The 288,358-nt window shown below is 47.8% G+C and overlaps 1 protein-coding gene across 4 annotated transcripts; it reads right to left on the bottom strand.

The window, feature by feature from the left end:
* Positions 1-90,753: 90,753 nt before the first annotated feature.
* CDK5RAP2 (CDK5 regulatory subunit associated protein 2) lies at positions 90,754-277,141 on the bottom strand. 4 transcript variants are annotated; one of them, XM_067040869.1, is made up of 37 exons: positions 276,887-277,139; positions 267,387-267,454; positions 264,483-264,550; positions 244,139-244,249; positions 240,342-240,418; positions 233,907-234,030; positions 231,084-231,238; positions 226,551-226,713; positions 224,979-225,032; positions 224,018-224,137; positions 221,457-221,549; positions 214,012-214,230; positions 193,500-193,670; positions 189,743-189,883; positions 180,435-180,532; positions 175,491-175,621; positions 173,859-173,968; positions 171,607-171,735; positions 164,842-164,937; positions 162,822-163,009; positions 153,756-154,188; positions 143,108-143,318; positions 134,450-135,023; positions 131,865-132,097; positions 124,454-124,502; positions 121,614-121,804; positions 116,903-117,022; positions 112,480-112,596; positions 110,216-110,405; positions 109,142-109,263; positions 107,821-108,069; positions 105,019-105,096; positions 103,710-103,975; positions 102,457-102,600; positions 95,214-95,340; positions 91,276-91,322; positions 90,754-90,850 (listed from the first exon to the last, which is right to left on the bottom strand). In XM_067040869.1, exons 1-37 carry the CDS (start codon positions 276,943-276,945, stop codon positions 90,794-90,796), a joined length of 5,583 nt encoding a protein of 1,860 aa, XP_066896970.1. In that variant the 5' UTR covers positions 276,946-277,139; the 3' UTR covers positions 90,754-90,793. The 4 variants fall into 4 exon arrangements, with proteins under 4 accessions (XP_066896970.1, XP_066896973.1, XP_066896972.1 ...); XM_067040872.1 differs by lacking the exon at positions 102,457-102,600 and having other exon boundaries at positions 276,887-277,141; XM_067040871.1 differs by lacking the exon at positions 116,903-117,022.
* Positions 277,142-288,358: the final 11,217 nt, after the last annotated feature.

Raw genomic sequence — 288,358 nt, 5'->3', positions numbered from 1 at the left:
AGAGCACGTTCGAATCCTCTGGCAGGCGCACTGCCACGAGCAGGATTCACCTCAGAGGTATTCATCCAGCCCAGCACGAGAGGAGATTATTCTAAATAACATACAGTCTGACGTGACATTATTATTCTTAGACTATAAATCAATAACCAAAATAAAGTAAATTGTTAGGTCTGGGTGGCATAAAATACGGGCACAGACAAAAGAGACTTAGGGGTACAATTTGCTCTAAATCAGTTTAACCACCTTGTAGCTTCTGGCATGACCGTCTTAATCTAGCACATTAGCGAGATTAGTACGTGGTTTTTGCAATTACATTGCATATTTTATCACTTCTCCTTCTTTCATGCTATATAAACTTCCAGGAAATTACAGACTCATAAACTTTGGCATAAAGCATGAGGCGGTAGGAAGTGGATAAACCAGCAAGGCATTTGGAGGCAGCTGGTGCCACGTTCCTTATTTTTATTTGATTTTAGAAAGTCCCCCATTCAGGTAAAGACATTTCAATGGACAGATTTAGAGATGAGTCTTGATGCACCTAACGGGGCCGCTGGGGATTGCAGTGTGGTTTTTACTGCTAAGAGGAAATGTTTGAGATTTTAATAGAGATGGGTGGAGGGGGTGGGTTATTCTCCTCTAAGAGCAAGAAAAATACATTTTCTTCTGAGTTTTGATTACTGACTTCACCATGGGCCTAACACACATGATCAGGAATCAGAATCTATTACTTAGTAAATCAGAGAGTGAAGTCCATTTCATAGGGGCCTATCTGGTGAGCTATTTCCGGTGACTTTGTCCTTGTGATGTTTGAGGGACTAATGCATGATGCACGCGCGCGCGCACACACACACACACACACACACACACACACATGCACAGTCTTTCATGCACAGATCAAATCCCCTTCCTGGAAATAACTGTTCTCCAGCAGGTCAGAAGCCCCGAGTCCATAGCTTCAATTAGCACATATTTCAAGGGCTGGACGCGGAAGGATCTTCCAGCTCATCTTCTAGAACCCTGTCCTGTGAAGCCTGAAACACAGAAAGTCTGGGAACTTACCAGGTCTCGAAGCAAGGTGCTGACAGAGATGAGACCGGAAGTTACAGAGCGGTACAAACTCAGTCCCCTGCCCTACGCCTGCTACGGTTTGGCGATCTTAACTCCCATCGCTGCCTGTGACATCATCCATGTTGGCAAATGGCAGTCACCAATCTCAGACTGGATCTACAGCCTGGGGTCCAGCCATCTTGACCATCAAGCCTTAGACTGACCACTGCCCAAGTGGTCAGAGGCCATGTTGAGTTAAAGTCTCAGTCCTGCAGGAAACCGTAAACAAGATCCAAAGAAGTGGGTAGAAGTACCAGGACCTGCAGCTATCCTAATGAAAGCAGAGTTCACCTGTGCCCGCCATTATTCTAAGCATTTTTCTTATGTCATTTTTTTCCTCATGACAGTCCCTACTGGAGGGTAGTTGCTATTATCTTCCCTAACTTATTGGTAAGGAAACTAAGGCACAAAGAGGTTAAATAGTTGCGCCAAACCACATAGCTACTGAGTGGCAGGAACGAGATGGTACCCAGGCAGTTTGGCTCCACCCCTGGGCTGAGCTGCTTCTCAGAACCTATGTGTGTACGTAGGCTCTTGGCTCCAACTGGGCACCAGCCCCAGGGACCCCTTCCGGCTGTGCAAAGTGAGACGCAGACAGCCTACAAAAGCCCATCATCCTGGACCCCGTCTCTGCTGGCCACTTACTACTCCTGCCACAACAGCCATCCTTTTGACTAAGAGCAATAAGCCACCTTTTATTTAAGCAATAATTGGGTGGAATTGTCGCTTTTGCCTCCTGAAAAGGTGTTAGACAAAAGCACATGCACGTGTCTGGGTGGGAGGGAATTATCAACTATCAAGTTACCTGGTGATTGCAACATGCAGCCAAGTTTGAGAACCACTACTCCAGACTAATTTCTTGGTGGGCAGACCACGAATGGAGAGACCCAGGAAAAGTTAGATCACGACTTGACGAGTTCTGCTCAGTGCCTGGGGTATAGGAGAGAGCCATGAAGGCTTCCTGGAAGAAGCAGCACTTGATCTGGGCTGTGAAGACAAACTAAGTCTGGAGAGGTGGCCATGAAGGTCTTTCCTTAGCCCTGAACTCAGCCCCGTCTTCAGAAGCCGCAGCTGCCCCCCAACAATGTTTCCTCCTTCTCTCCCCCTCCGGCCACATCCCCACACAGTTCCTCATGTCCCCCAGGAGTGAGCCAGGCACTCCAGACAAACGTGATGGTGGATGAAGAACATATGTCCTGCCTGCGTTCAGAGAGCACTTCTCTTCCTCTTCACCAGTCTCATCGGGAAATAAGCTCTCTCGGCTTTCACATTTTAGGGTTGAGCAGATGGTAAAAGTTTTGATTCAGGAATAATGTCCGTCTGAAAGGCCCACGCTCAAGGGCCCCTGACTGTCATCAAAGGACCGTCATGGACACACAATCTGGACTCTTAAAAGCTCCTGTTTCATCCAAAATGGAAATCTTCACCCACCCACCCCCGGCCCAGCTTCTCCTCCTGTGTCCCTGTCTCGGTAAGTGGACCCCCCATCACCCCAGCCCTGACTCCTCTGACTAGCCCTATCAGTTTCACCTCCTGAGTGCGTCTTGACTCCGCCCCCTCCTGTCTGCCCCCGCCCTTCCCAGCCTGGGCTCAGGGCTCCCCACATGTCCCACGGGCTGTGCCCCAGCCTCCCCACTGCGCTCCTTCCCTCCAGCTCCCTCTCTTCCATCAGCACTTGTTCTTCATGGTGGCCTCAGAACTTTCTAGAACACATCCCTGTTTGACAACCTCCGATGACTTCACCCTGCCTGCAGCATGTTTCCCGCCTTTGTCATTCCATGGCTTACATTGAAAATGGAAATATTTATCCAGCGTGTTGGAGAAAACAGATGAGCTGCTTGTTGCTGGGAGCAACCAGCCCTGGAGCCCTGGCTAAGGGCTGAGGGGCTTTGGAGCTCAGGACTGTTATAAACCACTTGCATCTGACTGACTGGGAAGCTCAGGCCTACAGCGATGGATCCCAAACATGAGTGACCATCAGAATTGTCTGGGACCTTTTTGAAAATGCAGATCCCCAGGCCTCCTGACCAATACTTCTCCCCTACCTCCCATCTATTTCAGGGTCTCACAGAGCTGGGCTTTTTTCCTTAAGAGCACTTATCTCATTGGTAATTATACAATCAGATGTATCAGGATCTGATTATAGGTTACGTCACTTACCATACACCGTAAACTCCACTAGCCCTACTGTACACCCAGTCTTCCTAGCTCAGATCAAGTGCTGCTCCTTCCACGAAGCTTTCAAGGACCTTTTATTCTCGGTACCCCAGACTGACCACCTTCATCAGGCATATGTGATGAGCGTTGATCATATGAGATGATGCCTGGCACATAGTAGATGCTCCAAAAACATCTGTTCATGATGGATGGATGGATGAATAGATAGATTAGAAGGAGGATAAATGATGGATGGAGCTTGGATCTGCTGAGCTCTCCAGCCTTCTTTCACCGTATCGCCATAGACCTGCCAAAAGCTCACAAAACTGAAAGCTGTCATGATTGTGTTTTTACATGGTTTTGTCCTTTTAAAAGAGGAGTCAGTTTGCTATTTGAAGAGACTTTTCTGCTCCCAGGAAACACTTCTGGGAAGAACAGGAAGAGGTGTTTCCAAAAGAGTCATTTCCAAGATGCAGCTTTGACGCCAAAATAAAAACGTCATAGCCTTGTACACTCTCCCTCGGCTGCGGGGCAAGTGGCATCAACACCCAGGGGGAAGATCAAGAACAGCTCTATTATGAAGCATGTTTCATCATCCAGCATGGGACACCAAGCAGAGAGAGGTTGTGAGTCCAGTCCAATAACTCTGCAGCTGGATCCAGCTGAGGGTTCAAGGTGAGCTATTAGCCACGGTAACAGCAGCAGTAATATTAGCTACCGTTCCGGTTGAGCACATCCCACGTGCCAGGTACTCTGCTGAGAACCTTATGCACAGTATCTCCTTTAATCCCACCAAATCTACACTGTAGGAGGCAGCACCCGAAGTGGACTCTGGATCCCTTCCGCCTGGGTCCAAATCCTACCTGCCCCTCCTAGCGGCTACATGGTGTTGGGCAAGATAGGTCATCTCTCCCTTTCTCTGTTTCTCATCCGTGAAATGGGCATGATTCTATTGGCTACTTTGTGGAGTCGTGAGAATGAAATGAATTGATATATACACGTGAAGCGCTTTAAATACAGTCCAGGCACATAGTAAGCATTCATTAGTTGTTAGCTATTATTATTACTAACTCTATTTAACAAATGAGGAAACTGAGGCTCAGAGAGTTTACGTAGTAACCAAGTAGCCGAGTTGGGATCCGAATCCACCTCTGTCTAGTCAAAGCCCATATTGCTAACCACCAGGAAGTGCTGCTTCAGTACCCTGGATGTGTGGTCTCCACCTCAGGTGCCTTCCACCTCTGCTCCACCGTATCTGGCAATTTCACCCGTCTAGATGCCATCTGCCAGTCCTAAGTAATTCCTGCTTGATTGCGGCATGCTGGCACCAGGTGGATACATAAAAGGATCAGACACAATCCCTACCTCCAGATGGTTTCTGCCTAGTAGTTAAAGACCTGGCTAGGAGTACTGAGGTACAAAGTAGAAAGGGAGTTGTGTGTATTGCACACCTACTGTGTGCTGCGCCAGGATCCTCCTCATTTCCACCTCGCTCTATGAGGTAGTGTTAGTATTCCCGTTTTATAGATGTGGGAACCAAGGCCCAGAGAGGTTCGATCACCTGCCCAGGGTTGCACAGCTAGGAAGGAATTTGAAGTAAGGTCTGATTCTGATCCACTCAGAGCACTCCGAGCTAAAGGATGACTCACTCTGGCATGGGTGATGGACACCGTACTGGGATACGTGGGTCCTGGGGACACTGCCATCTGAGGGTCACAGAGCCTCAGGTTGAGAGGAACTCCGTGGGAAGGGCTCAGATGGTGATGACAATAAATTAGCCAAAATTGTCAATTTTCTAAAAGCGGACAACTTACTGAAATGGACTTGAAAGGAAATGTAAACCTTAAGAGGTCTCTAATCATTACAGAAATGTAATCAGTAATTTAATATCTACATACACACAGGAGTACAAAAGGCACATACACACAGGAGTACAAGTAAAACTGGGGAAATCTAAATAAGATCAATGGATTGTATTAAGCTATCTCTTCCCTGTGATCTTACATTGCTGTTTTGCAAAATGTTTCTATTGGGGGAAACTGGACAAAGTGTTCTGTGGATCTTTCTGTATTGTTTCTTATGACTGTATGTGAGTCAGTAATTATGCCAAAAAATTTTTCAACTAAAAAATCAATGATAAAATAAAATCCCAACAGGAAAGTGAGCAAAGTATATGAACAGGCAATTCATGGAAGAGAAAGCAGAAATGGCCAATAAACATATGTAGAGACAATCAAATTAAAACAATGAAGTAACATTTCACACCAAGTTAATTGCCAATTTTTTTAAAAAATAATTTGATAACACCAAGAATTGGCAAGGATAGAAGAAAAAAGGTATTCACTCACTGCTGTTCGGAATACAATTTGGTACAAACACTTGGGAAAGCAATTTGTCAGTGTGTAGTGAGCTACTGATGCACACATTCTCAGCAACTCGGCTTTAGGTCCCTACCCTAGAAACACTCTCATATATACACACAGGGAGACATTCACAAAGACGTTTGCTATAGCACTGTTTATATAACAAAATAACCCCACTGTCCTTCGACAGCAGACTACAGAAATAGCGATTTGTTAATACAGTGGAATATAAGGTAGAAGTTAAAACAGCTAAAACTGATCAACATGGAATAAACTTAACAACAAACTGTTAAGTGGGGGGGAAAGCAAGTTGCGAAATAATGGGAGAGCATTTACTTTAAAAAATTAGACCTGTAATACTCTGCTGTATATTGCTGATGGAAACCTACATATATAATGGAAGGTCAGATATACATGTGAAAATTGTGTGGAAATGATGCACACAGGAGAGTGGGTACCTCTGCCGGGAAAGTAAGGGAAAGGACCAAGGTGAGTTCTCCATGCAGCTATGATATTTTTTGTCTTTAAAAGAGAGAGAGAGGGGGCTTCCCTGGTGGCACAGTGGTTGAGAGTCCGCCTGCCGATGCAGGGGACACGGGTTCGTGCCCCGGTCCGGGAAGATCCCACATGCCGTGGAGCGGCTGGGCCCGTGAGCCATGGCCGCTGAGCCTGCGCGTCCGGAGCCTGTGCTCCGCAACAGGCCACAGCAGTGAGAGGCCCGCGTACCGCAAAAAAAAAAAAAAAAAGAACTGTTCTAAAAAATAAAATCAAGTCAAAGATTTTTTTTTTAAGTGATTGAAAGTCTGTGGGATCTGCCTGAGACGTCTTGAAGGGGTGGGGAAGTGAGAACCGGGAGAACATGTCTGAAGGCAGTGGAGGGAGAAAAGTAAAGCTGTTTCTTGTTTGTACCTTACAAGGCCAGTACCATCAGTAACAGGTGATATTAGTGACTCTTACAGATGGGATCATTTTGAAAGTATGACAAAACCAAATTCTCTGCTTGTTTTTCTAAGCCAAATGTAGTAAAACTTACCAGTCTTTCTTCTGTTTCAGGTACAATGCTACAGAGATGACTGGAGGCCCTGAATGTGATTATCTGTGGGCATGTTTTGTTGCCTCTGCATCCATTTCCCCTGTTTCTGGTATCAGCTCTTTAGGAAAATATGCCAGCTACCCCTACTCAAAGCCCAGGTGACCCAGGTAGGACTGGTTCCAACCTCCACTCCCACCCTAAACCAAAGATGGGACATGACCCAGGTCTAACCAATCCTTCAGGTCAGTGATTCATTCTGGAGTGAGCACCAGATCCAAATTACTCCAATGAGTTCAGCCCCTAAAACATGAGAAGCTCTCTTCCCGCTACATGGCTATGAGGGAGTTGTAGTGCTGCTAGGTCCACCTGATAGAGAGAACTCCCTGGGAACAAAGCAAACATGGAGGAAAATAGAAAATGAAGTACTAAATTCTAATGACATCATTTGAGCACCTAGATCCAGCCTTACCTGATCCAGCCTCCCTGGAACCTTTCAGTTTTGTGATTCAATAGTTCTGTTGTTTGCTTAAGCTAATTTTCAGATGGGTCTCTTCCTTTCCAGGAAAAGAATCCTGACAAATGTTACATGACTTCCACCTTAGAACTAATCTGATAGGAGAGACAAGCATAAAAAGGAATATAGCCAAGATGCCAACTGGACTCTTCTGGCCCTCAAGAGATGCAGGTGCCTGCCTCAGACATCCTCATTCCAAGAGTACAAAGCACTTCTCATGACTTCTTCTCATTCCCAGAGACGTGTGTCTTCCTGGACCCTCCTGCCTACACCTTGGTCTGAGGCTGCTCTCTCTGCGTCTACTCTAAATCCTCTCCAAAGCAGAACCTGAACTTTGCCAATTTCCCAACATGAGCAAAAGCATTTGTGAGTGATATAGACTTACCTAAAGGTCTTGAAGGGAAGGTGGTGGAGGCACGGTGTACATCCTACAGAGATCAACTTAAAACTCTCATCTCACACACTCTCCGTCCTCCCTAAATGCCTTCTCAGCTGCCCCGCCGGTGGAGGGGAGCTTTCCATGTCTGGCTCTGCCCCCATACAATGTCCAATCTCAGGGACTCCTCTCTCCCTGGCCCCCACCCCAAATTATTTTCCCATTCCCCAACCCCATTCCTGGATCTTCAAGCTTCTCTCCCTCCGTCATAAAAAGTGATTCAGCTTTGCTGCCTAGAAGTTGTTTATACACAAATACACCAAGGTGCTTGGCTGAACACAAGTTGCCTTATTAACTTAATCCACTCTCTTTAAAAGCAATTTGGCTTATAAACAAGAAAAGAAAAATTTATTACGCACACAAAAAAATTACAACACAGTGTGATAAATACTGCACCAGAGAAAGCTGGGCAAGGTGTACGGGAGCGGCGGGGATGTGAATTCTGCCCGAGGGAGCAGGGAGGCCTCCCCAAGGTGACGTTGGCAGTTTTTGACGGGCAGGGCATAGAGGAAGCACACGACGGACAGAAAGAAGAGCATGTACTAAAGTGCAGAGGCGGGACATTTCATGGTCAGTGTGGGGGCAGCTCATGGGGGTCCCAGGACGAATAGTGAGCGGGGAGGGGCTGAGGAAGTGAGTCAGGTGAGGTTGCCAGGATCCCAATCACGAACGGTCTTAGAAGCCAGTGAGCAGATAGATTCGTCCAGGCGGTGAGGGGAAGCCATTAGCAGATTTTTTTTTTTTTTTTTTTTTTGCTGTACGCGGGCCTCTCACTGCCGTGGCCTCTCCCGTTGCGGAGCACAGGCTCCAGACGAGCAGGCTCAGCGGCCATGGCTCACGGGCCCAGCCGCTCCGCGGCACGTGGGATCCTCCCGGATCGGGGCACGAACCCGCGTCCCCCGAATCGGCAGGCGGACTCCCACCCACTGCGCCACCAGGGAAGCCCCATTAGCAGATTTTTAAGCAGAACGGTGACATAGTCAGATTTTGTTTAGAAAGATTAGGTTGGTCGCTAGTTTGGAAGAGAATTTGGAAGGCTGATAGGAACGGGTAGAATTGGTGAGAGCAGGAGGTGATTAGGAGGCTGTTGCAAGGATTGGGGCTGGAAATGATGGTGACCTGATGGGAATGAGGGGAAAGGAGTGAGACACACTGCAGAACTTGGTGGCCCCTTGAAGGAGGGATAATTATTTGTCTTCCCCCTAAAATGCAAGCCCCTCGACAGTGGGTCCAGACTTTTCTCTGTCTGTATTCCCAGCAGAGGATCCTGCACAGGGCAGCCTCTCACAGCTTCATGCCTGCCTGAATGAAGGAATGAGCTCCAAGCGTTCTGCCTCGGGCACTGAGTGAGAGGCTGCCCCCACTGAGACGGGACCCCAAGACAAGGCACCAGTTTCAGAACCCAGGACAATGTTCAAATTCTGCTCGTGGAGAAAGCTACACTAGACCCAGACAAGATGTGAGGAAGGGACCCCTGAAGAGGTAAGGTCACCTGGAGTCCCTACCTCAGTTGGGAAATAGGTCACAAGGTGAGCAGCCCTGCAGGACGGAAGTACTCAGGATGCTGAGCACAGATCAGGGCAGGTAGGCAGTTCATGGCTAGGCTGGTGAAGGAGTCTCCAAGATCTACCTTTCTGTGGCACTGAGTCAGACAGACATGCTAAAAGGAGCCTCAAAGAACCAACCAAGGGAAGAATTTCAAGCAATAGTCCATTTCTGCCCTGTATCAGGAAGCTGATGCTGCCTAACAAACCACCCCAGAACTCAGTGGCTTGAAATACGAGGCATTTCTTCTTGTGCTCAAGTCATGCAGAGATGCAGGTCACTGTAGGTTGGCTGATCAAGGCTGGACTGGCTGGGCAGCTCCACTTCAGCCTGCACTTCAGCTGGGCCGCCTTGGGCTTGGCTTCAGGCTGCAGGTTTGCCTCAAGGCCACTTCAATGTCTCTCAAGTTCCTTGCACCGATGGCGCGTTCTTCTCATGGCAAATGGTAGAAGCACGAGAGCCCAAACCAAACTGCAGGAACACATGTAAGGTCTCTGAACAAATCTCATCCACTATCAAGCCATTGGCTAAAGCAACTCAGGCAGACAAGCCCAATATACACTCCACAGTGTGCAAGGCATGGCAAAAGGTGCAAATGTGTTATCCTATTACAGTGGAGTGAAGAATTGGAACCAATAACCCAGTCTATCACACACCATCTTACTTATCCAGAATCTCCAGTCTCCCTCAAACCCTGCCGATACAGCACAATCATCATGCAAAATGCTCCCACCTAGAGGGACGTGCAAAATTCCTGGGACAGCACAGCTAATAAAGCTCTAGTTAACCATATCATCTGGACCTCATCTACTTATTCCTACAAGCCACACATCTAAAGTAATTAGAAGTCTTTTAAGGAAGGTTAAGTTGGAGGGCCTAAGAAATTGACAATGTCCTCATGAAAAAATCTTCCATTTCCTTGGGAAGACCAGAGTGGAGGCTTCCTTAGCAAATTCCACCCACGTAAGTCATAGCCACCAAGGTTAGCTCTAATGTCACCCACTCCTTTGTCAGCAAGCTCCTCCCTGCATCCACTTCATGCATCTTTTATTACCGCCTAACGCCTTTATAAAATATTGATTGCTCGTTCCAGTGGCCCAGCCAAGGGCCCCCAAATGAGCTTGTATGCTGATGTCTGGAGTTTGGGACACGCCACAGATGACAGAACCCCCCCTGGGGGACTGGGAAGACCCTCTGGCCCCAGGCTGGAAAGGATCCTGGGGAGTTATATGAACATTGTGTTTACTAATGAGAAAGTGAGGATCGGGGCGGGGGGGTGGGGTGGTTCATGAGAAGGGAAATGAAAGGAAATAAAAAAGGTCAGGAGGAAGGAAAAGGAAGCTCCTGAGTGGATGGTGGGACCAGGCTGAAAGCCTGATCATCAGCTGCATTTGTTGTTAAATTTAATGGGCTGTAAGTGTTGATTGCTCAATCCATAAAATGAGCTATTAATTTGCTGTTCTAACAGGATAGAACCTATCTTATGCAAATTGATTTGAAAGCCAGCACCAGCTCTGAAAAATGGTTCAGACCTCTCTAAGCCAAAAGTTTGCAGGCTTTCCTTTGGAGGGCGTTCAGCCTGCCTGTTGCTGTGCAGAGGGAGGGTCGGCCTGGTGGAGGGTCCCTGCAGTCAGAAGACCTAGGTCCCCTGTTCATCCCCTACTAGACATGAGCTCCTTGAGGCAGGGCTATGCCTGCCCTGTTCACCTCTGTACCCCAGCACCTAGCATGGTACCTGGAACCTAGAAGTATTTGTTGGAAGAATAAATGTGTGAAGGCCAATGGTAGATCCCCGTGTGTGACTTAGGGCAAGTTACTGCCCTTCTCTCAGCCTCTGGTTCCACCATATATAAAGGGGAGGGTTTGGACCCAGTGCTGTCATGGAACTTCCATTGCCTGGGTCATCCATCATCTCTGGGCATGGCCTAGAGAAGCCATGAGTCACTGAGAGATGAGAAGGTAGGTGGAGAGGCTGGGAGGCTTCTGACAGCCCTGGATCTCACATGTTTCCATGGAGTTATTCTTCTGGACACAGGGTCTGTTGACCCAGGTTTCAGGGAGCCCTGGCCTGAAAGACCTCACCTCCAGTCCAGCTCTAGTGCTGACTTGCTGGGAGACAGTCACTTTTCTTCTATGGGAATAATGACTTTGACCTCACAAGGCTGTGGGATGCTCAAGCTGAAACAATGGGGGGAAACCGTGCCTTAAGACCAAAATGTTCTGTGAACATGTCAGGTGAAAGAGGGTGGGCTTTGGGGACAACGTGGTAAGGGTTCAAATCCCAGATGCGTAACTTTGGGCAAATAACTTAACTTGAACTCTCTGAGCTTCAGTTTCCACAACAGTAAGGCTAGAATGATCATTCCTACCGCACAGGATGTGTCAGGAGAATTAAATGAAAGAAGGTATGAATAGTGCGTAGTATCACAACATCTAAGTACTACAGGACTGGCTACACAATTGGCAGGACCCAGTGTGAAATAAAAATGCAGGGACCCTTGTTCCAAATCGTGAAGAATTTTCAGGTGTGATCTCGGAGCATTAGAGCAAGTGCGGGACCCCTCTGGGTGCAGGGTCCTGTGCCATCCACAGGTCACACACAGGAGCCCAACATTGCTGACACACAATAGCTGCCTAAGATTCGTGGCACCTTTTTCTTTCCTCTACCTTGGACCTTGCCCTCCTCAACACATATAAATAGGATTTGGAAACTTTTTTTAGAAGAAAATCACTATTATTATTCTTGGGGCAGCTTCATTTTTTCCTCCCCTGAGCGGAACAGAGTCACCCATCCTGATAAACATCCGATAAAGGTGGAAAGCAATCAAATTCCTGGCTGCTGGCAAATGCTGTCGCTGGAGGAACAGGTTTACAAAATAAGCCAGGAATTAGCAACAGGGAAGATGCGACCAGAAATGATTTCCCACCCACGGCAGGAAACCATGAGCAAGTTCCTAAACACACCATGGCCCTTGTTTGTGAACCTTCAGTGGCTCCCCCTCCGGCACCTTCACAGTAAAGTTCATTATCCCTAGCAGGGTGTTCACTGCTCTCCATGGTCTAATTTTGCAACCGTTGTCCCTTGTTCCCTGTCATGGTGCTTCCGCAAAGCTGATGTCTCATTGGCCTCGTATATTCCAATGCATGGTCCCACCTCCATGCCTTCATTCACTCATTTTCTGCCTCCTGAAATGAACTTTCCCCATTTCTCAGCCGAATAAAAAACTTCTCCAGTCTGAGTTTACATTCCACCTCTTCCAGGAGGCAATGTAGAATAGTCTCCCTGATTTGGAGACTGTATTAGTCAGCTGTACAGTAACAAGCAATCCCCAAGTCTCAGTACCTTAGAGTACAAACATTTGTTTCTTGTTCACATTACCAGAGGGCTGCTTGGAGATTGTGGGTCCATTCAATGTGTCAGTTTTGCTCCATGTATTTTCTTATTTGGGGACCCAGGGTGAAGAAGCAGCATCTGTTGGACACAGGCCACATGGCATGTCTCATGTTTTCTCGTGGCAGAGAAAAGAAGCACATGAGAGGCAGAGTGTCTTTAAAGCTGCTGCACAGACACGGCGCCCCTCACATTCCACTGGCCAAAGAAAGGCACATGGCCAAGCCCGAAGTGAATGGGGTGGAAAGGACACTCCACGCACAGGGAAGCATGGCAAAGAAAGGCGTGAGTAACTGAACAGATCACACAGTGTATTCAGCAATCAGATAGCACACGCTTCAAGATCAAATACTTCTCTTTTGAATCCCTGTTCTTCCAATTATTTGTTGAGTGTGCTCAGGATATCTCTTAAAGCTGTGCCTCAGTCTCATTATCTGTAGAAACAGTATAATAATACCTATTTTAAAGGCACCCATGAAAGATTAAGTGACATAATGGCTGTAAAATGTTTTGCACAGCCCCTGGCACATGGTAAGCACTCAGAAATGATTATTTTTATCCATAGCATTTTGAAAATTCTTTTTTTCCCCAGAATAATGCATTTTTATTGAAGTATAGTTAATTTACGATGTATTCGTTTCAGGGGTACAGCAAAGTGATTCAGTTATACATACATACACATGTATACATATATATAGTCTTCAGGTTCTTTTCCATTATAGATTATTATAAGATATTGAATATAATTCCCTGTGCTATACAGTAGGTCCTTGTTGTTTATCTATTTTATATATAGTAGTGTGTATCTGTTAATCCTAAACTTCTAATTTATGAAAATTCATTTTTATTCATCATAATTTTCTTTTCTAATCATTATTTTCTATTTACTCATTTGCCCATTTTTCATTCGTCTATTCAACAAACATGTCCCGTGTACCCACTGGCATCTGCCTGACCCCGATCACATTATCTTAGCCCTAAGGAACTTGGATTCCATCAAGTAGTCCTATGGTCCCCAAACCAAGGCTTGGCTGACATTTTGAGTCACCCCCCCAACGCCACACTTGTAGGAGAGTCCAGAAGACTTTTCCCTCTTGGCTTGGTTCCATTTCAATCTAAGAAATCTATGATCAGTCCAGTAAAGGAATGTAAGCACATAAAACTTTAATTAGTTTCATGAAGTTAAAATTGCTTTCATGGGTAGAAGGAATAAGATAGGGGATGTTGAGACTAAAACCAAAAAAAAAAAAGAAAGGAAAGAAAAGGAGAGGGGAAAAAATGTTGTAGGGAGCAGGAGGAGCTTCTCACAGGGGCCTAAAAATGAACTGTCTACGTTTTGCTAGAAACGCTGCGAACGTCATCTGATTCTGCAAGGAATTGTCTTTGTAAATCACTCTGCTTTTCAAGTGAATGAGAAGAACAAGGAGGAAACCCTGAGCTGGATGGTGGTTTGGGTCCCAGCCTCAAACAAGGGAGCAGACAGTTCCCTTAAGAATGAAGGACAAAACAAGCAAAGAAACTCACTCTCCCACAAATTCCTCCAGCATCTCCCAGATAGTTATTTCTATAGAAAATTCACAAATCTCAACTATGTCTTTACCATCTCTGTAGCCTTGGGCAAGTGGAGCCTCGGCTCCACTGCTGTGAGTCTCCATTCCTTCCAGTCATGAGAGGCACCAGGAAGACCCCCTCTCTGGGCTGTTAAAAGAGTAAATGAGATACTGGGTGAAAAGCACCTTGTCAGTGCCTGGCACGGAGTGGCCACACAGAAGGTATTAGTTCCTTTTCCCCTCACTGTGTTGGGAAGGAAATCCTACTTGCTTCACACTCAGATGATTAGAAAGGGTTCTCCAGAGAAACAGAACCTGTAGGATGTACATAGAGAGAGAGAAATAATTCATTGGCTCACATGATTATAGAGGCTGACAAGTCCCAAGATCTGCCCTCTGCAAGTTCGAGACCCAAGGGAGCTCTTGGAGTAGTTCCAGTCAGAAGACAAGCAGACTCAAGACCCAGGAAGAGGGACTTCCCTGGTGGTCCAGTGGCTAAGACTCCACGCTCCCAATGCAGGGGACCCAGGTTCTATCCCTGGTCAGGGAACTAGATCCTGCGTGCCACAACTAAAGATGCTTCATGTCGCAACTAAAAATCCCACATGCTGCAACTAAAGATCCCGCACGCTGCAACAAAGATCCTGCACGCGGCAACATAGGTCCCACGTTCTGCAACTAAGACCTGGTGCAGCCAAATAAATAAATAAATATTTTTTTTAAAAAAGACCCAGAAAGAGCTGACATTTCAATTTGAGTCCCAAGGCAGGAAAAAAACACCAATGTCTGAGCTTAAAGCCAGTCAGGCAGGAAGAGTTCCCCCTCATTCATGAGAGGATTAATCCTTTGTTCTAGTCAAACCTTCAACTGATAAAACGAGGCCCACCCACATTAGAGAAAGCATTCTGCTTTCTTCAGTCTATCAATCTAAATGTTAAACTCATCCCAAAACACCCTAACAGAAACACCCAGAATAATGTTTGGTCAGATATCTGGGCACTCCGTGGCCCAGTGAAGATGACACACAAAATTAACCATCACAATTCCTAAATCGGATGCCAAGATACTCTAAGGGGACAGTGCTATTCACATCTCGAGTGGAAGCGTGTCTGATTACTTTCTATCTGCCACGTTACTGGGAGAATCTCAGCAACTAAAGCACAGGGGGCTTGGCACCATCATCATTTATCATAAAAGAAGTCACCCTCTCAGCCTATTTCCCACTCTGTTAAAAGGATACAAAAAAAAAAAAAGTCATGAAGAACCTAGGGGTAAGACGGGAATAAAGACACAGACCTACTAGAGAATGGACTTGAGGATATGGGGAGGGGGAAGGGTAAGCTGGGACAAAGTGAGAGAGTGGCATGGACATATATACACTACCAAACGTAGGGTGGATAGCTAGTGGGAAGCAGCCTCATGGAACAGGGAGATCAGCTAGGTGGTTTGTGACCACCTAGAGGGGTGTGATAGGGAGGGTGGGAGGGAGGAAGACGCAAGAGGGAAGAGATATGGGAACATATGTATATGTATAACTGATTCACTTTGTTGTAAAGCAGAAACTAACACACCATTGTAAAGCAACTATACTCCAATAAAGATGTTTTAAAAAAAAAGGCTTCCCTGGTGGCGCACTGGTTGGGAGTCTGCCTGCCGATGCAGGGGACATGGATTCGCGCCCCGGTCCGGAAAGATCCCACATGCCGCGCAGCGGCTGGGCCCGTGAGCCATGGCCGCTGAGCCTGCGCATCCGGAGCCTGTGCTCCGCAACGGGAGAGGCCACAACAGTGAGAGGCCCGCGTACCGCAAAAAAAAAAAAAAAAAAAAAAAAAAAGGAGACAACAATGTCTTTGGTACTAACGAGACACTGTCAACGGTTAAAAGGAAGAATTTTATATGCATATGTGTGAGGCTATGAGTAATAAATATACTCTGGGGTACCGTATATGCAGGAGAAATCAGGGCAGCCTCCTGGACCTGTTGCACAAGTGGGCTGCAAGTAACAGAATCAGCCAATAAGTAATTCCTTGAGTAATAAAGATACACAATCATCTCGCGTACAAGAAGCCCTGATTTCTGTCCAGGATCGGCTTCTTCAGCAGCTCCTTAGCATCAGAGCACTGGGTCAGCCCCTCGGAGGGCCTTCTGGCTTTCCCGTTAGGGTCTCAAGAGGACTGAAGTAGCTCACATTCCTCACTGGACAGTGGCCAACACTGGAAAGGAGGGAAGGAGTGGGGAAAGGGCTTTCTCCTCCTTTGTATCCTCCTTTTAAGACAGGAAAATCTTTCTCGAACTCTCCCCACAGACTTCCCCTCACATCTCATCCACATGACGTCTGCCAAGAAGAACGGTATCTCAATGACTGTCTTGGACCAATCCTGATTATCCCCTGATGTTGGGCACATTTCTCCCAACCAAAATCAAGATTCAATCAGCATGAAAGAAAAGAGAGTAATTGGATAGGCAACCAGCAGTGTCCACCATTGCTTTCTTATAAGCAGTATGTCAGTGTAAGGCAGTGTTAAGTGGCTATGAAAATATACAGGATTAGGTGTGAAAAAAGTATATCCCAGATAAAATGGGCCAATTTTAATCTAAAGATTATGCTTCCATCTTGAGCAGAAAGGGCCCCCCAAAAGTCAGTAGAAATGCAAGGAGCATGAACTAAAGAAAACCTGGTTTTAGAGACCACAGCCAACTCTATAGCAATATCAAACTGACATCATATGATCATCAAATAGGTTTTTCTTTCCCCAGGGGGGAGTTGAATTCTCAGTAGTAAATAGTAGTTTATTATTAATTCCTTTACTTTGCTCTAAAAGTTATGTCTTATTAATTTTGTATTATGCTTACTTAGTTTTGCTATTTGCTCATGAATAGTTTATCTTTTGTTCATAAACTTGGAGAATCCAGAGTTCTTATTTCTCTGATTTCTAAATCAAAGATTTATGTTCTTAGAGATACTCTGCCAGACTCTTAGATCATCAGCTGTCAAGTACCTGATACCAGTTTGCCCAAGGGCAGTAGTATCAGAGCACAGAGGTAAAACTCCCTGGTGGAATATGTAAGATCAAGTCAAAAAGATATTGATCATAGTAGGTGCTCAATAAATGTTTGTTTAATTAACTAATTCTCCAGCACAACGAATCAACTATAGCAAGGATATGACATCCTCCTCAGTTCCCTCCTAGGGAAGGCTATGTAGCTTGTTGGTTAGCTGGTTGGTTGGTTAACTGGTCGGTTGGTCGATTGGTTGGTTGGTTGGTTGGTTGGTTGGTTTGTTGGTTGGTTGGTTAGTGGGTTGGTTGGTTGGTTCGTTGGTTCCTACTATATGTAGAGCAGTCTGCTCAGTTCTGCTCCTCAAAAAGCATCTGGCAGGAATGGGACATGAAGACTAATCCATCTATTCCTTCACCTCGTCTGAACCAGGACCTATGCTGGGTAACTATTAGGATGGAGAAATGGAAAAGTCCTATAAAAACCAGGAGACAGCAGATCCAGTGCTTAGATATACAGGCGTTAGCATTTGACACCCGTATGAAGTCTGCACCACCACTAACTTGCTGGGTGACCTTGTACAAGTCTCTGAACCTCTCTGTGCCAGGATTGTGGTAGGAATTAAATGGAAAATTCATGAAAAGAGTTTAATACAGGGCTTATCCTAGACTAAGAGCTCAAGACATTTATTACAATCATTATCAGGAAGGTCAGAGGAACTTTGACAGGGAAGAGGGTACTTGAACTGAGCTGCAAAGTGTGAGTAGATGTTCACCAGGATGGTTATTCAGGGTGGTAGAAAGTGTGAGCAGGGGCAGAAAACTGGGAAAGGGCTGGTGTGTTCAGGAAATTGCTGGAAGTTTGGGGTGAACTGGGCAGGATGGCAAGCTAAAAAGCCCAGCTAACACGACACTGGTTCCCTCCCCCAAGGCAAGCCCCAAAGGACCTGGAGAGAGGATACCAAGAAGCAAGTCAACAGTGATGAACCCCTTGGGGGAGGATCCTTTTTCAATGGGTGGAGGAGTGATTTTGACCCAAGCAAGGAACCAGCCCAGCTGGATAGGTGGATAAAAGAGGAAAGGAACTGACTGTTTATTCTTCCTTCTCTGCCACCGTTGTCCTGGGACAAACAGTGTCTCTCCTACACCTGCAGGGACTCACACCAGTGGCCCAGGTATCCTTGGGAGTGACATCAGGGAAGTACAGGAGCCCTGTGCTTGGGAAGGGCTGAGAAAAACAGATGCGGGTTAGTTAACTTCAGGAATGCTTTCCCCACCTTCTCCCCTCCACACCCAAAGCTGGGGGACTGCAATCCAAGGAGGATTTCCTCCAAATTCTGCTTTGCTCTGGGGCAAAGGGTGAGGCCTCAAGCTAGAAAGCTGTCAGGTGGGGCAAAGGTAACTGGCTGTGGTTTTGTGATGCTATGGCCTGTCCACTTCCCCGGCCTGCCGCCTAAATCCACTGAGCCTGAAACTGGCTGCCGTTCCCATGTATGTTCCCTGGGGAAAAAATAGTTCACAGGGAAACACAACTATTTGAGAAGCAAACCTATACGAAAAGAAAGAAAAAAAAAACTAGAGTTCTGGAATACAAATTCCATCGAGAAGCAAAGCTATTATTAGATCAGAAGGAATAAGAATTTAAAATTGGCCTAATCAACCCATAAAAGAAGGTAAGGGAAGACATTTGCCATATGAAACAAGAAGAACAGAACAAAAAGAAAAAGATCGAACAGAATACTGCATAGAGAAAATAGAATTGTTTCTATAATGAACAAAGCAGTTGGGATAAATAGCTAAAGAATGAATTAGTCGATGGGAAAAGAGACTGAGAAAAACTCTCTGAAGGAAAAAGAATGAACTAGTTAATTAATTGAAAGAACAGCTAGTCCAGGGAGCAGGAGTTGAAGTGCTGACATCGAGATAGGGGATCCCGAAAGAGAGAAATGCAAACGGAGATGAAAAAATATTTCAGAGAGTAATGAAAATAAATGTCCTGCAGTTTCTCTTTAAAAAGGTAACAAAATTCAAGCTGAAAGGTCTGACAGGAGCAAAGAGAAGAGGCAAGGACCCCACACACCTCATGAGATGCATTCAAGACGAAGAACAGGATGGAGCCAAGAAGGCTTGGAGCAAGAGGAAGGGGAGACTCTGGGTCCAAACCTACCTCTGACTCGAGCCCTGCCAGTCCGCAGACTAGAGAGGCCCAGCCTCTGCTTTATGGCCTCATGGAGCCCTGGGGTTTTCCTTCATGTCCAAGTTTGTCAGCTGGTTTCTCTGTGTGATTATTCATTTCAGGTCTTCTCCACTGAGCATCATAACGACAAAACTCCAGCTCTTTGTCCCCCGGGGGTATACTGAACACATGTAGTTGCCATTGCGTTGCTGCTTGTTGAATGGACTAATCCACGTTCCAATCTGAGTGTCTCAAGGCCCAGGGACCATTCCTTGTGCCCAATCTCCCTCCACGGGGGTCTGGCCTGCTGGGCTGGGACCCTGACATCCCACCTAACTGTGGCCAACCCCTTCCCCCTCAGGGGACGAGATCCAGCCTCCTCCATCCCCTATGCCATTCACAGAAGGTGTTCATGCCAACCCCTTACCCACAGCCTGGACACTCACTCTGAATGCCCAGTCCCTAAATCAGAGAAGGGAATGGACTTGCCATGGTCACATGGTACAGGGTGAGGACCTCTGATCGCCTGATTCCCAAACCATGATGTTCTGTCCTGCTCCACATTGCATGCAGGGGACACCCATAAACGCAAGTTTTCTAAAGTAGGTCACTTTATAGCTTTGGGTTTGAGGCAGTGATGGAGCACAAGGCCTATGAAGTCAGACAAGCATGGCTGTTCTCCTTTCATTCATGTGGCACTGGCTCTGGAGTCAGACAGACCAAGGTTTCCATCCCAGCTCTGCCACGGACCAGCTGCACGACCTTCAGCAATTACTTCTCTCGCTGAGCCTCTGTCTCCTCCCCCTCTATAGGGCAGGTATTAATCCCCAAGTCCCAGGGATGAGGACAAAAGCAAATCATGTGTGTAAAGTACTTAGCACCATCCATGGCACACGGTAGGCACTTGATAAATCCTCTTTCCTACCAGCTTTCTTCAGTGTTGCAAGGAATTCTGTGATCACTGAGATCACAGTACTCTAGCTCACCTTTCCATCTCCACACACTGATGGAGGTGCTTATGGGAGGTGCTTAATAGATATTTGTTGACTGAGTGGATGGATGGTTGGATGGATGGACAGATGATGGATGGATGGATGGACAGATGATGGATGGATGGATGGATGGATGGATGGATGGACAGATGATGGATGGATGGACAGATGATGGATGGATGGATGGATGGATGGATGGACAGATGATGGATGGATGGATGGATGGATGGATGGGTAGATGAATGAGTGGGTAGGAGGATGGATGGATGAATGAAGGAATGAATGAGTCAATGAATGAAAAGTTTTCCATTCTGATTATGCTGGGGAATTGATGGGAGATGTTAGCTTGTATGATGGCCTTTGTTGGTATAGAATAAGTCACTGAAATGAGGCAAAGGAATCCTTTCTGTCGTATTACTAAATCCAAGGCAATCCTCACCCAGGAATTTATTGGGCCAAGCTCTCTGTGTCAGGAAAATGGCTAAATTCTCAGGAGAAGAGTAGTCAGTTATGCCACGTAATCTCAGCCTATAATACTTAACATTATAAGCTCTACTAATAACTCCAGGTCACTTGTCTGGGGAAGAAAGATAAGGATTTGAAAATTATGCATATTAGCATGTGTAATCTACCACGCAATGTCGTTGACTCTGAGACTGAGATATTTTAATTCACTCCCCCTCACCACCACCCCACTTGCCCTCTGACAACACCGTTACTTAAGGAGAAGTAAATGGAAAGAGACGATCGCTATATGGTTCCATTCTGGAAATTTTATTCCATGTAAAGCTCGTTTCCACCCATATTGCTAAGATAAGTCCTTTCCCTGGAGGGAAGGAAATGTTTCTGGAGCTAAATAGGAGCAATGATACCCTAAAGTTTAAGTCTGGGCTCTCCTAGTGGTCTGCTGTGTGGCTTTCTACAAATTGTGTAACTTCTCAATGCCTGTTCATTCATTTATTTATTCCCTGCCTTCCTCCACCCCCTGAATCCACACTAACTTAAAACCGGAATATAGAGGTACTCTTTCCTAGCAGATTAAAGATGGCTGCAAATTCTTTGACCCTCCTCCAATCAAGAGGTGAGCTGCATATGCCTGCTCCTCGAATCTGGGCACGTGCTGTGGCTGATTTGAGCAACAGAATACAGCAGAAGTGATGCTGTGCCAGTTTTCAGGGGGGCCAGTTTTCAGGCCCCACGTTGAGAAACCAGCAGCTTCTACTTCTTGTATCTGGGACCACTCTCTCTGGGAGCTCCGAACGTTCTTGAAAGGAGCTCAGCTTCCCTGAAGCAGCCTCACTGGAGGTGACCCAGGTAGGTACTGTCCACTGGAGGTGACCCAGGTAGGTACTGTCGTTGGCAGTCCGGCAAGCCCAGCCTCCAGGCCATCCCCACCAGGGCGCCAGACGTGTGAGTGAAGGAGCATCTTGGGAGTGGAGGATATTCCAGCCCCAGCTGCCCCAGGAGATGCCACGTTGTTCAGTGACTAACTGCCCGGCTGAGGCTTCCCCAAATTCCTGGCCCTCAAATTGTGAGCAAAATGAAATGGTTGCTTTAAGCCACTAAGTTTTGGAGTAGTCTGTTACACAGTAATAGATTACAAAACATCTTTTCTACAGGGAACAACGGAGCCCATTGAGAGTCAATCTAAAGCTCGTTTGCTCTTGAGTTCTTGCTTTTGTTGTTCATTTGGGAAACTCATGTCTGTAGACAAAAAGCCAGAGAGAAAAGAGCACCTAGAAAAAGGGGGATGATCGAACAGAAGCAGACAATTCAAAAAAGAAGAAATGCGAGTAGCCACTAAACATTACAATATTTCTTTGACCATGAAAGACATGCAATCTAAAATAAGAATGAGTACTCTTTTCGCCCATCGAATTAGCAAAGTTTCTTTTTCCTCATAATAGTTTATGCTGGTGAAGGGAGCAGGGGGGCATTGGACATCTTCACAGACCGCTGAAAAGAGTAACACTTGGGTATGATATTTCTGGAAAGCAAATTGACTAGTAAGTTTTAGATCTGAGTATTTCTCTGAGGAAAATTATCTGATATGTGGACAAAGACTGATGCACAACATATGCTCATCACGGTATCATTCGTAACAGGAAAATATTGCGGGTAGAAAAGCTTAAATGTTGGATCTGGGGCAGTGGCTAAGTAAATGGAACTGTCTGTACAAGATAGAATATTGTGCCACCACTACAAATGACGCTTGTGAAGTGTTCTTAATGACATGGAAAAATGCTTAATGATATAACATTAAGTAAAAGAGCAAGATAGAAAAAGCTTATAAAGTATGATTCCAACTACTTTGAAAAGTATAAAAAGACTGGAAAGGGGCTTCCCTGGTGGCGCAGTGGTTGAGAGTCCGCCTGCCGATGCAGAGGACGCGGGTTCGTGCCCCGGTCCGGGGGGATCCCGCATGTCGCGGAGCGGCTGGGCCCGTGAGCCATGGCCGTTGGGCCTGCGCGTCCGGAGCCTGTGCTCCGCTACGGGAGGGGCCGCGGCGGTGAGAGGCCCACGTAACGCAAAAAAAAAAAAAAAAAAAAAAAGACTGGAAGGAAATAGGGTAAAACGTTAATAGTGTTTATCTCTGGGTGGTGGCATTATGGGTGGTTGTTTTTCTAATTTATTCTTTGCTGTATTTTCAACAACATTGGGAATGCATTACTTTTGCAATTTAATTTTTTTTCTTTTAATAAGAAAAGAAATGGTTAACAATGGTCAATCTTAGGTCCAAATGGAGACGAATGAAAATGGAAAAAAGGGTATTGGGAGATTTTTAAGAGTCCCTGGAATTGAAAACCCGTGGTAATGCAGACCTTTCAGGGTGAAGTTTACTTTCGTCCTTGTCTTTAAAAGGAACAATATTTGCTGAATGCACGAACGGTGTAAACAGTCTGCTTCCACAGCGGGGCTTAATTTGATAAATAAACCCCACCTCCTTCCCAAGAAATAGCTCTGGGTTTACCACATGAAAACTGCTTGGGACTGAGAAACTTATATTCACCAAAGCAAATGGGAATAGGTCAGAATCCAGGTAAATTGTCCTCAGACTCAAAGTGACAAAGTCCTTGAATTTCAGACACCAGGAATCTGCCTCTGTGGTTCCTTGGGCACCTGTTTGGGGCTTTGCCTGGCAATTTCATAGGGTGTTATTTATGGAAAAAGGAATGAGAGTACTGAATTCCTTAAGAACTTAGAATTCTAGAATCTCGGGGTCTGTGTAAGTGGCCATCGGTGCCTCCACTCCCCACTTACAATCCCCACCTCATCCAATCAATTGGGGGACACAATATTAACAAGCAATTATTAACAGCAATATATTTACTACAGTGAACTGATTCCTTTCCCTTATTGGAGGCAACTTTGGATAGTAAAGTTGCCCATGGAAATCCTAAACTTAGTGATAAACTGAGGTCCTTTTTTCCTACTAGGAAGGAGGGAGGCCTAGAATTTCAGAGATGCCATCATCACTTTTGAAGGAAGGAAAGGAGGGAAGGAAGGAGGGAGGGAGGGAGGAAAAGACACATTGTGATTTTTATGGGGAGGAGGAATTGGAAGGCTGTGCTTCCAAATGTCATCTGCTTTTGGTCTAATTCAGCCTGAGCGAGGACACCAGACTGAGAAGGACAGAGAATAACTCATCCACCAAGGTTTCCAGGAGCCTTGACATCTTGTGGGTTAAAAGTGTGGGAAGTCAGCGGGAAGGGAGTCTGAACAGAGACATCAGGCAGGATTCAGCATTTCCATACCTGCTGATGGACTCTAAGAGCCTTGGTTTATAATTGACTCTAACACCCTGTGCCCCCTCCCGCCTTTGTTCTCTCCACTGAACAAGGAAAAATCCTTTTAACCCAGCAGACTGAAGAGCAGAGCTTCATTTGAACTGACTGCACCTGAAGAGTGTACCACCCCCGATTAGAATGAAATGGTCTTGTCCCCTCTGAGTTGAGTCAACTGCTGAGCCAATCAGGGCCCTGCAGGCAAGAAGTGAGGCTCCCAGGCAGTTCTGCTCGCCACCCTCTGCCCCGAGCTCTCAGGAAGACCAGCACGTGGTCAGTCACCACGGGGGTTCATGGGGCTTGAAACCGAGACAAGGTCAGTGGATGGGGGAGCTTCTAAGACAGAGTGTCCAGCCTTCTTTTTTCCCATGGGAGTGATTTGCCCAAGTTCACCCGAAGATGAAGGGCTCTTTCTCCTCCAGCCACCTCCAAGGGGCTGTGCGGTATAGTATACAGGCAGAACTTCACATTCAGTCCCCGTCAACTTTATTTATTGGACAGATTGTCTACCTTCATTCCTTACCTCCTTTCTGATCCTGAAATGAGAGAGGCCATAAGTGCCTTTCTGCACCTCTTCCATCCCTCTAACCTTCCATCTACCCATTCACACTTGAGCAAGTCTCTTCCGTCTCTGAGCCTGTGCTCTCACCTGTGATTGGGGCTGACCTGAAAGACCAGACCTGATGGGTCGTAAGGATTAACTTGAATGTGTTCATAAAACCGATGACGTAGCGACTGGCATTTAACTGGTGTTCAAGAAAAGTTCATTTATTTCCTTCCTTATGTACAGGTGATTACAAAGGTGAATCTGAGGTTTTCTCCTGACATCAAGAAGCTCATAGGGCTTCCCTGGTGGCGCAGTGGTTGAGAATCCGCCTGCCGATGCAGGAGACACGGGTTCGTGCCCCTGTCCGGGAAGATCCCACGTGCCGCGGAGCAACTAAGCCCGTGAGCCATGGCCGCTAGGCCTGCGCGTCCGGAGCCTGTGCTCCGCAACGGGAGAGGCCACAACAGTGAGAAGCCCGCGAACCGCAAAAAAAAAAAAAAAAAAAAAAAAAAAAAAGCTCATAATGCAATAAGGGAGATAAGGAATACATGAGAGGGGCTGGTGGAAGAGGGTGCAGGGTCATACGATGTGGAGAAGGTGGGGAAGAGAGAGAGGGAAAAGCTGAGCTACCAGAACGGTGGTGGGACAGTGGTTGCTCTGTTCTTCAGAGGGTCCCACTGACGAGGTGTCACAGAGCATGAAGCTGGGAGTCTTCAGACCAGACCCTGGAGGGTCCTGAGTGCCAGGCTTCAAGTCTGGGCTACATTCTGGGTAAAGCATGACATAAAAGACAGGCAATGAGAGCCACTTAGGATCTGCCTCCAAGCGAGCCTTTCGGGCCACACCTTCCCTGATGATACAAAGGCCAGGATGCAGGAGGCTCTCTCCATCTGCCCTCTGCGACTTCACAGCATCAACCACCATCCTTGCCAGCTGTCACAGCGTTTTGACTCCTCTGTGTCCCAGGCAGCAACCGACTCTCGGCTCGATGTCACCACCAAAAGGGTGCAAATCTGGGGAGGTGCGTGAGGCCAAGAACATTCTCATCCATAAGTGTCAGACTCTTCCTGGGGCTCCAGACACTGATGTCCCCCGAACCCCAGTACCCAGATGAAACAGAAGCCAGGACATCATCCCAGAGCCTCCCTTTCCTCATCCCTCCCCAGCCAGTCCATCAGGAAGCCCTGCTGAAACTCCCTCCCAAATATCTCTGAAATCCGGAGATATTTGTGCTTTTCTCCCCAGCCACTGCCTCCCTGCTGGCCCAGACCCCATCCTCCCAGCCAGAGCCTCTGTCCTTGTCATGCCCTCGTGTAAAATTCTTCAGTGGCCCCCACTGTCCTAGGACAAGTGGCAACTCCTCTCCAGGGCCTTCAAGACTCTCCAATCTGGCCCCCAGCTGCTTCTGCAACTTTACCTGTGCCACTCCATGTCTCACCCCCCAGCCCCACCCAGCCAGACTGGACAACTTTTAAGTCCCTAAAATCACTGCATCCTCTCTCACTTCCAGACTTTGTACACGCTGCCCCTCCAGCGCAGAATCCTTTTCCCTCCCTCCTAACTTTCACCCAAGCATTTGCCTTCAGACCCAATATTATGAATTGACTTGTGTCCTGCCCAAAATTCATATGATGAAGTCTTAGGCCTCAGCACCTGTGAATGTGATCCTTTTTGGACATAGGCTCTTTAAAGAGGTGATCAAGTTTAAATGAGGTCAGGAGAGTATGCGCTATTCCAAAATGACTGGTGTCCTTACAAAAGGAGAAATTTGGAGACAGACATGAAAACAGGAGAGCGCCCCATGAAGATGAGGATAGAGATCTGGGTGACGAATTTACAAGCCAAAGAACTCCAAAGACGGCTGGCAAACCCCAGAAGGGGAGAGGGGCTGGAACAGATCCTCCCTCACAGCCCTCAGAAAGAACCAACCCTGCTGACACCTTGATTTTGCGCTTCTGGCCTCCAGAACTGCAGACAATAAATTTCTGTGGATAAGCCACCCAGCTGGTGGTTCTTTGTTAAGGCAGCCCTAGCAAACTGACACACCCAATCAAATCCTGATCACCCATCAGAGGGCGTCTTAGATGTCCTCCCTCCAGGGAGTCTTCCCTGACCCCCCTCCCAGCCCATTGTGGGTTAAAAGCCTAAACTCTGTGCTCCCAAAGCGTCCTGCTCTTCGTCTATTGCAGCCCCATCACCTTGCATAGTCTCCATGTGGGCGCCTATCTCTGTCCCCTCATGGTCACCTCGAGGGCAGGCCACCATCATTCTGGTTCGCTGCTGTGTTCCAGAGCCCAGGGCAGAGAAGGCCCCAATATGTGTTTCTCGGACGAATGAGTGAATGAATGAATGGGCAGAGGCTAGTAACAGCCAGGACTAATGACCGGAAACTCAAAAATTCAGTGTCCACAAAGGTGTGGGCGACTCAGGCTGCACTGAGCCGCTGTGAAAGCTCAGGGCAGGTTGGGTATAGGAGCCACGTTCAACCAGACAGACCCCGGCCCGACTCAGGCTGTGCTTTGGAGGAGTACCAAGTAGTTTCCAGGGAGGGGTGGGGGAGGTCCAGCCAGGAACCCACTCATGAAGGGTGGGACTTCTAAGAACTGGATTTCCCCCAAGCGAGCAAGGCGCCATTTGAGTTTACATTTTAGCCTCAGATCAGCAAAATCCAGACTGGGGGAAATTTGACGGGACTAATTACCTGGTTTCATCAACCAAATATTGCAATGAAAGAAAAGAGAGATGGAAAGGGAACCTACAGATTGATATAAAGGCAAACGGCGGGGAGGGGGAGGATGTCCTTTCATGCCCAGCACAGGAAGCAAGGCCAAACCCCACGGACTGAGCTGAGTGAGTGAGTTTCAGGGCACCCAGAAAGCAGACTCCCTGGAGAGTGAGCTCAAAGCAAAGACCCACCTAGAGTCCGCCCACTGGAGTGCTGACATGAGCTGCCCACCGTCTGGACTGGCGGGGAGGGCAGGTGTGTACCCACTGATGAAGGAAGGAGGGGCCCTCAGGGTGGGAAAGTTTCCTGCATTTGCTCTAGGGTCCCTGAGGTTGACGCAGTTCACACGTGCAAGCACCTGGTGCTGCAGAGGTGGGAGAGGAGCCCGGCCAGTCAGGGAGACTGGGCAGTAAACAGGCAGCAGCAGCAGCAGGTGATGCGTGAGTGCAGACACACGTGGGAACCGCAGACTGGGAGACAGGGCCACCTCGCTCTGCCGTGACGAGGCGGGGGGAGGGAGGCAGGATGAGCTTGAGTGCCCTGAGCACAGGGGTGAGGCCAGTGTGGCCAGACCAAAGACAGGAGGGATTTTCAAGATCAGAGAAGCAGCCAGGGGCCAGGTACCCTGTCATTCTCGGCTTCAACTCTGTAAGGACTTTTGGATTTTTCACTGACGCGGAGGACTTCGACCAGATGGACGTTATGATCTTATTCTGTTTTGAGAACAACTGGCTGTTACAGAGAAAAGGCCTGAAAAGGATAAAGCTAGTGGCCTAAAAAGCACCTAGGCTCTGGAAACACATCTGGGTTCAAATGTCTGCTTCAGGTCAGCAAAATCCTGACTGTGGGCCATTTGACAGAACTAATTACCTGGTTTCAGCAACAAAATATTGCAAAGAGGGAAAACAGAAATGGAGAGGGGAGCTACAGATTAAAATAAAGTTAAGCCGTGAATCAGCCTATCATGATCCAACTCAAAGCCCGAACTAGAGATGGCCGGGGAGATACAGACACAGCGGATATTTGATCTCATAAGGAACTGCTGTTAATTTCACTTACGTGGGAAATGGTGTGTATTTCTTAAGTCCTTATCTTTTCGAAATAGGATCTGAAATACTTAGAGATTAAATTATTTTTTTAACATACAGCTTCACTGTTTGTGTGCTATGGGACGTCTGGCAAGCCGCTTCAATCCTCTGAACCTCAGTGTCCTCACCTTTAAAATGGGTATGTTGCTATTCAGTGGGAAAGTCCCTGGCACGCGGTAGACTCTTGGTACCTGGCAGGGGTTATTGCCACCAGTACCTGCACTGGACACAGGATTTGCTCATTGACCTGGCAGCCCCTAGGATAACGCCCCCTCTGATGGGGTCTCAGAAGATGAAGGGAACTACATTTCCAAGGCAAGCCCCCTGAGAGCCCCCTGAGAGCTGGAAAGACTGGGAGTCTCTCCAGATCAGAGTTCCAGCCCCAGGGTAGCCCCCAAGCCAAGACCAGGTCTGCCCCCTAAACCTCTCCCAGCTCAACCTCACTCTCAGAAGGTCCAGGCAGGAGGTGGGGTCAGCAGAAGAAATCCTCCAGGTGACAGCCCCTCCAACTCCCGGGTCCCCCGGGTCCCCAGGCAGCGGGGCATGGGCATTTCTGAGCAGCAGCCAGCCGGCCAGTGTGGTTATAAGGAGACTGGTTCCTGTGTCCTCCCGGGGCTGCTCTGCCCTCTCTCTTTGGTCATTTTGCTTGTCAGATGGTCCCCCCCTCCCCGGGTCACAATCACTTCTTGGGATGGACTTTGACTAAAATCCAGTGAAGCCGAACAACAAGCCAGATTCACAGGAGACGGAAATCTTAGCCACTACCTCAGGGAACTCAGCTTAATTCACTCTTCACCCCGGGGAAAGGTTGGCCCCAGAAGTGGACCTTTGACCACGGGGAATGGAGGCTTTGAGCCCCTTCCCTGCACCAGGCCTACGAATGACGTTCTCTCACTTGCTCTAGCAGGGTGGGTGGTCTTTCTATGTGCGCCCCTCCTAGGACCCCCTAAAGTCAGAACAGAAACTGCAGGCTTCTGCTGTCACTGCCCCCTGTAACTGGGTGTCATTTCACTGCTTCTCTGCCCTGGATGCCATCTTTCCATGACAGTCAGATGTGACCACCCCCAAAGCCAGCGGAGTTAACTCCTTGCTTCTCTTCTCCCCCCACCCAATTTCCTTACAGTACGTAACACACAGCATGGTGGTAAGTCAAGTACATCCCCACTGCCCCCCAGACTACAAAATTCCTTGAAGGTTTTTTCCAAACTGTAGAATGTTGAAAGGAGCACGGGAATAGTGGCCCTTGAGGAACAGTGGGGGAGCTGGGACGGAGAAAGCGAATAATAAGAATAATATTTGTTGTGTCTCCTACCTCCTGGGCACCGAGCCAAGACCTTGACCTTTGGAAGTACACCGAAAAGTTGGGGACGCTGAGGCTTCGCGTTGAAGACATTTCTCTCCTGCACAAAAGCTCCCTAACACAGGTGGGCTAGAAAGCCAGAGCTAGTCAGGGCACACAACTGACGATGCTGTAACCCTTCCCCGATTCCATCCCAGGACAAACTAACAAGTTGGAAGGAAACCAGCTTAGAGCAGGGGGCCCACACTTATAGTTTCACCTGTTCTTTCGCCTAAGTGAGTAGCTGTCATTTAACTTGATTGTTAGAAACGCATTGGTTTTGATCTGATACAATATGTCGTTTCAGTTTTGTCTGATTGGGGTTAATGAATCAAATTGCTATTTTGAGGTGCCATGACAAAATAATCTCAAAATCTATCGGGAAAAACTCTCTCATTATTCAAACTCCTACGAGAAGATAACTAATCGTGACTTTGAAACGGGTTACTCACTTTTCTTCCCCCCTCATCGAAAAAAAAAAAATTGTTCCTAAAATACAAGTTTTGAGAATGTGAGGTTTTCATAGGAATGCAGCTGTCACGTTATCGCCAATCAGGCTGTATCGTTCCCATTTTACAGGCGGAGAAATCGTGCCACAGGCTAAGTGACTGCATCACAGTCACCATCGAGTTACATGCAGAAGTAAGATCATCTCTAGAATATACCTAGAAATAGAACTGCTGGGTGTATTAGAGAGGGCCAAATTTTGCAGCTAAATCAAGTACCATTATATGAGTAAAACATTTAAGCTTTCCAGTTTCCTTTTTAAAAATATACCAATCTGTTATAAAAAGCAAGTTTATTTTTATTTTAGAATTTATCGCTTCAGTTATAAGTGAGGTTGAGCATCTTTCAGACATTTGTTCCTTTTTTCCTCTGGAAAGGTTCTGATTATACCCTTTGCCCATTTTTCTCTTTTGCTCTTCCACTGGAATTTCTAAGAACTTTCATTAATAAGAAAATGTTCTCTCTGTCATTTGTTGCAAATATGTTTACCACTTCAGTGTTTGCCTTTTAGCAAACACTTGCCTTTTATGTCATTCTCACCAGACAGAAATATTTTAAATTATATGTAATGCATTTATCTATCTCTTTTGGTTTTATGTGATGTTTAGAAGAACGTTTGCCACTCCAATATTCCTCTTTTTTGTTTTAACATTTTTATTGGAGTATAATTGCTTTACAATGGTGTGTTAGTTCCTGCTGTATAACAAAGTGAATCAACTATACATATACATATATCCCCATATCTCCTCCCTCTTGCATCTCCCTCTCACCCTCCCGAGCCCACCCCTCTAGGTGGTCACAAAGCACCGAGCTGATCTCCCTGTGCTATGCGGCTGTTTCCCACTAGCTATCTAATTTACATTTGGTAGTGAATATATGTCCATGCCACTCTCTCACTTCATCCCAGCCTACCCTTCCCCCTCCCCGTGTCCTCAAGTCCATTCTCTACGTCTGCATCTTTATTCCTGTCCTGCCCCAGGTTATTCAGAACCTTTCTTTTTTTTTTTAGATTCTCTATATTTGTGTTAACATATGGTATTTGTTTTTCTCTTTCTGACACTTCACTCTGCATGACATTCTCTAGGCCATCCACCTCACTACAAATAACTCAATTTTGTTTCTTTTTATGGCTGAGTATTATTCTATTGTATATATGTGCCACATCTTTTTTATCCATTCATCTGTCAATGGACACTTAGGTTGCTTCCATGTCCTGGCTATTGTAAATAGAGTTGCAATGAATATTGTGGTACATGACTCTTTTTGAAATATGGTTTTCTCAGGGTATATGCCCAGTAGTGGCATTGCTGCGTCGTATGGTAGTTCTAATTGTAGTTTTTTAAGGAACCTCCATACTGTTCTCCATAGTGGATCTATCAATTTACATTCCCATCAACAGTGCAAGAGGGTTCCCTTTTCTCCACACCCTCTCCAGCATTGATTGTAGATTTTTTGATGATGGCCATTCTGACTGGTGTGAGGTGATACCTCATTGTAGTTTTGATTTGCATTTCTCTAATGATTAGTGATGTTGAGCATCCTTTCGTGTGTTTGTTGGCAGTCTATATATCTTCTTTGGAGAAATGTCTATTTAGGTCTGCCCATTTTGGGATTGGGTTGTTTGTTTTTTTGATGTTGAGCTGCATGAGCTGTTTGTAAATTTTGGAGATTAATCCTTTGTCAGTTGCTTCATCAGCAAATACTTTCTCCCATTCTGAGGGTTGTCTTTTCGTCTTGTTTATGATTTCCTTTTCTGTGTAAAAGCTTTTAAGTTCATTAGGTCCATCTGTTTATTTTTGTTTTTATTTCCGTTTCTCTAGGAGGTGGGTCAAAAAGGACCTTGCTGTGATTTATGTCACAGTGTTCTGCTTATGTTTTCCTCTAAGAGTTTGATAGTGTCTGGCCTTACATTTAGGTCTTTAATCCATTTTGAGTTTTTTTCTGTGTATGGTGTTGGGGGGTGTTCTAATTTCATTCTTTTACATGTAGCTGTCCAGTTTTCCCAGCACCACTTATTGAAGAGGCTGCCTTTTCTGAAGAATTGTATATTCTTTATCAAAAATAAGGTGACCATATGTGCATGGGTTTATCTCTGGGTTTTCTTCCTGTTCCATTCATCCATATTTCTGGTTTTGTGCCAGTAGCATACTGTCTTGATTAATGTAGTTTTGTAGTATGGTCTGAAGTCTGGGAGCCTGATTCCTCCAGCTCTGTTTTTCTTTCTCAAGATTGCTTTGGCCATTCGGGGTCTTTTGTGTTTCCATACAAATTGTGAAATTTTTTGTTCTAGTTCTGTGAAAAATGCCAGTGGTAGTTTGATAGGGATTGCATTGAATCTGTAGATTGCTTTGGGTAGTAGAGTCATTTTCACAATGTTGATTCTTCCAATCCAAGAACATGGTATATCTCTCCATCTGTTGGTATCATCTTTAATTTCTTTCATCAGTGTCTTATAGTTTTCTGCATACAAGTCTTTTGTCTCCTTAAGTAGGTTTATTCCTAGCTATTTTATTCTTTTTGTTTCAATGGTAAATGGGAGTGTTTCCTTAATTTCTCCTTCAGATTTTTCATCATTAGTGTGTAGGAATGCAAGACATTTCTGTGCATTAATTTTTTATCCTGCTACTTTACCAAATTCATTGATTAGCTGTAGTAGTTTTCTGGTAGCATCTTTAGGATTCTCTATGTATAGTATCATGTCATCTGCAAACAATGACAGCTTTACTTCCTCTTTCCAATTTGGATTCCTTTTATTTCTTTTTCTTCTCTGATTGCTGTGGCTAAAACTTCCAAAACTATGTTGAATAATAGTGGTGAGAGTGGACAACCTTGTCTTGTTCCTGATCTTAGAGGAAATGCTTTCAGTTTTTCACCGTTGAGAACGATGTTGGCTGTGGGTTTGTCACATATGACCTTTATTATGTTGAGGTAAGTTCCCTCTATGCCTACTTTCTGGAGGGTTTTTATCATAAATGGGTGTTGAATTTTGTCAAAAGCTTTTTCTGCATCTATTGACATGATCATATGGTTTTTCTCCTTCAATTTGTTGATATGGTGTATCATGTTGATTGATTTACGTATATTGAAGAATCCTTGCATTCCTGGAATAAACCCCACTTGATCATGGTTTATGATCCTTTTAATGTGCTGTTGGATTCTGTTTGCTAGTATTTTGTTGAGGATTTATGCATCTATGTTCATCAGTGATATTGGCCTATAGTTTTCTTTCTTTGTGACGTCTTTGTCTGATTTTGGTATCAAGGTGACGGTGGCCTCATAGAATGAGTTTGAGAGTGTTCCTCCCTCTGCTATATTTTGGAAGAGTTTGAGGATAGGTGTTAGCTCTTCTCTAAATGTTTGATAGAATTCGCCTGTGAAGCCATGTGGTCGTGGGCTTTTGTTTATTAGAAGATTTTAAATCACAGTCTCAATTTCAGTGCTTGTGATTGGTCTGTTTATATTTTCTATTTCTTCCTGGTTCAGTCTCAGAAGGTTGTGCTTTTCTAAGAATTTGTCCATTTCTTCATGGTTGTCCATTTTATTGGCATATAGTTGCTTGTAGTAATCTCTCATGATCCTTTGTATTTCTGCAGTGTCAGTTGTTACTTCTCTTTTCTCATTTCTAATTCTATTGATTTGAGTCTTCTCCGTTTTTTTCTTGAGTCTGGCTAATGTTTTATCAATTTTGTTCATCTTCTCAAAGAACCAGCTTTTAGTTTTATTGATCTTTGCTATTGTTTCCTTCCATTATTTTTCATTTATTTCTGATCTGATCTTTATGATTTCTTTCCTTCTGCTAACTTTGGGGGTTTTTTGTTCTTCTTTCTCTAATTGCTTTAGGTGTAAGGTTAGGGTGCTTATTTGAGATGTTTCTTGTTTCTTCAGGTAGGACTGTATTACTATAAACTTGCCTCTTAGAACTGCTTTTGCTGCATTCCATAAGTTTTGGGTTGTCATGTTTTCATTGTCATTTGTTCTAGGTATTTTTTGATTTCCTCTTTGATTTCTTCAGTGATCTCTTGGTTATTAAGTAGTGTATTCTTTAGTCTCCGTGTGTTTGTATTTTTACAGATTTGTCTTTTCCACACTGATCGAAATGCCATCTTATTAAACATTAAATCCTCTCACATGCTCGAATCTTTTTCTGGACCCTCTGTCTATATTCAGTGTCATATTATTTTCATCATTACCATTTTACAATGTGTTCTAATATCTCATAGGGTCAGTCCCCACTCCCCTTTTACAGATTTTTCCTGTCTTTTCTCATAGGTTTGTATTTTTATATGAACCCTAGACTAATGTTGTCCTTATCTGCTATTATTTTTATTGGTATCATATTGAATTTATAAATAAATTTAAAGAGACCTACCAACTTTATTTGGAACAAATAAAGCTTCTACCTTTCCATTTAAAGCTTTCTTTTTGTTGATTGTTGTAATGGTCTGAACTGTGTCCTCCCAAATATTCATGTGTCAAAAGTCCTAACCCACCCCCAGTACCTCAGAATGTGACTGTACTTGGAGATAGGCCTGAGGTAGCAGCAGTAGAATTTAAACCCAAGGGGCTGAGAGAGAGGCAGCCCAGAAGTTGAACATTCCACTTAGGACAGGTGTTAGGATGAAATGAAGTAACCAAAGTACTCGACATGCCATAAACCCCAATAAACTTAAGTTATCTCTTACATCCCTAAAGGCTTAGGGTAGAGGCCACAGCACATCCCTCCACCCTACACAGACAATTTAAAGGCTTCCTTGATCTTTGGGAAATCTAGAACTTAATCTGGAAGGTATAAGGAATGCTCATGGACTTGGCATCAGAGAGATCCAAGGGAGTTCAATCCATCTGGCAAGTTCTGACACCATTGAACTTCGATGGGGACAATGATGCTTGCCTCCCCTGGTTAAAGTAGCTAATGCATGAAAAGCCCCTATGTCAACATCCGGCACAGCATAGGTGCTTAAACTGAGCTTGGAGTCAGTTTGAGAAGAGAGTAGAAAGAACTTTCAAAGCTCTGCAGGAGAAACTGTGAAGAGAGGACACATGGTCCCCAGAGAGAATATAAAGTATGAAACCAGGTAGTTGTTTTTTGTTTTTCAATATAGCCAAACTTTCCAAGCCACATATCCTAAAAGAAATTAGCCCAGTTCATTAAATCTGCCCAATTCCGTGTGGACCAAGGACAGTTTACATGAGTTTTGTTTGGCCTCAGATGTTGACTTCCCATCTATAGAGTTATAGATAGTTTTGACATTTACTCCTTCCATTAAATAAGAAGATGGAGAGAACACAAGAGTGAGTGGGGACGGGGGCAGAACTATGGAGCAGGATCTGTCATCAGCGTTGCAGGGAACAATTCGGATGGGGCAAATTAAGCAAACGTTCCTATGATGAACTGTCTCTGCACCATCAGTCATGGTAAATCTGGCTTGAGTGGCAGCCGTGTTAACAAGCTGGAGAGATTGATGCCCGTCCACGGCCAGAAAACGCACAAAGAGCTGTTTCAGGCCTGCACCAGTCAGGGTATAAATATGTACCACTGGCTTCTAAAGTGAGTTATGATTTCATTCTCCTACTGGTACCTGAAATCTAGAGAGGGCATTTGTCTAGTCTTTGTATTGGGGGTGACGGCTATAGAAACATGGTGGCACAGGGGAATTATCCACTTGGCAGATAAATCAGGTGCCATAAAAGAACCAGGTGTTATCAATCTGATCTTGCGGCAAGAGGGGGACCTCCCTGTCCACAGGCAGTATTGTTAGTATGCTTCGCAAGTCTTCCCTTTCCCGAAGCATTTGCAGGTGCTGTTTTCTCCAGCCTGTGATGCCTTTGGATGGGCTGGCGTGAAGCTGTCTGTCCGCACCCTTCACACAAGGTACCATCTGGCTTGCCCACTAGAGCGTGAGCTCTTTGAGGGCAGGACCGTGTTCAATGCCTCTGTGTGCCTATCTTGAGCTCAGGGGCTACCACTGTCTGTTCATCAAAGTGAATAAAAAGGCCAAATCTGAAATCTAACCTGCACCAGCGGTGGTGGAGACACTGGCATGAAAGCTCCAAGCTCACAGGATTTCCCTATCTTGGTTTGTTTCATGAGGTCCATGACCCCCAAGTACATCTTCAATGCCCAGGGCTCATTTCTCCTCATTATAGTCGCGGTAATCAGGCAAGTTCACCCCCTTCTGGGCACCCCATCTAACCACTGGAGTCACAGATGCCAAGTCTCTGCCTGCAGCCCAGACCATTCTCCTGGGCTCCAGACCTGTATAGCCAGCCTTCCTGAGGACGTCTCCGTCTGTGTGTCAAACTCATCTCCATCTGTCCAGAATGGAGCTCAGCAGGCTCCCCACTTCTTCCCATGACCCTGGCCTTGGCCATGACATCATCACTACCTCAGATGCTCAAGCCAGCCACCCAGAGGGCATCCCTGACTTCCCCACACCATAGCCTGACATCCCAGGGGCAAGGACACTAGCAAGATGTTAGATTTGTGGGGGGGAGAGGGTAGAGTGAGTCCTGACTGGACATTCTTCAGAGTTCACATCCATGACAGAGTGAATTTCCCCCCTTAGGTTGACAGAGGGCCTTGGCAAGGATGAACAAGTACATCAGTCTCCACCTGTCTCCATAAAAGTAGAGGGTTGAACCAGCTCCGTGTTTTTAAGCTAGCTCCATAAATCTCTTGACCTGCAGACAGAGAACCCTGTACTAGATGTCCTTTGACTTCGAGAAGGGCTGTGCAGTTTCCCCTCGTTCCAAGGCAGACTCCCCAGAGGGGATTCCATGGAGCATTACGTGGTCCCTATCTCCTGTAAAGCATCAAGAGAGAGAAGCTGAGGTTTTGCTCCCTTTCCTCAAGAGTGGAAACTCAAAAGGTAACCTGAGAAGGAACCAAATGGTTGGAGGGAAGGAGGGAGTCATGGAGCTAGGGATGTCCCCTATGACAGGGTGTGGATAATTTCAGCAGCAGCACACATGGTCTGGTCAGTGGCAAAGGGGCACCCAGAGAGATCATCACCTTCTCAACCACTTCCTTTTCTGGTAAGAAAGGCTTGTAGCTAGATGCTCAAGTGGTCAATGTTAAGAGCAGTTTAGCACAGAGGTTAAGAGCACACACAGGCTTTGGAGTCAGACAGACTTGGGTCAAACCCCATTCCCATTGCTGACTCCCTGTGTGATCTTGGGCAAGTCATTTCACCTCTCTGAGCCCCAGTTTCCTCATCAGCAAAACGGGTAAATGCCTCCTAGGGCTGTTGTGAGAATTCTTACGATTGTATATGTACTAGTATTAGTACACGTAGTAGATATTTGGTAAGTGGTAACCATGATTTGTACTGATGATCAAGACCATTCTTTCTGCTTTGAATTCTAAATCCTTCCAGTCCTTGAAGGAAAGTCTCAAGTCCCCCTCTTCCGTGAAGCCTTCCTGGATCATCTGACAAGGAACCAGCACCCTCGCAGAACCATACGTCCAGCCAGGAGGTGGAAAGACAAAGATGACCCAGACACAACTCCCGCCTTCAAGTGGGTTACAATCTTCAGCAGAGTCCAAACTCCCTTTCCACCACTTCCCCACTGTGTGAAGTTAGCAAGCAATTTCACTTTTCCAAGGTGCAGTTTTCTCATCTCTATGGTGGGGATAATGTTGTATTTTCCACTTCCATCGGTGGTATAGAGCATGGAAAAAGGCAAGGAGGAAGGAAGGAAGAGAGGAAGGGGGGAGGAAAAGGAGGGAGGGAGGAGAGAAGGGGAGGGAGGAGAGAAGGGGAGGAGGGAGGGAGAGACTACAGAGGGAGAAAGGGGAGGACATGTAATGACCAAACCACCCTGAGACATGGACGGTGAATGCCTGAGTGAATGAATGAAGCCACACTATTTCTCCTGCTGTCTCTGGGTCCTACAAGCTGTCCTCCTTCTGGCCCCTGTGGCAGGATAACTGTGCCAGGTCTTCATCATTCTACCTGGAAAGAGATTTCATTTCCCGCCTTTTACAGCCCTATTTTCAAGAATTGAAACCTGTTTAAATGTTCCTCCCCAAAACGGCACATCGGACAGAGAGCCCACACATTCAGCTGTTTATGGGCATTAATAATACATGGCAAAAAAGCCACTGCTTTATTTTGTCCTCCAAGTCAAGCTCTTTATTTTTTTAAATTTTTTTAACATCTTTATTGGAGTATAACTGTTTTACAATGGTGTGTTAGTTGCTGCTGTATAACAAAGTGAATCAGCTATACATATACATATGTCCCCATATCCCTGCCCTCTTGTGTCTCCCTCCCACCCTCCCTATCCCACCCCTCTAGGTGGTCACAAAGCACTGAGCTGATCTCCCTGTGCTATGTGGCTGCTTCCCACTAGCTATCTATTTTACATTTGGTAGTGAATATATGTCCATGCCACTCTCTCACTTCGTCCCAGCTAACCCTTCCCCCTCCCTGTGTCCTCAAGTCCATTCTCTACGTCTGCGTCTTTATTCCTGTCCTGCCCCTAGGTTATTCAGAACCTTTTTTTTTTTTAAGATTCCATATATATGTGTTAGCATACGGTATTTGTTTTTCTCTTTCTGACTTACTTCACTCTGTATGACACTCTCTAGGCCATCCACCTCACTACAAATAACTCAGTTTCATTTCTTTTTATGGCTGAGTAATATTCCATTGTATATATGTGCCACATCTTCTTTATCCATTCATCTGTCGATGGACACTTAGGTTGCTTCCATGTCCTGGCTATTGTAAATAGAGCTGCAATAAACATTGTGGTACATGACTCTTTGGGAATTCTGGTTTTCTCACGGTATATGCCCAGTAGTGGCATTGCTGGGTCGTATGGTAGTTCTATTTTTCGTTTTTTGAGGAACCTCCATACTGTTCTCCACAGTGGCGGTATCAATTTACATTCCCACCAACAGTGCAAGAGGGTTCCCTTTTCTCCACACCCTCTCCAGCATTGATTGTTTGTAGATTTTTTGATGATGGCCATTCTGACTGGTGTGAGGTGATACCTCACTGGAGTTTTGATTTGCATTTCTCTAATGATTAGTGATGTTGAATCTCTTTAAATCAAATATTTAGGGAGGGAATATTTACCTGCTCATCCTCAAGGAAGCATTTCTGGTCTTAAAGGCAAACGTACGCTGCAGCAACCATGAGGTGATATAGGCACGGGGAGTATCATTTCTTTAATTCTCACAGCAACCCATGAGGCGTGCTCTTAGCATCAGTGTTTTATAGATAAGGATACTGAGGCTCAGAGAGATTATGTGAACTTTCTCAAGGTTAGTCAGCTGGTACGCAGAAGAGCAGGGTTTCAAATCTCAGCCGCCTGACTCGGGGCTCACGTGCTGCCTGGTACCCAGGCTTGGTGTGGGTGGGAGGCTGGGAGCCAGGGTGATACACAGGCATGAGCCAGCCGACACAGGGGTGCCCACCCTCGCTGAAGGCAGAGCAGGGGCATGGAGGGGGTTACAGAAGAAGCAAAATAAACCAAACTCCGAGCTACAGTGCATGCAACCCATTTGTAGAATTGAATGGAGCTGTGACCAGAACCTGGAAAGCCAGAGGCAGGCGGGAGAGCTGAAAAGAGGCCTCGTGGGGCCAGTTAGGGAGCTTGGAGTTTACCTGAGGGTCCTGGGGAGCTGTAGGTGGCACTGGGGAGCCGGGGAGCACTGGAGTGACCAGCGTTGCATTTCAGGACACATCCTGGGTGGGTCCTTGATGCCCGATGCCCAGCACTGAGCCGGGAGCAAAGGACTCAGAGAAGAAGATGCCACAAGCTCCTCTCTTGAGAAAGAGGAGCAAACCAACATTTACTCTCTTTCGGGCACTGGGCCGGGCTCTACACGATTATATCCTTAAAGGATGGCTCCTAAATTCCCATTGTATACAGGAGTGAACTGAGGCCTAAGGAGGTCAAAGGAGGCACGGCCTAACAGTAAAGACAAATAAAACATGGCCAACCACACTGCACTGTAGCAATAATTACAGCAACCAGCTTTGATTAGGCCCTTTATTAAGTCAAGGCCACTAGGCCATGCACTTTCCCAGGGCATACACTTCCCCAATTTTCTAGCTATTAAGAGCTAACTATCCTCAATCTACAGGCATGAAGAAACTGAGGCTCAGAGAGGTGAAGTAACTTGCCCAAAGTCACACAGCTAGCAAGGGCCAGAGCACACTCATTCTTAGCCATCATGTCTCCCTGCCACGCTGCAACCCCATGTGTCCACGGAGCAGGGTAAGCACGAGAGAAGGGCCTTAACCAAGTTGATGAGGTTCGAGCTGGCCCTCGACGAGGAGGAGGAGGAGGAGGAGGAGGTGTTCCCCAGGCAGAGGAGGGAAAGGGCATTCCATGCACTTGACAGCATCCACGGACAGTTAAGTGCATAGTGGGTTCAGGATGTCTGCGGTGTGGGGAACGTGGTAGGAAATTCAGTCAGAGGGAAGTTGGGTTAGAACCTGGAAGGCATTGAATGCCAAGCTAAGGAGTTGTGACTTTATCCTGCAGGCAAAGGGAGGCTCTCAAAGGGGCTGATGGGCTCCTGTGGGGTTGAAGGACGCATTGTGGAGGCTTTGAGACTGGAATAGAGGAATGGCAGCCAGGATGTTGGCTGTTATGATCATGATTTTGAGGAACCCCCAAATATTGAGCATCTACGGTGCCAGGCACTGTACAAACTTCCTCTCTAGTCTTTTTTTTTTTTAACTTCTTATTTTATATTGGAGTCAAGCCGATTAACAATGTTATGATAGTTTCAGGTGCACAGCAAAGTGGCTCAGTCATACATATACACGTATCCTTTCTCCCCCAAAGTCCCGTCCCATCCAGACTGCCACATAACATTGAGCAGAGTTCCCTGTGCTGTACAGAAGGTCCTTGCTGGTTACCTATTTTAAACATAGCACGGTGTACATGTCAATCCCAAACTCCCCAACTATCCCTCCCCACCTCCCTTCCTCCTGGTAACCATAAGTTTGTTCTCTAAGTCTGTGAGTCTGTTTCTAGTCTTTATTAGACTGGGACAGGCAGGCGTCATTGTCTCCTTTGTACAGATGGGGAAGTAGGCTGCAGGAGGGCGTGCCCGGGAGACGGCTCCTTCCAGGAGAGCAAACGAAAGCTTCTTCCCTCTCGCCTCCCAGGTCATTCTCCTCAATGACCCATGACCGCCCCTGCTGCCCTCCTGAAAGACCAGGAACTGATGGGAACTTTGTCCCTTCACCCTGTCCTCCAGGGTCCTTCCAGTGCTCACTGGGCTCAGGGAAAGACTCCCGGACAAGACACATCGCGCTTTCACTGCTGAGGTCCTCAAAACAAACAAATCAGTCTGAATCCTAGGCTGGCAAGCTCAGTGCCATCCCCACCCCCAGCTCCAGTCCTGGACTCTCTAAACAGTTCCGTCCAGGCACATTAGCAGCCTCGAGCTAAATGCTGAACTGCGTGTTTCCTGCTCAGAGGGACCAGTTATCGCTGACTCTGCAAGGGTTGCTCTAAGTGCTTGAGAGCTGGGGAAAGGGTCTGCCTTAGAGAAGGCTGGACCCAGAGTGCAGTGCAGCTCTCTCCCCACACAGCTCAGGGCCCCCATGTTTAAGGAGCAGGAGCTACTGGGGAGAGAGGGTCACAGTTAAATGCATTTTTTAAAGACAAAACACCAGACAATTTTTGCAAGCCACAAATGGAGAGAGGGGTGGCCAGAAAAAAGAGAAGGGGGTCTGGTTAATGGGAGGAGTAGAAATTGGAGCAGCAAATAGGATGGAGATGGTGGAAGAATGCCAAAGCCCTTTTTGGCCTGGGATGAAGGCATTTCTGAGAGTTCCCAGGTCTAAGGAGCCGCTCAAGTTCCATTCATGTCCACATACATTTACTGAGGATTTGCCTTGATGTCAATGTCACACAGGTGGCTGCCAGGATCACCTTGCAGCTTTGAGAGTCAAATGACACTAAGTCTGAACCCCCATCTCACCTTGCAGGTCAAAAACCCAATGTCACTTCCAGCCTCCCTTCGAGCTTCCTGAATGTGGAATTTAAATTTCTCCCACTTAGGCTCTGGCTCCCAGCATGTGTTTCTGCTGCAGTGATTCTGCTTACACCCTGTAAGCACTGTCCCTTTTCCACCTCACCTGCAGGGACACATCCTGACTTCCTCTCCCTACCCACTTACCAGCGTCCCTGCCCCACAATTGTGTGAGAGGCAGGCTTTGCTGAAGGTATCTGGGCAAATGGCAGAGTTCCCACAGCGCTCCTGCACCCACATGTCCATCCAAGGCACCATCCTGGTCCCAGACACCCTCCTGTCTCCCTGCGTGGTCTGACCCTGCCTTTCTTTCCAGGCTGGTCTCAGCCTACCTACCCTCTTGCACCCTGAGATCTAACCACTCTCACATTCCTCACTCTATTGAACACACCACACTCCTTCCTGCCTCAGGGCCTTTGCACAAGCTGTTTGCTTTGTCTGCAATGCTCTTTCTCTGTTTTTTCCCTAGGGAAGTAGGAGAGGACGCCTACTCAGTTCTCAGCACAAACATCACTTACTCTGTGAGGGTTCCCATGACTCCCTAAGCTAACCATTTACCAGTATGTTCTAGTCTTCGTTATTCTTTCCCTTTGTTGCACACATCACAATTTATAAGAGTGTGTGTGTGTGTGTGTGTGTGTGTGTGTGTGTGGTGTTAAATGTCAAACTCTCCCACAAGATCACAAGCTGTATAAAGGTAAAGATCAAATGTCTAGCAGATGGTCAACAAATGTTTGTTGAAAAACTCAAATGTCAGTTGAATTACTGAATGAATGGTGTGTATAGGATACGGAAGTAGGCTAAGAGGTATGGTAAATATCTGTCATGTTGAGGGAGGTTTCAGAGGGTTAGCAACCCCTAAGAAGAGTGCTCAGATCAGAGAGCAGGGGCCGACATTCTTTGGAGAGAACAGCCAGAGGGTACGGGAGAGAACGGGTATTTGGGGGAATTACATATGGTTTCATCCGACTGGGGAGTTAAATGCAAGAGAGAAGGAGGTTTGGGATGAGGCTGAAAAGACGGGCAGGAGAGCTTAATGACAAGGCAGTGGGGAGCCAGTGAAGGGTTGTGAGCAGCGGTGATGTGGGCAGGGCTGATTTCAGAATCAGGAAGCTGGTGCCCGTGAGGAGGGAAGAGACCAGGGAGGGTTGGGGAGGGAAGAGCCATCAGAGGGCTGTTGTGGTGACCGGGGCTGCGGGGGGTTCGGTGACTCAGGTGTGTGCACTGAAGTGAGGGTTCACGCAGGGGGATGGGCTTGTGGGTGGAGATAGTTGATCGGGTTGGGGACATATTGAGTGGGAGAGCCTACGGTCACCCCAATGGGGGTGTCCATGATCTGTGATCAGGAGCACCTAAGGAGGTGCCTAGGCCGGAGGTGACAGTCTGGGAGGCCAGCTTGGAGGTGGCGCCTGAAAGCCGAGGGCACAGGAAGAATGCTGGAGGCATACGAGCTCCCGAGCACCTTCCAGTCCTGACGGCGGTGATTTCACAAGAGCTGGAAACTCTGTCTGCGAGGGGAAGGGGAAGAGTGAGGTTCCTGCTCTCGGGTCCAGGCGTGAGAGGCCAGAGGGAGAGGGAGTGGGGGAGATAGAAAGGGCTTATTATCCTCCATCTCCTGGCATCAGGCCACACTCAGGCTGGCATCTGATTGCTGGCGCTAAGGAAGTGGCACGCCTGCAGCCCAGCAGCCTGTAGTCGGGGGCTCGCGAGGCTGGGCCGGGCTGCCAGAGCCACTGGTTCCATGCCCCTGCAACCTGGCGGGTGGGAACCCCATGTGCCTTCAGGGCCACGTGGCTGCTCTTCTGCAGGGTGGATTTTCACCCCAGATGTTGGCCTTTCAGAGGGACAGGGACCCGTGGAATATTCACTAGCAAATGTCAGAATCTATGTTTCTTGAGGGACAAGAACTGGAGGCCTCAACCTAGAGAAGAGAGAAAGTACAAATCCCGGGACGCCGCACTGGGCCAGGCAGCAGATATGACCTGGGGGTGACGGTGGTAAGCTCCCTGTCACTGGGAGTGAAGTCTGAACATCCCTGCAGAGCTGGTGCTATGGAGAAGAGTCAAATCTTGAAGAAAGGGCTCGAACAAGGTAACTCTTAAGGCCCCTGCTGACCCTTAGAATCTAATGCTTAACCATCCACGTGCCAAGTCTTCTCTGGGTGTCCATTCTCACATAGCACGTCCCCCCATCCAGAAAGTTCTATCCAGCATCCCACCTCAAACCCTATGGCCACAGTCTCAGGTCCATGTGCCCATGTGAAGTGGCCAAAAGCATTCAGGAGCCACACATGACGTTTAACCGGATGCTGCCAGCCCCTCCCCGCCTGCCCACCCCATCCCTGCCAGCCTGCGTAAGTGCTGGACACCAGGAAGAGGGAAGCTGAGAGCCCAGGTGTCAACACTGTACAAACGGAAATCGGTCGCCACCTCAGGGAACTTGGCTCAGTCCCTGGCCTTCTCTGGGTCTCAGTTTACCATGTTGGAATACGGGAATTGGGGAGATGTTTGTATTGGCTGGGGTTCAGCTGCAAAATCACGAAGGGTCTTACTGTAAAGTATTATATGTGTCTCAGGCCTTCTTACTGAAACCCTGTGCTCTTTCCACCTGACTCCAGTGACAGAGAGACGGTAGACACTCGGGATGTTGCAGCCAGGACCAGGGCTTACTTCAGACAAAAACTCTGTTGGTCTGGAGGTATCTGTTCTTAATTTAGAAGAAGTTATGTACAGTGGCATTTTGTGCTACAAGGAAGATGTTAGGCCTGATACCGTTTCCTCCTCCTAGAAATCCCCTGCCAGCCTCCACATCACTTGCCTGGGAAGCGCTGGCTGGACCTAAAACAGGGCATTGGTAGAAAAAAACAGTAAAAGTTTGACATACCGTTTAAATACAATAAATACAAATTCCAGGAGACACTTGCCCCAAACATGAACCAGATTTGTCAATATTAAAAACCATCTCAGTGGGCTCCTCTGGCGGCGCAGTGGTTGGGAGTCCGCCTGCCAAAGCAGGGGACGCGGGTTCGTGCCCCGGTCCGGGAGGATCCCACGTGCCGCGGAGTGCCTGGGCCCGTGAGCCATGGCCGCTGGGCCTGCGCGTCCGGAGCCTGTGCTCCGCAACGGGAGAGGCCACAACAGTGAGAGGCCCGCGTACCACAAAAAAAAAAAAAAAAAAAAAAAAAAAAACCATCTCAGTGAGGATGAAAAGTGATTGCCTCTGGTGAATGTAATTCTGGGAGCCCTATTGCTTTTCTTTTTCAATTATTTTCTTTTTCAATCAGATCGTTTCATTTTTAAAGCACATGCATGTATTATTTTTATTCAACAACATTTAATTATTAGAATAGTAAATAATATATATGCCAATGATTTTATATTTCTAATACATTAAATATATATTTTGATGTATAATATATATTATATATTGTTAAATATATATATTGTGTACACTTGGAGAGTCTTAATTTCATGACAAAGGGTAATCATGTAAGTTGAATAAATTTAGCTTTATGAAAAACTGACTTTTTAAAAATATCTGCCATGGCAAGTAACTTGATTCCTGAATTATCTTCTTTAGGATTCAGAAAAACATTTTCTCTTATGCCAACTATATCCCTTTTTTTCATGCCAGCCCTGGTTTACAACATGATGTCTTTTTTTTTGTCTTTTTTTTTTTTTTTTTTTGCTTGCATTCTCCCATTTTATTATTTTTGCAAGACTTGGCAAAGGGCTTGTGTAGTGGCCTTTCCATAGATTATCATGATGTTAAAGGCACATTTTTCTGCATCGGTTTTTAAGGAACTCTACATTAAACAGATCTCTTCTGTCCCACAAATTTTAAAATTTGGAGTATAACTGTCAAGCTCCCATCCCACGAAATACCACGAGCAAAGCTGCAGTCGCTAATGGCTTCCTGTGCGATCAGGCAGGAGCGTGCACACTTACCTACTCTCGTTCCAGTCTCAATAACCTCTGCCCCTGTGCTCTGGAACTTCAAGATTGAGACTGGGGTTGGCATTCAAGGCCCTGCTGAGAGTAGGGTGTCCTCAAGACCTATGAAGTCTGGCCCCACCTACTTTTGAAAATTAACTCTTGCTATGTTCCATCACACACCTCACTCCAGCCAAGTACCCCTTCCCTATGCGTTCCTACACTATACCTATCACTATACCTATACACTATACCTATACCTATACACTATACCTATACCTATACACTATACCTATACCTATACACTATACCTATACCTATACACTATTCACTATACCTATACACTATACCTAAAATGCTATCTCACATGTCCAACTCCTCAAAGTGAACTACAAGAATAAAGAATAGCCAATAAGGTGAGCCATTACTACATGCATGAGGATTCCTGCAGGGATTTTGTTTTTGTTTGTTTTTTGTTTGTTTTTTTTTTGCGGTACACGGGCCTCACACTGTTTGCGGCCTCTCCCGTTGCGGAGCACAGGCTCCGGACGCGCAGGCTCAGCGGCCACGGCTCACGGGCCCAGACGCTCCGCGGCATGTGGGATCCTCCCGGACCGGGGCACGAACCCGCGTCCCCTGCATCGGCAGGCGGGCTCTCAACCACTGCGCCACCAGGGAAGCCCCCTGCAGGGCTTTTGAAGTAGTGAGCATAATGACTCGTATAAAGTTCTTTGCACCCATTTTCATTTAATCTGCACAACATCTTACAAGACCCACCTCAGGAAAATGAGCAACAGAGTTAAATAAATCGCCCAAGGTCTCCCAACTGGTAAAGCATGAGGGCAGGATATGAAGCCGGCAGCTCATTACCAGAGTCATACTCTTCACTACGACACTATACCAGGTCTGGGGAGGCAATAGGTACACCACAAATAATTGTCATCACAGAAAAAGGCTATAAACACCTCAAAAAGTTAAGCATAGAGTTACCATATGACCTAGCAATTCCACTCATAGATATATATCCAAGAGAAATGGAAACATATGGGCATACAGAAACATGTGTGAATGCTCACAGCAGCATCATTCACAATAGCCAAAAGAAGGAAATAACACAAATGTCCATTAACAGATGAATGGATAAATATGTTGTGGTACATCCATACAATGGAATAGGATGCAGTCATAAAGAGGAATGAAGTAATGATACCTGCTACAACGTGGATGAATCTTGAAAACATTGTGCTAAGTGGAAGAAGCCAGCCATAAAAGCCCACTGCAAGATGGTGATAGCAAGGGAAGCTCTGCATATGTACATATGGAGGATCAGGGATACATGGAACTCTCTGGACCTTCTGCTTAATTTTGCTGTGATCCTAAAACTGCACTAAAAAATAAAGTTTTTTTTTTAAAAAAGGTCACTGTATTAGTTCACTGTAACAAAATAGCACAACTGGGTGGCTTAAACAACAGAAATTTATTTTCTCCCGGTTCTGGAGGTTAGAAGTTTGGGGTCAAGGTGTGACAGGGTTTGTTCCTTCCAAGGCCTCTCTCCTTGGCCTGTAGATGGTCATGCTCTCCTGTGTCTTCACATAGTCTTCTATCTGTATGTGCCTGTGTCCTAGTCTCCTCTTCTTATAAGGGCACCGATCATATTGGAGTAGGGCCCACCCTAATAACCTCAATTTAATTTAGTTTCCTCTTTAAAAACCCGATCTCCAAATGCAGTCACATTCTAACGTACTGGGTGTTAGGACTTCAACATACAAATTTTGAGGGACACAATTTAGCTGTAAGCCATACATTATATGATTCCTTTTATATGGCCTATCTAGAATAGACAAATGCATGGAGACAGAAAGCAGGTTAGTGGTTGCCAGGGGCCAAAGGGGGAAATGGGGAGTGAATATTTAATGGGTACAGGGTTTTCTTTTGAAATGTTTTGAAACTAGAGGGAGCTGGTGGCTGCACAGAATTGTGACTGCACTAAATGCCACTGACTCATACAGTTCAAATGGTTAATTATATGTTATGTGAATTTCACCTAAATTATTATTTTAAAGCTAAAAAAAAGACTATAAACATAGGCACCTCATAAGATTGCCATTTCCCCCCCTCTCCCTCCCAGCCAAGCTTTGAGGTCTCTGCATCTCTTTACCCAGAAGAAGATGGGACTCTGGGGGCTGATGGGACCCTGAGTCTTCCTAAGTATGACATAAGATTAAGTCAAGTTTGCCAAGGAGAGAAAGATGAAAATGGTCCCCACTTCAGGAGAATGTAAATGAAACCAGTGCCCCAAGCAGAGTGTCAGTCCAAAAAACCAACTGCCGAACGTCTGAGACAGGCCAGGTGTGAAGTTTATTCCTTTGTTCCCCTCCCAGTGCTTGCTGCGGGGGGGTCTGTAAAGACCGCTGGCTGAGAGCTACTTCCCAGACTTGGCCTGAGAATGGGGAAGTCAGAAAAACGGGGCAGCTAAACTGAGGAACACTGAGAGGTTGTATTACGCCTCCTGGCGGCTGCAGCCTGGACCCCACCTCTTCTCAGGAGCCTCTGTGACACCTCCCTCAAGCCTCAACCGTCTCCATAGACTTGTGGATTTCCTCGACCCCAGGGTGCGTCGTAAGTGTCTGCCTCTTTAGCTGTGTCCCACTCAGGACTGGGAGAGCAAGGGCAAGGTCTCATTCTATCATGGAACCCCATTAACCAGCCTAGGATCTGAAACAAAAGAGATGCTCAACTAAAGTCAGTGAAAGGAAGAGACGGAGGAATGAAGAAAAGAAAGAAGGCATTTAATAGGAAGGTGATGGCATGGTTAGAAACAATTCATTTGACCCTGAGATCCAATTATCTCAGGTCTCTGTCTCTAGAAGACCAAAGAACAGATGTTCTGGAAATGACTCAGACAAGCACAGGTTTTGAAGACTATGCATCATACTTACTCCCTGTCAAGACCGTACCAGAGGCATTCACAGCACAAACAGCATCGCCCGCCATCTTGGAAACGTAAACACCATCCCTTGAGCCATAGGCATGACTATGGTGTTACTTCACCCTGGGCTCCTGGACAACATCCATCACTTGGGGTAGAAGGAGAACCGACAGTCACAAAATACCTGCTCCTGACAGACGACACCTCAACCATCTTGTGAGGAAATTGAGAATCAGGGAAGCTAAATAGCTAGAATCATACAGCCAGGGTGAAAGAGCCAGAATTAGAACCTAGTTCTAGCTGACAAGTTCCACTTATCACCCCCACCATGACCTCCCCAGATTTAACTCTCTGACACTAAGTCCTGTGTTTCTAACTCAGCACATGGTCAATCCTTGCTTGACTACATGATCTGTATCCCTGGCGGGTCTGGGATTACATCTAGACATCCGTACTCACTGCAGTGTCTTGCATACGGCAAGTGCTGAATAAGCGCTTGATGGTGGAGGTAGGGGACCGGTAAAATAGAGAGAGCTCAGGACTGAAGGCTGGGGGACCTAAGTCACATCCAGTCCCAGCCACTTACCAGCTTTGAGTTTTAGCTAAACACATCCTTTCTGCTCCAGTTTCCCCATCTGTGTTTGGGCTCAGTCTTAAATGACACATGCAGATATTCTTTATGAACTAACATATATTGTGTGTCTGCCTGTACCATGTGCTTTCCACACATCAATGCACTGAATCTCACACAAGATTGAAGGAATCCTTCTAAGTGGAAGGAAGAGAAATCTCTTTGAGGTCGGTTGTTTTTTTGTTTGTTTGTTTCGTGTGAGTCTGAATTCTTTTCAAAGGTGACTCTGTGTTTTATCTCTGTGGTGGTTTTGCAGGTACCTTAGAATATAAAATCGTGGGGATAGACCTGCCAGGTGTTAACTCATGCTAAAGTTTGGAGCATTTGTACTAAAACTGTCTATAACTATTACTTGTTGAACCTTTGTGCTTTTATGTTGGAATTTTAAAAACCTGGGAATAGGCCAAAAATATCTAGGAATTATTTGGTCTTTGGGGATATCTAAAATGAAAATGGAATTGGACGGAAATGTGCCGTAATCCAGTTGTTTCTGGATATTTTATGGCTGGTTCGTGGGGAGCCCAGCTCAGTCAATAGTGTGGGAGCTTCATGACATCAGGGATGTTGCTCTTTTCAGGTGAGAGTTCGTATGTTTTCATGATTTGGGCCAATCTTGATGAATAATTTGGGTAAAAATGAGAACATAGAACCCTGATTTTTAAAGTGCATAGCTGAGGGCCTCTAAGAAATGGGAAGGTGAGGGTGAATAGAGTTTAACAATGGCTCTAGTAAAAGAAAAGATAGTGGGGAAAGAAATAGATGGACAGCTGTGGCTTCTTCCACCTCGTACATGGCCGGTAGGAATGTAAATGATGCGGCCGCTGTGGAAAACAGTTTGGTGGTTCCTCAAAAAGTTAATCGTAGAATTACCATGTCACCCAATAGTTCCACTCTTAGGTATGCAGCCAGAAGAATTGCAAATAGAGACCCAGGCACTTATACACAAAGTTGATTGCGGCATTATCATAATAACCAAAAGGTGGAAACAACACCAGCGTCCATCAACAGATGAATGGATAAGCAAAACGTGGTATACACATAAGGGAATATTATTCACCCATGAAAAGTACACATATTGTATAATTCGACTTATGTGAAATCTCTAGAATAGGCAACTTCATAGAGACAGAAAGTAAATTAGAGGTAGGCAGGAGGAGGGGGAATGGGGAGTTATTGCTTCATGTTACAGTGTTTTTGTTCAGGGTGTTGTCAGCATAACACTGTGAATGTTAATTAATGCCATTGAATTGTACACTAAAAAAGGATTTAAAGGGCAACTTTTATTGTTGTACATATCTTACCACAGTTTTTTTTAAGTTGGAAATAGAGAGGAAGAAAACCAAAGAAACCCTTATAGATATCTGTGGAGCTGAAGTGACTGGAAAATGTTTGGGGGTTCTTGATTGATTTCATTGTTCAACTGCCCATACATTTGCAATACGTTCATGATACACAAATAACATTAGTTATTAGAGAGTGTCAATTTCTGCCTCGTTAAAGCATTAAAGACTTTCTTTTCCAACTCTCCAAAAAAATAATTAAGGTTTGGAGTTCCAGTAGAGAAAACTAGGAGAGGATTTTCAACAAAACCCTCAACATCTGTGTTTGTCTATCTTCAGCCTTTGATTTTCATCGTTATTATGTATTCAGAGAGTCTATCTGTGATACTGAAAGCATGTGTCCACATCTGAACTTCAACCTGGGGGCAAATTGCCCCCATCCTCTGCTCCCCACCACTGGAATGTAATATTTGTGTAACTATGCAGTATAGGGGGTGTTTAGTACAAGACGAGTTGAAATTAAAATTAAAGGAGCCAGTGCAGGTGGTCTCTCCTCCCCGCCAGAATACAGACTTTTTTGGATTGTTTCCGTCAGAATTTTACTCTGGGTCCTCCAGAGTGCAATGAAATGAAACAGAAACAAAAAAAGTTTGTCAGACTTTGGGTAACAGAGTGGTGAGAAAGTTTAAATTTAGAGGACATGACACAATGATTTAAAATACACTGAAGGATCGCAACGCCTGGAACAGTGAGATAAAGTAGGTCAGGGCTGTTCACAGTGACCAGAGAATGCTGCTCTTGGGCCTGGCAAAGAGCGCGCCGGTGTTGGGTATTGGGGTAGTTGGTATTTTCTGTTGCTTAAAACACAGAATGATAATATTTCAGAGTATTGTTACTCATCCATAAGAGTAGCAAAGTAATAAGAAGGGAGTGAGGGAGGGAGGAAGGAGAGAAGGAAGGAAGGAAGGAAGGAAGGAAGGAAGGAAGGAAGGAAGGAAGGAAGGAAGGGAGGGAGGGAGGGAGGGAGGGAGGGAGGGAGGGAGGGAGGGAGGGAAAAAAGGAGGGAAGAAGGAAGGAAATGAGGAAAATCACAAAGGTTCCTTTCAACAGGGAGATAAAAAATGTAAAAGTCACCTGGGGAAAGCGGGATAATATTAAATGTAAATTATTGATCAGAGGGAATCTATGGTCTAGGAGGATGGGAAAGTATCAGGGTAGCTAGAAAAACACCAAAACAGTAGTTGGTAAATTCAGGAGAAACTGCAAACCACTCAGATCTTGTTGAGGTAAAGAGATGAAACCAGGAGAAAAAACAGGCAGAACTGCAGAATGGTTACTTTTTTTTTTTTTTTTTTTTTAAATCTCAAGAGGGAAGCCCACTTGGGAAAGACAAAAATCTCCATCAAAGCCATCCGCTACTATTTCACTTCCTGGTGCCCTGGAAATAGAAAACCACTTTATACTAATGATATTACAATAAGGAGAGAGACATTTAGAAATGAAGAAACAGTAAATGTGGCGGCGGGGGGGGGGGGGTGGTATTTGTTTCCTCTCACCTCTTTAACAAATTACCATGAATTTAGTGGCTTAAAACCACACAAATGTATTTATTATCTCGCAGTTCTGGATGTCAGCTGTCTGAAATGGGTTTCACTAGGCTAAAACCAACGTGTTTGCTGGGAAGCGTTCCTTCTAGAGGCTGTAGGAGAGAATCTGTTTTGTTTCCTTGCCTTTTCCAGCTCCCAGAGGCCAACCCGCATCCTTGGCTCATGGCGCCTCCCTCCATCATCAAAGCCAATAGAACAGCATCTTTACATCTCTCTCTCTTTCTAACTCTGACTTCTCTCGTGCCTCTCCCTCTTCCACTTTTTAGGACCCTGTGATTCTGTTTGGGCCATCTGGATAATCTTCCTCTTTTAAGGTCACGTGAGTAATGATGTTCATTCCATCTGTGATCTTAATTCCTCTGTGCCATGTAACGCAACATATTCAGGCTCTGGGATTAAGACGGGTACCTTTGGGGGAAGCCCTTATTCTGCTTCCCACAGGGGGAACCACACATGTTATAATAAGCACAACCCTAAGGAAAGATCCAAAGAGAAGTCTGGAAGAGGCTGTGCCCCAGACCATAAAAGATACATAAGGAAAGACTCTTGACGTATGGCCAGTGTGAGCCTCCAGCCTAAGGAGAGTTTTACCGTCCAAGTCTTGTCGACCTGCTGTTTCTCCTCCTCGATCTAGCCAGATTCTGCGTTGAGTAGTAAATCACGTAGCTGTATATCCAAGCTGCGTAACCAGGTTGACTCATCTGCATCGCTGCCCAGAGCAAAGCGCAGATTTCCTCAGTCAAGTATGGAGAAAAGCAGGTGTTTATCACTGGGGCTCCACGTAAGGAGGAAGTGGGGAAGCCCACAGCTTACGTTATGTCCTTGTCCTTACCATCTTCCTGGAAGGTGGGGCCCATCCAGAGGTGGGGCGTGGACCAAGGGTCAACAGTAGGCTTTATTACCAGACTCATCCTAAAGATGGGAAAACTAAAGCCTAAAGGTTAAATGAGCTGTCCATCATCCCTTGAAGAGTAAGCAGTGGAACTGGGATGTGGATCCAGATCTGTCTGACCCCCCCAAAGCTTAGCTGTTCACTCAATAAGTATGGGTGTGCCGTTATATTGGGTTACAGGTACACAGATATGAGACCCAGTGTCTACTTTCAACGGATTCAGTTTTAAGGGGACCCTGGCATTTACTCAGTTAGACACGGCTGCATAGTTGCCTGTAGATCAGAAAGCCCAGGCAGCTGTGGGAGTTCATAGGAAGGGCAGCTAATCCTGCCTTGTTAGTTTTAAGTTTATAAGAAGGGACAGCTGAGCAGAGCCATCCGAAGGAGACAGGCGTTGCCCTGGCGAAGGGGTCAGTAACAGACAAAACTTGGGAGGCGCCACAGTCAGCTGCGCCCCTGCTCACTGTTGGTTTCCTCCAGAGGCTGGCAGGGCAGCCTCTGTCTGTCTGGGACATTGTCCGTCATAACGGCAGAGACACGGGAGATGATCACGGCAAACCACGTGCGGCTCCTGAAGCTTCTTCCTTGAAGTCACACACATCACTTCTCCTCCACTTATTGGACAGAGAAAGTCACATGGCCAATCCTGACGCAAATGAAGGACCAACAGGGAGGAGCCACTCATATAAGCGATTCAGGATGTGACCTGTCTTGCGAAGTGTGCCAGGATCGGGGGACCAGCTCAATCCTGCGTTTATCGCAACAACCTAACTCACACAGGATTTGATCTTTCTTTCCCAGAGGCACGAAATCATCACAGGGGGCAAAAACTTGCGTCCATGACACAGTGTCAGATGGACCAATGCCTGGCTGTGGGAGCAGCGTCCCTCCCAAGATTTCTTCATAAGAAATGAACAAAAACATTCCACTGAACTCTTTAAACAGATAGAGGAGCTTAATTATAAGAATTTAATTTTCAGAAGCAAAAGCTGCTTTCATACAATTACAGCGAGGCAACTTTTAATTAACTTTGGAAACTTTCTTTTGCTTGGAAAATCCAATTTAAAATACTTAGGGAACTATTAACATAACAAGATTCAGGAAGGGAGGTCGAAATAACATTGGGAAGGTGTGGAAAAGAGACAGAGGAAAGGTGCCCTTGGGAACTTAGGTCCACCTAAGTTTCCCCAAGCATTCAGAGGTTCCCATGCCTCTCAAGCTCTCGGGACATCAAGGGGAGATTTTGCCAACACCAGTAGCTCTGTGGATTCCTCTAAACCGTGGAGTCTGGTGAGAGTTCTGCCTTTTCTTTCTTCTACTTTTGGGACTCCCTCATCCCTGATGTAGGGAATAGAGAGGAGGGGGTGAGTGATTAGATTTGAGAGTCAGAAGACATTCAAAAAGCGATGTGACACCACGAAACATCAGGGGACAGCAGAGTGGATGCTTATTAGCTTTGCAACTTATCTGCCCTAGCATGTGCCCAGGGGATGAGAGAGAGTGTGGTCTCCACCACCTTGGTTCTCAGAGCGTGGCCGGCATCACCAGGGAGCTTGTTAGACATAATACAGATTCTTGGGCCACCGCCTCGGATCTACTGAATCTGAACAGGTATTGAGCACAGCGCCTGGTTGATCTGGGTACACATTAAAGTCTGAGAGGCACTAGAACTCGTCTGGGTGAACCCCAGGTATGATCTGCCAATGACCTGCTTCATAATTCTTTGAGGAGTCTGTCTAGAGGATGGATCCCCAGGCCCTACCCCAAACCTAGTGAATCAGAATCCTTGGAGGTGGGGCTTAGGGACTGATATTTCCAAGAAGTTCCCCAAGAGTTTGTGGAGCACTGGCACACAGAAGAATCAAGGTCGAGATCGGGGAAACTGACCTCCACCTACGGGTTGAGGGAGCCTCTCAACCTTTCTTTCTTCCTCAGACTCCTCATCTGTGAGATGGAGGGGGCAGTGCCCCCCCCACTTGCAAGTTCACCGAGCACCAGCTGAGAGAATGACCGAGAAGCTCTACGTAACTGACAGCTGGTGACCTAAACACGAGCCTTCTTTGCTGGTGACATCACATGCCGGCTGGTTCCACGGAAATCGGAGCCAGGTGGAGGTTAGGAGACCGAGATTCTACCCTGGCCCTGCCACTAACTCCCTGCAAGACTTTGGGCAAGTCTGGCCACCTCTCTGGTCTCAGTTTCTCAATTTGCTGAACAACCAAGCAGAAAGTTGTCAAATGTGCAAGATCGTGGGAGATGTAGGTCATCTCTGAGATTCCCTAGGGCTCTGGAGGCTGTCATTTGCCTAGAACTGCCCTTTAGGTGGACCCCACCTTAGCAGGTGAAAGCAGAGACAGAAGGGGTCCCCACCAACCCACCAGGGACGTCGGGTAGGGAAGGGCGTGGTCCTCTCCATGTCACAGAAATGCGGCTCTCTCAGGAAGTTCCTTCTGAAACTCTTCAGAGCAACACAAAACAGAAAACAAGCAAACAAAACTGATTCTCAAGTGGCTCTGCATCCCCCAAGCCCACCTTGCCTTGTGCCTGCCCACCGGGGGTTCCAAATATAACTAGCTGACCCAGATTCCTGAACCCAAAGGCCTCCATCAGGGTATGTGTGCCGAGCAGAGCTGCCCGGAGGAACTTTAATGCTACACTGACCCCCTGTGGAAGTCAGAGGCGGCAGCGACTCCTCCCACCTCGAGAATCCCCTCTCCCCCCGCCCTCCCACCCCTCCCCCCACCGTCGCAACCAGGGCCTCCGGCGGCAGCCCAGAATGTTCTCAAGGAGGGCCATTCACCAGCTGCCACCTCTGAGGCAGAGACGACAGGGCAAACGGGGAACCCCCCCGCCAAGGTCGGACAAAAGACAAAGGGAGGGGGCGTGCCCTCCGCTCCAGCTGTTGTCACCCACCGGCCTAGCTGGGGTGCTGGCTACAGACTTCTCAGTAGCCTCCCAAACCCTGGATTCATCCCGCTCTGGAGTGAAGTCTCTTTCCTGCTCAAAAGTCTTCACCAGCTCCTTGTAGCCCACGGGGTGAAGTTCAGTCCTCGGTCAGGCTGGCAAGGCTTCCCAGGATCTAGCCCTGACCTACCTCTCCAGCTTCCTCACCCAGGCTCAGCGAGGCCAGGAGTGTAGGCATATCCCCGCATCCGGCAGTTTCCCACACCATGCCTCTGCCCGGGCTGTCCCTCCTCCCAGAGGCCTCCCCCTAGCCTCCCTGTGTCCAGCCTCACCCAGACTTGGGAGGCCAGGGGAAGTGCTTCCTCTTCGCCAAGCCTTCCCTGATCAAGCCAGCTCCTACAGCAGAAGGTGGCCAGAGACCTGGGTCTGCACGCATGGAAGCCACTTCCCCTCTCTGAGCCTCAGTTTTCTCAGGTGTAAAGTGGAGGTAATGACTCCAGTCTCGTGTAGCTCCTAGGATAGGCACTAAGATGTAATGTGGTAACGGAAGAGCTTTGGAAAGTGTTAAGCAAGTACCAGGCTTACTTTACGTTATGGAGGTTTGTGCCATGCTTTGTCCTGCGTCACACAGAGGTTTTGTCTCACATGCTAGTTCCGAATGATGGAAAGCGACCATAGGAGCCAGTGAGTGGCAGGGTCGAGCCTGGAACCCTGAGGCCTAACTCTGTGTCAGATGCCAGAGATGCCCAGATGCCCTCAAAGAGCCTTTGGCTAGTGAAGGAGACAGAGCCATGAGGATGACAGTTCTGCTTGATGAGGACTAGGATAGAGGTAAGTACAGAGTAGGGTCCTTGACCCAGGCTTGGAAGTCAAGGAAGGCTTCCTGGAAGAGGCGGCATCTGAATTGAGAACTGGAAGACCAGTGTGAACTGGCCAGAAGAATCGTGAGTGTGGGCAGGGAAGTGCTACCAGAGGAATCTTAAGAGTTCAGTGTGGCCGGGCCGAGACTTGGGGGGAAAGAAACGACGGCGGGAGGGCCCAAATCATACAAAGACTCCAAGTGTGAGCACAGTAGGAGCCTCTGCCAAGTTCCAAACAGGAAGTCAAGTGGTCAGATTATCATCTGAGAAACAGTGCTCTGACTCAGGGTCAGTGGCCATGCCACCAGGGAGCAACCGCTGATTTGACAGGCGACTTGGGGGACAGTAACGGGACATCCCAGACACAGCTTCCCTGTTTCATCCACCTCCTAGACCCTTTAGACTTCAGTCCTGAGGGTTTTCCTTCCATTTGCAAATTTCTGGGAAGTGTGTGTGTGTGTGTGTGTGTGTGTGTGTGTGTGTGTGTGTACAGGTTTTTCTGCCCGTGTTCATGACTCTGTGCATGTCTGTGTTGGGGCATACTGTGTGTTTGCCTTTCAATGTTTTGGGGTGATTTTGTACATCTCTTTATGGTACATTCTGCTTGACATTAAAATGTGTGGGTTACATTTGCCCACCTGAGGGAGTCCGTGTTGGAATCCATGCATGCAGCAGGAGGTGTACAGTTGGGAGTTCAGTTGTGGGTCCTTTATCTATACCACAGGCACCCAAGTAAACTTACTAAAATGCTAATCTGACCCCAGTGTCCTCCTCTCATCTTGATTTCTAGGACAGCCCATCCGTCTCTCCACTAGAAGCCTGGGAGCAGATAGCACACAGTGGTTGGTGTCCATGATCTGGAGTCAGACACCAGGGGTGTGAGTCCCAGCTCACCTCTCACTAGCTGGTGACCTTGGGGAGATGAGGTAACTGCTCTGTACCTCAGTTTACTCAACCGTCAAATGGGGTTGATGGTCACGCCCATGACACAGATTCGTCAGCACAGGTGCACAGCAGTCAGCTCTTATTCTGAGCCCGAACATGCCAGGCCTTTGTTCATTCATGTGAGTCCATCAACCTGGCTTGGCCTCCTCCTGCCAAGTCCTACTTTTTCTCCAGCCATTCATCAAATATTCAACTGGCCCGTAAGACAAACACTCTGTGAGTCATGAACAAGCTGAGGGTAACTGCCCTCCAAACTCCAGGTGAAGGGAGATGCTGAAGGAAGCAGACGATGCCCATGCCAGGAAGGGGGAGGGGGGGGGGGGAAGGCAGTGGAGGGCCGGAGGATCAAGGAGGCCTTCCTGGAGGAGGAGGTATCTAAGCCATAACCCAACACGTAGGGAGGCATTGTCTGAGTGAAGGGAGGAAGGAGAGAGAGCCAAGCAGAGGGCACAGGTGAGAAAGGGAGGAGCTTAGTTGTGGAAACTGATGGAGGATGGAGCAGAGAAGGGGAGGGGAGGACTGGGGAGAGAGGACATCGGGAATGCCAGCTGGACCCCGGGACACAGACATCCTGCTGATGAGAGTGGACTTCCGTGAAGGAAAAGGGAAATGGCGCCCTCAGAGGTGCATTTTAGAAAAATCCAATCAATGCAAAGAAGAGGATTAGTGGGAGAGGACTAAACCAGACTCAGGAAGACAGGGAGTGTTTCCTGTGGACCAGGCATGGCCCTCAGCACCTTACCTGTTTACTAACTCATTTCCTTCTCACCAGAAGCAATGGTGGAGGAACTACTGTTATCCCCACTTTCCAGATGAGAAAGCTGAGGCCCAGAGAGTTTAAGTAACTTGTCCAAGGTCACACAGCAGTAAGGATGCAGTGAGTGGAGAAGACTGTCTGGCCTCAAAGAACAGAGAGCACGCCAGGGCCTCAGGGACAGGGCTGCTTGGGACCAGGGCTCCACCTTGTGAGGCTGGGTGTAGGGTCCCAAGAGCCCTGGCTCTGGGACAGCAAGCCCTAGGAAGGCTTTCCTGCTCTGCTTATTCAGCTCCACAAGCTCAGACAACTGATGTCTCCTCTCGTCCTCCTCGGCTGCAGAGTGGACATGATGAGACCCATGAGGATAAGCAGAAATTCTACCCTTCAGAGATGATGTTCATGTGAACATTTCGGTGAACATTCTTCCAGATGGTCAAGAAATGAAAGTATAAGAAGGGGTAGGCACCCATGAGGGGCCCCCCGTCGCCTCCCCTGCAGGGCAGCCTGCAGGGCAGCCTGCCGAGCCCCCACAGGCACACACCCAAACACCAGGCGCTGACAGTGGAGAGCAACTCCCCTGCCCTGCCTTGTTTCTCCCCTCATAAGCTCACATCACTGCCCTCATGGCTCACGTTTAGGAGTCTCACTCTCGTGTGTACCGAGAAGATGCATGGAGGATGCTGTTCATCACAGCAGGAAGGAGCCTCTCCCTAAGACCCAGGAGGAACAGCTCTCTCAGCCTCTCTCAGGAATAGGATCCTCCTCTATAAATAAGTTGTAGGTGCTCCTTGCCCTCTTTGCTTTGGCTGCCGGGGAGCTCAGAGCCATGTATAAATTTGATCATCCAGCCCTATCAGTTTTCTAGGGCTCACTGAGAGGGGACAATGTAGAGGGCCTTTCCACAAATGCAGAGGACTCCCCAGTATACATTTGGGGGAACAAACATTCCCTTGGGTATATCTTATGTCATTACATTTATTTACTCCTAGTTCCAATTTCCTTACTCTTCTTCCCCCCAAACAAAAATACATACATACCACTTGAAATTCTACCCTTCAGAGATGATGTTCATGTGAACATTTCGGTGAACATTCTTCCAGATGGTCATGAAATGAAAATATAATTTTATAAAAATGGGATTGTATAATCGACTCAACTACATGTCATGGATAGCTTTTCATGTCAAAGACTATAAATCCACATGACATATGGATTATCATAATTTATTTAGCCAGATCCCTATTTCTGTGCATTTAGGTTATTTCTCATTTTGACAATTACAAAGCAAGCTGCCATGGAATTCCTGGTGCAATTATTTTTCCCATTTCTGCAATATTCTTCTGATGAAAAATTCTCAGATATCCTCTCTTACTTTTGTTTTTAATCTGACAGTATTCTTTGCATTTTGTGATTGGTAAATCTTTGGAGGAACAAGAAGAAAAAAATGCTTATAAGATAAAATAAATGATGGCGTATTTAACCATTTATCAAACCATGGAATATTATTTAGCCATAGAAAGGAAGGAAGTACTGACACAGGCCACAACTTGCAAACATTATGCTGAGTAACAAAGCCTGTCACCAAAGACCATGTATTGTATGATTCCATTTATATGAAATGCCCACAGCAGGAAAATCTATAAAGACAGAACGTAGGTTAGTGGTTACCTAGGGCTGGGAGGGATGGTGGGTTGGCGGGTGACAGCTAAAGGATAATGGGCTTTCTTTAAAGAAGATGAAAATATTTGAAAATTGACAAGGTGATGTTTGCACAACTTGGTGAATACCATTCAGTTGTACCATTGAATTATACCCTTTAAATGGGTAAATGGTATGGTATATATCTCCAAAAAGCTGTTACAAAAACTAAACTATACTAAAATAAAATAAAATAAAATAAAACAACATAACTGTGAACAGATCCTTAGGAGCCTGAGGGGAGACAAGAGCTCTGTTGGAAGACAGGGGACAAAGGAGCTGCCATCATGGGGCCCCTCATCCTGGGGAAGAAACCAGGAGGCATCTCTTGGCCCCCAGACCTGAGACCGAGGAAGTGGTGGTGGATGACTCCCTCTGAGGTTTGGGGGGACACAGGAGACATTCCAAGGCCTGCAGGGTCTCCTGCCAGTCCAGCCTGTGTCCCCAACCCCACGTCCCCAAGCTTCTGTCTCCTTCCAGCTATGAAGGCCAGGAAGGCAGGTGGAGACTCCCCAGGCACCCATATCTTCAATGATAGATGGCTGGAAGTTCTCTGATTCCAATCACTTTTATCATTTCCCCAGCAAACCTATTCCCCTGAAATTTGCTAATAAAAGCCAAGAAGCAAGAAACTGAAAAGAGGAAGAGAGAAAACGCCGTCAGAGTTCCAGTAGCCCGTAAGGGAGAGAGGAAGAAGTGGCCCAGTTAGGGCCCATTTCTCACCCCCATTTCATTGAGCCGGATCTTTGGGATCAACTGAGGGGGGGTCCTCCCAGTGGACTGAAGGTGAAGCCAATAATCCCACCGCAGCTCCACACCAGCTTCAGCCTCCAAATGCCTGGCAGAGAAATGAGCCACAGAGATTCTGCCGTCTGTACTCCAACAGCCAGGGCCCAGGGAGGAGGGCAGCTGGCCACCACAGGCTACCAGGTGGCCCCCAATATCCAGAAATGTCCCTCCTTCCCTGTCACCCTCAGAAAGGCCTTCCCCACACACCAGCCCATCCATTGTGTGGAACATATACTTAGAGTCAGGCCGGGGCTTACATCCCATTTCCCAGCTCCAGGACTCTGAGCTAGTGACTTCCTCTCTCTGAGCCTCAGTTTCCTCATCTGTAAAATGGACAGTGATGGCCAATCTACCTTTTGCTCATTTCCTTGGGTGTTGGGTTGTGAAGATCAACTGAGCCACCAGACAAGATAAAGGGAATTAGGGCAGCAGTTCCTTAATGCCAGAATGACTGCCCCAAAATCCCTGTGGGCACATGTTAAAATACAGATTCCTGAGTCCCCTTTCGAAAGAGGAACGGCTCATTGAATATAGGGTGGGGCCCAGGAATCTGTATCTGGAAAAGCCACTCAGCACTTCTGATGGGTGGCCAGGCACGGAGAACCTCTGCTTTACAAACCAATGTGGCGTGACCTCTCCATGAGGGTCAGGGGTCCGACAGTCAGCCCTGGGGAAGCGGCTCTCACCTGGGCCAGTTACTTTTCTGCTCTGAGACTCAGTTTCCTCAGCTGGAAAATGGGGAGCCACCTACCTTTCAGGATGTGAAGTACTCAGCATGTAATGAGTCCTCGATAAATGGTAGCTGTTATCATTTTTATATTAGTTTATCATTTTTATTATTACTAGATACTATTATCAATCATTCAGATAACTTAGAACCTAAAAGCCAGCATCTTTTAATGTTCTTTACCTACAATTTTTCTCTAATTTTTTTCTTTTTCCATTCAAAAAGTGCAGGCATTGTCAGTAATGCACATTCGTTATGAAAATTCAAGACATCTAGAAGTATTAAATCCCACTATTTATAGTTTAGAGCATAGTTTTCCAGACATTTCTCTATAAACCAGGATAAACATATGGCTGACATTTCACACACAGACAGAAATGGCATCATACATTGCAAGTTGTCCTGAAACTTGCTTTCTTCTCCACTCAACCATCTATCGTGGACAGCCTTCCACACTGGTATATTGATCTATTGAATTAAGGGACAAAAACGGTTCCATCACATGGGCGCACGCTATTTATTTTACTAGGCCCCCTCTGATGGGCATTTAGGTAGTTTCTGATTTCCAACACTTATAAACAAACTTGCAGTGCCCATCTTTGGACAGTTATCTGTCAGGTAAGCTATCCTGGACAGCCACCATGTACCTGGTGCCAAAGACTTAAATTACATTTGTTTCACTTAAACCTCATCACATCTCTGCCAGATTGGAGAGGTGAAGAGATTGGGACAGAGTTTCAAGGCCCATGCCTCTGCTCACGTAACTAGCAGTGTCAGGGTGAAGATGGAGGAAGATGGAGCCTGTGGTAGGTTGACTGCTTTGCTGGCCCCAAGTTTTGCTGCCTCCCTGGATCCCTCCCCTTTTGTGAGTCCCTCCCACGCTGACTCTGGGCGCAGCCATATCACTTACTTTAGCCAATGAGACAGTAGCAAACCAGATGCAAGCTGAAGCCTGAATGCTTCTGCTTCCTCCCTCAAACCCCTGTTCTGCCATGAGAACAAGCCCAGACTAGCTGGTCAGAGAATGAGCAAATATTGGGCTGGCCAAAAAGTTCATTCAGGTTTTTCCGGAATGTTTTCCACATTACAGAATACATGAAGCATCACATCCAAAGTCATCCTAGACCAGCCAGACCCCAGCGCACCTGCCAGATGACCCAAGATATGTGAACAAGCCCAGCCAAGATTAGCCGATCCAGCCCAGATCAGCAGAATAGCATAAGTGACCTGCAGGGTCTTGAAAAATAATAAATAGTTCTTATTTTAAGCCACTACGTTTTGGTATGATTTGTTATGCAGCAATAGCTAACTGATACAGAGCCAAACTCTAGTTCACAATCGCTACTATCTCCAACTCCACTGCCTTCATTCAGGGTCAAAGCCCTACACATCTCCCACATGCAACAGACACTGTGCTGACAGATCTGGAGGTTCAAGACTAAATGAGATATTGCCCTGCCACCGAGGAACTGACGGTCCAGTGAGCAAGAACAACTGAGCAAATGATTACCATTCACAGATAGGAACCTGGGGCTCAGAAGGGGCTTTTGATTTGATCGTTGTCACACAGTGCTTTAGTGACAAAGAGAAACCCCAGGCCTCCTGACCCTAAAGCCAGAGTTCCTGTGGCCCCTCAAACCTTTGAACATCCTTGAATGCCAGTACAAACTATGTGCCTAGATCCCAGCAACCCCAGAGAGAGCCTGTTTCCAATTTAGTGAGTCAAGTCAAAGCGCTCCAGTTTCCTTCTGAGGGTATTAACTGCAAATTTATATTTGAGGCTCTGTGTGCAGTTTTTTATGCATCCTTAAATACCAAAACATAATTACCAATGTCAATACATAATGTTTATTTCTTTCAGAACTGACATTTTAATTTTCCTGAACAGGTGGGAAAAATGATATGCATAAAAATAATGACAAATATTAAAAGTCTCCCAAATAAGGGACCGGATCACCCGCGTAATCCTAAATTTAAATGCATTCACGATTACAGCCATATTAAAGGTCTGATAAGCCAAATTAAGTTCCATGTAAGCATAATTAATCTTCTTTTTCAATGAAGATATTACAAGGGCGTTAATTTGAATCCCAAAGGCCTTTGAGAAATTGGATTATATAGATAAATCAAATATTTGACCTTTTGCAGATAATTACTATTTTTTAAAAAATTCACAATGCAAATGAACGGCAAGTAAACCTTGGGTGTCACCAAGCCTGCCGAAATGAAGTTCGTTATAAATATTCAGGTATTGCATTCTATTCAGCCCCTCAGCTTTTTATTTCAAATTTGGAAGCGTAAAACTCCAGCTGGGGGTCTTGGTGTTTATTAACAAATAATTGAATGGAGTTGGCCAGCGCTGATTATGTCAAATTTGCAAATTATCTGGTATCATTCATAGGTCATTAAATTTCAAAAGACATAAAGCAATGGTGCCACGGTGATGAGCCCGGGGCCGGCATGAAATGAGGCTAATGCTCAGCCGGGTACATGACTCGCCATAGGAAAGGTGCTCCTGTCACCCACGAGTCAAGTTCCTGGGTCCCCAAGCAAGATGGGAGGAGGGGATCCCCATCAGCACCACGGCCCTTCCCCTTAAGCTGCCTGGTGGCCTCAAAGATTAAGATCGGGGGCCTAGGACCAAATCCTGGTCCTGCAGCTCGTGGACTGAATGGCACTGGATCATCTCTAGCCTCAGTCTTCTCAACAGTAAATGAGCAGAATTGCTCCAATGGTCAGGACCCCTGGGAGTATGAAATGCGATCAAAGACTTGGAGTGTTAACACCTGAGACACTAGGAGTTGGTCAGACCTGCACTGGCATCCTGGTGTCAACCCCCATCCCCACTGGTGATCAGATCTCCTGAGTTTCCCAATCTGCAAAATGGGTCTCCAGCACTACTGAGATATCCTGAGGTTCTTGTGAAGATTGTTACAAACGGGCTTAACAAGGCGTTATTCAGAGAGTAAGCGCTCCTTGAGGGTTGACCCTGTGTCAGAATGCTAAGTCACTTCCCACGCTCCCAGAAAGTAGCCATGTGCCTCGGCCCCTTCCCCAATTCCAGGACACACTGCATCTCTGGGCCCAAAGTGACATTGCTGGAACCCACCTTGAGAAAAGCAGATGTGTGACAAGAGATACTGATGTTGAGCTATGATGGGACAGAGCAGAGTGACCTGATTTGCCTGGGGGAATTGATGACTTGGCCTTCAGAGGGGACAATTTGAGTGGGCTTTGAAGGATGCATAAGAGGTCACCAGGTGGAGCAGGGGAGAAAGGGCATTACTAATGGGGAAAACAGCAAGACAAAGAGAGGGAGGCACATGGAGCACAGGCTGGGGGGGTCAAGGCACTCTCTGCCAGCCTTGGTCATCACTCCTTGTGCACTGTTTCCAGCTCCAGACTCCCCTCAGCCCAGAGGGTTGCCACCAGGTGCTCGGACTCATCCTTGGACCCAGAGGGGCTGGCAGGATGCAAAGCTGGGCCAGCTCAGAGCCAAGCAGAGGGATGAGTTCTTCCTATGACACTATTCGCCATCATGTTCCAAGCCCTGCCAGAGGCATCTTTCAAAGGCTGTCCAGGAAAAGAGGATATTGATCGGGTAAGGAAGCGCCACCAAACCCCTGCCCTTCCCACGGCCCCAGCAAGGCCAGTCCAGAGGCCTCAGCTCCCAAGAAGTGTTAAACAAACACAATTTCCCTGTCATTGTCACACTGGAGTTTTCTAACTCTCTGATTAGAGCAGAATTGAATCTGGCCGGGCAAAATTGAATTTGTACATTTCCCTAATCATACAATCTTCAAACACTGAACGTTCTAGTCCCAATTAGTCTGCCCTAATCTGGAAGGAGCAGGGAGACATCCTTATTGACAAAAGGAGAGTTACTGGTGATTGATCCCAAATAAAAGTCAGGGCCTTCCCCGGATACCAGGAGGTTACCTCCCCTCCGGGTAGGGGATGGGCCTTGGTGAGGTCCACCTGCAGTGGGCAAGGATTTAGGGCATTTCCTGGGCCTTTCCATATGACAGAGGTACTTCCACAGGAGATACTTGTTGTGGGTCAAGTAACTTCTTGACCTCGGTTGCCTGGCGGGCTCCGCAGCCAAGAACAGAACCCGCGTTAAACCGAAGGCTGGGCTCAGACCTTCTCCAGGTCCCCCTTTGCTCATCACAATGGTGGACCTCCTGCAACCTCTTCTCGCACCAGACACACTTTCTTGGTAATTTAATCTGCCCCTCCAGCTTTAGTTACCATCTCCACCCCAGACCTCTCTCTTGAGCTCCAAACCCAGGGATCCAGGAACGCTCTGGACAGCTGGGGATGTGTCCAAGATGCCTCCATCTCCACGTGGCCCCAGCGAAGTCAGCACCTTCATTTACTGAGAGCACCAGGCCAATCAGAATGAATGAAGCCCCAGGCTGGGCACCGTTCTAAGTGTCTAGATCCATGCATATTTCACTAAGCGCTCCAACAGTCCTATAGGGAAGAAGTGTTACTAGCCCTATCTGACAGTTGCAGAAACAGTTGGCCTTTCTATATGTAAGATTCTTTGGCAGAACAGAAAATCACTGGGCCATGACTCTGTAGATGCTAGTTTGTTTTCTCAGAGGAAGTCTGAAGCCAGCCTGACTTGTTCATTGCTGGGTCACCTCTTAGAGGTGTGTCACTTTCTCCTGCCAGGATCCTTGCATGTTAGTGGCTTTGATCTTTTTCCTTGTCTTTCAACACATTATCCAGGGTCTGCCCACTGGCTTGGTCAGGAAGGAGGGGACTTTTTTGACCTGCACAGTCTGTCTTTAAATTCTGCCTTGATGCCAACTCTCTTGCTCTTTCCTCAAGAAGTGCCCCATCTTTTCTGTTTTTATCCTTTTCTTCTGACTTCTAAGGGAGACTTTTAGGATTCTCCTCCACATCCCTGACTTGATTTTCCATCCAGTCGATTCGGCTGTTGTGATGCTTCCCAGGACATTGTAACGATTCTATCGCCTTTTGGGTCCCTTGTTAATCTTCCTTATCTCATCCATCTCTCTTTATATTTTATCGAGGTATCTGTTCATCTCAGCTTCCTCTCCCTATGACTTTCTGCTCTAATTTCATAAAAACCACCCACTCCTTGCATTTACATGAGGTTCCTCACAAGATTCTAAAAGTTTCTTCTGGATCAAGAGAAAACACTTTTCAGAGATCTCTTCATCGGCGTCCTCTGAATTTTGAACAATATTCTTCTTCAATTATTCAGCAAGTGTTTTCCAGAGGTCCAAAACCATTTCTCGAAGAATATAAAAGCACACTCATTTATTCATCAAATATTTCCTAAGTGTCTTTATGTCCCAAACACTGCAAAGAATGCTGGAGAGCTCGCTGCTACCCAGCGCTCCAGAGAAACGTGAAATGTGTTTCTCCTTAGCCCAGGGGGAAACTCAACAAGGGCAGGGGACAGGGCTGTCTTCTGCTGCTGCCACAAGCCTGGCAGAGCGCCCGCGGATGGGTCACTGGATCTGAAAGTACTAATCATTCAGGAGAGGGAAAGGGTGACCCTTGATGTCCTTTCTGAAGTCTGGATTTAGACAAGAAGTTCCCAAGAGATTTATTTCATCTCTTTTGTGATGGAGCCAACTTTCTTTCTGAGCCCTTCCTTTGCCTGTTGAAACAAAGACCAACCACGGAGTGGGGAGCCCGGATCCTGCAGTGCGGAAGGGAAACTGAGAGCAGCCAGTTCCGAGCACAGGACTGACCAAAGCAATAATGGCTAAAAGGCTGACTCCTAACAGACCTGCTGAGATCCTCACCGCCCAAACCACGCCCCCTCCACCACACATTCTAAGCCACGCCCCCTCCACCGCTCTGGGACTTGGTGCTTGCCGTTTCAGAACAGAACAGCAGTGGCTTGGGCAAGGCAATCATGAGGAAAGAGAAAGGTTTTGTTGTCCACAAGAGAAGTGTGGTTTTTTTTAACAGCTGAACTGAGGTTAAAAAAACCGCATATATTTGATGTATACAATTTGATGAGTTTGGCAGTATGCATGCACCTGTGATACATCTCCACAAGGAAGATAATAAAGAGATCCATCACCTCCAAAAGGCTCCTTGTGTCCCTTTCTTTCTTTGCCTGTTTTTGGTTTTTTGTGGTAAGAACACTTAACATGATATCTAACCTCTTAAATGTTGAAGTGCACGATTCGGTATTGTTAAGTACAGGCACTGTTATTGGTTATTGATCACAGGTATTGTTAACTTCTGTCCTACAGGAGATTTCTAGAATTTATTCATCTTGCGTGACTGGAACTGTGTATCAATGGAATAACAGATTCCCCATTTCGCCTTCCCCCAACCCTTGGTAACCGCCACTCTATAGCTTGACTATTTTAAATACCTCTTAGAAGTGGAATCATGCAATATTTGTTCCTCTGTGACCAGCTTATTTCACTTAGCATAATGTCCTCGAGCTTCATCCATGTCGCAAGTGGCAGGATTTCCTTCTCTTTTTTAAGGCTGGAAAATATTCCACTTTATGTATACGCCACATTTTCTTTTTCCATTCATCTGTCGGTGGACGTTTGGGTTATTTTCACATGTTGGCTATTGTGAGTAATGCTGCAATGTACATGGGAGTGCAGATAAAGAGAGAAAGTATTTCTTTAATCTTCCCAGGTCAAAGGGAAGGTCCTGTGGGAGAAATGACAGGGGAAGAAACTCCTTACAAGATTCACAGGAAAAAGAGCGGGTGCTATATCTCCTATCTGCTCCTTTAAGGAGCAGATATAATTTGCTCCTTTAAGGAGCAAATACACGTGTGCATGTTTGATTATTTCAGAGGTGCACCAATTCTGTGCATCTTAGCGGCATCTACTAAGTAAGGTATATAGGGCTGAAATTCATGATGTCTGAGACTTGCCACACAAGTGCAACCCTGGAGGACCAGCCGCTTTACCTGGGAACTTGTTAGAAATGCAAATTCTCAGGCCCCATCACAGACCTACTAAATCAGAATCTGGAATTTAACAAGATCCCCAGGTGATTTCTTAGCACATTAAATATTGAAAAGCACCGATTTAAAAGGAAAATAGCACTGATTTAACAAAGAGAGAGAAAAGAGAGCAAAGGGCGAGTGAAGCAAATAGAGACAAATATTGCTAACTGTTGAATCCAGATATGGATCTACGAGAGCTCATTGTACTATTCACGGCTTTTGCATTTATCTGAAAATGTCTGAAGTAAAAAAGCAATGCCCTGACGGATTGATAGAGGAAACCACGGTCAGACACAGCAGCGATTGCCTCAGCAGAGACGCTCCTGGGGTCATGTCACAAATGCAAATAGCCATGCCAGCCCTGCGCACAAGAACACCATCAGATGATATGTCAAAGGGCTGCATTTGGATGCCGGGGGCAGCTGTGGCCTCAAAGAACAGAGGGCACCAAGGCCACGCAGCATAAATGAAAACGACAGACACAGGACGCCTCCTGGTGAGGTTGCAGCTCTCCTCAGATACAGAGAACATTTCAAAAGCTTCAGAGAGCAAACACACAGAACCTAGTGATGCTAGCTGCCCACTGGATACTGCAGGCCTGGATGCTGTAGAGCTGTGCCTCTGTGTGAGCCTCCTATGGCCGCAGTGACAAACCAACCCAAACTCGGAGGCTTAAAACTACACAAGTGTGCTCTCTTACAGCCCGGAGGCCAGCAGTCTGAAATCAGTCTCACGGGGTGGAAAGCAAGGTGTCCGACTGTGCTCCCTCCAGAGACCCTAGGGAAGAACATATTTCCTTGCCTTGCCTTTTCCAGCTTCTGGAGCTTCTCTCCTCACATTCCCTGGCTCAGGGCCCCTTCCTTCATCTTCAAAGCCAGCAAGTAGCATCTTGCTTCGGTGGCCACGTTGCCTTCTTCCTCTGTAAACAGATCTCCCACCGCCTCCCTCTTTTAAGGACACTTGTGGTTACATTTAGGGCCCCCCTGTATAATCCAGGGCCATCTCCCCATCTCAATACCCTTGATCACATCTGAAAAGTCCCATTTGTCATAAAAGGTAATATTCATGGGTTCTGGGATATTCTGGATATTGGGGGGGGGGGCAGTATTCAGCCTGTCACAGCTTTCAGGTTCCAAGGAAAAGTGTTTTTATCCAAGGATTCTATACAAACTATTAAATAGGGGGAGGGGGCTTCCCTGGTGGCGCAGTGTTTGGGAGTCCGCCTGCCGATGCAGGAGACACGGGTTCGTGCCCTGGTCCGGGAGGATCCCACATGCCGCGGAGCGGCTAGGCCCGTGAGCCATGGCCGCTGGGCCTGCGCGTCCGGAGCCTGTGCTCCGCAACGGGAGAGGCCACAATGGTGAGAGGCCCGCATACCGCAAAAAAATAAAAAATAAAATAAATAAATAAATAAATAGGGGGAGGGCAAAAGAAAGATATTTTATGATTCCCAGGAACTCAGGATTTTACCACTCTGCCCCTAAATTAAAAACATGTATATTAAGATGCTTCTACAACCAAATAACAATATTTTTTAAAATATTTCAACAACAGAGAGACAAACAACCCAATCTAAAAATGCACAAAGGACTTGATACTACCGCAAAGAAGATACACAATGACCAATAAGCACATGGGAAGATGCTCAGCGTCACTAGTGGTTAGGGAGGTGCAAATCAAAACCAGAGCTGCGGCTTACTCCAAGAAGGACAGCTAGCCTCAAAAACCGGAAAATAACAAGTGGTGGCAAGAGGACGGATAGAGGATGTGGAGAAATTAGAACCTTCGTGCATTGCTGGTGGGAATGTAAACTGGTGCAGCCACTGTGGAAAACAGTTTGGCAGTTCATCAATAAGTTAAACATAGAATTATCATGTGACCCAGTAATTCCACTCCTAGGTATATACCCCAAAGAACTAAAAGCAGGAACTCGAACAGATACTGTCCACAAATGGTCACAGCAGCACTATTCACAATAGCCAAAAGGTGGAAACAACCAAGACGTCCATCAGTTTCTGAGTAAATAAACAAAATGTGGTCTATCCAGACTCTGGAATATCATTCAGTCACAAACAAAGAAGGAAGTAGTGTTACACACTACAACATAGATGATCCTTAAAAACATTATGTCACGTGAAAGAAGCCAGATGCAAAGAGCCACATATCACACGAGTCCAGTTACATTACAGACACGCAATAGACAAATCCACAGACAGAGAAAGAATATTAGTGGTTGCCAGGGGCTGGCGGGAGAGAGGCATGAGGGATAATTGTTTAATGGGTACAGGGTTTCCTTTTGAAGCAATGAAAGAGTTCTTCTGGAGCTAGATAGTGGTGATGGATGCATAACATGGTGAATGTACTTAGTTGCACACTTTAAAATAATTAAAATAGTAAATTTTATGTTAAACAAACTCAGGAACGAGAAAAAGAGTAAACATGGGAAACAGTGGCAGTTAAAGATAAGTTAGGATCAAGGAAAGTGCAAACAAAATTACAGGAGAATCCACTGGCCCTGGTGTTTAGAATATTCCTAACAAAGTAGCAAAGCTTTCAAGACATAGGATTTCATTCTCTTACCTATAGATCTGATCACATCACTTAGTTCTGCAGTGAATATTTCCACAGCCTAAAGTGTATAAATGGCATTTTATTGGGTTTAAAATTTTAGAACCAACCTATAGAGAAATCATGAACGACCATTATGGTAACAGAGAGAATGGAAATGTTATGAAGTTTGACCAGGTAAGAATAACTATTTAACAAGAATTGGGGGGTGTGCAGGAGAAGAAGAAAGTGTAAGGCCACCGACAAAACAAATGAAAGATTTCTTTATTTTTCATAGTAGAGATCAGTACTTATAGTTCAACATGAATAAATCAATAAATAGAGACTTAGTGTGGTATTAAAAGTTACAGAGGCAATCTGTAGAAGAATTCAGAATAATACCATAACTACAAAATTCAGTAAAGGAAAGAAGAGGTGAAAGATAGTAAACTGTGCTCAATTTCTCATTTTTCTTAGCAGAGAGGAAATAGATACTGACTAAAGGACATAAGTCAAGAAATAGAATTATAATACTTAAAGACTTCAGTTGCTGGTACTTATCTGTTTTTGACTGGCTTCAGATACCTCCTTTCTTTGGCGATTATCCACTTGTGTGGTTAAGGTGGGGCTGACCTATCCTTTTGGCCATGGGGGTGGTCACATGACTCAGCCTGGCCAATCAGAACCTCCCCTGGGACTTTTTGGTCAGCACTCTTGGGGAAGATACCAACTCTTAGGCAGGTTTGTCAGGTTTGGGGAATGTGAACCTGGGCTTGTCTGTGTCCATCTTCTTACTACTGAGTCCGAGTACAGGCTGAAGCAAATCAGGGCAAATGACATTAGTGAGTCCCTAGATGTGCTGAAGTTTATATCATGTTCCGGTTTCTGTTATCCTACTCAGTGAATTCCCCTTTTGCTTAAAATAAATAAATAAAATGCCCTGAGCAGCCATCTGGCTCACGTGCTGTGCTGATGGGTGGTACTGATCCAAGGAATCTTCTAGGAGGAAGTGAGGTTCACTGGCATTGAAAAAGAGGTAGAACAACAACCCATGTGATGACCCTAAGGTGTTACCCATCTGTGCTCCATTCTGCATTCCAGGAGCTGCGCAACTTAGATGCTGTTCTTAACCACACTGACCTCAGCTTCCCTGGTACCCAGAGAGAGTGAGGACTATCCCATGGCGTTGTGAAGATGGTTGAAATAACAGATGAATATATACTTTATAAACCACACCGAGTTTTCTTTTTTATGATGATTGGTTTGGTCTCTGGGTTGGTCACTTAAACTGGTTCTGTTCTCTGACCACAGACTGTACCCCTAATTCTACCCCAACCACCCCACAAATGTAAGCTATAGTCCCAAGTGGTGAGGGTGAGAGAGCCTGAAGGACTCAATGGAGCCCCTTCTAACTACTGGGGAGAAAAACCTGTCACAGCAATCATCGTCACTCAACTGAAATTGCCATCATTTTCTCCTCCTGCCTCTCTTTCCTCTTTCTAGAAGGTATGGCACCCTTCTAGCTAGTTCTTCTTTTAGCTCTACTGTCTTATAAAAAACACTTTGTTGTTGTTGTTGCTTTATAAATGCCATCCTCGGACTTCCCCGGTGGCACAGTGCTTAAGAATCTGCCTGCCAATGCAGGGGACACGGGTTCGAGCCCTGATCCGGGAAGATCCCACATGCCGCAGAGCAACTAAACCCACGCTCCACAACTACTGAACCTGCGCTCTAGAGCCCGCGAGCCACAGCTACTCAGCCCACATGCCGCAACTACTGAAGCCCGTGTGCCTACAGCCCGTGCTCCGCAACAAGAGAAGCCACCACAATAAGTCTGTGCACCAGAACAAAGAGCAGCCCCGGCTCACCGCAACTAGAGAAAGCCCGTGCGCATCAACGAAGACCCAACGCAGCCAAAAATAAATAAATTAAACAAATAAATTTTTTTAAAAGAAGAAAATAAAAATAAATGCCATCCTCATGAAGTGGCAAAGGGAACTTTTTAAGGTAGCAGGATATAAACTCAGGTGACGTGTGCCTCTGGAGAGACAGTAAGAAAATCCACTGTAATGGCTTTATACTGAGATAGTATCATTTACAAATCATGTAGGGGTTAGATTCCTTGTGTAAACTTTTACGCTTGTTTTTTTTTCTTATTCTAAAAATAATATTGTTTACTGTAATTTTTTATTGTAAGTAATAGAAGTAATATTGCTTATTGCAGAAAACATTGAAAGATAAAGAAGGAAATAAAAGTCACCCACAATCCCACAATCCAGATACAAACCTTGTTAACATTTTGGTGGCTTTTCTTCCATGCTGTTTTACTAACACCTCTGAAATCATGTCATATATTGTACCCTGCTTTTTCCATTCAACACTATATTGTGAGTGTATCCTCACTTCATTAAAAGTTCTTTAAAAAATTTTTTTTTACCAGCGTAATACTCCAGGGTACCAAAATCTGTTTAATCAAGCTCCTAATATTGAATATTTTAGATCTTTTAGTTGTTCACTACTGATCTCTCAGCCTAACATTTTTTTAATCTGTTCATTTGTATGTGTTGTCATAACTGATGGGTTTAGCTTTGCAGCTCCCTTGGTCTCCGGTACCACATCCGTGATGCGAGGCAGCGGGTCCTGAGGGATGCCACCACCACCTACACACAGGGACGGTCTCCATTCCCCAAAGGGGAGCGTTACTTCCCAGGCCCTCCCTTGCTCTGACCCTCACCCAGGGCCATGCCGGAGCTCCCTGACCAAGCTCCCATGTTTGTATCTCTGGAAACAGAAGTTCTCAGCCACGTCCTTCTAGAAGGCTCTGCGCTCCTTATGTGAATAAGCCCCTCCCTCTCAGCCCCCCAGCCCCAGAAGGTGAATGCGCAGTTTTCTAAACCCCAAAATAAACGGCTGCCTTCCACCCTAACCCCCGAGAATCAGGTGCCTACTGACCTTGCATCTGCATAATTAAGGTCCCCCATCTGTCCCATCTGCAAGGGGAGGGGGCACGAGAGGAGATTAGAGGCCTGAGAGGACCCACCAGAAAGATCCTAGAGCCAGGGCCCATCCTCCAAGCCAGGAAGTGGAGCTCATGTCGGAGAAGGGATGGCATCGCTCCACATTCACGACTTCTCATCGGGTGCCCCGTCCAGCTGCACTTATTCGCTACCTCTCATTATGCCAGGGTCTGGGCTGGGGAAGGGGAGGCCCGGGGTCTCGCTGCAGCTCCACCACGAACATCCTGTGTTAGTGGCATGACCTCCAGAAGGTCACTTTCTAGCAGCTCCCAGAGGCCATGCAGTTTCTCCTCCTAATCATCGAGGACTCTTTCAGAAGGCGCCCCCTCCCTCCTCCGTGTCCTCCCAGCCCCCCCTCCCTCCCCAATCCTAGCCCCCATGTAGCCCGTGTTATAAGGGGGGGGTACCATCCGACTGTGAGTTCAGCGAGGGCAAAGGCTCTGTCCAATTCCAAGTGGGCACTCAGCACTCGACCCCAGGCCCGGCCCCAGCACAACAGAGGGTACTCAGTGCCAAGGGCCCACGTGCCTGCCCGAGGCATGATGGGGGAGGAGGCCCCCCCGTCACTCGCCCCGGGGCCAACCCTCCAATGGTCGGAGCAGTTACATTCAGGAGTCAGTCTTGGGGTCCCAGACACTGGTCCCTAGAGGCGGCCTCCCTGTGATGGGCCCTCAGCCCCCAGCGTTGCCTTGAGACGGCCCCCGGGGAGTTTCAGGTCCTGTGAAGGAGCAATTTGTCCTTCAGGCTGTTAAACCCTGAACAGAGGAATTAATTACTGTCTGTCAAAATGAGACTTCTCCCTTCCTTCGAGATGCATCTTCTTTTTATTCTGAATTAATTTTTAAAATTACGAAGTCAGTGTGGTCTAATTTATTTTACTTTTAGCATTATTTCTCTGATAAGCAATTTCGTTTTATGCCAGGCACTCGCCTCAGCACCAGTCTGTCACATCGGCTCTCCCTTCCTGGGGCCGTGTCAGACCCGGAAGCCCAAGAACCAGGGGCCTCAGATGGGCCGCTCCCTTCCTGGGCCTCAGCTTCCCTGCTGAGAGATGAACACATTCCGCTAATCCACTCCTGAGGGCCCTCACCTGCCCCGCTGTCTGTGGTTCCGTGAGCTCATCCCTCCCTCGTCCCAGGATCTGTGGAAGGGGTGACACTGAGACGCTGGCCTTGTAAACGCACAGCCCTCAAGAGTTTATGATGTGCTTCCCCATGCGTGTCTCACTGACCCTACAGAAACCCTCTGAAGCAGGGCCCGTCATCCCATTTTACAGGTGAGGAAACTGAGGCCCAAAGAGGAGGCATTACTCGGACATGCTGGAAAAAAGGATTTCAATCCAGGCTCCGACTCCAAACCTGACAACTCTTCTGCTTCATCCTAAAACTGAAATGGTGATAAATTTCCACTTGAAGACCTGTGACTGAGACCCAGATGCTGACAGGACAGGTCCTGCAGGATTCCAGTTTTAGTCTGCCCCTTACCCCTTCTCCCTTCTCCTGGTGAACTCATCCTCCTGTTTGGGGGTCTGCTCCCCCATCCGACCTCCCCACCCCACATGCTAGCCAGGAACCCAAATGAGAGGAGCTCGCTTCATCTGGAACCCTCCTCTCAGCCACAGGGACTGCTCACAGGGTGACCCCATGACTCAATTCAAGCCAATCAGGGGCTTCCCTGGGATTTTTCCCACCACAGCTGCAGGGAGAGAGCGTTTTCCTCTCTGGTTGTGAAGCTGAGAAGGCGTGAGCCAGAAAGCGGCTGCGGCCATGTCCCCCACCTCCAGCCCACCCAGGAGGGAGGGGGTCAGCCGCAGAGATAAGGTGTAGCTAAGTTGTGTGAGTCCCTGGTTCCGGCTCCACCCGTGGCCTCCCAGCTGGGCACACAGACAATAAACCTCCTTTGTGGTCCAAACTGGTCTGAATGGGGTTTCTGTCACTTGCCGCCCTAGGGGGTCTGACGGGCATAGATTGGCTTGCAGAGCTGGAAGAAAATAGGAGCCCAGCCTGATGTGCCCAGGAACTGCCTCTAGTCGGTGATGCCAAACACCGCGGGCTAAGGGGCTACAAGCGGATGTTCTGAAACCCAGGGACGGCCCTGCCTGCTTGTTCCTTCCCCCTTCCGGAGGAGGAAGGCACGAGTAGGAGGCTGGTATACCAGGCCCTCCAGGCTCCAGCCCACACCTCCTCCGCAACAGTGTCTGTCGCACACAGCCTCACCTCGCCACGTAGCCACTGCAGCGTGGGGCCCAGACCCGGCCACACTTCTGCACGCTGGTTCCCTCAGTCAGGCCCTCCTACCGCCACCCACCTACTCATCTCAGACCACACCTCCACCGAAGGCCTTCTGGCCACCCCAGAAAGAGGGACCCACCACCCCCTCGGTCATGCCCTTCTGTCTATTGGTGCACATGGCACCTGAGTTGGAATTGTCAGCTCACGTTGTCCCCTGTGATACTGTGAGCCCTTTAAGTTCCATGTATCGGTCTCCCCAGTGGAGCATCATTCAACCAGCAAGTGTTTTCTGAGTACGTACTAGGTGCCGTTCAAATGAGCAAAACAGACAAGGTCCCTCTGCTCTCACGGAGTTTACAGGCCACGAAGGGGATACAGACAACAAACAATAAGTACAACACACATGCCATGGACAGCTTTTCACGTCAATGACTGTAAATCCACTTGACACATGGATTCTCATAGTTGATTGAGCCAGATCCCTACTTCTGTGCATTCAGGTTATTTCCTCAGGCCGGCTAAGTGGGAGCTGGAGCGCAGGGGGCAGGTTGTGACCGGACAGGGGTCCGCGTAGGCCCCGCTGATAGGGGCCGTCTGAGCAAAGCCTCTAAGGAGGTGAGGGAATAACCCACACAGAGGCTGGGGAAGGGCATTCCAGGCAGACGGCGCGCCCAAACTTTGAGGCAGGAGCACGCCAGGCATGTCTGGGGAGAAAGCAAAGGAGCAGGGTGGCTGGGCTGGAAGAAGTGATAGGAAAGGCCACAGAGGTGAGGGCAGAGGGTGACCACCCGGGAGGCTGGAAGATTCAGGCCTATCTTGTTAAAAAGCTCAGGATGTGCTCGAACAAACTGAATTGTGATTTCAGAAGGTTCTTATAGTCTAGGTAGCAAGAACTATATAAATAATTCCAATTGGGGAAACGCAGGTGACCTGACATGGCTATATGGTGATCATGGGGGGGAATCGCAGAGGCTGTGACTGAGCCGGGACTGGGGACACGTGTCTACACGTGCCACTCTGGCCGGGTGCGGAGCGCGACCACAGGCCCCCGGGCGCCACTGTAACAAGATACCACCCACTGGGTGGCTTAAAACAGCAGAAATTTCTCCTCTCACAATGCTGGAGGTTAGATGTCCAAAATCAAGGCATCATCCGGGCCAGGCGCCCTACGAGACTCTGGGTAGAATCCTGCCCGGCCGTCCGCTCCCGGTTTCTGGTGTGGCCGACGATCCCCGGCCTTCCTTACTCGCAGCTGCCTCGCTCCCTCTGTTGTCACATGGCTTTCTCTGTGTGCCACTGTGTCTTCACTTGGTGTTTCCCCCCCATGCCTCTCTCCCCTCTGCTTATAAGGACACCAGTTTCCTTGAGTTAAGGGCCTACCCCCCTCCAGTATGACCTCTTCTTAGTTGCATAAGATGCAACGGCTCTGTTTCCACTAAGGTCACATTCTGAGATACTGGGGGTTAGGACATCAAGGTATCTTTCTGGGGGGACACAGCTCCACCCATACCAGAGGCCACACCCCCCCAGGGACGTGCTGTGTGACCTCGGTTGTGCCCATTCCCTCTCTGGGCCTCAGCCTGTCCTCCTGTAAGACAGGGGCTGGCACATCACCCCGCTGGTGCTGCCTGTGTTTCTCCAAGTCCTTCTGAAGAATCTGTTCCCCTCCCCTCACTGCACCGCCTCTCATCTCCGGCAAGGCGGCATTGGGAAAAGAGCTCAGATGACCCCAAACTGGATCTTCACCATAAAACAAATAGCATGAAAGCCTTTTGATGTCACCCTGATGGAGTGCAGAAAACCCCCTTCAACCCCCCCCCACCCCACCTTTGCGCTTTTAATTGCATCCTTTTTGCTATTTTTTTCCTCTCCTTTACAACTTGTGTTTGCTTTCATGTTCCGCATTATTTATTTAGTTGCTTGTCAATTAGTGTCTATTCTCCGAGTGACAAGCACATTAGCAGCTGCAGAGATTAGAATTAAAATTTGCAGCCCAGTTGGTGCTACCAAAGCCACGCCTACCCAACTGAGAGAACAGCACCTCTTTGTCATTTCAAAAGATGACCTTCTCCTTCTCCCCGTTCCCGGCTCCTGATTTAATTCCAACTGACCGTTCCATGATCACTGCACGGTGATGGCTTTGAGATGGAACTTTTTCAGATGCACAAAGGAAGATGCAGGCTCCTGTTAACAGCGGCCTTTGATGACGGTTAGTGTAAAGAAGGAGACGCTGGATTCGAATAACGGGCTCCGATGGCCTGTTAAGGGCTCTAAATCAGCCAGCCCAACGTGCCACACCTCTGGTCCACAGTTCAGCCGACATTCCTGACATGGCAGCATGACCAGCTCCTTGATTCACTGGGGATGTGACCCTGGGCAAGTGAATTAACCTCATAGGTGTATTTCCTCCTCTGCAAAATGGGGGGATTAAAAGCAGCTGCACATAGATGTTGTAAGAACTGAGATTACGCGTGTAGAGCTTTGCAAAGAAAGCTTCAGCATCTGTTTCTTCCAATGAATCTGAGGAGTTTACTGGCACGAGTTCATCCCATGGCCAGGAGGGCTGTTGTGAAGGGAGCCTCCCTGGGCAGAGACAGGCTGGGACCCGACCACTGTGCACCTCGATGCTGCAAGCAGAGGTGGAGAGACCACAAGCCTAACTCAGGTGGCTTCAGAGCCCAGTGACAAGGCACATAACCCGGGAACTGGGAGGCAGCATTTTCCCTTTCTCTGTTCCCAACATGCTACTGCACAGGTCCAGGAGATGCAGGAATTGGGACAACATTTGCACCTTCACTGTGACCTCAGCAAATACCTGCTACCACCCCCTTGCCCCTTTGAAAGGCACATTTCCACGCCCTCGAACTCCTGGGAGTGGGAGAGATCCCTTGGCAGCTCCAATGGGAAGACAGGCGTCCCCAGGGGACAAAGGTGACTGTGTGTGACTCTCCCCGGATCGCACTATAACATGTACCTGCCTGGGATGGATGTCCTCTCACTGCTAGAATCCAAGTGGCCTGAGGGTGACCCTCCCAGGGATCCCCCTTTAGTGAGAAGCAAGGGCAAGAAGTAAGCTTGCCTCTGGGCTGTCCTGGTCACACTGACCTGCTCTGTGACCTCGGGCTGTTCTCCTCTCCTCTCCTCCCTGAACAGTTTCTTCGAGTACAAAATAAAAGGAGACGAAGCTTAATTCACAGGACTGTTGCTGGGAGATTTAATGGGGAGAGAATATACTTAAAATATCTCAAAAACGGAGGCTCAGGCAACAAGGATGATGACGATGACGGGAATGACTGTGACCATGAGGGCAACACCCCGAAGGACAAAGGGCACATTTTGTTATCCAACGCGCAGCAGGCAGGACACCAAGGGGTCTCCTCCTTTTCTCCGATATTCTCCCTGGGTGGCCACACCCTGGCTGTGTGGGAAACCAGAGGGTTGGACCAGAGGCGGGTCAAGCCTCCAGGCCCAGTGGCCAGAGAGATGCTGTAAAAACCTAAGTCAGAGCACGCCCTCCTCCGCCCCCAGACCCTGCACCGTGCGCCCACCTCACAGAGTCACGGCCAACCCCTCCCGGGCCCTGCTGCCCTCTGAGCTCATCTCATGCCATTCGCCACCCCCCATCCAAGTGCCCCCTCACTGCTCCTCGGGCACCTCCAGGCATTGCTCCAGCAGCTGTCACCTCGGCCTGGGACAGCCTTACCCCAACAACCGCCCCCTCCCTCCCTCATCTGCCTCCAGCCCTACTCACAGGGCCTCTCCCTGCGTCTGCGTCTGCGGGTGAAATGCGGCCGCCTGCGCCCCTCCCTCTGGGATGTAGCATGTTCACCCTGGGACAAACAGGGTGCTTTGCTCATCTGTCCGCTCTCTCACAGCTGGAATCTAAGCAGAGGTCTTTGTTTTGTCCACTGTGTGTCCCAAGGGCCCAGAAGAGTGGCTACTGACTAGAAGGAGGTCTAAGCATCTATGGAAGGGTGACAAGCGCGCAGAGAAGAGGCCTCCGTCGGGGCAGCCTGCACAGGGCAGGGAGGGGCATGACGGGAGGAAGCCGTCTTAACTCGTGCCCTTTAGGGGCTCCTGCATCTCCCCACAGACCCACCGCAGCTCAGCCCCTAGGCCTGGGCCCCCCGCCTGGATAATTCGCAAGTGCCCGCGCCTGAGTGCCGAGAAGGGGTCTGAGTACCAGTGAGAGGACGTGAGTGCTGGCGACCCCAGCTTTGCCCAGTTTGGGATACGATTGACCTCTGGCAAGCACTTCCCCATCTGGACAAAGAAGGCGCGGGGCCGCTCGCTTGCAAAAGGGGGTCCCCTGGAGCCCCAGTATTTTGTGGAGAGGCCTCAGAGAGGGGCGTGGAGGGGGAGGTGTAGCAGACTTCCGAAGTGGTCAGGACCCAGGGTAGCCCGTCCCGGCTTCCCGCAGAGCTGACCCCTCGGTCTGCTTGTATATGAGAGTCTTTCAGAAGAAGGGGTTCCAGTTGCCCCAGAAGGTATTTGGGGACCACGGGCAGGACGATGGCTGGGACGGGCGACGCTGGCGTCGCCAGGTCTGGACCTTGAGTGGATCGCCTCATCCATCAAGGATCCACCCTCCCCATCCGTCTAAAGGAGGGTTGGACCTAAGGACCCCAAAGTGTCCTCCCAACTCTGAAGCTCGGGTATCCTGATTTCACGCCGGCAGAACCATCGCGAAGGAAGCGTGGGAACCGGGTGACGACGGACAATTATCACCACCCAATAGAACACTCTAATGGCAGAGTCTTTTGTATTAGAATAGATATTATGGAGCACAGTTCCATCGAATGAATATAATAGACTTGTTTTATATTACAATGCACACTGTAATTACACATTTCAATAACTCCTTCAATGCATTACACAGAAGCGTTCTGAAGTAATGGAGTCCTGAAACCATATATAATAAAGCACCTAAGGGGAGGACGCCGTGGGTGGTAGCAGGGTGACAAAGAGGCCTCCTAGTTGGCCGGGAGAGCCATCATCTTCTCTGCCCAGGGCCGCTTGCCTGTGACTCTGCTCTCCAGAGGCTCTTCAGAGGAGGCCCTTTGTCCAAGCACCTGCCCATGTAGGCAGGAGTCCCCTCTCTGACACCCCCAATGGCACTTCTGCAACCACACCTCTAGGGACCACGGGGAGCCCACCCCCCAGGCTACCTATTTGAAGGGGCCTGTCATTTAGAAATTACACTACTGCATGCATACGGCACACGATCGCTAAATTCATATGATCATATCTATTCCGACTATTTAAAGCATTAGAGTAGATTCCTGTTGCTGCTATAACAAAGCACAACAAACTTAGTGGCTTAAGACAAATGTATTCTCCTATGGTTCTACAGATCAGGAGTCTGACATGGGTCCAACCGGGCTCAAATCAAGGAGTTGGCAGGACTGTGCCCCTTTCTGGAGTTTCTAGGAGCGCATCTGCTTCCTGGCCTTTTCCAGCTCCTCCATGTCGCCTGCACTCCCTGACTCGTGGCCGCTTCCCTCCACCTTCAAAGCCAGCCACTCTCTGACCCCTTTTCTGTCGTCACGGCTCTCTGACTGCGGCTGAGAACGGTTCTCCTCTTTTAAGGACGCGTGTAATTAGCGGGTCCCACCTGAATAATCCAGGATAACCTCCCCAGCTCAAGGTTTTTAACATTAAGCATATCTGTAAATTCCCTTTTGCCATGTAATGTAAATATTCACAAGTTCTGGGGATTAGAGATTGGACATCTCCGGGGGACACTGCTCTGCCTACCATGGGCGTTATTTTATTATTACGATACCAAACAGACTGTGAGTTCCTCCTCACCTGTAAAAGGACATGACAGTTTGTAGGATTAAGGGTGACAATATATGTGTAGAGCGTGGCATATACATGCTTGATGAATGGAGAACAAATTCAATGAACCAGGGTGAAAGTATCAATGAGATCATCTACTTTGTCAATATCCCTCCAAAAGCAAGTCATGGGAAATGATCTCAAGGCTCTCGGTGCAGTATGGCAACCACGGACAGAGCAAGACTACTCAGCTCCCTTGCTTGGACTCTATACCTCTAGTAATGCAGCCAAGGTACCATTAGCATTTGAGGTCCCTTCTTCTTCGGTCTCAGTTAACTTAGCTGATCGTAGTCAATTAAAACCCTAAATCTGGGGCTTCCCTGGTGGCGCAGTGGTTGAGAGTCCGCCTGCCGATGCAGGGGACACGGGTTCGTGCCCCGGTCCGGGAAGATCCCACATGCCACGGAGCGAGCGGCTGGGCCCGTGAGCCGTGGCCACTGGGCCTGCGCGTCTGGAGCCTGTGCTCCGCAACGGGAGAGACCACAACAGTGAGAGGCCCATGTACCGCAAAAAAAAAAAAAAAAAACAAAACAAAACTAAACAAAAAACCTAAATCTGTCTCCGGTTCCAAGGGGCAAATAAGATCACGCCCATTTTATAGGGGGATAAACTGAGGCTGAAAGATGGAGACCCAGAGGTGACGGCTGAGATGAGTCTTTAAGGATGAGTGGAGTGAGTCAGGCTGAGGATGTGAGAGACACATGTGCGAGGTCCAGAGCCGCAGAGGACAGGAGGTGCCTTCAGGGCCTATGAGGAGTGTGGCAAGTCTGGCCGTCATGGGTGGGAGTGGGGTTAACATCCAAAGATACTGGAGATGAAGGCCAGGGTCCGACTGGGGAGAGCTTGCGTGCCGAGGAGGAAGGGGCACTCGATCTTGGGAGGGTGTGTGCGAGCAGGGAGTGAAACGATAGGGCTTGTGATTGACAAGCTCACCTGGGCTGTGCACAGAGACCGGACCGGACAGGCAGGGGCAGCAGACAGGGAGACCCGTGAGGACCCAGGCCAGTAAGGAGGAGGCGGATGGAGAGGAAAGGATGGAGGTTGGGTGGGCTGGTAAGAGGACATCCTTCTGGGGAGACTGAAGTATCTAGGGGGTCAAGGGAGCTGATCTCAAAGACAGGGAGCCCCCAAAGGGGGAAGCGATTTGGGGGAAAAGGGATGCATATTACCCCGACCTTAAAGATGAGAAACTGAGGCCCGGAGCATTCAGACCCCTCTCCGAGGTCAGCTGGTAGTCGTGGGGCTGAATCCCGGGTCCTTCCTACACAACTGCGTGGTCCTGCCGCCCTCGGGTCACCGGGTCACTCTAGGGCGAGATGCAGAGTCGGCATATGAAACAAGAGTCCCAGCTGGTCCCCGGGAGGCCACCTCCAGGGAGGTCTCCTCCCCACTGCCCCTGAACCAGGCTTCCTGCAGCAGCAACGAGAAGAGAGCGGGATCCCGTGTCCCCAGAGCCGTGGCTCCCTCGCCTGGAGGTGATCTGAGTGCCCCACCAGCCTTACTTCCAGCTTTTCTCTTCCTGCCTGTTCCCCTTTCCCTGGGCTGTCTCCCTCCTCTCACTGCAACAATCACCACTGGTTCCCCAAGGCCACAAAATAAAAGGCCCCAACTCTGGGCATCCTGTGTACAACTTCACGCTTGACACCCTGGCCTCGAGTCACCGCCACAGGTCTCCTGGTGGCCGCAGTGCCTTTGCACAGGCTGTTCCCTCTGCCTGGAGCGCCCCTTCCCTACACCTCGCCCCCATAGCACTTTGCCTACTTTGAAGGACACAGGCAGCGTGAACAACCCCCACTGCGGAGCCAGACTCAGACTTCTCTCCCTCACCCTCACCGACTTGCACGCACACATGCGCGCACACAGCTCCCCAGGTCCTCCTAAGAGTCTCGAATCCACCTCGCCGCCCTGTGCCTGGCCCTGGCCTGGATCCTCCCAGCAGCTTCACCTCGTCCCCTGACTGCCCCCCTGCGCTGTCCCTTCCCTGCCAGCTTGGCCTTTGCCCTGACACCCTCCCGGGAGCCCTGCTGCCCCCAGGATGCCCGCCTGCCTGGGGCTGCTGGCACCTGAGGCCTCGTCAACCTCTCCAAGCCGTCTGTCCCCACAAGTTCCCAGCCGGCCTTTGCCACTCGCCCACAGCATGCAGGGCATCTTCCCTGCCCACCTGCAAGGCCTTTTTCCAGGTGCCCCTGCTGTTATCATTTACATGACATAACATAATGGGGTGCTGGCGTCTCTCCCACCAGCTCTGGGCGAAGGTGAGTGATGGAAGATGGTGAATTTGATTAAAAACAAATGTCTCTGAAACCCTTCCTATGCTGAGAGTCCAGCCCTGACCCCCGGAGAAATGGTCTTGCCTGCAGGCAGAGGCCACAACATGAGCTAGGTTCTCTGAATACTCTAGGGGGAGAATATGAGGGGACCCTGAATTACCAGAAACACCAGTGTCATCAAAATAAAGTGACCCTTGCCAAGAGAACCGTGGTGAAATGGAAGCCAAAATCATGGTTTGCCCATTTTGCAGAGAAGAAAACAGGCATCAAGAGGGGAAGAGAAGGAGAAGAAAACACACACTCAGGCTTCCAACCACCAGCTTCTGCAGCCAAAGAGCCTCAGAATCTGGTTCCCCATGTCTGTGACCCCTGACCCCGCCGTCACTTTGGAGCCAGAACGGCCATTTGTCTTTCTTCCCTGCCATCTGCTGTCACCAGCATCCAGCACCACAAATGAGCTGGGGCCACACGTTGTTCTGTTTGCAAGAAGAAAATAGCATTAATACAAACAGAGGATCTTTTAAAAGCTGAAAACCTGTAATTATGCTCTCATGTGAATGTCTGTTAAAAAACGACGCGATTCCGGCATTTGAGAGAGGAACCTGTGGGAAGGTGGCCGGCGAAAACACTGTGTGGTTTTGTTAACATCGTGATCCAGTAGGAGAGGGGCTCACCAGGCCCGGTGCTGCCCTCTGGGGTCAGGTGGGGATAACCGCTTCTCCAAGGATGGGGTCCACATGAACGAGCTGAAAGGGCCCTGGGAAACCTGGACGGAGGCTAGAGGGGTGAGCTAGCTAGAGGTGGTTCCAGCTCCCTGTCTCCTGTTCAGGATGGAGAGGCTGGCGCCAAGCCTGGGACAGGGCAGGCTTTGGAACTGGAGGCAGGAAACTTCTGGACACCTTGCCAGTGAGGATCACACCCCAGCCCGCCTGAGGCACCTTGCACTTACTGAACTGTGCTTGCACGTAGCACAGTGGTGGGGACCTGGGCTCTGCAGCCTGCTGGCCTCTGTCTGAATCCAGCTCCACGGCCGACTGGCCGTGTGATCTTGGGCAGGTCACTCTGTGTCCCAGTCAGTCCTTTATCTGAGAAAAGCAGCATCTCCCCCGTAGGGTTTCACATGATGACCTGTGATAACGTTGCAATGCCTGCCCAGCTCACAGGAGCCCCTGAACAAGCCTTCTCTATTGGCCTCATTACTTGTCTGTTCTCCCCATCAATCTGAGTCCTTCCAGAAGGCAGTGGGAAAAGTCTTGGGAATGTCTGGTGAGTGAATATATTTGCTGGCCTGTGGCTGGCACTGGAGCCAGAGTGGTGAGCAAATCACACGGGGTCTGTGCCTTCATGCCCTCCCAGTTTGTGATGGAGGGGAGGGGAGCATAAGACCCCCAAAATCACACTCACTCACACAATCCAAAGCCACAACTGTGGCCAAGTGCCAGTGAAGGGGGAATCATCATATGTGAGAGTGAATGATAGGGGCTCCTGATCGGAAAAAATCCTCTGACTAGGCTCTGAGGCAACTAGCAAGAGAAACAACAGAAGCCAGGGAAGTGGATGGGAGCGTGCTAGGCAGGGGGCAGCATGTGCAAAGGCCCTGTGGCTGGAGAGAGGAATGCCCTATGAAACTGGAGCATGGGGAGCTGAGAGGGCAGGGGGGCGGCTGATGGGGAAGGAGGAATGGGCAGGGCTCAGCACACCCAGTGCCTGCAGGCGATGCGAAGCGCAACGGGAAGCACTCAACATTTTAAACCAAGAAGATAATAGGATCAGCTTTACATTTTGAGCTCTAGCTATGGGTGGGGACATTTGCAGAGGGTAGGGGTGGATGTGGGGAGGCCAGCTGGGAAGCCATTGCAGCAAGTGGTCCAGGTGAGAGACGATGGTCCAAGGCGGACCATCTGGAGATGAGTGAGGAGTGGCCTCGAGAGGTAGAGTGGATAGTGAGGCCATGGTCGTGGACGAGACACAGCGGGTGAGGGAGAAGGAGGTGTCGAGGATGCCTCCAGCACATGCCGCTGGCCAGAGGCAGGACCTTCACGGAGATGAACGAACAAGCAAACCCCAGTGATTTGGCCAATGTCCGGGCCTCCCAGCCGTTATAAATCTTTATCCTTCCCCATCATCACCTTGCAGATGATGAGGGAATGGAAGCAGGTTCTATTAGGAGTCCCAAGGGCCACAGCAAGACCCTGGGCCTCTGGACCCGCCCACGCCCACCCCACCTGGCGCCCAGCAGGGTGAGCTGGGAAGGCCCCATCTGCGGCAAGAGGTAAACACGACTGGCCCCGAAGGCAGCGTCCTGGGCTTCTCTGGAGATGGGATGAGTAATTTTGATAATTGAATTTTTGAGTTAGACTTAAAATATGGCCAGGAGTGAAGAGGCAATTCGGCAGGGTCGGGAGCCCCCAGGCAGGTTTCTCCGCTCCACGCTGCAGAGAGCTTATTAACAAGATCACTCTTCCTCCCGTCCACAGCCCCATTTACAAGCGGTTCTCAGGGCTGCCGTGGCGAAGAATTCAATTGTGTGTCTCTGGGCTCCAGCTCTGGTCACCCAGACGTCATGGTGGAAAGAGCAGAGGGTGAATACCTGGGTTGTAACGCAGGGAAGGGCTGCAGGTTTTGGAAGAGACAGCATTTCAGGGAGACCCTGTGTAATTCAGAGGACAGGATCATTTCAAGAACAGGTTCCAACAGACTCGGGTTCAAATTCTGGCTCCAGCACGTGCTCAGGTGACGCTCCACCCCTCAGTTTTCTCACTTGTAAAATGGGCAGGTGGTACGGATACACCAGACGATGCCCAGTGTGGCTACCGCTAATCAGGTGGGCGCCAGCCAGTGGGGGGCGAGCGCGCCCACGGGCAGAGGGCTGGTGCCTCTCTCCCCCCCTCCTTCTCGCTGGGTATTTAGCCCCAGCAGCTGCTTCTCTCAGGTGGCTCCTCAGGCACACGTGGTGGTTAATTTCACCAAGGGGGAAATTTGGAAATTGACACCGGTTCTGATTAGGGCTTCAGAGCCCCCAGAATTCAGCTGCTGGTAAAATTAACTCACCAGGGACAATGGAACTTTTCCGGAGGGTCCAAATTGTCTTTATTTGTGGAGTTTGTTCCTGGCCCGAATCCAGCCCAGACGAGTCCTGCTGCTAGCTCCTCCACCTCCCAGAGGAGGGCGGGCCTTCACTAGCCCAAGGCTGGGAATATTTTACACGATTCCAAACTGGGGGATAAAAATACACTTTGCTTTGGATTACTGTGTTCCTGAAAAGCCGAAAAGCTGTGGGTGACTAAAGCAAATGGCCAGCTGGACTCCCAGAAGCCCCTGCTCTCAGGCATCCTGGGTTTACCACCCAATGGGCCGGGATGAACCATGGTCCCCCCTCACAGCCTTTCCAGCTCCCACAGGCCAACCACGTGCCAGGCAATACACTCAGAACAAGCAATGAAGCAGGCACTAACTGTGGGTGCATCTGAATCCGGGTCTGGCTTCCAAGGCCAGACTGAGCTCTAACCACTGCACCACACCACCTAACCCCCAACTCCACCCCTACCCCCGACTTAACACTGCTGCGTTTGTGCACAGCAACCATGGGAACTGCAAACAGTGCTTCCAAAACTCGCTTGAGACTAGCCACTGAAGAAGAGTCACTGATTTTTGGAAAGGCTCTTATTGTTCAGCTATTTCCAAATTACACAGGTTCACCCCGTGTGAGCAGGTCTGGGCTGAAAGGCACTCCCCAGCTCACAGGTGTGGAGACCTGTAACAGAAGCGTCCCACTCGGGTCTAGATCCCGGCCTCCCGCTCCGTCTGCAGCGCCATGACAGGAACCCAAGCGGAGAAGGTCCTCACTGACCACGTGCCCGCCCACCACTTGATGGGCAGGAGAAGAGGTGCGGCCCTGGGATGAGAGGCCCAGGCCGACTCCCAGCCCGGGCTTCTGCTCCCCTACTCCCACTGCCTCCAGCTGATGCGATCACATCACGTCAGGTCACCGTCGTGTCTCGGGAGCTGCTGGGGCAGCAGCGCGAGCGGGTCGGGGTTTGGAAGGACACGAGGGATCAAGGCCCGGCCCTACCAACCACTCATAAGGGCCTTGGACCGTCACTCCGCTGTCCTGTGAACACGGGAGTGGTCCTGACCTCCCCAGAGTCCCCACCTCCAGGGAGGTCACGGGCGGGGGAGCCCACAGACCGTGCCGGACTGAGCGACGGAGCCACGTCACTCCGCAACCCCACGGTGGGGGGCGGATTCCTGAAGGACCACTCGAAGCTGCCTCGGCAAGGAAATGGTGGGAGAGCATTCCAGAGAGGGAGCATCCCGGGCCGAGGCTGGGAAGCTCCCAGGAGCTGAAGTCAGCGCCGTCGGCCTGGAGCGCGGAGGCAAGGGGGCGAGGCGAGGAGCCGCAGGAGCAGACCGGGGCTCCGGAGACTTGTTAGGGGTGAGGGCGGGGTGGCACGGTGGTCAGACCGGGCTTTCTCTCTACACCGGGTCTGCTGCAGGGCCAAGGAGGGACCAGCTGGAAAAGGAAAAGGAACCACAGAAAGGAGCCTGTGGACGGGGACAGAGGAAAAGGGAGCAGAGACGAGGATCTCCAAGCGGTCCAGGCAGAGCAGGGGACAAGGGAGTGAGCAGGCTGGCGGACAGGAGGCAGTGGACAGAGCGCAGAATGTCAGCACGAGCGACGCACAGGGAGGGCAGACCAGGGTGGATGCAGAAAGGCCCAGGATGAGGGCAGGAAGAGGGACAGAGAGCAGACCCAGTCAGGGTTCAAAATGCTCCCAGTTGCGGGCTGACAAACGAGGCCCAGCTGCCCGGCTGCTCAGTGGCTCCGAGGTGGTGGGCACGGGGCTGGGGCCGGGAGGCAGAGAGAGCAGAGCTGGGCGCGCAGCGTCGCGTCAGGGCATGGCCGGGGGGCCCCCCTCGGTGAGTGCCTCTTGGGGTGCCCTGGGCCAGTCTGCAGGCTCATCTGAACCCGGGGCCAAGCCCTACCCTGTTTACTTCTCGGGGACACTGTGAAGCTGGGGCAGGACAAATGCAGCTCAGGTGTGGCAAACGCACCAGGCAGGAGGGACAGTGGGGAGGAGAGACCACCACCATCGCCAGGACACTGCAATGCCAAGTCCCCGCCCCAGGCCTCGCGGGGTCTCACCCCCGCAGGGTGCTGCTCCGACGCCACCGAGCTGTCACTGTGCAGTGCCGAGGGCGCGCCAGGTAGCCTGGCCACAGCACGTGGCATCGTCCCTCTCTGGACGCTGAGTGGCTCAGCACAAAGCCCAGGCGACCTCTGAGGGCCGCGCCAGTCCCAAGCCCCCCAGGCTGTCCTGGGCTTTAGGCTCTGCACAAAATAACTGCATCACCAGGTTGAAATGAGTCGTTTGATGACCATCTTCCAACCGCGGGGCTGGCTGAGCACCAAGCGCATCCGGGGGGGGGGGGTCGGGGGGGTGGGGGGGTTGCGGGGGGGGGGACGCGAGCCCACCCCCGTGCCTGAGCGTAATGCCTCAGCTCCGCGCCGGCCCGGTGGTGAGAGGCCTGGCGCCTGGAAGCTCCCACCCTATCTGACAACAACTCCACGCCAATCTTAAGGTGAAAGACAGGTCTCCTTTGGCCAGACAGCCCTTCTCCCCTCAATAAGCGGGAACCACTCTTGTAACAAAGAGACAGGACGAGCTAAGCGGGGAACCACAAGCTTTATTGGCTGCAAGTTCTCCTCAGGAGCCTGGCCTGCTGGGACTGGACGTTTCAGGACGGGCGCTCCCGGGCCTAAGCTAGGAGGAGGGAGGGAGACAATGAGAATCTGAGGTCCCACGGAGGGTTTCTGGAGTAAGATGACACTGACAGAATCAATGGTGAGAACGCTATTCTGAAACTACTTTGAAAGACATACTGTTTGATCAGTAAATATTCATAGAACCAGATGATAATGAAATATTTATCAAACGCCTACTATGTGCCAGGCATCATTTGCTGTATTTCTCACTGGTAAAAAAAAAACCCAGCATACCAATAATTAGAACAACCATCAAAAACACGGCATGATGAAATGAAACTTTTCACGCGCTGCTGGCAGAAAAATACAACTGACAGAGAACACGTGGCCGGGTTTCACCTTCAACTTCGTTTTTCAAAAGAAGTCATTGCCAGCCCCACACCCATTCCCATCCCCCAAATGGCTTTCTCAAAGGGGCATCACCTCCAGGTTTCCTCTGGCCTTCCGAAGGATTTTGTGCGTAACAACCACTAAGGAAAGAGCAAAGAACAGGATGATTAGACACAGATGCCCAGGAAGACAGTGTAAAAGCCAAACGCAGGGAGGAGCCCCCAAGCCCCACACGGTTCAGGCGTGTGGTCAGCCCTGTAGCATCCAGACCCGGACGTGTAAGGCCCCGCCTGCCCCATCACACACCCCAGGATCAAATAACCCATCAGAGAGGGTGGGCCAGAGACCCCTCCTCAAGTCCAGGCTAAGCCACAACCTCAGCGATACCCGAAGGCAGAGCGGGCGACGCGACGTTACAGACGGAAAGTGAGGCTCTGCAGGGCCCGCAGGACCCCCGGGGCCCGCCTCCGCGGGCTGGGCTCGCGGTGCCGGGCAGGGGAGAGGCCAGCACCCGACTAGGGCCCCTCAGCACCCCCGGAGAAGCAGCGCTGGGAAAGGGGTGCACCCGCTCCAAGCAAACCCACACAGAAAGGCCAAGTCGAGGGTCGAGGGCACAGCAGTCCCCGGCGCGGGGGCCTGATGACGGGGAGGAGGACCAGACCGTGGGCGTCTCTCTCCTGAGCTGCCCTCCGGTGGCCCCCCGGGCCAGGCACACTCTACCTGGACAGCAGCGGGCGGGGCGGGAGGACCTCACAGGTCCCTGTGATCTGACTGATGCCCTCCGAGCTGTGTGAGGCAGATCCCCGGCGCATCAGAACCCACGGCGGCGGCGGGGTGTGTGTGTGTGTGTGGGTGGTGTGTGTGTGGGTGGGTGTGTGTGTGTGTGTGTGTGTGTGTGTGTGTGTGTGTGTGTGTGTGTGTGTGTGTGTGTGTGCGCGCGCGCGCGCGCGCCCGTTTTCAGGGCAGCAACTGTAAAGTAAGGTGGCTTCTTCCCTCAGTCCTCGTCTTGTCCAACAAACGCCAGCAGCAGCAGGAATGCCTCCACCGAGGCAGCGAGGGGAGATCGGCCCGATAAGGGATCCACCTTAAACAGGCTTTGGTGATGGCCAGGGACTCCGGCTACCCCCAGGGAGGACACACAGGCTTCTGGAACTGGGTCTTTGGCCAGTGGGGCCCAAGGCTGAGACAGTCTCCCTGTCGGTACACATGGCCCAGCTGCTTATTCGGAATAGGTGCCATGTGGTGGCCTTGAGAAAATATTTCTTGGCTCACGAAAATTTCCATCTGGAGGTAACGAAGTCTGTTTGCAATCTGTGACACCGCGGGAGGGGACAGATGGTGTGGGCTTTGTTTTTAACTGGGCAAAGTGCATTTCAGAGGTGCCCAGTGCCTCTCTGTGCCCTGCCCCAGCCCCACACCGCAGGGCACACATTCTTAAGCTGGGCCCAAGGCTATGCACTGGAGCGCCCTAAATCCTCAGAAACCACGCGCAAATCTTTGTGTGTACAAGGATGCGCGCATCCTTCTGGGGAGAGAGACCCCCTCTCCTGAGGTTCGCCAAGGACAAGATTCGGTACCACGGCTGTGGAGGTTAAAAATAACGTCAAAACGGTACTAAAAGTACGGAACGAGCTAAGTCTCACCTGGCGCAAGTGTGAAGGGGCCCCACGTCTGAACAGCACTGCCCACGTTCAGAGCAAGAAACTCCCGCTGCGATGAGAAGCCCCAGGGACGCAGCGGGGAAGAGCCTGTCCCAAATCAAGGCTGGCCCCAGGCAGAGGCGCGACTAGAAGCCAGGTCTGCCTGACTCCGCACCTGCTCTTTCCACCTCAGCAGGGCACTGGCAAGGAGGGCACCGGCCTCAGTGGCATCCAGCGTGACAGGTGGTTTGCAGCTGTGACCTCAGAGCACACCCCCCAGGGATTCCTGTCTATAGGCGGGGAAGTGAAGTGGGCGGCTCCAGGTCACGTGGGGAGGGTCTCACAGTCACCCTTTCCCTCCTCTCCCTGCAGACGCTGGCAGGAGCTGGAGTGTCCGCCTTGGCCCAGGCAGGGAGCAGCCCCAGGCTGCTGGCTCTTCCTCGTCACCAGGCGGGGAAGGGAGAGGAGGGGACACTACCCCAATTTCCACTCAGTCCCTCAGAGCCAGAGCAGACCCTGGGAGGCTGGCGGGGTTTGGGGTCTTTGGGGCAAGTCACAGGCCCGGCTCAGTCACCAGCTGTGCAAGCTTGGGCAAGCCCTCCCCTCGGCCGACGCCGACTCTGTGCCGGGCCTCGGAGGGAGATGCGGAGAGGGGGTACCGTCCTGAGCACGGGAGACGCTACGACCCGTTTGAGGTCTTTCTGACTATTAAGGGTTTGCCACCACCTGCATGCACAGAATTCAGTCTGAGCTCGTGGAATAAAGGAGTCAGAGAACTATCACTTATCGAGCACCCCTCTGTCCCAGGAAGAGTACCAGAAAGTTGAGGTACCACTACCATCCCTCTTTTACGGAGGAGAAAACAGGGGCACTTCTTTATAAAGCTGTGATGAGAAATCCAGGCCCATCCGGCCAGTCCGAATCCTCTGGAATTACCGTCTCCGATTAGAGATAAGGAATCTAAAGCTCAGAGAGTTCAAGTCATTTACTCCAGGTCACGCAGGAGAGTGGAGATCTGAGCCGCGCTCACTGACGATGGCAGGCTCAGCGACCCGGGACTCGGGGCTGCGTTCTGTCCTCTGGACCTGCCGTGGTAACTCACCCATCTGAACCTACTTCCGAAATACGCTCACCTGCAAACGGGGGTAACCTCATGTTCCCTGTGACTGTCTGGGACAACGGCTACAGGGCAACGCCAATGCTGAGAGCGCCAGTGTTCCCTGGACCTGGGGGCTGTACAAAAGCACGCTTCCCACCTCCTCAAAAGCTGCTCCAGGGGCCTGACCCACCTGGCCCACAGCTACCTCAGGCACGGCCTCGATGGCTCTACCCCCACCCCGCCGCCTCCAGCGCTTCTCTTCTCTGCCAGTGACTTGAACCCCCAAGCGGGAACCTCACAGACACCCACCGGTTTGCCAGGGCCGCCTCCTCAGCATCTTTCAGCCCCTCCCCGCCTCCCGGCCCCTCCGCGCTCAGCCAAGGGGACCTAACACACGATGGACGCCGCTGAGCCCCGCGGCTCCTTCTCGGGTCTGGTCCACAAGGCCCCTCGTGACTCAGGGATGTCAAGGGGCTGGCCACCCAAGGCCTGGCGGGGCCTGGGCTGCTAGGAGGCTCCGCCGCGTGCACGAGGGCACGGGTGCCGGGGGCTGACAGCGGGCAGGTGGTTTGCGCCTCTGAAGCGCCCGGGCCAGGGCTGGGGCCACCTTACAAGCGCTATTGGATGTCTCCGGCCTTGCGATCCGTGTCTGTCTAGGGGTGTCTTTCTCAAATCGGTGCCCTCCTCTGGATCCTACTGCCTGGCCGCAGGCCCTCCTCACCTGCCCGGACCGGCCGCCAGCAGGCCCTTCTCGACGCAGATGGACAGTCCGCACGGAGCGGGAGCCCCCGCGGCTGCCACCCGAGGCCCCTGGCACCTCCACGTGCCACGGGCAGCCCCAACTCCAGCGACACGAGCCGCCGTCGGCTTTCCTCACGGGCAGTCTCACCCCTTGTCCCTCTGGCCTTGCCTACACTGTCCAGTGTCCGCCTGACCAACACCGACTCCCCCTTTAAGACGCAGGTCAGGCGTCTCTTCGTCCAAGAAGGCACCTCCCAGGACAGAGTGACTCCCCCCCCCCCCAATCCAGCCTCAGGGCTCCCTGAGCCCCTACACAGGGTCCCGTCACTGCACGCCACACTCCTGTCTCCCCAGGGAGGTGACGGTTCCTGGCACCGAGCGGCCCCTCCACGGAGGTCTGTTAAGTGAATTCATCCGTCTGGGGGGGTCAGGAAGGGTGAGGTATGAAAGGAAACCCATACACAGGAGGCGCGAGGACAGCCCAGGGCTGGGTTTTCAGTCCTCAGAGGCAGGCAGTGGTCAGACGCGGAGGCCACCCCGCAACTACTCACACTGATCAAAGATGACTTTCTCCTGGCTCTTGCTCAGCTGCAACAGCTTCATGGTGTTTTGCAACTTCTTTTCTTGTTCAAACAATTTTTTGTGTAGTTTGCTGATCTCTGCCTTCAACTCTCCAGTCTAAAGAGAAAGGGAATTAGAAAAATGAACAGAGAATAGAAACGTCAGATCACATAGAAAGAATTACAAAACCACATAAAAAGTGCTCAACCTTACAAACAAAGGTATTTGAATAAAAACTAGAAGCCACGTTCTGCTGGCCAGATGGCGGCGAAGGCGCGGGCCAAGCCCTCTCACGGCTGCCGGTGGAGCTGAGAACGGGCCCGGCCCAGGTGGAACCACGCCCGGCCAGATGCAGAAGAATGTAAAACGTGCCCAACCCTCTGACCCAGCAATTCTACACTTGGGCATTTACCCCAAGGAACGTAACGCAGGCGAGAAGATGCCTGCGCTGCAGGCTGTCCACCTCAGCACTGTTCACAGCGGGACAAAAAGAAACCCTGATTTGTTTCAATGGGGATTTAGATAACTCAACTACGGTCCTGACGTACAATGGAATGATTTTGCAGCTGTTAAAAATGATGTTGTAGAACTTCTCATTTATTGACTTTGAAAGATGATCATAATTAGCGACAAAAGAGCCCAGAACAGCTATTGTGCACCACGCACTCCTGTTTCGTAAAACTGAACACATGTATTTCTATCCATAGGTGTGTATATCAAGATGTCTAAACTATCTGATGAGAGAGACATCACGAAAATGTTTATAGTGTTTTATTTCTGAGAGATGGCATCTGGAATAATCATTTTCTTAATTTATCAGCACTGAGGGTTTTTTTTCCAAAAACCATAATGCTTTTTTTGTTTTGTTTTGTTTTTTGTTTTAGGCGGGCCTCTCACTGTTGTGGCCTCTCCCGCCGCGGAGCACAGGCTCCGGACGCGCAGGCTCAGCGGCCATGGCTCACGGGCCCAGCCGCTCCGCGGCATGCGGGATCCCCCCGGACCGGGGCACGAACCCGTATCCCCTGCATCGGCAGGCAGACTCCCAACCACTGCGCCACCAGGGAAGCCCCCTAATGCTATTTTTTTAATGCTTAAATCTTTTTTTTTAAATTGGAGTATAATTGCTTTACAATGCTGTGTTAGTGTCTGCTGTACAGTGAAGTGAATCAGCTGTATGTACGCCTCTATCCCCTCCCTCTTGGGCCTCTCTCCCTCCCCCCACCTACGTCATCACAGAGCACCGAGCTGAGCTTGTTGTGCTTTACAGCAGGTTCCCACTAGCTATCTACCTTACACAAAGAGAATATAAAGGTATTATTAGGCGAGCATGATCTATTAGGAGAACCTGCTTTGATTTTCCAGAGGTGAGGAGAGTGGATGGGTGGCAAAACCAGAGTCCCCAGAGCCCTGAAGTGAAAACGGGAACACCATCGCGGCTGTCTTAACCAAATCGCCACTGGACTAGTTCACGGGGTTAAGGACACTCCCTTTCGCATAAAACACCTGGACTGTAAGATACCCCGGCACAGGCCACCCTGTGCTACACTGAACTACCTCTGCTCCGATGCTGGGCTGTCAGCTTACGAAGAGCCACTTTAGTTTGTCCCCAAACTTGTTTATGGCTGTTGTACTTGTAATCAGTTATATGATTTAATTAAGTATCAAGTAAACCTATGAAATATGTGTATGAAAAGAGAGAACCGGTTGAATGAAAACTAACATGTTTCAGGAAAGACTTGATAAAGACGAGTCACTAAAAAAGCCACATTTCTGGCAAATTAGGTGTGGGTGAATAAAAGATGTGGGAGGAACACAGTCTAGAAGGATTCTATATTCAAATTGCTTTGCAAGCGCCTAAGTTTTTTCTTCATCTTAAAGAAACGGAAATTGGAAGTGACAGACATACATTATGGATGTAGTTTATGAAAGAGAGAAGATGTGGAACTTCAATCAGCAGACCCATGTTCAAAGAAAAGGCCCTGGCCCCACATCAAAAGAGTGGCAAATGAATGTACACTTAACTGTTTTAAGTTAAACTGAAATGTTTAAGGTATGTATCACTTTTTGATTCCCTCCTTTCACCTACTTTTAAGATTAACCAATTGTGTCGGCTACAAGGACTTCAACTGTGCTTGCAAAACAGATCCTAATTTAAACGTAAGGTTTTCTTTGATTCTTCCTCAGGCTGAGAGAGCCCAGAGATTTGTGTTCTGGTGGTGGCTCTGTAGGTCACACATTCTGGGACAAAGTCACTCTACCTTCAGAGCCTTAGGTCCACATCTGTAGAACAGGGATGATGCCTGACCCTCTCGCCACACTGCGGGTACGGTGAGGCGCAGACGAGAGGATGCCTGAAAACAGGGAGAATGATGATGGCTCACCTTGCCTGGCTACCCTCTACTGCTCCTTCTGAAGTCAGCTCAGGCATGACCCCCTCCAGGTCTCCTTCAGACCCTTCTCTACCAGGAGTCTAGGTTGGCTACTGCTCCTTTGGGCGCCCATCGTGCCCAGTGCTTCCTCTAACACTGCCCATTTCGTGGTGGACTGTAACTGGTCATTTACTTGTTTGCTTCCCCTCCTAGACTACAAGCTCCCTGAGGGCAGAACTCAATTCTTCCCTCTGAACCCCAGCGTCTGCCATGGCGTAGGGGCTGTGAGACCATCTGTCAAGTGGTGGGTTCACCTGTGCCTTCAAAACACCCTGAATGCCCTGAATTCTATCTGGCACTGAGGACGACGAATTTTAATTAGTTATGTGTCTGCTGTTCCTCTGAACTATAAAATCTTCATTGTTACAGGGTGAAGACACCATGGTAAAAACAGCAGGGCTCCAGAGCCCAGTTCCGATGCTTCTAGCTGCTAAGATGATGGAGCAAGGGAGTTTCAGTTCTAACTTCCAGAAAATGGGAATAACACTACTTAACCCTCTGAAGGCTCCCGTAAGGGATAAAAGGAGTTGCTGAGTGTATAGCAGAGCACCTGACACCCAGCAGGAGCTCAGCAACTCTTCCTCAGGCCCACAGAGCTGAGCTCAGAGCTGGGACTTACTCATGAGTGTGCTGCCCCACTTCTGGAACTGGTTTTTTTTTGTTTTTTTTTTTTGGTTGGTTGTTTTGTTTTTTAAAATGAAAAATCTCAAACATTTACAAAAGTAGAAAGAATAAGATAATGAACCACCAGTTTCAGCAGCTATCAAATCATGGCCAAACTTGTTTCATCTATATCCCTGCCCATCCTCACCCTAAAATTATTTTTAAAATCAATCCTAGAAGCCAATCATATTTCATCCATAAAATATTTTAGTACACAGCTCTAGAAGAAAAAGATTCTTAAAAAAAAAAAAAACCACAATGTCATTATCACATCTAAAATAATGAGAATGACTGCTTAGTATCACCGACTAGATGTCAATAGATACACTGCCCGGATTGCATCATAATTTTATAATTTTTTTTTTAAACAACTGGTTTGATTCAGCATCCAGATAAACGCCACGTTTTGCATTTGACTGTTATGCCTCCAGTTCCTTCTAATCCAGTGGGTCTCAGAGCTACCAAGAAGACTTGTAAAAAACAGACCACTGGGGCCACTCTCGGACTTTCTGATTCAGTAGGTCTGGGGTGAGGCCTGAAAATTTGCCTTTCCAAACGTCCAGATGATGCTGGTGCTGACAGTCCAGGGACCATAATCTGAGAACCACTGTAAATCTGCAAGTTTCATTCTCTCTTTTCTCTCTTTTTTCCTTAGGATGAAAAGATGTTCTAAGCTCATACTGTACATTTCCTGCCCCAGACCTAGAATCAAGCCATTTCTCCAAGGAGTCCTAGTTCTTTTTAGTAAGAAAAGGTATTTAGAAACCATAATTTGGTACCAGAGGTGCTCACTGGCACTGGACTGGACATTTTTAGAGTCTTTTAAGTAAAAAGAACTAGTAAATTTTTAAAATAGAAAATGCAACATGAGTTCATACTGGTATTTCCAATTAAAATTAGGGATTACAGGATTTTTACTTCTTTGATTTTTTTATTTGTATCTCTTCCCTGACAGTAAAAATTTCAACATAGTAAGTTATTTGTTTTATCCTATGATAAAATTTAATAATCCCAAAACATACATACAAATATCATTACTAACAATATAATCACTGAAAACAGTTTAAAAAATGTTGGCAGTTCTTTTTGCCCATTAGGAATACATAGTCATTAAAATGTTTCCTCTTTTTTTTTTTTTTTTTTTTCTTTTTTTTGGCCATGCCTTGCGGCTTGCAGTATCTTAGTTCCCTGACCAGGGATCGAACCTGTGCCACCTGCAGCGGAAGTACGGAGTCCTAACCACTGGACTGCCAGCGAATTCCTGAAATGTTCCCTCTTTGTGCGGTTATGCCTCCAATACTATACACAGGAAAGTTGGTTTGTTTCATCCTGTGATTAATTTTTAAAAATTGCTTTTTTGGATTTATTTTTATTTATAATTATGTAAAGCATTCATACACTTTCAAAGTCAAATTTATGAAACAAGGTCAATTCAGAGAAGTCTACCCTCTATCCCTGTCCTTCCATCCTCTTCCTTCCCACCCCTACATGTAGACTGTTCTGTCACTGTTTATCCTTCCACTTAAAAACATTTTTATAAATGAATATGTGTACATATTTGTACGTCTCCCCACAACTTTCTTAGATAAACTGATATATATGATATACACTTTCCAGAGTAGTCCCAGGGACTGACTGTAGGAGATGCAAAAGGCAATTTAACGACACTCAGAGAAAACACCGGGTAGTAAAAAAACCACTGGAGCTGCTGGTGGAAACTTGGAAATCTGCTTTGCACAGATTTCACACCAAGAAAAAGGCACTGTATGAAACATAGACAGGGACAGAAAAGTGGCTAGAGGCAATTTAACACCACACAGGGGTTTGTGTACACCAGCAGCCATAACAGAGCATCTCCAAGGTCCTTTTTCTGGCTCTAAAATTCTGTGATGCTAAAGTGAGCATAATCAATTAACCGAGAAACCCTCGGAAATAAGGGACAAATCATCACAAGCACTGACGGGTCCCTAGCCTAATTTGCTAGCAGAGCAGATCAATGTGACTCTAATTTGTATTTATACACACTCACATAGTAGAAATAAGAACTGCATTCCATCTATTTAACAGACATTACTATGTACTGAGGTCAAAAACACTGCATCAAGGGTGAAATGTTTAGTTCAGACACAAGCTTTAAAAATCATATGGGGGCTTCCCTGGTGGCTCAGTGGTTGAGAGTCCGCCTGCCAATGCAGGGGACACGGGTTCGTACCCTGGTCCAGGAAGATCCCACATGCCGCGGAGCGGCTGGCCCCGTGAGCCATGGCCGCTGAGCCTGCGCATCCAGAGCCTGAGCTCCGCAGCGGGAGAGGCCACAACAGTGAGAGGTCCGCGTACTGCAAAAAAAAAAAACAAACAAAAAAAACCACACATATGGGCGGGGCTTCCCTGGTGGCGCAGTGGTTGAGAGTCCGCCTGCCGATGCAGGGGACACGGGTTTGTGCCCCGGTCCGGGAAGATCCCACGTGCCGCGGAGCGGCTGGGCCCGTGAGCCATGGCCGCTGAGCCTGCGCGTCCGGAGCCTGTGCTCCGCAACGGGAGAGGCCACGGCAGTGAGAGGCCCGCGTACCACAAAAAAAAAAAAAAAAAAAAAAATCATATGGGCAAGTACCAGTTTGGGAGGATGAGAGGAAATTACTCATTCATTCATTCAAAAATATGAACAAAACAGACATGGCCCCTCATGGAAAACAGAGGGGCACAGACATGAAACAGACAAGTATGTAATTATAACTTGTGATAAGGGCTAGGATGAAGCAGAAGAGGATGCTATGATAAAGTGACCGGGAACCCTCTCTGACCTTGAAGTAACATTTAAGCTGAGACCTGAGAGGTGAGAAGGAGCCAGCAGGCCGGGAGGGAGCACCTGTGTCTTCTGGGCCCAAGATGGAAGAGAGCTCGGTGGGTTAGGAGGAAAGGCTAGGCCAGTGTGGGGCTGGAACCCAGTGGGCCGCCCTTCCTCTCCAACACGCCGTCTCCCACTCCGCGCACAGATTTCCCTGCACAATGACTGCTCGTGTACTTCCGCGAGCTTACGGCGCCAAACTTCCTCCCCAGGATCCCAAGACAGAAACCTAAGCACAGGCTCAGCAGAACCTCCCGTGCTGAGAGAGCTGCTTCACTGCTACTTCTTTGCCACGGTTGGGAGATCTGAGAGCTTTCAGAGGGGGGAACTAGACGAGTGATGACGTGGAATGCACATTTCCCTCCTGCCTTCCTGCTGGCCTTTGGCAAAAATTTATAGGTTAGATAAAGGGGGAAATATCTATCAGGCCACCAAGCAAAGAGCTCTAACTCTTCCTTAACAAGCAGGCTCCTTCTTCCAGGGAGGCTTCCCTGATTATCAGAGCAGGTGCTCACCTCGTCATAATACGACATGTTTCCCACACACAGACCTGGGGGACAGGCTCTGCTCTGCCTGACGCCTGAGCTGTGCCATGACAGATGGGGGTGCAGATGGAGATGGGAGCGACTGTTCTTAATTCAGTCATGTTCAGGTTACTGCAACGTCTAGCTTTTAAGGGAAACTTCAATGGTTTTGTAATAAATGATTTTGTTTGGTTAAAAAAAAAAAAAGTAGTTTCTAAGTAGTTAAAACAGATTTACAAACCCCACTAAAATAGGATGCTGAAAGCTATCAAAAGGGATCAGAGAGTCCAGAGAAAGGCATCAGAAATGAAAGACATTCTGAGCAGAATGGAATGACCTAGTCCATGAGGAAAACCTGGGACTTAAAGCCTATAAATCAAAGTCTGTCCTTGGGATTCAACACTTGTGCCGTCAAAATCAGCTCTGTAACCTTGAGTATGTGCCTCACTCCCCGAACCTCAGTTTCCTCACGTGTAGAACATGGACAGGGTTTCCCTCAACAAAGAGGGGCTGGCAGTGGGGACACGGTCGGGTCCAGGCGGCAGGCCAAGCTCGCAGGGCCCCAGGGGATCGGGTCAGAACCGGCCTGGAGCAGCCAGCGCGGTGTCGGACATGTCACTCGACCACCATGGCGCCCTCCCCGGCCCCCGCCACATTCCCCAAGCTGAGGGCACACCTGCTGGAGGCCAGGTCCTGGGCTGGACGTGGAGGAGCCTGAGACACAGGCCCCAGCGGCAACCTTGAGCCTCTGCACCCACGTGCCGCCACCCACCTGTTCACAGTGGAGCGCGCACTGGCCACTGGTGGGCAGCGAGACCCTCCAGAGGAGCGTCAGTAACCTCGAGGCCTCGTCCAGGGTCAGCCTGGCTGCGCCGACGGCGGCGACGAAGCTGCTCGGGGGCGCCGAGTGTGGACGCTGCGCGGGGGGATGAGAAGGCTGTTACGTGCAGTCTTGAAAAAAGATCACGGACAAGCCGGCTTTAAACGGGCAGCATAAACCCCCAGACCGCCGGGCCTGTGCTCCACACGCCGAGCAAGAGCCTGCTGCCGGACGACACCAATTCATTGTTCTTAAAGACGGTGACTTACAGATTGGGAGAGAACTTCGGTGGTGATTTCAGCCCGGTCAGTGAGCATGATTAATGGCCACCTGAGTTCACTCTATTTGCTCTGCCAGGAAGAGGGTCCCCGCAGCCACGGAGCCTCTCCGGAAGGTGAACGACACCAACGGCAAGCGACGCCACACGCATGTTTCCCCTGGGGTCTGCACGGCACCGGCGGGAGGCGGAGGTGGCCGCACAGGCGAGGGGGGTGGCCAGCACCGCTCTCCCGGGAGCAGCGTGACGGCGAAAGAGAGCGCCGTGGAGGACAGAGGCCTGGGTCCAAATCCGACCGCGCCGAGAGCTACCTGACCTCGGCGCCTGCACAGCAGGAGTGACATCACCCACCGTAAAGGCTGCTCTGGGATGAAAGAAAACCGGATACTAAAAGGTCCTGTGCGAGAAGAAACGGCGGCCGCCAGCCCTCTTGCGGCGGGTGCAGGACAGCCGGCGTCGGCAGGCGCGCCACAGACGGCAGCGTGGTGGACCAGACCACACGGCGCGCGAGGATCAGGACCTCGGGCGTCCTGTTCACCACAGCAGCCCCGGAGCCTGAGCACGGAGGCCGGGAGGGTGGCGGACGGGTGACTGGGTGGGAGAAGGGGTGGACACACCGCAGGACTGCAGGACAGACGGATGGACGGGAGGCCGGACAGGCCGCGGAGGGGCAGTGCAGCGGAGCCCAGCGAAGCGACCGCCGTAACACAGGCACGAGCCTCAGCAGGTGTCCCTCCCACGGAACAACAAACAGCCTCCCAGCCCGGACCTGACCTCACGAGTCTCATGCGCCATGCTCCCTGGCCCTTCTTCCCAGGGCCTGACTGAGGACTCGTGAGCCCCTCGCCCCCCAGTGCCCTCGGCCAACACCTTCCACCTCCTGCTCCCCCGTGCGTCCCTCTCCCTCCAGCTCCGTCGCTCAGGTTACCTTCGTTGCCAGCTCTTGACTCGTGGGGCCGGGAGCCTCCTGGATCTGAATGTCCATCTCGGCGAGGAGCTTCTGGCCCCGGCCAATCTGCTCGCACAAGGCATCGTAGTCCTCAGTCAGGCCCAGGACGTGGCAGCCACTCTTGCTGGCCCACAGACGGTGGCCAGGGACCAGGCGGGACACGTTTGAGGCACTGGTGATCGAGCTGCCACTGTCGCAGGAGAGGGTGTCCATGTCATTTCCAGGGAGTGGAGGAGTCTCTGAAGCTACAGAACGAGGAGGAAGGTGTCAGACCCATCTGGGGCGGCACCCTGCCTTCGATGAGCTGCGTTCAACGACGTCTAGCCGGCCAGGAGGGCTAAGAGCCCTCGGGCCCAAATGCCACCTGACACAGTTCCGAGGGGAAAGAGGCCTGGAGCCAGGACCTCAGTCTGTGTACTACCCGCCGTAGGCTTCTTCGTCCTGTGGGAGGAGCCCATTTCAATCCAACCAGCACTCGTCAGGCACCGGCTCGGCAGAAGAGCCGTGATTCACACAGATGAATCAAGCCTGGGCCTGCGCTTCAGGGGCCCGTGGTCTAATGGGAACACAGATGCCACGTGGGAGGTGTCACAGCATGACGACAAAGAGCCGGAGCTCAGCGGACAGAACAGTCAGGCCTCTGTGAGGGAAGGGAGATCGGGGACGGCTTCCTAGAAGAAGCAACAATTGCGCTGGGCTGAATGGGCAGCAAGAATTATGCTCCACAGAGGTAAAAGCCTGCCACTTTCTGCCTTTGGATCAACAGAAGCACGGATGGTACTTCTGACCGGGGCCATCAGGAGAGGCGTTTCCCTGGGCAGTTTGCACTCAGGATGAGTCTTCGGGAAGCAGCAGGATTTTCGCTGGCACAGCAGCGGGCAAGGTCGGTCTGGCCAAGGCGGGAGCCACACTGCACGGCCCCAGTGAGAGGGAAGTGCAGGCCCAACGGCAGGATGGTGTGACCCACCCGCGTGGCACCAGGAGGGCAGAGGGGTGTGGCCGGATGGGCCCGCCCGGGCTGGATGCTGCAGGGCCTTGAAAGCCACGACAGGGCGGTCACACTTCAATCCAGGGCAACAGGGAGCGAGACCAATGATGTGGCTAAGGTTGGTAACACCTGGCCCTGGAGAACGAGACTGCCAGCCAGAAATGCTGAGAACGCAAACCCCCCCAAATCCTGCCACATACCCTGCTGAGTTGGGACCAGGGACCCCCCCTTTCCTCCAATTTAAAAAGTCCCACTGCCAAACCCACGTGTGCCATAGTTACCCAGACTTTGGCTTTGTACCTGATCTTGGTGGCACTGCTGGGGTGGAGTCAAACAGATCATATGAATTGTCAGCTGCCACGGGACACCTGTCACCATCTACAAGATGCAAAATAAGGGAGGTAAACCATCAGACGTTTTAGTTTCACTCTCATCAGCATTTGAGAGAGAACTGAATGGAAACAACACTGAAGCGCCAGACACGCACAAGCGTCCATTCAGATCCGCACTGGGCGTCTCCCCCGCCAGGCCCTGCGCGGGACACGGGCAACACAGAGCGAGCGGGCCCGGCTGCCTCCCCGGAAGGACCCTCTCGTCCAGACAAGTAACCAAGCCGTCTCCCCTCAGGGGTCAGGGCTAAGGGAGGGAGGCACGGGGGCTGCGGGAGCTCAAGTGAGCGGTAATCCGAGGACGGACGGAAATGCAGGCCGAGGAAGGAGCAGACGCCAAGGCACAGAGGAGGGAGCCCTCGTGACACATTCGGGGAGCAGGAAGTGGGGGACGTCACGCGGGACAATGTCAGACTGAGGCCCGTTCTGGGCTGGAGGCGGCTGCAGTAACCCTCATAGGACAGAAGAGTGACCCGAAGTAGGAACTGGGAGGTGATGCATTCGAGAGAAACAGTGTAAACAGTGTAAACTGTGTAAACTGTGTAAACAGCGTAAACTGTAAACTGTAAACCAAGCACATGCGGGACGAGGTGATGGGCCAAACTCTGTAAATTCAGGAAAGCACCGTCGCATCTGAACTCTCAGGAGCTCAGGGGCAGGATGGCGCTGCAATTCAGGTTTCCTGCAAAAGGAGACCAATGGGCAGAGACGGGAAGTGATCTGCCTAGCATCACCCAGAGTGTCCGTGGCAGAGAGAGGACTGTGTCCAGACCTCAAGGTGTCCTGCCCAGCTTGTTCCCCACCCGGGCCCCTCCAAAGAGTGCACTTCAATGTGGGGGCCAAAGGAGCCCGGGGTCAGCTCTGTGGAGCTGGCCCGAGAGCGATCACTTCCTGCAAAAACAGCAGCCTTTAGGCCAGAACTTTCAGACAGCTGCATTTAAATATCGTCCTGAAGAGTCCTTTGCAAGGGAAGAAATGCTGCTGCCTACTGTATAATTCTAATCTTCACTTGAGGAAACTGGAAAACTTCTCCACGGAGACGGCGCTGTGAATTTTGAGCACATCCTCCTAGATGCCTCTTTGGAGAACCCCTGCCCCAGGGCTGACCCTGGACAAATTTCAAAAACAGGCAGAGGCTGTTCAACGGCCTCACTTCAACTGCCCCAAAGCTCCTTCCTGGGCACCCCAATCACTGAACTGTCCTCCCTGCTTCAATTTCCCTAGCTCACAATGACATCCTCCTTGGTCCCATCTCCTCAAAGCCCTAAGAAGGGCCAGGAGCAGAGCAGACCTCCACTTAAATACGGCAAGGCCCACTGCTGAGGTATCTCCTGTGCAGAAAGAAGGCAGCAGTAGGGCCCCTTCCCAACCCTGTGAGGCTCCCCTTGCAGGATTTTATCCTAAGAATACTGTTTAACAGAAAAAGAGTGTTAACGCTGATGTTTATTAAAGCTCCAAATCAGAGACCACTTTAATAATCATCAGGGTAACGGTGTGGTGAATGACAATCATCTGAAAACAATAATTAGGAAGAGCCCGTGTGAAACAGGGGGAAACATTTATGATGCAATATTGGGCAAAAACAAAGAAAGGACACAGAATGGCACAAAAACCAATTTGAACATTATAAAATTCACGCCTACATTTGATTACCAAATGAAGAGACGTGTACAAAGCAAAAAATTATTATTTTGTAACCATGAAGGATTTTTTTTTGTTCATATCGTCACATCATCGTTTTGGTTCAAATGTTAAAATCCTTACCAAGGAGAAACCCATGAGCCAGTCACTGTAAGTTCCAAAGCTGGGTGACCAGGCGCCCTTTGAGAGGTTTTAATTTTTTAAATTAAAGGCGACAGATGTAATTCCCAATCTAAGCCAAGGTAAGTCCAAACTCTTCTACACTACTTGTTTATAAAGTCCGTTGGCGTTCTTTGTCCCCTGGACGCGTACACCCATCCACCCAGGCTTTAGGATGGTGAGCCCCAGACACCGGGGCTCCTGAAGGCCAGCTGGCACTTCAGACACAGCACTGGACTGGGAGCTGGAAGTGACTTCTAGCTCCAGCTCTGCCACCTACTTGCTGTGTCACTGTGGGCAAGTCCCGTACCCTCTCTGGGTTTTGGTTCCTTCATCCAAAGAGCAAAGAGGGTGGCCTGGCTGACTGACTGGAGCCTGACCACTTGCGGGTTTATGCCCAGCCCCACGCAGGAGTGGGGCAGAGGAGGCCCAGTTTGTCCTCTTCCTGCTCCCTACACAGCCTCTGCAGGGCTAGACGATCAACCCAGAAGTAAACGCCAAACTGAACCAGTTTTCAAACCTGCCGGGAAGCTTTTGAGATCCTGAGACGCTAACAGCCGAACGAAGAGGTGAAGACTCTCTTTTAAAGGCAGTAAGAGGGACTAGAAAGGATTTTCAGCAGCAGGCGATGTGGACAGGGCTAAGGGGGTGGGAGGGAGCTGGGCTGGAGGCAATAGGGCGGCTGGAAGCCCAAACTCCACTGCCCTGAGAGTCAGCAGGCCCCAGAGATGACACCCTTTTGCCAAAGGTGACAGCTAATGAGCGGTCAGGTCCCAAGCTCCCAGGGTACACGGCGTGTCTACTGTCAGTGAGAAGACACCTCCACGGGGCAAGGGCAGGATTCAGAAGCTCACACGTGCCGCACAGACGCGCAGGGCTGCATTTCAAACAGTGAGGCGAGGCAGGGCAGTACCGGGCTTGTCCAGCTGCTGGGGCCGCTCGGGGACAGACAGGGTCTGGAGAGCCAACGTGAGATCTGCCTCCCGGGCCTTCTCCCCGCCCTGTGCCAGCTGCTCCTCCAGCCTGCTCTGCAGAGTGCTGTTGGTTTCGATGCTCCTTTCCAGCTGCGCCCGCAGAGCCTGGATCTCTGTCAGGAGGCCATGCAGGTGGCCGAGAGGGTCCTTCCCCCTCCAGCCTTCTCCCGACGCCTCTGCCCCGGTCTCTGCAAACACAAGCAAAGGGAAGCCTCGACACTGTCAACTGCCGGACGGTCAGCCATCGAAGACAAGTGACGGCTCTTTCCACCCGCTGCCATCCCCACCCTCCCCTGCGTGAGACCTGGGTACCATGGAACATAACAACTCGACCTGAAAAACAACAATACTGGCAGACTTAATTGCTGCTATTCCACGGGCTAAATAAGAGCTGGAAATTAATTGTCGCTTCTGGCCATAAAGGCCTAACAAATTGCACACCAAACCCTGAACTTATGTCTAGAAGTAATAAAATCTATTTGGGCTGGAATTATATAATGAAAGGGCTGATTTTAAGTGCCACGGTATATTTAAAAGACACAACAGCAAGAATAAGAAAAGCAACTTGAGGAGAAAATGAGAGCTGAGAGGTGAATCTTTTCTAGATAAACTTTCAATAGGGAGAAACCATCTGGAAAATTAGTTGCGAAAAAAAAAAAAAAAACACCCCACCACACCTCAAAACTGATTCTAAAACATTAGTTTACAGTCAAGTCGCTCTGATCTGGTATCTCTCTAGGATATAGCAAGGCCCAGGGCCAGCAACCATCTCTAGAGCAACGTTCAGCACGTAGTAGGTGCTCCATAATTATCTGCTGAATGAATGGGCAGAAACAAAAACAAACGTACACTAGCAGGAAAATTATCATAAAAGTGATTTCTTGAGCGTCTACTACGTGCCAGGTACTGTGCTAGGACGCTCTTAATAAACGATTTCATTTAATTTTCACAACTGTACACAACAGAGATTCGTAGACATGTTTTACAGAGGAAGGAGCAGGCCCAAAGGGATGAGGTGACCTGCGGAAGGCACGCACTGGGACGCGAGGCCGTGAGAACCCAGACCGCCGCTCGCCGGACCCCTGAGCCTAAGTCCTTCCATGTTTCCCGCTGCCACTTGAGAAGAAGGGTGGCCCAGGGAGCCTGCCTCAGCATCGACCGACTCCACCCTGGAGGCAAGCCTGGGGCTTCAGGACAGCGTTTCAGGAAAGAGGGCCAGCCCGCCGTCCGGGGGAGCTCACAGCCCAGAGCGCCCAGTACCTCGCGGCCTCCTGTGCTCCTCATCCAGCTTCTCGTACACCTTCAGCTCCACCCGGAGGGACTGCAGTAGCTTGTCGTTCTGCGCGAGCAGCTGCTGCCTCACCTTCACCTCCTCCTGCACCCTGAAAAGGCCCCGGCGCCACGGGAGGGGAGGTTATTCTCAGACGCAGCGGCTTACTTGACCCACAGGGCAGGCAATTCCACCGTCAGCCAGAGAGTGTGGACAAGAGTGACAGCGTGGGGAGGAGTACCCCTCGCAGCACCGCTTCCCGAGGGCTCCCCCAGGCCCGGCCCTTTGCAGACGTGATCTCACGTCATCTTCACAGACACCCTAAAAGGTATGTGCTCTCTAATCCCCAATTCACAGATATGAGGAAGTGCGGCTCAAAAAGGTTACGTCTCACCCAGGGGTGCACAGCCCAGGAGACAAGCCAGCACTGTGTGACAGCAAAGACAGTGGCCCTGCAAATCACCGCACCACCCTGGGGAAGCGAGGGCGAGGTCAGGAACTAAAGGTGTGGGGCGTCCGGAGTGCTGACGGAAGCACCGAAACACGGGGGACGAGACGGGAGTCTCCCGGGGACTGCAGAGGGCAGTCAGCGTGAGGTGCTCAACCCCCGCACTCCTCTGTGCAGAAACTCCCGTGGCTTCCTGAGTCACTCGGCGTGAAAACCGAGGTCCTCACCAGGCCTCGGGGTCCAGTCACCTCCGTGCCCTCCTCTACCTCGGCCTCTCCTCCAGCTGCACTGGGCCCCGGCCCTACCCTGCACAGGCCAAGGACACCCCGCCTCGGGGCCCTGACCCCTTCCAAGGAAAAGGATCTCCCCCCAGGATCTGCAGAGCTCACGCCCTCACGGCCTCCAGGTGGCCGCTCAGATGGCATCCTTTCAGAGAGGCCGGCCCTGAACCACCCTGGATAAAATAAGCAATCCGCCCCCAGGATTGCTTCCCCCTTCCTTAGATGACTTCGCTCCTCGTATTTAATTCCCACCTGAGGCGGCACGTGCTGTGTGCTTAGCGCCCGTCCCCGGGCGCCGGGCAGGGCCGGCAGGACTGGGGGACCGCCACCCCTACCTGCTCAGCTCGCTGCGGCCGTGGCAGGCCTCCCGGAGCAGCCGCTGGTTCTGACTCTCCTTCTCGCCCACCTCCCTCTGCAGCCTGTCGTTCTCCGCCCTCACGCAGGCTAACTCCCGCTGAAGGCGCTCCAGGCCGGCGGTCTTCCTGGAGAGGGACTCGCGCAATTTCTCATTCTCCTTCTGTTTATCTGCGTGCACGACAAAGCACCGATGGGAGGAGACACCATTTGTTTTTTCCAACCTTATTATCCAAATACGGCGCTTCGGCTGGAGTGCTCAGAGAATACAAAAGGGAACGAGATTTCATCTGGCATTTATGATGGTGACTTTCCAATTATCTCCTGCATTTTGGGCAGATAAATCTGTCAACATCTAGGGCCCACATTAAACGTCACTGGGATGAAATGGGTCCGTTTAGTCTTCTATTAAATAATGGGCCATGCAAACGTAGTTACTCTGCCTTCACAGAGCAAACAGTGGGTAGAAATTAAAGACAGAGGCCAGAAACAGGGCCCCGAACTCTGGCGACGGGTGTTGGGAAAGTCCGAAAGCCTCCCAAGGAGGCCAGCAGGGCTGTGCGGACAGCAACCCAGCCGTCACTCTCAGGCCATGAGGCCAGCACGCCTGCTGAGGGATGAGGAACACGGGGACACGGGGACCAACGGTCAAGGGCACAGCCTGGAGGCAGAGGGGCACGTTGGAGTGAGGGTCTTCCATCTACTCAAGAGCACCCCATACTCTTGTGGGGTTGTGAGCCAGGCTCTTGAGCCAGGCTCTTCACTCCCCTGTGGCTTAGTTTCCTCATACGTGTGGCCGGGAGTAGTAACTGAGTCACTACACGTAAGGGCTTCGCGCAGGGCCTCACAGCACGCTGGAGGCTGCCAGCGCTCCGGCAGCCGTCAGCCGTGCTGGTGGTGCTAACAGCTGACGTCGCCGCCGTGCTCACTGCAGGCATTACCTTAGCACCTCGCCGTGTGTCATCCTACTTGCTCTTCAGAGCACACCTCCATGTAGGTACGTTTTTACTCCCCATTTTCCACATAGGAAACTAAGGATCAAAGAGCCTAAGACTTCACCAAAGTCACATAGCCAGTAAGTGGCAGGACCAGGATTCAGACCCAGGTTTTCTGATTCTACTCTTAACCACGGCATGATCATCTCTGAGCAAGCTTTCTCCTCCTCCCTCAGACTGCAGCCCCGCTAACCTTCCTATAACTCCTGACTGGTCCAGACTCCACACACACCCACCCCACCGGCCTCTAACCCTCAGGCCTCTGTCCACTCTCTTCTATTTAAAATAAAATGCCCTGGCTCTTCTAAACCTTAGGTCCCTCAGCTAACCCCTACTAATGTTCCAGACTCAGCTCTTAAAGACCAGCCTCCCCTGGGTCAGGATGCTTTCTCTGGGGTCTTGCGCTCCCTGAGCCTTTATCACTGCTAATCCTCACCCTGGTCTGCCATGGGTTGCCTGGCTCTCTCTCCCATCAGACCATGAACCCCTGAGGGAAGGAACCGGGCCTCGCTCAACTCTGTATCAGAATCTACACAGCCTATGATACAGAAGAGGAACCAGGAAGTGTTTGCTGAATGAATGAATGAAGGAATGAATGATCCGCAGAAGCCCCAGTTTCATCTCTTAAGCCAGAATCAGCATCAGTATCCTCTAGTGAAAGTGGGATAAACAGGCCCAAGCTCCAGCTCCACCACCTTCTAGCTCTGTGACCGCAGGCCAGTCAATTCCCCAGGCCTCAGTTTCTTACCTGTAAAATAGGATTGACAATAACGTTGTTCCAGAAACATTTTAAGTGTTGAGAGAAAATATAAGTGAAAGCTCTTTGCGGGTTAAGCTCCAAACAGAAGGAATTAAAAGAAGCGATCTTTAAAATACTGGAAAAACCTTCCTGATAGTAGGAAATCTCTGAAATTTGGGGAGCAGTATATTTCCAGCCCTTCTCCCCCATTGTGAACTAAGCCAAGCTGAGAGGTGGCTGCACAGAGGGGAGGGTGACAAGTAAAGAAAGTAACATTTGCTAAGCCCCTGTCAGAGGCACCACGCTGCAGGCTTTACAGTGCTCAGTGGTCACAACAGCCCTCTGAGGCATTCCTATTTTACAGCTGAAACATACTGAGGTTCAGGGAGGTTAAGGGACCTGCCCAAAGTCACAGAGCCACAGGATTTGGTCTCACTCCAGCGCCTGCATTCTTTCCACGCCACAGAGGGCTGTGGAGCTCCAGGCTGCAGGCGGCTCCTCTAGTTTTTACCTCTGGATCCTTTAGTGAGCATTGCATTGAGGGCCTCGTTCTGCTTCCTCAGGAAACATATTTCTGATGTCAGAGAATTATGCAGCTCTGAACCATAAGCAAAAATGTTTGAAGAACCTATAAAAACACACATAAATAGTAATTTATAGATAGTCTCCAGGCCCATATGGATGGAACTTTTTGGAAAACAGTTTTAAATAATGAGAAAACACAACACACAATGAAAATTACTCCTGTGAACTATCTAAGGTACTACCAGAGCCCAAAGGGAGAGGAGAGCGAGCCCGAAAGAGGAGACGGAGGGGACTCCCCACATCCTACCCGTCCTCGGGGTGAACAAAGGAGGAAGCAGGCTGGCGGGGAGGGTGACAGTCTTAACCTCCACGATTTCTCTCCTGAGGTGCAAACCCTCAGGGGACCTCTCCACTGAGGCTCCGGTCCACTCTTCACCTTTCCCCCCAACCCTTCCAAACCCGCCCTCCCTCCTGTTTCCTACCGGTGTAGACGGTCTCGCCTCTATCCCTAACCGGAGCCGGAAACCTGGGAGCCAGACTAAAGGCCTCTCTCTTCCACCGCCCAGCCAGGCACAATCGTGACTGCTGACTCTTCCTCCAAAACGCCTCAGACGCTGGCCCCCTCTTTTCTGCCCCTGTAGTCCAGCCTTATACCTTGCCCCGTTGCCTCTGCCAATGAGCTTATCATCCTAAACACGGTCCATTCAGGTTTTTTTCTGCTCAAAAATACGTGATGGCCCCACCATCACGCATCTGTGTTTGGTTGTGTGATTGGCAAAAGACAATCACACAACCAAACACAAGGTCCAAACTTCAGATCTCTATTATTTAGCTCGAATCTCAAGGCCTACACCCCACTCCCTCTCACACTAGGCCGTGGTGCCCTCAAACGCAGCCAAACTGAGCCATGCGTGCTCCAAACACACACGACACACGTGGTCACACGCCTCGCTGGCTTTACAGGATGAGGTATTCCCTTTGCCTAGAATGCCTACGACCTTCTTCACCTGTCAAAATCACACTCACCTTTCAACTCTTAGCTCATACTCACTGCCCCAAAGTGTAGACTAAAAAGACCAGGCTCTAAAGCTAGACAGACTGGGCCTGAGGAAACTTACAAAAACTCTGATCGGTCTCCTCATCTGTAAATACCTGCCCGGGTACTGTCTATCTCCTGAAATCCTAGCCCTTCCTCCGGCCGGGCAGCTCCCTTGACACGCCACCTCAGCACTGCCCATGCTCTGAACTGGCTACAGCTGCACCATATATGATGTTCATGTTCACGGCGACCCCTGGAGAGCACTTGCTGTGTGCAAGGCACTTTCTACACTTGGCAGGCAGATGCTTCCCGGCCTTCCTCACCGATGGAGTCTACCACACTGCAGAGCCCAAATGCCAGACACCTGCTCTTCCAGTACGGCTAGAACACGGTCATGTGCCACTTCTGGTCGATGAAACTTGACAGGAAGCCCGCTGGGAGCTTCTGGGAAAGATTTTTCCACCCGGATGAAAAAAGAAGGATGGGGAGGAGCAAGTCCCACCCTCTTCTTTCCCTGCTCTGGACTCTGTCCTGAGAGGAAGGGACGCTGCAGTCATCACAGGTACTAACCCCATGCCCGGCTACCAATCCATCAGACTTGAGCCCTGCCTTAGAAATGGCCGCCTCTGGGTTTCTTGTTATGTACGAAGACATAAATCCCCATTGTTTACACCAGTTTTTACTCATATTCTGTTATCTGCAGCTGAATGACCTGTAATATTCAAACTCCCTCTAAGGAAGGTATGGTATCGTGTCTCCCGGAAGCCAGAGTGCATTCTCTTTCCACTCTACAAGCACTACCTTTTTTCTCATGCTAATGATTCACTGATTCCAATGTCATATTGTTGGGTTTTTTTAATTCACGTATATCTCTCCCCACTATCCTCCTCCACTCTCCCCTATGAACTCTGGTGTCTTTCCAGAGACACCTGGGTTTGAACCACGGCTCCGGCTTCTTAGTAGCTGCATGATCTCAGGCAAGTCACATAACTTCCCTAAGCCTCTATTAACTCAACAAAAAGGATGGATGGATGTTATTGTTACTGCTGTTACCATATTTGTTAATACACTACTGATGACAGGCTGGAGCCAAAGGAAGACCAAAGAGCAATCTGGGTGAAGAGGAAAAATTCTACAGAAGAAGAGTCTCCGACAACCACAGCTAAGGTGGTCACTTTTCAAAGGAATAATCGGGCCGAGGCACGGTTCCTGACGCAGCCTGAGCCAGCGGGATCCACTTCGGATGCTGAGGTCCATCTTTCCTCTGAACACCATCACTGTAAAAGCTTGTGTAACGGGCGACGAGCCAGAAGATGTAACACGTAAGATGACAGTTTTTAACAATGTTCCACCTCAACATTACAAGGAGCCATGCCTTTCTCAAACCTGCTCCCAAGATGAACATTTCACAGCAGGAGGGAGGCAGAACCACTATTATTTCTTTGTCTTTTCAGGGACTGTGACAACACGGTGAGAACAGCACGTCTTCCCACCAGCATAAATACTTTATGAATGCCTTTTTGTAAACATTCCCACCAGAGTGAATTGCTCTCCAGAGCAATTGCCTGCTCCACTGTAGCTGGTGGCCATTTGAGCCCCCAAATAATTCTATAATTGGATTTGTCAGGGAAAATGTAAAACAGAATGAATCTAATTCAGGCATTACCAAGAGTGACTGTGATGGGCTCAGGCGTGTATTTCTTTCCTGTGTTTGATGTGACTAATAACTCAGATTAATCAATTTCCCTGGGAGTGTGAGGGGGAGGAGGGGGAGGATGCCGCTTGCGGGGGGAGGGGAGGGGAGGGGGAGGGAGGGAGGGAGGGAGGGAGGGAGAGATGGAACCTTTCTGTTTACCTTGCAAGCTACAGCATATATGGTACTTTGAAAAGATGTCCTTCTAAGCTGATGGCTATGATGGGCTAGAAAGCAGTGACTAGGGGTCCAAAGAAGCAAGTGCTGCCACTGATGACATCTTTCTAGAACTCAGTTATCTCATCCCTAGAAACGGCAATGACATTAGTGTCCCCACCCGCTGCAGAGCTTAGAGCTTTGCAATGTTAAACTAATAATGTTATATAAAATAAAACAGTAAAATGAAACTGATGGTGATGAAGAAAACCCCCATCTCTTGAGTGAGGCACTGAGCAAGGCCCTATTTATAACACTGTCTCATTTAATCTCACAATGACCCCGTTTTATAAGATAATGAAGACTGGAAGGGAGAGGTGACTTGAAGCTCATCAACAGAAGAGCTGGGTCCCTACCCAGGCCAGTCCAGCTCCCAGACAAACTCGGGCTTTTCCTGGTGCCCGAAGCTGCTCTCAAGATGTATTCTGACCAGAGTGAGGACACTCTCTTTGGAGCAACAAGGAAAGATGACCAAAACAGATTATTCAGTGAAAAAAGGAACAGAGCAGTGATCTAAAGCATTCTACCTTTGGGGCAGGTGAAGGAGAGAATAAGAATATACATCTGTATCTGCATTCAGACTGTAAGGATAGAGAAGAAAACGAACAAAAGTGGGAGGAGAGAAGGGAGAACAGGACTAATGGGTATAGAATGGCGATATGAATTTTTGAACCACATGAATGTCTTGCCTATGGGGAAAAAATATGTATTTTTAAGCTTCTCATGGAAGAAGAGTCCATTCTGAGCTAACTGTGGTTACGTAAGAACACTGGTGACCTCGTGATAGGCACTTGGGAGTTACCAGATTGCCAAAATGCATTGTTAACAAAAAGACAAAATACTGCTTTGTTTTTTTTTTTTTTGCGGTATGCGGGCCTCTCACTGTTGTGGCCTCTCCCGTTGCGGAGCACAGGCTCCGGACGCGCAGGCCTAGCGGCCATGGCTCACGGGCCCAGCCGCTCCGCGGCATGTGGGATCTTCCCGGACCGGGGCACGAACCCGTGTCTCCTGCATCGGCAGGCAGACTCTCAACCACTGTGCCACCAGGGAAGCCCTGCTTTGTTTTATTTTAACATACCTATCTATTTTGCTTCAGCTTCTAGAGTCAAATGAGGAGGCAACCACAATTCACGATGCCAGAGGCTGGCAGACTCCTCCAATGACCGGGAAACGAACATTTATCAAGTACCTGTTCTGCGTCGGGGGCTATGGGAGGACACTCCGCTTAAGTTAGCGCACTTAATTCTCATCGCCACCAGAATAAAGTGGGAATGATTATCCTCATCTAACAGATAAATTACTGTAACTGAGAGTCAGCAAGGTGAAGTAAACAGCAAAGTCAGGATTTGAACCGAAATCTCTCTGGCCACAAGTCCAAAGCTCTTCCCAATACACAGCGCGATTATCCAGGCAAACGCGCCGCAGAGGAAGCCCTCACCGCCCTTTGGAAGGTCCACTTACCCTGGTCAATTTCAGAGCCTTGCCGCTCCAGCTGTCTCCGTAGCTTCTCATTTGTTTTAATAGATTCTTCTAAACGTTTTCTCAAACTTCGAATTTCTTGTATATGTTCCATTAGTAAGTCTACAGGAAGGAGGACATTTTTAATTTAAAGTCTGAAGCCCCCAACAAACTGAGTAATTTATAGATTACGCAGTGATCCTGAAATTCTAAATAGTACTGGATATGTTAAGAGTCTTCCTTAGGCCTGGGGAGGCTGAGCTACTCTGCCCTCTGCCCACAGCCCTCAGCCAGTCTGTGATGATCCTCTGCAGCCCTCTACAAAGAAGATACTTTACATCACATGGAAAAATTACACACCATACAATTTTAATGCTAACTCTAATACAGCCTTTTATTTTTCTAAATATCAAATATTAATTTAAAATCTTCCTTTCGGTGAAACTAAAAGATCACTTTCAAGTTCACCTGAATTGCCTGAGAGGTGATTGAGCCACCTAACGAACTCAGATATTTTTGAGACTAATCCTTTGAGAGGAATATGTTAACCATTTATCACTTACTAATTCAAGACTTAAAAACAAAGCAAAACAATAATCCCAACACTAGTGAGAACGGTAAGAAGGGTGCTCTGCAGGAGTACATCCTGTTAGCACGAGTATAAACGTGTATGACTCTGGGGACTATGTTTTTCCTCTTTGTTTGTTTTTGTTTTTTTGTGGTACGCGGGCCTCTCACTGCTGCGGCCTCTCCCGTTGCGGAGCACAGGCTCCGGACGCGCAGGCTCAGCGGCCATGGCTCACGGGCCCAGCTGCTCCGCGGCACGTGGGATCTTCCCGGACCGGGGCACGAACCCGCGTCCCCTGCATCGGCAGGCGGACTCTCAACCACTGCGCCACCAGGGAAGCCCTTTAAAGGATCCATCATTTGGCCACTGATGAGTAGTAGGATCTTATATTAATCTCAATAGCAACTCAAACCTATAAGCCTTTTTTTTTGCGGTACGCGGGCCTCTCACTGCTGTGGCCTCTCCCGTTGCGGAGCACAGGCTCCGGACGCGCAGGCTCAGCGGCCATGGCTCACAGGCCCAGCCGCTCCATGGCATGTGGGATCTTCCCGGACCCGGGCACGAACCCGCGCCCCCTGCATCGGCAGGCGGACTCTCAACCACTGCGCCACCAGGGAAGCCCTCTGGGGACTATTTTTATCATTAGCCTTAGAAAAGTTCTTTCCAGTGTTTTTTTACCAAATAATTCTCCTTCCAGGAATCTATTTAAAGAGATCACCAGAGATGCTGACAATCATTTGTCAGAATGTTTGAAAATGTTCATCTTAGCACTATTTATAACAGTCAGAACTGAAAATAACGCAAATGATTAAATTAACTGCATTACATCCCTTATGATGCAGTGTTACACAGCTACTAAAATTATATTATGAAGACCATATAATATCATGAAAAAACACAGATACAAAATGGGTTATTCCGCATAATCACAACTCTGTTTAAAAATCTGCAGACAGGAAAGACACATATATGCAAAAGAAGGAAATGCACCTAAATATTAACAGAGATTGCCTTTAGGTGGTAGATCTTAGGCTTCTCAAAACTTTACTACTATATCTTAACATAATATTTAACAATATACAGAAATTTAAATTTTCTGAATTTTCTAAAATGAGCATGCTTTTATTTTCTCAGCCTCTGCCACATCTCACTTTAACAAAGAAAGAAGGAAGTGCAGTTCCAGTCCAGAGGTAGGTTTCTAGTACCAGTGTTTATAGCATCATCACATTAAGTATCCAAAGGCGAAACTAATGTCCTTAATTCATCAACTAGGGTATACTCAGTTTTGTCTTGGTGATGTTTGTTTTAAAACATTATACTAATGTTATGACCCAGTTTTAATTCTTCCAAAATGACTTTCATTTAAAAGTATCACAATGTTACAGATCTTTTCCTAATTAGATAGTAATTCTGCCATGAATTTGAATGTTTATGAGACGACTTAATTCCCAGATCTTCAGCTATCTCCTATTAATGCCAGGAGTGCAGCAAGTCATTTGGCGGACTGTCTGTGGACCCCGCCTGCAATAAACTGAAGCAGCACGGCAACGCACCTCCCGTTCCTGCCTTGCTGCCCTGCAAATCTTCCAGAGGCCAGTCGGGTCTCAGTGAGTCAGGAACTTATCTGTTCTGACTGCAGCCTTCCTTCCTGGTTTATCCACGTCACATACTGCCGGCTTCTGGGGCAAAAACACTCGGCAGCGATCAGTACAACACATCTTCTACTGAGCCCGATTGGAAGCTGGAATCATCCCTTGGCCTTAAGGAAACACTCCCGGTCGAATTGGACACCGCTTGTTAATTATGCAGCCCTAACTGGGCAGAAAGAAATACTATACTCATCTTAACACAGGAGAAAAATATCTGTCCCTCTTACAATAATACCCTTCTGACAAACGCCGACTCTTTAAACCCATAAATCCTGCAAGAAGCAGCCACCAAAAACGACAGTATAAATATCTTTTGCCTAGTAGTTCCAATTTATAGAATCTAGGTTAAGAAAATGCCCCAGAATAAGGGGAAAGCTTTATGTTCAAAGATACTCCCTGCAGCACTGTTCACAATTGTGAAATTTTAGAAAATGACTTAAATGTTCAGCAACAGGGGAACATAAGGAAAACTGCAGTTCAGCCATTCAACGAACTATTCCAAAGCCACTGAAAATGATGTTATGTAACACGTTGGAAAACTTATGATATAATGCTAAGTAAAAAAAGGACAAGTACTAAATTATCTTTCTGCTCAGATTATAAGCGTGACAAAAGGAAAAACAGATGCAGAGACCAAAAGTCTGAAGAGAAACAAACCCAAAAAAGCTAACAGTGGGTTAATTAGGACAGCTCCAGAGAGCACTGTCCCCATTCAGGGAAGTGCCTGATAATCCACTTGAGAAGCCCAAGGTCATAGGTCCTCAGAGGAATAAGAAGTAAAAGATGGTTCTACACTGGAAATAAACCAAGGCTGGGGTGGCGGACAGGGTCTAGAGTGAAAAAAAGGAGGGCAGGCTGGGGGAGAAAGAGGAAGTGCCTGGTACCACCGTAGCAGGAGGGTCTTAAAGAACAGGGATCACAAATATCCCATCAATGATCAGGCTTGCGGCATTGTAAGCCCCGCCCCTCTAGTCCCGGACACCTCAGTATGCTCCTCCCACAAAGGCCCTGTGGGAGTGGTCTCGGGCAGCAAGAGGCAGCACAAGGGACAGGGAAACAATTCATGGTCTAACCCAAAGCAGGAGAAGGCAGAGAGCAGAGCCAGAAATAACCGAGAGAAACCAAGTACACAGAAACTCACAGAAACTGCAGAGGGATACGGCCAGAAATCCACAGAAAGCACATCTAGGTAACTGGTTATTGGAGGACCCCAGCTGATACCTGAGTTACATCAAACGTGTACACTTCATGCTCTAGGTATGATTTCAAACTGTGCTCCTCTGGCCCCTGCGTATCCTAAAGGAGCCTCGGAGGCGCCACTACTGGGGATAAAGGCTCCACTCCTTTGGAAAAAATGTGTATCTTTTATATATTTTATACATCTTCTATATACATTCAGTTTCATCTGAAAAAAAAAGGGACGGGGGATTTCTGCTGCTAAAAAAAGGATTTAAAAATTTTGAAACACTGGTTCTAATGTGACCCAGTGTCAACAAAGAGTTTTTAGCAGGGAGGTGTCTGATTTGTTCCCTGGGTCCATTCTGGGCACCCTGCAAACAACCCACTGGAAAAAGGAGAGACCAGAGGATGTCAGCTGAGGTCCAGAGTCTATACCAGGGCTCAGAAAACTAAGGCCCCTGTGTCAAATCCACCCACCACCTGTTTTGGTAAATAAAGCTTTATTGGAACATACCCACGCTCATGCATTTACGTGTTTTCTACAGCTGCATTATGCTGCGACAGCAGGACTGAGTAACTGCAACGGAGACCATATGCTCTGCAAAGCCGAAGGTACATAGTATCCAGCCTTTTACTGGAAAAGGTCTGTCTGTTCTGGTCTATACTAGTCCTTGAACTTATGAACAGTAAGCCCTACCTAATGCCCAACAGGAGGCAATCAAGACTGCAAACACAGAAGGGGTAAAGGGGAGCTCAGAGGCAGGTGGGGTCACGGGAGGCTGGTTCTGCCAACGGAGCCCACAGCTCCGTGCCCAGAGGCAGGACAAGGGCCTGACGGAAAGGGCCGAGGGTTACACTAAGGAGAAACACAGCAGATTCACTGAATTCAAAATCTCCAAACGGGGGGTTAGGTACTCTCGGGCCCCCGTACAGTTCAAAGCAACGGTCCTCAAAGTGACACCACCTTAGGAAGAGCTCGAAAGAGACAGCAAGAAATGGACCAGACCTAGCTAGACCTGATCCATCACCCCAGTGCTTTCCAGCCTGCCAGATAAGGAACGGCAAGTCATAGAACACGTCATCATTAAAAAATAAAAATGACTTTTTCCCAATCTCCAACACTTGCAACAACCGTAGCTTTCCCCGGCGATAAATGATGCTCTGAACAACTGGCCTGGGCCCTCGCAGGATCTCCTCTCACCTGGTAACTATTCAAATGTCACTAAACTCTGCTTTAGTACGAAGGCAAGATGGCAAATTATTGTTCAAAGCAGGAAACCGTGGCTAGGTTTACGACGCTCAGTGAAGCCTGGCTTACCTTGAGAAACGCTGTTTGCCAGGACCGAAGTCTTCTCGGTCTCGCTGTCTTGCTTCTGGTCTCGTGAGAAGGAGGACTTCTCGGACATTTCACAGTCGGACAGCATGTGACAGTCGGACAGCGCGTGGGAGGCTGAGGGTGCAGGAGACTCAGGGAGAGTGTGTTGGTAACTTAAGTTGTCTTCCTCAATCCTTGACCATTGGGATTGAAAGAGAAATCGTTTTCCACACTAAGATCCCAAACCAGGACCACGGCTTAAAGAACACTTAAGATGACTGGCTCTTTGTAATTTACCCATATTTGCAATGGTGTTCTGGAGGCTTATTGTTTCCCTAGAGCGTTTTTTAGCAAGGATATTCTAAAAACAAACAAAAAAAGGGCTCAGCGGGCTTGATTTGGAGCCAGTGAAGGAGGGGGAGCCACCGTCTGGCTGGTAGTGGAGGGACCCCGAGAGGGGCATGAGTCAGTGGCAGCTCCTTATCAACTGGCTGCTCTGTGCCAGGCGATTGAGACAGACTGTCCTCCTTGGCCCTCACAGAATCCCTCTGAGGTAGGGAGGACCATCCTCATTTAGAGCTGCGGGCACGGAGGCGCCTCAGAGCCTTGCCCGCAGTCTCACAGCTTGTACGTGGCAGAGCACACATCTGAATCCACGTCTGTCTGGCTCCAAGGCCCCAGGAGAATGTGGGGGGCCAACCCAAACCCACGAGGTGGACTTACGGGTTTAAAAGCCCCAAAACCCTCACAGTCCGCAAGCAGATTCCGGTATCACCATTGAGGCAATCCTCTGGTTATTGACCTGTATTTCCCAAGGGCCACCTAAGCCGGGAGGAAAACCGCCCTGAACTCCGTGAAGAGCCCACGTGAATCCCCATTACAGAGAAGCTCCACAATTTAAGCTCTTTTTTCTCCCACTTTTTCCTATTACTTCTCGTCTCATTATTCATGAGCTCAGACAAGAGCAAAGGACTCCAAAGCTGCAACGCATTCATTAACAGGTAAACAGCAGATGCAACCGTGCTCAGACAGCGTGATGGATGCGATGGCTTGCTGCTGCCTTGCAAAGCGCAGAAGGGGCCGAGGGCACCCATTTAATTAGCGTGAGCACTAAGCCTACAGCTGAAAACAGCAGAACAGAAACAAACCTGCCAGAAAGGGAAGGGTGACACGTGGCTGAGGAAGGCCAGAAGAGGCTCCCTGCCATTCTCCAAGCAACCACGTTCGGCTTTCAAAATGGCCAATCTGATCACGTCTAGTCCCAGCTTACTCTCCTTCAAAGACTCCCCTCTTCCTGTAGAACTGGATTTGGGCTCTTAATGCAGTATCTGAGGACCAGCCCAAGGCAGCCCCGCCTGCCTCTCTAGCCTCACGTTCCACGCACCAGCCACGCAGCTCAAAGGGGTCGTGTCTCCGTCACCTCGAGGGGGGGACACTCTTCCCACAAGCCACGCCCCGGAGCCTCATGCTTCAGATCTCAGCGAAGACTATCTCCACTCGGGGAGGCCCTTACTGCCCTCTCCGCAGCCTGCCAGTGGGACATGACCCACCGTTATTATCGGGACGGAAGTGGAGGGTTGAACTGGGAGGGGTCTTGAGAATACTGCAGTGAGAAAGGGAAGTTTCTTCTAAACTTCCAGAAGCCCTGATTAAAATGTCGTCCAGTGAGCTGTGATACCTCCCTGCCTGCTCACTCTAATGATGCTGTGGCCTTCATGATGCCAGTAAAATCTAAAACCCTGCACCCCAGACCGGTCGTTATTTATTTCTTTATTTTGCCCCCAGGAGCCCAAAGGGTCACAGCTCCAAAGACGAGGGAAACATCAATAGCACTGACGACAGTCAGAACCTTGAACAAGTCAACAAAGGAGGGTGAGACCTTGACGTTTCCAGTTGGCCACAGAGGCAAGCTAAGAGTGTTTGCAATCCATTTATTCCATGAACATATTTTAAAAATTCCAACCACATGCCAGATAGCTGGGGCTAGAGCAGGTGTGCAGATATTAGAGAAGTCTTTGCCCTCAAAAGGCAATGTGGAATAAACAGGAAGAGCCCAGGTGCTGGAGTATAACAGATTCAAGTTCAAATCTCAGTCCTGCCTCTTAATGGCAAGTATGCAACTCTGACCCTCAGGGTCCTCTCATCCTAAACTGGGAACAATAATGCTCACCTTGTAGGGTCAGAAATAACGGGTGTGAATGCCTAGGGCAGCAGCTGGCACATACCATACCTAGTTAAGGCTGTCTCCTTACCTCTTTCAAGGAATCCTGGGCACGGAAAGATAAATGCAGAAAATAGTGTAATACCGTGTGGTAAGTGCCATAGTGTAATTATGTGCCAACCGCTATAGGAAGGGTCACTGATGCTGGGCTGCAGTGGAGAGATGGGGGTGTCGGGGAGACCAAGGTCCATTTCCATGTGAACTGACTCTGAAGAGGATGTTTTAATTATAAGAGGAAGAAGGCAGAGTGTACCGCTTGTGTACGGGTGCGGTCTGGAGAACAATCAACAGAAAGATTAAGACTGAAGCATGGGGCACATGATGAAAAGGAAAGATGGGTCAGGCTCAGGAGCCTGGAATTCATCCTGCAAGTATCCAGGAGCCAACAGAAGGAGTGTGTCATCTGGGTCAAGTCACCCGACAGAAGCGCCAAGAGCAACCTAACGCCAGTGAATGAAGGCTGCAGGACATACGGCATGAACTTCTGGTTTTGTATGACCATCGTCAGTTGCAAAGGTGTTTTTGCTTTATTTACAAGAAGACTAACAGGAAACTAATACTCAAAACGCTGGCGGACAAACCTAACCCATGACGCTCTCTTACCAAAATGCCACACACTCACCTCTCTCTCAGTTCTTTCTGGGTGTTCATTTCCACTTCAACTGAATTTCCTGGAAGCAGAGATAACATCAAGAAGGAAAACATTAAAAAAAAAAGGAAAGTGCTCCCTAATAACTTCTTCTTCATCCATTTGTTTATACACACTCTTCATAACAGGCCCGGATATTTAAAGTAGGATTTTACCAAGACTGCCACTCAGACTCTAGGCTCCTCCTGCATCACTGCTCTGGCGCTAGTTCCAGGAGGAAGGTGACAGCACTGACTCTAAAAAGTGATCACAAAGGCGCTGCTGGGCGCCGGCTCTTCTGCCTTCTCTACAACTCTGTGACTAACAGAATACAGGCTTGTTATAGGAAACGGGTAACAGAATCAAGAGAAAGAAGATCGCTACCCTCCGGGTACCCACCACAGACGTATTACTGGCTTTCCTTCCATTCTTTCTTCCACGCATTTTGACATGGGTGATACTGTATTACGACTTAGTGTTTCACTTTGGCCTTTATTGTGAGCATTTCAGTTATCAGACTTGCCTTAGTAAGGGCGCGTTTAATGAGTACATGAATATTCCCTTGGAGGTGGACATGGACCGGTTTCTGCCAGTTCCCTAGCTGATGTCTAGGCCCTCTCCAATTTTTCACTTTTAAAAAATAAATAAAATAAACACCTTTGTGCATCCAGCTCTATCTACACTGAAACTGCCTCCTCGGGAAAGGCTCTCAGAAGTGGGATTCCTAGGACAAGGAGGCCGTGAGTGCAGCTAAAAAAGCTGGTGCCTGCCGCAGGGGGAATGACTAGAAGAAATGACAAAAGAAAACAAAATAAGTGGCTCAGAACGCAGTCGGGGACAATGCTCTGCGCCCCCTGCGTGTCATCATGCGCTGTTTGAAAAGAACACGTGAGCCCAGATTTCAGAGATGAACAACTTTCGTTTAAAGATACTTCAGAACGCTGGAAACTGCACACTGGGAGGAGCTCTTTGAAGAAGCGAACGCGTGGCTAAAGAAAAGAACAGGCCTTCTACAGCAGCACTGGAAAAATGAGACTATAATTAAACTGCACCCACACGTACCATTTTCAAAACTACTCATAAAAGGAAAAGTTCTCAAACACCACAGTGCGGAGGAAAAGATCACGGGAGACACGCACATCTGCTCTGTATCTGGTGGTTCCCACCCACAAGCTCCCCAGGCTGGCTGGGTGGCTGCCAGGGCTCCCTCTCCACCCACCGGGCCGGGCCCCAGGCACCAGCACCACGCAGGGCACCCGGGCTCCGGGAATGGGCGCTGAGGGCGGATCCCCGGTAGCCACTGTCTCCTTCAGGCCTCGCAACAACCCTACGGGCACAGTGTCCGGATCTCCGCTTGAAGGTAAAGACGTGAAATCCAGGAGGTTGAATGTTCCCACTCTCCCACTCTCCCCACTTCCCACTCTTACCTACTTTACTGCTTCGGTGAAGCAAGGGCAATGGAGACATGCTCACAGCTGCCCCACCACAAATCTACATCTCCATCCTCTGGTTCCATCGCGACCGAAACTGGTGTGATATCTGGACTCCCCAAGAGGTAGGGAGAGGTTGACAGGCCTCCACCCCAGGGGATGCTCTCAAGGGCTCCCCCTCTCTGTCCTCTGCATCCCACCTCAAGGGGGGAATCTGCATCTGATACCCCTGACTGGTCAGATTCCAAGACCCTGACATTCCAAGTTCCACATGAACGGGCATGGATGAGTGTACCTTAGAAGAAGAACTCACTTGGCGTTTTCCTCTCACACCTGCACAGGGCTGCTTACTAATGTTCAGTTAATGATACGATTTTGGCCCTTAGACCCTAAGGATGGGCCGTCTGCCCCAGCCTAGCCTTCCAAAGAGCTCAGGGCTCTACATGTACTAGCCAGGCAAGCAATAATGCGACATCTGCTTCACATTTACCGTTGTTCTTTAGAGGCACGTGCCTCAGGGACCACAACTGGCCCGGCACAGGTTTCAAGCGTTCTGGCTCACCTAACTGTAAACTCATCTTAAAACCAGCAAAAGGGGCTTCCCTGGTGGCGCAGTGGCTGACAGTCCGCCTGCCGATGCAGGGGACGCGGGTTCATGCCCCGGTCCGGGAAGATCCCACGTGCCGCGGAGCGGCTGGGCCCGTGAGCCGTGGCCGCTGAGCCTGCGCGTCCGGAGACTGTGCTCCGCAACGGGAGAGGCTGCAACGGGAGAGGCTGCAGCGGTGAGAGGCCCGCGTGCCGCTTTAAAAAAAAAAAAAAAAAAAAAAAACCAGCAAAAAAACTCTCCTCGATTCCTAACAAAGTCCACAATCACAGAAGGAGTCCATGACCCGGATGCCACCTGCGACCCTGGGCTCCCCTTCTTCAAACCAGAGATGCTTTGGGGAGCCTGTAATGACTCAACCATTGTACTCCACTCGTTTTGCTTCCACCACAGAGTTCTTTAAAACCAAGTGACAAACTGTTGTTGGCGGACTTACAGGGAGATCGTCGGTACAATTGATGCATTGAATTTCTTGGTGGAATCTGCCTTTACACAGGTGACAGGGTACCATCTGTCAGGCTATTCCAGAAGCTGAGGAAGCACGTCATGGAAACTCTCTCCCATCTCTCAGACGAATCTTATTGCTACACCTAAAAAGCTGTGGAGTATGTGGCAGTGGGGGGGTTTCATCTTTCCAAATAAAGAGACATCTAGTTATCCGATACAAAGCTGAACAAGCACGAGAATCACGAGGCAGGACAGGCTTGTAACTGATGGACCCGCCTTCAGTCCCCTCCCCTCACTGACCCCTCTGTACTCGGCCGCCACGCAAGAAGCCTCTTCTGAAATGGCACTCCCTAGGTCAACACCCATCAATTGCACAAAATTAAGTTCAAATATCAGAGCCTGGCATCTCCTACATGACTTAAATGTTTCTTCCTTTCCATCTCACTGGTAATTCATATTAAATACTTACAGTCCTCCTCCCGGGTGCCTGTGCCCGACACTGAGGATACAGAGATGAATGAGGGGCCTGACCCAGGGAACTCACAGCTGAGTGGGGACGGTGGACCCAAAAGACAACTACACGACCGTGCTGTGACAGAGGCAGCATCGGATGCTGGGGGAGGACCCACAGAGGAGACAAGCACGGTCCAGCCTGGACCATCAGAGAACTTACAGGAGGTGACAACTGATCTAGATCTTTCAGGCAGGAAAGAACTGCTTTATAAAGGTAAGAAGCAGCTCAGGTGCTGTGTGGAGGGCAGACTCCACAGATACTCAGGAGAGTATACTCAGTATAGTATGTCCATTCTATCGGACAGCCTGGCTCACAGAGCTAACCAGAGCTTGCACGCCCCATCGCCACTCCTAAGATACCCTTTCCCACCAGCTGTGAATCCTCCCAGTGTGCAAGACAGAGCTCCAACATCCTTTCCTCCTGGAAGCCTCCCTTCAGAGTCCACAGTGCCCCGCCCTCCAAGCTCAACTCTGTGGGCCAGACAGGCAGAGCACATTTCATCCAAGGGCACCCCAGAGCCAGGTCCATACCACACAAAACTCCCAGCAGCAGCATCAAATCCTGACCGGGCACTACTCGTCTGGTCCCTTCCCGGGCTGGGAGGCCAGGACAAGACCAGGCCCCCACCTTCCAGGAGCTTACGCTCTGAAGAAATAAAATATGCCCACAAGAAATCATTGCTGTCACCTCCTGAGCTCCCAGTACTGGCCAGGAGGACACCAGATGCTTTAATAATCTCATTTAATCCTCACCAATAACTCTGCCAGACAGGTGCTATTACCTCACAGAGGAAATCCGACCCGTAACCACAAAGCTGGGATTTGAACTCAGGCCTGTCTGGTTCCAAAGATTCTGTTCTCTCCACCCTATCACACGGCCCCCACCCCCCATCACAAGGCCAGACGTGATGCCACATGCAAGCTACAACCAACCCGGCAACAAAGAAAATGAACAGGTTTGCTTTCACTTGAAGTGAACAAAGGAAGCTTCCTGGAGGACGGGCAGAATTTCTAGAAGTGGAGAGGGAGTAAAAGCCTTTTAGAAAAGGACTGATTTGAACAAAGTCCCAGAAGTGGCGAAATGCAAAGCCAGGCCCACGGAAATTGTTGACAAGGACACCCAATTTGACAGGAGTGTGAGGGGCATGACCTCATGGGGGTCAGGTTAGGCTGTGAAAACAAGCTGCCTGGGCTCAAATCCAGACTCGGCCACTTCCTGTGTGACCTTGAGCAAGTACATTAACCTCTCTGTTCCTCATTACTAAATGAGGATATTAAACAGTAGGCTGAGAACAATGCCTGGCGTACAGTAAGACCAGCCCTCCTCATTTGTTCTCCTTCACAATCATCATTATCATCCCGAGCTTAGAGGGCTGGAAAAGGCAGACCGTGGAAGCCCCTGAAAGAAATGGATGCTTCGCGCCAGAGGAGAGTGGCTATATGTATGTGTATAACTGATTCACTTTGCTGTACGCCTGAAACTAACACGGCACTGTAAAGCAACTCTACTCCAATAAAAATTAATTAAAAAAAAAAAGAAATGGATGTTTCGGGTTCATCCCTGTGGCAAAGGAACACCAAGGGAAGGGATCCCGGCACTGTCTTCTACTCATGCGGCTAAACCCTGACACACACCGTGAGCTCGCTGAGGACAGGGACTATCTCACCATCTTCCTCCTCGGCACTCACTCAAAACTACCTGAGGACAAAAACACGGCCTCCCTGATTGATGCTGCTGCTCTCAGGAGGTACCACGGACAAGGATATGGTGGAAAATCTGGGACTGCAACACCAGTCCTTGATCTCTTTGGGGTCTCAACCCGCTTTGAGAATCTAAAATTTATAGACCATCACCCCAGAAAAACACCCACACTCACAAAATCTTGCAGGGCTCCAGACCCCCAGTGAACTCCCTAGCCTGTGGAGTGAGGCAAGAATCCCAGCTCTAATCCTTACCAGCACTAAGAAAGCACACTACCATCCTACTTCTTGGGTTCTACCAATTAAATATCATTAAAGAAATCGCAAGGATATGCACAAAGATTCCAATCCACTGTCCTTTATCATAGCCCCAAACTGGAAACGACCTAAATATCCATCTAATGGGGAATGATTACTTATGATACATTCATACAAAAGAATGCTCTGCAGCCACTAAAACCTACAACGTAGATTAACATTTATTATCTATAATTGAACAAAGGGAGAGGTTGCAAATCGTCCTACTTCCGCCAAAAATACACACACGTATAAAAAAGGTCTGGAAAGTATACACTCCAGAGTGTTCATGTTTTGCTGTATAAATGATAAAATTACGGGAGTATTAGCTCATCTGCTATCCCACAATAAACATGTACCGCTTTGTATTAATAATTTTTTAAAAAGGGTTACATTAAAATTTTTTAAGGACTCATGCTACGCAACTACCTCAATTATAAAATTACTTCATGGTAAGCTCATTTCATAATTCAGGAGCCAGACTCTTCAGATGGCATCCCAGAAAGACCCACCTCTGTTACATTTTATTCTCTAAGAAAAAGAGCTGCCGTAGTGAGGTTGCTGAGACTTTTATGCCTTTTGTAGAACAGAATTAAGTTCTGTGTTTGTGGTGTCTTCTAAGCCCGAAATGCTTCTGCTTCCAGACCCATAGGAAACAAGAAGTGAGATCTCCTTGGGCTTGTCAAGGTAAATAACTAAAAAATAAATCAAGGGGAGGCGGATGGATGAGGGAGGGAGGGCGGGCATCTGGTGCCAGAGGCAGTCTCTCTCAGCCTCCCACTCTCAGGTTGAGGGCCTGTAGGAAGAAAAGAGACAGATGGAAAATGCCTCGGGCCAGGAAGACACAGCTCTCTCTTGAGGACCCACTTATCCCTCCAATAGTAAAATGGAAACTCGCTTATTTGGAAAACCTTAGCCAGAAAAAAAGTGGATTTTGTAAAGCTGGAAAAAGTGCTCCGGTGTCAGAGGTCCCGGGAGCTGGTACTAGAAAATCAGCCTGCGACACGCCTAAGCGGTTGGGCCCTTTTTAAAAATGGAGGAAAAACACTCCCTGGGCCCAGAAGGCCAAACTACCCCCACGTTCTATCTTGGCATCACACTGAACACACGTGGACCCTCGTGACCCATCTGTGTGGAGGTATGAAGCCACGAAGACTGAGGTCAAATCCAGGTTCTGCCATGTCAGTTGTGACTTTGCGCAACTGACCTCCCTCTGCTAAGGCCAAGTTCCTCACATGATTTCAAGTTGTTCTGAGGATGAAGCCCCCGGGCTCACAAGTGCAGATGCGAGTTAAGCACTCAGGACTCCAGGGCCAGGCACCGAGCCACGCACTCTGCCAAGGCCTCACGTCCATGATTTAACTCGACCCTCATGACTCACAAAGGAAAAAGCCTTTGATGCTGAGCAGAGAGCGGTCATGACCTGACTGACACTCTGTAAAGGCCACTCTGGCTACAGTGAAAACGGACCGCGGTGAGACAAGGGTGGAAGCACAGAGGCCAGAGGAGAGGACCGCAACCACCCAGGCGAGGTGACGGCAGCCAGCTGGAGCCGGGGCGGCAGGGAGGGGGCAAGCCGCTCAGATCTGGAACCGGCGCTGAAGGCAGGGCTTCAAAGGGGCAGCCAGTGGGGTGCGCAGGAGTACTGACTCTGAATGGTGTCCTCTTAGGAGCCAAGGGAGGACGAGATTCCCCAGGCCGCATCCACTCTCGGAGGGTTAGGAAAGATTATCAGTAGAGAGAGAGAGAGAGAGAGAGAGAGAGAGGGAGAGAGAGAGAGGGAGAGAGAGTGTGTGTGTGTGTCTATCTAGAGAGAAAAAGAGAATGAGAGAGCAAACACAGCAAAACGGTTGAAGCTGGATGAAGGTATAAGGGAGATCTTTGTTGAGATCTCAAAAAAAAAAGCAAATTATTATCTTTTCATTGTAATGCGATAACATCTATTCAAGTACCTAGTACGTAGCAAAGGTTTTCTTTCATCCTTTCTCTGACCATCTCTGACCCTTGAATATGTTGTTAACCAATGAAAGTTTGGGTTTTCTTGTTTGTTTGTTTTGTCGCTGCCAACATTTAAAATCCACAAGTCTTTACCTGCCCAACCCCGGTTTCCATCTTCTCTTGAAAATTTGGATGAACTGGCAACCACGTGGCCACGCCTCACCAGCCTGGCCCCTGAGGCCCCTCCACTGGAGCCCAGGTTTGGAACACTGCAGACTGCCAACCACGCAGAGGTGGCCACCACGAGGAAGCAGCCACCAGAAGGAGGCAGCGGCCAGTGGGGCTCTGCCATAATCTCATCAGGGCAGAGGGGCGGAAGGTGAGGCCAAGGAGTCCGTTCCTCCTGGGCCCCTCCAAGAAGTCCTGGACCAACTCCTGATGGGTCTTAAGATCCGCAGTCCCTCGCCCCACTTACCCTTGAGAAACAGATTTTCCAACTGCTTCAGCAGCTCCGCACACTGACTCAGCTGCTCCTGGAAACCCTCGGCCACACGGCAATCCACGTCGCTGGCCTGCAGCAGCTCCTCGAAGGCCTTGATCATGGCGTTCATGTGCCGATGATAAACGACACAGATGCCGTGGCTGTCCTTAATCTGCTGTCGTTGAAGGGAGAGCTCCCTGGCTTGGGCCTGAACTAACGAATCATATCTGATAAAAGGAGGGAAAAGAAAATGCTTGGACTGTTTTAGAATTGAATTTCCATGACTTTAACACTAATTGAAGAAATGACAGAGCACAATTTTGAAAAGCCTGCAGCTATGCAAATATCTATACTTTTAGAAAAATTGCAACTGTACAAGGTCACTCCTCCTTCAATTTCAAAACAGCCAACAAATGCTGGAACAAAGGTTGTTCTGCAATATTTTTAACCTTACGAAGCCCCCAATTAAAGTACAGATTGGCAAGGACTCAGGAGAACAATTAGTTTCCACTCACTCTTCAAAAATACTACTCCGAGTTGTAGAAACGAGTGCTCCAAGGGTCAGGGGACCCAACACAAATTCTCAAGAAGGACAGAAAAGAAACTGTAAGGCAGGAAAACAAAAACAGGACTCTCTCCTCTCACGTGAAAGGTCAGAGGATAATCGTAATCCTAACTACCATGTATGGAGGGTCTGTGACCTGTCAGCCACTGAATTAAGTGTTTTTTTTTATAAGTTATCTGTTCCTCTCAATCTCGCAACAACTGTATGAACACCCCGTTTACAGGAGAGGAAACTGACTCTTGGAGATGGCAGGCTGGTTAAACAGTAGAGACTTCTCACTCAACACAGATCTGCCTTCAAAGCCCAACTTTGTTATTTGCCGTGAGGGGGATGGACCTAGAGTCTGTCACACAGAGTGAAGTAAGTCAGAAAGAGAAAATCAAATACCGTATGCTGACACATATATATGGAATCTAAAGAAAAAAAAAAAAAAATGGTTCTGACGAACCTAGGGGCAGGACGGGAATAAAGACGCAGACGCAGAGAATGGACCTGAGGACACGGGGAGGGGGAAGGGTAAGCTGGGACGAAGTGAGAGAGTGGCATGGACATATATATTCACTACCAAATGTAAACTAGATAGCTAGTGGGAAGCAGCCACATAGCACAGGGAGATCAGCTCGGTGCTTTGTGACCACCTAGAGGGGTGGGATAGGGAGGGTGGGAAGGAGACACAGGAGGGCAGGGATATGGGGATGTATGTATACGTAGAGCTGATTCACTTTGTTATACAGCAGCAACTAACACAACACTGTAAAGCAATTATACTCCAATAAAGATGTCAAAAAAAGAAAAAGCCCAACTCTGTCCGTACAACACCGCCTCCTGATGCCACATCCGTCTTTCCCTATGTGAGCCCACAAGTATTGGTCGGCACTGAGAAAAACGCAAGTTCGGGAAGGCGTGGCTCTGTCTTCCTTACCAACTGTGGGCGCAGGAAGCTGGCCGCAGAGTGGCTTGCCAGAGACCCTGACCCTCCCGTTCGCCGTGTCCCCCACCCCCTGAAACGATGACTGGCGACCACCTTCAACCCCACGTAAGCACAGAGAGGTCACGTGACAGCGGCACTGCAGGGGGGGGCCGGTTTAATGGACGAGAAAGAGCCCGAGCATCAGCACAGGGCACCGTGGGCCGGACCAGCTGGCTCTGCGAACCCTCCCAGGCCACCCTCTCAGTCACAGCAGCCTCTCTGGGGCCCCATTTCCTCACCTACAAACACACGGTTTAAGAACACCTCGTTGTCAGGCGACTGTGAGGGTTAAGCAAGAGAAGCGCCTACGCAGGGGTCTGACCCGGCCGCCTTCAACCGCACTGTCTGGGAAGTCTTGAAACGTGCCCTCTGGCCCCTGACCATTCAGAACAATGTGTTTTGTCTCAAATTAGTGACAAATGAAGGTCAGCTTTACAAATGACCCCATGTTTGTCGAATCTCGTGAAGCAAAACTGTATATACCGATGCCCGTAAAACGTATCTTCGTGACCTGAGAATTCTTCTCTTTCAACACAGGCTTACTTCTCTAAGATGACCTTGAAGGGTAAAGATGTGGCCAGTATTGACTTTCCTCCCACCTTGACTAGGACATCCGTTTCAGCACCGCCCTCTCCCCGCCGAACCCCTCCACCTCACCACCACCACCACCACCGCCCCCGCCAGCACAGTAAGAGCCATTAACAGTGTCAGGGGTAAACACTGCCATTCGGCAAACTTACCATAACTCACCAAGTGACTGGTATAAAACCTTTAACCCCGAGTCCCCAGCCTGAGGAGGGCAAAACCTGCTTGGCCAATTTCAGAAGACACAGACTAGTATGTGCACAGCCACTGTTCCTTGTGGCCTCACGTGTCACTTCACCGCAGGCGTAGCTGCCTTAATGGTGCCTTCAAGCCTTCCCCAGCACACACCGGACCCCCATCACAGGGCAGCGTTCATTCCCTTTTAGCTCAGGGGCGCCGACCTAGTGGCAAGTTGGGGAACTGCAGGCTTAAACGTGGGAGAAGACAGGTGGGACATACCTTGAGGGTGAGAGATCTCTGAACTTATTCTGCAGGTTGTGGATTTCACCGAAAAGTTCCACGTTCAGGTTCTTCTTCTGCAGCTCAGATTCCTGGTCTACCAGCTGCAGTCTGAGGCTCTCCAGCGCCCTGCCGTCAGTCATCTCTGGGGCCAGCGGGTGGAGGATTTTCATGTGTTTCACATAATGTACCTGGTGCAAACTTGAAAAGGTCATTTCTTCTTCATCGGTACCGCCCTTGGACTTGTTCAAGCCGTCCTGGGCCCCTTCTCTCTCACACAAAACCGTGATGATGGCCTCACTGAACTGGGAGTGCTTTTGAAGCTGCAATATGAAGTTGCGGTAGACCTCGAGCTCGGTTTCCAAGTCACAGATTTTCCGTTTTAAGGTTTCTTTATCATTTGAGGTATTGCCGTTCTCCAGCTGATCGGTCTCAACCACACTGACTTTAGTGGAAAACTGACTCTCAGGACTCAAGTAACTAGCTACGGAAGTGCGGCCTGGAAAATCTTCAGAAGGATTCTCTTCGCATGGTGGAAAGATGGCAAGGTCATCAGGCTGGTAAATTTCGGAGTCTGAAAATCAAAACACATTTATGTCGGTGTCTCCATCTCCACTGCTGAAATCCGTCCCCTCGGTCCTTCCTCACAGCCACCGCCAAGCAGAAACCACCGCGGGAACCTCCCACCAAGCCCCTCTGGCTCTTGGCCTTCCCTCCTCACCTCCATCCATCCTCTTCCTCAGAGCGACTGTTCTAAAAAGTGAATTCAACCACGATAACCACCAATTCCCACCTAAATCGAAACTTCTTCTCACAGCATCTGAGACCCTGCTTGATCTACTTGCCGGCAACCTTTTCAGGAACATCCCCTGGCACCACCTATGGAGAGTCCCTACTAAATTCACCACAATTCCCTGCACACACCAGGCCGCTCACGCCTCCATGCTTTTGCATGTGCTGTTTCCCCCTGCCTGGAATACGCCTGGCTCCCTACTTAACTCCTCCTCAGTGAACTCTTCCTCATCCTTCAACACCTAGATCTGATTTTCTCTCCTCCGCAAGCCCATCTTCAAGCTGTACAAAACAGTCAGTCCCCTCTGTGCTTGCACAGCACCTTGTACATAACACCCGAGACAGACGTACCACGTGCTCGGTGCTAGCATATGATTGACAACAGGCTTATTCGTTTATTTACACAGCACTTAGTTACTTGGGTTCCTCTCTCCCTCACTGGACTGCAAGTGTCTTCCCAGCAGGGACTGGCCTTTCATCTTCACATTCTCAGTGCCTTGCTCAGTACCCAGCCCAGACCTGCTGTAAATGAAGGGCTCAGAAAATACTGGGGAATGAGTGAAGGAACATCAAAACACAGGAATTCTAACATCCACAGCAGACGAGAGTCGTCCTCTCATTTCCACATCGACAAGTTTCTGGAGATGCCACGATGTCCCCTGTAGCAGGCTGTTTCACTGACTCACAATCCTACCAGGAAACATCTCCTTACAGCTAGTTTAAATCCCCAGGTATGTGGCCAAACTCCTGTGGGAGGCGGAATGGTACTGCAGAAAGAATACGCAGCTTTGAAGCCACAGAGAAGAGGGCGCACACCCAGCTTTGCTACTTGCTGGCTGCACAACTCACTGCCCAGAGCCTCAGTTTCCCCAAAGACATGTCTTATGTGCCTGTTGTGAGGTTTCAAGGTCGGGCCTGAGTCTAGAGCTTCTGTCCTTAACCACACACCACAATGCCTGCTGTCCAGGGAAAGCTCAGCTCAATACAAGGAGTGGTCTGAATACTTAAGAAGCAGCAGAATATAGTAGAAAAACCCATCTCTGAAATCCAACGGATCTGGTTTCACACGCTGGCTCTGCCACTTACTAGCTGCGTGACCTTAGGCAAGTGACTTAGCCTCTCTGAGCCTCAGCAGCTTCATTTGCAAAATGGAGAGAACATCAATTGCTGCGAAGGTTAAGGCTTCTGTTTTGTTTTCAGGATCAGATAGGACGATACCTGCAAAAAGGCTAACAGCGTCTGGCACACAGCAGCGAAGGAGACCAACGAATACGAATATCCTTTGCTTCCCTGAAAGTGTTCAAAGATTGAAGAGGACGCCTATCACAGGAGGCTCGCGAACAAAGACTTGTGGACGTGGGGAAACACTGCCGGGGCAGCAGTGCGGGTTGGATGAGATGACCTAGGAGGCCTCTCAGAAGGAGAGGCACACACAAAGCCTCGTCAGACTGTATATTCCAATTTCTGGGTTCTGCGGCTGCTCCTCATGGCTTTAAGCCCGTTCTTGCCTCTCTGCTCGTGATGCAAATACCATAAGATAAACTTTTTTATTTTAGAAAGCTGCTGCTACGTGACCTCAAGGAAGCACTCCTGATAGAGCATTTTTAGTGCACAAAACCTGTTAGAAAAACTCATCTCTTGAGGTCCTTTACGGTGGAGACCATGTCATTCACCTGTTTCTCCGGTGTCTGGCATGGGGCCTAGAGCAGAGAAGGTACTCAGTAAGTCCTGCTGGCTGAACGAGTGTAAGAGACACAGAGGGAGAAATCTCAACAAGGCTTTTTTCCAGTGAACCACACTCCAAGATAAGGAAACATCTTTGCTATAACAACCTCACGATAATGGAATTTCAAGGCAAGAAGTGATGTTCACTCATGGGAATAAACATCAGTTTTGATGACTTTCGTTAAGTAATCATGAGGCAAAGACAAATGTAAGCCCTGTACACATGTCCTTTTGTGACACAGACTGTTTAGATATGCACGCATGCGCGCACACACACACACACACACACACACACTCATCATGACTGGGAGGTGTCATCCTCACATCCACACTTAGACCTCCACTTTAAACTCTGCTCCTTACAACACACTCAGACGATTGACACTCACAATTTTGACTTGAGAAGTGTCCCTAACCTACAGCAATCTGTGACTCCGCAGAGGCAAGGATCTGACTTCTAGGCCCCCAGGCCAGTATATGGCAAGTCTCACAGCTCAGCATCAGCATGGCGATGCGGCTTTGCATTCTCTGCTCCGTAGCCCTCAATAAAGGTCCAAAGGAGGATTTTTTCATTTAAAAAAAATCACTGCATAGAGGGTGCGAGAGATGGAGGGTTATAAGCCGTGGTGTACAGTGTGAACCTGCAGGTGTATCGAGGCGTCAGGACACGTAACCATGTGCTGGGACCTGGCCCAGGCACCCAGCTCCTCACCTATGCTGTCCACTTAATCGTCACAACAACGCTGTGAGGCGTCACCCATAAAACCCCATCTTACAAAAGAGGAAACTGAGGCTTAGAGATTACGAACTTGCCCAAAGTTCAAGGCAAGTAAGCAGCAGAGCCCCCTGTCCAAGCCTGGTGGTCCAACCGTGTGAATGCTGCCTCCTGATACAGCCCTCCTGCAACTGGGGTCCCCATCTCAGGGGGGCGTAACAAGGAAAGACAGTCCTCAGTCCTCGATGTGAAGGCCAGTAATGGCTGTGGCACCCCCTTCATCCATCTCTCACGTTTCTGTCCAGGAGCGACTGAGGAAGAGCCAGCAGTGAAGGCCCATCACAGGCAGTACCAGCCTCGCGGAGCGCAGCCACTGAGCAAAGCTGCTACGAGACCAAAACGTGGTGGGCTGATGGGGATGTTCAGGAAGGCCCGCCCTGGAAAGTGACGTTTAAGCAGAGACCAGAAGGGTGAGGTATCAGCTGGGCAACACTTAAAGGGAGGAAATTCAGGGGAGGCAAGCACAATAAGAAAAAGGAAAAGAGGTCACTCATGATGGGGACTGGAGAGGAAAGGGGAAACTGCCCATCAGTCAAGAAGCCTTTAGTAACCAACCAACCAGGAACGAGAAATCAAAAGATGTCCCCAGGACCATTTATGTACATTATAGGAAACAGTGCAGTTCTGGACCTTCCTACAGTTCAGCTAAAGGGCGCTTGATTATCTGGGAGAGTGGCTTTCTCCTCAAAGCCCAGAACACGCGGGAGCCTGTGACCACGCATTCAGTGTACTGCCTGGAGGCCTTGGGAAGCGTACGCCTTTGGGAACAGGGCCCACAGCTCAGTATTTCCCCATGGCCACCCCATGACAAATTTAGGATCCTGAAGACAATGATTTCTTTTTTTTTTTTTTTTTTTTTTTTTTAATTTTTATTTATTTATTTATTGCGGTACGCGGGCCTCTCACTGTTGTGGCCTCTCCCGCTGCAGAGCACAGGCTCCGGACGCGCAGGCTCAGCAGCCATGGCTCACGGGCCCAGCCGCTCCGCGGCATGTGGGATCTTCCCAGCCTGGGGCACGAACCCGTGTCCCCTGCATCGGCAGACGGACTCGCAACCACTGTGCCACCAGGGAAGCCCAAGACAATGATTTCTTAGAGAGTGAATCAGGGTCACCTTAATGGTGATTTTTTTTTTTTTAATTAAGGGGGGAAAAAAGAATCTAAGGTAAAAGAAAAAATGTAAGTATCTATTCGTGGTTGAATGGGATCATGAATATTGTTGTTGTTCTTTGTGCTTATCTGTATGCCTGCCATACTTCGTAATTCTAAGGATACAGCTTGCCTGGGGCCTCGCTCACGTCTCTGTACCTTTCGCACTGACCCACCTGACAAAGCCCCAAACCAGGTGTCAGCTCAGGCTTGCCCCTCGTCCACCCCACCCCCGGGCAGCGGGAGGCCAACCGGGCACGCCTAACTACAGCAGCACTGCAGGCTGAGGACGGCTGGCTGGGGGCGAGGCCCCCGAGGGCAGGCACCGAGTCCTCCGAGGCTGAACCACCGGAGCCCGGCCCGCTGCCTGGTAGGAAAGTGTCAGACAAATGGACCATAAGCTCCGACACTCTACTATACCTTGACTCTCAAAACCCTCAGCCTCCTCAAGTGTTACATGGGAACAGTGACAACGCCCTAGGATGGCTGCTGCAGGGCTCAGTAATAATTTTTGTATAAAACACCCCCCAAATGGTGCCCGGCACAAAGTAGCTGTGCAATAGGCAGAGGGGGTGAATTCTGACCGGCCTCGCAGCTTGGCCTGTTGATCCTCGTCCCTTTGCTTGTCTCTCCAGACACAGGGCGTGGCTTTGAGTCCTTCTGGCTCTCCCGGGCTGTCCTGGGAGGCTGCTCCCACGAGGGGCTGGGCTACAGGCATCCACAAAGAGAAGGGAAACCAGATACGACCACAGGCTTGAAACTTAGCCAAGCAACTAAGAAGAACACAAAGATACAACAGGGAAAATAAAAGCACTGGGGAGGCAAAATGCAATTCATAAGATAAAATTAATCTATCGAGCTGCCATAACAGGACATAAAAAGCATGAATATACTGCAGCTTGTCTGAAACGGTTTAAGTCCAGGCTCTTCTAAAACCATGAGTGAGAATATGAATTCTATAGACTCACGCCCGCTCTTCCCAAGAAGAGGGGCCTCAGGGGCCTTCCAGGCAGCTGCAGAAGTAGCCCCTGGCTGAGGCACCCCAGGGTCTCAGCAAGAAATCAAAACACTGTTAAGCACAAATGACAAGCCCTGGGCAAGGTGCCAGGGCCTCCGTGCGGCTCAGCCACCTTTGCCGCGGTCCCTTTCCTGCTCACAGTGCACGGGCCCCGCCCCAGGAGGCAGGGAGCCCTCAGGAGGCAGAGACTGCGTCTTCTTCCTCTCTCTCCCCTACACCCTGTGCGTGAGGCCAGGAACACAGCAGGCGCTCGGGGAATATTCACTGTGTGAGTGAACAGGTGCCTGGATGGGTAGATGGGTGGATGAAGGGCTCTGGGAAAGGAAGGAGGGAGGGAGGAGCGATCCTACCAAAGCCCAACTTATCTTCAAACCTCAACTGTGGCCGACCCAAAAGAGAACCTAAGATTAAACAGAAAATACCTCTGGCTACGTGGCTCATCGTAAAATCCGTAGGCACGGTATCATATACTAGGCTCCCAGAAACAGCAGGGGAAAAGTAAAGGCTCTGACATCAGGCAGGCTGGTTCCGATCCGCGTTGGGATGTCGGCAACCGTGTGACCGTAGCCAAGTCCCTTTATCTCTGAAACTGCTGCCTCAACGAGCAAATGGGAATAATTAGCGTCCCTGCCTCAGAGGACCGTTAGGAGGATTCAACAAGATCATGTATGTAAAGTGGCCAGTGGGGTTCAGTAAGTAACGGGCACTCATTTTATTTTACCACCACGGGCAGGCAGGGGCCCCCAGTCACCTCCCAGGCCTGAACAGCTCTGAAAACCCCCCGCTTGGAAGCAATCGTCCACCTCGGTCTCCAGCCCTTCCTCAGCAAACAATGCTTCTCCTGCAACCTCCCCAGGAGTGGATGCTTCTTTCCCTTGTGCTATGGGCCTGGAAATGTGTGAGCACCTCTGCTCTTCACTGACACTTCCGGACCATTCTCTCTCTTCCCTAAGAACTCCGGCTTCACAGCTCATGCTGTGAGACTACACCACTGACAACACCCGCCTGCCTGCAGACACCCACCGTCCCGATGCATGGACTCCCTCGAGATTCAAGGCCACTGTGGGCGCAGACTGCCCTGCTCCTCTCCACCCTCTACGGCAAGACTCCGCCAACCTGCCTACTCTTGTTGTATCCAATTTCTCTCCTCCGTTCTCTCTGGAACCCACGCCAGTAGCCCTGCCCGCTCCACGGAAACAGCGCCCTTCAAGGTCCCCAAAGGACTCCCCCAGCGCTAAATCCCAAGGCCAAGCCCCAGTCCTTGACTTACCTGTCTCACTAGCACATCCGACACAGCTAATGTGCTCTCCACTCGGCCGCGGGAGGCCGTGCTCCCTGGGCCGCCCACCCCACTGGCTGCTCCTTCTCAGGCCCAGGCCCGAACCCCACACCTACCTCCTTGTCTCCAAGCCTCAGAGCTTCAAATACCAGCAACACGCTGACCTGGCCCAGACCTCACCGCCATCAGGCATCGCACGAGCTCCAAACCAGACCCCTGAGGCCCCCCAGCCTGGCTCTCCTCAATCCTTCCATCGCAGGGTATGACATCTCCATCCTTCCCCTGGCTCACATTAAAAGTGATCCTTTAGGGCTTCCCTGGTGGCGCAGTGGTTGAGAGTCCAGCTGCCGATGCAGGGGACGCGGGTTCGTGCCCCGGTCCGGGAAGATCCCACGTGCCGTGGAGCGGCTGGGCCCGTGAGCCATGGCCGCTGAGCCTGCGCGTCCGGAGCCTGTGCTCCGCAACGGGAGAGGCCACGGCGGTGAGAGGCCCACGTACCACAAAACAAAAACAACAACAACAAAAAAAAAAAAAAAACAAAAAAAAAGTGATCCTTTAAAGCAGAGGCCAGCGTACTTTTCTTCAAAAGCCAAATAACGAATATTTGAGACTGCAAGCCCCAGGGTCTCCATCACAACTACTCAACCCTGCATCACAGCGCAAAGGCCATCACAGACGACGCGCAAATGAACGCCGGGGGCCGTGCTCCCATAAAACTTTACAAAAACCCACAGCGAGCCTGGTCCACAGGACCCAGTTTGCCAATCCCTGCTTTAAAGCATAAGTCAGATCACATGACTCCATTGCTCAAAACCCTCTGGCCATTTCCAACCTTACCCGGAGTAAAAGACAAAGCCCTAGACTGGCCTGTGAGGGCCTAACGGGTCTACCACCACCCTGAGCCCTTCTCCTCCTGGTTCCGCCCGAATATCGCCTCATCGGGGAGGCGCTCTCTACGACTCCACGTACCTTAGCAAACCCGAGCCCCGCTCCACATTACCCGTGTCCTTCACCGGCTTTATCTCCCTCCACAGCACCGATCATTTCACACACGATACATCTGCTCACGGCTTACTCTCTTCCTCCCCCTGTGATATACAAGCTTGACACAGACTCGGTCTCTTGTTCACTATCTCCCCAGTGCTTGGTACACAGGAGGACCTGATAACATCCTTTCCGAATAAACACATAAAAGATCACGGTTGCCGTTCTTGTTATTGTATGCTGCTGTCATTCGCTTAAAGCAGAAGTTCAAAATCAGGAGTCAACAGAAGTGCTCTTGTGGATTCACGAGCGCCCTAAAGACGAGGGACGGTGCTACACGCATGAGAAGGCCCTCAGCTTTCCCCAGACTCTCAAAGGGGCAACACCTCTAAGCACCACCGTCTCGGGCTAGAGGATCCCACTGACGTGCTCCCTCCAAGTCTAGGAGTCTCACCCTGATACTCTAACCCCAAGGCTCTCTACTTGCGGAGCTCCCAGGAGAGCAAAGACAGCAGATTCCAAGTGAGTAGGGAGGCAGGTCACTTCTAGAAGCCATAAGGGCAGTAGGGTTTGGAATGAGCCCCGGAGAACCCGAACAACCGCGGCCTGGCCATCCAGAGAACCCTGCAAAGAGGACTGAGGCCTCCACAGGTGGAGCCCCCAGACAACTGCAAGTGAAGGGGGCAGTGACCTCACAAGGCCTGGGAGCACGACCAGTCCCCCTCTGCCCCCTCTGGAACAAAATGAAAGCATCAAACGAGCTTTCCTTATCGTGTTCCCTCGATTGTACATTTGTCAAGAGTCAAGATTAGTCACTGCAATTCATGAAATTTATACTCAAACGTATTGCAATTCCAAACAAGGCGGCTGACATTTCTGGCCGTCCTGTCATGCCGTTCATCTTCTCGCAGAGGATACGGTTTCCTTGGTGCTTACCTTTCAGGAGCGCTTTGTCTGGCGCTGGCCTCCCCTCCATCACTGCTTCAGCCAGAATTAACTTCTGGTGACGCTGCTTGCTGTGAAGTTTAAACTCCTTCAGCTCCCCCTGCTGCTGGACCTCCTCCTCCTGGGGGCCAGGGAGCCGGCACACACTCCCTAGTGACCGCGATGCTTTTGTCAGGATGGGCAAGCGGGACTTCTTCACATCCTGAAAGTACACCCCGGGAGACAATGAATACACTTCCTCTGCTCTCACAGTCAACAGGCTCATGCCAGCCTTATAAAACAGGACTCCAAGTGCCTGTCCAGATAATGGCACCTCCATTTATCCCCCAGCCTGCAGATCTGTGTCTTGGCAGGTCCCTCCGCTGCCTGACAAGTGCCAAGCTGTTCCTCCTCGACACCCTCTTAAGTCCAGCCGTGTCTCTCTGAACATTCCAGATGCTCCCTACACTATGGCAGTCCTTTTCCCCACACAACCTTCTGGGAAACGTTTTCTAGCTCCTTATCTATTTCCTCACTTCCCACCCTTTCCTAAGCCTAAGTCAATCTGCCTCTCACCCCGCCAGGCCACCAGAACCAACCCTCACTAAGGTTTTCAGGGGCCACTAGATGCCTAGTCCCCATGGCTATTTCTCAGGCCCGGAGCTCCGAACCTGCCCAACCTACACATTTCTGACGGCCCACCAGCCCTCCCAAGTCAACTGAAAGCTGGGCTCTTTCATTTTATCACCCCAGGCCCGCATCCCACAGCTCCAGCACTCCGACGACCTCTGTCTCAGTGAATCAGACCACCCTCCACTTGCTGGACAGACCAAAACTGGGGGCCATTTCTAAAATTCCCTGAGGGCACTTGCACACGCCTCTGAGATAGCCTCATCCCCCAGAAGGCAGACGGCAGAAGCAAGAAGAACTACAATCCTGCAGCCTGGGGAGCAAAAACCACGTTCACAGAAAGACAGACAAGATGAAAAGGCAGAGGGTTATGTACCAGATGAAGGAACAAGAGAAAACCCCAGAAAAACCACTAAATGAAGTGGAGATAGGCAGCCTTCCAGAAAAAGAATGCAGCAGAGTGATAGTGAAGATGATCCAGGACCTCGGAAAAAGAATGGAGGCAAAGATCGAGAAGATGCAAGAAATGTTTAACAAAGACCTAGAAGAATTAAAGAACAAACACACACAGATGAACAATACAATAACTGAAAGGAAAACTACACTAGAAGGAATCAATAGCAGAATAACTGAGGCAGAAGAACGGATAAGTGACCTGAAAGACAGAATGGTGGAATTCACTGCTGTGGAACAGAGTAAAGAAAAAAGAATGAAAAGAAATGAAGACAGCTTAAGAGACCTCTGGGACAACATTAAACACAACAACATTCGCATTATAGAGGTCCCAGGAGGAGAAGAGAGAGAGAAAGGATCCAAGAAAATACTTGAATAGATTATAGTCGAAAACTTCCCTAACATGGGAAAGGAAATAGCCACCCAAGTCCAGGAAGCGCAGCAAGTCTCATACAGGATAAACCCAAGGAGAAACACGCCGAGACAAATAGTAATGAAATTGGCAAAAATTAAAGACAAAGAAAAATTACTGAAAGCAGCAAGGGAAAAACGACAAATAACATACAAGGGAACTCCCATAATGTTAACAGCTGATTTCTCAGCAGAAACTCTACAAGCCAGAAGGGAGTGGCATGATATACATAAAGTGGTGAAAGGGAAGAACCTACAACCAAGATTACTCTACCCGGCACGGATCTCATTCAGATTCGATGGAGAAATCAAAAGCTTTACAGACAAGCAAAAGCTAAGAGAATTCAGCACCACCAAACCAGCTCTACAACAAATGCTAAAGGAACTTCTCTAAGTGGGAAACAGAGGAGAAGAAAAGGACCTACAAAAACAAACCCAAAACAATTAAGAAAATGGTCACAGGAACATACATATCAATAATTACCTTAAACGTGAATGGATTAAATGCTCCAACCAAAACACACGGGCTTGCTGAATGGATACAAAAACAAGACCCATCTATATGCTGTCTACAAGAGACCCACTTCAGACTTAGGGACATATACAGACTGAAAGTGAAGGGATGGAAAAAGATATCCCATGCCAATGGAAATCAAAAGAAAGCTGGAGTAGCAATATTCATATCAGATAAAATAGACTTTAAAATAAAGAATGTTACAAGAGACAAGGAAGGACACTACATAACGATCAAAGGATCAATCCAAGAAGAAGATATAACGATTATAAATATATATGCAACCAACATAGGAGCACCTCAATACGTAAGGCAACTGCTAACAGCTATAAAAGAGGAAATCGACAGTAACACAGTAATAGTTGGGGACTTTAACACCTCACTTACACCAATGGACAGATCATCCAAACAGAAAATTAAAAAGGAAACACAAGCTTTAAATGACACAATAGACCAGATGGATTTAATTGATATTTATAGGACATTCCATCCAGAAACAGCAGATTACACTTTCTTCTCAAGTGCGCATGGAGCATTCTCCAGGATAGATCACATCTTGGGTCACAAATCAAGCCACAGTAAATTTAAGAAAATTGAAATCATATTGAGCATCTTTTCTGACCACAACGCTATGAGATTATAAATGAATTACAGGGAAAAAAATGTAAAAAACACAAACACATGGAGGCTAAACAATACGTTACTAAATAACCAAGAGATCACTGAAGAAATCAAAGAGGAAATTAAAAAATACCTAGAGACAAATGACAATGAAAACACGACAATCCAAAATCTATGGGATGCAGCAAAAGCAGTTCTAAGAAGGAAGTTTATAGCTATACAAGCCTACCTCAAGAAACAAGAAAAATCTCAAATAAACAATCTAACCTTACACCTAAAGGAACTAGAGAAAGAAGAACAAACAAAACCCAAAGTTAGCAGAAGGAAAGAAATCATAAAGATCAAAGAAATAAATGAAATAGAAACAAAGAAAACAATAGCAAGGATCAAGAAAACTAAAAGCTGGTTCTTTGAGAAGATAAACAAAATTGATAAACCATTAGCCAGACTCATCAATAAAAAGAGGGAGAGGACTCAAATCAATAAAATTAGAAATGAAAAAGGAGAAGTTACAACAGACACTGCAGAAATACAAAGCGTCCTAAGAGACTACTACAAACAACTCTATGCCAGTAAAATGGACAACCTTGAAGAAATGGACAAATTCTTAGAGAGGTATAACCTTCCAAGACTGAACCAGGAAGAAATAGAAAATATGAACAGACCAATCGCAAGTAATGAAATTGAAACTGTGATTTTAAATCTTCCAACAAAGAAAAGTCCAGGACCCGATGGCTTCACAGGTGAATTCTGTCAAAAATTTAGAGAAGAGCTAACATCCATCCTTCTCAAACTCTTCCAAAAAATTGCAGATGGAGGAACACTCCCAAACTCATTCTATGAGGCCACCATCACCCTGATACCAAAACCAGACAAAGACACTACAAAAAAAGAAAATTACAGACCAATATCACTGATGAATATAGATGCAAAAATCCTCAACAAAATACTAGCAAACAGAATCCAACAACATATTGAAAGGATCATATACCATGATCAAGTGGGATTTATCCCAAGGATGCAAGGATTCTTCAATGTATGTAAATCAATCAATGTGATAAACCATATTAACAAATTGAAGGAGAAAAAACATATGATCATCTCAATAGATGCAGAAAAAGCTTTTAACAAAATTCAACACCCATTTACGATAAAAACTCTCCAGAAAGTGGGCATAGAGGGAACCTACCTCAACATAATAAAGGCCATATATGAAAACCCACGGCAAACATCATTCTCAATGGTGAAAAACTGAAAGCATTTCCTCTAAGATCAGGAACAAGACAAGGATGTCCACTCTCACCACTATTATTCCACATAGTTTTGGAAGTCCTAGCCATGGCAATCAGAGAAGAAAAAGAAATAAAAGGAATACAAGTTGGAAAAGAAGAAGTAAAACTGTCACTGTTTGCAGATGACACGATACTATACACAGAGAATCCTAAAGATGCCACCAGAAAACTACTAGAGCTCATCAATGAATTTGGTAAAGTTGCAGGATACAAAATTAATGCACAGAAATCTCTTGCATTCCTATACACTAATGATGAAAAATCTGAAAGAGAAATTAAGGAAACACTCCCATTTACCACTGCAACAAAAAGAATAAAATACCTAGGAATAAACCTACCTAGGGAGACAAAAGACCCGTATGCAGAAAACTATAAAACACTGATGAAAGAAATTAAAGATGATACCAACTGATGGAGAGATATACCATGTTCTTGGATTGGAAGAATCAATATTGTGAAAATGACTATACACCCAAAGCAATCTACAGATTCAATGCAATCCCTATCAAATTACCAATGGCATTTTTTACAGAACTAGAAAAAAATAAATCTTAAAATTTGTTTGGAGACACAAGACCCTGAACAGCCAAAGCAGTTGTGAGGGAAAAAAACAGAGCTGGAGGAATCAGACTCCCTGAGTTCAGACTATACTACAAAGCTACAGTAAGCAAGACAATATGGTACTGGCATAAAAACAGAAACATAGATCAACGGAACAAGATAGAAAGCCCAGAGATAAACCCACGCACCTATGGTCAACTAATCTATGACAAAGGAGGCAAGGATATGCAATGGAGAAAAGACAGCCTCTTCAATAAGTGGGTGCTGGGAAAACTGGACAGCTACATGTAAAAGAATGAAATTAGAACACTCCCTAACACCATGCACAAAAATAAACTCAAAATGGATTAGAGACCTAAATGTAAGACTGGATACTATAAAACTCTCAGAGGAAAACATAGGAAGAACACTCTCTGACATAAATCACAGCAAGATCTTTTTTGATCCACCTCCTAGAGTAATGGAAATAAAAACAAAAATAAACAAATGGACCCAATGAAACTTAAAAGCTTTTGCACAGCAAAGGAAAACATAAAGAAGACGAAAAGACAGCCCTCAGAATGGGAGAAAATATTTGCAAACGAAATCAACGGACAAAGGATTAATCTCCAAAATATATAAACAGCTCATGCAGCTCAATATAAAAGAAACAAACAACCAAATCCAAAAATGGGCAAGATCTAAATAGACATTTCTCCAAAGAAGACATACAGATGGCCAAGAAGCACATGAAAAGCTGCTCAACATCACTAATTATTAGAGAAATGAAAATCAAAACTACAATGAGGTTATCACCTCACACCAGTTAGAATGGGCATCATCAGAAAATCTACAAACAACAAATGCTGGAGAGGGTATGGAGAGAAGGGAACCCTCTTGCAATGTTGGTAGGAATGTAAATTGATACAGCCACTATGGAGAACAGTATGGAGGTTCCTTAAAAAACTAAAAATAGAATTACCATATGACCCACCAATCCCACTACTGGGCATATACCCACAGAAACCCATAATTCAAAAAGACACATGCACCCCAATATTCATTGCAGCGCTATTTACAATGGCCAGGTCGTGGAAGCAACCTAAATACCCAACAACAGACAAATGGATAATGAAGATGTGGTACATATATACAATGGAGTATTACTCAGCCATAAAAAAGAACGAAATTGGGTCATTTGTAGAGACATGGATGGATCTAGAGACTGTCATACAGAGTGAAATAAGTCAGCAAGAGAAAACAAGTATCGTATGTTAGCGCATATATGTGGAACCTAGAAACATGGTACAGATGAACCGGTTTGCAGGGCAGAAATTGAGACACAGATGTAGAGAACAAACGTGTGGACACCAAGGGGGGAAAGCAGTGAGGGGTGGGTGTGGGCAGATGATAAAAAATAAAATAAAATAAAATAAAATAAAATAAAATTCCCTTTATGCACCTCACCCACTTGCATCACTCACCAGGTTCCACTAACTCTAACTCCCAAGGTGTCTATGAATTCTTCTGTCGCTTCTCATCCTCCGCGGCCACCCCACAACTCCAAGATGCTGTGAGCTCTCATCCAGGCCACAGAAACAGCCTCCTGAGGTGTCTCCCCACACTCATTCTTGCCCTTTCTAACCCACTTGCCATACTGCACCAAAACAGGCAACACACCCCCGCTCCTGCGTAAAACTATTTTAATTGTTCCCCAGTTCTCGTATGGCAAAGGTCACAGTCTTTACCACAGCCCACATGTTGTGCACTACTGCAGCCTGAGTTACTGCCCCTCCCCACCCCCCCATCCTCCAGCCACAGAGACCTCCTATCAGTTCCTCAAAATGCTTTGTTCCTTCCACCTCAGGACCTTAGCATATGCTACCTCCTCTGCCTAGAATACTTCTTCTTGCCCACCCCCACCTCTCCCACTTATCCCAACACATTCATTAGGACTCAGAGCAAATGTGCCTTCCTCAGGAGAAGGGCCTTGATTTCCCTGTTATATACTCACTGCCCCCTCGGAATTCTCCTCGGAAAAACATTAGGACCATAATAATTAAATGCCTTTGCAATTACTTGTTCTTTGTCTATCTTCTGCACCAGCCTATAAGCTTTAGGATTCATGGATTCTGCATTTCTTATTCATACTCTATCCACAGCTTTGAGCACAAGAACTAGTAATATTGTAGGTGCTCAACAACTATTTGTGGAATGAACATACAAATAATAACTTAAGAGGCCTAGGACTTCCCTGGTGGCGCAGTGGTTAAGAATCCGCCTGCCAGTGCAGGGGACACGGGTTCGATCCCTGGTCCGGGAAGATCTCACATGACGTGGAGCAACTAAGCCCGTGCGCCACAACTACTGAGCCTGAGCTCTAGAGCCTGTGAGCCACAACTACTGAGCCCGCGTGCCACAACTACTGAAGTCCGTGTGCCTAGAGCCTGTGCTCCACAACAAGAGAAGCCACCGCAATGAGAAGCCCACACACTGCAAGGAAGAGTAACCCCCCGCTCGCCGCAACTAGAGAAAGCTCGCCTGCGGCAACGAAGACCCAACACAGCCATAAATAAATAAATAAATAAACAAACACAAATAACTCAGCTAAAAGATGGGCAAAGGATCTGAAAGACATTTCTCAAAAGGAGATATACATATGGTCAATAAGCACATGAAAAGATGTTCAAATCATTCATCATCAGGGAAATGCAAATCAAATCATAATGAAATACCACCACTCCCTACCCATTAGGATGGCTATAATCGAAAAGATAATAACAATTGCTGGTGAGGATGTGGAGGAATTGGAGCCCTCACGTGCTGGTGAAAACTTTTATAAACTAGCTGCAGCCACTTTAGAAAAGAGTCTGGCAGTTCCTCAAACCGTTAAACAGAGTTACTACACGACCTAGCAATTCCACTCCTAGATCTATACCCCGGAGAAATACAAATGCACGTACACACAAAAACTTGTACGTGAATGTTCACAGCAAGATTATTCATAATATCCGAAAGGTAGCAACTGCCCAAATGTCCATCAACTAATGAATGGATAAATAAAATGTGGTATATCCATACAATGGACTATCACTGGGTCATAAAAAGAAATGAACTACGGATACCTGCTACAGCATAAACGAACCTTGAAAACGTTATGCTAAGTGGAAGAAGCTAGTCACCAAAGATCACAGACTACGTGATTCCATTTATATGAAATATCCAGAACGGGCAAATCTATAAAGACAGAAAAAAGCTCAGTGGCTGCCTTCAGCTAGGGGTGCGCAGGTGGGGGAAACAGTAAGTGACTGCTAATGGGTTCGGGGCTTCTGCCTGGGATAAGGTTATGTTCTAAAATTGATTGTAGTCGATAATGGTTGGGACCCTGGAAGGGAGGAAATCAGCAAAGCCTCTCAAGAAAGAAAGAAGAAGAAGGAGCCCTTCTTGCATGTTCTAGGATGTCAGATGCTTTCAAGCATGTACTCCCGTAATCCTCGGGTGAACTCTGCATTCCCAGAGCTCACAGGATTACCGAAGTTATCATACCGATTTTCCAGATGAAGAACTGAGACGTCAAACAACCAGCCCAGTATCATACAATAAGAAGGCTGGAGAGCTGAGCCTCAGACTAGCTCGTCAACCTCTACTGCCCAGTTAAGAAAAGTGAGAGCCTTTCTGCCCTGAAATTCCACGCAAGAGGAGAGAACAGGTTCAAGGACAAGAACAGTCTGCAGTGGTGTCAGGGACCACTCGGGAGGAAGTGGACGCCTCATCAAAAAGGGCTGGAAAATAAGTCACTTGTTTGGTCCTCAGTCTCCACCAATCTCTATTCTTGGATCCAAATCTGTGTGTCATATGGCAGCAGAGAAGATAGCTGCAAGTGCACAAATGCCAAAGCCAATTTCAGGCTGGAAGGCTGCCGTCAGTCACCCTAACGCCGCTTCCAAAATAACACCACACAAAATGCTACCTTATGGATGCCGAACAGAACCCCACCTACCACCTTATTAAGGATGGCGTCCTGGAACGTCTCACTTGGGGAGGGAAGGGGGACAGGAATGCACATACCCTGAGCTCCTACCACGGACACGGCCCGAGGCACTCGCCACACACCGCCTCACCGAGCCAGCACGCCAGCCCCGGGTGCCAGGTCACAATGATCCCCCTGGAGCCACTGGAAAGTCAGGTGACTGACCCAAGGACTCAGAGCAGGTGAGCGGCGAGGCCCAATGCAATCACGGGTGTATCTGTGCAACCCGGCATCTCGCCTCTGTAACTAAACCAGAAGTATGTCCCGTCTCCCTGTTTCGCCCCTGGGCTGCAAAGATATTCTTTTTAACAGGATGCTACAGTTCCAGCCTAAGCTCAAGGATTACTGATTCCTTGACTCACCAAAGACCACAGAGAAGACCATTAAATTTTCTTCTACGTTGCATAGACCGGAGGCCAAGCTGGTGGTAAGAGAGCTCCTCCCTTCCTGAGAAAGGTGGGGTTACAATATCCCTGTCTGCCTCTAAAACCAGACTCCACTTTACACCCCTGCTACTCCTCTCAACAGCTGAGTCACTCTGGACAATTTTCTGAGCCTTTCAGAGCTGATATTTCTTCACATGCAAAATGTAGGTAATACCTACCTAACTCATATGCTTGGTGAGAAGATGAACTGTGATGATACACGAACAGAGTATCTAGCACAATCCTCGCATACATAGCAGATGCTAAAAAGATAAACACAGCAGCCTTCCTTTCGAAGATACCAGCAGGAAGATAATTCCAAATGGAAAATTTTTTTCAATATATTTGGGGAAATTAGGTTCATTTGATTACCCAATTTTCCTGAATATAGGATGCTATCTTCCTCACAGATAGCAGGGGGAAAAAAACACATGCACACATACAACATCTAGTTTTCCTAATACACAGGTACAAACTAAACTAGCTGGGGCAGATGAGAGCATCTCTATTCTAGTCAAATTGCACAAATCTGCATGTCGAGTACTGTTAATATAATGGCAGTGTCTTTTTTTTTTTTTTTTTTTGGTCTCTACTGATATCTTTAGAAAACGCTTTTCTAGAAATTACAGTTTTGGTGCATAATTTAAAACAATCAAAAGCAATTTTGCTAATGATATATCTAACTCTCTTTGGTATGCACAAAAGCAGTAATTTACTGGTCAGAAAATAAACTTAATTCTCCATTCTGATGCTATGAAGCAGTGTGCACAGCTGATTTCTCAGAGACAAAACACCCATCAGAAACGAGGAGACCAGTCGCTGGAGCCCTACCACAAACACGACCTCTCTCCTTCTCTCCCGGGTCACTCCCATCTCCCTGCTACGGGGCTCTCCTCAATCCCAACCTCTCCTCCCCAGGAGGATTTCAGTAAAAGGTCCGATCAAACATTGCCAGGAGAGTCTGGTTCTTCATAATCTGGCATATTTGATGGTATCTGAGGAGAAGCGTCTAGAGAAAGCATCTTGACTGAAGCAAAATGCAGGCATTCACCCACCAAAAGCAGACCCTACCACTCGGGCCAGCACAGGCTAGACAGGAGCCTGACCCAGGGAAAGGGCGCGGCTGTGCAGTCTGGCCCCTCACAGCTGGCCGGCCATGGGCACTCGGGACCTGGACTCCTCACCTCTGACGGGTGTTGTAAGGATAAGAGAATGGAGACAAAGCCCACAGAACGGTACCTCTAAGACACAAAGTCCGCACAAAATAAAGTCTAGGTTCCCGTCCCTACCCCTAAAGTGAGGTCATTCCAGTTTTACTGCAACCGGAGAAAGTAAAGGTCCATCAACAGGGGAAAATTATGTCAACTTTGGTACATTCCCCACAGTGGAATCTTAGCAGCCATTACAAGGGAAGATGTTCCTCATACATAACATGGAACGGTAAGCTACAGACAGATGTACACACGTGACTCTACTTTTATAATGAAAACACACAGATATCATGAGTTATAGATACATAAGAGAGGGCTGGGATGGGGGAGGAGAGGGGGCGGGAGGAAATGTTGCTAACACTTTGGGGAAGATCAGGATGGACCCATACCTCTAGGCCAAGATAAGAACAGGCAGCGAGAGAGACACCAGACTTTATACAAATTTTTTAAACGTAGTGGGACCGGAGGTGACTTTTAAGTTTTTTGTCTATATTTAGTAAGTAACTAAGTAAGTAATATGTGGGAAAACTTACTTTCTCGGTCCCCCTGGGGAAGGAGAGGGCAGCGGCCTGCCGCCCCGGCAGCCGGCACAAGTTCTCCGGCTGACGCTCGGCGCTGAACACGGCGTCTGTCGGCTTCTCTTCCCGAGGCTCTCTCGTGCCCTCGTGTCCGAATCCGACCGTGTCGCCCTCCGCAGCCATGGTCTGCACAGAGGCATCTTTCTGGTCCACCTTGGACGCCTCCGCCGCCTTTGCTAGCTGGGCTCCCGGAGGCCACTTGCGTTCATCCCGTGGCTTGGAAGACAAGTTGGCCTGGATGAAATGTCCGAGCTCGCCTCTTAGCTGAACGGCCATCTGCCTAAGTGTCTTCTCCGTTTTACCATCAAGGTGTTCTCCCGGAGCTTCCTGCTCTCTCAAGCACATCTGTTCCAGAAGCAGTTCTCGGAGCGCTTTCAGGAGGTCCGGCCTGTTTTAACAAAAGGGAAGGAAGTGGGAGGGCTCAGCTTTCTGCTATGGCCTTGTCACCGACCCACCTTCCTAGGTTTTCCCCATCGATTCTGGCCCAGATTCTGTTGAATTTAAACACAGTGAGCACCTGCCACGTGCCAGGACCCACGCCAACTATGTTATCCAGGTCACCTCAGAACAACCACACCGGGTAGGTACCACAGGTCTCCTTCATGGAGGAGGAGGAGAGAACTGATTTGACGCAGGTGCACAGCAAGTGAGGGGGGCACACAGCTACCTGGACGCAGGCTGGGCTTAGGAAGAGCAAACAGAGTCATAAGGTATGCATGACGATCGCAAGGTCCGCCCATCCCCCTGAACCCACCCCTACATCCAGGGGCAAGTACGGCTTTGGATGAATCTAGCCAACCTGGCAGATCCACGAGCGCCTGGTCCATCAGGGTGCACAGTCGGTGCTCAGCAAAGGTATATCGAACGAAGGGATGCTGGGAACTGCTCTGGATAAAAAGAGCAGTGGCTTTGAAATCAGACAAAATGGCTTCAGATTCTAACTCTGTGATTCTTGGAAAGCAAGGTGAGTCTTCCTCCACAGGACGCTGTGAGGATTAAACGAGAGCGTGCATGGGTAGCAGATGCTTCTCTCGCCCCTTGCCACACGGCCTGGGCCTCCCTGGGATTTCAGCTGCAGCCGCGTTGACAGCTCTTATAGACAGAGAGTCCCTCCGCCAGCGCCCAGGGCATCTCTCTGCTGCCTTGGGCCCTTTCCCAGAGGTCTCTGAGCCGGCCAGCAGGGCAGCGGGCAAGTGCAGACCCATTTATAGCTCCAGGGGAAACCCTAACCAGTGGAGGAAGAGAGCTGTTGGGTGAAGGTCCCAGTCTCCCGTCCTTCAGAGGGCCAGCACTGACGCAGGGTCTACACCATCCCTCAGAGGGTGGCTGGCGGGGCGGAGGCCCAGCTGCCCACAGCAGTAACCAGATCATAACACAGCCTTCCGGGCTTCGCCTCCAAACCTACCTTAGTCTCCCTCATCCCTCCTTCCTTCCGCCTGGAGTCACATCCCAAATAAACCACTCGTACCCAAGTGGTTGCCTCTGGCTCTGCTTTCCCAGGAACTCAAACTAAGCCAACACATAGAAGACTCTGGAGCAGTTCCAGAAGAATCCCTTGTGAGTGTGTTTCTTGGGCCAGACACTCTAATGGGCGCTGGGGCTGCAGAAGTGCCTGCAGGGCCTGGTGTTAGAGGCAGATGTGTAAACAAATCACTACTCCACAGGCTAAAAAGAGAAGCACAGGCACTGTGGAAGTCTGGGAAGCTTACGGGCAAGCATCCCGGGGTGTCCGGACTGGGGGTGGCAGGAAGAACGCCAAAAGAGGGCCTCTAGAGTTGATGAGAGGTTAGCTGGGGGAAGGGAAATGGAACCTTCTAAGCATGGAAAACAATATGAACGGAGTCAAGACACACTGTGGAGAGCAGGGAGGTGAGGCTGGAAGGTGAGGCGGGGAGACCTCAGCCATGTTAAGGAAAGGAGAGCCACTGGGAGGCTCTGTGTGACGGAGTGCATGGCCACACACGTGCCATGTGTAGAAAATGAATGGAGAGATTTCCCATCAGGACGGTGGTGAGAGTACACTCGAGAGCCCATACCACCTGCTCTAAACATATGTAAATGGCAGCAAAACAGACAAGACCAAAAAATGGTCAAGGTGCACTACAGGACTCAGAATCAAATAAGATGTATCCGAAGGTCAGAAACAGAGAAGGAGACCCATTGCCATGATAAAGAGGGCAACCGCAGAAAGCAGAAATTTAACTCCCATGGTTGGAAGAAGACCCACGCAAATTTCATGCCCTTAATGTAAGACCTAGAGAGACAAGTCAAGGCAACTTCAAAACCACCGCACAGGGAGGAGCAAGGGTGGCGGGCGGAGCAGGGCTGCTGACACAAACCACTGTTGCAAACAAAATCCACTGTTATGAAAGACAGCAATCTGACAGATGAGAGAGTTCACACTCACGGAAATAAAAATAATAAAGCAATCCGAAGAAGACTTAAAATAAGTATGTGTCCATCATCTAAAAAATAAAGGAGAAAAAGAGATTCATAAAAATGAGAGGAAGTTATAAAACTGAGACAGAAAATTATAAAAAAGAAGACTGGAGGGGGGCAAGCACTGAGGGAGGGCCAACTGGAAAGTTGTTGCTATCTTCCAGGAAAAAGAAGATGCGTTCAGGATGAGGGGGTGGAGTCAGGAGAGAGAGGGGCGAGAGAAGAGGCCCTCATCAGTGCTAGATCCTTCTCCTCTCTGTAGTTTCTCTTGCCTGCATTATTTCAAAAAACCTTGTCAGAGACCGGAACGATTGACTGCCTTAACATACCTTGGCCTCCCCTTCCTCTGTATCTTTGTTACCACTGGAAGTGACAGATGCCCTCATGTTGTCTCCCCACTGAGCCCTCTAAGGGCAGGGATGAAGCCTTAACTCTTATCTGGATTCCCATCACCCAGCTCTGGGGCAGAATCAATGTAATTCAACTTAAACAGCTACAGCACACTGAAATAGGATAAAAACTAAAAGTTTTTAAATTAAAAATTAAAACGTGTGGTACATTTTTCACTTCTAATATGGAATCATCTAGATTACACAAACCATCTTAAAATTTAGTAAACCCAGACTTCAAAAAATATTTCTGGTATTTCAAGCACGTTAAACTAAATTTTCCTTTCCTCTCCTTCCCTTAATATAGATTGAAAATAATAACAGTTGCTATTGAGCTAGCCAAAGGAGGACCATTACTCACTACCAAACAACACACAATAAAATCCAGGAAAAAAGACTTACAAATGGGTAGTAAAAGGTGGTGAAAGAGGCCATTATAATATACTAAAGTGGTAGAGCTGCTAACATTTCAAGTGTTACTCTGCTAGAAATCTGAACAGCAGATTCATTAAGCTATCGCCATAATCAGGACCTTTTTAATGGTTCAGTCCGAGGGTCCTGTCAGAGGCCCAGACGTTGTTTATATACCCTGAGCATCTTTGCCACATAGAAGGAATAAGGGGAAAGGCACTGACATTTACTAAGCACTTAACCGTGTGCCAGATCCCTTAAATACACTAATAGCTTTAGTCCTCGCCGTAAGACTGAGATGGGGGCTGTAACTAACCCCATTTCACAGATGAAGAAAACAGGCTCGTGAAGCTTCAAGATCTCCCAGCAGAGTGGCACAGCAAAGACTGCAGACGCAGAGCTTTCTGACTCCAAAGAAGCACTGCATTCTTTCTAGTTTTCTAAACATAAACCTTCCGCTACGATGCTGAGCTTCTAATTGTCTGCACACTCATTCAAATATTCATTGAGCCTCTCCCATTTGTCACGTAAGGCGGTGGAAATGCACGGCGAAAAAGAATCATGGCGCTGACGTTTCGTTGAGGAGACAGACATCCATACAGACACGGGTAACTAAATAAGAGAGTGCAAGGCAAGGAGAAGTACCAGGAAGGAGGGACGAGAAGGAGGGGAGGAGGGCGGCAGTCCTGAGACAAAGTGTAGAAGCAGGGATTCTTGTTAGACAAAGTGGTCAGGAAAGGCCTCTCTACAGAGCTGAGACACCACCACATCCCGGGAAAAGAGCATGCCAGGTAGCGGGAACTGCTGCTGCAAAGGCCCCGAGGTGACAGCAAGCTTGGATGACTGAGGAGCAGAAAGGTGAGTGTGAACAAGAGAGGCAGCTGATAAAGACACAGAAACAGGCAGAGGCCAGACCAAGGAGCTCTGATCTTACTCTAAAGGTAACGGAAAGCCATTGGAAAGCTTTAAGCACAGAAGAAACATAATCTCATCTAAGTTTCTGAAAGCTGCCTCTGGCTCCTCTGTGGAGAATGGCTACAGAGGGGCAAAAACGGAAGCAGGGAGACAACTTAGAAAGAAGGCTGTGCTTTTGGAGTCCAGGCACGAGATGTGACAGTTTGGACTAAGCTGGACTAAGAGGGCAGCCGTAGAGACGTAAGTGGGTGGATTAGGGACACATTTTCCAGGTGGAACAACAGGACTTACTGATAGTTATGAGAATTGTGGAAGCTACACCTTCGGCCACAGCAGTGCTATTAAATGACTCGTGGAAGAACAGCAGAGAAGCACATTAGAACAGGGGGTTGGGTTTTAAACCAATGAGAGGGACTTCCCTGGTGGCACAGTGGTTAAGAATCCGCCTGCCAACGCAGGGGAAACGGGTTCGATCCCTGGTCCGGGAAGATCGCACATGCCGCGGAGCAACTAAGCCCGTGCGCCACAACTACTGAGCCTGCGCTCTAGAGCCCACGAACCACAACTACTGTGCCCGCGTGCCTACAGCCCGTGCTCCGCAACAAGAGAAGCCACCGCAATGAGAAGCCCGCGTACCACGAAGAAGAGTTGCCCAACTAGAGGAAGCCCACGCACAGCAACGAAGACCCAACACAGCGAAAAATAAATAAATCAATACTTTTCTTAAAAAATTAAAAATTAAAATAAAGAAAAGAAAATAAACCAATTAGAGTTGAAAGCGCCTGTCAGACACACAGGTGGAGACAGCAAGTAGGCAGCTGACCGTGTGATCTGAGGGGGGGAGTCTGGGCCGCGGGTATGAATTTGGAAGTCACACAGCATACTCTGCAGCCGTGGAGAAAGGAGGTACAGAGAGGGAAAGGGAGCTAGAACGGAGCTCCGGGACACTCCAACATCCAGCGTCCAGCGTCCGGCAGAGGAAGAGGAGCCAGCAAAGGAGGCTGAGGAGGAGAGGCCAGTGAGGGAGAAGGAAAATAGGGAGGGGAGCTGTGAACAGACGCCAGGGAGCGTGGCCACCGCTGCTGGAAAGCGGACACTGGCCACTGGATTCACAACTTGCAAACTGGCGTTGACCTTGATAAGTGAAGCAAAGGGTATGGAAGCACTTGGACTGAGATGAAGAGGCCTAGGTAACCCCTCACCTGTCCCATCCAACCCTGCCTTCAGACCTGGGCTCGGTCAGCTGCTCGTGCTACAGGCGTTCTCGGGACGGGTCACACTTTGTATCGATCGTCGCTCATTTCAAAATGAGCGCTCAGCACCGCCCGGCAGCTTCTCTTCTCCCCTCCCCAGCTGACGACCTTGCCCTGCTCAGGGGAGGGGAGCGCGGAGGAAGCGACCGCGGGCGCCCGTCCGGAGGGACCAGCATGTGGTCCCTCTGAATCGAGGTGAAAGGGGTCTCGTTCCGGGGACTGGAAGGACTGTGCTCCAGGGCCAGAGCACAGAAAGCAAGCCGGGGACAGTGTGAAAGGAGCTGAAGGAGGGGGTCGCCAGATCACACGGGGCCTGGCAGGCTGCGCTAAGGATTCTGGTCCCAAGGAGAGTAGAGCGTCTCCAGGGGTCTTAAGTAGAGGAGTGACTTCACTGCATTTTAAGTAACCGCTCTGGACACAGCACGGAAAACAGGCTGGAAGGGGGACGGATGGCTGCAGGCGACTGGCTAGGAGGCAACTGCGGGGCTGCCGGAGAAGTGTGACGGAAGCAAGGAGAGGAGAGGAGGAGACCGGGATGGGAGACGTGCATTTGGGAGGTAAAGGGTCAGGACTTAGGTTTGGGAGGTGAAGGAGAGTGGAGGATCGAGGGGGACCCCGGGTTTCTGTCTGAAGCCCACAGACCCAGTCCCTCTGTAACACGGGATCTGCCGGCAAGCCCCAGCCGCGTCCACTCGCCTGCAGCCTGCACACCCAAGTCTCCTTGGCTCTTTCTCTGCTAACTTCAGACCCCTCGCCAGCTCCACGCTCTGGTGGTCCCTTACCTGTCCCTTCACCGTGCCCAGAAGAGCAGAGCAGACCGAGGTTTTCTAGGAGTTAGCTTCTCGACTTCTACTAGGTATGGCTCAAGAATGTAATACTAGCCTTGAAAAAAAAAAAAAAATCCCCAAGGGCTCCCCTTTTAAACTTTTTCAAATGTCACACCTAAGTTTAGCTACAAAGACTGAAAACACTTAGGTAATAAATCCTAAACCATGTCCTCTAGGGAACGGGGCAAACGAACCAGAAGCACGTGAAGAGAGGGTTGGGAACCACCCACACGGTGAAGACCAAGGGAGAGCAGGCCCGGCCAGCCCGTCCTCCACGAGCGACCCTTCACTCCACCCCCGGTGAACGAGTGCTCGGCTTGGTCAAGTGCAAGACAGCTAATTAGGCTAAGTTGCTTCCTTATTCCATCCCAGTGGATGGGTAAGTTGAATCAGATTTACTCCTGGGCCCCAGCTTCTCTGCTAGCCTGTTAGGCCCCAGGGTGGACGGCTAGAGGGTGAAAGAGCTCAGAGGCCTAAGTCTCGGGCCTAAGCCTACCGCACTCCACACCAGGGTATCAGACATGGGCTCCGCAATGAACACAGAGGCCTGAATCACGGGCTGGCCCACGTACCTTGCATATGGTATGAATCTTACCTGAGGGTAACGGGAAAGGGTAGGAGTAACTGGCCAGGCACATTTTAAGCAGTAATATCACCAAAGCCCCACTTAATACCAACCTGGATCCATATGTACACACATTATCTCATTTCATCCTCACAAGATCCCTACAGGGTCGATAAGTATCATCACCCCCCACTTTACAGGTGAGGAAACCAAGATGGGGAGATAAGTCACAAGGTCTAAACGGTACAGCTGGACCGGAGCACAGGTCTGTCTGACTCTAATACCCTGCTTTTTCGGGGGATCAAAACACCGAACTCCTGGAGAGACTTTCCGGGCAGAAAATTAGTGTTTCCCTGGCCAATGAGAATCCTAGTTACCCAAGCGGTCTTTTTAAAAGACCACAGCTGGGCTTTCCCTGGTGGTGCAGTGGTTGAGAGTCCACCTGCCGATGCAGGGGACGCGGATTCGCGCCCCGGTCCGGGAGGATCCCACGTGCCGCGGAGCGGCTGGGCCCGTGAGCCATGGCCGCTGAGCCTGCGCGTCCGGAGCCTGTGCTCCGCAGCGGGAGAGGCCACAGCAGTGAGAGGCCCGCGTACCGCAAAAAAAAAAAAAAAAAAAAAAAAAAAAGACCACAGCTGGGCCTTCAGGAGGGCCTTCGGAGCCGTGACCCTGCCGTCCTGGGGCTCAGTGGTGCACCATGAAAGGCAGCTGCACAGACAGCAGGATCAGAGCAGCAGATCCCGGCCAGCGTTTAAGAAAGCCTTTTCTAACACTAGAACTGGCCCACAATGGCCTGGAAGCCGATGGAACAGACACCTCCAAGGGAACAGCTACAGACACCTTCAAGGGAACGGGTAACCGAACGGCTGATGTCCCAAGCTTGCCTGCGGAGTGTCGGCCCGTAAAGCACTTTCTTTAAAACTGAAATGAAGTCTAAATTTTCAAAAATCAGGAGACTGAGCATAAAAATTGGGGGCTTCTACTGAAAGACTGGAAGCTCTGAGGCCACGTGCAGGCATGACGACGACGATTTGGGGCTGCAAAGCTCCTCCCTGCCAGGAGGGAGCGTGTGGGCCCCAATTCCCCGCACTCCCACCACGGTCCATTGTACGTTCCCAGGTCACATCAGCCGAGTGCGTTCCTAGGTGGTCCTCAGAGAGAGCGAGGTGCATCTTTTAACTCTTAACACAGGAGCCTCTGATGCTGAGGAAATCCTCCTCCACTTCTCAAGTGTCATTATGGTCACCCAACTCCCTGTGAAAATATACCAGAAGAGCCACTGGGCGTGTCCCCCTAGCATGAGGACTCACGCTAGAAAAATGTTAAGCAGATGTCAGGGGCCGGGGAGGGTAGCCTCCCGGAGCTCACAGAACACTACCATCCTTTTTCAGCTGAAAACACGTCTACGAGGCTGAGCCCACCAAGGGCATGAGAACTGCCAGGCCCCTGCTAACCGTCCTGGGTGGTGGTACCAGTTCCCCTCCTCCGTCTGCGCTGGAGGAGCATGAAAGGTTTCACTGAACACGCGCCACATGCCAGCCATTCTCCTTGAACAGCATTTTTTCCACCCTTCACAGCAACCCCAAGAAGTGGTCAGAGAAACGGAGGCGCTGAGAGAGGAAAGCAAGCACAGCTCCCTCTGGCTCCAAAGCCCAGAGCAGCTGCTACAGTGGCCTGGAAAGAATGGGAAAGAAGGGAAATCTGCTCCTAAAGGACTAATTTTAAAAATACAAATGTACGGAATATTCCTCCTTTTTTGTTTTAAGGAAAACACCCTGTAGAGTTTCCTCACATAGGAAAGACTCGCGGCAGATATAATGAGAAGGGAATTGTAGTTCAAGCTCAACATAAAACAGCAGCGTGACAAGTACAATGGCAGTTTTTTAAGCTGTTGTAGAAACTGGAAGGGATTTCGGGAGGGCTGATTCCTGGCGCCGACAGCCAGGCAGCCCTTTCCGGGCTCCCAGGAACAATTCCGAAGGAAGCTTTCTCTCTCCTCTTTATGCTGGTCTTGCACGCGGCTTTGCTGAATGCGGTCCCCTCGCAGCCGAGGAGCAGGCAGCCTAATTACTTAATTGCGAGACTGGCAAGATTCCTTCCAAGCCATTTCGGGAGCTCTCCCAGGTAAATTACACAGCGCCACCGTCGACATCCATTTAGCAAAATGAGTTTGTTCTCCCCTCAAACCAGAGACAACTGCAGGGCCTGGGCCCCATGTCTACCTGGATTCCAGTAACCATATGGCCTTCTCGCTGAAGAGCGGGACAAGCAGGCTCAGGAGCTCGCCTTCTTCCAGACTCTGGTCTCCGGGGCAGCCGGATCTGTGGGCTCCATCGGAGTCTAAAATATTGGAATCTGTGTGCCTTAAATATCCATTTTTGCAGCCCCCTTTGGAACTGTCCTCCATAATCTGCAAATCAAAGTATGTGGTCAGATAACGGACTACAAAGGAGGGGAAGGGGGTTACGTGGAAGAGAGAGAAAGGATGGAGACAAACAGTGACGAGTGAGGGCAAGTAAACCCGAGAGACAACGGAGGGGGCGAGGGAGGGTGCACGCGGTCCACACACGCTCATCTGAGGGCGCGGAGATGTTTACGTCACTTCCTCTCACCCTCAGTTTCCTCATCCGTAACTAGGCACAGTAACGCCACCTCCCATGGCGGCTACGAGAACAAAATGAGATGGCTGGCCCACTTAAGTTCCTGGCGCAGTGTCCTACCCGCTACAGCTGTGTTCCCCCGGCCCACGGCCTACTTCCTGTAAATTCTTTCTAAGAAGGGTCCGGAACATTGTTAACTGCCATTAACAATGCTTTGGACATTTATCATATGCTTCTTGCAATGTATCCTCCTCATTATGTATCAGAAAGCCAACCTCTTTACAGACACATCCTAATTACTGTGACTTTGAGTTGTCTCATGAGGACGGTGGAGAGTTCCTAATTCCCATGGAGACGTGTTCTTTACAGATCCACCTCCTTGGGTCACTGAGGGTCCCCGAGGAGTAGTACCAAGGAAACATCTAGTTACAGCCTGTGCTGGGCATGTCTTGAGGTGCTGCAATTAGCATTCTTCCTCCCGCTTCCCAAAGCTGTAAATTTCTTCTACCAGTCTATAAATAACTCCTCTTGCCTTCATTACTGCTGGTGATACACACACTGGCCATCGCACCCCTCTCTCCACATGTGTAAAATGATTAAGATTTTTAAACGGAAGACGGGACCCACGCGGATGAGCTGTCACTTACAGAGTCTTGTTTGCCACCAAATCTAGTTATTAAATCCACCTAAACAACCAACCTCCACAGAAGGAAAAGTCTAGGATATAATAATAAAAAGAGCAATTGCTATCATTTACTGAGCACTCAGCACATACCTTCTATTTAAATATCACAACAATTCTAACCAGGAAGCGGTGTTACTATCTTCACTGATGGGGGAACTCGGACTTGGGGGTTAAGCAAGGGTTAACCCAGGGTCACAGAGATCGTGACCAAGACTCAAAATCAGACCTGATTCCGGAGCCCCCACTTTTACCTGCTTTGCTCTCCAAAACGTTCATGAGAATGATCTCTCACTCAAGACTCCACGAACCTGAACACCCCGAAGGCCACCAACGCCCAATCTGCAGCCTCCCGTCTCCCACCACATCCCAGTCTTTACGGTTCTTTCAACCCTGGAGAATATTCGCTCCAAATGTTCAGCCTCAGTGCGCCTGGAGTGAAATTCTCAACAACGCCCAGATGACACTAAGCCGGGTTTCAGATCAGGAGATTGCAGACGGACCCAGGGGAGGAAAGTCTGGTTCTATCAGTGGCTCCTTACACTGCACACAGATCATCTGGGAGTTCACAGCAGTCCAGAGACAAGGGCTCTGGTCCCAACTCTGTCACTGACTTACTGGGAGCCCCAGAGAAACCATCTCCCCTCCTAGGGCTCAGTTTCCAATGCGTAAAATGAATGTGTTGGGTCAGAGCTCTAAAGAGCTGCCCAGGTCCGGTGTCCAATGCCTGCGACTCTCCTGTAACAGCCTCGTTTTTATCTGCAACTATGTGTTTGTTTTCCTGGTTCATGACTGACTCTACCACCCCATCTGTAACTTCCAGAAAGGAAGAGACCTCCTCTCTTTGCTCCCCGCTGGCACACGGCAGGCACTCCACACAGACGGAAGGCACAGAAAACCCGGCGGACGCGTTCCAGACTGGAGGCGGGCTTGGGCACAGAGAGGGGCAGATGTTCCTACCTTGTTCCTCTGCTCCAGACACTCTCCGCTCAGCAAATTATTCTTGTCATCCTCTGCAGTTCTGCTTGAGTCCTCGTCCTCCTTGCTAGCCAGAAGCTACATGGAGCATGGAATGGTGTGAAAATGCAACCCAAAAATGAGTGCAGCATGAATATGTATGAATAAGTCGGTGATGTCTTTTTTAAAAGATGCAGAACAAAAAACAAACCAAAAAAAGAGGCAGAGACAAATGCCAAAGCCATGAAATAAAAATTAGCCAAAGTCAGGGCTGCTAGTTCTGGCAAATCACACACAGCTGCCTGGGATCAGGCATAATTTAAGGACAAATTCCCCAAGAAATAAGTAAAGCCATTTCCCCCCTGCCCTCGCATGGCCCTCCTGAGCTGCTGGAAATTGACTGTGCTGTCCCGTGGGGCGCTCCCGTCCCTGCCATCGCTGAATTCACTTTCAGATTATGGAAAAGCAACAAGATTTTGGAAAACAGCTATCGATGGAATTGAAACTATCAAACAGCGAGAAAGCAGTAAATGAAATTTATGGTGTGCCCAATTTACGGGCCCCTTGTATTTAGCACAGGGGATAAACCTCTTTTTGGACTGTCACACGTCTGAGACAGGCAGTCTCTGCCACACTGCCATTTTGCTGACAGAAAAGTCCTCATCGCTAATGAGTAGAGTATCAAGCTTCCCTGACAATAACTTGATGCTTTTGAGAATGAGGGAGAGTTCTTTCTAAAGACTGCGTAAATCCCTAATGCTCTCAAGAAGTGTAAACCCCAAAGCTTCTGCAGTTTGCATTCTACAGAACAGACAATTCAGTGTTCTCAACAGGGCCAGATCTCAGCTCTCTGGAAGAGGGAAAATTCTAGGCACGGGACACCCGGATTAACCAAATAAAAAGTGAGACGGAAGGCAGCCAACGCTGCTTCAAAAACGGTACCAAACCTCATCTCACCAATGAGGTAGTGACCACTGCACCAAAGCGTTAAAACATGAGCCGAGTCCCAGCCGCCTGCTGGGCACGCTGTACCTATGACGTGTTGTACCTAAGGCTCTGTCTCCATACCGTGATCTCATGAATTCCCACATTTAGTCAATCACCCCGTAATTTGCCCAGCCCAAGTTAAACTCTTCTGAGCTTCCTTCTAAAAGAAACCCTTTTTTGGAAGAAGAAGAACAAAACAAAGCAAACTGACTTCAGGAAGTCTTCTATAGAAAACTTCCCAGGATCAGAATACATTCAAGCCAACCATCGTAATCAGGATCAAAGAGGACCGATGAGTCTGCAAATCTTACTACACTGTCAAAGCATTCAATGGGCTAAACATGGGTAAGTGCACATCTCCTAAGGCATAAAAGTTTCTAAATATGGATGAGGAACTTCTCTCCCTCTGCCGGTTTCTTCCCTCGGTATTAAAACATGCTCAAGTTACCAACTAGGACAATCAGATTTGTTGGTGGGAGTATAAAATGTTAAACTACTTTAGAAGGAGTACTGGCAGTTTCTTATAAAGCTAATAACCCTATGACCCAGCAATTCCCCTCCTAGGTATTCATCAAGAGAAATGAAAACCTATGTCCACATAAAGATTTGTATATGAATGTTCACATCAGCTTTTATCATAATAACCAAAACCTGAAACAATCCAAATGTCCATCAATAGCAGAATGAATGAAGGAATTAGAATATATCTATACAACGGAATGCTATTTAGCAATAAAAAGGAACAAATTATTGATTCACGTAACAACAATGGATGAATCTCAGAAACATGCTGAGCGAAGGCAGCTTCACACAGGAGGGAAGATGCCTTACGATTCCGTTTCTATGAAAGTCTAGTGCAGGCAAAGCTAACGGTGGAAGACAGTGAGAAGAGCGGCTGGGGCGGGCCGAGTGGGAAGTGACTAGAAGGGACACGAGGGATCGTGACAGAAGCTTGGGTTACACAGGTACATACATTTGTAAAACTTAGCAAACAAAGCCTTACAACTTCTATATTTCATCGTGTGTAAATTTAAACTTAAAAGAAAAAATAACTATAAACACATACTGAAGGAAAAGATATACATGTTGAAGTATTTAGGGGGAAGCATACTGATGTTTGTGATTTATACTAAAATTTATCAAAAAGGTATGATGGCTGGTGGGAACGGTTAGTAGTAGAATCTAAGGGGTGAGTATATGGGTGTCCACCGTGAAGTTCTTTTCACTTTGCTAGAATCTTTTCATAATAAAATGCTGGGGAAAAGCCACCCTCATACGAAAAAAAGCAAAATAACTACGTCTTTCCTTCCTGGTTCATCAGCAGCTCTGGTCACTGAGGGCTGCCTGCCTCTCTCCAAGCTTCTTGAAAGAACTCTCCATCCTCACCTTCTGCAACGTGGCTTTTGCTGCCAATGCTCTCCAGAAACTGCTCATGAAAGCTCCCCAAGACCTTCTAATGCAGGAGGTGGAACCAACCCTCCTGGGATTAGGGAAGAGGTAGCGAGGTGCTCCTCCCCAACCCTGTGCATCAGAGAAGGGTCTCCCTGAAGTTTAGCCGAGCAGAGTACTGTTAACCCATGTCAGTCCAGTTGAAGCAGCAAAAGCATCCGAGTTATTCTTCACTTCCAGAACCACAACCACACCGTGAACTCAACAGACTGTAATAAAAGTTCTCTTTCCTTTCTCTTTACCTCTGCTGATGTGGTTAAAATTAAAAGTCAGTTTCAAGCAATGATCAAGAAATTCAATGCTGTGGACATAAGAGAAATGTCCAGCATGCCATATGTGACTTATCAGTTTTCAAAAGCAAGATCCCAGAGAGACCGATGCGTCACTGCAGGTGGGCTCTGTTTCCGGCCCACCACCAACTGGAGAAGCGTCCCACACCTCCAAGTGCCCACCGGCTCTTCCTTCATTCCCCCCCCCTCACCGCTCCTCCATCCGCCACCACGTGGCCTCGGTCGCCCTCACTCTGCTGAAACTGCCCAGGTCACGAACAATTTCCCAGCCATTCTTCTCTTATTTTCTCAGGGCACGTGACACTGTAAGCACGCCCTCCCTAAGCATCGCTCCCTAACAACTGCACTGGCCTGGTTCTCCCCCTGCCTCTTGAGCTATTATTCTTCCTTGACCTTTGCAGGCCCCCTGCTTCCTCCAGGAGGAAATTCCCTTGACCTCAGAAGAGGAGGCCGGGCCCGTCTCCGTGCCCACATGCACTCCTCCAGGCCCTCGCCAAGCTCCGCTTCTCTGCATCACGGACCCCACGGGGCAGGGACCCTGTCTGTGTTCAGTTTGAACACCAGTGCCCGGTGCTCAAGACAACACTGCTAAAAGGACAAACAAATGAATCAAGACTTTTTTCAAAATGACAGCTGGAACCAGCAGCAGGTTCTCGGGGATTACCCCAGTCCTGCTACTCCAAGTGTAGTCTTTGGAGCAACGGAAGCCTGTGAGAAATGCAGACTCTCGGGCCCCGCGCCAGGCTCACTGAGCCAGAATCTTCACGTTAACAAGGTCCCCAGGAAATTCACACACACGGTAAACTTTAGAAGCACTGCCCTATGGTGTTGCTAAAACAACACTGAACAGAGTCAGAAAAGGGTTTAGTTCCAACTCTGCCGCTAATTTACTAAAAAAGTAAAATTAAAATAGCTGTGTTTTACATATTGAGTGCCTACTACATGCCAGGCACGGTGCCAAGGGCTTTATAAATCGGGTACAACTCATAATAACTTATGAAGTCAAAATGTTAGAAACTTCCTCCTTGCAGTGAAATTCAATCTGCTTCTGAGAAACCAAATTTTATTCTGTTGCTAATAACAGATGTTAACAAGCACCTTCTACTTCTGAGTACCACTTCTGTCCTCTGAGTCACACAAGGTCTATTTCTTATTCAAAAGGACAGCCCTACATATATCTGAGTTCAATTAAATTATGGCCCTTAATCCCCGTTTCCTCTCCATGCCAAAAACAAAAACAAAAACAAAAACGGTTTTCTAACCATCCCCTAAAAATGACAACATAAGTAAATAATGACACCGACTAACCATTTCTGAGCGCTCGCCCGCGAATCCCACCCCCCAGGGGTGCTCCCACCCGCCCCCGACTGCAGTCCGCTCAAATCACCCCCGAACGTCCATTCTCAACCACACCGCTCTATAATACATAAACTATAACCAGTAAATAAATACAAGGAAATAGGGGCAACCTCATTACTTTTTTTTTTTTTCTGATGTACTTTAAAATAAAAGGATGCCTGTTCTTGGCCTTTTGTTGGTTTGGCTGGTTTTCCAGTGCCCGCATGCAGGGAATAAGCGCTGTGTGTCCAGCAGGAGGGAATCCAGCCCAGGGCCACCGTTTTGAAGACACAGCTGCCAAAATGAATCAAGGGCCTCCTATTCTTTATAGCCTTTGTCGAATTAAAAGGTGCGGAGGCAGGGGGGTGTCATGTGAAAATAAATCACGTGCCTATTGTATACACATATCTATCTGTGTCTGTACCTCTGACCTAGTCGTTACTCATCCGGGAACACAGTCTAAGGAAAACGAGCGTAAACCCAGAAAATGATTTGTGTCCAAAGACATTCATCAGGTACTCTAAAATAGTGCAACACCGGATATATCTACATGTCCGACAAGAGTGACGCAGCTAGCATCCATCCCCAAGATGGCGTAAGAGGTTATAACACAGCAGCCACTGGAAAGAAACAGGAAACAGGAGTGTGTATGTACCGTGGGTGGGCACGCACACGTTCAAATACACAAACAGAGAAGGAAAGATTCCAGGATGTCAATTAACTGTGTTTTAATGTGACAGGATTAGGGGTCATTTCTTTATTTTCCAAGTTTTAGGCAATGCTGTGGGTTAATTCAATATTGGAGGAAAAACTACTGAATTTTTAAAATACAAAATATATTTGCTGTCTTTTTTTTTTTTTCCCCTTTTCTGATTTGTAGGCTCCCAGAGCACTGGAGCAGTGCCAGCCCCTACTCCACAAGCCCTGCTGCCCAGAAAAGGCTGTGGACCAGGGAGGCATTTCCCGTTTGTCTCTGCCTCGTTGCTCATCCAAGGAGAGCCACACACGCTCCCAGGGAACAGCAGCCCCTCCTTGCTGCCATCCCACCCTCACCCCTAACAACCTCTCCTCCCTCAGCTCAAGATTACGGTGGGAGCACCATCCTGCCCGTGCGAATCTTCCCGTCGCTCGCCGGGGAAGCCGGGGCCCGCGCTGCGAAGGACGCGACGATTCACAGGGGACATCGGATTGATGTGCAACCTGACAAATGACTCCAATCGGCACCGCCTGCTATTAAGACCTCAGAGTGGCAGGAGGAAAATCCCTCTGTTCTCCAAAGGACATAATAGGACATTTAACAGATTTCTTTCAAAGGGCAAATGAACAAACACTCGCCATCTGACGCTCAGATGAAGCAGGTGACGGATGGGCTGCGTATTAAAAATGCCACGTTGGAAGAAACAAACCAAGAGACTTGTTTCTCCCTAAATGGACTGCAGATACTCTTGCTTTTCAAAATTATCTGGAGCCCTGGAGACTAAGCTCAATAACATTCTCTCTCTCCAAGGGAGCAGATGGCCAGAGCTCAGCATAAACACCTTTGAGCGTTTCCCACCTTGAAGGTGGGAGGAGACAGCTTAAGGCTGACAAATCTTTCCCCAGAAATGGTGTGGCAATGAGACCTCCATTTACCTGGCACGCCAGGCTGAGTTCAAGACAAGCCCAACCAGGAAGGTTCTGGGGGATCCAAGTACAAAAGGCCCTAGTGCATCTCGTGATGCGAACAGTTCCAGGCTTCTGAGACTAACTAGCGTAACACACGCATGGAGCAAGGCGCTTCCTGGGGGAGCGTCAGGCCAGGTGGGGGCTAGAGGGAGGAAATGGCAAGCTCCTCCCCCACCGTCACAACATCAGGGCCCTCCGCTGTGCGGTCGGGTGGAGAACAGAGAAAATCGGAGACAACACACCACAAAGATGAACAGAGAGCCAGAGTCACAGGGTGAAGAGGCTCCCTCCGCTTTCCCGGGGGAGCGGGGGGTGGGGGGTCGTGCTAACGGAATGGGCCCACACCCTCAGAGAGTACAAAAGCCCAGGAACCGCACGCTCTTTAGCGCAGACACCAGATCTAACCTTCTGTGGCCCTTCCAGACTTTCAAATGCCACCAGTGGAAAACTCCCATAGTCAGGAAGCTGAATTTGTGGGCTCACGGGACACCGACTCTACTCCCCGTCGGTCGCCGGTACACGGCAGGGCGCAGGGGTTCCTGGGTACGCGTGGGAATAAACTGCACACATCTGGTCAAATCCAGAAGCCAGATGCCGTGGGAGTGAGAAGATGCATTTAGAGGGTTAATACAAAAAGTAAATGAAAAGTATGTTTCTCGTTTGTGTTTCCATGGTAATGGGTTCACTAAGGCTGCATCTCCACTACCCAAGTTACGTGGGTGATGTGGCAACTCTCCAGGCCCCTGAGACCAGACCAATCATCCAGATGTGCCACCTACAGCCCGGATCCCAGCGCCGGACTTGGGAGTCCAAAGCATCACAGAACATCGAGTGTGTCCACGCAGATACGACCCAAACTTGCGGAACGCTCCGACAGACCTGCTGACCTAAGAGGGCCCTCAAACCCCGTCCGCGGCAAAGGGAGTTTCAACAGAGACCTCCCCAGAAGAGATGCAGCCTGGAAATGTGGTCGGGGGTGGGGGGGGGGAGGTGTTACTCTTTGTAATTAGCACACGAGGACGAGAATATTCTTTCTTACCTCCATCTGATCTACCGACTCAGGCCCGTCCTCTCCCGGGAAACCCACGCAGGAGAGATCAAAAATAGTTTTCTTCAGGTGCTGGTTGTCCGCGTACAGCTCCTTCACCAGCTGGATAAGGTCACCGACCTGGGAGATGAGAGCAGGAGAGGACTGACTACCCACGGGCACACTGCTGCCTCCCGGGGCCACGGCTACGGAGAAGACGTCCTGCGTCACCGTCACGGAGAGTCAGGGGGCCTGATTCCAGGCTTCAGGCTACGCTGGGTACAGTGAGAAAAACACCAGCGTTTCTGTATTCCAACCCCAGCGCCAGACTTCAAGGCAAAGGGATCCTGGGCAAGCTGCCTGGCCTAAGTCTCCATCTCGACATCTGTGGGATGGGTTTCCGTGAGGACTGAGCGTGATCACAGTCAGAGCCCACGACAGCCCTCGGCACGGTCTAAGTACTCTGTCCATGACAGCAGATAGGACCTCTGTCGTGCACTTGAGACCCTCGGAGGAAAATCCCCCAAGACTGAAACTTCTGAGCCTTGTCAGAGGCTTATTTTACAGCATCCACCTTCCTCTTTCTATGCCCGTCTAGCACTGTCCATAACAACAACAGTCCTCAGTTATAAAGCAATTCACGGCTGCTAAAATACTCCCAACAAGCTTCAGTCAATCATTCCTTACAAAAACCCCGAGGAGGTGAACAGCGGTATGACTGTCCCCGTTTTACAACAAGAAGCCCGAGACGCAAAGAAGTTCACTGCCCAAGGTCCCAGAGTTGGGGTGCCTGGAGAATTAAGGGACGTATAACAACAGCCAAAGTGCCCGGTCGTGTGGGCAGGGGCAGCTGCCCGCACAGAGGCAGAGCCGGGGCTGGACTCCCGGTCCAGTGCTCCTCCTTAAGGCACAGGTCTTGCGAGGCCAGGTACGTAACCATCTGAGCGGACACCACCTTCATTCCCTGCAAGCTTCAAATCACAATGGCTAGTGGTTTTCCAAACGCTTCTTAAAGGGGGTAATCATTAGCCCCTCAAATAAAGTGGGAAATCCCACCCTGACCACACACAGCAGGTGTCCACTGCACCGAAACATGAACACAAATCGGACCCAACCTCAAGGAGGTCATCTCACAGAGGGAAGAAGAAAACATTCTGATTCTACAAACATTCACTAAGTGCCAACAAAGGGAACTAGCTCCTGCCCTTAACACAACCACAGTAGGTGCTAGCAGTGGCTATTACCATCTCTATTTTCTTCATCTTCAAGACACTAACAGATGTCTCCATGCGTCTTGTTTCACTCCTCCCAAAACACCAACATTTTTATAGTTCTTCTTGTTTCTTCTGCATCTTACACCTGCTGTTTTTCCTCTCTTTCTCTCTGCTGAAAAAGCCTTCCAACTAGATAAACTCCTATTCATCCTCCAACACCACTTCAGGTCTCACTTCTATTGAGAAGTTTCCTCTGATCCAGTGAGTACCTCCCAACCCCCGACAGCGGACCTCCCCTTCTCGGCTACCCCTAAACCTCGCACCTCTGCCTATTACAGCCACCCTCGCACGCCACATTGCCACTGTTCCTTCACGTGTCTGTCTACTCTACCGGCATGTGAGTTGTTCCCAGACGGAAACTGAACCTGTCACACACAGATGGTAATTTTACAATAAATCACAGTGTCCTCCGAGCTCACACTTCTTATTCTTATCAACGGCTCTTAGAACCTTGAAACACTAAGCCACTCTGACCACACCAATGATCAACAGATTGAAAAACCTTCCCAGTTTTAGAAAAGATTTACTGATCAAACCTGAACCTTTCTTCTTTCAAAAAGCATCAATTACCTCCCACTATGTGTGCCAGGCACCGGGAAATCAGAAATAAATAAGATACACTCACTCGCTTTAAGATGTTCACAGCCTAGTGGGGACACAGAAGAACAACCAGATAATTATAGATCAGTATGAGAAGGACATCAATGCAGTCAGGTACAAGAAGAGAGGAAAATGACCCGAGGGAAGGGTGGCTAATTCTAGGGGGGATAGAGAGCATTTCCCAGGGGAGACGGAGCCTGGGTGGGGTGCTCAAGCCTCAGAAGGCGTGCATCAGACATGGGGTACACGGAACGTACATCAGGGGGAGAAAAGGCAGGGAGAGAGGGAAGAGAGGCGGGGAGAAGGGCTTTCAGAATCTTAACACCTCTGATCAGGAACCCAAGAGACAACAAATAACCAACAAAGCACTGAAAGTTAATAGGTCAATACCTTTTCCTTAAGCTCTTCTTGAGAAAAATGTTCCACTTGAAACCGATTGTGCTCTTCAAGGCAAATACTCAGATAAGATGTTTGATCACTATAAAATGAAAATGGTTCTTCTGTACCAAAAGGAAAAAAAAAGTGGGGAGGAGGAGAAAAAGAACATCAGAAGTAGATCCTTCCCAGACAATTCCCCGTGCAATCCATCTAAGGCACTTTGAATTGGGTAGCGGGGGAAAGGGAGATAAGCACACATAGGGAGTTTAATGCACCACCTTTGGAGCAAAAGTAATTTTCTTCTTTCTCTACAGGCTGGTATCTCAATGTATGGTTTCATCGTGGGCTGTAGGCTTTCACTGTGGCCAACTCTGAATTATAATGTGCATATCCAGTGCTGTACCTGGAGACCATTCTGAGTGGCACAAGCAAATGGTGGTTTTCAATTTAAATGAGGGAGTGATTCTGTTTAAGTGAAAATACAGGAAAATTAGATGTGAGCCTCAAGGGTAGAACTCAAAAGTGCCTGACGTGTTTTTTACCGGCCCCAGAGCCCGCCACGGGAGCAAGCACACCGAGTACAGAAACCGCGTGTGAGATCTACGTCGGGAGACTCTTGGGTCACCGACGGCAGGGTCGGCCTTCTCTGACGCAAAGGTTACACTCTCACAGAGAGCGAAGGCACAGAGAAGGGTCATGCTATTCACTGAGTGGAGCATATCCACAAGCATGATCTCACTCAACACATCTGGGTAAGAGCTGATACGCCTCCTATAGAGGAAAGAGCTGGACTTCGAAGGAAGATGTCCTGACTCCAAGCTGGATAAATCAACCCCCACGGCCACCTCGGTTTCTTCACCTGTAATGTGACGTCAATGCCTACTAGACCCGGTGGGACAAACGTCAGGATCAGAGGTGAGAAGTTAAGTGCCTGCCACTGTGCCTGGTACACAGCAGGAGCTCAGGAAATGTCAAACCTCCCACTGCTATTACTGATTGTAAGCAGGAATTACAATCAGTAACGAGGAAGAGAAAGGAAAGGAAGGCTAGAGATAAGGAAAGGGAAACGCCAACCCAGACACCGCGGGGCTCAGGTTCTAGCAAGGGAGGGAGCCAAATACAGCTGTCAGGAGCACAGCAGTGCACGCACCACAGGACCCTCCCTAGCTGAATCCCCCCGCGCTCGGGACAGTGTGAAAAGCGACGCTTCAGCAGGAAGCAGCGGTTTCACCCGCACGTGTCTGTGCAGCGGGGCTCTCTGCAGTGGGTGCCGTGCTAGGCAGAGCCCAGATGTTTAGGGCGATGAGGGCCACTGACCAGAGAAAGGGGATGGCAAGGCCCCGAGGCTACCTGGAGTTAGAAGAGCCAAACAATGCAGAACACAGCAGAGGCAGCGAGGAAGCAGTCCTGCAGCAGGCCCTCTGCGGAATTAACACTACCTGCTGGGCCCTTCGACTCCGCAAGCCGAAGCCAGCCAGGTACAGACTAGGAGAGCAACAGTAACATCATCACTGCAAAAATGGCTTCCCAGAGGAAATCCCGGGGTGCCTCGTCTACTACTGCAGTCTTAGGGCTCTCTTAAAGTTCAGCCAAGGCCCTCCAAGTGGGAAAACCAGAGGGAAATACATACAAGAGAGCATGTACCTTCCCGCCGCCGGATTTCACTGATCTGCTCCTCCAGGGCCTTCTGCAGGTTCTGATAGGAGAGCACATCCCGCTCCAGCCGCTTCCGCAGGGCAAAGATGCTGTTCAACTCAGCCTGCAGGTTGTTGACACTTTGGTAAAACAAGACACCAGAATTTTAAAACAGACATACTTGTGCTTTAAGATGCAAAGCCCAGCAAGCCTTCCTTCGATTTTTATGTCATTTGTGGGGTTCTTTCTGGTTATAAAGGTAAATACGTGTTCATAGAACATTTAAAATAGAAACGTATTTTTTTAAAAAAAAAGCAAACGTTACCATAACCCAACTACCAAAAAACACACGGCAGACTATCTCCTCCCAGTCTTTTTCCCTGAGTATTTCTATAAGGTTGCAATAATTCTGGACGTATAATCTAAGTTGTGCATTCCTCATTTAAATATGTCCCTACATTTTCAGAAATACTTTGCAAACGTCATTTTCAACGACTCTATAACATTAAATCGGGTGAATGTCCCACCATTTACCTCGCCCCCTATTAGTGGACATTTGGGTCATTTCCAAGTTTTTGCTGCGGAAGCAGCCAGGCGGGAGTCATTTCTTTCCCCAGAGTGCCTCTCTGGGCTAATGCCTTTTGCACGGGCTTGGGCATGGCGGGCGGGCTCTCCACAGAGGGGAAGGCGACGAGAAGAATGCCAGCCATGTCTCCCCTAAAAGAGGTGGCACTGGAGGTGAAGGTGAGGGACAGGAGGGACAAGAAAAAAGAAAAGGAGCAGACGGAGAGTCAATAATAGAAGGAAGAGAAGGACCAATTTAGGGGTCAAAAGAAGTCTACAGTAATGGGTTGGCCGCTCACAAATGCAGAGTAGAACGGATTTTTATTGGAGGGGTGGTGATGTCAAGTATCACGTCTGGGTCAGTGCACTACGGTACTGAACTGCACAGAGAGCCTGCATGAAACCAGCAACCCGGCACTCAGAGGAGGCCATGAAAAAGCACACCTCCCAGACCCTGCACTGACGGGGGGAGGACTGTCCCACAGACGTTCCTCCAACGATGCAAATGTTCTGCGTCGGCGCTGCTGAATACGGCACCCACTGGCCGAACGTGCCTACTGAACATCTGAAATGTGGCTACATGCTGAGGAACTGAATGCTTAATGTTTAAATTTATATGTATGCAGTCACATGGCTAGCGCCTACTGAACTAGGCAGTGCAGTTCCACAGGCAGGGCTCCGGACTCCTACGGATCTGCACCGGTTCTCTCAGAGGAACAGAGGCTCCAGCAGACACCTGAGTAACGTAAATACTGTGTCAGTGAAAATCTCTGCGCCTGAAGCCTTGTTTCACACTCAGGGTTAGCTTCTCAAGATGGATTCCCAGCAGTGCAATTACTGGGTCAAAGTATGTGAACATTTTTTGAGACTACCAAGACACCTTAACATATCAGCAAGCCTCCTTTTTTAAATACCAGGAAATACGTCACTCTGTCCAGCGTCTGACCTGTTTTTCCCTGAAAGGGTCCATCAACACTTTGAAACTGTCGGAAAAAGTGTATGAAAACGTGGATTTGTTTTAGGGAGAGGGTCCATGGGCTTTCATCAGATTGCTCGAGAGGGGTCCACAGCCCCAAAATGGTTAGGAGCCATCGCTCGAAAATGTGTGTGCCACAGACTCAAGCCCCACTTATCCTCCCGCGATTTCCTCCAGCTCCATCCATCGAACTGCACACATAAATCAACATCTACTGGAAGGAAAATAAACCATTATGTCTAATCTTCTATGCTTGCTGCTTTGAAGATTGTTCACTGTGAAGCAGCCTCCTTGCAAGGGAAGGGGCCCTCCCAGCAACCTGTACCTGGTTCCATTTCAAGACAATCATAATGATCAATTTGTAAGGCTGATGGAAACCTTACAGAGGTGTCACAGCACAGCACCCGCTTGGATGCGGTCATGCCGCAGACACGTTTAAGCAGGGGGGACAAAAGGAGTTTGTTTTAGCGAGGCTCCCGCAATGAGGGCTGGGAAAGCTGACTGCTTCACTCCCTCTTTCATCTTCTGACAGGGTGAAAAGTACACGGCTGCTGCTCCTGCGTCTGTCATTTCTGTTTCCCCAACTCCACGATCTCTGCAAGGTGTGAGGAGTCGGTGGAACAAAAGGAGCTTCACTCAGAAAGAAAGGACGGCCCTGAGCCTTCCTCCTCCTGGAGTGGAGTGGGGGAGGAGCCGGAGGACGCACGCCCCCACAACGCCACCACCCACGAGCTCCGTGACCTTGGCGGTCAGCTAAACTGCCCGAGTCCTGCTAGCCTCATCCATAAGGTGGGGACAGTGCCTTTCCTTCCAGAGTGTTTTGAGGATTAAATGAGCTGTTATAACGGAAAGAGCTTAGCACAGTGCCTGACACACACGAGGTGCTCAACAAACATCACCTCCTTCCTTCCACGTATTCTAATGACTCCCATACAGCAGGTATTTATAGGCCAAGCTTTCTGCTACTCCTGAGTTACAGGCGTGATTTTCATCTGGAGATGATTTAAACCCCCCAGGGCACATGTGGCAATTCTGGAGACATTGTTGGTTGTCACAGCTGGGGCAGGGAGGGCGCTACTGCCATGTAGTGGCAAAAACCAGAGATGTCGCTAAATATCCTATAATGCACAAGACAGCCCCTAAAAAAAAAAAAAGGCAAAAGGTTATCTAGCCCCAAATCCCAAGAGTGCTGAGGTTGAGAAAGCCTGAGTTACAGGCAAAGTATAAACTGTCCTAGTCGTCCAGATGAGAGCTGTCTCAGTAAGGGCCTGGGCTCAGGAGCCACGGAGATCTGAGCTCTGAGAATTCCTAAGTGTAGGAGCTTGGGAAATACCCTTAACATCTCCAAGAGCAGATGTCCACTTCTGTGATACGGGGTTGAAGTGTCACTGTGAGGAATAAATCGTAAAGGGAAAGGACCAGGCACACAGCTGCCCGTGGTCAGCTCCCCGCTCCCCCTTTCCAACTTTAGTTACAAGTACGTCACACGTCTCCAGAGTCATCCAGCTTTCACTGCCAGCTTCCAGAGAGTGAACCATGTGGAGTTACCCCAGGGGCCTCCAACAGCCTTAGCCCTCAATTCTGCCCTCTCGCCATGGCAAGGTCTGAAGACTCAAACCCCCCTGCAAGCTGAGTTTATGTACAGTTGCATACTGAGGCATATGGAGGCTTTGCACATCGCTGTCAGTCTTCATAAACGTTACCATTTATTGAGTGCTTACTACGTGCCGGGCAGAATTAGGACTTTACACATTATCATCTCATTTCAAACAACCCTGGAAGGTAGGCAGGGAGGCAGGTAAACAGGTAGGTCTGCAGGCAGGCCAATTTCAATTGCGCAAACACATATCCTGAGGCCCAGGGTGAAAAGTGACTTACCCAAGAGCTCAGAGCTGCTGAATGTATTTTTGACTCTGAGGGTGAACAGGAAACCTTTTAAGCATCCCTATTAGTCCAGCCCTGACCCACCTTGGTCCCGTGCACCTTGTTATTCACTAAGGAAGAGCCTATGAAACTCAGAGCCGCCATCCGTGACGCTGAGAAAGCCTGACAGCGGCCACACCCACCCCGGGGCCTCTCGGCGCCCAGAGTCAGAACCGGCTCCCATCGGAGTAGCGGCACAATTAAACCCGCTGGGCCCATTCCGCCTCTGAGGTTCCCGGCGCTACTCAACCCCTCCCCCAGGCGAAAATGACGAGCAGCTGAGGCTTCTTGAAAGAGCTCGCTTTCAGAGAATTTCATCAGCATGTTTTCCTTTTCCTTAAACTCGCTTCAGATTAAAAATCCTGAAAACTCATAACTTAGCAGAGTCGGGAGGGGGTTCATCCACTGAACATTTCCCGAGTGCCTACTCCGTGCCAGCCCCCGTGACCGGAACTGAGAAACGCAGACAGCGCGACAGAAGCCCTGCCCCGAGGGTGCTCGGCGCCCAGGCCGAGACGCAGGCCACACCGGCCACGTAACAGAGAGAGGTGAGGGCAGAAGAAAAGCGCGGGCCTCCTGACGAGGGGAACCCCTGAGGCAAATCCTCAAGGACGGGGGGGGGGGGGGGGGGACGCAGAGCAGGGTGCAGATAGCTGCTGAAGGCAGAGACCGGAGACACCCGGCCCTGGAACAGTGAGGACCCCGTTAGGGCTGGAGCGAAGGGTAGAAGAGAAGCAGCAGTGAGGGGTGGGTTTTCTTAACTTTTTCTTATGGAAAATTATAGACGTTAGCACGTGAGGACAAGTCAGTATAATGAGCCCCCCAACACCTACCCACACACCCCTGTCCCAACAACCGGGGAGCCGCGGCCAATCCTGTTCCACCGGTGTCCCCGCCCGCTCCCTGCACGGCTGTGCGGTGTGGGAAGGAACCCCAGACATCATATCCTTCCAGCTGTAACCATCCCAGTGTGCAGAGAGGTGACTCCTCCACCGGAGAAATCACTGAGGTCAACCCAGTGCTGGGCAAAGAGAGGCCCAGATGTGTCGCGTGCCCGTGGACACACAGCCTATGATCAGCTCTCCTCCCCACATCTCATCGCACCCAATCACCTCGGCAATTCCGTGAAGACACAAGTCACTCCGAGTCACTTATGGAAGACAGGGATAATCATCTTACTTACCTCACAGAACAGCAGTGAGGATTACAAGAGATAATACACGTGGAGGAACTTTCTAAATCTATAATAAAGTATTATAAAAACCCGAGTAATTAGTATTAATGATATTTTTATCCTACATTTGCTGCTAAAAAAATCAGACAATTCCTGCTAGGAAATAGGTATATCTGATTTAAATAAGGCAATCACCATCCAAGCACTTTAAGCTTCCTAAGCAAAGCGGGAAGGCTTCACTGCCTCAGAAACGACCAGCACTCATTCAAAATATGTGTGTTACGCATGCGCGTGATGTCCAAACAGAAACCCTTACCTGTCTGAGTCCTGCAGAGATTTTACCAGATGTGTATAGATGTCCTGCTCTTTCTTTAAGACCTGAATCAGCTCTTCATAGCCTAATTGTTGTTTTTCCTGAAAACGACAATGGGCGTCTGACATTAAGAGACGAATTCTGAAAGCGCACATCCTTACATTATGCAAACACATGTGGATAGTTCTGGTTTATAAATCCAAACAAAGGTGATCCCCTGTGCCAGGCTCCAGATCAGGCCGCAGTCAGAGGGCACCACCTGCAGGGGGAGCGGGGAATGACCGCACATCTCTCAGGGAGGAAGAAAGCTGAGCGCTGTGCTCCCAATACCCAACTGCCCCTTCGTGAAACTTCCTCTGCCCTCCCCCCCACACAACCCAGCTCAGAGCTGCTGGTCATTGTTTTCACAAAACTACAAAGAATGCCCTTCCACGCTTGTTCTTGCTACAAAGAAAAGAAATCCATCAACCAAAACCTGACAAGTTTTAGGGACAAGGGACTTACACTAAAATAGAAGAGGTCAGGTGAGCCACGCTTTCAAGGTACCATGAACAGACTGATGATAAAGAGATCTGAGGTGGATCTCTGCCACTTATTAGCTATGTGACCTCAGCTAACCAGCTTAACAAACCTCTATGAGGTTCAGGCTCCTCATTTATGAAGTAAGGATGTAATTTTGTGAATTTCCCAAATGTGAAAATTTTTTTAAGAGTTCAAGTTTTGGCTCTGTCACTTACTGGTTCTGGGACCTCAGGAAGTTACTTACCAGAGCCACCTGTAAAATGCTGGACAACAGCCACCACCTTATGGAGTTACAGAGCAGATAAAAGTGCAGTTGTGTGCTGGAAGGAATCCAGGATCCCAGGGGAGATGGCCAATTCCAGTACTGATGCAATGAAATTCAAAAGCAATCCATGTCTACAGCATTTTGTCACACCAGAAAATAAGGAAGTGTTTAAACAATGGAGCGCTGTCCAAAGGATCCAGGAGCCAGTTTGAAAAGGCCAAGCCTGGGACAACCGAGCATCAAAATAATGATAGTAACAGATTATAACCCACTGAGTGAAACAGAAATTCATGTCCACACAGACATGAGTAAATGAGGACACGGGAAGAAGAACGGGCTTTTCTTTATAGAACAACTAATAAACGTAGAAGGAATAACGGACTTAGAAGAATCACCATTTGCTAACCATCATGGTAAGAAATTATTCAGCCAAGAAACATAAAAGGAGACTAAAACTAACGAGTGAAAGTTTGAAGAAGATCAGCGTATTTACATAGACTCAAAATACCTCCCCTCAAATACTTACTAATTGCAAAGGAAAAAAGAGTAACTGCATAGTCAAGACACCACGCAGACACCACCTGCACAAAGTTACCCAAGTCAGCATGGCCGGTAATGCTTAGGTAACAAACCTAAGCCGTGCACTGTCGGACAGGACACACCGAGGGCACAGCTCTGGTCCTGTGACACTCCTGCCAAGGATGCCTCACTTGAAGCCAGGCACCAAGAAGCATCAGACAGACCCAACTGAAGGACGCTCCACAACAGACCTGGCCTGGACGCTTCAAAAGTCTCAGGGCCGTGAAAGTCAAGGAAAGACTGGAGACTAAGGTCTATTAAATGCAACACAAGGGCTTCCCTGGTGGCGCAGTGGTTGAGAATCTGCCTGCCGATGCAGGAGACACGGGTTCGTGCCCTGGTCCGGGAAGATCCCACATGCCGCGGAGCAACTCAGCCCGTGAGCCGTGGCCGCTGAGCCTGCGCGTCCGGAGCCTGTGCTCCGCAACGGGAGAGGCCACAACAGTGAGAGGCCCGCATACCGCAAAAAAAAAAAAAAATAAAAAAAAAAAAATAAATGCAACACAAGATCCTGAATCGGCTCCTACTACAAAGGGCTTTACGGGACAGCTGGTGAGACACGAATGAGCCTGAGGGTTCGGTGGTAGTCTGAGGGTCTCTGCTCAGTCCCTGGCTGTGATGGCTGTGCTGTGTCACACAGGAAAAGGTCCCCCCTGCTGACACGAGGTTCCCCCCCCCGCTGCTGAATACTCAAGTATTCAGAACTGACAGGGCTTCACACAGGCAACTTACTCTCAGGTGGCTCAGGACAAGTAAAACCCTTTACTCTTGTAACTTGCCTATAAATCTGAAATTATTTCAAAATAAGAAGAAAATGTTAAAATAAAGAAGTAAAGTGTGCAGGACACCTGGCACAGCGCCTGGCACAGACTAGAAGCTCCTTAATGCTAGGGAGACACTGGGTCAGTGGAGAGAGAGGGGCTGCAAGCAGCCTTTGTGTCTCATGTGGACTCAGCCTGTCGCCTAAAGTTCAGATAACGACCTAGGACAGGGCTTCCGACCCTAATGAAAACTCAAGCGTGAACGAGGGGAAAAAGGTACATCTTTATTTCCGCTAACCTCTAACTGAAATTTAGCATCTCCTTCATTTAGGGGTTGAAGGAACACTGTTACTGCTACAAACCAAAGTAGTACTCGTGTTTTCCTGAGATTTTGTCATCAAAAGAAATCCAGGGCTTCCCTGGTGGCGCAGTGGTTGAGAATCCGCCTGCGGATGCAGGAGACACGGGTTCGTGCCCTGGTCCAGGAAGATCCCACATGCCGCGGAGCAACTAAGCCCGTGAGCCATGGCCGCGGAGCCTGTGCGTCCGGAGCCTGTGCTCCGCAACGGGAGAGGCCACAACAGTGAGAGGCCCGCATACCGCAAAAAAAAAAAAAAAAAAAAAAAAAAAAAAAAAAGAAATCCAGTTACTTTGCATATGTTGCAAGTATCTCAAAATACTTACTCTCATCACTACCTCAAAACTACAGCAGTCATTCTGTTCACCACTAGATCTTGTTATTTAACACATTAATAAAGAAGCACCATTTCTACAGCTGATTTTTTTAATACTTTGATAACCAAATTTCAAAATAATTGGTTTCCTTTATAATCCTGTGCACATATTTTGTGCATTTAAATACTTTTCCAGGGAAGAGGTCCTTCACTCCAGCACACGACCAAAGGGATGCAGATGGCAAAAAGGTTAGCAGCCCCTGACCCAGGAGAACGCTGCTGCGCTTCTAGCCCTGAACGAAACAAGGCCAAGGCACCACCTGCCAATTGTGGGTTTTAAATGCTAACCCACCAGTTTGGTCATGAGAAGCTGGCCACCCACACTGCTAGAAATGTCAGGCCCCTTTATAAATCGTGTCACACGACACTGGGACAAGGAGCTCCCACCTGCCTTCTGTACACTGTCACCAGTGTCAGCTCCCACCCGCACACACCGCAAGTAGACAGAGGGCCCCGGGGGGAGCGCCTGGGAGGAACTCACCCAGGGATCAAGAGGAAGAGGCTACCGTGCCCTCAGGATGTCAGCCGTGGCACAAAGTGCTCTCCAGCATTTTCTCATTTAATCCTCACGAGCCAGTGAGCTCAAGCATTACCACTCTTCCCCGTTTTGGTGATGAGGGAACTGAGGCACGGAGTCAGGGTGGTGAGGCGTGGTGTGGACCCAGGCAGCCAGGCTCCAGGGCCTGTGCTCTTCGGTCCACCCATGAATGACCCATGATGGATGCAAAGCACTGGGAGCTTGACAAAGGTGACACAGTCACTGTCAGCCACATAAAGGCCAGCCAACAGTGACCACGAAAATAAGAAAACCTACTGCTTCTTGAGCATCTACCACCAAGGGCAGGGATTGTTAACAGCGTGTGACCTTATTAGCTGTGTGACCTTGAACAAGTTACTCAACCTCTCTGTGCTTTAATATCCTCATCTGTAAGTAGAGGTAATAATTCTACATATCTCACAGGGTTATGAAACAGATTAACTGCGCTAATCTATACAAAAATTCTCACACAGATGCCTGGCACAGAATATTCTAATACTTAAGGAGTGTCAACCATAACTACCATTCCTACGCTCCAATGCTAGGCCAGGTCCTTTACATAGGTCATCCCTAATCACAATAACAACCAAGGAGGTATATTAATCTTCCCACTTTGCAGATGAATAAACTGATTCTCTGAGAGGACATGTCATGTATTTGAGTCCATTCAGCTAATAAGTGGCAGTCAGAATACATAACCAACCAAGAAGGACTAGGAAAAAAGATGAATAAATGTGGACCTCGGGGCTTCCCTGGTGGCGCAGTGGTTGAGAGTCCGCCTGCCGATGCAGGGGACACGGGTTCGTGCCCCGGTCCGGGAAGATCCCACATGCTGGGCCCGTGGGCCATGGCCGTTGAGCCTGCGCGTCCAGAGCCTGTGCTCCGCGACGGGAGAGGCCACAGCAGTGAGAGGCCCGCGTACTGCAAAAAAAAAAAAAAAAAAAAAGTGGACCTCAGGTGGATGTGGGAGACTCAGCCGTGGGATGTACATATCCAGTGAAAGAATCCCGACCCTGTATCTTAACTGGATCACCGTGGGCCTGGCTGGAAGCCCTAGAGGACTGCCCACTGCGGTGCAGGGCCTGGGGGCCCGGCTTGGTTCCCCTCCCCTCCTTTCAGGCAGCCATTCCAAACCTTCACCAGGTTTTCCAGGTCACTGCTCACCTCAGCCCCCACCCTCCAACCTGCCAGCCGGCCACACCTGTGCTTGCTTTCCTGCCCTTCCACCTCCGTGGAACCAGGAAACTCCCTCCTCCTCCTCCTCAGAGACCACGCTCCATCGGTCGAGCCCTCTCCACTGACACCCTCCATGGTCCCTTACAGAGACCCTCCTCCAGCCCCACAGCACCCTGGTTCACCTTCACCTTCACCCGGAGCTCGTGTACCAACCACGTGTTCACAGGCCTGGGGACCCCTTGCGGGCAGCAGCGTCCCAAGCCAGGCACAGTGCTTGCCACAGACGCTCACTGAAACGATGACTAAAACGGTAAGAGGGGAACACAGGGACCAGTATGACTCCTCAGAGCAGAGATTCCTGTGGATATTTTGCATAATGGAAGTCAGAGTGAGTCAACGTCTTCCTAGAAGCAAACTGCTCACCCATGTTAAATAAATGAACTCTTCAGAGCCGTTTGGGTCCCATTTCATCAATCACCTGCTCCCCTGCGCTGAAGCACGCCCCATTAGAATGAAGTCATTTGGCTCCCTCGGCAGAGCTGGCAAACCAGTGGATCTCCTCGGCCCAGAGGCAGAGGGCCAAGCAGCCCAGAGGAGGCCCCTGCTCAGCAGGAGCAACCAACCCCCCTGTCCCCTACCCTCTGCCCTCCACCCGCCTCTCCAAACAAGACAGAGCCCAAGAGTCTATGCCCCTTGGCATCTGTGAGACTCTCCAGTATGTTCCCAGTAAACACTCCCTTCCACTGTTGTTTTGCTCAAACTCCTCAGTATTGTTGGATCCTACAGCTTGCAATCAAAAGAACCTTAACAAATACACTCACATTATTTTTAATCCTCTCAGGAGGCAGGCATGTAACTCCCCATTTACAGATTAGGAAGGTGAGTTTCAGTGAGAGGAGGTGACTTGCCCAAGGTCACAGAGCTAATAAGCGGCAGAACGGACGTTCTGACACCAAAGCCAAGGCATTTTCTACTCCACCATAGTTTCCTCGATGGCTTGAAGGAAACGCATGTAATGGACAGAACACAATCTGAAGAGGCAGCAGATATGTAAAGAGAAAACCTTCATGGCTCACTTCTTGGTAATCAGGGCAATTTAGTGGCCTGGCAGACAGATGGTGTCTATTTCAGTAGCTATATCACAGTTCTGCAACAAAGACATTTATTTTAATACTCAGGAAATTCAGCTGCAATGTCCCAACCATGTCAATAGCCAAACTATAAATCTCTGGCTGCAGCAAGTTAAATATGGTCAGTGTGTTTTACTCTCTGTTCTTCAATTCCCTGGTCATCCAGCATTAATTCTCAGGATCACACATGATTAGAAGGAAAACAGACTGCCCAGAGCCAACGGAGGCATCACCGCAGCCTCAAGTTCTTCCTAGAAATGGGCAGAGGATAAACCCTAAATCAACACAAAATGGCCAAGGGCAGAGCAGAAGAAATCCGTGTTTTCTACAAAGAAAGAACTACAACCTGAAAAGTATACCTTTCTCGGGGAAAATACCGTAGGCTGCAACAGCTGGGATTTCTTAAACTGGTACCTAGAAATGTTCAATTCCTAAATGATCATTGATAATCTTTTAGCCTCGATTTGCAATTACTCTTGCAGAACAGAATTAGAACCTTTGCTAAAATATGTAGGTATTCTGCACAGTCATTTAAGCATCATCAGGATCTAAAACATGACTGAAATGTCCATGGGATGACTTTATACTTGTGTTTCTAAGGAGGGGCCAGCACAAAAACCTAAAAACAATGTGGTACAGATGATCAAACTAGTGACATGAAATATTAAAATACTCTGTTCAGTAAATTTAGAAACATTTTGTTCAACATTTAGACACTTTTACATATCCAAAACATGATTCAAAATAGTAAAGTTTAACTAAATGTACTCAAATCAGTGATTATTTGTCCATCTAAAAAACCTGATGGGCTGCTATCTTGTTTCAAAACAGACTGTGCCGCGTGAAAAGCTGCTCAACATTGCTAATCATGAGAGAGAAAATGCAAATCCAAACCACAATGAGGTACCACCTCACAGCGGGCAGAATGGCCACCATCAGAAAGTCTACACATAATAAATGCTGGAGGGGGTGTGGAGAAAAGGAACCCTGCTGCACTGTTGGTAGGAATGTAAATGGGTGCAGCCACTATGGAGAACAGTATGGAGGTTCCTTAAAAACCTAAACAGAGGGCTGCCATATGATCCTGCAATCCCACTCCTGGGCATATATCTGGAGAAAACTCTAATTCAAAAAGGCACATGCACCCCAATGTTCACAGCAGCTGTATTCACGATAGCCAAGACATGGAAGCAACCTAAATGTCCATCGACAGATGAATGGATAAAGAAGATGTAGTGGCATATTACTCAGCCATAAAAAAGAATGAAATAATGCCATTTGCAGCAACATGGATGGACCTAGACATGATCATACTAAGTGAAGCAAGTCGGAAAGATAAAGCCAAATAGATGATACCACTTACATGTGGACTCTAAAACAATATGATACAAATGAACTTATTTACAAAACATAAAGAGACTCACAGACATAGAAAACAAACTTATGGTTACCAAAGGGGAAGAGGGGAGGGGATAAATTGAGAATTGGGGAGGAACAGATACAGATACAGATACTATATATAAAATAAACAACAAGGACCTACAATATAGCACAGGGAACTATATTCAGTATCTTGTAATAACCTATAATGGAAAAGAATCTGAAAAAGAATATATGTATATACACACACACAAACACACACACAGGTGTATAACTGAATCATTTTGCTGTATACCTAAAACTAACACAACATTGTAAATTAACTATACTTCAATTTTTTTAAAACAGTTAAAAAAAACAAGACTGTGTCTGATTATGGGTTTACGTGCATCTTAATATCCAACTAAATTTGGTCAAAATAAAGCAACTCTTCACAAAATAAAGCAACTAAATCACAAAACATTAGCCCTCTGAGATTTAGTTATTGGACTTGCCCAAGGTCACTCAAGTGAAGTGACAGAGTCAAGAGAGGAATCCAGGCCTCCAGGATTCTGGCCCAGCTCAACGGCCACGTCCTCGCTGACATTCTTATTCAAGAGCGATGGCAAAACGCAAATCCGCAAATGGTCAGAGTTAAGAAGGAGCTCCCACCGCTCAGGCAGCAGTGCCCTCCAGGACCAGAGCTGATACGGAGCAGATACACAGTGCAATGGCCGGTACTGGTGCTAAAATACTGAAACACATCTACACCAGTTGTAAACTAACCCCTGATCCATACACCCCAACCACCCCAGCCCCTCTCCAAGACCCAGGAACCACAGGGTTGGTGCCTAGCACAAGAGCAGGCCTCCAGGACCCCACTCCAGCCCTAGCGCCTGAGTCTGTTCTGATGGCTGTGCCCATGCTGCACTGGTTGTTAATTATTTTGAGAATCATCCTTCACAAAAACCACAAGTCGTGATCAGAGTCATTCATCAGAGAACTAATTTGCATAATAATTCCCTGTTTTCTGAACGTATGTACTTAATTAAAGCCAGGCTTAAAAAAAAAAAACAACAAACCTTGGCCGACAGTGAACGCCTTTCTTTCCCATCTCTGGCTGCCTAGCTGTATTACAGGCAAGCTGCACGTCAGAACAATCTGGACGCATCTCCACAAACCAATATCATCAGTCACTCAATCAACAAACGTCCACTGAGCCAGGCACTGGGATTCAGACACGAACACCAGTTCCCTTCCCCTGAGGTGCCTCCCGGGGTGCGCAAGGCTCGAGGGAGGGGAAGCAGCAAGGAGGCTCTGTAACGTCAACCCAAGGGCTAAGCGCTACGGTGGATGGATGTGCAAAGTGCGCACAAGGGGGAGGACAAGGAGACATCGTTTTTGGCGGGCCAGGGAAGGAGCCCCAGAGAAGGTGACACCAGAGTGGCAGCCCTAGGGGGTGTGCAGGAGCCACCAGGTCAACAAGGAAGAAGAAGGCATTCCAGGCAGATGGAACAGCATGTGCAAAGGCCCAGAGAGGTACAAACACGGAGTTTTCGGGAATCTGCAGGAAGTGAGGTGTTGTTAGAGATGATGGGAATGAAAGAAAAGGAGAATGGAAAGCTAGCTTGGGGCCAGATCACGAAGAGCCTGCTGTGCCATTGTAGGTGTGCATGGAAATGTTCAACTGGAAAATGTTGTTCAACTGGTAAATGTTCTTACCTCGAGATTACCTAGTTCTTGAGAGAGTTGCCCCCAGGAGGGCAAACATGAGGCTCATCTTTGTTTTTTTGGTTTTTTTGCGCGGTTTTTTTTGCGGTACGCGGGCCTCTCACTGTCACAGCCCCTCCCGTTGCAGAGCACAGGCTCCGGACACGCAGGCTCAGCAGCCACGGCTCACGGGCCCAGCCGCTCCGCGGCACGTGGGATCTTCCCGGACCGGGGCACGAACTCGCGTCCTCTGCATCGGCAGGCGGACTCTCAACCACTGCGCCACCAGGGAGGCCCCAAGGCTCATCTTTTAACAAGCTCTAGTTTCTCGGTTTCCTGAGCAGTGCAAATACTAACACTCAGCTGAAGGCTACTAATCTGTAAGGAGGAAAGACTGAGAACCCCTCCTCCTACCTGCTGTAAGCTCATTCACCAGCACAAGGGCCTTGGAGGATCTTTAGGTCAGAGGAGTCATCAAATATGTGTCAGGAAAGGAGATGGATTTGCATGTGAATGTCCAATTTCAGTCGAGCTTACCTTGGAGAAGATGCTTTTGCTGCCTGGTGACTGAGAAGAGCACTTTTCTGTTATTAAATCTTCACTCCTGAACTCGAGATCCTCCGCAGTCATTAAATAACGGTTCTGCTGTATTGCTTCCAAGTCTTTTTCATTGAATTTCTAAGGAAGAAAACAAATCATAAGGAAGTTGTCATCAAGAAAAAAATACTAAGAGATGGTCCCAAACTCTTTAAGGGAAGATTTACTGTTTTCCACAATTTAAACAATTTCCACCATCCCAAAACATTAGGCAATTGCAAATGGTAATGCAATCCCTCTGTGTGTTATCACAAGCAGGAGAGCAGCACGGCAGCAGGGCACAGGCAAGGACAGCGGCAGTCGTTACAAACCTCCCCCCTTGCCACCACTGGGACACCTCCCAGAGGGGACAGAAGACAAAGCCCAGGCTCTGGCCCCACGACCCAGGCTCCAATCCTGGGTCCTCCTTGGCCAGGGTGTGATTTCTGAGTCTGTTTCCCATGCTACAGGGTTAGTGCAGTGACTAGAGGGACTGTGTATCAAAACCCAACAAAGTCTAGGAGCTCCTGACACGTTACAAATTTGACAAAGCTTGAACCGTCCATATCTACGAGGAGATTTGACTTCCAGGAAGAAAAAGGCAAGACTGCCAACTACTTCAGGGGTCTGGTCACAGGTGAAAGCTGCCCCTTCACGATGAGACGCAATACAGCCCGCTTCACCAACCCCTTCAGAAGAGGTGACATCCAACGGTACTACAGGCCTGGAAACCACTTCTCTGGTCTTTTGGCCAAATTCAAGCACAGAATCTATTCCTAACGATTTAAAACCTGGTAACTCCTGAACTAGGTGTCCGTCCACTCTCTGTGGGAAATTAAGGGTGAGAACCTCATCTCATTCCTAACCACCCATCAGAATTAATTCAATCGCGTCAAACATTTCTAAAATAGCTGAACACAAACAAGAAAGTAGAAGCAATTTTTTGTAAAAACCCATTGAACTGTAACAGGAAGCACTGGGAATCAAATAACCAAAACAGAAATTCTAGAATTACCATCATACAGTTGTGCTTGAGTTACAATTTTCATTTTTATTTCTTAAAAGTCCAACTACACATACACATTAACAAACGGGCCCACACGGCTTAGAAGGGAACAGCCGCCCCTAGCTCTCCACTCCTCACCTCTGAGTCCCACTCGCAGAAAAAAACAACTTTTGACTCTACTGATTTCTGTTATTGACTTCCATGTTTCTGCATTATGCTCCTACGCTCACATTGCTTGATTCCCTAAGGTTAGATTTTATTAACTGGCTCCTGTCACAGAAGTTTAAGGATGTAACTCTCACATCATCTACCCCCCAACGCTTCTCCTAATAGTTACATCACGATTTGGGTTAAATCAACGTTCTGCATTTACGCGATTATGGCCACACACGTACTGTCCACAGCCCAGCCAAATGGGGCTCCATGGTGACATTTCCCTTCGTGTTTAATTCCTTGCTTTTCTCGGAATTAGCAACAACTGCTCTGTTCTGTTTACTTAGTTCATAAAACTAAATTATGTACTTAGTGTTACTTTATCTCCAAACTTATAAATTCTTCTACATGGAGTCAAGACACATCAGGTAAATGATGGGCTCTATTTCAGTTTCTTGAAAAAATCCCAACTAAGCCCTCCCTCAACGGCTCAAATCAGGGCTCCTACGTAAGTGGCTGGGATCTCCCTTCTCCACATCCCAGGTGAATTCCCTACTTTCTGGATCCCATTCTGTGTTACTTCCTCATTTGTATGGACTCGTCCTCCAGCAGTTTCCTGCAAGGAGCACATGAAGGCAGATGATTTTAGGCATCAAATATCTGAAATTACCTTTATTCTGCCCTCATTCTTGCTGCCAGCTTGGCTGACTACAGAATGCTGGATTGGAAACCACTTTTCCTCAAAACTCTGAAAGCACTGCTCTCCTGTCTCCTGGCTTCCAGTGTTGCTGCTGAGAATTCTGATGTCATTTCGGGTCTGGGTCCTTTGTATGGGACCTATTATTTTCCTCTCTCTGGAAGCCTTTCAGATCCTCTCTTTGCCCCTGTGTTCTGAAATTTCACAATGACACAGGATTGCGAAATTGCGATAGAAGTCTTTCTTCATTCACCATGACAGAAACAGAGCAGGCCCTTTCAAGGTAGAGATATCTGCCCTTGCATTCTGAAAAGTTTTCTCCTACTACTTTGAACTTTTCCTTCCCTCTGCTTTGCCTCTTCTATCTTTCTGGAACTTTTGTTCGTCATACATTGGAGCCCTTGACTCGAGCCTCTGATTTTCTTATCTTTCTTCTCTCATTTGCTCACCTTTTTGTTTGTTTCCGTGTTTAACTATATTTTCTGGAAGATGTACTTGACTCTCGTGCAACTTTTCTAACTCTTGTATTAGGCTTTTTATATCTGTAATCATACTTCCAATTTCCAATAAGGTCATTCCTCTTTTTCCCAAATATCTTTCTCATCAGATCCCGAACTCATTTCTTATCTGAAGATGTTACAGTACTGAGTTTTTTGAAAAGCTGTCTAGTTTTCTTCTCCACCTCCACTGTTTCTGTTTCCTCTACGGAGCTTTGTCCTGTCTTTGTCTTTCCTCTTAGACGCTTTTCTCCTGTTTGAGGAACTCGGGCCACCCACGTATCTTTAAGGGTAGAAGTGTCCAGAAGCTCTGTGAGTGTGGAAAAGGTGCATCAATGGCAGCCTCGCTGTGAGGTGATCGGGCGGGGACTCAGCTGTTTTGTCGAAGGACCCCCTACTGTCAGTCAGCATCTTTCAGTCTTCTCCGTCCACAGAGAACTCTCCGTGCTGGTACACACACTTCCACTCCTTCCCTTTGAGGGATCCACTCCTGTTTTCAGCTGCACCTGGTGACCCCCAGGCCAGAGCTTCCCTGGTTTAAGGTCCCCACAGAGCACACCTCCCATATACGGCTGGTGACAATAAGGCCACCTAACTGCCCAGCATTCCAGCAACCTCTGTTGCTGACAAAGGTACCAGGTACCTCCACTGCCCGCTGAGCCTTTCTGGGTTCTGTAGGATGAATCAGCTTCCCCTTGTTGGCTTTTCATCCCCAAGGCATGAGGCAGAGGGGAGAAAGCTGAATCCTATGTAGTTACCACTTATCATTCAAACAGCAACCTGCCCTCCACTATTCCCATTCTCCTGGTCCTGTACGTTTATACCTTTTCACCCCTTCACCATCACATTAACGAGGCTTCAGGAGGAAACAGTGTTAAACACACATGTTCACTCCATCATGGCTACCTGTAATTCTGAGCTGAATCAAAAATCCAATATACCATCAAATGCTAAGGGCAGTCCAGGACAAAAAAGGAACAGATAGAAGAAAAGTACAGAGGAGTGAGAGAGCATGACACAAAGGAAAAGCCAGTACCGCAGCAGAAGGCTGGCGCTAGAGCAAAGCAGGCTGGGGCCTGAATCAGGCCCTGCCATTTACCGGTCACGTGACCCAGGACAACTCCCTTCTCTTCTCGAAGCTTTCATTTCTCCAAACTTACCTCCCTGGTGGCTGAGGTCCAAATGACATAAAGAAAGCTCTACAGTGCTCCGATAAATAACAGTGAAGACCACACTGTTTTTTTGCCCAGCCTTACCTTTTTATAAGCATTCCTGTAAAAGAAAGTTTAAAAAACAAAGCAAAACAAAAAAAAACCTATACCGAAGTCCAAAGATTTCAATACAAAAGAAAAAACGTTGTGGTACCTGAAGCAGCAAGTCCTTCTGACTGGCACTTTCTGTTAGACTTCTGATCACTTGCTCTTGACTGTGCAATTTTTTATTACTTTCATTCAAAAGACTCTTGTAACGATTCTCCACTGCTTTCTCTCTTTCATTCACTTCATTGCGTAATTTCTCAACTTCATTTCTAAGGTCCTACCAGAAGAAAAAGAAAAAATGGAATTTACTTGACAAAAATCTCAAGGTAATCTTTCACCTGTTTACCTTACTGCTGTAAGAGAGCAAGCTAAACTGATATATTTAACAAACGTAAGCTTCCTTCTCATTTAAAGTCTTACAAAAACCAACTTTTAAGAATAATAAATTTGGGGAACGCTTCATGCACAGACATTTATCACAAAATTATTAACAATACTGAAAAACCAGAAAGAAACGAAATGTCTAAATCTAGCAACAGAGAATTAATTATAAAAAGCATAAGGTATAAAAAAAATCACAATTACGAGTAAAAACAAAGCAGGATACTATGTAATATGATGCTGATTGTTTTCTAAGCGTTTACACAAAATATTGTCAAGGCTATGGGGAAACACACCAAAATAATGACAGTATCCCCAAGTAGAGGGATTATGGGTGACTTTGCATTGATTTTCATTTTTCCGAGTACCTAAAATCTCTAAATAAGTCTGTATTACTTTCATAATCAGAAAAAAAAACTGTCTTAAAAAATGACATTTATAATAACATGGAAAATGCTTATGTTATACTGTTAAGGAAAAAAACAAACAGTATAGAGTGTGATTTTTAACTACCTCAAAATCTGTACTATTTATAATATTGAAGCACTATTCATAACAGTAAAAGGCTGGAAACAACCCAGATGGCCACCCACGGAGGAACAAACTCTGGTGCATTCTCACAGTGGAGCATTCTGAAGCTATAAAGGAAAAGGAATGAGGACTCTACAAATATCCCACCCTCAAGTAATCTTCTAAATATACTGCTCAGGTGGGCATGTGGGGTGGAGGGTGGTGTGGACCCCAAGAGAAAGAACAAGTATGTCTCGCATACTGCCATTTATTTAACCATAAATAATGGCTGCCTGTACGGAAAAGGAGAGAACAAGGTACAGGAGAGAGTAGACTCATTTTAGAGATGTGCCAGTGAAGCTGTTTAAATGTTTAGTTAATTATTTTAAACATAAAATAATAATCTCCTAAAACTGAAAGCAAAAGAAACAGAAAAAGAATTTAACTGTGTATCAAGTTGACCAACCGGTTAACCAACCAGCGAGGAATGATTTCAGTAACATAAAAGCAGATTAATTTGTACACCCCTAGTGGGATATTTCTCCAATGTCAAAGGGACTGCTGCAAAAATCGTAAACTGTCTTCAGCAATCATGTTGCAGGAAATAACATTCGTATCGTTACTCTGAAACTGTGTGTGCGTAGATATATACATATTTATTAAATAAGTAATTATCACTATCATAAGAACCAAGCCTCAGAGAAAACAAATACAAATAATAAAAGAAGTTAAAACATGTAATTCTAACTTTGAATTAGAAATACGAATATGAGCTTACATTTTGTTATTTCTTTCCTTTCACTGAAAAAGCCTAGAATCAGTATCCTCCCGAGCATGCAGGCTGCAGTCTCTAAATATCATCGCTCACCAAAAAAAAAAAAAACACAACAGGGTTCTTTAAAACAGTGGTGCTCAAAGTGCAGTCCCTAGAACACAGTTATTAGCGGCACCACCTGGGAACCGCAAATGCAAATCACTGGGCCCTAACCCACATCTATTAAACCAGAAACTCTGAGGGAGGGAAGGAGGGCCCAACAATCTGTGTTTTAATAAGCCCTCCAGGTGACTCTAAATCACACCAGAGTTTGCCTTATAGAAAGGGATGATTCCAGGCCTGGGGCAGGAGAATACAGTACGAGCTCAGACATCTTATCGTGTCAGAAAGGAAGGAAGCTGTCAAAGACTACACATTCACGTCCAAAGAACTCAGGAATCAACTCGAATAAGCTTTTTCACTGTCAAAAGATGGGACAATTAGAATATCAAGGATAATGACAATGAATTAAAGTACATCAAAAATGTTAAAAAGCTATGAGTTCATAATAATTAAAAAATACATAATCTTTGGTCACTGTGATAGGCAGAATTACGGCCCCCCCAAAGACGTCCACACCCTAATCCCCGGAATCTCTGACTATGCTGAATTACATGGCAAAGGGTAATAAAAGTTGAAGTTGGAATGGAGGTTGCTAATCAGCTGACCTTAAAATAGAGAGATTATCCAGGTGGGCCCAATATAATCACAAAGATCCTTAAAAGTGGAAGAGGGAAGCATGAAAAAGACTCCACCAGCTATTGCTGGCTTTGAAGATGGATGGGGGTCATGGGTCTAGATGTGCGACAGCCTCTAGAAGCTGGAAAAAGCAAGGAAATGGATCTTCTCCTGGAGCCTTCAGAAGGAACACAGCCCTGCCATAGTAAGACCCATTTCAGATTTCTGAATTCCAGAACCACAGGGTAGGTTTGTGTTGGTAAGCAGCCACGGGTGTGGTGATTTGTTACAGCAGCAATAGGAAACTAATACAGTCACCTTTGGAAGATTTTAGGGAATTCTTCCATTGTCTTTCTTGTATGAACTACACCCCAGAGTAACTAAATAGATAATGAAAAACAAATTTTTCTTCATACAAGTATACAGCTATAAAAGAAGAAGGAATGATGAAATTAAATTACCACCATTTTGCAAACAATCATCAATGGCTAGTAACATCACAAAAGCAGGGACTGACTATCAGATACAGTGTACCTCCTGTTGGAAGTACAACTGACCACCTATGATGTAATCTTGCCAAAAAATTAAACCTGAATTTGTTTGTGCACCTTATCTAACTACCGATTTACTAGAAATAAAAGTCAGCAGAGAAACAAGTTGAATGACATTACAAAAATATAATCAGCAAAATCCAGAATGTGGAAAACAATACAGGACAAAGGACCCAACTTATCCAACAAATAAATTTCAAAGAAAAAAAGGAGAGAGAACCTGTAGATTAAATAATAATTAAGAAAGTTAGAGGGGCTTCCCTGGTGGTGCAGTGGTTGAGAGTCCTCCTGCCGATGCAGGGGACACGGGTTCGTGCCCCGGTCCGGGAGGATCCCACATGCCGCGGAGCGGCTGGGCCCGTGAGCCATGGCCGCTGAGCCTGTGCGTCCGGAGCCTGTGCTCCGCAACGGGAGAGGCCACAACAGTGAGAGGCCCGCGTACAGCAAAAAAAAAAAAAAGTATTTCCCCCCAAAATACTTATCACAAATGGAGAATAGTAACTTTCCTGTGGAGAAACCCAGGAGACCCCCACCTTAACCAAGTGACCAACACTAACTGCACCAGAAATAAGACGGATTGACATCATGCGCCTCCAGATATGACAAAGCTCATCTATACTATTCTTGCCAAAAATGTATAACCTCAAGCTAATCATGAGAGAAACATCAGACAAGCCCAAATTGAGGGACAGTAACAAGATAACTGATCAGCACTCTTCAAAGGAGTCAAGGTCACAAAAGACAATGACTTGAGCAACTGTTGCAGATTAGACAAAACTAAAGGCAATGTGGATCCTGGACCAGAAAAGGAGCACTAATGGGAGAACTGGCAAAATTCAAATACAGTCTGCAGATAACAATATTGTATCAGTGTTAATCTCCTGATTCTGCTGAGTGTTCCATAGTTATGTGAAACGTGAACATTGGGGAAGCAGGACGAAGGGTACATGGGAACTCTGTTATTATTTCGAATCTTTATGTCTAAAATTATTTCAAAAGTAAAACTTTTTTTTTTTTTTTTTTTTTTTTTTGGTACACGGGCCTCTCACTGTTGTGGCCTCTCCCGTTGCGGAGCACAGGCTCCGGACGCGCAGGCTCAGCGGCCATGGCTCACGGGCCCAGCCACTCCGTGGCACATGGGATCTTCCCGGACCGGGGCACGAACCCATGTCCCCTGCATCGGCAGGCGGACTCTCAACCACTGCGCCACCAGGGAAACCCAAAAGTAAAACGTTTTTTAAAAGAGACTTATCAATCAGTACAACGTCCAGATCATGATTTGAACAAATGGTTTATAACAACTTTTAAATAAGACAGGAAAATCTAAACATTAACTGGCTAGTTGGTAATATTAAGAAATTATTAATCTTTCTGAAGTGGAAAAAAAATTTTTTTAACATACTGAAAAACCAACAAAATAATATAAATATGCCTGGGAATTGCTTAACATACTTGAGTGTTGAAAGAGAGGGAGTTGGGAGGAGGGTATAGATGAAACAAGGTTGGCTATGAGTTTATGAGTGTTGAGCTGGGTGACAAGTACCAGAGGGTCAATGTACTATCCTCTCTCCTCTTCTGTGCATTTGCGTTTTTCTTTAAGAAGTACTTTTTTTTAAAGCAATGATTAAAAACCTGAAAAAAATTACCAAAACGCATGATTACGGATGATCTTTTCAATTATTTTTTCTCAATTTTTAAAAGATTTTATACTAAGTATAGACCACATTCATAATGGGGGGAAAAGTAAACATTTTTAAAGTAACATTTTGGAAAAAGAGCGAAACCACTTCAAAAATTAAATGTTACTTCTTTTCTTGGGCAAACAGATGATGATAAGATTGTCCTAAGCCTTTAATCCAAAACAACCGGCCAAGAACCTATCACGAATTATAAATGTAAACAGAAATTCAATTCTAGAGGGAGGAAAGATCTTATTACACAAATAATACTAAGGCAACAGTAACAGAATTCAAAAGCTAAAGAATAAAAACATTCTCCCAAAAGACAGTTGGGCCAACAAATTAAGCCATTTTCCCACTGCAGACGTTCCTGTCAGCCCTTGTCCATCTGCAGCCATAATTTTTATACAATTTTAACTTTGGTTTGGATTTTTTCCCAAAAATGTTACTTTATTCCATTACACCATGAGCTACAAAGAGCACACACCAATTAAACAATGATGACACATAAAGAAAAAAATCTTAAAAGTTAAAAAGAAAAGTTTAAGAGTATAACGTCCAGAAAATAGTAATTAAAAAAAAAAAAAAAAAGTACAAAAGACGGAGGTCCACGGAGCTGCTGCGCCTGAGCTTACAACTTGGCTCTCCTCCTCTGAGTCCAGGAGAAAGGCTAGACGAGGTCACCGGGTGATGCTGAGTGAAAGATACCACACAATCTTCCTATCTATCCATTTTAATGAGAGTATCCTACCTCTCCTATTTCCCCACCGTCTGTCTGTTCTTGCGGGTAACAGAGCAAAGAATAGCTCTGTGCATAAAACAGGTTTTTTCTAACCTCTGGTTTGTTTTCTTACACTAAATCTCCAAGAGTGGAATTACTAGGCCAAAGAGTAATAATAATAAGCATGGTTCGAGGATTCTCTCTACAAAAGAATTCACTTTCTTCCCAAAAGACAGTGGCTGAAATGCCACCAACAAAGCCTAAGTTTCCTATTTCACCACAATCTCACCAGTACTATTTTCTTAAATCTTTGCTAATTTAATTGGTATCAGATGGTCCTTCACAAGGGTTTGAACGCGCATGTCTCTGATGGCCCCCACCTTCAGCTTTGATATATCTGACTGTCTGGATTTCCCCTTGTGCAAGCTGTCTCTAGCCATTCATGAAAGTAGTTTCGAGGACGGTTCTAAGGAAAAGCCGATCTCTCAAGAATCGCCCACGGCGAGCGTACACAAGCACACACACACTCGCACACTCTCTCACAGGCCCCCGACATCAGAAAGGCCACCAGGACTAAGTCCATCTGTCTTACTAATGCTACCAGAGAACCGGCAGATGATGAACGTTTCGTGATCGTTTTGCCTTCCTGACCGCTTAGCGAGCTGTCCCAGTCCGAACGAGGACGGGCGCAAGCGCAGAGGAGCAGCCCCGGCTGGTGGGCAGTAGCCTGGGGCCGCCCCGGGACCGCCCACACCTGGGTTCCATTGGTAAGAAAAACTGCGGTACGTCAAATCCCATTAACCCACGAAACCTTCGCAACCCACGTGGCCTGCAAGGCTTTTACTCCACCTGGACCCCCACTACCTCGCTGACCTCCAGTTGCTCTCCCCTCACTTGTTCCGCTCCGGCAACCCCGGCTTTCTTGCCGTCTCTCTTACATACCGCGTACACGCCCAGCTCGAGGCTCTTCTACTTGCTCCTCTCTCTGCCTGGAAAACCCCCCCAAGGCTGCTCCCTCACTTCCATCAAGTCTGAGCTCAAATGTCACCTTCTCAGTCCAGTCTTCCCAAGCCCGTCCCACCTAAAGTAACCGCCACGAAGCCCCAGCGCAGCCTCACTCCGCATGTCCCTGCCCTGCACGATTCTTCCCCAAAGCATCTGCTAGTACGGTGTGTAATTATGCGTATGTTTGGGTTGTAGCCTCCCCTACCAGGATGGAAGCTCCATGAAAGCAGGGATTTTTGTGTATTTTGTTTACTGTTCTATCTCCAGCACCTAGAATGGTACCTGGCACACAGTAGGCACTCATGGCAGACTTAAGAGAGCCAAAAATTCTCTGACCTTCCCATTGCAAGGTGTGGCATCTGCGTCCCCTCCTATGAGGTCTGGGCAGTGCGGCGACTACCATGACCAATAGAAAGAATGTGGCAGAAGTGACACTAAGCCAGTTTCTGGGTCCAGAGGCTTTAAGAAACTGGCAGCCTCCAGCGCGTGTCTCTCGGAGCTGAGTCACCATCCAAAAAGCACAACCACCCTAACGCCGCCACGCTGGAGAGGCCACACACAGGCCTCCGGCTGACAATCCCGGCTGTGTCAGCTTTCCAGCCATCCCCCAAAAGGCAGCAGGCATGTGAGAGAAGAGATATGGATCCACCAGACCAGCCCATCCACCAGCGGAATGCCATGAGCGACCTGGGCCACGGGGAGCAGAAAACCACCCAGCTGAGCCCTGCCCAAACCCTTAAGCCACAAAATCATGAGAGAAAATAAAATGGTAATGTTTTGAGACACCAGGCTCAGGGGTAATCTGTCATGTAGCAATAGATAACCAAAACAGCACTCAGTAAATATCTGTTGGACGACTGAATAAACGAAGGAGGTAGATGGGACTGCTCCTATTTTATGAATGAGGAAACAGGTCCAGATAGGTAAAGCAGTTCTCCCCAAACCACAGTCACTAAAGGACAGCACCTGTCTGATTCCAAGCCTCTCAGTTCACTTCCACACAATGACAAGGGTTTGGATTTCTTCGTTAGCAGTCACTAATGCAATGATCCCAATCCACTCAATGGTCATCTGACACTTGCTTTTAAACAAACCTCCCCCTGAAAACTGCTGAGAAAGGGACAATGAAATCTTTTGTTAAGCTGCTTAGGTACATCTTTTTTTTTTTTTTTTTTTTTGGTACATCTTTAAATTCACAATAAATTCACCTGCCATCCTAGAAAGATCCTGTCTACTTTTTTTTTTTTTTTTTTTTTTTTTTGGTATGCAGGCCTCTCACTGTTGTGGCCTCTCCCGTTGCGGGGCACAGGCTCCAGATGCGCAGGCCCAGCGGCCATGGCTCACGGGCCCAGCCGCTCCGCAGCACGTGGGATCCTCCCGGACCGGGGCACGAACCCGTATCCCCTGCATCGGCAGGCGGACTCCCAAACACTGCGCCACCAGGGAAGCCCGATCCTGTCTACTTTTTAAAATACGTGTGTATTATGCCAAGTAAAAAGTATACCCTGCTCGTGTGCACAGTAATTACAGGTCCACTTACATCATTTCCCAGATTCAGTCCCCTCCTTTATAAAACACCCATCAGACCCGTATTTTGACGTCTGGTCAAGTTTCTGTGTACGTGCGTGTGTTCTGCAATCATTTATTCCATTCTCCAGTCCTTTTTTTTTTTTTTTTTTTATTCAGCAACCTAGGTTGACAACTTCATACATGTTTTACGTGATAAAAGCCACTATGGGGGCTTCCCTGGTGGCGCAGTGGTTGAGAATCCGCCTGCCGATGCAGGAGACACGGGTTCGTGCCCTGGTCCGGGAGGATCCCACATGCCGCGGAGCAACTAAGCCCGTGAGCCATGGCCGCTGGGCCTGCGCGTCCGGAGCCTGTGCTCTGCAACGGGAGAGGCCACAACAGTGAGAGGCCCGCGTACCGAAAAAAAAAAAAAAAAAAAAAAAAAGCCACTATGGTGCTGCTTTTCTCCCCCATATATCCCTCAACCTAATAGAGCTGACAGCGTGAAAACACCACACCTGTTCCAGGATCCCACCAAGGACGTATAGTTTTGTCATTCCTCCAGATTGGGGGGTTCTTAACCTGAGGGCCACTGACCAGGTCCCTGGGAGTCCATGGAAATTTGTCCATGTGTACATTTTGGGGGGTAGAGCGCGTTCAGCATAAATCAGGAGTTCAAGGAAAGTCAGGACACCAAAGGGTACAAAGTGTTTCTCTTATTATAAGCTTAGTAATAGAATTACTATTTACCAAGGCCAAGGCATTTTTACATAAAACATCTCTAACCCTTAAAACTGCCTACACAGTAAGTATTATTAGTCCTGTGTTTGCAGAGAGGAATCTAGGGCTTGTAGAGACTGAAAGATGTTCACAAAGCATTATAACAAGAAAGCTCTGGTGCTGAAATTCAAGCCCAAGTCAGTCTGAGCTCACATTCTGTGCTCTTCCCACTCAGCTGCACTACTGGTAAAACCAAAGAAAGTATAAAACCACCCGGCGACACGGGCTTCCACTGGTCAATAATCCACTCACCGGAGCTAACTTTATAGTTTCTCAAGGACTCAGGATGGATGGAATAAACCAGCTAATGAACGAGGCAGGACCAAGGATCTTGGACCTCACATGAAGGGCAGTCAGAGAAGGCTTGAAGTCAAAGGACCACTGCAGGGAGGGGGGAAATGTGTGCCAGGGTGGCCTTGAGGAGGAGTGGCTGCCATGGCAACACAGAGACAGCTGATGGGCTCTCGGGCTCGGCTCCAGCAGAGTTACCATAAACGTTTAGGGGAGGTATGGAGACGGCATGTTTCGCCTGAGCAAAACAATCAGAAATGAAAATTGATAAACTTGGGTGGTTTCCCCAAACCTCCTTCAATATTTCTGGGCTCTGAAGACAGGCAGACCTAGCCTTGAATCCTGGCTCTACTGCTAACTAGCTGTGCAGCCAGAGATAGATAACTTAAATCTTTGTTTCCTTTCCAGTAAATGGAGATACTAATATAGATTCCTAGCAACCTTGGAGGGTTGACTGAGAGATGGGGGCCTGGCACAGAAGCAGGTGCCCAGGAGACAATACTGTGTCACCTCCGCCTCTCCCTACAGCCCCTAAGCCCCGCTCCAGAATGACCTCTCCTCCCACGCTTCCTCGTCTGGGCACAGCATCGCCATCCAAGGTTCAGCTGTTCCCCCGACCTCTCACACACACACCTCCTCATCCAACAGGAGACCCAGGCCCGCAGGTCCAGGGCATCCTCCGCACAGCGCCCGTGAGAGATGAAGAGGGGGGCTTTGATGCTTCTCCACGGCCACGAGTGCCAAGTCCTGCCCTGCCATCCACTCCTGCTGCCTTCCCCACACCCCCGGAGTTCTCAGAGGCACTGAACATAAGAAGCGATCACAGACTGAAAAGCAAAGTACAAGTCTGGACAATCTCATATCCAAAGGAGAGCTTTCTAATAAAATTGAGGGCTGTTTATTTCTTTTTCCGGGGGCGGGGGGGGGGGGGGGGACAGGGAGGGGATATGCAGCTTAAGGGAGCCTTCCGAGTCCTCTTACCCAAGTAGGGGCAGAAGTGGAAAAAGAAGACGACTGAGGAAATGAGGACGTCGGCCTGCCCAGCAAGGGCCAAGCCCGGCTAGGTCTGCAGCAGGAAAGCAGAAGAATCCAGAAGCTGGGTTCTTAAGGTACAGTAGTAACCCATGAGCAAGGACAGCCCAATGAATATCCTGGACTCTGATTAACCAGATCAGCCCCTCCTCCTCCCTGGAGGAGGCATTAGAAGGGAGGACGGGCGAAGCTGAAGCACTGGGGGCGGAGAGAGAAGCATCCCCTCCCTCCCTACAGCCCACCACACCGCCTTCTTCAGCACGTGGCTCCCGTCTGGTCAACGGCAACCGTTGTCTAAGTGCTCTCCTGACTCTGCATTCACCCACCAAAACACACGCATTCCTTTGATCATTACGTCTCTGCCCAGAACCCTTCAGGGACTCTGAGTTAACTGCAGGACGAAGCTACCTAACAAGCAGTCACTCTGGGCCCCCTCCAGTGGGCTCCCTCCAGCAGCTCCAGCTGACCTTCTATCTAGCCTTATCTCACCCAACTGCTCCATCAGCACTCCAGGCCCCCACCTGCCCCCACCCCGTCCCCTCCCATCTGGAAACAAAATAATAAAATCTCCCCAATTCCGCCTGGAGACAGCACGCCTATCTTACAAGGGCCAATCCAAGGGCCACCCCTTCGAACAAAGCCCTCCCTGATTACTCTGGCCCTCAGCAATCATCCTCCCAAAACGCTTACCCACCACCTTTTTCTATAAACCTCTACAGCATTTCAGAGAGTGCTGGGCACTCCACATCCATCACACCTGATCCACCTCTCACAGCAGCCCTACGAAGCAGAGGTTCTGATTACACCCACTGTACCAATCAGGAAACTGTAGTTCAGAGAGCTCCAGCAACTTAACCAAAGTAAAAAGTGGTGGAATCAGGATTTAAAACCAGGTCTATCTGTGTTCTTTTTACTAAACTAGTGGTGTTTCAAACCGAACTTGCGAAGCCCTCGGATTAGCAATGCCCAAGCCTGGCCGGCTATCAGCATCATCTAACTACATGTTCCCGGGCCTTCCTCCAGAAACTGAGTCGGTTGGCTGGGGAAGAGCATGGAAATTTATATCTGGTTTTAATGCAGGAATCTGCAGAGCTCCCTTATGTACATTTGTTTATTTGCTTCTGAACAAAGGGACAAGGGGAAAAAGTTTGAAGACCCCTATCCTACACGAGACCACCATCCTGCTTTAAAGTGAGAGCGGCCCCAGCAAGTCTGCAAAGATGCCATGAACTGAGCTGCCTCAATTTCCACCCAAATGGGCCATATTCCTTGAAGATTCCCAGGCACACTCTGGGCCAACACTGAGCTGAGCGTTGCCTTTGCATATCAGAGCTCTCTTAGGGCAGTTTTTGTTGTTGTTGTTGTTGTTGTTTTAGGTGGGCTGTAGGAAAAATAAAATATCCCTGTAATCTTAGAATCACGTTAGAAATGAAAAGCCAGGCCCTCACACCTCCTTCTCCAGGCAGCTGGTTTGTTTTATCTCTAGCCAGATGGAGAATGAGAAGGTTCTCATCCATCAAATTTCCATCTTATCAGGTTTCACTGTGAGAAAGCTTGTCAAAGTGCTCAGTGGTTACCTTTAAATATACAAAGGAAACTTCTGCAAAATCTTAATGAGGTACAGGAACTCAGTGATGTAAGAATCTCCAGAATTCGTAGGAGATACTGGCGTTGCAGCCACGCTCTATGGAGCCTCGTGGCTGCTGGGGGCTGAGGCAGGAGCGGGACGAGGTGGGGAGAGAGGGGCTCCCAGGCCTCCTACCTCACCCCACCCCACCCTGAGCAGCTCCACTCTTCGATGTTTTCTCTCCAGAAGAGTTCATTTGAACAAAGAATTCATATGCTCAAAAAAATAAATCAACAGAAACCACTGAAATGAGACAGTCCTTGCCAAAGAGACCAACAAACATGCATGGTACTGGCTGCGAGCAGTGCAGTTCTGAGCAGGGAGCTCCGTGTAGGCTCCACCAGGAAGCCAGGCACCGAGGCCCGGCTGTCAGGCACCAGGTGAGGCACGACACGTCTCTAAAACCCCACCTGAACGATGCAGCGGAACACACCTGCCCTCTCCTCCAGCCCCCTCCCCGCTCCCCCTGTGCCAGGCTCATTCACGCCTCAGCCTTTGCACAGGCCTTCCCTCCACCAGGAACGCATTTCTATCCCCTGTCCCCCTCACCCCCAGGTAAACTGCTACTTATCCTTCGGGTCTCAGCTCAAACCCACCTCTTCTGTGAAGCCTCCCTCCCCCTCCCCGGCACCTCTCTCAGCACAGCTGCATTCTCTGTGCTCCCAAAGCACTTGGGCCATCCGTCTATCAGCACTCATCGTGCTGGAGTTTAATCAGCTCTTGTCTGTGTTTCTATTATATTTCTCTACTAGATTCCTTCAGAGACTATCTGACTTGATTCAGTCCTGTACTCTCAGTGCCCAGGACAGAGCCTAGCATAAAAATTATGAAGGAAGAACCAGAGATAAGAGAAAGCCTCTCTGTTTGCACCGCAGAGAGACGATAGCAATTCCCGGTGAAAAGTGATGGCAACAGCCTTCTGAACCAGCTTCCCCAGCAGGCCCATGCAGGAGCCACTCACACCCCAGGGCCTATCACTTGGAAAGGGTTCTGACGCCCTTCCTAGAGGGATTAATCAGTTGAAAAGGAACAGACAAGCACTTTCTTCAGAGGAGAGGTGAGTGCTGATCAACGAAGAAATTTACAGCTTTGTTGCCTGGATTGGTGAAAAGGCAGAACACATTTATTAGTCAGCAGGGCCTGTTAGAGAGTCTAGTGGGCTGGACTGTGTCACCCCAAGTCTTGAGACAGCACCTGCCACACCATTAAAAGCAGGAAAAGAGGAAGGAAAAGAAGGAATCTAATGTAATAAGCATCGCCCTCTGTGAGCCAGGAACCACAGTAAGCATTTACTCCTGCATTAAATTTTATTATCCATTTATTTAATCCTAAATTAGATATCATCAACCCCATTTTAGGGGAGTAAACATTAGTTTAGAAAAATTAAGTAACTGGCTCGGAAGCTCAGAGTTAAGCACCTGCTGACGCTGAGATTCCAATCCAAGTCCGGCACTGTTTTCCCCTGTCCCAAACACACCCACTAAATTGCTAAGTTTCTAGCAGCCAAGGCAGTGACGTCATCACCATCAACAAAACAGCTACTATTTACTGATCATTTACGATGCGCCAGGTGTAACGCTAAGTGCTATACCTTATCTCACAGAATCCTCACAACTGATGTCTGTTTTTCTGACAAGAAATGGACACCACAGTCTGCAGAGGCAAAGGAGCTGGTTCCCAGCCCCACAGCTAGCAAGCGATGGAACCGGGATTCAAATACGGTCTGACTCCCAAGGCTCTGCACTGAGCCTCTCTTATGAGAAACTGGAATTTGCAAAGACAAAACTTCTCCCACACAGGTCATTTAAACTGCACATTCTACAAGGATACCGACTCAAAATGTTTACACCTGACCTTAAGAAAAAGGGCGGGGGGAGCTCTGACCCTTGGTAAAAATCACACTACCTCAGTTCTGTGGTCTTAGCCCTAAACCAGCTAGCCTACAGCCTACAGACACTGTCTCCAAATGCCAGGTTTTGATGACGGTTCACCAAAAGATGTCCTGAATGCTCTCGCAACCTCATCTGGAGCTACCCATCAATAAACACACGTGAGAACCGGAGGGGTTCAGGCTGAGCCACCCTGAAATTAAACCCGCTCCTGTCAAAGCACACAGGATTAGCCAGCTGGGTGACGGGTACAACTTTAATTAGATCTTTGGGCTGCAGCCAGCAAAAGCACCCCCACAGAGCGAAGGGCCCAGGTACTGAAGCACACACTTGTCAGAGTAGTGGGTGACAGGTCTCGTAACAGACGAGAGCATCATGAGACAGTCTAGGGAACAGGCTAAACCAATGTCTAATAAACGGTGCTTATAAAGGAGAAGAAAAAGACTGTGACTTGTTCCTCTCCCACCTGCACCCACCCCGAGCAGCACACAGAACACCTGAACCAGAGACAGCAAATCTAAAACCAAGATTTACCTCTATCACCCTCCACCAAACACACACACACACACACAAGTGCAAGTGCCTTGAGTCTCTGGAGCCAAAGAAGGTATCAAAGCCAGAGATGTGAGGGCAAGGATGTGAGAATCCAAGCAGCATTCCTGTTAGACCACAGAAGCTAGAACATTTTAAACATCACAGTTAGGACACCGACTTGGGAATACTGGGGGTTTTTGTTTGTTTTTTGCCAAGGCCTCCCGAATTTCTTTGAAGGGATGTGGGTCCCTCTGGTGGCAAGGAGGTATAACACAATAAAGGGAATCTATCCGTGAGACCCTCACTTTTTTTTTTTTTTTTTTTTGCGGTACGGGGGCCTCTCACTGTTGTGGCCTCTCCTGTTGCAGAGCACAGGCTCCGGACGCGCAGGCTCAGCGGCCATGGCTCACGAGCCCAGCCGCTCCGCGGCACGTGGGATCTTCCCGGACCGGGGCACGAACCCACGTCCCCTGCATCGGCAGGCGGATTCTCAACCACTGCGCCACCAGGGAAGTCCCGACCCTCACTTTTTGACCTTTCTTTTCGTAAAAGACTCTGAGGTAGAAGCCAAAGCTTGGATTCACCCGAGCCTACCAACAGTGCCTGCACCACTGTAAGTGCTCAGTAAATGTCCCTTGAATAAACAAATGAGCAAACTGCAAATTACCACACATGCTGAGTTGCCTGGCACTACTAGGTCACTGCAGTCACAGGCAATTCAAACAAACAAACAAACAATGAACTGACTCTCACAGCCAAACGTCTCAGTGTTCACGCACCATCAGACACAGTGAATTCAGATGCCTCGGATCCAAGCTGCATTTTCAAACAGGCATTGTCTCCCTCCAAAATGCTTGAGAGCAGGCGCAGTGAGACGGCAATACATGTTTTTGGCATGAGCAAAGGATGGTTTGATCACATCCGAGAGGCTGGCTTGCCATCAGAAAGAATTCAGGGAATGCTACAAAAGCCCGTGCTGCTTGACAGGGGACACCACAAAGGCTCATCTCTCAACAGGGCTGCAGTATTTCCCACTTATTTTGAAATTCTTGTCCAAGAAACGAGAATAATGGGAAACTGCTAGACAGAGTCCTGGGGACTGAAAAACCTTAGTACTTCGAAGCTTAACCGACTTGGGTGACGCTGATCTGGCCCTGTGCAAAACTGCTTCTACCAAATGGGTCGAGGAGTCTGTATACTGCTCAGAGAACTCTTTATAAAAACCCACCAGAGGCAATACTTCCCTCAGGCCTCAGTGCCAGCAAAAGCTGCCCCTTTATCTTAATGTGTTCTTCTTACAGACACCGGAGACCTTGCAACCGAATTTCCCTTTTTTACTTTCGTTTCCAGGAGCCCCAGCTGGATTTTAAGTCCCCCTCTTCAGCGCTGTGACGGCTCTCACAAGTGGCACTTCTCCTCACTCACCTGCCTCCATTTCACTGGTCACCCTTATTGTTCCGTGACCCTAATGCCTTTAATCTCATTTAATTTTATGACTTTCCATAAACCCCTGAAAATGTTTTTGAAACACAGAAAGAAAGAAATTACAAGTCTGAAAGCTTCAAATAACCAAAATACTTCAAGTTGGGTGGTCTTGAAAATGGATTATTGTAGTCTGCTGAAAAGTTGAAATTGTATCAATCTTCCTTTTTGCTAAAAGCACAGTATTCTTAACATAAATATTGTCTGGCATAGCCTCAGCATGGCATCTTAGGCAAAGTCCTGAAATTAAGAGTCCACAGACTTGGATCCATGTCACATATTTATCACTTTCTATGTGACCATGATCAAGCCATTTAAATTCTGAGGCTCTGGGGCTTCCCTTGGTGGCGCAGTGGTTAAGAATCCGCCTGCCAGTGCCAGGGACATGGGTTCGAGCCCTGGTCCGGGAAGATCCCACGTGTCGCGGAGCAACTAAGCCCACGCGCCACAACTACTGAGCCTGCGCTCGAGAGCCCGCGAGCCACAACTACTGAGCCCACGTGCTGCAACTACTGAAGCCTGCGTGCCTAGAGCCCGTGCTCCACAAGAGAAGTCGCCTCAATGAGAAGCCTGTTCACCGCAACGCAGAGTAGCCCCGGCTCACCGCAACTAGAGAAAGCCCGCACGCAGCAACGAAGACCCAACGCAACGAAAAATAAATAAACAAATAAACTTATTAAAGGAAAAAAAAAATTCCGAGGCTCTGATTAATCTGTAAAATGGGAAAAACCTTCTGTATGCCCATTCACAGGGTTGTGAGCACCAAGGGAAAGACAGGCAGTCCTTGTATTAACTGTAAAGTACACCGAAGAAGAATACACCTAAGAAATCATATCTGCTTCATTTCTATCACTCTGTAACAGCAGCTTGCATCAACAGAGGGTGTTGAGGATTGAGCTGAATGTGGACTGAGAAAGAGACCAGTGTTTGGAACACATTTTCTTACCGGGGTTTTTCTGCCCTACCTGCGGGATGCAGTGAGGTTTGAGTAAATGCTGGGTATTCAAGAGTCCCGGAGGGGAGCTTTAGTATGCACCCAGACAGCCCAGAAGCCACACCTGAGCGGCTCCATTACAGAGGAGCAGGTTCTTTCTCTTTCCCTTCTATCCCCGACCTCCCGGCGCCTGACACACGTCACGTGCCTTTTCTCACCTTCTTGTCTCCAGGCTCTCCGCAGCCAACCTATTCTCCAGACCTCCATCAGACAAGTCTCTCTAAACTGCAAATCGGATCCTAACAACCCTCTGCTTAACTCCCCCTGGACAGGGGACCCACTGCCTGTAGGTCAAGTCCACACTCCCAAACTCTGTATCCAAGGCCCTCTACAATTCAACCTCTGTCTAGGTTAAAGCCACCCTTCATTCACTACACAGCCCCAAACTCTTCTTCCCCCAAACACCATACTCTCTCACATCTGTGTACCTTCACCTCCTATGCGAAACTCTCCTCTCCCTCGCCTAGCTCATAACCTTCAACTCAAACTTCAGAACCAGTTCGAAAGTTACTTTCCCAGAGAGCCTGCTCTGTGCTCCCGTGGTTACTCTGTTTCTATCTCCATCCTGGAACTGTCCCCAGGCAGAGCTGAGGACCTGCACAAAGCGTTCAAGGGGCTGAATGCATGAATGGAGTCCTTCCTATTGCCAAGCCAGACACAGAGGCCACCAGAAGGCCTGGGGTTTTGTTTGTTACAATCCAAAAGCAACAGCAATAGCAGCTGGTGAGTGGGAGGCTCTAGTTAATTAAAGAGCCTAGTTAACAGAACCAGCTGATTAAGCCATGCAAGGCTGGTGGGTTACACTCTACCTTTGCATGGGTCCTAGCACCATAAGGCAAAGTCACCCCCAGCAGGTTTCCCCAGATGCTGAACAGGCCAGTGCCCCCAAGGTCGGGTGCAAAGCATGCTCACGAGATGGACACAGTCAAATTCTTAGGATAAAACCAGAAGTTAAGCAGAGATACCGTTGTGATGCAATACATGCTCAAAAAGAAAGAAACCAAGGCCAGATCGTCTTGCCAGAAACATGCATGACTCAATGTAGAAAAGCAGCCGTGATGAGACACTAGGAAGCCCTGAGTCACAGGCACGCTCACCTGAGGCACAGCTGCTATTTTGGGGCCCAATGCCCTGCAACGAAGCCGCGCCTTCTCTGGATAACTGCTCACTCCCTCCGAACGTGTGTTTCTAGCGGAAGCTGCCAGTGATGATACACGAGCTCTCACACACACACACGCACACACGCACGCACAACCACACACACACCCGCTTCTGACAAAGAATGAGCATGTGACACAAGCTGGGCCTCTCGAGACCTCACCTGTCTGGCCCTCCCGACCAGGGGACCACAGGGGTAGTGGGGTGTGAGAGTCCTCCTTCATCTCATGTACTAAACTGGGGAGCTGTGATCCCAGCAGGGCTGGCAATGGTGGGTCCAACCACTCGGAGCTGGAGTAAGAGGACGCGAGAAAGAGAAGCCAGCTCTCAGAGAGACGCAGACTCGGTCCCGGCAGAGTTCCTGTCCCCCCTGTCCTTCCAGCCGTTTAGTTACCCAAGGCAGTGCATTCCCCTTTCTGCCTAAGTTACTTAAAGCTGGGTTTCTGTCCCCAGCAAAAAAAAAACCTCCCACCCGTAGGGTACTTCACTCCAGTCTCTCCCTCTCACTGCCACACGCCCCTTCCATTCCTTGTCAAGCGTTCCTTGCTTCCTTATGAAGACGTATGCATGTTACTTAGGAATAAATCTTCTTATCAACAGCAGTCCAAAATTCTTTTAGAAGCACTAGGGTTTTCATGAATGAGTGAATTATGGAACCAACATTGTCTGATAACAGAGGGATTGGTAAATAAATTACAGCGTATCCACTTCATGTAATGTTATATAGCCATTTCGAGTGTAAGTTATAATGTAAAGAAACAATTACATATTTTATACACCTAGGGGTGTGTGTGTGTGTGTGTGTGTGTGTGTGTGTGTGTGTGTGTGTATCTCCCGAAGCCAATTTCTATAGAATAAACATTTTTATATGATACAGGGGGATGGAGGGGACAAACTAAACTGAAAAAAAAAAAAGGTTTTCCAACAGTGAAGGATCTAAGAATTGGTTATGAAAACTGACCTCTAGGGTGGGATAGGGAGGGTGGGAAGGAGGGAGACACAAGAGGGAAGAGTTATGGGAACATATGTATATGTATAACTGATTCACTTTGTTGTAAAGGAGAAACTAACACACTATTGTAAAACAGTTATACTCCAATAAAGAAGTTAAAAAAAAAAAAAACTGACCTCTATCTATAGAAGGACGCTCTGGCCAGTCTTTTCCTTCCCTCAGCCACAGAGGGACACGACTCAGACCTCACACTGCTCACTCAACTGAAGTGTCATCTCCTCCAGAAGGCTTCCCTGACTACTCTGTCCCACAAGGATCTTTCGCACCGACTATGTAAGACGCATGAATTAGCTCTGGGTTTTACACTGCTTTGCATTTTGTCATGTATAACATTTTCACCTCCCTTAAGGAAAAAAATAACACATTCAGGGCTCATGCCATGTATTTCCATCAGCATCTCAACTAGATACATTTGGTGTTCAGTAACATTGAATAAATATGAGACAGGTCTTTTAATAACATGCAATAAACTGGTACACACCAATACTGCTGGTGGCATCATAAACTGGGCGAGCCCTTTGGACAAATAATTTGGCAGCATGATTAACTAGTATAATCCTCAGAATCTATCCTTGGGATTTCAAGAAAAAAAAAAAAATGCCTTTATGCCCAAAGATGTTCATTGTGGCATTTATTTAAACAGCCAAAATGTCCAAGAGAGCAGGAAATTATTAAGTAAATCATGTGAAACCTATTCAATAAAGCGTATGCATCATTCAGCATGACTGCTCTGAAGCCTACACAACACGGGGAGATGGCCATGAGAGAGAAATTGATCAAAGAACACACAACAGTATTTAGCCTCTGATTGGACTGGGGCCCCAAATGCATCAGGACTAAAGGGTGATACTGAAAAACAGAGTTACTTTATGAGGGTGGTGGAATTATAGGCGACATTTTCTTATTTTCCTAAGTTTCCATTATTGCTCTCTTGATGTTCATTAAAATTTCTGTTAAAATAGACAAACATTTATATTTCAATCCTCTTGTCAGTGCCAGCCTTAGGATTTCAAACTACGGTCTTGACGTCCCGCCCCTGTCAACAGCAGCCACCAGAGAACTAACCTCTGGTACGTGCGGGCTCTCCTTCGAGCTCTCTACTCCAGCGACCCTGCCTGGCCCAGGCTCCCGTGCAGGGAATTCGTTTAACCTGAGTGTCAACGATCACTCAGACTCAGTCCCTAGGCTACCCGACTGCACCGAGGCTGTGGATCTGGATGTGGCCCTCAGGATGCTGAATACTTACATTTAAACAGAACAGAAACTGTAAAAGATAAACTTTTTTGTCTACCAAATTCAGAGAGAATTTCTTAAATACTAACATCCAATGCTAAATAGAGTAGTCTTAAAAAAAGATCCTTCTCACCTAAGGAAACGTGGTATAATCTTTCTGGAGAACAATTTGGGTGTATCTATAAAATAGTCTTTAAAATATTCATACTCTTTGACCCAGTAATTATACCTCTATCAGGAAATAATCAGTGGATAAATATTTATGTACAAGGATGTTTGCTGCAGCATTTGTTATAAGGCATATATATAGAGAGATATAGATATAGATATAGAAAATGAACTAAACACCCTACAGTAAGGACTAGTTAAATAAACTGTAGCACATTCAAGTGATGAACCATTATGTTCACACACAAAAAAACACGTTTTTGAAGAACACTCCTGACGGCCCCACACCAAAGGGAGAACATTGAATTTAAAAAAAGACAAACAGGATACAAAAATGCATTTTCAGCTTGACACCAATAATGTGTACACGTGTGTGTGACAGAAAGAGAGAGAGAGAGAGATTAAAAGAACTAGAACATCAAATAGCTAAGACTGGTCATTTCTAGGTGATGAGATGGTGACTGAAATATTTTATATTCTTCTGGTTTTTCTAAGTTTTCGGCGATGAATATCTGCCTCCCTAAAAAGAGCCCCGGCCAGCGCAAGCGCCCCGCCCACTATCTCACTCACGTGGGTGATGCGGTCTCCCTTGCTCCTCTCTCGGTGGGCTGCCCCCAGCTCCTTCTCCAGTCTCTCCCTCTCCTGCTGCAGGTCGCTCAGCTCCCGGGTGACTCTCTTAATGCTCCTACGCAGTTTGTGGTTCTCTGTGCTCTTGGTGAGGTTTTCTGAGCGCAGCTCAGCCAAAAGGGTTGCCTTTTCTAACAGAGCAGCCTCGTAATCTTCAGACCCCTAGAAGAAGAGGAGGGGAAGGGGAGCTGGGCTGATTTTCACAACTCAGTAAACAAACCAAGAAATCCGGTGCTCCTTGTTCACCAGTTTTGTTTTGGTTTTTTTTGGTGGGGCAGCGGGGGGGCGGGAGGGGGAGTGGGGGGTGGAGATTAACATAACATTCAGGACCCACAGCACAAATAATATGAAAGTTTTGAAATAACACAGGGTAGGGCTTCCCTGGTGGCGCAGTGGTTGACAGTCCACCTGCCGAGGCAGGAGACACGGGTTCGCGCCCCAGTCTGGGAAGATCCCACGTGCCACGGAGCGGCTGGGTCCATGAGCCATGGCCGCTGGGCCTGCGCGTCCGGAGCCTGTGCTCCGCAGCGGGAGAGGCCACAACAGTGAGAGGCCCGCGTACCACCAAAAAAAACAAACCACACAGGGTAGTGTCTATGTTATGACGTTGATGGTTGATGTTAAGGGAAAAGGATACAATTATTGTGTAAAAGAACTTTTTTTTTTAAAGATGAGAAAGAAAAGCACAAAATGTTAATAGTAACTGTATTTAGTAGGGTGGGAATACAGATGATTTTTTTCCTTTACTTCTCTGTATTTTCAAATGTTGTAAGGTTAGTGAGCATGTTATTTCTGTAATAGTTTTAAAAAACAATTTAATTAAGTTATTTTTAAAAGACAGAAAATAAAGAATTTTATTTGAAAAGCAGAGATGGATTCAAACACTGGCAATGTTCATCTCTGTTAGAGATGAACCCATAGTCATCTAGAGAAAAAGGAGTGGTCAGCCTAGTAACCGATAGCCACCTCAAGAGGCTACAAGTTCAGCAGAGTTGGAGGTCTACACGTGTCAAGAACATGTTTATTTCATTAATACAGTTTATTAGAGAAAATACATATGTGATTATCGTGCATATGAAAAAATGTCGTAACTCACCAATAATCAAAAAGAGCAAATTAAAACAAGCTTTCACTTAACAAGTGAGATTGTTTTAATGAGAATATCCAGTGCTGGCAAGCTTATTGGGAAATAGCACAATTAACATTCATGTTTCAAGAACTGACCAAGCATCTAGAAACCAAGAAATATGCCGGCAGGAATGTACATTGATAGAACTCCCCGTGGACAGATTATGTACATCAAGCATGTGTGTATTATATAAAGATGTTCACAATCATCCCAATAATTCCATTCCTAGGATTTAATCTCGGAGAAGAATTCAAAATATAAGGGGGAAAAGCCTTATATACAAAGTAATTGGGGCTTCCCTGGTGGCGCAGTGGTTGGGAGTCCGCCTGCTGATGCAGGGGACACGGGTTCGTGCCCCGGTCCGGGAAGATCCCACATGCCGCAGTGTGGCTGGGCTCGTGCGCCACAACTACTGAGCCTGCAAGCCACAACTGCTGAAGCCCCTGTGCCTGGAGCCCATGCTCCACAGCGGAAGAGACCACCGCAGTGAGAAGCCTGCGTACCGCAGCAAGGAGTAGCCCCCGCTCACCGCAACTAGAGAAAAGCCCACGTGCAGCAATGAAAACCCAAAAACAGCCAATAAATAAATAAATAAATAAATAATAAATTCTTTAAAAAAAAAAAAGTCATTCATCAAAGAATTACTTAAAACAGTGAAAAATAAGAAACAACCTAAATGTGCAAGAACATGAAAACGAATAAAGTATGACAAAGCCACACAATAAAACCTTAAAACTGTATTTACAAAAAGTTGATAATACGTGAATATTTCTAAGTCACTATGTTACATTTAAAAAAAAAAAAAATCCCTGGTGGCTCAGTGGTTAAGAATCCGCCTGCCAATGCAGGGGACATGGGTTCGATCCCTGGTCCGGGAAGATACCACATGCCACGGAGCAACTAAGTCTGTGCTCCACAACTACTGAGCCTGTGCTCTAGAGCCCGCAAGCCACAACTACTGAAGCCCGAGCACCTAGAGCCCGTACTCCACAACAAGAGAAGCCACAGCAATGAGAAGCCTGCGCACCACCACCAAGTGTGTAGCCCCCGCTCGCCGCAACTAGAGAAAGCCCGCGCTCAGCAACGAAGACCCAACGCAGCCAAAAATAAATAAACTTTTTTAAAAATCAAATTGTAACTGATCTAAAAAATAAAATCTATACATAGGAGAAAGCCCAGAAGGAAAAACAACAAGGCGTTAATAGTGGTTGGGGGACTTCCTGATTTCCCTTTTTTCCCTTCTTGCCAGTCTTCTGAAAAAATTTTTGAAACATATATAATACTTATACTCAGAAGAAAATTAACTTTTTTTTTTTTTTTTTTTTTTTTGCGGTACGCGGGCCTCTCACTGTTGTGGCCTCTCCTGTTGCAGAGTACAGGCTCAGCGGCCATGGCTCACGGGCCCAGCCGCTCCGCGGCATGTGGGATCTTCCCGGACCAGGGCACAAACCTGTGTCCCCTGCATCGGCAGGCAGACTCTCAACCACTGCGCCACCAGGGAAGCCCGAAAATTAACTTTTTAATAAATCTGTCTTTTGAATTAGATTGAGGACAAGATTAAAAATGTTAAGGCAAGGGACACTCGAGCTGTCAAGGTCGCAGCTCAGACTGTGGAGTAAAGGGACTGGCCCCAGCTTCTGGGCCTTCCCAAGAAATCCATCTCTGCCTCTGTCGACAGTGAAGTCCTAGCTGTTCTGCAGAGGTGGGCTACAACCACGGTCACTCCGGAAGCAGAGGGGTCCCGCTGTTCCCGGGCCCCTACCACCCAGCCATCTGGTCCCATGCTTCCCCAACTATTGTCTAGGACACAGCAACAGAGGCTGAGGGAGAAAGCCATTCAAATTCCAAAGTAGGTTTTACAGAAACTTCTGTTTTAGTTTCCTTTAAAATTAAAATAAATAAAAAGAAATGGGAAACCTAGGTCACAGGGCCCACCCAAAAAATGTATCTGGGGCAGTGCTTATTTAAATAAACTCAAAAAGAGAAGAGAAGATAAACAATGATTTGGGAAAACACTCACCTTGAACAATTTTCATCGTTACCTTTTATTAAGCACTGATAATGTATGAGGGGCTAAACCAGGCACTTCTACACATACTATATCTCAGTCTCTCATAGGACCCCACAAAGTACACATTATTATCCCTATTTAAGTAACTGAGGCTCAAAACTGTTAAATGACTAGCCTGTCATCGGACCATAAGTAATTAAATCCGGGATTCAAACGACTCCAGAGCCTGTGTTCTTCCCAGAGCACTATTCTGTCTTGCCCATTCCAGGGAAGATTCCAGTTAACACCAATAAACTACAAAAAATTAAAACAAGCAGACTGAATTCAAAGGGAGAACACCAGTTAGGAGCTCGTTAAACAAAGGATAGCAACGGTTGATACTAAAATAATAGATATGATAAAGTGATCAAAGTTCTGTGGGATTATCACGTAAGTAACGATAACAAAGCCTCCTTAAAAATCTAAGCTCGAAGAATTCGAATTCATACATTCAATTCACTTCATAAAAATACGTTCCATGTTAATTTTGCCTTAGATAGCCCTCTGGAAAACTTCTTTGGAGAATTTTTTTTTACCTTTTCCTGCAAGACACCCTGAATTTCAGATTCTATAACACCAGTCAGGTGCTTATAAATCAGGTGGCAAACACCTGACCCAGTTAGACATGGTCAGAATCTAAAGCACCCCCCTACCCCCCACCAAAAAAAGAAACTAAAGCCCAAATAATATGAAACAAATTGTTCTTCCCCACAGTACAGAAACATGATGAGTTCAATAAAGAAAGAGTCAGAAGGCCCAGAGTTCAAAGACCAGTTCTAGCTGTGTGACTTGGGAGAAGTTAACTTCTCTGAAGTTCTGTTTCCTCATGTGTGAGAATGATCTCTATTTCACAGGGTTGTTTGTGAAGATAAAATATGACACATAGAGTCCCGTTTCAGCAGGTGCAGGATAAATAAATCTAGGTTCCCGTTTCCATCACTTACTCCATTATCTTTCATTCCCAATCAAGAGATAATATGAAGAGTTTCCTCAAAGTAAAAGTTATGTGTATAACACCATTAACTGAGAATCTGAAAATAGACCAAAGTAAAAACTACTATATTTTTATGCCAGAACTACATCACCCAACTTAAGGATGAGTTAACATTTACTGAGTTACCACCTGTGCCCAGATACATGTTCTTATTTAATCCTTGTAAGGATTATGTGACATAAATGTGACTATCCAGATTTTACAATGCACAAGCAGACTGGGAGAGTGCAAATATCTTGCCCAAGATGATACAAGTTAGTGAAGCAGAGTTAGGATTCAAATTCATGTCCCACCCCAGGTTCTTCAGAGTAAAAATAATATGATACATACATATAATGGACTATATGCAGCTGTTTAAAAAGACTGTATAAAAAGCACAGAGATACACACAACACACACACACACACAAATGACTGCATGTCAAACTGCTGAAATCTGAGTAAGGCCTACAGATTGCACCAATATCCTGGTTGTGACATTGTCCTATGTCACATAAGATGCTAACTTTGAGAGAACTAGGTAAAGAGTATACAGAAGTCTACTGCATGTGAATCTACAATTATCTGAAAATATATTTTTTTAAAGATTGGTTAGATCTATATATACTGCCAGGGAAAGAATGTTAAATGAAAACAGAAGAGATTATATAACAAAATACATATTATAATGCTATTTAATTGTTCAAAGGTGATATATATATATGTACAAATATGCTTTGAAAAGAGTCAAGGTGCTAACAGCGAACATCTTTAGACGTGAGTGTACGGGTGACTTTTATCAACCTCTTTCCACCATTTTAAATATTTTATGAGTTCCCTGCAATGTGCAATTTTACTTTTATAAAGCCGAGCAGGGAGGGGAGGAGACATAACCACTACTTCCAATTTGAAAATACATTGTTTAAATGGCTTCAGAGGTAGCACAGCCAGGCCACAGTGCAACCTTCACAGAGTCACACCTGTGATTAGAATCTGCTTCTCTGCACTGTGGCAACGGCTCCAAGAGTCTGAATACCACTTGCTGCTGCTTCACTGTCACGCTTGATGCCACCCCTGTGAGCTTTAGCTCTTATACTCATGCTGCAATTAGTTCAAATCATGTGACATCCCAAAAAGGTCCCAAAATGTGAAAGACAATGCATTTTCAAATGTCTGTGCAATGTTCAAATTATACATACCTCGCAATGCATTAGCCGATATAAGGGTCTGGTATGTATTGACTCACACACATAATCAGAAAGATGGAAAGAGCAGAGACTTCGGAGTCAGACTCTGAGCTCAAGTACTGGCAACCTGTCAAACGGGTGAGCACTGTGCCTCCGTGGTAAGGATTAAATGAGTGCTCTCTGAACAGCCAACGCGCCGTGCAGAACCTGAGGAACGTCAACAGTGTCTGATCTCCGTACTTTGCAAGATGAGAAAACCCGGCCAAAGCTGTCAACTACAAGGCCTCAAAGACCACTTTTAGCCTAGGACGGAGGGTTATGAAATTAATCAATGGATGTCATAAGTCTGGGTAACACATAAACGTATAAGACTCTTTTCTTTCCTTCAAGGCCCAACAACAAGTAAAATATCACAACACGTAAGGATGTCTGGTCTCTGCTTACCAATTGCCAACATACACTTTTTTTCCACAAGGAATGGGAAATACGGACGGTTTTGCTAAGAATTCAGCTTTTAAGGCTTGTTATTTTCTAAGCAAGGGAAAAAAACTCAGTGTAAAGTGTAATCTCAGCTCCATTTCATCAACCACTGTCAAAATAGTGGGGAAGGCAAGTCTGAGAGTCCAAAGACAGAGATTTGTCTCTGCTTCTAGTGCACCCGGACTTAAACCAAATTACTTCAATTACTCTTACTGTGAACCAAAGCTCTGAAAAGATAAGGCATGGGATATGAATCTGAGGAACCAAACAGTCTTAAATTAGATTCAACTCCTAACTTCTATTTTATGACCAAAAACAACACGGGAGGAGGAAGTGGGAGGGGGGAGCTTTAAGGCAGTATGGGCTTAATCCCAGGATGGAGCATTACTGATTCATTAGTTATTAGTAACAGGCATACACTGTAGAGGGAAACTAGAAACATGGGAAGAAAATGTTAATTCAAAACACAGAACTAAAATAACCAAAGCCTGGAACAGAAACCTGGCAGGGAGCAGGCAAGCCAGGTGAGGAGAGGTAGGGGGTGAAGGGAAAAGCACAGGCTTGGGAGTGAGTCTGACTCTGGGGTCAAATCCTAGCTCTTTCACTTACCACTTCTGTGACCCTGAGCAAGCTCCTTGAATCTCTGAACCTGGATTTCCTCAGCAGGGAACAAGGATATTAACAGTGCCTACTTCGTGGCGCTGTTGTACAGATTCACTGAGCTAATCCACGGAGCACACCTGGCACAGGACCTGACACATAGTACATGTTCAATAAATGCCAGCTTTTATTAGCAGCAAGTACTACATTTAAACCCTGGTCCTGTCATTTGCAAAGCTGTGTGACCGTGAATAAGCTGTATACCCTCACTGAACTTCAAAAACCCGTCAAATACAAGGGGGGTGAAAATTACCTTCCCCACAGGGTGGTGGAGATTAAATGAGATAATCCACACATCTCGCACGGTCCACTCCCGGCACAGCCTAAGCTCAGCACTCCTAACTGTGGGTGCGGTTGTCTCCATCATCACTGTCATATTGAGGAAGGGGCTGGAGAAGCACCCAAAGCTGCAGAAGACGCTCCTTTAATCAGACTGAGTGAACTCTTCTACTAAAGACCACTCAGAGGACTTCACTGGTGGCGCAGTGGTTAAGAATCCGCCTGCCGATTCAGGGGACACGGGTTCGAGCCCTGGTCCAGGAAGATCCCACATGCCTCAGAGCAATGAAACCCGTGCGCCACAACTACTGAGCCTGCGTCCCACAACTACTGAAGCTCGTGCGCCTCGAGCCGGCGCTCCGCAACAAGAGAAGCCACTGCAATGAGAAGCCCACGCACCGCAACGAAGAGTAGCCCCCCCCCAAAAAAAAAAGAGTAGGCCCCGCTCGCCGCAACTAGAGAGCCCGCGCACAGCAACAAAGACCCAACGCAGCCAAAAATTAATGAATGAATTAATTTTTTAAAAAAAAGACCACTCAGAGCTCCCTTGGTTCCTTTCAGCTGCAAAGCCCTGACATCACCAGGAGTAAGGATCATGGAGAGAGCCACTTCAAACAAAGCCAACACTTACCTGGAATTTCTGGGTCTGTGCTTTCTGGGGCACCTCTCGGGCTTTAGCAAAGGCAGCATTGAGCTCTTCAATTTCAGAGTTAAGTTCTTCAATCTGGGTAAAAATAAGGAAGAGCAGCCAAGTATGCAACTGGGCTCTCCTCTCTGTGCTCAGCCCAAAAGCTTTTCCTGCTGAACTGGGGAGTGCTTCTAACCGAGGGCTCTATAGTCAGAAAAGTGGGATTTCTAGTTTGGCTGTCTACTAGCTGGATGACTTCAGGCCAGGCACTTCACCTCTTTGAGACTTAATTCCCTCAACTATAAAACGAGGGTATGACCACTCACCCAACCACAGCACTGTTAGGCTTGAACAACGTTAATAGGTACAGGCACTAAGGTCATGCCCGGCTCACGCTAAGCGTTACTATTATCGTCCACAGAGACGACCCACCCAACCACCGAGCCGGGCTCTTCCCAGAACGCCTCACCCTCCACTGACCTTCTCCTCCGGCCCAGAGTCAGCCAGGAACTCCCCTGGCCACACCCTGGACTCTGACAGCAGCCAGAACTGCCCTACCACTGGTGCCCTGCACAGCAGAGGGTCTCCGACGACCACTGGGCCCTGAACTCCCAACACACGAGACAAATCACACGGACCACGATTACGAACCAAATCTCCGCTGCAGCTGACACTGGTGGTTACTCAAACTCCTACCTACCTCCTCGGCTTCCTCAACCCCGGTTTCCTGCTTAGCGTCCCACTCCTGCAGCCACTCCTCCTGCCCCCTTTATGCATTCCTCTCCCTATTCCTGAAATTTGCTGTCCCCTGCGGCCCGATGATGCTCAGCCTCCTTTCCCACCCCACGCTATCCTTGGATAAGCAGATCAACTCTCAGAACTTTCACTCGTGTCTGTATACGAGTGACTCCCAGATCTGTACCTCCAGGCCTGGGCCTTCTCCAAGCTTTAGACTCGCGCATCTATCTGCCTCCTGGACTTCTCACCTGAAGGGCCCATGGGCTTCTCAAAGTCGGCACCTTCTAAACAGGCTCATCACCTCCATCGGCGGCCCCATCTCACCATGAGCCTCCACTTTCTACGCTTTTAAGGGAGCTGGTGGCACCACCATATCCCCAGTCATGCAGCCAGAAGTCACCCTTGACTGCTCCTTCTCTCAAGTCCTACATCTAATCATCAAATTTCCCCAAATTCACCTCTGATTTTTAATTATTTCTAATTGTATTTCTTGAATAAGCCCCACCCCTCCACTCCTACCCACTGTGACCGCTGCCCTAATTCAGCCTTTCTGAATTAGGGGCCTCTCACCTCAGCTACCGGCCTCCCTGCCTCCGTTCTCGCCCTTCTGCCATCCCCTCTCCCAATACAGCCACGGGCTGCTCTCGGATGCAAAAGTGACCACACCCCTCCACTCGGAGCCTTCAGTGGTCTTGCTACCCTCTGAGTCCCACCACCTCCGCTGCCCCTTGCAACCTCTCCAGCCTCTTCTCTCGCCTCGCTTCAGCTCTGCACTTGATGCTCTGAGAACCTCGAACTGTTTTGTTTCCACAAACACACAAGGGGCTCTTTCGTAACGTGAGGCTCTGACCAGCATTCTCCTAGTCTCCGCCTCCCTTCCCAGCTAACGGCTAGTCCTCCTTTAAGATCCAGCTCAGACACCTCCTCCAGGAAGAAGCGCTCCCCGCTCCCCGCATCCACACCCTAACCTGGACTAGGCCCCCTTCCCTCTGCTTCCACAGCCCCTTGCACTTCCCTCAATGACAACACCTTCACTCTGTCTGTTTTCCCCACTAGACTAGCAAGCAGAGCTGTGCTCTCTTCTCCGTATCTGTGCCGAGGAGTTACTGAGACACAACTGATGGCGGTTCTCGTGACAGGAGAACCGCAAAGAGCCATGAGCCACCACCCTGGATCCCAAACGCAGCAAGCCAGGCAGCAGAAGTCAAGGGCGACTTCTGGCTGGCACGACTAGGGATACGGTGGTGCCATCAACGCAGACAAGAGCAGAGAAGATGGAGTACGACGGTGAGATGGGGGCGGCGATGGAGGCGACGGGCCTGTTGAGAAAGCACCGCCTCTGAGGAGCCTGCAGACCGCCCAGGTGAGATGTGCAGTCATGGCCTTGACTCCCAAAACTCCCTTATCTCAACTTTCTGTTGTCCTTCAAAAGATTAGACCTACGCTGTCCAATATGGTGACAAAAGTCAGCGTTTAAAGATGTTAAATACCTCACTGCTATTTTTGTTTTATTGATTACATGCCGACATGATAACACCTGGCATATATGTATTGTAAAGTTAATTTCACTTGTTTCTTTTTACTTCTTTTCATGTGGCTACTAGAAAATCTTTAATTACATACATAACTCGCATTACAGCCATACCGGACAGTGCTGAATTCCTCTACAAAAGAACTTCTGATTGACTACAGGACCCTTTCCCCACTTTCTATACTCATCTCAGCTCTCTTATAAACTTTTTACCTAAAGCTAAAAATTCAGGGTAAGACAGGCCTGTCACAGAAGCTAATAAAGAAAAGTCTCACTTCAGGTGTATCAGACATACCTCTTTTTCCTTCGACTTTAGTGCCATGGTTAGACCCTGAATGGCTTTATCCCTCTTTAAACTATTTTTCTTTTCCGTAGCAATTTCGCTTTCCTTCTCTCTCAGGTCCTTCTGAAGAGCCTAAATTAGATGAGAAAAAGATTCACTAAGTTGATGCATTCTAACCAAAATGCACTGTAAATATAACTTTAAGAGCACACTCAAACGCAGTTATTCTATCATTCCTGTCGACCTGTGATTAATGTTTCCAAGTAGAGCTGAGAATCGTGGCATCAGCTCCAAGTTACTGTTTTACCGCTCGCGGCAACAGGGCTGGGTGTAGGAAGGGGATCAGATCAGTTAAGACGATGACAGCTACTCCCGTGGAAAGGACTCCAATGCCTTCTGGAATCTGAATACAGTCACAGCAGAGCTTTTGAAACCGTACCAGGTTATTTGGGGGAAATAACAGATCATTAATTTCACTCCTTAATGCTTACAAAAGCCAGCAGAGAATCTGGCTTGATGGAGACCGAATATATACATTTATAGTCTGAGTTCATTTCTAAAGATATTCACCGCTGCCTCCCTCCCAGGCTGTCGTGAGAATCAAATGAGATGATGGACGTGAAAGCACTTTCTACGCTGGCAGGCGCTACACAAATGGCGGCCGCTGTGACTAGGGGACCCTGCAGCAGTGGCTTTGCAATTGGCCTGGCAGGTCTGAATCCTTGCTACACCTCTTCCAACTCTGTGACCCTGGGGACAGAACCTCCCCTCTCCGAGCCCCACGTGTTACATCTGCAAAATGGGAATGCCTAGTCCACAGTTATCGCAAAGGTTACGAAACCCTCTCTGACACACCTAAAGCTTGACTCCACGAGTGACAGCTACTGTCACACAGAATCATCTGTTGCACTCAGAAGAAAGCAAGAGGCAGGGATAAATCCTCAATACGTTTGTAAAAATTGTATCAACATACCTGGATTCTCTCTTCAAAGCGATTTCTCTCCTCCTCCTGCTCCATTTGTGCAGCCTAAGAAAAGGCATTCATTGGTGCCCGGAAGGGACCCACAATCCAGTAGCTTCCCCGGAACAGTTAGAACGAACACTGCATTTACTTTCTATTCCCCATCCCACTGCTGAGGAACTCATGAAAACAAGCATACACTCCTTCTGTCTCACCGGAAATGCACCCGAGTTAAGAAAATGTAAAGACAAGCAACCGGCACTGGCTGACCACCAGCCCCATGGAGCGTGAACCAAAGAGCTACGGGACAGTGCAAAAGCCACTAAAGCACAGCGCCCGCGGAGCGAGAAGGGTCAGGAGGAGGAGCAGATGTGGGCTAATCACAGCCAGAAACTAACCGGTGAGGCTAGAGGGTTCGCTGCTGTGGTCGGGACAAAGGAGAGCCTCAAAATCGCTCCACAAAGCGATTGAGACATTCCACGAGCACTGAAACGTCCCCTGGCGTTTAGGGACCACACGCAGCAGCCACCCTGGGTCCAACCAGGACCGGAAGGCCACTACCAGGCCCGCCTGCACCTCCAGGCCTGCCCACCCACTTCAGAACAGCTGGGCACGGAGGCGGCCTGGTGGGGGGCAGGGGTCCAGGGGGGCTTTGGGGTCTCTACCAGCGACCCACCTCTTGGAGCCTGGGAAAATATAACGACACCTCTGAGCGCGTTTCTCCACCCGACGAGGGGACCATGATCTCTGCCTTGCAAGGTGCCAGGATTAATTGAGGTGCACGCTGACACCCTCCGAGTGCTGCCGTGCCCGATACAAGTTACTTCCCTTCCCCACTGCCTCTGAAGTCTCCGACCGACGGTGGCCTCAAGTCTGCCTCTAACCACAAACCAAACCCCGTGGCTGCAAACAAAGTTCCCGGGCATCGACAAATTAACCCATAGGAAAACAGAGGCGCGCAGGTGTGGACTATTTCTTTGGTTTGTTTTTTGGGTTTTTTAAAGGTTTTTCGTTTGGCTGCGTGGCTGCATTGGGTCTCAGTCGCGGCACGCAGGCCCTTTGTTGCAGCGCACGGGCTTCCCTCGAGTTGTGGCATGCGGGCTTTTCTCTTCTCGAGTTGTGGCACGCAGGCTCCAGGGCATGTGGGCTCCCTAGTTGTGGCGTGCGGGTTCCAGAGCACATGGGCTCTACAGTTTGTGGCACGCGGGCTCTCTAGTTGAGGCCCGCAAGCTCAGTAGTTGCGGGCTTATTTGCCTGGCGGCGTGTGGGATCTTAGTTCCCTGACCAGGGATCAAATCCGTGTCCCCTGCATTGGAAGGCGGATTCTTTACCACTGGACCAACAGGGAAGTCCCTGGACTGTTTTTTTTTTCAACCAACTCTACATGAACACGAGACTGGAAGGATAAAAAAAAATGCCAGGGCCCCCGACAGAGGAGCTTTCTGGTAATTCCTCAGCAGACAACAGGGAGCTAATATTTTGAAGGCCACTGTGCGCGAACCCTGGGGACTGAATGTGCGTCCATTTCCCACAGGTGGACCAGGTCTGCTAATTAAAGTCCCCCTCCATGGCCCGTCACCTCACCTCAGTCTCTCTCTCCTCGGGTCCCCTCAGAGCAGCAGAAAGTCCTCGGAGCTCTCCAGATGACACGTTTTCATCTGGAGATGCCATCCGAGATTTCTCCTCTTTCAGGCACTGAATTAAAGCTTCTTTGCTCTTCAAAGACAGCTTCAACTCCTCAATCAGTCTGAAAGAGAACAAAATTTAAATATTAATTCTAAGCTGTTCTCTTAGCTCAGTGGAGCAGGAGGAGGTAGGAAACAGGGCCAGACATCTTCAAAGCAGACGCATCCAACGACCGAACGTAAACGGAACCGCATTTTGCAGGTGGGAGATTTGGGGCCAGAATTCGCCTCCAGCCCAGCCCTGGCCAGTCCATCCTCTGAGCTGCCAGACTACGGTCTGGTCGAGTCACACTCCCGCTCAAAGACTTTCACTGGCCCCCACCATTGACAGCAGTGGATCACGAATTGGGGGGGTTGGGGGGGCGGTGGCAAGAAATCTCTCCCTAAGGAATCTGTCAGTGAGACTCAACAAACATGACCAGCAAAGCAGAACGGTTCCAGTGAGCGTGAAAACCAGAGAGCGTCTCGCCATGGCTTCCCAGGGCAAAGTCTACAACAGACTGACTTCCAAAATAAAGGCCAGGGCGATCGCGGCCCTGTCTTTTAGGGCCTAGATCAGAGGTGCTGCTGCCGGCGTCCGTCTCGCCTCCCACAGGAAACGGCCACCCTCTCCACTGGCTCTCAGAGCCTCCCTCCCAAGCCTCTCCAGGAGCTGGGCTGCCCTGGCGCACACCACTCCCTCTACCCAGAATGCCCTTCACACCTCTGCTCCCACCTCCACCTGATAAACACCCATTCATCCCGCCACCATCAGTGAGGCACTACCCCCCCTCAAGACCCTCAGGAAGAGCTGAGCACACCCTTCTCCGGGCCAGCGAATTACCCCTGACCACGGCCAAGTTATTTAACCTCTCTGAGCCTGCACTGCCTCAGCTATAAAGTGGCCATAACTTGCTTATGTGGAATGGAGATAAGCTATTTAAAATGCTGCACAACTCCAGGCACATGGCAGAACTCAACCAATAACAGTGGCTATGTGGCTATAATTACTTTTTTTTTTAAACACCGAGCAATCAGCATTTTGTCAAAGGACCCTCAGAAGAGTCTCCCCAGCTAAGCCCAGAAAGCAACTCAGTAGGGTAGAAAGAGCAAAGGCTTGGAAGTCTGAGAGAGCTTCCCGAGCTCCCAAGGTGAAGGTGAGGAGTGAGCTTAAAAGCAGTTAAAGCGCCTAGCAATGCGTATTTGAGTATCTGAAAATGTATCCACCCAAAATTCCTATACTGAAATCCTAACCCCCAAAGGTGATAGGATTAGGAGGTGGGGCATTCCGGAGGCGATAAGATCGTGAGGGTGGAACTCGCAGGAATGGCAGCACAAATGGAGCTCCAGAAAGATCCCTCACCCCTCCCGCCAGGTGGGGATACAATAAGAAGTCCGAGACCTGGAAGAGGGCCCTCGCCCAACCATGCTGGCGCCCTGATCTCGGACTTTCGGCCTCCAGAACTGTAAGAAATAAGCTTCTATTGTTTGTAAGCTACCCAATCTGTGGTATTTTGTTATGGTGCCCCAAAAGGACTAAAATAATTGGGTACAGAGGGAACCGGGCAGCACCAGCGCAATGCCCCCCAAAACTTGGAGGAGTAAGATTGCCCTCTAGGGGTTCAACTTTGAAATCATCACACAGTCAACTGGAGAGGTAAAAAGTCACCAAACTATACACTTAAAATGGATGTGTTGTGCTGTGTGCAACTTATACTTCGATAAAATTGATTTGCTTTAGTTACCTTAAAGCAAGTTCTAGATAGGGATGGAAATGAGCAGGGAAGGCCTGTGGGGACTGTAGCTGGCCTAGTGCACCGGCCGCCTAAGGGAGCAGCAGCCTCAGTCTGGCAAGACCCCGGCCCAGTCCTGCCGCGCCTTCCAGGTTTTCAAGAGAAGCTGGAAATCTAGACTTTCACATGAAATAAGGTAGGTGTTTTTTTTAACATCAGCAACGAATTCCATCTTTTCAAAGTACTGTTTGGGTCAAATAAAACATGTCTGTCGGCCATACTGACCGGCAGGGCTCCTCAAGGCTGACTGTCTTAAGAGATACGGACTAGCTGTAGGTCCAGTTGAAGGAAATCAAGGAGCTAAAGCCTGTACCTTTGAAAAGGGTGGTGGGAGGCCAGGACGCGGGCAGTGTCCTTCCTGGTGAGGGCCCAGCTCAGCAGCAGCCAGCCACGCGCGCGGCGGATCTGGGGCCAGCTCGCCGGCCATGATCAAGGGCCCCTGCTCCACCCAACTCGCTCACACCTCTGACCTCAATCTAGCTTCCTGGGCAGGCCTGCCTTCAGGGAGGGAACACACCGGCCCTAGTCCCAGGAGAGTCCCACCACAGAGGGCCACACCCAAGCGAGCGGCAGAAACCCAGAGCTGGCTGCCGGGAGTGCGGCGGAGGAACCTCCATCCCTGGGAGACGGGTGCACTTGCAGGACTGACACATCAGGTTTCGGTGCCTCCCCAGCTGGACCGCTAGGAGACCCCAGGAGCAGGCAGCCTTAGGGAAGCCCCGACCTGATCACCCACGTCCATGGAGACCCCACTGCCCGGACCACAGTCAGTACTCAGCAAGCATTAACCCTTCCCCCAAAGGGCTCCGTCTTCCAAAAGGATGAGCAGCCAAGCTTCTACAGCGTATGCTAACAGGGACCAAGGCTGCTCTAAACCGTGCCACGTGTCCCAACTTTGAGGGTGCCTCACCCCAAGCCCAGAGCTCTCCTCCCGTAAGCTCTCCCTGCCCCACACCCAAGCAGAGCTGATCATTCCCTGGCTTTTGTCACAGCCCAGACCCGTAACTTACCTCCAGCACCGATCGATCGTGACCTTCTGTTTTTAACGCGTGTTCCCTCCCCCACACGGGAGCTCCATATAAGGAAGGCAGTATTTACCTCTGCATTCCTGGCACCCAGCCCGAGGCTAGGCTCAGCAGCTGGTGAAGGAAAGAACCTGCATCTCCTTTAATTCAGGCCTTACTCCACAGGCCCAGCATCTCCTGGACTCTCCTCTTGGATGCCTGCAATCCCTCAACCCAATGTGTCCCAACTGAAAGCTCATCTTCCCACCTCCTCCGCCCCAAAACATCTCCTCGTTCTCCCCTTCTCCCACAAATTCAGCAAACTGCCCTACCATCCCACGGTCGCTCATGCTCAAGACCTGGGTCAGGGGGACCTCTGCGGCCTTTTCCCTCATCCACAGATGCAGCAGCCATCAAGCCCTTCAAGCCATCATGCCAAGCCAACCTTCCCAGTATCTCTGCCTGCTCTTCCCCAACCCGACTTCCGTCACCTGGGTCCTCGTCACCCTCACCTCTTATCTGAACTTCAGCATCATCCCCCCTGCCAATCCATCCTCCAGGAGGCAGCCAGAGGGATCTCTCTCAATTTAAATCTGATCCTGTCATTCCCCCCACCCCCATCCTTAGCTCTTCAGTGGCTCCTCACATGCCCTGAGGACAAAATCCAAACTCTACCAAAAAGGCCCACAGGACCTGCCCCAGCTTCCCTCTCCCCGGCTCCTCCTACTGCCCCGCACCCCCCCCTTCCAGAACACGACACTCGGCCAGGCTGTACTCTTTCAGTTCCTTGATCGCGCTTTAGAACAATTTCTGTCGACTTCCAAACTAGCTTGGCTCTTCAATGGACGGGCCAGAGGTTAGCCGGAAGTCTCACTTCTATTTAGTTAACTCAACCGTCCACTTAGTAACCACCAAAGCAAGGCAATAGTATCAAAATGCAAGAACGGTAAAGAATAAAACCTCCACTCTCTCCTGACCACTTTTGATTCAAAGTTTGTTTGCAAGACATAAAGGGCATTAAAGATTGCCGAAAAGCCGTATGGCCCACCCACTTCTCTGGACCAAATGGCACAAGTTTTATTTCTGGACCATTGAAGAGCTCTGTACTTGATGTACATTGTTTTGGTCCCTCGCACCGTACTAATCTGGGCCCTCAGCCTGCATTAAAAGATATGAAGGGAAACAGGTCACAAAAAACTCACTAGTATTTTACTGTGGGGATGGAGTCACTTACTGTTCCCTTTGGGAAAATCTACAAGAGGAATGTCTCTCTGACACTGACAAGTAAAACTGGGCTTCTCCTGAGTTACTAGCTTGTTTTGTCTTGTGAGCAATGTGAATCTTATGTCCACCAAAATTGTTTTTCCCTTTTTCCTTTGGCTACCAGGAAGCTTATAGCCAAAACCTGAATGCTAAATTTAGTATCTGAGTAGAACTTTTCAGCATGAACTTCTGTCTACTAATTCTATCTCTGTCCTCATATCACTACCCTATTCCTTTCCCTTTCACCCTGATTTTATCCCTAGTTTTCTCACTATGGGGAACAAGTAGAAAAAGAAGGGGAAAAGGGTAGGAAGGCAACAACTTTTTCCGGTTTTTTTGGATCATGCTGCCAGATAAATGAGTGTCAGAGCATCACAGGGGTAAGAGCCAGACCTGTCCTTCTCTTCCAGGACCAGAGCCATCTCCAGATCCCCCTCGTGCATCTTCTTCATCTCTGAAAGCTTGTTTTCCAAGCTTAACCGAAGAGCCTTCTCTGTTTCTGTTCCAGCAAAGGCCTTTTCCAGCTCTGCTTGGGCGGCTTTCACATCCTAGAGTTAAATTAAATGCATTTGATGCAATTTTTCAATACAATTGGGAACACTTTGAAAGGAAATTAGATTAAAATATAAATATTTATGACTTTTTCTCCAGCACATTTCCCCTCCCTGAATTGTACTACATATGGGGAGAATCAGTAATAAATACGTTCACCAGCCATTTTTCCCCTCTTGTATCCTGAAGAGTAACAGGCATTTCCAATGGAAAAGACTCTACAAGAACGGTATCTTGGGTTTTGAAAAATCTGATCAATATTTACAGTTTCAATGAGAACGAGGAAAAATGTGCCCCTCAATATCTAAACATACATAAATTCCTAGGAATCACCATAATCTCCATACAAATTCATCCCACACCCCACTGCCCCCTCACTATTTTCAAGATAGTGACTACACAACTCTGAAGTGCATTTTCTGTATCTCCAAGGTGATTTAGGCGGTAAAAAACTCTTATGTTTTTCCTGAGAGCTCAGAGAAGCCAAAAAGGAAATTGCCTAAGTCACGCAGGCAGCGTCTGCGTTAGGGGAAAAGGTCCTGGTGCTCAGGAAAGCGACCGAACAGTAGATGCGATCTCCAAGCCCTCGTGCCACCGCCTCTGACTGCATCACGAAGATGAAAGGCCAATCGAACTGGATTCAAAACCCAGCTCTCCCACCACTTATTTGCTGGGTGACCTTGAGTAGTCCCTTAACCTCCCTGAGCCCGTTTCCCAACCTATAAGACAGGGATAGCCACCGTCTCAAAGAGTTGCTGGGAGACTCTGTCAAATGCCTGCTGCGTCACACGAAGCTCAGAAAACGCTGGCTTCCTCTTCCCTGCCCTGTCCTCCACGATGCCTCGTCCACCACCGTCTCCCCAAGAGGGTGACGGCCTGTCAATATCAACGAGAGCCGGGAAAAACCACTTCCCCATATTCTGAGACGAAAACCCAGCAAAAACTCTTATTTCCTGAGTGCCGACTGATGCCGGGCTTTGAGCAAGGAGCTTCATTTATGCCATCTTTGATCCTCACTCAATCCTAGAAAGTTACATACTGACAGAGAGACTCGACCAGCCCAGAATGCAGGCTCTACAGCCAGACCACCCGGCATTGCCTGCCTGGGTGACCCTGCGCCAAGTGACTTGGCCACTCCGTGCCTGTGTCACGTTTTTGGTTTTGTTCTTAAAAAGGGATGGTACAAGTATTTACCTCATACGCTTACTGAAGGGATGAGCTAAGTCAGTGTATGAAAAGGCTGAGAAGGGTGCCTCAGACATGGTAGGCCCTCCATAAATCGTTAGTTCACTGCAGTTATTACAATTACTATTGCAGGGCAGACACCACTGGCCTCGTTTCCCAGATGAAGCAGCAGAGGCTCGGAGAAGGCAAATGTCTCCTCCAAGGTGACAAGCTAGTGACAGAGCAGGGGTTCAGCCCAGTACTGTCAGTCACGCTGCTACCCTAAAACCTGGGGGAGCACTGACTGGGAAAAAGAAGATGACTGAACCAACAGATTAAGTCTCTTCAAAGTCTCAGAATTACATTTTAACGAAAACTCAGAATTGGGGCTCAGAACACCCTCCTTTTGGTTTCAGCTCTACTGCTTATGACCAAGACTAAGTTTCCCAGCTCTCTGAGCCTGTCTCCTCATCTGGAGTTTGGACCTAGGGTCCACACACCCCCATGGGGCTGGTGTGAACATGACAAACGGAAAAGACCGTTATAAGCTGTAAAATACAGTACAAATGAATCTGCTCTTTGTATCTAGAAGTGCTTTGTGGTGTCATTTCTCCTCTTACCTGCCAAGAAGAATCAGGGTTTGGGGTAGAGAAACAACAGACTTCAAAGATCAAGAATTAAAAGGAACTGGTATCACTCGATGACGAGCTTAATATGGAGGAAAGCTTTTCAACATCGAGGAGATAAAGATTTTTGGCCAAGGAGCGTCCTGACTCCCACCACAGGCTGAGAACGGGGGGAAAGAGGAGCTACACACAGCGGCTCCCCGAGAAGAGGCAGGCAGTGGGCACAGGTGGGATGGAGGGATGGAGGCTGGGCTCTGCAGACAGGGGCCGCGTGGCCACGGCACAGCCTAGGAGTCAGGAAACCTGGCTCCAGGCTTAGCTGTGTTAGGCGGGTCGCCTCCCCTCTCCGGGCCTCAGGCCTCAGCTCCCTCTTCTGTAAAGTAAAGGAACTAAACTAGATAAAAAGAAGGGTGGTGTTGCAGTCAAGGCACAGGCCGTAAAATCAGCTGTTGTAACTTAAATCCAGGACTAAACGTGGACTAGTTAGTATTTCTCTCCGCACTTCCCTGTCCTCGTCTAGAGGATGGAGACAATAAAGGCCAGCGCGCAGGATGTGAGGGTATAAATTCCATATGCAAAGTGCCTAGAACGGGCTTGGAGCCCAAGAGGTGCTCAGCAAGGGGGGGGCGGGGCTCTTGTCCCTGCTGAAACCCTGACAGTTTATGACAAGAGGAACAAAATTCTGCCCACTCGGTTATGAACCCGCAGTGGGAAACACATTCTCCTCAGGGCTTCCAGACTGGCCGCTTTTTTTTTTTTTGGCCGCACTGTGCGGCCTGCGGGATCTGGTTCCCCGACCGGGGATCGAACCCACGCCCCCTGCAGTGGAAGCGCAGAGTCTTAACCACTGGACGGCCAGGGAAGTCCGACTTGCCTCTTCTAAAAGGAGTATCCTCTTGGTTAGGAGCTCTTCGACCTGCCGTACCTTCCTCTGAGCGTCTTCCTTCACCCGCTGAATTTCAGAGCCACCCCCTTCGGCGAGGCTCTCGACCGCTTTGCTGCGAAAAGAGGCAAAGGTGTAAAATGCACAAGAGTGACAGTCAGATGGTGATTCCAACCGCTCCAAAGAGACACAGAATATTTGTTGGTCACTTCTCCCACAGACCTGTGCTGAGCTTTTTTTTTTTTTTTACTTAAGATTCGTAATTCAAAAGCACAGATAATGCAATATATAAATGCATCAAGTCAACCGTGCAGTATACCTTGAACTTACACAATGTTATACGCCAATTACATCTCAATTAAAACACATATATAGGGGCTTCCCTGGTGGCGCAGTGGTTAAGAATTCACCTGCCAATGCAGGGGGCACGGGTTCGAGCCCTGGTCCGGGAAGATCCCACATGCCACGGAGCAGCTAAGCCCGTGTGCCACAACTACTGAAGCCTGCGCTCTAGAGCCCACGAGCCACAACTGCTGAGCCTGCGCGCCACAACTACTGAAGCCTGCGCTCTAGAGCCCACGAGCCACAACTGCTGAGCCTGCGCGCCACAACTACTGAAGCCCGTGCGCCTAGAGCCCGTGCTCCGCAACAAGATGAAGCCACCGCAATGAGAAGCCCGCGCACCACAGCGAAGACCCAATGCAGCCAAAAATAAATTAAATAAAATAAATAAATATTTTTTTAAAATAAATAAATAAAACACATACATATGATATATACATATAGTTTGCATACTATCCAGTGATTTCCTTAGGGTCAACTCCTAGAAAGGGAATTACAAGGTTAAAGGATAAGCTCGTTTTTAAGACACTCGACAGCTATTGCCAAATTCCCCACCATGAAACTTCCGATAAAGTACACCTCCACCAGTGGCAGGAAAGGCAGACAGCTGGCGTGAGAAACCAACGCGCAAGGAGCAGGAGACAACGAAAATAAACCTGAGGGTAAAGGTCTTCTGCCACTGGAGGGGGAAGCATCTCAAACACAGCACGACCACTCTGCGAGCGTAAGCAGCAACTGAGGGCCTGAGGAGAGGAGGTTACCCGCTCTCCACGTTCCTCCACCGCCTCTAGCATAAAAGGCAGACTTTCACATCGCCAGGCACCATGGAACATTCTCTCTGCCTGACCAGCATGGTGGGGCTGGCCCACCAACACCAGACACAGCGCTACGACCACAGGCGCCTTTCATTTTGGTTCTCGAAAAACAGTGTCGGATGTGAATTTGTGAGGCACAGACTCAGAGCAGCTCTCATCAGATTTCTAACATGATTGCGGGCTTCCAGAAGGCAGAATAATGAAGGAAATGGCTCCACCTAAAGCTAGTTTTTCAGAAAAACTGCAAAAGGATAAATCTATTCACCACCAGCCTCCCATGCCCTACTTTAAGGGTATATAACATTTTTCCAACCGGGAACCACGTGATCAGACACTCACACGTACAGGCCATGTGAATTTCTGACTGAGAACAATGGAAAGTCAAGAGGGCCACCCTTGCTGTCTCGAACATGAGTCGCCTGCAAATAAAGACTTTATTCATATCTTGTTTCCTTTCACCAATAAGCCTTCAGAAGGCCCCAGTGTCATGATATCATTTCAATGGAATTCAATGTGAACAATTGGAAAGAAAGAACAGGGGCTCTGAGGCTGAACAGATCTGCTTCCAAATTTTGACTCTATTATGTCCTCAGCGTGACTCTGGGTAAATTACCTCTTACGCCTCAGTTTCCTCATTTGAAAAATGAGACGGTTACCTCTTAGAATTAACGTGCCAACACATGTGGTGGCCGTAGCGCGCTGCCCTTCCTCTCTGATCAGAGTGCTGCCTGTCAGCCTGTTGTCCCCGAGGCCACCACAGCACTGGCCCCCGCTGCGCTGCTGTAAGAGGCCTCATTCCACCCCCTCTGCTGGCATCTGAGCTGAGAATGGATCCTCTCTGGCCAGAACTAAGACCACCGCGGTCACCTCCTGATTAATGCTATGAAATGTCCTGAGCCACCACCACTCCCTCAGCTCATTTCCGGATCAGTACCGTCTGGAATTCTCAGTGATTCACAATCACTTCCACCACTCCTCAAGAGGCATTATACATGGCTGGAAGATTTCTGTCCTAGAAGCTTTTCCCGCCTGAGCCTTGGACACAGGATTTTTCCAGTCCCAAATTTCCACTAACCACCAGAAATGTTTCAGCCCTTGGGCTTCACAGAGACTTCTCTAGAAAGTGGCCCGCTCGACTACCTCACCCTCCCCACCGCCTCCACCACCCAGCAAGTGCAAATACACCGGCTCCCTCCCATCAGCCCAGATCAAACATTTCTGTTTTGCAGTCTGAATTATATACATTGTCAAGGGGCTGACTACAATTTTTAACAAGCACTGGTATTATTCAGTTTGGCTGCACTTTAGTTATACCAATAAAATATATTCCCAATAACAAATGTTCCAACTTTTCATTTATCATCTTTGTATCTCTGTAGCAATAAAATTTATACTCAGCAGTATGGCGCAATTTTCCCCTACTAATGGAATTATTGTTTTTGTTTGTGTTTTAAAGCCACAGAGATAAAATTTACTCCCGACAATATGTCTGCTTTTGTTTTTAACGCCCCTTTATTGTAAGTGAGAAATATAAAAATAGAAAGCCAGCAAACTATATATTTACTCCAGAGCAAGGCAGAGCGAGCTCCAGAACAGGCCGGCCTCAGTTCTGTTACCAACCTGGGCAAGACTTCCTACGCCTCTGAGCCTCAGTTTTCTTTTCACTCAAATGGGAACACAGGCCGCCTCAAATGGCTGTTGTAAAATCAACTGCGATAAAGCATGTCAAGTGCCAGGCACAGGGTTTGGGGCAAAGCAGGATCTCGGTAAACATTCGTTCTCTCCTTCTACCCTTTCTCTCTTTATAGAATCTGGGGCAACAGATAAGATAGACAGCAAGACCTAAGGAGAGGAAAGGTTTACAGAAACTGGTCTAATCCAGCTTTCCACCCAATACAAGACAGAACTTTCTATAAACACCACCCTCGCTACCCTATCTGACCCTCAACATTTCCTCTCGACTCTTTCCATTCTAATTATAGTTATTTAGGAAAAGCAGGGGCTTTTCCTGTGACAGGTGCTGGGCATTTCGGGGTAAAGAAAGGCACCTGTAGCAGGTGTATGGCAGACAGGGCACGTAGCCCGTGGCAGGTAATCCTCACAAAGGCCCCATGAAGTAGGAAGAGCTGAGAAGCCAAGACTCAGAAGCCAAAGACCCACCTACTGGCAGAGCCACCCCAGAGCCCCTGCCCCTTCCACTGGCCCCATCTGCACTCAAGTAGGGGAACAGGCTCTTGGCCTCACAAGATGTACAGTCATGTTAGAGAAATGAGAGTCACATACAGGAAAATAAAGAATATGAAACCTAGTGCTAGGCTAAAAGTCAGGGACTTGAGTTCTAACCCCAGCTCTGATCTTCGTAAGTGATTTTGTCATGGTCCTTCCCGTCTCCAGGCCTAAGTTCCCCCCGCTACAAAAGGTTTTCCTAGAAAGTTGCCTAGCTCCCAGGACAACGATGGAATGTATCAATAAATGGATGTGAAAGCGTTTTATAAACTGTATAGTGTTACATACACATGGGATTGTCATTCTCTGCCAGAGCAGTCTGTACAGAGGTTGAGATGTGGGCCAGGGGCAGCCACGGGACTCAGCATGAGCCCTTATGGAGGGGAGGCGACAGGAAAGGCATCTGGGCCAGGAGGGGACGGGAAGCAGAAGAGATCTGCCAAGGCAAAGCTAGAGCAGCAGGGGCGGGACATTTTCAGTACCTGCACACTATTTGGGATAAAGTGTCGGTGGAGAGAAAGTTGGAGCAGTGAAGTCACTGTGACTTTCTTAAACAGAACCCCTGCCCTAGGGGGCATCCTTGACATCGCCCTTCCCACCATGACCAAGCCCTGTGGACTCTGCTTCCCAACCATCTCCCCAGTCCCCCCACGCAGCTCATCACGAATCTCTTGCCTAAACTACTGGCCCAGCCTCCTAACTCGACTCCCTGCTTCCACCCCTGCTCCCTCCACAAAACATTCCCCACTCAACAACCAGAGTGACCTTTTAAAGAACAAAGCCCTGATTGTGTCAGCTGCTTAAAACCCATGACTGTTTTCCATCTGATCTCAGGATAAAGACCAAAATCTCTAGTGAGGCCTCAAGACCCTGCAAGACAAGACCGAGCCCCCCAGACCTGTCGTATCTCCTGAGACCTGCACATTCCCTCCTCCTTCAACACCTTCTCCACCCTTTCCCCTGGTCAAGGCCTACTTACGCCCAGATCCAATCTCACCTCAAATGCCACCTTCCCGGCCACACACCTACAGCTACAGACCTATTCTTGCTGCTCTAACTCTCACAGCCTCCTCCCTTTTTCTCACAGCTCTTTTCCCAACTTGTAGTTAGATTATCTATTACTCCAAATATTCTATCCCCATCGCTCCTTCCAGAATGTTAGCCTCATGTGTCTGTTTGGATCACGGCTCTATTTCCAGGAACCTAGGCCAGTGCCACACAAGACAAATGCTTGATAAATATTTTCTGAATAAATTAATAAAGCTCGTCAGACCAAAACAGGGCCTTGGACATCAGTCCGGGCAGCTGGAAAAATCTATGCATACAAACACGGGCACCAGCCCCCAAACGCTCAGCTCGGTGCGCTGGTATTGAGGCACGCACGTGGCCTTTTTGAGCCTGGGTTTCCACGTGCACACGCCTGGCTAGAAACAAGTCCTGGCTGAGACCTGCAACAGGCAGGGTGAACAGAGTAGGAAACAGACTGAATTCTGCTACTGACTTCTAGGCTTGGTAAAGTCGATTTGACTTCCTGCCCAGAGAACAAATGTGCTTCCGAACAACAACAACAAAAGCAACCAACAAAAACAACGTGCTAAGGGAATTCCCTGGCAGTCCAGTGGTTAGGACTCGGCGCCTTCACTGCCTTGAGCCCGGGTTCGATGGGGAACAAAGATCCCGCAAGCCCAGCAGCATGGCCAAAAACAAACAAAAAAAAGTGTCAATCTAGTTTGTTCATTCATTCATTCATCACTCACTCACTCACTCACTCAGAAAATACCACGTATGCACAGTAAGCGTAACTCAGAGATGCCTGGGCCAGGGAACCTCTAGTCTACTCAGAGCCCACAGCAGTCCATGCCGGCCGCTGGCTGTGTGACGATAAAAGGAATTGCGTGGCCTGGCCCAGAGCAGCACAGCTGTGCCCTAGGCCAAAGGCCCCACGCCCCTGGGCAGCCGTATCCAGCAGGAGCTCTGCTGCCAGGACAGATGAAGCATTTCCACGTAAGCTTCCAGCCAGGTCCTTGGTGGGTCGACTCTGGGAAGTCTCACTCCTCTCTCACCAAGCGACACTCAGCACACTTTGGTGCCTCACCCTGTGCCCACAAACGCCTCTGTCACTGCGGCTCCAGCACACCCCGTTCGCAGGCTCACCCGTCTCCGATGAGCTCCTGAGGGAAGGGACGCCTCTTCTCAAATCCTCAGCGTGTGGCACACTTACGTGAGAAATGTTTATGAATGAATGAATGACCAACTGAGTCACAGACTGTATCCTCTGAACTGTGCTTGTTGTTCAATAAATATTTAAATTAATTAACTGAGTGACTGACTAAAATGATAGTTTTCAAATTTTTTAAAGCAGTAGAACCCCTCTTATAAATGCAGTATTACAAGGGACCCTAGTACATAAAACACATACAAGAACGAGTTCCTCTGGTTGAAGCCGCACCCTCTGCCCCCCGCCTCACCCACCGCAGGAGTCCTTCAGGACCCCGAGGCCCCCCCGGCCTTTCACAGCAATGAAAATGAAGGAGCTGCTGATTTAACTGACAACAGGGATGGATCTCACAGACACATGGCTAAGGAAAGAGGCCAGACACAAAGGGGCGGGTGCACAGTGTACGATCCCTTTTCTATACAGTTCAAAAACAGGCAGAACTAAATAATGCGGATGCTAGCGGTCATGAGCAGCGGTTCTCTTTGCGGGGGAAGGGTGAATTCTGGGAGCACAAAGGAAGCGTCCGGGGGGCTCGTGATGCTCTGGTTTCTGACCTGGAAGGTGGCCCACCGTTGTGTCTGCTTTGTGAAAATCATCATGCTGTATGTACACTTACGATCAGTTCATCTTCCCGTAAGTATGTTACATTTTAAAAGTGCGTTGAAAAATAATTAAATAAAAACGAAAATGTCCTCGCGGTCCTCAGAGCCCCGCTGGAGAAGAAGTGGCTTAGAAACAGAAGGTTCTCTTGTAGCGACACACCCAGCCTCCACCACCGGAGCCCTGGGTGAGCTGTGCGCTCGCGGCAGGGGGACAGGTACTCACGAGGCTTTGATGAGCAGCCGCTCTCTCTCCTGGAGCTCCCGCCTCAGACTCTCTACTTCCACCTTGAGCTCGATGTTCTTCCGGACAAGATTAGGAGAGAAAGGAAACAGTGTGAAGCACAGGACATCCGACTGCCTACAGTGGGAAACCTGCTTTCAGCACGGACTGGCTCCGTGATGCTCGTAACAGACAGATATTAGATTCAAACCCTCATTAGCCTCGGGGCACAGGGAAAAGGGAATCACTGAACACTGGTGGGCTCCAAAGAAGGCCCTGGATTTCTCAAGGCGTGGAACAATTATGTAAATTTTCCAAGCTTCTAACAGCCAGAGCATTCAAACATTCAGGCCCGAATGTCCTACAAGTGAGGCTGATTTAAAAATCGTTTGCCCTCCACCAGGCCAACTGACAATCAATTCTGCAGCTTGCTTTGACCATTCCAAGGCAATTACTTCTGGTTGTTTGCGATCACGCACGCGGTGGTTGTAGCAGTGGGAACGTGTTACAGCGTCAAAAAAAATACAACCTGTGGATGGGTACGCGGGAGGCCACGTCACTGCCTGTCTCATTTCAGTGTAAGATCTCAGGGTGCTCCCTTCCCAAAGGGCCAGCTGTCTACAGGGGACACCGCAGTGCTCCCCGGCCGTCTTCCTCTTAAGTGACTGGAACCAAGGGAGACACACATGGCCTTGGGCTTGTAACTCACGTGAGAATCCAAAGACAGACTCTTTGGCACACGGATCACAACGTGAGGCAGCGGGGAGCGGGGAGCTCCGCAAACCGACCCACAGACGCACCCCAGGCGGAGCAGCGGGCGAATTCATGCCGTAAAGAGGAAGGTCTGCGCGCGCAGCCTGCAGAGGACTGCTGTAAACCCAAGATTTCCCTAATCTGGCTCCTGCTTTATTTTAACAATTTATGCCAACTTTACATTTTATTCCATACTACATGTGTATTATTTTAAATAAAAATAACATTTCCAGTAAAATCTACTATCTCCGAGGACAGGCCTGCCTCCTTTTAGCCAAGGAGCCCTGTGGGGAAGAGCACCACTGAGTGAGAAGTCAGCCGGAGTGGAAAGGCCACAGCCTTGGGACTAGACGGACCTGGCTTCAAATTCTGTCCCCACTCCTTCCCAGGAGGAAACCGTGGCAAGTCAGTGGATGCTCGTTTATTTACTCATTCCTTCACTTCACAGACATACACCAACCCCTGTGACAGGCCAAGCACAGGCTAAGCACCAAGGCCACCACGGTAGACAAGGCAGACACAGGCCCTGCCTTCCTGCTCACATCCAATATGAAAGTGCGAGTGCAAGCCTGTAACTGTCCTTAGAAACACAAGCCCGGGAGGTCAGAAAGCAAGGTGTCTCCTTTCGGATCCCTCAAGTGTCACACGAAAAACATAAAGCCCACCTGACGTGGTGGGTTTGAGGACTGAATGAACTAACAAATGAGAAGAGGCTACGAGACAGGGCTCAGACTGTGTTATTTTTTTCACTGTCAAACAACAGTCATCTCTGCAGCAGAACTTTTTCTAGAAGAAACTGATCTTCGCATATAGGACACTGAGTGACAGTGCACAATGTCTTCAACTGTGGTCTTGTGAAAACTGAAGAAACACCCTTCAAAGAGAAGATTCCTGTTCCAGCTCTCTGAAGGGCAGAGAGCTTCTATGTAACAGCTGATATCATATGTTCTAAGTGCTTTGCTTTCTGATGAACCAACTGGCACCCCAGCCCAGCAAATTTAAAAGAATGGACTGCTAACATGTCCACTAGACATTTTTTTGCAAGCTCAATACTTCAAGTTATAAACTTATATACATGGCAACCATAATGTCTAAACCAAAAATCAAGACACCTTATGAGCATAAAATGGAATATCACTATAAAAAAGAATGAAGAAGCTCTTAAACCACTATTAAGGAAAGCTATTCAAGATATTGTTAAGGAAAAATGCAAGGTACAAAGCAGAACATGCTTGCATTTATGTAAAAAGGGGGTTTGTACACATATACGTACACACACAATGCTTGCTTGTGTACACATAAAATTTCTCTGCCTGAGGAATTAATGATATTGGTTAGATCCAGGGAATCTAGGAGACAAGGGTGGAAGAAAGTCTCTTCCAGTGTATACCCTTTATGCTTTTTGATTTTGAACCAGGTACACCTATCCAAAAAATTAAAATTTAAATAAAAGTGCAATCAAATCAAGTCATCTAGCTAAACAATGGAAAAGAAGAGCTGAAACTGTGTAGTAGGATGAGGTAGGCAGACCCGGGTCCAAAACCCATCTCACAGAGCAGCTATATGACATCGAGCAAGTTGCTCATCTTCCCTGAGCTTCAGCTGCCTCTCCTGCAAGACGAGGATCATCTCCACTGTACAGGACTGTCTTGAGAATTAAAATAAGATGATGAATGCACAAATGCCCAGGACAGGTGCCTGACCAGGAGGAGGCAATTAACTTGCTTTGACTTCCTAACACCCATATTCGTTCTGAGATACATTATAATCAAACTTACATACAAAATATTTTAGGTTACTGGTTTTTCTTTAACATTCTGATGGCACCACCACTTCCTTCCAGAAAAGGGGAGATCCTCATCGTCTTTCTCTCCCACAATAAAGAAAAAGAAATCGTGTCTTGAGGGACAAGGGAGCTTTTCAATTGTTGAAAAGGCTCAGAAGTACAGTACAATCCCTCTTCAAGACAAGCCCATTTAAGTCCATCCATTAAAACTCAAGGAGAGGGCTTCCCTGGTGGCACAGTGGTTGAGAGTCCGCCTGCCGATGCAGGGGACACGGGTTCGTGCCCCAGTCCGGGAAGATCCCACGTGCCACGGAGCGGCTGGGTCCGTGAGCCATGGCCGCTGAGCCTGCGCGTCCGGAGCCTGTGCTCCGCGGCAGGAGGGGCCACAACAGTGAGAGGCCCACGTACAGAAAAAAAAAAAAAAAAAAAAAACTCAAGGAGAGTTCTTTTTCCTCCTTCAAAAGCTTCCACTGGTGCAAACTTCCAAAGAGAAAAAAATGGAAGAATTCTCAGGCCAAGGGCTAATCTCCTAGAGAAGTCAAGAAACAGGCACTAAAATATTGTTTGTACTCATGTCTTTTCAAGAAAGCCAAGTTCTTTTTTCAACTTTCAGAACCAAGGTTTGTTTTCAGGCAGAGACCTCCAGGTCAAGACTTGAGATAGTAATAGACTCTTTTTTCTGACAGTGATAAGCACACAAGGAAGACAGAAGAGTCAGATCACAGGAAAAATGACAAGCCTAACTCCGAGCTGCCCACGGAAGCCCCAATAAGACAATGATGATCACTGTCAAGCGCTGACGGTGCTGAGGCTTTTCATCAGTCAACTCATTTTAATCCACACAAATAACCCCAAGACAGAGGGATTATCACTTAACTCTGGAAGCAAGCCCAGAGAGCTGAAGTGACTTGCCTACAGTTACACAAGTTAGTTCGTAACAGTAGGATTCAATTCCAAAGACATTCTACCATTTCACTGTCTTTGTCTAAATTATAAATAATGAGAAAAAGGCAATTGAAATATGGTAAATCAGAATTCCCATTTTAAGAAGAGAGAAAGACTCCCTTAAAATTAATCTTGTATCGCCTTGCTTAATATTAAGGTCATCCTATTATCTTTATGCTCCCTGTAATCAATTCAAATGAAGTGAAAGCAGTGCTCTCTACTCATGCCAACTCTGAGAACAAATATTAATCAAACTTCTGCTTGGAATGACGGTTAGAAAAGACACGGGGGTGACGGCAGGAAGCAGGGCACTCACAGTCTTGTAGACGTGTTCAGTGGGGCCATCAAATTCCTGTTGCATCCTTTCCTCGAGGAAATAGATGCGGAGCTTTAGGTTAAAGTTTTCTTTCTTCAATTCAGTGATTTGCTAGAAAATAAGCACAGACGGGTCATCAAAAGTAAGATCTAAGGGACAATACTTGCATGAATCCCCATAGCTTCCCAGGCTACAAATGGAGTAAAAGCTTACCTTTGCTATAACTGTACTAACCCAGAAGTAAGAGCCAAACTCAGGCCAATCTGATCACTGAAATGAATGATGACTGAGTAGAGAGAGAATTCATGACTCCACACTGATAGTGAGTAAATAGGTAAAGAAAGAAAAGGAAAGGAAAAGGTGAATCTCTTCTTTACAAAAGAAATCCAGTTAATAAATGTAGAAGAATAACAGGAAGAGAAAATCACCCTTATACAACTGCTATAGTAATAACTGACTCAGGCAGGAATCATCAATGCGTAAAGCATCAGGTGAAAGAACACTGGAAGACACGATATTCCCACTGTCTCAAGATATCACCCCACAGATGGCTTGTTATTTACAAAAGGAGAGTATCTTCACAATTTAGAAACCTACTAGACACCACCCTAATCAAGAGAATATATTTAAACCACCTCCTGGTGGAACAAAATGACATCTCATGCCTCCTGAACTAAATCACTGAAAGAAAGCAATTTCATTTAAAATGTTAAAACACCTACAATCTTTTTGTTTTTTCTTTTTAAACCTCACCATTTGCAGGATCTTAGTTCCCCGATCAGGGGTCAAACCCAGGCCCGGCAGTGAAAGCGCCGAGTCCTAACCACTGGACTGCCAGGGAATTCCCAAAATGCCTACAACCTTTAACTTGCATCTAATCAAGAGTTGTCAATCAGACAAATCCAAATTGAAAGACATTCTACAAACAACCAGCCTGGACTCTTCAAAAATTTTAATGGGGCTTTCCTGGTGGCGCAGTGGTTGAGAATCTGCCTGCCAAGGCAGGGGACGCGGGTTCGAGCTCTGGTCTGGGAGGATCCCACATGCCGCGGAGCAACTGGGCCCGTGAGCCACAATTACTGAGCCTGCGCATCCGGAGCCTGTGCTCCGCATCAAGAGAGGCCGCGATGGTGAGAGGCCCACGCACCGCGATGAAGAGTGGCCCCTGCTCACCACAACTGGAGACAACCCTCGCACAGAAACGAAGACCCAACACAGCCATGAATTAATTAATTAATTTTTTAAAAAAAATTTTAATGACAATCTTAAGACCAAAATGGCTGGGGGACTCTCCTAAAAAAATGGAAGTAATAGAGGCCTGACTACTAAGTACAGTGAAATCATACAGTGAATCTTGAAATTTTTTTAAGCTATATGGAGATAACTGGGGGAATCTGAATAACAATTTTATATAAGGTAAGAGTATTATGATTTTGTAGGAGAATATCCTAAGTAAGAGATACATGCTGAAGTACTTAAGGGTGCTGTCACATGCCTGCAACTAGCTCTCTAATAAGTGGGGAGGGAGGGAAAAAAAAGAGATAAAGCAGATGTAGGAAAATATTAATTGATAAATCTAGATGAAGAATATATGATTGTTTGTTGTACTATTTTGCAACTTTTCCATAAGTTTAAGATTTTTTAAAATTAAAAGTTGGAAATTTAAAAAAAAAAACAGATTAAGAAAACTGGTATTTATCAAGACCCTACTACGTAAGAGACACTGAGCTTAGGTAATTTAAATACAATATCTGCATCCCTAAAACAACTCTGAGAGCAGATTACCCCCACTATACACATGATCAAAAACCACATAACCAGTGGAAAAGCTGAGATTCATCTCCTGCTCTGTCTGGCTCTAGTGACTATGATGTGTCAAGTAAACCTTATTGCCTATAGAAAACACCTGATTTATTTGTTTGTAACATCCAGCAAGCTTTCTGAAGCAGGTTAACCTAACTCCAAGAACAAAAATTAGCATACACACTAAAGCTACTTATATGTTCACTTTTTTGATAATTTATTGAACCGTTCTCATGTGATTTAAACGTGCTCCTACATGTATGTTACAGTTCATGTTTCACATTTTTGAAAGTCAACAGTCCACGGTTATAAGTAAATTCTGATATGGCCCCTCAACAGAATCTTATGGAGCCACTAAAAAGAATAAGAGATCACTCTGTGTACTCAAAGGAAGTTATCAAGACACACTGTTAAACAAAAACACTATGGTATCGAGTATTATATGTGGCAGGCTACCGTTTTAAAAAGTAAGGGGAAGATATACTTACTTGCTGATATAAATGGTATGTATCTGGAAGTATATGCTATATAACCTTTTTACCTTTTGAATTTTTTTAGTATAAATTTCCTAACAAAAAATAACTTAAAAATAATATTAGATGAAGGCATCCTCTTTAAAGACTATTTGAACTGTGAAGAGACTGCTGATGATGTTTTATTAAGCCCAGTGTGTCTGCCCAGGCCATAACTCATGCATCTGTTGTTCCCCTTCCACTCACCAAGTCACTACTCCAGCTCAGTTCTCAAAGGCAAAGCAGAAAGATCAGGGGCTTTGGAGACAACACCAAGTTCAATCCTAACTCTTCTCATAGGGTAACCCTAGATGTGTTACCTTTCGGAGCCTCGGTTTCTTCACTTACAATACAGAGATAATAGGCTTTTGTCAGTACTAAATGAAATAAGATACTGTATAGAGGATGCCTAAGACAGGGTCAACAAAATGCACAAAGAATGAAGAAGAAATTATATGATTTGACTATATCAAAATGTAAAACTTCTAACTACAAAAAGACTCATAAACATGGCTTAAAGTCAAGTGATTAAGATGTTGGCAAAATGCCAAGACATAGGGTGAACTGTCTTGAAATGAATGGCAAAATAAAGTCTCAGGAGAGAAACAGAAAACGTAGAAAAGAACCAAATAAAAATTTTAGAAATGGAAAATACAAAAACCAAATAAAAATGGACTGGATGGGCTCAACAAATGGTGATGACAGAAGAGTCAGTGAACTTGAAGACAGATCAACAAAAATTATCCAATATGAAAACAGGGGGGAAAAAACTTAGAAAAGAAAAAAATTAAGAGAGCCTCAGGGACCTCTGAGACAATACCAAAAGGTCTTTCATCAGAGACTCAGAAAAATAGGAGAAAGTTAGGAGAGTGTAGTATAAAAAAAAAATTGAAGAAATACAACTTAGAACTTCCCAATTTTTGAAAAAGGCATAAAACATACAGACTAAAGAGGCTTATCAAACACCAAACAGGATAAGTTCAGAGAAATTCACACCTAGAAACCACTGAAAAATAAAGACAAAAACATCAAACAAAAACTCTTGAAAGCAGCCAGAGAAAAATGACACATACATGAGGAACAATGATCCAAATAACAGCAGATTTCTCAGTCAAAACCATAGAGGCCAGAGGGCAGTGGAACAATATTATTAAAATGCTGAAAGAAACTGTCATGCTAGAATTCTTAAGCAGTGAAGGTAAAATGAAGACATTCTCAAATGAAGGAGAACCAAGTGAATCCACTGCCAAAAGATCTGCTCTAAAAGAAATGCTAAAGGAAGTTCTTCAGACCAAAGGGAAATGATACTAGAGAGAAAGGTGGAAACTTCAGAAATGAAGGAAGAAAAAAGCGTAGTAAATCAACTATACTTCAATTTTTTTAAAATGATAAATATCTAGATAACTATCTAGAAGAATAGTAGAAATGAAAAGCCCTCAAGTTCTTTAAAACATTTATGACAGTAAAGCAAAAGTTAAAACACAGTCTGGTGGTATTTTCAAAGTTTTTGGATATAAAATATAATGGGGATAGGTGTGGCAACGTTTTTACATTTCACTTATGGTGAAATGAAAAGTTCCTATAATCTCTAAAGCAACCACTAAAAATTCTTTAATGTTTTAAAATAAACTATACAAAGATGGGCTTCCCTGGTGGCGCAGTGGTTGAGAATCCGCCTGCCGATGCAGGGGACACGGGTTCGTGGCCCAGTCCAGGAAGATCCCACATGCCACGGAGTGGCTGGGCCCGTGAGCCACGGCCGCTGAGCGGCTGGGCCCGTGAGCCATGGCCGCTGAGCCTGCACGTCTGGAGCCTGTGCTCCGCAATGGGAGAGGCCACAACAGTGAGAGGCCCGCGAACCACAAAAAAAAATAAAAATAAAAATAAATAAAATAAACTATACAGAGATATGTTCAAAAACGCAATAGATAAATTTAGATGAAACAGTAAAATAATTCAAATAATCCAAAAGAAGATTTAAAAGGGGAAACAGAAGAATCAAAAACAGAAGACAACAGAAAACAAGTAAGAAAATGGTGGGCCTAAATTAAAATGCATTGATATATGTTAAATGTAAATGATATACACAACAATTAAAATACAGAGATTATGAGAATGGATAAAAAACCCAAAGCTGTATACAAGAAACCCACTTCAAATATAATGATAGAGGTAGATTAAAAATAAAAGTTAGAAAAAGATGTACCATGCAAACACTAAAAGAAAGCTGGAATGGTTATTCATATCTGAGAAAAGTATTCAGGCATAAAAGGGACATTACATAATAATGAAAAATAACAATCCTAATTGTGTATGTACCTAACATTACAGCCTCAAATTCATGAAGCAAAAACTGATAGAATTGAAAGGAGAAATGAACAAATCCACAATTATTGTTTGAGACATCAATACTCCTCTCTCAAAGAAAAAGGAGACCAAAAACATAAACAAAATATAAAAATGCTCAGCAACACCATCAACCAACTAGATCTAATTTACACCTATAAAATACTCCAGGGATTCCCCTGGTGGCTCGGTGGTTAAGAATCCACCTGCCAGGGCTTCCCTGGTGGCGCAGTGGTTGAGAGTCCGCCTGCCGATGCAGGGGACACGGGTTCGTGCCCCAGTCTGGGAAGATCCAACATGCTGCGGAGTGGCTGGGCCCGTGAGCCATGGCCGCTGAGCCTAAGCGTCCGGAGCCTGTGCTCCGCAAAGGGAGAGGCCACAGCAAGTGAGAGGCCCGTGTACCGCAAAAAACAAAACAAAACAAAACCAAAAAACAAAACAAAGAATCCACCTGCCAATGCAGGGGACACAGGTTCGAGCCCTGGTCCAGGAAGATCCCACATGCTGCAGAGCAACTAAGCCCGTGCACCACAACTACTGAGCCTGTGCTCCAGAGTGCATGAGCCACAGCTACTGAGCCCATGTGCCACAACTACTGAAGCCTGTGCGCTTAGAGCCCATGCTCCGCAACAAGAGAAGCCACCGCAATGAGAAGCCCGCGCACCACAACAAAGAATAGCCCCCACTCACTGCAACTAGAGAAAGCCCGTGTGCAGCAACGAAGACCCAACGCAGCCAAAAATAAATAAATTTATAAAAATACTCTACCCAACAACTCAAGTGAACATGGAACAGTTCCCAAGATATCCTGGCTCATAAAACAAACCTTAACAAATTTAAAAGAACTAAAATCAAACTATATTCCCTGACCATAACAGACATAAACTAGAAATCAATAACAGAAAGAAAACTGGAAAATTCCCAAGTACTTAGAAATTAAATAGCACATTTCTAAACAATCCATGGGTAAAAGAGAAAAATCAAAAGATATTCTGAATAAATGAAAATGAAAATAAATCAAAATTTATAGGATGCAGTTAGAGTAATATTTAGAGGGAAATTTATATTATTAAATGCTTTGGAAAAGAAGAAATATATACCTATTATATATAAACTAGATAACTAATAAGGACCTACTGTATAGCACAGGGAACTCTACTCAATACTCTGTATTCCTATATGGGAAAAGAATCTAAAAGAGTGGATATATGTATATGTATAACTGATTCACTTTGCTGTACAGTGGAAACTAACCCAACATTGTAAATCAACTATACTCCAAATTACATTTTTTTAAAAGGAAGAAATATTTCAAATCAATAATCTAAGCTTCTATTTTAACAAACCACGAAGAGAGCAAAATAAACCCAAAGAAAAAAGAATGAAGGATATAATAAACTTAAGAGCAGAAATCAATGAAATGGCAAAGAGAAAAACAATAGAGAAAAATCCATTTAAAAAGGAGATATGGGGGGGCTTCCCTGGTGGCGCAGTGGTTGAGAATCCGCCTGCTGATGCAGGAGACACGGGTTCGTGCCCTGGTCCGGGAAGATCCCACATGCCGCGGAGCAACTAAGCCCATGAGCCATGGCTGCTAGGCCTGCGTGTCCGGAGCCTGTGCTCCGCAACGGGAGAGGCCACAACAGTGAGAGGCCCGCATACCGCAAAAAAAAAAAAAAAAAAAAAAAAAAAAAAAAAAAGGAGATATGGGTATATATGTATATGTATAGCTGATTCATTTTGTTATAAAGCAGAAACTAACACACCACTGCAAAGCAATTATACTCCAATAAAGATGTTAAAAAAAAAAGATAGCTCTTATCAAATGATCAATGAAACTGATACCTCTAGCAAGACTGGCAAAAAAAAAAAAAAAAAAGAGAAGACATAAATTACCAATATCAAGAATGAAAGAGATCAGGCATAAAAAGGAACGAAATTGAGTTATTTGTAGTGAGGTGGATGGACCTAGAGTCTGTCATATAGAGTGAAGTAAGTCATAAAGAGAAAAACAAATACTGTATACTAACACATATATACGGAATCTAAGAAAAAAAAGTCATGAAGGACCTAGGGGTAAGACAGGCATAAAGACACAGACCTACTAGAGCATGGACTTAAGGATATGGGGAGGGGGAAGGGTAAGCTGTGACAAAGTGAGAGAGTGGCATGGACATATATACACTACCAAACGTAAAATAGATAGCTAGTGGGAAGCAGCCGCATATAACAGGGAGATCAGCTCAGTGCTTTGTGACCACCTGGGAGGGTGGGAGGCAGGGAGATGCTAGAGGGAAGAGATATGGGAACATTTGTATATGTATAACTGATTCACTTTGCTATAAAGCAGAAACTAACACACCATTGTAAAGCAATTATACTCCAATAAAGATGTTTAAAAAAAAGAATGAAAGAGGAGTTATCATTACAGATCCCACAGTAAATAAAAGGATAATATAAAAATAATACATACAAATCTACGCATGTAAATTGGAGAACTTAGATGAAATAACACAATTCCTTCAAAGGTACAAATTATCAAAGTTCACCAAAGAAGAAATAAGAGAAACTGAATAGTCCTATAGCTATTTAAAAACTTAAATTTGTAATAAAAAACCTTCCAAAAAAGAAAATTCCAATTCAGGATGATTTCAGTAGCAATTTCCACCAAATACTTAAATTTCTACCAGTTTTACACAATCTCTTCCAGAAAACAGAATATGAGGGAACTTTCCCACTTCATTTTGTTAGGGCAGCGTTACCCTCATAAAACCAGACCAAAATATTACAAGAAAACTACAGACTAAATTCTCCAGGAATGATAGACACAAAATCCTCAGCTAAATTTTAATGAGTTGGAAAAACATATTAACACATCATGAGTGGGATTTATCCCAGGAATGTAAGGTCACTTCAATATTCCAAAGTCAATCCATGTAATCCACCAAACTAAAAGACTAAAGAAGAAAAAATACATACGCTCACAACAGAGGCAGGAAAAAGCATTTGACACTCAACAGCCTCTCAGGAAAAAAATTCAGCAAACTAGGAATTAAAGGAAACTTCCTTTATCTGCTAAAGGATGTCTACAAAAAAACCCACACATCTACAAAAAACATATTTACTTAAAGGTGAAGAACTGAATGCTATTCTCCTAACATCAAGAATAAGGAAAGAATATCGGTTCTCACAGTTCCTATTCAACAATGTATTTGAAGTCCTAGACAGTGCAGCAAGGCAAGGGAAGAAGACAAAAGGCATACAGATTAGAAAGGAAGAAATAAAACCATCTTTATCTGCATATAATGACCATACATTTAAAAAATCCCAAGGATTCTACAAAAACAGCTCCCAGAATTCATTAAGTGAGTTTAGCAAAGTCAACTTGCAGATATCAATCATAGTTCAACATACTAGCAATGAACAATCAGAAACTGAAAATTTTTTAAATACCATTTACAATATCTCCAAAAAATGAAATTTTTAAGTATAAACCTAATAAGACATTATATATGCTTAAAAGCACAAAATGCTGATGAAATCAAGACCCTAAATAAGTGAGGAGACTGACTTACCAAATTCATGGATTGGAAACCTCAATATAGTAAAGTTGTCAGTTCTCTCCAAATTGATCTATAGATTTAACACAATCCCAATCAAAATCCCTACAAGAGTTCTTTTCTTTTTTTTTTTTTTTTTTGCAGTACGTGGGCCTCTCACTGTTGTGGCCTCTCCCATTGAGGCTCCGGACACTCAACCACTGCGCCACCAGGGAAGCCCTACAAGAGTTCTTATAGATAAAGACATGCTGATTATGAAATTTATTTGGAACAGTAAAAGAGTTAGGTGAGTGAAAACAATTTTGAAAAAGAATCTAATGAAACAGAATACAGAAATAGACCCATACAACTATGGCCAATTGATTTTTGACAAAGGTGCAAAGACAATTCAATGGAGAAAGGACAGTGTTTTCATTTTCAACACATGACACTGGAACAATCAAACATCTATTTACAAAAAAATGTAACCTGATCTATCATACCTTAAACAAGCATTAACTCAAATTAGATCATAGATCTAAATGTAAAACGTAAAACTGTATCTTTTAGAAGAACACACAGGGAAAAATCCTTGGGACCCACAGCGAGGCAGAGTTCTTAGCTATAACATGATCCATAAAAAACTTTTTTTAAATCAATAAACTGAGCTTCAACAAAATCTAAAACGTTTGCTTCGGAAAGCACAGTCTTAAGAGAATGAAAAGACAAGCTACACACTGAGAGAAAAACATTTGCAAATCACAAATCCAAGGCAGGAACTGCATCTAGAATACATAAAATAACTCCCAAGATGTAATTGTTAGAAAACAACTCAATTAAAAAAAAAAAAAAAAAGGGGGCTTCCCTGGTGGCGCAGTGGTTGAGAGTCCGCGTGCCGATGCAGGAGACACGGGTTCGTGCCCTGGTCCGGGAAGATCCCACATGCCACGGAGCAACTAAGCCCGTGAGCCATGGCCGCTAGGCCTGTGCGTCCGGAGCCTGGGAGAGGCCACAACAGTGAGAGGCCCGCATACCGGAAAAAAAAAAAAAAAAAAACAGGCAAAAGATTTGAAAAGAAACTTCACAGGAGAAGATACACAGATGACAAATAAGCACAAGAAAAGATCTATAACATCTTCAGCCATTAGGAAAAAGCAAATTAAAACTACAATGAGATACCACTACACAGCTATTAGAATGACAAAAAAAGTTTTTTAATTGACAATACCAAATGCCGATAAAGATGTGGAACAAATGGAATTCTCATACTCTGCTGATGGGAACGCAAAATGGCACAAGCACTCTGGATGACAGTTTGGGGGTTTCTTAAAAAAAAAAACTACACTTACCATATGACTCAGCAATTCCAGTCCTAGGTATTTTCCCCAGAGAAACAAAAACCTATGCCCACACACACAAAAAAAAACCTACACAGGAATGTTTACTGTAGCTTTATTAATAACCACCAAAACATGGAAAGAACCTGAATGTTCTTCAAAGGGTGAATGAATGAAGTGTACATCCACATGATGGAAAAATATTCAACTACTGTGATACACGACAACATGAATGAATTTTGAGGACATTATGGTGAGGAAAAGAAGCTAGCCTCAAAGATTACACACTGTATGCTTCCATTTATATCATATCTGGAAAAAGCAAAATTATAGGGACTAAGAACAGAGGATTAGCTGCCAGAGGTCTGGGGTGAACAGTCTGACCACAAAGAGGCAACACATGGGCATTTTTGGCATTACGGAACATTCTGATTGTGGCTGACAGTTACATGAGCCCAGAACTGTATACACATATACCAAAAAAATTAAAAAGATATATATTTTTTCTATTATGACGAAAGTTACAAGGGACTATAACATATGTCAAAACTCAGCCAACACTTAAAACTGGTGAGTTTTATTTCATGTAAATTATATCTCAATAAAGTTGATTTTAAAATAAGTAAAATAAAATATAGCAAAATATTAATAGCCATACTTGAATGCTAATACATCACCATAAACATATGTTCATTGGCATTTTTCTTCAGCATTTTAAAAAATAATTGGTAATAGTAGATAATACTCTTTCTAATAAACTTTTTAATACTTATATGACTGATAAAAGAAAGTGATTAACATACTCTACATTAAGTATATTTCAAACTTTCTGCCCCTGGCCCCTTGTTAACACTTAAGGTTTCAATTCTGTGGCTAAGAACAGCCAAGAAACAATTGGTAGGTTCATTAAAGCCTCCTTTTAAATGTTTTAAGGAAACAGCACATAAAACATTCATTCAAACAAAAAAGTCTACCCTGCCAGATGCTTCCTATAAAGAGAAACCTTATTCTATTACTCGGCTACCAATAAATTATTTATGGAGTGGGCTTAGAATGCCCACATTGTGCGCACTGCTAGAATTCTTAGCAACACTTGAAAGAATATTTGTCCTATTTATAGGTAAAGAAGTTTTGTTTGTTTTTTTTTAATGAGAGGAAGGTAAATAAGCCTTCAGAAGGTCACTGCAAATGCCAGACAAGCCCAAAGGAATACAATGAAATACAGGCAGCATCTTTTCTGCAACAATGCCAGTCTCATTCTCTGCTTAACACCACTGCCCTCATGAAGTTTTCTCTGACCACCCCATCAGGTTGTACTGGGGTCCTTCTAGGTGTTTCCACACACCCTCTAATTTCTTTAACATGGCAACTATCACACTGCATTGTACCAGTTGGGTTATTTGCCTTTCTACCCAACCCATCTCTAAGAGATGGGGAACCATACCTTTGCGTGTATTCTAGTCTAAAACATAAGACACGGTCGCTACAGTCGCTAAATACCCAATGGCCGGATGGACAGACACATTTAAGAATTTCTTGAAGGCAAAGTGATGCAAGGAGAGACCCACAGGCTTCAGAGTCAGACAAATCTGGTTAACGTCACTCCACTGCTTTTTTTCTATCACTCTTGGAATAAAGCTTCCTACCGTGGCCCCAGGGTTGTGGGATCTGGCTCCGCTATCGGCCTCGGGTAGAGCCCTCACCCTCACCGCAACGCTCCAGCCTCCCTGGCCTCCCTGCTGGTCCTCACATAAGCCACCCTGTCTGTCTGCGCAGCTAGCTCTTCCTGCAGCACTTCCCGGGGTGGCTCAGTCTCAGCCTTTCCATCTCAGCCCAAATGTCAGCACCTCAGAGATGCCCTTCCTAGCCACCTGCTCTAAAGCAGACCTGTCTCCACCACCTCCACCAAATGACTCTCTAACACAGACCTCTTGTTTTCTTGCTAGAGGTTGTCACAATCTGTATTCATACTATTTATTTACACGTGTGTTATTTACTATCATGCTTGTCATATGAATATAATCCACTTCTAGAGGGCAGGGACCCTATTATCTATCTGCTCAGGGCTATTTCCCCTGAGGTTTTAGCACAGTGTCTGGAAAACAGCAAACATTTGTTGAATTTGTTGACATTCAATATTTGTTGAATGAATGAATAAATTAATGAATGAATACAGTCCAGACTACCTTACCAGCCGTATGACCTTAGTCAAGTTCATTTTTCTGTGTGCCTCAGTTCCTTTATCTATAAAAATGGGATTATAATAATGCCTATTTCAGAGAGCTATTATAAGGATTAAAGGAAATTAATTGGGATGTTTAGTATTGTGCCTGGCACAGCATAAGAACTTAAAACATTAATATTCTTTTCATTTGTACTTTTCATCTGTATTTGAAACAAGTTCAAGAAATAAAAAAAAAAAAAATTGAGTGGAAACACTGGAAACAGCTTACCATACAGCAGTAATAAATACCTCAAAATATAAAACCCACCAAATATGACAGAAACTCAATGCTCAAAAGTAAGCTAGGGACTTCCCTGGTGGCACAGTGGTTAAGAATCTGCCTGCCAATGAAGGGGACAGGGGTTCGAGCCCTGGTCCGGGAAGATCCCACACGCCGCAGAGCAACAAAGCCCGTGCGCCACAACTACTGAGCCCGCACACCTAGAGCCCATGCTCCGCAACAAGAGAAGCCACCGCAAGCAGAAGCCTGTGCACCACAACGAAGAGTAGCCCCCGCTCCCCGCAACTAGAGAAAGCCCGCGTGCAGCAACGAAGATCCAACACAGCCAAAAATAAATAAATAAATAAAATAATAAATTTTAAAAATAAAAATAGTACTTTTTTTAAAAAAAAGGAAGCTAACACAAGGCTGTACCTGCCACATTCCAGCCCCTGCAACTCAAGTGTGACTGTGGAGCTGCAACATCTGAAATGGGAACCATCCCAACTTGATCATGGAGTGGAGCTTTCAGAAGCTGGAGCAGCCGCAGCTCAGCAGCGGGACAGACCCTGAAGGAGCTACTAGTTGGTCATTATGGCTTCCTTCCATTCCCACTCCCAACCCCACCCCCTATCAAAGGCCTTCCTAGCCTACAGCACGTCAAAAAGGGAAGAAAAACAAAAGCCAACAACATAAAAAAGAATCAGGGCAACTCCAACCAACTGAACTCTCAGCAAGGTGCCAAACTCTGGCAATCAGTTTCAATGGCTTGCAAGAGCCTGGGCCTCCAAAGCTGAAGCTCACCCACCAGATCACCTTTCAATTCAAGGCTCAAGGAATAAGAGCAAGGGCCCTGGGGTCAGCAGAATAGGAAACGAATAAACTCCCAATGCTGTCACTTGTAAGCCGAGTAACCTTGGGAAAACTACTTAACACCTTTGAGTCACTGTTGGCTCATCTGTAAAATGAGGATAAAAATCAATTACCTCACAGGGGTGCTGTGACAACTAAATGAGCTAAAGTACCTGGCAGAGCCTGGCACGGAGCAAGCAGAAAACACAAGATAGCTTTCAAAAGGAATCCATTTCTCACTCAAGCCCTCAATACGCAGATCTTCGGGCCACTGTCAATTTTTTATCCTCTTTGAAATTCCAAAAACTGTTAGACCATTCACCTAGACAACACAAAAACCATGCAATCTTGCTGCCCAGAGTTCATCTCCGGTAAACAATACCGCAAGTAAGGCAATTCTGCCAGCAGCAACTAAGTGAGGTTAGTACAATGAGGAAGACACTTTGGAATTAGTTTCTGATTCCAGTACTCTCCCGGTATCCTCAAATCATCCAGAAAACTGTTACTAGGCAAACATCTATTTATTAACCAACAATACTGTAGCAATAACAGAATTTTAAAACTGAATCCCAAATAACACTTGGAATACAACTATCTTACGAAATCAACTCTATTTATGTTCTTTTCAGCCTTTGCTCATGAATACACATTTTTTTGTAAAATTATAACATAAGTGAATTTGTATAATCCATTGCTTTCCCCTAACACATCTTAAATATTGTCATGTTGCTGCATAATTCACATAATTATCACTTAAAATGACTGCACTAAATTCCACTGAATTGATTCACAGTCAATTACTTAACCCTTTCTCTATTGAGCACTTATGGATCCAGTGTGCTCTAGGAGAAAGCCTACAGGCTTTACAACCAGAAAGACCAGGTTTGAATTTTGCCTTCTTTTTTTAAATGTTTTATTTTATTTTATTATTTATTTAGCTGCACCGGGTCTTAGTTGGGGCATGTGGGATCTAGTTTCCTGATCAGGGATTGAACCTGGGCCCCTGCATTGGGAGCACGGAGTCTTAACCACTGGACCACCAAGGAAGTCCCAATTTTGCCTTCTTTTTGTTTCTCAATCACGCTAAACTCATGGGCAAGTCATTTAATCTCTCCAACCTCCACTTCCTCACCTGTGAAATACCTTCATCACAAGCTTGCTGCAATAAGCCAAAGAGATAAAAAACGTAAAATATAATTCCCTTGTTCCCAATTTTTCCCAATCACATACAATGTGGCAACAACACCATCCTGCCCAGAGCTTTTTTCCTTCCACTGGGTTGTCTCCTCAGGACAAATTTCCCCAAAATGGATTATCGGGCTCAAGAGTAATATTATTTGTATGACCGTCAAAATCTCTTTTCAAATGGCCTTCAAAAAGATTGTAAAGATTTCCTGTTATTGTGTAACGCTTATGTTGTATGTCACTGTTTGAAATTTTTAAAACCTATAGTAGCTTGCTTAAAATTACAAAAGAGAAAAAAGCGTTCACATAAAAATAATATTAAAATAGTGGATTTTGAGCATTATGTCATTTTAGAAAACAGCAATAGAACTGCAACATCATATTTTTGGATCACATTTATAGACAAAATTCATCACTTTGGATCATTTCCACAAATCTTTTAACTTGTTACTTGTAAAAAGTTACAAATAAAAGTTGAGTTTTGTTTCATAAAAAAAAAAAAGATTGTAAAAATTTACACCGCCCAGCCTGCCATCTGGCCAGGTCTTTGGAGGGCACGGCTGGGACGTGCAGAGGTCCGAGAACTCAGAGCATTCGCTCCAGCATGCAGGAGGCCATGCTACCACACAAGTGACCCTCTGCACGGAGCACAGACATCCCACAGCCAGAAGCCCAACTTGATTCCCAAGGCCCCCCGGCACGGACAGGCCCCGTCTCCTGCAGAGCCGGCACCCCAGGGTGGCGGCGACACCCACTCTGTCACCTCCAGACTTGGCCTCAACCACGTCCACCGGGCTGCACCCCACGTGATTCTCGCTCCCCTGCCTGGTGCTAAAGGCGACCCTGTTCTCCTTCTCAGCCTGCCCTTGCCCTCATCACTGCCTGCTCTCCTAAGACTGGGGCGTCTGCGTGCTGCCCCCTCCTGCTACGCTGCTCCAGCCACTTGATTCACAAGAACGTAGCAGCCCCCGCATCTGCTTAAGACCCGGGATACCAGGCACTGTCCTGGCGTATGTTACTTCGTCCTCACCATGGCCCTAGGAGCTAAATATTACTTTTCCCACTCCACAGATAAGGCAACCAAAATGTACAGCTTTAGTATCTTATCCAAGGTCACACATTCATCTCATCAACAAGGATTTATTAAGTGATTACCATCCTGCTAGGGACGAAGTAGAGGAGACACATGTTAAGCAGCCACACCAATAAAATGCACAACTACAAACAGTCACAAGACTCATGGTGGAAAAGACTGGGGACCGAGGGCTTGCTGGGTCCCTAGCGAGCTGGGGAAGGCAGTTAGGGACGGCCTCTCTAACAAGGTCACATGAAGGCTGAGACATGAAGGTCAAGGGGCCTGCTACGCGGGAGGAGGAGAAAGGGCGGTCCCAGCAGAGGGCGAGCACGTGTGAAGGCCCAACTGCGTGGCTGAGAGCAGCCTGCGTGCTGGAGCACAAAGTGTACCACCGATGACACAGGGCGGGGTGTCAGGGACCGCGGCAAGCAGTTAGGGATTTCATTCCAAAGTCAAAGAAACATCACCAAAGGAGCAGGCGAAACTGACAACTGATGGGGCAGAAGCGAGGGAGCTGGCTGTAACGATCCTCAGATCAGAGGGGACACCGGCAGGCACCGAGTCCCCACTGTGTGCCAGGCAACACGCCAGGTGCTTTCCACACCAGAACGCATAGAACCCTCATGACAATTCTGAATGAAAGACCGAATCAGCCCCCAGGTCAGTTAGTCACAGGGCCAAGACCTAAAACCCAATTCCGGTCACTGCCCAGTACGTGTCGTGTCCCCGTACCACCGCGCTTCTGAAGCTTCAAGGGCCGTGCAGACCGGGCGGGGCTGGAGAGTGAGGGGGGCTGTTCTCTGGGAGGAAGTAACTCACCACATGGAGGTTACAGAGCAAATCTGAAGATGCAAACCTCCTGGCCATACCACAGACAAAACATTAAACTTGACCAACTGCCTCATGTCAGACCAAGACTTTTCAACAAAGAGGAGTAAGGGCCTTGATACAAGAACACCAGCACCTCAGGGCAGGTGGATCTGAAACAAGAGCAGCAGAGTCTATCCTAAGGAAATAACCACATAACTGTACAAAGACACATGCACCAGGATATTCACCGCAGCTTTGTTTATAATAGTGAAGAATTAGAAACAATGTGAACATCGCACAGGAAGAGATAACGTAAATTATGGTTCAATCCATCCCTTTGAAAACAAGTCTTTATGAACTTAAGACGGTCATTAAATAATACTAGCCACTTGTATCAACAGAGGGGGAAAGCTACACGTGTCGCTCTCTGTCACAGTAAAAGCCAGAAATAAACACTTCTACATAGGGATAAAGATAGCTACCCGGACTGGACACGCTGAACCAGATTCTGGGTCTCCCCACTCACTCAAAACATTTTGAAAGAAACAAAGGGAGAGAGAGACAGAGAGAGAGAAACTGTAGTCTCTGAAACAGACCACACCAGATAAGCACAGTCCATTACAAAACACATCTCAGCCAAGCCTCCTCTGGTCCGGGGAGCTCCCCACTATATCACCATCTAGAAGGGACCAACAAGACAGGCTCCACTGAAGACCAAACTGATAACTGCTTTGCCAACCTCCTGCCACAAGGCCTGCCGTGCAGGTGATTACACCTCCGCTGATGAGGGCGCTAGACAATGGATCACCAGTTTAAAGACCCACAAGAAGGCGTGTGGCTTTTACAGGTCAGAAGAGGACTCAGAGTGTGACAGAAAGACCTCCTGTGCCAGAGGCCTGGGGTCAGAACCCAGAGAAGTCCCTCTACCTCTGTGGGCTTGAGTCCCCGTGTGTCAGATGCAGGGCCTGGGTGAGCCGACGATGCCGGCAGACTCTCTTCCCAACACCTCCGGACCCCCCACCCCTTGGCTCAGGCATCATCCCTCCCCGCCACCACGCACTGCAGTCTTTCAACCGTCACAGCGCCACCAGCCTCGCTCCCTCCTCCGTCCACGTGGTCACCAGCCTGGCTGATCTTTTGAAGCGTGATTCCGGTCACCTCCTTCCCCAGATTAAAATCCACCACTGGCTCCCCTTCATCTTCAGGACGAAGCTAAAAAGCAGCAGCGTAGCATACAGGAGCCTGCAGAATCCGACCCCTGCCTGCTTCAATGGCCTCGCTGCTCTCAGGCCCTCCATCCCACCGCCTCCTTCCAACCAAAGGGAACTTAGATTCCCAACCTCCTCACGCACCGTTATGCCTCCCTCCACGTCGTCACACGTGAGTCCTTGTGCCTGGGGTGCGCTCCCAGTCCTCTCACCTTGGCTAACCCTAATCCCTACTTGTCCTGATGACCCCCCTCCAGGGCGGCTGCCCAAAGTCCCCCAGGCCAGGTTCGGGGCCCCTGCTCTGTGCCCCAGAGCACCCTGTACTTAACCCCTATCACTGCACTATTTTCCTATCCATCTCCCCAACTAGACCGCGAGCCTCCTGACAGGGAGACTTACAGGGTCTTAATTTACTGCCAATTCCCTAGCCCCTGGCACAGCCTGGCACAGGACATGTATTTGAAAATATTCACTGATGAGTGGATGAACTCTAAGCAAAACCAGGAGGCCCGTATTTTGCTAGACCTTTGCTAATAGAGTCTGATGTTCAGACATCTGTCATCTAAGACTAGAATAAAAGAAATCATGGGTTTCCCCTTTAAATCAGAAGTATTCTAGCCCACTCTTTAATATGCACACGGACTTTAAACTCAGCATCAGATGCCAAGAGCATTTCCTATAAGCATCCCAACACAGAGATCATGCATTTAGTAGCTCAGGCCAGATGAAAATTTTCAGTGTTTTATAAAGACCTGAAAGCGAGACACTGAGAACAGTGTGGTCATTTCAATTTCAACTGCAGAGTTTGCTCTTGAAAATGCTACAGTAAAAAATATCAATGGGCTTCCCTGGTGGCACAGTGGATGAGAGTCCTCCTGCCGATGCGGGGGACACGGGTTCGTGCCCCGGTCCGGGAAGATCCCACGTGCCACGGAGCCGCTAGGCCCGTGAGCCATGGCCGCTGAGCCTGCGCGTCCGGAGCCTGTGCTCCGCAACGGGAGAGGCCACAACAGTGAGAGGCCCGCGTACCGCAAAAACAAAAAAACAAAAAAACAAAAAAAAAAATCAATGCCATAAAAAGCCTAACAGCAGCCAAAGGACCACAGTCATGAAGAAAAAACATAAATACTAAAACATACTGGCAGAGAAGGCTCTCCCTCACCTTTTTTTTTTTTTTTTTTTTTTTTTTTTTGCGGTATGCGGGCCTCTCACTGTTGTGGCCTCTCCCATCGTGGAGCACAGGCTCCGGACGCGCAGGCTCAGCGGCCATGGCTCACGGGCCCAGCCGCTCCGCGGCACGTGGGATCTTCCCGGACCAGGGCACGAACCCGTGTCCCCTGCATCGGCAGGCGGATTCTCAACCACTGCGCCACCAGGGAAGCCCTCTCCCTCACCTTTAAGAAAATCAGTATTTGGGTCATCAAGAACACATCTGAGCCAGGGAAACGTGAATCACATGGCAGAGTAGACAAAAATAACAATAAATAGAACAGTAAGAAGGAGAAATAGGTAACACACAGAATGAACTCTGTGCTAGGCATATGTGTTTCACATATACTTACTCATGAATCCACACAACAGCCCTATGAAGTAGGAACTAGTAACATGTCCATTTTAAAGACAAAGAAAGTACAGAGAGGTTAAGTGACTGGCCCGAGGTCACCCAGCAGAAGTGGATGAGCAGGCAGTCTGGCTCCAGAGGCCCGGGTCGTCAGGCAGCACAGACTGCCTCTGAAAACAGCTTTGCCATGTCGCATGCCTCAACCTCTGTTTCTCCTACATATAATAAAGAGGGTTGGATTCAATTCAGAGATTTCTCCCAGTTCAAAAGGCAGACAACAAAATGTGAAGCCAAAATTCTAAGATTCTGTTAAATTTTTCCATCTAGAAATAAAAATCAAAACTGTGCCCTTCAAAACTTAAATAACTCTGTATCTTGCAGAACTGCTTCAATATTAAAGAAATATATATGAAGAGCTTAAGACTTCAAGTTCCCAGCTCAGAGCAAGAGCTCAATAAACAGTAGCTATTATTACTCTTATGATAAAACAGGAACAACCATTTAATGGTAGAGCACATTTTAATTATACACGATGTGGAATAATCAAATCTCATCTGTTTCAGGCCCCAGGCCCCACAGCATAGATCAGGTTGTACAGTTGAAATTGTAATAACTCAAAGCTCAGAAATTACTTGTTTCCATTAGAGATCTGACAAGTCATTTCTTAAATTGGTCACTGGTGGTTTGCAGATAATTATTAGCAGTAATGAGTATTCTAAATTAAATCCAGAGACAGTACCACTCTGTTCAGGAAAGACAACTGGAGAGAGAGAAACACGATGGTGGTATGTCCTTCCCTCGGTGTCCTCCATCTTCTCTCTGATAAATATCGCCCGTGCCTTGCATAGTACGGATTTCATTTGGTTACAAATGAAGAAGAGTCTAGATCTTCCCATGACAAATGAGAGCGTTGAGCAGGTAACTTGTTAACGAGAACTGGAACTGGGAAAATAACCTTCTTTTCCTGTTACTTGACAACAAACCCCGTCCACTAACAAATGAAACACACAATGCTGGAAGCCAGTAAGCACTGAAGCCAAATCCATCACTGAGCAATCCATTCTTAGACAACTACCACACGGCAGTGGGAACGGGCCGCTCATGTTTCATCTGACAGCAACAAAGATGCAGCCTGCAAAGTGCAAGGAGGCCACACGGCGCAGCAAAAAGAATAACAGCTTTGGAGTCATTAAAAACCTGGATTCAAACCCCAGCTCTGTCACTCAAATATGATGTGACCGTAAGCAAGTCTCCCCTAGTCTCAAGATTCTTTACCTGTAAAATGGGGATGATACAAAATACCTCAGTCACAGCAAGGATTCAATTGGGGACCATAAGTAACATCACAGGAAAGCCCTTAATACATGTTAGTGCCTCTCAGCTGTGCTACATGGTGACATCCTCTCATTTGGGACACCGGAAAAACACCAAACTCCCCAAGGCTGGAAACCACTGATCCTGTTGGAACCCGTAGCTGGCCTGTGTGCAAAGGGCCGTCTGTGTAGGAATGTGAGGGTCGCCCAGAGAGCGCACACGGGCTCTGGCATTCCTCCTAACCCTGGCCTTATCCAGTTTGGATGCTTCTTAAGAAATACAGCTCCCTCCTGGGTCTGGCTGGACAGTGGCTGCAGACGTGATTTGTGAGGGATGGTAACTTGGTATCTCCACTTACGTTTTCAAAGTCCTTCATGTTCCGGGCCCTGGTGGGAGACACCGTTTCTTCCGACGCGTGTGGGAGCACTATAAAAAGGTAAAACAGACACAGGAGAACGTCACGGTACGCAAACTGCCCAGTATCCCTATTAGCAAAGAAAAACAAAAATGACTAGCTTCCACAATACATTCTGTCTCGTGATCTGAGTCTACAGAAAGCTCTAAGCCATTATATTTCAAATATTTACGAATTACTTGAACTAGCCCCAGTGTAACAATGTAAATGTCAGAAGATGAACCCAAAGAATGCATGGGGCAAACAAAGCAGAACTGCCCAGCTACGTACTTCCTTACCGCTTGTCATAAAATTATTTTGCTGAACCGGATATCATCTTCACGTGTCAGCAATTAAAACAAACCATATCTGACTGACGTGACAGCAGGGGTTGGCAAACGTTTTCTTAAAATGCCAGACAATAAATATTTTAGGCTTTGCAGGCCATACACAAAGCCTCAAATCTGTCACAACCACTCAACACAAAAATAGCCACGGACAATTCAAAAACAAAGAAGCTGCGATCCAATAAAAGTTTATTTTCAAAAGCAGGCAGTGGGTCAGAAACCGCCAAATCCTGCTTCAGAGTGATTCAAGACTTTGCCAGCACCCAAATCTTTCCACAGCTTCTTTAATTCAACAAACATTTATTACACCCCTCCTCTGCGCCAAGCACCACGCGAGGTGCTGGGGAAGCAACGGTGAGAGAGACACTGATCCTGCACCCAAGAGGGTCCCGAGCCCGTGGGCAAGACGGAGACGTAAGCAAACCGTTCCACGCTGCACAACTGCTTTTCAGGTGTTGAGGAAATGTGTGCTGAGTGAATGAATGAATGCACTCTTCCCACAGGAATGCACTGAGGGCCTACTCTCTGCTTGGCACCCTTCTAGAAACAAAACAAACAGAGGAGCTGACAGTCTAGAAACAGGAGACAGACAATAAACAAAACAATAGGTAATTACAGAGTATGTTCAAAGGTGAGAAAAATACGGTGGGCAGGGATAGGAAATACCAATAGCAAGGGTGGGGTGAGGACCTGAAGTTTCGAACAAGGTGGTTCAGTTGAGGAAGGGCTCACTGCGGAGGTGACCTCCGGGCAAACCTGGAGAAGGCACAGGGGACAGGCCTGGGGTGGGAGATGCCCAGTGGATCTGAGGACCCGCCAAGAGGCCGACGGACGCGAGAGCAATAAAGGGGCATATGTGGGTGAGCCAGGTGCCAGCGGACGGGCCGTGTATGGCCTCACGGGCCCCTCTCAGGACGCCGAGGACTCTGAGCTCAGGAGCGGCGTTATGGGACTTGGGACCAGGGAGAGAGGGTGAGAAGGGGTCTGATTCTGGGTACTTGTGAAGTAGCCAAGGGGCACAGATGAAACGAAATGCAGTGAAACACATATGGTTCAGAGAGGAAAGCACACCCTAAGGCAGCCTAGGGAGAGTCAAGGAGGCGGTGGGCTTGAGCTGAGTCATAAGGACTCAGGCTGGCAGCAGGCAGGTGAGGGCAGAGGCCCAGAGGAGGGAGCGGGCGTGGCGCTCAGCATTCAGCAGACAAGCGGCTCAGGAGCCGGGCAGCGGGGGACTGTGCAGAGCCCCGTGCGCCAGACCGAGGGCACACGGGCTGCCCTCCTGCTTCTCAGACGGGCTGTGCTCTGTCACTTGCGTCTGTGTCCCCACCTAGGTCCCCCTCATTCTTCAAGTCTTGGCTCCAGTTCAGCCTCTTGGGAAACTCTGGCCCACCCCACCGCCTTCATCTGAGGGTAAATCTCCTTCTCATCCCCTCTCACAGCTCCTTTCACTTCCTCGCTCGTTACACTGACTGTGTGATCTATCCCGATAATTCTTTAGCTGTCTGCCTTCTAGGCTTGATCGGAACCGTGATCGGAATCCCAGCACTGAGCCCAGAGCCTGGCATGAAGCGGATGTGTCATATGGGCTGAATTAAGGAGGAGGCCTATCAATTTTCTGCTCCTAACTGCCTGGGCAGGAAAAAGAGAGACCAGAACTGCTGGATTGTATGTTTAAAGTAAAAGTTAATAGGTTCGAAAGGAAAACCTGAGGGTGGCCTGTAAGTTAAAACTCTCCAGAAATAAACCTTGTGAAACTTACATCATTGTCTGCTCCAAAACTTTCTTCCTTTTGCACATAATCTCATCATTTTGGAGGGGGGGGGGAAACAAGTCAAAATATCTCTAAGATATTTCAACGCGGCAAATTATTAGCACTTCCCACAGATACTTATGATAGCATCCACTTTTTTCCGAAACAAAAATTATGAAGAACGCTTAGCAAAACCCAAACTTACAAAACAGAAAGCCTCCTCATCATCCAGCTTCAACACAGCAGACTGCTTATTTCCTCAGCGCTGTCTCCTGTGGTCTAACCAACTATTTGTCTCCAAAGGGCAGGCCCGTGTAGGAATGCTGGGCCTCAGCGGGCAACTGGAATCCAGCAGCCTGCCAGGAAGGCCTTCGCACACGGAAGTTTGGACAGCAGCCCTCAGGGGCCTCCAGCCACTCGGCAGCAGGGACCGACAGATCCTCCGAATCTGACCGAGTCACCAGTTCAACATCCAGCCTCCACTGGTTATTCAGTTCAGCAAACACTGGCTGAACCCCTGTAAGCGTGGTAGCAAGAAATGAAACTCATGAAATATGGCCCAAAGGACATCAATTCCTCTAGTCCAGTGTTTATGAAAGGACTAAGTAGCAGGTCAATATGTATACAAAATACTGTGTACCTCCTGGGAGCACCAAGCCATGCCAGGCTAGCTCTGGGCCCTGGAACCATCAAAGCTCAGGCCCAGGCTCAAGGCCTGAAGGCCCTCGTGGCCTAGCATCTACTTCCCTTGTTCTTACTTTGTGTACTTACCACCATTTCCCAAAGCAGCAATGGGGCTGATGCCATCCAGGTCATCTGGTAAATTGGGAACAAGGCCACTAGGAGAGAACACATGTGATAAAAGAAGAGTCAGTGTTTGAACGGCAGAGACTATCATGACGGACTGTCCGTCATCAGGTCACAGCCAGCCAGCTACCTGCGAGGCACGCAGTGCAGAGGTTAAGAACTCAGGCTTTGGGGTGGAGGTCTGGCTCTAACGCTTAACAGCTGAGTAAGGTCAGTCATTCATTCACACATCAAGGGTTCCGTGGGCCACAGATGAGTCTTACTTTGCTAATTCGTTACATGGGGATACCACCCTCGACCTGTAAAGATTAAATGAGTTAATGTATCAATGTGTAAACACTCAGCACACAGTGAGTGCTCGCTAAATGGCATCTAGCGTTTTCTCATTACTATTATTATCATTATTAATATGCCTATCACAACCAAAAATTAAGCTTCCAAGAATCAGGCACCAGTTCGGATGCTTTAAGAATATCAAACAGGGCTTCCCTGGTGGCGCAGTGGTTGAGAGTCCGCCTGCTGATGCAGGGGACATGGGTTCGTGCCCCGGTCCGGGAGGATCCCACATGCCGCGGAGCAGCTGGGCCCGTGAGCCATGGCCGCTGAGCCTGCGCGTCCGGAGACTGTGCTCCGCAACGGGAGAGGCCGCAGCAGCGAGAGGCCCGCGTACGGCAAAAAAAAAAAAAAAAAAGAATATCAAACAAAAATGCAAAATTCACTGACTCAAGAAGTTTTGCTGGTTGAATTATAAAAATAGGTTCAGTGAGGATCTGGAGACACTGACAGAAAACTAAACCATAATAGGAGGTGTGGTTCAACACAAAACACACCTCCCTGGATTCTGTTCTAAGCTCTGCCACATACCTCTCCCAGCCTCGCTTCCTTCACCTGTAAAAGGAGAACAGCAGCTACTTGATAGAGCAACTGGCAATGAAATAAGACAAGTGTCCAGCAAGTACCTGGCATGTTGTGAGTATTCCAGAAACGGGAGCAAAACACCCGTCACCTCGAAACAGACAATGCTCTATACAAAAGATTTACCATCATGAGATTGCCCAATTCCCTGGGGGTCTATGCATTTCTCAAAGGAAGGTGCTAAAGCCCAGGTAATTTCAGCAGCCTACTCAGAGTCGCATGGCAGTTAAGTAGAGAACCAAGTCCAGAATCCGAGCCTTTTATGTCTAACTTCCAATAATGCTTCCCTGTCCCAAGCTGTACACTAGGAGTTGACGGAGGTGCAGCTTGACTTCTTGGCAATTTGCTCTCTCCACGCCTCTAAATTCAGATCCATTCTGTTCCTAGGACAGTTTTGCCTGACAACCAAACTTTGGAGTTGGAATGAACCTTCAAGATCAGAACCAAGCCAAAAACTAGATGTTTCAACATCAAGAAAATGATTACATTAAAAGTGTCTGCTATGAGGATAACTGGAAAAAAAAAAAAAAAACCTAAGCAGAATATGCCTTCAATTATTGAAAAAAAAAATATATATATATGTACACTAAAGACACCTCAAATCCTTCTTGGAAACTAGGCGGGCTTCTTTAAATATATATAACAAGACAACTGAAATATTAAAAATCATAATTTGCAGGGAAATGAGAGATATTTTCCTCCTTTTTAATTTTCTACAATTCTCAATTTCCTCCAATAAGTATCACTAGAAGGACAAACTCCATTTTCTAAACTGAACTGTAAAAATTAAAATCAAGTTCGATCAGCACCCTTTGCAGATGGTGGCCCAGTGGCCCAAGAGCACACACCAGGTTATAGGTCAAGCTTAGCCTACCGTCTGGTCTCTACATTCCCAAGTTTGGGGTTCTCTCCACCACAGCCGTTAATTTACTACTATTGGAGGAAATGGCCCATCAGTTACTCAAGCCAAGATCAATCACCGTTGAAAACCACGTGGCAGGCAAAGCCAAAGAATCTGGTCTTAGGCAAATTTCCAACGGGCAAACAGCGAAGTTTGAAAAATGACACTTGACACCGCAACTCAGAAGAAACCACTATTTAATGCAGCAATTCCGGCCTGCTTCCTGCCAAATCTCCGTTTGGGCTTTACCTGCCCGCTTTTTAAACGCCAGGAACCTCTGTCAGGCGCAGTCTCAGTCAGTTCCAGCCACACCTCCACCTTTAAGAATTCACCTTTGGGCTTCCCTGGTGGCGCAGTGGTTGAGAATCCGCCTGCCGATGCAGGGGTCACGGGTTCGTGCCCCGGTCCGGGAAGATCCCACGTGCCGCGGAGCGGCTGGGCCCATGAGCCATGGCCGCTGAGCCTGCGCGTCCGGAGCCTGTGCTCCGCAACGGGAGGGGCCACAACAGTGAGAGGCCCGCGTACCGCAAAAAAAAAAAAAAAAAAAAGAATTCACCTTTTTGTATCCCATTCTGATCATTCACTCGAGGCCTGAGAACTAAAGTTGGGGCTTCACGGGGCCCCACCTGAAGTCGAAACTAGGCAAGCAAAGGAAAAGGGTTTAGACATGATTTCGTCATGGTATGCATGGGGGAGACTAAGGCCCAGAAAGGGAAGGAACAGATCTGCTCAAAATCCCAAGCGGTTGGTAGTAAAGCTGAGACCAAAATCCAGGTGTCTCGGTGTCCCTGCCACTCGCTAACCAGCCTCCGGGCTGCCCAAAGCTCCTACTCAATGGGGCACAGTCAGGGCCCGTTTCCTCACGTGCAGAACACAGCATAACCGTAACCCTGCAGGGGCACCGCGCTGAGCAGACCCCACGCTCAGGGACAGGCAGCCTCCCGCCGACTCCTGTGGTGGGTGGTAGTTTTTAGATGTTGCCATTTTTTTTTTAATGAGGAAAAGGGAGGCCCAGGAAAGTTAATAAGCTGAAAGCCCAAGCTGGCCTGATTTCAAAGCTCATGCTCTTAGCCTCTACACCACCCTGGCCCCCGCCAGCGCCTTCCTCAAGGGACTGTGGTGCGGTCCCCACGAATGGAGGCAGGGCCTTCCAGAGCCTGCACAGCGCACGGCCACGTGGCCGCTTCCTGCCCACTATGTGTCGCGTAAATGAACGATCGCTCACCGGCGCTTCACCAATCACTTCATCCTCCTAGCTCGCTCCACCGCCACCCAAAAGGGGTGATCCCCTGAGCCTGTACATGGCAGCCAACGACTGTCCATCCACGCGAGGCCCAACGAGGATGGAACGTTTCACGGACAAGGCGTTATGACAGACATGGACGGACTGGACATCACATTCAGAAAACAACTACACCAGGTAGTCTTGTCCGTCTTTCAACAACTTGTTTTTCATTCTATGTCATGTATTCTTAATGAGAGAAAAATATATATAAATACAAAATAGACAGACAAGCTTCAAGTTCTCCTTGACCACTCACTCCCATCTTGGTCTCCTCCTAAGAGGTAACCATTCTTGTTAGCAAGACATTCCAAACCTTTCCCTATGTATGTAATTGTATATGCAGCATCTTTTCTTCACTAATGTGTCCTAAAGATGTTTTCATGACAGTACAAACAGATCTACCTCAGTGTTTTTAACTCCTACAAAGCATTGTACAGCAGTGTTTGCAAGTTTTATAGACCCCAACCCATAGAAGGAATATATTACCCTTCATTCTTGAAATTCTTTCTATTCTGTTCTACTCAATTTTTTTTTTAAATTCTGGTTGCAACCTACTACATTCAATTTCATGAGTTGCCAATGGGTCACAGTCTGAAAGACACTCGTGAAAGGATGTGTATTTACCAGGTGTCCTGGTAATTCAATGTTTCTAAATTGTTCCTTTTACAAACGATGCTGGATCTCCTTATACAGGTCTCATTGTGCACATGTGTGAGGATTTCTCTAGTCAGATAGATAGCAAGAAGTGGAATTGCTGGGTCTAAACACATTCACATTTTTTTAATGGGCAAAGGATGTGAAAATATACAAAAGGTTAATAAGCACATGAAAAAATGTTCAACATCATTAGTCGTTAGGGAAATGCAAATCAATACCACAATGAGACACGCTGTCACATCCCCAAGGACGGCTATAAGCAAAGACAAACAATAAAAGTGTTGACACGGCAATGTGTGTGCTCACTTCATATGCTGCTGGTGAGCGTGTAAGATGGTGCAGCCACTTTGGAAGAGAGCTGGGCAGTTCCTCAGAATGTTAGTTAAACATACAGAGTTACCATACGACCCAGCAACCCTACTTACTCCCAGAGAAACAAAAATTTATGTCCACACAGAAACTTGTACGCAAGTGTTTACAGCAACATTATTCATAACAGCCAAAAAAGCAGAAACAACCCAAATGTCATCAACCAGTGAATGAATAAACAAAATATGGCATCAATACATGTATATAATGGAATACTAGTCAGGCACAGAAAGGAATGAAGTACTAAAACATGCTACAACATGGATGAACCTCACTAAAGACCACATAGAGTAAAATCCCATTTATATGAAATGTCCAGAATAGGCAAATTTATACACAATAAGTAGACAGAGGTTGCCTAGGGCTGGGCGGAGGGGAAGGAGGAGAAACGTGGAATGTTATAGACTAAATGTTTGTGGCCCCCCCAAAATTCATATGATGAAACTCTACCCACCCACCCACCAAGTGATGGTATTAGGAGGTGGGCCTTTGGGAGGTAGGTAAGTCTAGATGAGATAATGAGGGTGGAACCCTTGGGAAAGGGATTAGTGCCCTTAAGGGTTCCCAGAGCTCTTGCTTCCTCTCTCTGCTCTCCAGCATGTGAGGATACAATGAGAAGTATCAATAGGTAGTCTGCAACCGGGAAGAGGGTCCTCACTAGAACCTGACCATGCTGGCAGCCTGATCTGGGACTTCCAGTCTCTAGAACGGTGAGAAATAAGCTTCTGTTGTCTATAAGTCACCCAGTCTATAGTTTTTTTGTTACAGCAGCCCAAGCTAAGACAGGGAGCGAATGTTAGTGGGCACAGGGTTTCTTTTTTGGATGATGAAAATGTTCTAAAATTAAGATTATGGTGATGACTGCACAACTCTGTAAATATACTAAAAATAAAAACATTGAATATATATTTCAAATGGGTGAACTTTAAGGCATATAAATCAGATTTATATCTGTTAAAAAAGCTGTTAAAAAAGAAAAACACAAGGCACATTTTTAACGCCAAACTGTGTTCCACGAAGACTGTACCAGTTGACACTCTGTTGTGCACTTTTTCACACAGTGATTACAAAGCAGCATTTTACTACTAAATATGGAGACTATATTCACGGTATTTATCTTTTCAAACGGAGACTGAACACAATTGATTCATTCAACAAATATTTGTTGAGCCTCTACCATGTGCCAGACACAGTTGTAGGGCAGATACAGTGGGGAAGAAGCCAGACGTGCTCCCTGCCCTCACTGAACTAACACTGGCAACGGAGGGCACCTCCTCAAACCTCACAGCCTAGGGGTACCTCTGGTCCAAGGTCGGCCTTGGATTAAGCTTTCGAGCCTTCACCAGAAATTTCATTCCACCATCCTCTCAACCTCCTTCTACAAAATCCATAAAGGCACTCTTTGCCTGAGAAAGTACAGACTGTGTACAAAGCTAAAAGAAACATGTCTTTTTGGTCTGCCCCTAACTGGGCAGCGAGCACTTAATGGCCAGGTACTTGAGGAACCCGTAGGTGTACAAGCCTGGGCCAGGCCTTAGGAAGCTCACAGGGAGAGGCAGAATCCTGCGCCTGGAAACAAACAGGTGAACCCAGGGCTGTGGGCACAGAGGACTTGGTCCAGGAAACAGTACAACATGGTAACAGCAAAACAAAAACAGCCAACACTTAATGTACTCCCCCGTCGGTGCTATAGGTACTTCAGACATACAATCTTGCCTCATCCACAAAGTCACCCAACAGAACAGGTATTATCACTGAAGAGAAACTGAGGATGAGGAGGGTTACGCGAATTACTCAAGCAGCACAGCTGATGACTGGCTGAGGCAGGACGCAGACGCAGACATCCTGCGTACAAAGGGCAGGTTCTGTCGACACCATCAGGCAGGACCTAATGAAGGGCCTCAGCTCAGGCGAGGCTCCAAGGGCCAGAGCTCTTGGGGCACCCACAGGTGATCAGGTTTGGAGAGCGTAACACACACTGACCTAATTCAACAGAAGTCCAAGGACAAACTGGGCTCTGGTCTAGTCTCTAAAACCAGGGCTTGGACGTCAGCAAGCAGAAGAGTACTCATGTTAGCATAACAAGAGATTTTACTGCAGGGATTTTTCTCATCCAGTGTGACCACCTGACAGAGAAGCTGACTCTCTCAGGACATTTCCGCCACTCTTTGAGGGTCAGTTCAAGCACCAGCAGCTCCAAAAAATCCTCCCAGAATCCTCTCAGAATTGGTTCAGAGAACTGGCTGGAAGGCAAGACATGGTACTGATAGCCAGGCTTTGGAGTCTCTAGGCCTGGATTTAAATCCTGGCTCGATCATGTACTTTTTGTGGGATCCCAGACCGTTCATTTCACCTCTCTGAACCTCAGTGTCCTCACCTGTAAAAGGGGGATAAAACTGTCACCCCACCAGATCATTGTTTATTCAGTGATTTAACAAATGGTTACTGAGCCCCTACTATGAGCCAGATACCAGATTAGGAAGTCCGGTTACAAAGATGATCAACATGCAGCCCCTGCTCTCACGTAGGTCAGAGTCTAATCGGGGAGACAGACAAGTTAACAGTCACACCTGCAGTGGCCAGTACAGGAGCCACCAGCCACCTGCACCTACGGAGCACCTGAAATGTGGCTCATTCAAGTTGAAAAGGGCTGTAAGTGTAAAACACATGCTGGACTTCAAAGACTTAGTAAGCTCAAAAGGAAGGTAAAATATCTCCTTAATAATTTTTTTCACAAGTTAGAATGATAATATACGGAAACATTGGGTTAAATAAAACATTAACATTAATTTCACCAGTCTCTTTTTACTTTTTTAATGCGGTTATTAGAAAGTTTTAAATTACACACATGGCTCAAATTATATGCTGACTGGACCACACTAGTTAATAAAATTCAGTGAAGTCATGGGACTTCCCTGGCAGCCCAGTGGTTAAGACCCTGAGCTTCCACTGCAAGAGGTGTGGGTTCGATCCCTGGTCGGGGAACTAAGATCCTGCATGCCGTGCAGTGTGGCCATAAAAAACAAAAAAATTCAGTGAAGTCAATGAGGGCTGTGAACAGGTCAGTGATGGGGGGACTAGAGGAGAACAGAGGACCCAGGTGGGGACAAGGGGATATCAGTGAAGACTTCCTGGGAGTACCATCTAAACTGAGACCTGAAAAATAATAAGGCAAAGAGGGGGAGGGGGAAGAGCGGGCAATCCAGGCCGCAGGGACAGCGAGTACACAGGCCCAGCTGTAAGAAAGAACAAGGCAGATCATTCATAACAGTTTGGCAGCCAGCAAGAGTGACGGGCTTGGGGAGGAGACAGGGAAGGAAGAGGGAGGACAGGAGGTTAGTGAGGTAGATGCGCCAGGGTATAAAGAGCTCAGAAGCCATATTAAAGAACTTCAACCTGGTGGCAGAGAGGAGCCAGGGAGGGTATGAAGCAGGTGAGTAAGAGATTAGTGACCAGGAATGTATGCAGCACCAGGATCACCAGCAAAGGCAGGGAGAGGAGGAAAAGGAGAATATCTGATGCTCTGTTGAGCTGCTACTCTGGGTCAGACATTAGGCTAAACCCTTTTAGACTCACCCATGTTACAGATTAGGAAAACTGAGGCTCACAGAGGGTGACTTGCCCAAAGTCACAGGATTGTTAAGTGGAAGAATTGGGATTGAAACCCAGTTAGGTCTAGGTCCCAAAATCCAAGTGCTTGGCCAACTGGTGCTCAGATGTGAAAAGCTGTCTGAGAGAATAATGGACTTTACCTTAACGGCAATGAAAAGCATTAAACATGTAAAGCAGCAGACTGTGACAATCAGATTTATATTTTAAACAGAGCTTTGAAGCTGTAGTATAAAAGGCTATCAGCGGTGTGAAGGAAACCAGGACAATCCAGATGAGCGGTCACACTGCAATATACTGGGGCAGTGGCAGAAAGATGAAGAGAAAGGGACATGATGAACTAACTACCTCAGGATCCAACTGGCAGGAGCTGCAAAGGGCCTTGCTCTGTGCCTGATAACTAGTAGGTCCTCAATAAACAGAGTAACCGTTTGTCCAAGGTTTGCCCAAGACAGAACCTGTTTAGGCCGGCTGCTCGGGCATAAATTAATTGTGTCCACGTTACCCTGAAAACCGTCCAGATGTGCACAACAAATAACATGTCACCGTTCCAGTTAGGATCTGTAGACGAAAAGCAGCAGCCTGTCCCTAACAGAGCTGGATACACACTGCAGATTCTCAGTTAGGGATCACCTCTGAGACCTTCTACCCTCTCCCCAACCAGGAGCCCAGGACAACCAAAGGGCCCCAACCCTGCAGCAGTGCAGGGCTTTGTCTGGCCTTCCTACCAAAAGGGACCCCTGCCGCACCAGCAATGTGGACTCCAACTGCCTCTTGGGACAGGTGCACTGGGAGGCCACGCTCAGACATTATCCCCCAATTTGTATTCCTCTTGATGATGATGATAACGACACCACCGAATCTCTTGTTTCTCTTTTTATCTTTTGGCCTCGGCCCGTGGCATGTGGAATCTTAGTTCTCCCACCAAGGATCGAACCCGCACCCCCTGCATTGGTGTCATCGAGTCTTAACCACTGGGCCGCCAGGGAAGTCCCCCGAATCATTTTTTAAGCACTGATTATATGCCAGGCACCACTCCTGCCAAGTAAATTGCTGGGTGGGCATCTTCTCTTTTGATCCTCACCCCAACTCTGTTGGGTGGATATTACTACCAGCCTCCTTCTACAGATGGGAAAGCAGATTAAACCATTTTATCAAGGTCATACAGCTAGGGAGTTTAAACGGCTGGGTTTGAATCCAGTTCTGTTCAACTCCAGCCAAGGTTCCTAACCACTGCACTCCACGGCCCGAGTCTTGTTGGCGACTGTGTGACCCCATAAGCAAAGTCTGGACTGACCAACTGCACTCCCCATAATGAAAGCAAATCCCCAAGCCTGCATGAACCATCAAGTACCCTCGAGGTCCCCACCCCTCAACCAGCCCCCACTAATTGCACACTCCAAGAGGTCCCCATCTCCCACCCTTTCAGAAAACCCTTTACCTGTCCCTCACCTCCTCTTCAAAGTATGTCCCGAAATGCGAGAGGCGGGCGTGGGGCAGTTCGGGACCGCCCAACCACCTACACTCAGTATCAGTGGGCGGGTCCCCAAAGAGATTCCCCCCCCCCAGAAACGCATCCCACATACTGCCCACGTCCAGAACCCTCAAACACCCAAACAGCAAACCCCAAGTCTCGGACGGAGCAAACCCCCAGTCTCGGATGGAGCAAACCCCCATCAGCGGGAACCCCGGCCTGGTTACCGCGAACCCCCAAAGGCCAGGCCGCACCTGCAACCGCTGCGTATCCCGGGGAGGGTGACGTCCTCTTCCAACACCGAGTCCATCATGGACACAGATGAGGTGGTGGCGTTGGTGTCTGGCGGCGTCACCACTGGTTTCCCTGCCCCCCACCCCCACCCCCGGTCGCGACCAGCCCGGCTCCTCAGGTCCCCGCCCCCTCCAACCCAGGTCTCGTTCGGACTCCGGCGGCGCCGCTGGAATTCAAACCGCAGCCGCTGCCATCTTTCCCGGCGCTTCTTCCTACGGAAACGAGGCGGGGTCACAGAGGCGCGCGCTGTGAAGCCGAGGCCGGGCCGGGCAGCGCCTGCGGGCGCCATCTTAAGTAATGGCAGTGGGGGGGCGGTCTGCACTTGCGCCAGCAAGACTTAAGGAAAGAGAGGCAGGATGCCATTTTTAGTGAGGGCACTCGGGCCGAGGCCACGGCATGCGCCATCTTTGTTGAGGGCTGAATCGGCCTTGGGCCGTTAATTTAAGCGGGAGACGGGAATCCAGCACCTCTTGGGACCCGCAGAGTTCCTAACCAGGTGTGTACTTTTCTAGAATAATGACTCCGAACCTTAGGGTCTGGGCATCCCAAAGGCTTCCGCCTTGAGTTGAAACTCAGATAATCCGGTGCTGCCTCGCTTTAGAAAAATCCTACCTACAGAATCCTGACTCAAGCAGTAATTTGCACACTTAGTTCGAAACGAAGAAGCCCATCCCTATGAGCCTAGTGGTCAGGGACTCTCCCTCTCCAGTCTCTCACCTGGTGAACCTTTATTACCGTTAGGGCTCAAATGCACCTGAGATCAGTAAACTGAGCCCAAGAGAGAGGAAAATCTCACTGAAGGTCACGTACCAAAAGTCGGTCAACTGGAGCCAGACCCGTGGTTCCTGCAAGCTATATCCGAGCTCTCTGCATAACCCTGGCTGCCTTTCTTAAAGCAAATAGCAATCAGCAAACACCTAGATCATTTGGCAGAGCTTGGCCAGTGAAATCGACCTTCCTCTCTTCACTCAGTGTTGCTACCCTTTCTCTGCAGACTGTCAGGACTGTTCTCAGTCCCGCCTGAAAATAACTTGAAAAGATGAGTGACTGGGTAGATGTACCTGTTCTCCGTCAGCCTCAGTTTCCTCGTTCTTTCCAAAAGAGGCCTTCTTTAATCCTCTAATCTACATCAAGCCCTTTCTTGTATTCTTAGCAATCTGTGTTTTTCCTCTGTGGCGCTTACCACATTTTGCAGTTCTGTACTTCCGTATATAATTTTTTTAACTGTATCCCTTTTGCAGTAGACTGGAAGCTTGGTGAGGGCAGACTGTGTTCTGAGTTGTTCACGGCTGTATCCCCAACACTTAGCACTGTGCCTGCCACCCAGCAGGTGTTTAAATATATATGTTGAGTGAATGATTCAATCAATCTGGAAAATGGGGCTAATACCTATCCTGCAAGGTTTTTTTTTAATCCATTTTATTAAAGAATTATTGATTTACAATGTTGTGTTAGTTTCTGCTGTACAGCAAAGTGATTCAATTACATGTATATACCTATACATGTATATGTCCATGTATACATTCTTTTTCATATTCTTTTCCATATAGTTTATTACAGAATATTGGATATAGTTGCCAGTGCTATACAGTAGGACCTTGTTGTTTATCCATTCGATATATAATAGTTTGCATATTATCCTGCAAGGTTTTTATGACAATGTGGAGATGACCTAAGATACCTTTAGTAGCTCAGTCAATGGTAATCCCATCTCTCTCTCTCTCTCTGTCTCTCTCTCTCATTCACACACACACACACACTCTCACACACACACACTCACACACACACACTCACACACACACACACACCCCTTTAGTGAAGGCTACAAGGCTCATGGTCCTGCACCTGTCCCTCTTCCATTCCCAGATCTTCAACCACCCCCAGAATCAGCAATAAAATAACAGCCTGAAAGAGAGTGGGCAGGAACCAGCTGGCACACAGGGAAGGGGCAGTCCCTGAATCCCTGGAACCAACAGTCCTTGCCAATGCTAAGTTCAACCAATGAGATGAGTGTGTCCAAAAGCAGGGAAGCTGGGGTGTCAGGATTCCTGCCCTGGTCCTGCCACTGACTCTCTCTGATCTTTGCCAGACTGCTCTTCTTCTCTGGGCCTCAGTTTCCACAGCTGTAAAATAAGAGCGGGGGACTGGATGGATGTCTCAGGACCTCACAGCTCTGGGGCAGATTTCTTTGTGTTGATTTCAAAGCTACTAACGCACAACCAGCTCTCTTCTGGTGAGGGAGTCTGAGTTACAAATCATCACTTCCCAGATGAAGGAACTAACTTTCCACCCAGCAGATGAAAGCTCTTGAGAAAGGACACAAGGAAGAGGATGTGCACAGTTTGACATTCCTTATGGGACGCTTGTACTGGGTATATCACGGGCACCACCGCATCTAACCCTCACAGCCACCCTCAGCATGGGTGTTACTGTTATCCCCATTTCTCTTACAGATGAGAAAACTGAGGCTGAAAGAGGTACAAATAATTTATGGTCTCCCTGCTGCTAAGTGGCAGAGCTGGGATTTGAGCCCAGGTCCCTCTGAACCCCCAAACCCTAATTGTTTCAGGGAGCCTGTCTTCTCTATTTGTTTGTTTTTCTCTACTTTGGAATGTAGGATTAAGAGGTGAGGTCTACATTCAGACAACGGTATCTCAGGGATGTGTTCACCAGACCCTACTCCTTGGGCATGTGCTTCAGGGTGGCCATGCGATGAATCTGAGTGTGGGCAATATAATTTCAGGACTGGAGGAAGTCTGGGTGCCTGGATTCTGACTTTGGAATGTCCTCCAGCTTATCCTGGGAACTGGCGTCTCTCGCCCTTGCTCCTTGGTTTCTCCTGTGTCAAATGGGACAGACAATGCTGAGCTCACTCGGTTACATTAGATACTTTGGAATCGATAAAGAAGAAGGAGCCGCGGAGGAATTCTCCTTACGATTAATCCATGGCCCATTCGGTGAATGGCCATATCCCTGGCTTGTGTGCTAAACATTTTAGTGAACCTGGAAACTGAAAATAGAATCAACTGCACAAAAGATGGGCTATTTGGGAAGTGGTTTTCCTGTTTTCATGGTCAGGGATGAAGCCCTTTGCCCTGTCTCTGTCTCACCATGGCCTTTCTTTCTGCCAAGCCTGGAGGTGACGTCACCACCAGCAGCTGTTTGGGCTATCTGGCGCCATCTCCTTGACGACAGCCACCCAGCCACAAAGCTGGCATTATTATTTCCTTGGGCAAGGTCATATTGAATGGCTGGGAGGAAGTCGCTTGCAGCCAGATGTTTCTCATTAGGGTAGAACCCTCAAGACTCAGGAGCTGCCATTACTAACGGCAAGAATAACTTTTTATAGCATCAACACGTACACACGGCTACTTAGCACTATTTCATTTTATCCTTAGAACAACTGTGAAGTAGATTGGGTGACTGCCCTGCTCTTCAGGTCAGGAAACAAGACTCAGGGAGGGATAGAGATTTGCCCAAAGCCACACTTCCCTCCTTCCTTTCTCTCTCTCTCTCTTTCTCTCTTTCTTCCTCAGCTTTTTGTTTAGAAATAGTTTCGGGCTTAGAAAAAAGTTGCAAAAGTGTGCAAAGATTTCCTTGTATAGCCTTCACCCAGCTTCCTAAATGACCAACATTTTAGGATTGGCCAAAAAGTTCGTTCGGATTTGTCCACACCATCTTACAGAAAAACCCGAACGAACTTTTTGGCCAACCCAATACATAACCATAGCACAATTGTCAAAAATAAGAAATTACATTGATAGGATACGATTCACTACAGACATTTTTAAATTTAATCAATTTTCCCATTAACGCCGTTTTTCTGGCTCCGGATCCAAGCCAGGATTCGACATTGCATTTAGCTGTTATGTCTCCTCACCCTCCTCCAATCTGTGGCAATTCCTCTGTCCGTGCCTTTCGTGATGTTGACGCTACACAAGAGTTCTTGCCGGTTATTTGATAGAGTGTTCCTCTTTCGGGGTTCGTGGGGTGTTTCCTCGTGATAAAACTGAGGTTGTGCACTTTGGCAAAAGCGCCACAAAAGTGATGCTGTGCTTTTCTCAGGTACCAGGAGGCAGATGATGTTAATGCGTCTCATTAATTGGTGCTGTTAACTCTGTTTTCTTGCATAAGGTAGTATCTGCCAAGATTCTCCGTGGTAAAATTACTATTTTTTATAATTAATAAAAATCCTGTGTTGATATTTGAAACTATGTAAATATCCTGTTTTTCATCAAATTTTCACCCACTTATTTTAGCATCCATTGATAATTCTTTTTTTTTTGGCTGCATTGGGTCTTCATTGCTGCGCGCAGGCTTTCTCTAGTTGCGGGGAGCGGGGGCTACTCTTCCTTGCGGTGTGCGAGCTTCTCTTTGTGGTGGCTTCTCTTGTTGCTGAGCTCTAGGCGCATGGGCTTCAGTAGTTGTGGCACACAGGCTCAGTAGTTGTGGCTTCCAGGCTCTAGAGCGCAGGCTCAGCAGTCGTAGCCCACAGGCTTATGTTGTTCCCCCAGCATGTGGGACCTTCCTGGACCAGGGCTCAAACCCCTGCCCCCTGCATCGGCAGGCGGATTCTTAACCACTGCACCACCAGGGAAGTCCCCATTGATCATTCTTACCCAAAACCATTATCACAGTACTGTTTGCCGGTTGATGATGTCCTGTTTTCATCATTCCTTCTGTCTTTATTAACTGGAACTCTACTGTAAGGAAGAGCTTTCTCTTCTCCCCCATTTATTCAGTTGTTTATTTAAACCAGTATGAACTCGTGGATATTCGCTTTATTTTTGTGAGTTAAAATACATTACTATCATTATTTCTTTTGTTGCCCAAATTGTCCTAGATTTGGCCAAGTCATCCTTTGAATGCATAGGTGTGTCAAGATTCAAACCCAGGTCTGTCTGGTCCCGAGGTCAGCAGTATTTCTGGCTCATCGCCTGCCCCCCCTTGCTCACAAGAACTCTTCCCAGCGAGCCCTCACCACCAGCAGTCCCTGACCAGTTCCCAGTTGTTACCCGCTGTCTTCCGCATAATATGCTGGGTCGCTAAGCCAGTGATGCCTTCTAGCACCAGCACCCAACCCCAGGCTGTGCACATAGCTCAATGCCAGTTTGCCAAATTAACTCAAGTCCTAACTTCTTCTCAAGATGGGAAGAAAGCTGAGAAGTACTCCATATCAACGGAAGAGCATGTAGATTATTAGGCTAGAGAAGGTAATCCACATCAACACCATATGATCCCAGACCTGCCAATTCTACTTTCTCAGCTGCTTTTCTTACCTGTAAACTCAGTACATTAAACAAAAACATTGAGGCTCCCTTCAGCTCTGACATTCCATGAATAACTGATATCAGTTACCATGTACTGAGTGCTTTCTATGTGCCAGACACCATGTTAAAACCTTACATTCAAAAAATAAAATAAAATTTAAAAAAATAAAATAAAATAAAATAACCTTACATTCAATCCTCACAATAACCATTTGAAACAGGGACTGATTATGCTCCAATTTTATAGTTGACAAAACTGAGGCTCAGAGAGGAGAGGGACTTGCCTGGCCGTCCAGCTGCTAATGTTGGAGCTGGGAGCTGAACCCAAATTTTATTCTAAATCCCAGGCTCTTAATCACTATGCCATTTGCCTCTCACTGAATTACTAGTATCCCTGCAGTCACCAGCTGGCTAAAATGCAGAAAAGTAATTGTAAATCAAAGTAAAACATTTTAAATACTTTGTTAGTACAAGAAAAATAAGTGTAAGATTCTAGGGACACAAAGAAAAGAGATGAGTCGTTCTGACTGAGAGGTTGGGGGAGGGTGTTCTATAAGCAAGATTTATGCCCTGCAGAAGCAGGGTGGAAACCTGCATATGCCATATGGGCACCAGCTGCTCTCTTTCTAATGCCAGCAGAAATAAAATAAAATTGCTATTTGATGCAACGCCATTTACAAAGCCCATGTCACTTTCTTTGATGCTGTCTCATAATTCAGACGTTTGTTATCCTTTATGAATAAGGAAACTGATTCTCAAGAGACATGAACTGATTTTCCCAAAGTCACACAATAAGCTAGTGACAGAGAAAGAAGCTTGGACCTCAGTTTTCTAATTCCCAAAAGGTGGTGCTCCTGAATTTTTTTTTTTTTTTTTTTGAAACTTACAGAAGGTATCCCAAATCAAGATCTCCCTGCCTAAATTGATCTTGCTCAGTACCATGGCCAGATCCCCATGCAGCTAAAGCCAGAGGCTTGGCTGTAAGAAAGTCAAAGACTTCTGGGAAAACTGTCCTAAGGTACCAGGGAAAGCTTTCAAGCACCCTTCCCAGCTGCACACTTGAATGTAAAACAGCAACAGCTGTAGGCAAAGAAGGATAATTGAACTAATCAATTGTCTGGACATTTTGCAGGTTAAAAGAATCTTGATGTCTTAATTTATGATTAAATGTGGTGAATTCCTAATAAAAGAACAGACCAGGACCTAGCGAAGGTGGACCACAAAGAGGTGGCTACAGCACCTATTTCCTCAAAGGGATCAATGTAAAGGCCCTTTGCCTTTGCATATGCCTTCGCCTCTGTGTGGCAAGCCACCAGGTACACTGCACAGGTTGTGCCCTGTTGAGGACACCCAGCCAAGGACGGGCGGAGGCTTGAAATCCAGTCCGTGCTCTGCTTGCCAGGCTGTGGGCTCTGCTTCCCAAGCTGAGTCCATTCCAAAGCAGGGGCATATCTTCCCAACTCTCCCAAAGGAACTCTTTGTGCTAGTGGTTCTTTTTTTTTTTTTTTAGTATTTATTTATTTGGCCGCACCAGGTCTTAGTTGCGGCACGTGGGATCTTTGTTGCCATGTATGGGATCTTTAGTTGCGGCATGTGGTATCTAGTTCTGTGACCAGGGATTGAACCTGGGCCCCCTGCATTGGGAGCATGGAATCCCAGCCACTGGACCACCAGGGATGTCCCTGTGCTAGTGGTTCTTAAGAGTCTAGAATACCTTTCCTTCCTCTTCTCTGCCTAATTCCCAGAGTTTCCCCAACCATAGTTTAAGAGAATGTCCTGGGCCACAATCTGTATAGCTGCCCCACCTCTGAACTTCCAGAACACCCTGGTCTTATTTATGGCACTTACACAGCTCTATAACTGTCCATTAACTTGCATGTCTCCTCTATTAGACTGAGCTCCTTGAGAACAGGACTTTCTTTTAAATCAACTTTATTGAAATATAATTTATATGCAGTAAAATGCACCCAATTTAAGTATACATTCTGATGTGTTTTGACAAATGTGTACACCCATGTAACCACCACCACAGCCAAGGTATAGAACAGTGCTCTCCAAAAGAACTTTCTGGGATGATGGAAATGTTCTGAATTGGCACTGTCCAATAGGGTAGCCGCTGGCCACATGTGGGTATTGAACCCTGGAATTGTGGTCATGGGAATGAGGAACTTAAGTCTTTTAACTTTTTTTTGAGGGGGAGGGCCTCACCTCGTAGCATGTGGGATCTTAGTTCCCCGACCAGGGATGGAACCCACGCCCGCTGTGGTGGAAGCACACAGTCTTAACCACTGGACCGCCACGGAAGTCCCAGTTTTTATCTTTTTTTGAAGTATAGTTGATTTACAATATTGGGTTAGTTTCAGGTGTACAACATAGTAATTCGTTTTTTGCTTTGTTTTTTTTTTTTTTGCAGATTATATTCCATTATAGGTTATTACAAGATATTGGGTATAATTCCCCATGTATGTATTTTACTTTGAATCTGTTAATCCCATACTCCTAATATGTCCCTCCCCCATCCCTCTCCCCTTTGGTAACCATAAGTTTGTTTTCTAGGACTGAGAGTCTTTTTCTGTTTTGTATATAGATTTATTTGTATTATTTTTTAGATTCTACATATACGTGATATCATTAAGTATTTATAAAATTTTTATCTTAAATTTAAATAGCCACATGAGGCTAGTGGCAACTGTATTAGCATTGATATAAAACATTTCCATCACCCCAAAAAGTTCCCATGCGATCCAGTCCCAATCAATCTCCCTTCCACTTCAGGAAACCATGATCTACTTTCTATCATTAAAGATTTGCCTTTTCTAGAGTTTCAGGTACCTGGCATCATACAGTATGTACACTTTCTGTGCCTGGCTTCATTTGAAAACAGATACTTTTAATTCTATATCCTAAACTCTATCATAGTGCCTGGCAGATAATAGGTGTTTAATAAATGTTGGTGAAAGAGTGAATTATAAACCTTAATTAGAATTAATGATCTTATCCCAAACACTCTTTTTTCCCCACCTAATAGAATACAGGAGTGAAAAACGCCCTCACAGAGACCATTTAACTAAATCTCTTGGATGTACCAATGGAAATACTGAGACCTAGGGCTTCCCTGGTGGCGCAGTGGTTGGGGGTCCGCCTGCCGATGCGGGGGGCGCGGGTTCGTGCCCCGGTCCGGGAGGATCCCGCGTGCCGTGGAGCGGCTGAGCCCGTGGGCCGTAGCCACTGGGCCTGCGCGTCCGGAGCCTGTGCTCCACGGCGGGAGGGGCCACAGCAGTGAGAGGCCCGCGTACCACAAAAAAAAAAAAAAAAAAAGAAATACTAAGACCCAGATGGGTTCCGTGGCCTGTCCCAGTTCACTCTGTACGCTTAGAGCGAGGCTTACAGCCTACATGTGCAGACACCAAGGCTGTACTCTTCTCACTTCCCAATACCCACCTCCCATCCGTTTCCCATAGGCACACATGGCAACTCTGTGATCCCCGTGGGACCACAGGGATGCCTGCAAGATGCCATGCTGCCTACTTCAGCCTCCTGTGGATGCCATCCTGGCCCCAGATCACCTACTGCAGCACAGAAACAGCAGCGATTAAACTCAGAAAAGTATCTCATTTCGTTCCAAGCATACCTAAAACCTAGGAGTGACCTTCCTCCAATACTGAGCTGTGGGTTGGTTTTCTGCTCAGAAAACAAGCCACCTGGTACCGCTCAATAGAGAAAGCATAACACTGCATTTGGGTGGGGTAACACTTTTATTGAAGACCTCCTAAATAAAAGGGAGAGAGGAAAAGGACCTACCATTCATTATAGATGTGGCATGTGCTGGGGTGCTTCACATATGATTTCATTTAACCTCAGTGAAACCTTAAGAGGTCAGCATCATTATTCCTTCTACAGGTGAGGACAGTAGGATTAAGAGCCATCAGTTATCTTGCCCAGGATACTACAGTGTGGAGCCTGCACTGGAATCCTCTCTGCTTCCAAAGCTGATACTCTTTGTACTACAACCTATTGTGTTTTAGAACTCAGTTACAGAGCTTTTCCATTGATGTTCCAGGATGCATCCTTTCATTAGTAAAAGCTAAGTAATCTATATTGTTGTTTGCTGGGAAACTCAGCTAAATTAGGTGCCAATTGCTAATGTAGCCTTAGCCTAGCTTTGCTGGTATACTTCTACCTCCTCTTTGGTATACTAAACTGGTACTTTCATCCTTTATTTAGTGGTTTAATGATCTCTGTCTTTTAATACAAAAGGTGAGGTACAGATTTTAAGTAAATGAAGTTCATTCTTTACTCAGGACCAATACCTGTTAACACTGCTACCTTTTCATTTTAACTGAAGGACATTCAAAATGTAACTGTTGCCAAACTCTGATCCTTGCTCCAGCATATAAAGGCCTCTCCATTTCATGGGCTTCCCTGGTGGCGCAGTGGTTGAGAATCCGCCTGCCGATGCAGGAGACACGGGTTCGTGCCCTGGTCTGGGAAGATCCCACATGCCGCGGAGAGCCATGGCCGCTGGGCCTGCGCGTCCGGAGCCTGTGCTCCGCAACGGGAGAGGCCACAACAGTGAGAGGCCCGCATACCACACACACACACAAAAAAGCAATAAAGGCCTCTCCATTTCAGACAATTGCTTTGGAGATCAATGGCCCATTGGAGTTTATACAATTTGCTTAACTGCCCCCAAATTATTATCTCAACTAAAACAGAATCTCAAGAGACAACCATTAATGTCTTTATCCTTGTCTGGAAGAATCTCACCTCTTGGCAAAAATAGCTTCTTCAAATGAAACTGGATAATCCCCTGGCCATGGTGATTAAAGATAACAATGGCTCATTTAAAAAATGTTTTGGGGGAATTAAAAAGCTGAGATTTAGCCTGTTCTGCAAGCTATTGAAAAGAAAGGCAGGAAGGGGAGGACAACAAAAGCATCCATATATCAGACTAAGTTTGCTTCCTACGCAGTCAGCACAGGCCACAATGTCTGAGGATATGCAGTCCAGTCTGTGAGCGAGATCTCTCTCTGCGCTATAGGAGAGCGCTTCATCGGCACCATTCCGCTGAAGGAAGTTTCGTGCTGTTCCTTCCCACTGTCACTCAGAAACATCCCTATTTACAAATGACTTGGTGCTGCCCCAGATAACAGTCTATTTGGTTTTTGGTTTAGGCTTGCATTACTTTAAAGCTTACAAACTGCAGTTCTTACATGCCTTTACCATATTTACCAGTGTAAACCCTGCAGTACAGCAGATTCCATCACTCATTCATTCATTGTCTTACCCACTGAATATAAAATTTCTTATAATACCTCACCAAATAAGTTCACAGACCAACTGTTGTATCTGTCAAATACTTTTTTTTTTTTTTTTTTTTTTTGCGGTACGCGGGCCTCTCACTGTCGCGGCCCCTCCCGTTGCGGAGCACAGGCTCCAGATGCGCAGGCTCAGCGGCCACGTCTCACGGGCCCAGCCGCTCCGCGGCATGTGGGATCTTCCCGGACCGGGGCACGAACCCGTGTCCCCTGCATCGGCAGGTGGATTTGCAACCACTGCGCCACCGGGAAGCCCTACTTTTTGTTTTAAACCACCATTTACTGAGTACCCATAACACGCCAGCACTGTGCCAGACACAAGAGACAGAAGAGGAAATGCTCCTGGCTTCAAGAAATGCAATCTACTGAGGAAGACATAATATAACAAGTATTTGTAATAAAATATGTGCAATAAGGGAGGTGTTCATTCGGCAAATGGAGATATAAATTAAGGACTTATCAACCTTCTTTTATCAAGGGTTTGCAAAGAATGAATAAACATTCTCAAGGATGTTATAGATAGAAGAAACACTACCAGCATAGAAGAAACACTACCAGCAAAGGGAGAAAGACATCATATAACCTGGCATATACAGGAAATTATACAAGAGTTTATACAGTTGGGTTAGAATGGTAGTGAGCATAAGGAAGGGCTAAGACTCTTCCTTATTTGGAGCAGAGATTAAGAAAAACCTATTGACATTACAGGACGTTAGCAACTGGTCTGACAACACAAATGAAACCACAAAAGAAGATCTCCTCCCAAACACTTCATTACCCAAACCTACTCTTATTACATACAAAGAAAACATTTTGCTTGCTTTCTCTGCAACTATCTGAAGTT

This window comes from Kogia breviceps, chromosome 8, assembly GCF_026419965.1.
Source record: "Kogia breviceps isolate mKogBre1 chromosome 8, mKogBre1 haplotype 1, whole genome shotgun sequence".
Taxonomy (NCBI): Eukaryota; Metazoa; Chordata; class Mammalia; order Artiodactyla; family Physeteridae; genus Kogia; species Kogia breviceps.
This window is presented reverse-complemented; position numbering and strand designations above follow the sequence as displayed.

What these genes read in the sequence shown, in the direction of transcription:
- CDK5RAP2 (XM_067040869.1), bottom strand. Translation starts at nt 276,945, where the DNA reads ATGATGGACTCGGTGTTGGAAGAGGACGTCACCCTCCCCGGGATACGC. An exon ending in GCAAAAGCATCTTCTCCAAG is followed by an intron (nt 180,533 to 189,742) that starts GTAAGCTCGACT and finishes TGTCGTTTTCAG; the next exon opens with GAAAAACAACAATTAGGCTA. An exon ending in GTCTGGAGCAGAGGAACAAG is followed by an intron (nt 163,010 to 164,841) that starts GTAGGAACATCT and finishes TTTGATTTGCAG; the next exon opens with ATTATGGAGGACAGTTCCAA.